The 243,793-nt window shown below is 46.0% G+C and overlaps 4 protein-coding genes and 1 non-coding gene across 9 annotated transcripts; 2 read left to right on the top strand and 3 right to left on the bottom strand.

Annotated features, from left to right (window-relative positions):
• Nucleotides 1-537: 537 nt before the first annotated feature.
• RPL31 (ribosomal protein L31) lies at nucleotides 538-5,640 on the top strand. The gene is made up of 5 exons (XM_068976282.1): nucleotides 538-623; nucleotides 1,036-1,142; nucleotides 3,954-4,079; nucleotides 5,193-5,305; nucleotides 5,551-5,640. Exons 2-5 carry the CDS (start codon nucleotides 1,036-1,038, stop codon nucleotides 5,580-5,582), a joined length of 378 nt encoding a protein of 125 aa, XP_068832383.1. The 5' UTR covers nucleotides 538-623; the 3' UTR covers nucleotides 5,583-5,640.
• A 696-nt stretch (nucleotides 5,641-6,336) lies between these two features.
• On the bottom strand, nucleotides 6,337-141,912 carry TBC1D8 (TBC1 domain family member 8). 2 transcript variants are annotated; one of them, XM_068963912.1, is made up of 20 exons: nucleotides 141,786-141,912; nucleotides 94,947-95,102; nucleotides 66,682-66,800; nucleotides 61,775-62,003; nucleotides 55,536-55,776; nucleotides 47,563-47,770; nucleotides 43,979-44,173; nucleotides 42,894-43,061; nucleotides 41,478-41,628; nucleotides 39,914-40,128; nucleotides 39,186-39,303; nucleotides 35,890-36,175; nucleotides 34,824-34,953; nucleotides 34,583-34,681; nucleotides 33,268-33,336; nucleotides 24,743-24,983; nucleotides 23,862-23,927; nucleotides 10,450-10,539; nucleotides 8,317-8,414; nucleotides 6,337-7,201 (listed from the first exon to the last, which is right to left on the bottom strand). In XM_068963912.1, the coding sequence occupies exons 1-20, from the start codon at nucleotides 141,910-141,912 to the stop codon at nucleotides 6,734-6,736; spliced, it is 3,474 nt and encodes a 1,157-aa protein (XP_068820013.1). In that variant the 3' UTR covers nucleotides 6,337-6,733. The 2 variants fall into 2 exon arrangements, with proteins under 2 accessions (XP_068820013.1, XP_068820022.1); XM_068963921.1 differs by having other exon boundaries at nucleotides 94,992-95,102.
• A 40,987-nt stretch (nucleotides 141,913-182,899) lies between these two features.
• Nucleotides 182,900-196,632, top strand: CNOT11 (CCR4-NOT transcription complex subunit 11). Its single transcript, XM_068969656.1, has 7 exons — nucleotides 182,900-183,416; nucleotides 187,584-187,748; nucleotides 188,233-188,385; nucleotides 191,539-191,741; nucleotides 192,960-193,162; nucleotides 195,577-195,673; nucleotides 195,747-196,632. The coding sequence occupies exons 1-7, from the start codon at nucleotides 182,900-182,902 to the stop codon at nucleotides 195,942-195,944; spliced, it is 1,536 nt and encodes a 511-aa protein (XP_068825757.1). The 3' UTR covers nucleotides 195,945-196,632.
• Nucleotides 195,621-226,506, bottom strand: RNF149 (ring finger protein 149). Of its 4 annotated transcripts, none has more exons than XM_068969659.1 (10): nucleotides 226,068-226,506; nucleotides 214,586-214,836; nucleotides 213,696-213,764; nucleotides 209,884-209,966; nucleotides 207,500-207,596; nucleotides 204,046-204,244; nucleotides 199,395-201,744; nucleotides 198,715-199,062; nucleotides 197,752-197,897; nucleotides 195,621-196,419 (listed from the first exon to the last, which is right to left on the bottom strand). In XM_068969659.1, the coding sequence occupies exons 1-7, from the start codon at nucleotides 226,504-226,506 to the stop codon at nucleotides 201,701-201,703; spliced, it is 1,182 nt and encodes a 393-aa protein (XP_068825760.1). In that variant the 3' UTR covers nucleotides 195,621-196,419; nucleotides 197,752-197,897; nucleotides 198,715-199,062; nucleotides 199,395-201,700. The 4 variants fall into 4 exon arrangements, with proteins under 4 accessions (XP_068825760.1, XP_068825759.1, XP_068825758.1 ...); XM_068969658.1 differs by having other exon boundaries at nucleotides 198,715-198,994; XM_068969657.1 differs by lacking the exon at nucleotides 198,715-199,062 and having other exon boundaries at nucleotides 197,752-197,900.
• Nucleotides 199,213-199,326, bottom strand: LOC138094000 (small nucleolar RNA SNORD89). The gene has a single exon (XR_011146187.1). It is a non-coding gene; the product is annotated as a small nucleolar RNA SNORD89 (small nucleolar RNA).
• Nucleotides 226,507-243,793: the final 17,287 nt, after the last annotated feature.

Raw genomic sequence — 243,793 nt, 5'->3', positions numbered from 1 at the left:
TTACTCTCTAAGGTGATTTTATCAACTACTGTCTCCTAAATTGACATTTCATATAGTCAGTTACAAACTAGCGCTTTTAATTTCAGAACAATTCTTGTGCAAACCCACCTCTGCTCTGCCTCCCTCGTAACCCTAACCCTCTGCATCTCTGCAGCTAGCTGATCGCTGCCGCCGGGAAAGGCTCTCTGCTCCCTCCAGGCCGGGAGGCGCGTAGGTCATCTCCGGGCTGCCAACCAGGCTCACTAGTTCAGGCAATGCTGGCTGAATCACTGAGCGACTGGGCGAAACAGAAAGGCATCTTCTCTGCCTACCCTGGCCCGGTCCACCTGGGGACCAGGATCCCATTTTCTCTGAAGACTTAAACGCGAACCGCAAGCCCCTCCCACCCTCGTTCGCGCGCAGGAGGTGGAGACCGACGATAGGAAGCTGCGAGGGAGAGCGCGACGCCCGAGGCCCCGCCCCAGAGGCCTTCACGCCTTTTTCCCCACGGCGCGCGCTGCTTGCGTCACAGCAGCGCCTCTTCCTTCCCCCGCCGCCAGGTAACCCGGAAGTTGTACTTGCGAGGCTGCTTTCCTTCTCCCACAATCCCTCGCGCTCTTCCTTTCCATCCCCGGCCTTGCAGGGTGAGTATGGCTGTGGAGTTTTGTCTGCAGTAATCCGGCGCCATCCTCTACCTGGATTGTGCTGACCAGGCCGGCAGGCTCTGTCCTGAGCTGGTCTGGGACCCCGCGTCCCCGGCGCACGGGAATCTGCGCTGCATTTAAGGGCTCCCTGAGCCTGAGAGAGAGGGGCCAGGCTTGGGGGAACCCGAGCTGCAAGGGTTTCCGGGGCGGGGGCACCTAAGGGATACGGATACTTGGGCCGCGGGGTAGCCGACTTGTGTCTACCCAGACCTGGGGCTTCAGGGACCTGGCCGGACCTTCTGTCCCCGGAAACCGTACCGAGGGCGGCTGCGTGAGGCCGGGCCGGGAGGGAGGGCTTCACTTAGGTTTGACGCACTCGCCCTGAGCTGCTTTGTCGCCTGGGTTTGTTTAGATGGCTCCCGCAAAGAAGGGCGGCGAGAAGAAGAAGGGCCGGTCCGCCATCAACGAGGTGGTCACAAGAGAATACACCATCAACATTCACAAGCGCATCCATGGAGTGTGAGTACCCCTGCGGCCTGCCGCTGCCCCTGCTGTTGGGGGCTCCCGAAATCACGGTCTGGTGGTCCTTGAGTCTGTCTAGCTTGAAGGCTGGGTGGGCCAGAAATTACGCATTAATGCTGCGAAAGCTGGTCTGTTTCCATGGACCCTGTTTAAGCTTTATAGGATTTAAAGGGAAATGCCTCAGAGGTTGATACCTAGAAACGGGAGATAGAACGGTGAGGTTTCTGAGAGAGCCAATTGGGGAGATATGGAGGTGATTAAACCAGTCCACTCGTTGCTCTGTCGTTGAATAAAACCCTGGCAGGCCTGAGGGTTGTGCAGGAGGGAACGCTGATGTGTCTAGGTCTTTGTAGTCAGGTTCACTAGTTAATTGAAGCCGGACCGGCCAAAAACGCGAACGCTGTGATGCGGTTTCTTTAGTTCCCTGACCCACACAGATGGGTACTGATACTGGGAATGAAACCGTTGTAGAGACCAGGAAAGGATGTGTCGGTGAAGTTGTTTGCTGGGATGACACCTGGAGGTTGTGCATTGGCGATACACAGGAATATTGGGGGTGATTTCCAACGTCCAGGTTCTTGGTGGTGGTCTCTGGAGGTTTGGTTGTAGTGCCTTTCTTTACTTCACATGGTGCTGACTGGTGACACTGGAGACTGCATCTTTTCTTGAATGCTGCTGTTTGGAGTTTTTTTAACAGCAAACTTTGCCCTGCAAAAATTTCTTTGTCGGTCTCTGCTGTATCTGGACAGCTGATTTTCTGAGGGACCTACATGTGGCAGTGACCCCTACATGTGGCCTGGCACTCCCGGCCAGGTGTTGATCATGTGTGAGCCAGGCAGTATTGTGTATGTGGAGTCTTTCCATTTGGGGCGTGGTGGATTCATGTGGGGAGCACGTTGAGCACATAAGTGTGTCTTGGGGTCTGGGTTCAACAGGAAACCGAAAGATCCTGCCCTCCTAGCTTAGGAGGAGGAGGTAGACAAGCATCCAGAGAGAAAAGGATGAAGAGTAAGTCCTAGGGTGATGTTTTACAGGCCACACAAGTTAACCAGGCCTTAGAAGAGTGGGTGTGAGCCATCGCAGGTGGATGAGTTTTTCAGGCATTTTTGTTACAAAAGCCCTAAGTGAAGACCTTCACAGTACTAAATGAATGGGTTTTTAGTTCCTGATGGGCAACAATTGGCAGTTCTTTGTTCGTTCATTTTACTGCCTAGGATTTCACATTCTTGTGTTTTTCTTGCCTCTGCAGCTGATCTCTGTTTCTCCTCACATCCCATCCTCTTAATATTGAGTCCAGGACTCAGCCCTTCTCTAACTATGCTTGGTAATAGCAGCTAGTTTTAGGGCCTCTTATGTCCAGCTGCTGTTAAGGTGCATACATGGTTTTTAACAGGCATTTCAAATTTTACATAACCCTGAGCCAAACTCCTGTGTCCATGCTGCCCCCACACACTTTCCAGGTTCCCTGCAGCCTTCCCTTTTTGTTGGCAAGTGAGCATGTCCTCTTGGGTCTGCCTTCCTCAGCCTGAGTACATTGGTCCCACCACCAAGAAAACAAGAACTGTTTCCTTGATGGGCTCCTGGTTCCCTCCTCCACTCCAAACACCTGGGCCTCCATTGGCTTCCCATCTTACCATCTTAAGAGGCCAGAGTTCTGCTATGATTCTACATGGGTTGGCTACTTAATCATAGCTGGCAAGTATCTGATTCAGGGCAGCAGTTTGAGCTTAGTCTTACCCACCCCCATAATGCTTTTTCTCACAGGTAGCTAAACAGGCACCGTCATCTTTGGATCTTGACTTCAGTATCTGGCCATCTTAACTTAAACATGCAGTCCCCTTCCCTATTCCTCTCCTTTCTCTGGTTTTTTCTTTGTAGCATTTTTTTTCTGGGTAGTTAAATATTTAAGTGAATGAAGCTAGCTTGTTTGATGGGTTCAAGGAGGCTGGGGAGGGGCCCGATATGGTAACTGATAAGGCTCTTCCTGACATTCACAGTCTGTTTAGCTTTTGGTCTCTGCCCCCACTTGGAATAGCCTTCACTTAACCAACTGCTTGATCATTTCAGCCATTAATAGAGTTCTGCTCTCTCACACTTTGTATTTAACTGAAAGCATGAAATTCAAGCATTGGGGAAGGAAATGGCAACCCACTCCAATGTTCTTGCCTGGAGAATCCCAGGGATGGGGGAGCCTGGTGGGCTGCTGTCTATGGGGTCGCACAGAGTCGGACACGACTGAAGTGACTTAGCAGCAGCAGCAGCAAGGAATTTATGTATCCGTATCTAAACAACAGGTTAATAGTGCCTGATACATGCTGAGAAATCCGAAGCGTTAACTGTTGGCCTTTTGTTTTTTGAGAGGAAATCGGTCCATCTCAAACCCCTTGTCTTTAATCATAGACCAAGTTAATAAGGGACCTTTAAGTTAGTATTGAGTGATTGCCGAAACCTGATGACATAGTGTTTACTTCAGTGCTGTGTGCTTTGTGTTCAAGCGTATTCTAACCTCCTCTGATCTCTGTGGCAGATGGTATCAGAGCTTGAGGGTATTTTTGCTTTGTCAGAAAAAGAGAAAGTGTTGTCCAGTGTATATATTAGCATCTTTCAAGGATCATAGAGCCCTTGTTCTGCATTACTGGAAGTAGATTGTGCATAGAAGATTACGATTGTGTAACTGGCAGGCATGACATGGTGGTGAAGGATTACTCCTGTGTTGTTAGAGGTTTAGTTTAGATTTGTTTTATGAAAACTCGCTGTATTGTATGTTTAATTTTGTACTCACTTCATTCACTTACTTTTGAATCTCAGGGGTTTCAAGAAGCGTGCCCCTAGGGCACTCAAAGAAATCCGGAAGTTTGCCATGAAGGAGATGGGAACCCCGGATGTGCGCATAGACACCAGGCTCAACAAAGCCGTCTGGGCCAAAGGGATCAGGTACTGAGTGTCTGGGTATGAGATTTCACCATTCCACTGAGCTAACACACACGATGTATAAGAAAAAGATCACGTAGCCGTGGCTCAGGGAGTAAGTAGGGTAGCATCTGTGGGGAGGCCTTTTAACCTGGTGTTGAACTGAGACCTGGGGGAGTCAGCAGTGTGCAGATCAGGTAAGCGCATCACACACAGAGAACAAACGTGACCTGGGAACAGCGGTTGGTTAAAGTGGGGTAGACAGTGTGATTTGAGAACAGTGAGTGAGGATGGACTTGGGCAGCAGACAGACCTTGTAGGTCATGGTGTGGAGTCTGGCTTTCTCTAGACCGAAGAGCAGTGTCCACGGTGGGGGTGGGCTACAGGCCAGAGACTCCTAGCAGTTATACAGTGCACAGAGCGGCCAGCCACACACAACGCATATGAGAAATGGTGCGGCCAGGCCTCAGCGATGCTCAGGCTGCGAAGTCCCGCTTGTAGGCAGATTTGGGGGTTGCTGTAAAGCACAGTTAAGGGGCCAGGGTAGAAGTGGGGCCGGAGGGTTTGAGACAAGCAGGGTGGGGGCACTGTCTGCATCTGGGTGGTCTTTTAACATTGCGGTTGGATGCAGCGACAGGGACCTGAGCTTTAGCCCTGCAGTGGGCTATCGTGGCGGGGATTGTCTCATGAAGGAGCTGTCTGTGGGCTCCCTTGAGATGGGGAGAGGGGTGTTCCATGAACTGAGAGAAGTTTCAGGTCAACAAAAGAGTGGGTGCAGTCAGCTGTGATGCTGCTGAGGAGGTTGGTGAGCTAGGAGGAGGATTGTGTGCGTGAGGCCAGAAAACTGAACGTTCAACAGTCGGACGTGTTCACCTAGTGCTGCTTGGGATTTAACGTAGCTCCCATAGCCAACATTTATGACATTTTGCTGAGGTCACTGCTTGGCAGTGGTGGCTGCCAGCTGAGACAGGTACATCCCAAGCATGCTCAGTCATGTCAAACTTTGTGAGACCCCATGGACCCTTGCCAGGTTCCTCTGTCCATGGGATTCTCCAAGCAAGATTACTGGAGTATTCTGGTATTGGATTGCCATTTCCACCTCCACATCCCAAGACACCTGTGTGTTCTATTTTTCAGGAATGTCCCATACCGGATCCGTGTGCGGTTGTCCAGAAAACGTAATGAAGATGAAGACTCGCCAAACAAGCTCTATACTTTGGTTACCTACGTGCCCGTCACCACTTTCAAAAGTAAGGTCTACTTCATTTTTTAAATCCTTGGCCCTGTTAGAACCTGAGTTCATTCGTTCAGCAAAGTAGGGATGTAAGCAAGAGGCATAGTCAGTAAACCTTTTTTTGGGGAAATGCAAAAGGATACAGAACACGTCTGTATCTGGGTTGGGAAAGGTCATTCAGAATAATCCTTGCCTAAGCCCTTGCAGAAAAGGTTCTTGTGTGTGTGTGTGGAAGGTGACCGGCTGTCGCTTCTCTTGCAGATCTACAGACAGTCAATGTGGATGAGAACTAATAATTGCTGATGGTCGAATAAAATTATTGAACTGCCTTCGCATCTTGATTTTCCTTTTCTAGTTGGAGGTAAAGTAGGTTTGTGTATCTTAAAGCATTTCCCAGTTACAGGGTCATCTGGAGAGCATGTCCCAGCTGCCATGCCTGGGCCCCTTCTCCCAGCAGTTTTAAAAGACTAAACTGGTAGGCTTTTGAGGGTCTTAGATTTAATGAAAGAGGTACAGTTTGTCGCGTTTAGCTCAATTATTTGGTAATCCGATGGGGTGTTTTTACTTCTGATTTGTGCTCAGTTGTTCAGTCCTGTCTGACTACTTGTGACCCCACTGGGCTCCTCTGTGCATGGAATGTTCCAGGCAAGAATACTGGAGTGGGTTGCCATTTCCACATGTAGCTAAAGGTCAGAGGTAACCGTTCTTAAAAGGACAAACAAACGTTAGGTTAAATTTAGCCCAAAACCAAGGTGTTGTGGGGATTATGTTTCATCACTGATGCGGATTAAATGGCATAAAGAGGTGCCCTTTTGAAACCCCACTGATGATGGTAGTGGGGTTGGAGGCTACCTGGAGTGTATGCTGTGAACATCATTGCCGGGGGGCAGGTCTCCAGGTATGCAGTCCAAACCTTAGACACTGAATAAGATACAGACACAAACCAAGTCAGTACAAAACTTTGTTTTTTAAAAAACTTGGAGGCCAACATTGAAAGCGTGGTTTGTACACATTTTTTGGAAGGACCACAAAGTGAATACAACCAAATACATTAACATGGTTTCAATTACCAGCATTGAAACAAAATTAGTGCAAAAAAAGCCAAATACAATTGCACAGATAGTGGCTCTCAAATCTTGAAAGTGAACTCTGTCCCTCCAGTTCAAGTGAAGGATGAGTGCTTGGGCTTCTCTCAACTTGGTTAGTATCACACATCTCTCACTTTTTTAGCTTCCAGCTGCGACAGAACACTAGCTCTAGCACTGACAGTGTCTAAACAAATGCTGGGTGTTGCATCAGTGACCCGCCCCCCCAGACACAGTGTGTACCCAGCTTGTAAAGAAGTCTCACGGTGAGCTAGACAAACCTGGCTTCCTGGGCTCACCACACCCGGGGACCTGGTCTCTGCTTTGGTATGGAGATTGGGTCTCAGCCAACAGCTGTCCTACGGGCTGCTCAGCTTGACCTCAGGCTGTGGCTGGCGGCTCATTTCACAAGTCTTGAGGCTGTACTGATTGAGCTTGGCGTTTTCAAGTTTGGATTTAATGTCCAGTGGCTTTTCAAAAAAGTTGACTAGTGACTGTTCAGTCAGAAGTGAGGCTAAAATATGTTCAAGGGAGACGGTCCAGTCCCCTTGTGCCTCCTCAGGAAATGCCTGGGGCTCCTGAGGACTCTGCCCTGCGTCACTGTCCGCAAACACCAAGTCCTGCTCAGAAGAGGGGGAAGGAGCCGAGGCCTGCAGCTCCTCCCCGCCTTCCTGGGAGCTGCTCCCAGAGCTGCTGCCGCGCTGGCCCACCTCCCCGATCTGCAACAGCAGCGTGGTTACTGTGGCGATGGCTTGGTACAGGTCATTCTCTTCCGGGTCTTCGTGGAACATACTGTACAAAGTCTTACAGAACTGGATAAACTCTCTCTGGAAATGTGAGGGGAATAAAGTGTGAATATAACTAACAACATGTTTTTTGTTTTAAAAATTTACACTTGGTTCTCTGATCAAAGTATATAGTACTTCTTGAAGCAGAAAATAAGAGCTATTCTTGGCCCTTGAAGACTCACCAAGTCCAGGGGATTTCCACACACCGTGTAGACTTAAGCTGTCTTTACAGCAGTTATTAAAAATGTTATACCCTTCAACCCAGGAAAACAACTTGTGAGAATATATTCAGAAGCTCTGCATAGAGATGTGTTTTATGAGGATGCGAAGGCTAGGGTTTTTAGCAGAAAAAGGTTGGAAACAGCCTAAATGTTAGGACTGAAATAATCTTATTAGACTTGTTAATCTGGTGAAAATACCAACAGTGATGGCTTGTGCCCTCAGGCTACACACACTCCTGCCCAAATTCAGAGTCTTTATGTCACAGTAGAGGTGGGACTCAGCTTCAGGGTCACTCTAGGAACAGGAAAATGGTTTGAGCTACTAATTTAGCATTTAAGGTTCAAAAGGAATATCTATGATAACTGGAGGTACAACTGACACACTGAAATTTAACATTACATCCAGAGAGTAGAATGAATGTTTGAAAGCCACTCAGTGGAGCAACAGTGTTTCATGATCAAAAAGAAAATTGCTAAAATCCCACTCCTGGGGTCTCACAGGAGTACCAGAGGGATTTAAGTCCTATAAGAAAGGGAGGTTTTCAATTTGAAGCCATATCAGTACACTGTAATATGTAGTCAGCGATTTTCAAGAAACGACAGTTTTTATATGAAAAATTCTGTGTCCACAGTCTCCCAAATAGCTTCTAGTGCTCCAGGGAATGAATATGCATCACAACCTGGTAAGTGAATTTGATACAGAAACTCTGAGGATATGAAATGTGTGCTAGCATCCTGTTCTGAAGAGTGGTCAACATTTGAATAGCTGAATGGATCACAATTTAAATATTTCCTATTTAAATGTCACAATGTTTAAAATGTCTTAAAGATCCTTTGATTACAGCTTAGGAGGTAAGGCTTAATTAAAAAGCTTACCACTGAACACATCACTTGGTAAAGCAGTAAATTCTCTGCACTGAATAAAGTCCATACCTGGCTCATTTTGGGCAACTCTTTCTCAGTTTTGTCTTTCTCTTTTGCCAAATCTTTAATCATCTGCTTCAGCTGTTTCTGATAATCAACTGTATCACCTTGAGACAAAGGAAAGTATAGATTTCAGTCTAAAAAATTAAGAGATACTAAGGGAACATTTCATGCAAAGATGAGCACAATAAAGGGCGGAAATGGTACACATCTAACAGGAGCAGAAGATACTAAGAAGAGGCGGCAAGGATACACGGAAGAACTAGACTTCACAACCCAGATAACCACGATGGTGTGATCACTCACCTGGAGCCAGACATCCTGGGATGCGAATTCAAGTGGGCCTTAGGAAGCATCGCTATGAGCAAAGCTAGTGGAGGGGATTAAATTCTAGTTGAGCTATTTCAGATCCTAAATGATGATGCTGTGAAAGTGCTGCACTCAATATGCCAGCAAATTTGGAAAACTTAGTAGTGGCCACAAGACTAGAAAAGGTCAGTTTTCATCCCAATCCCAAAGAAAGGCAATGCCAAAGAATGCGCAAACTATTGCACAATTGCACCCATGTCACGTGCTAGCTAAGTAATGCTCAAAATTCTCCATGCCAGGCTTCAACTGTACGTGAACTTTCAGATGTTCAAACTGGATTTAGAAAAGGCAGGAGAACTAGAGATCAAATTGCCAAGATCTGTTGGATCATTGAAAATGCAAGAGTTGCAGAAAAACGGCTACTTTTGCTTTACTGACTACACCAAAGCCTTTCACTGGATCACAACAAACTGGAAAACTCTTAAGAGATGGGAATATCAGACCACATGACCTGCCTCCTAAGAAATATGTATACAGGTCAAGAAGCAACAGTTGGCATGGAACAACACACTGGTTCCAAATTGGGAAAGGAGTATGTCTAGGCCATATGTTGTCACCCTGCTTATTTAATCTATATGCAGAGTACATGCAAAATGCCAGGCTGGATGAAGCACAGGCTGGAATGAAGATTGCTGGGAGAAATATCAGTAACCTCAGATATGCAGATGACACCACCCTAATGGCAGAAAGCAAGAACTAAAGTGCCTCTTGAAAGAGGAGAGTGAAAAAGCTGGCTTAAAACTCAACATTCAAAAAATTAAGATCATGGCAGCTGGTCCCATCACTTCATGGCAAATAGATGGGGATACAATGGAAACAGTGAAAGATTTTAATTTCTTGGGCTCCAAAATCACTGCAGATGGTGATTGCAGCCATGAAATTAAAAGACACTTGCTCCTTGGAAGAAAAGCTATGACTAACCTAGACAGCTTATTAAAAAGCAGAAACACTACTTTGCCAATAAAGGTCTGTCTAGTCAAAGATAACGGTTTTTCCAGTAGTGATGTGAGAGTTGGACTATAAAGAAAGCTGAGCGCTGAAGAATTGATGTTTTGAACTGTGGTACTGGAGGAGACTCTTGAGTATCTTGGACTGCAAGGAGATGCAACTAATCAATCCTAAAGGAAATCAGTCCTGAATATTCAGTGGAAGGACTGATGCTGAAGCTGAAACTCCAATACTTTAGCCACCTGATGTGAAGAACCAACTCATTGGAAAAGACCCTGATGCTGGGAAAGATCGAAGGTGGGAGGAGAAAGGAACGAAAGGGAGATGGTTGGATGGCATCACCAACACATGAGTCTGAGTAAGCTCTGGGAGTTGGTGATGGACAGAGAGGCCTGGCATGCTGTAGTCCATGGGATTGCAGGGAGTCAGACACGAGTGAGCAACTGAACTGAACTGAAGTAAATTCCATGAAGACAAAAGGAAAATGGAAAGGAATGGTGAGGGGATGAGGGACTCCACTAAGCAAATACCACATACAAACTGAAAAGCAGAGATCAATCTTGTACAAAGGTCTTGTACAAAAAGTGGCCACAAAGAGATGATGATACTGAGTGACCCCTGCAATATTAAAGGAATAAACATGGGAGGATTGAGGGCAGTCACTCAGTACACTGCACCTTGGAAGGTTTTGGCCTCTGAAGCAGTGGTCTCAGTATTTGCTCCTAGGAGGGAGAGGAAGAGACCCTCTGCTTCCAAGAATAGCTGTGAAATCCATTCTTAAAGACTGCAGTGGTGTGCCTGATCAGAACAAAAAGAGGTACGTACCATTGGACTTGCCGAAAACCAGGGGTCTTGACGTTGACAACAGAGGATTCTTCAGTGGTGACTGGCTGTCTCGGTCATTTTCAGTGAGTGCTTTTTAAAAAGTAAATTTATTTAAATTAATTGGAAAAATTATTGTGTCTTAACCAAAACTAACAGTAATTTTACTTTTTAGTTAAGAAAACTGAAGGCTAAGCTAGAAGCCTCCAGTCTGAGGGCTGCAGGGTCCTCCCTGGTCTGAGCCCTGTGTACACCAAGAAGTCAAAAGCATCTGACACACTCATCATGTCTTTTCCCTGATGTCTGTAGGTACTGCAGTGACACAAATTCCTAAGACACTGCCAATACTGACCTAGAAAAATGTCCATGTGGTTAAAAATTGATATTTCCAAATTATAAGTATGTATATACATACACACATAAATTCTAGAAATAACACCTCGATGATGTAATACTGGGTAATTGCTTTAAACTTCTTTTTTTTTCAGTAATTAGCACATCATGGTATACTTAAATAACTTCTAGCAAAAACTGAAAAAAGCTTTCCTGAATTCAAAGCCTGTTACAAGTTTTCTGGAAATATACAAAACTCCAATTATATCAGAACTCTAATACACTGCTGGTGTGAATATGAAATGGGATAACCATTTTGGAAAATAGTTTGGCAGTTATCAAAAATTAAGTCATTAATTTGCCATTTCTACCCAGTTCCACTCCTAGGTATATATCAAATGGAAATGACAACATTCCCACTCAGAACCTGTACACTAATGTTCACAGCAGTATTTGTTCCAAAGAGCCAAAAAGTACAGATTGTTCACCAACTGAGCTATCAGGGAAGCCCCAAACAAACCCAACCAAGTATTCATCAATTGAAATGAACAAATGATGGCAAGCCCAGCAGAGCATCAATTCAGCTGTTGAAAGGAGTAAGCACTGATGTCAAGACATGGATGAACCCTGAAGACATACTGACTGAAAGCAGGCAGACACAAGGGTGCATACAGCGTGACTCCATGTACAGGAAAAGCCCAGAACAGACATCTGAAAGCAGGGGGGAAACGGTGTGGGCTGGGGACAGTAACTAAGGGTGCAGGCTCTTTTAGGGGGGATAAAAATATGCTAAAATTGTGATGATGGTTTGTAATGGGTATACTAAAAATCAGACACTGTACACATCCGGTAAGTCAATTCTATGGTATGTGGATTATAAACCAATAAAGCTGTTACCAAGCAAATTCTAAAAGGGACTGCAAATGAAGGATCCTCGTTTTTTAAATGTTGAAACTTCAAAATACCCATTCACTGAGAATAAATAAAAGGCAAAATTCTGTTGTGATCCAACAAATAGCCACAAGATGGCACAACAGCCTTGATAAGCTACCCTCCTTCCTGCTTGCGAAGTAGGTTTCTGGGGTTTGAAAGGTGGAGGATGCTTGGGGTTGTCTTTTCCATTGGGCTTTATTCACTGCTGCCACCCACCCCCTACCCGCCAAAGTTGTTGAGTCATTTCTTTTTTCCAACTTTGCCCAAAACATATTCTACGCAGTGGCTCATGTGAGAATCCACTCACGCTGAAAGTGAAAGTCACTCAGTTGTGTCCAACTCTTTGTGACCCCATGGACTATACAGTCCATGGAATTCTCCAGGCCAGAATACTGGATTGGGTAGCCTTTCCCTTCTCCAGGGTATCTTCCCAACCCAGGGATTGAACCTAGCTCTCCTGCACTGCAGGCGGATTCTTTACCAGCTGAGCCACAAGGGAAGCCCAAGAATACTGGAGTGGGTAGCCTATCCCTTCTCCAGCGGATCTTCCCAACCCAGGAATCGAACTGGGGTCTCCTGCATTGCAGGCAGATTCTTGACCAACTAGCTGTCAAGGAAGCCCACTCAGACTGAACAGGAGGAAAATTACAAACACTGGATTGTACTTGAGGCAGTCACCATAGAAACTGCTTCCTAGGTAATAGGCACTGGGATGTCAAGCATATACTAGATCCCTACCCTCAAAAGAGCTCAGCATATCAGACAGGAGAAACGTGTACAAAAGTCACTCTAGGAGGATACTTTTATAAAAGAACTAATACACAAATACTGGAGCCCAGAGTGATTAATTTACAGGGTGGGTGAGTATCCAGAGAGGAGGTACGTCAAGCATCAACAGTGACGGGGCCAGAAAAGGCCAGCCAACCTCAGAGCAGTGCTCAACAACGTCTCTCCCCTCCATCTCAGCAGTAAGCACCTGGACCCAAACTGGACCCTAGGGGACAGTGGAGGAGGCTAGGAGCTCACTGGAAAACGCTCATCCTGTTTTCTACTCTTTCAGAAATGTAAGCTACAGTGCGTTAGGAAAAACAGTCCACAGAGTCTATACAATCCTCAAATGTTCCTTCAACCTTTTAAAATGAAATTACGAACTTCTATCAATGTAATCTTGTTCTGACGTACCAGTATACCTGTAAATCACAGTAGGGCACTATACATGGATTAAGAGACAATCCTATTAATGCTTTCACTGTGTCTCACTTCACATTCTGCACAAATTAAAAGTCGGATGAAGGATTTGCATTTGGTTATCTGAAACTCCTGATCTCAGATGTCTGTGTAACGGGTAGATAAGTGCATGGCTTCAACAGACACCCGCACAGACGTCTCCCTGTGGCTGCAGGGACTATCGTTAGTCGGGGCAAATGTCCATTCCCTGCAACAATGTCATCACCACTACTATCTCATCACTTTCTGAATGGGATGCTTGTGGGGGAAAAACACCAGTTCCACTGAAAGCTGCTTATCTCTGGCAGAAGAGGACACAGACTGCTTTCAACACTGTTTGGCCTTCAGGTGCACTTGCCACTACAGTCATCAGAGTAATACCATTTTCCAAGTAAACTTAAGGTTGCTGGGGGGAAGGGGTAATGAGCTTGGGGTGGACATGCACACACTGCTATATTTAAAATAGATAGCCAACAAGGGCCTACTGTATAGCACAGCAGGAGCTCCGCTCAATGTCATGTGGCAGCCTGGATGGGAAAGGAGTTTAGGGGAGAGTGGATACATGTATATGTATGGCTGAGTTCCTTTGCTGTCCACCTGAAACTCACAACATTGTGACCCGGCTATACTCCAATACAAAGGAGAAAGGGAAGGACACCCATCTGAGTGCAGAGTTCCAAAGAACAGCACGGAGAGATAAGAAAGCCTAAGTGAACAATGCACAGAAATACAAAAAACAGTAGAATGGGAAAGGCTAGAGATCGCTTCAAGGAAATTAGAGATACCAAGGGAACATTTCATGCAAAGGTGGGCACAATAAAGGACAGAAATGGCAAGGACCTAAAAGAAGAAGAAGAAAAGATTAAGAGGTGGCAAGAATACACAGAAGAACTGTCAGAAATGGTCTTAACGACCCAGATAACCACAACGGTGTGGTCACTCACCTGGAGCCAGACATCCTGGAGTGGGAAGTCAAGTGGGCCTTAGGAAGCATCAGTATGAACAAAGCTAGTGGAGGAGATGGAATTCCTGAGCTATTTGAAATAGCTATTTCAAATCCTAAAAGGTGATGCTGTGAAAGTGCTGCACTCAATATGCCAGCATTTGGTAGACTTAGTAGTGGCCACAGGACTAGAAAAGGCAAGTTTTCATTCCAATCCCAAAGAAGGGCATTGCCAAACAATGTTCAAACTACTGCATAATTGCACTCATCTCACACGCTAGCAAAGTCATGCTCAAAATTCTTCAAGTGAAGCTGCAACTGTATGTGAACTGAGAACTTCCATATGTAAAAGCTGGATTTAGAAAAGGCAGAGGAAATGCCAACATTGCCAACATCCATTGCATCATAGAAAAAGTAAGAGAATTCCAGAAAAACATCTATTCCTGCTTCGTTGACTACACTAAAGTCTTTGACTGTGTAGATCACAACAAACTGTGGAAAATTCTTAGAGATGGGAATACCAGACCATGTTACCTGCCTCCTGAGAAACCTGTATGCAGGCAAGAAACAACAGTTAGACCCGGACAGGAACAACAGACTGATTCAAAATTGGAGAAGGAATATGTCAAGGCTGTCTATTACCACCTTGTTTATTTAACTTATATGCAGAGTACATCATGCGAAATGCCAGGCTGGATGAAGCACAAGTTGGAATCAAGATTGCTGGGGGAGAAATATCAATAACCACAGATATGCAGATGACCCTAATGGCAGAAAGAGAACAAGAACTAAAGAGCCTCTTGATGAAGGTGAAAGAGGAGTGTGAAAAAGCTGGCTTAAAACTCAATGTTCAGAAAACTAAGATCATGGCATCTGGTCCCATCGCTTCATGGCAAATAGATGGGGAAACGATGGAAACAGTGAGAGACTTTATTTTCTTGGGCTCCCAAATCACTGCGGAGGGTGACTGCAGCCATGAAATTAAACGACACTCCTTGGAAGGAAAGCTACGACAAACCTAGACAGTGTATTAAAAGGCAGAGACATCATTTGCTAACGAAGGTCCGTGTAGTCACAGCTAGTTTTTCCATTAGTCATGTATGGATGTGAGAGTTGGACCATAAAGAAGGCTGAGGGCCAGAGAATTCATGTTTTGAACTGTGGTGCTAGAGAAGACTCTTGAGAGTCCCTCAGATAGCAATGAGATCAAACCAGTCAACCTAAAGGAAATCAACCCTGAATATTCACTGACTGATGCTGAAGCTCCAATACTTTGACCATCTGATGCAAAGAGTTAACTCACTGAAAAGATGCTGATGGTGGGAAAGACTAAGGGGGGAGGTAAAGGGGGCAACAGAGGATGAGATGCTTGGATGGCATCACTGACTCAACAGATATGAGTTTGAGGAAACTGCAAGAGATAGTGAAGGACAGGGAAGCCTGGCGTGCTGCAGTCCACGGAGTCGTAAAGAGCTGGACACAACCGAGCAACTGAACAACAACCAATACAAAATAAAAAGTTAAATTATAATACCACTTTCCATCATATTTTCTTCTTGAAAAAGCCAAACAGTACCTCCCTCTACCTCTACATGGTGGCTAGAAACAGCAATCAACTTCTAACAGCACAGACTTGCATTTGGATCAATTAGGAATTCCAGTATACCCAAGTCATCAGTGGGATAGGAAGATCAACCAGACTCTCCAACTTGTGTCCCAGATATATAATCCAGAAAACCTCCTGAGCTGTGACACATACTGAACACTCACTGGGACCACAAATCCAATCTTAGTGGCTCCTTGACAGTTTGCATAATATCAGGGGTCTTAAGCAACTAGCTTTTCTCTTTTAAAAAGTTGAGTGAAGGAGCTTCCCTGGTGGCTCAGTGGTAAAGATTCTGCCTGCCAATGCAGGAGGCACGAGCTCGATCCCTGATCTGGGAGGACCCCAAGTGCTGAGGAGCAACTAAGCCTGTGAGCCTCAACTACTGAGCCTGTGCTCTAGAGCCTGAGTGCTCTGCAACAAGAGAAGCCACTGAAATGGAAGCTGGGACACTGCAGTACAGAGTAGCCCCTGCTTGCCACAACCAGAGAAAGCCCAAGCAAAAACAGTGACACTCAGCACAGCCAGTAATAAATAAGAAATAAAAATAAAATTATAAGACGTTCAATGCAATCTTTTATTTACACAAAAGGTTCCTTAGGAGGTTTATATTCTACACTATTCTTATTTTTCAAAACCCTCAAGTGATATTTTCAACTCAGGATCCCAGTCCAAAGACCAGACTTACATCTAGCCTCAGCTGTCTGTCACCAAGTTGAATGAGCCTGGTATCATTTCTGATGCAGCTGGCATTAGTACTGCCCAAGTTATCAGATGTAAACTATCACTTCTGGATCCTGTGAGAAGTTGACCTTTGCAAGTTTCCATAGTACAGCATCCATTTTCAGAACCTGAGTCTTCAGACTGACTGTCTCCAGTGTCTGGGGGAAGTTCTTGATCTTTCATGACTGGAGTCATCATTTAGTTCACATATTTCCGTGTTAACTGATAAGCCTTCTTCATGTATGCCAACTGGGTCATGCCCATTAATAATCTGGTCCTTATAGTGATGTAACGATCCTTCAGTCCCTTGGGTTCCAACAGGTATTCTGATGTATCAGCACACTCTCAAGGGCAGGAGATTATAGATTTTATCTTCAGTATCATTTCTTAGTATAACCAGAAGAAAAGGCTGACCAAAAAGTGAAGAACCAATATGGTGGACGTGACCTGGGTGCCACAACTTTTTTCTCAGACAAAGAATAGTTGTCACATGCCATGTATCTTGATAGTAATTTCAAACACATGATTTCCCATTCCAAAATACTACTAAGGTTGTCATCCTCAGTGAATATTCCATGAAATCTATGGTTTTATATCAGTAGTCATTGTTGTTCAGGCACTAAAGTCGTGTCCAACTCTTTGTGACCCTGTGGACAGTAGCCCCCAGGCTTCTCTGTCCATGGGATTTTTCAAGCAAGAATACTGGAGTAGGTTGCCATTTCCTTCTCCAGGGAATCGTCCCGACCCAGAGACTGAACCCGGGTCTCCTGTATCTCCTGCACTGGCAGGTGGATTCTTTACCACTGAACTACATGGGCTTCCCATATATATTAATATCAGTACTTATGGGTCTTATCTGCAGGTACTCTGGACAAAGCAGACAATGTCATGCAAAGATTTAGTGTATGTCAGTGTTGGTGGCAGAGCAGAGAGCATAGCCGCCTTGCAAAGATCTAGTATATTTTCAGTTGTACTGCACAGACTTTGAAAGTGGAGCCATTCTGTCAATGAACTTGAACTTCCAAGGTGCACTCTTTAACCAAGGGCAATGGAACAAAATACATTTTGCCGAGTAACAAAATGGGTCAAATGGTACTGAAATCTTAGCATGCTCAGGACTTTTTAATATTGGTTTTCATACTAATATTATATTGAAATGTCTCCATGCAACTCCTGATTAGGATTTTAAAATAATAACCTCTTCAAATGGACTATCACCATCACTGAGAAACTATTTGGACAAGAAGGTAGAAGCAAATGGCATTTTGCTGTTACTTGATGGAAACTGCTATCTTGCCAGTTCTGAGAATTTGAATGGTTCAAATGTTTTTGTTTTATTTCAAGCATATGATGATTCTCCCTTACTAACAAATCTGAGTTTTTTTGATAATACGACTGAATTTCCGTTTTCTGTTTTTAGTTTTTATTCATTTGGCTGCACTGGGTCTTAGGTACAACGTGCAGGATCTTTGCTCTTAGCTGCAACACACAGAATCTAGTTCCTTGATCAGGGAAGTCCCATAATATGAGTGAATTTTCAATCCAGCCAACATTTTTTCATATCAAGTATTTAAAAATTTATACAAATATTGATATAAACTTCTCATTTATATAGATATTGCTGTTTTAGTCTATAATTATGCTTGAGGATTCAAATTATAATACTGACGAAACATCATTAATGGAGCGTTTATAACCTCATATTTTTCTAAGATGAATTTCTGCTTTGAATCCATACTTTGTCAGTGCACATTCATGGTTTCATGTGCTTTTCCAATTCTCAATGAAGTTCACTCAGGTTTTCAACATTTTAAGTCCTTTTTAAAATAACTACCTTTGAGACTTCCCTGGTCCAGTGGTTAGGACTCTGTGCCTCTGCTGCAGAGGGGTACAGGTTTGATCCCCAGTCAGGGAACTAACAGCTGGCACGATGTGCAGCGCAGCAAAATACAACTGTCTTTAATAAAGATAGTTGGAATAATAGTTAGAGTCATCTGTAACATTTTCCTTTTTAACTCAGCTTTTTAAAGACACTTGTTTTTGGCTGTGCTGCGTCCTCGCTGCTGCACAGGCTTTTCTCTGGTTGTGGCGAGGTACTCGGCTGCACACGGGCTTCTCAGTGTGGTGGCTTCTCTCATTGCAGAGCACAGGCTGCAGGTGCACAGGCTTCAGTAGCTGTGGCGTGTGGGATCAGTGTTCACAGTTCCCGGGCTCGAGAGCACGGGCTCAACAGTTGTGGCACAGGGGCTTAGTTGCTCTGAGGCATGAGGATCCTCCTGGATCAGGGATCGAACCCATGTATCCTGCATTGGCAGGAGGATTCTTTACCACTGAGCCACCCAGCTCAACTCCTGAAAAAACTCTTCTTTTGGACAGCAAATGCACTCTTGCATGTAAACAACCTCAGGAAGAAATCTCTACTTCCTCACCCAAAGCTGAACACAAAGCCTGAAGCAGCTCCAGTTTCACTTAAGTCATCCTCTTGAAAACATCCCTTCACATGGATGCAGAGCCGCAGGGACACCTCTGGGAGCTGCGCTGCAAGTCTGACGATGTATTCCCTGCATCCCGGAGCTCCCAGGGGCAACAGAGCCAGCGCTCTCAGCTCCACTCTCAACAGGCTCTCTTACAGGAAGCCTCCGATGCCTCATTCATTTGTCTTCATTTATCAATTCCAATACATCATTCTCATTAGCTGGTTTTGATGCTTCTTCCTAATGGATCTAATGTTCTTCCAGGAAGTTGTCTTCTGGAAGTGCAATTAGTGCAACTAGCTGGGTAAAATGACCAATACCTACATATAGATCAATTTTTTGCAATGAAAACTCCAGGTTTAGTAATCTTCTAGAATACTGTTCATCCCTGTACCACCTGATGTGGTATCAGATCATCTGGAATATTTCTCTTCCATCTGTTAAACAATGTTATGTACAGTGGAACCCCCAATAAGACTGTGAGCTGATTTTTCAGCAGAAACTGCAGGCCAGAGGGAGTGGCACAATGCTTTCCAAGTGCTAAAAGGAAAAAACACAACCAAGAGTATTACACCCACCAAGGTTATTATTCAGAACTGAAGGGGAGATAAACCATTTCCAAACAACAGATAAAGGCCTTTACCACCACTGAACCAGCCTTATAAGAAAGGTTAAATGGACTTCTTTAAGCTAAAAAGAAAAAGCCCTAACTAGCAACAAGAAAACATAGCAGAGTCAAAATCTGACTGATAAAAGCACTATAAAGATTGCTCAACCACCTCCAAAGTTAGTAAAATGGTGAAAAGACAAAAGTAGTACAATTAAGTAAAGCATCATAGGCCAAAGGACATAAAAAAATTAAATATGTAAAACTTCACATCTAAAGTAAAATGTAGCAAGAGGGAGTAAAAATACATAATTCTTAGAATATGTGTAAACTTAAATTGCTATCAAACCTGATTGGTATAGATCTGTATATATCTATGTATAAATATCTATCTATATCTATAGGCTATCATATAGTGAAACTTGTGATAACCACACACCAAAAACCTACACAAAAGATGAGAAAGACATCTAAATGTAACACCACAGGGCATCAAACCACAAGGGAAGAGAGAAAAAAGGAAAAGAACTACAACAAGCAATTAACAAGACAGCCCTAAGTATATGTCTATCAGTAATTACTTTAAATGTAAACAGACTAAATTCTCCAATAAAGAAACAGAGTGACTGAATGGATGAAAAAACAAGACTCATCCATATGCTGCCTACAAAAGGCTCACTCAGACAGTAGGCCACAAGCTGAAAGTGATGGAATGGAAAATACAGTCCCTGCAAAAAACAGACTAAAACAAAAGCTGGAAAGGGGTCAATCCGACAAGAAGATATAACGTGTAAGCACTGGTGCAACCCAGGAGAGGCACACCTAAATAAATAAGGCAGATATTAACAGACCTAAAGGGAGAAATCGACAGCAATACAGCACACTAGTCAGGGACTTTAAGACCTCACTTACATTAATGGATAGAACATCGAGACAGAAAATCAGTAGTGAAGCATCAGCCTTAAACCACACGTATATACAACACATTCCATCCCAAAGTTGCAGAATACATATTCTCACGTACACAAGGAACATTCTCCAAGAAAACAAGTTTCAATAAATTTAAGAAGACTGAAATCATACCAAGCATTTTTTCCAACCCCATTAGTATGAAACTAGAATTACCAAACAAACAAACAAACTGGAAAAACCACAAATTATGTGGAGGTTAAAAAACCAGTAGGTCAAGAAAGAAATCAAGGAGAAAATTTTAAAAATACCTTGAGACAAATGAAAATGGAAATATAACATTTCAAATTCTACAGGATACAGCAAAAGCAATTCTAATGGAAATGTGCAAGGAGATCCAACCAGGCCATTCTGAAGGAGATCAGCCCTGAGTGTTCTTTGGAGGGAATGATGCTGAAGCTGAAACTCCAGTACTTTGGCCACCTCATGCGAAGAGTTGACTCATTAGAAACGACTCTGATGCTGGGAGGGATTGGGGGCAGGAGGAGAAGGGGACGACCGAGGATGAGATGGCTGGATGGCATCACGGACTCGATGGTCGCGAGTTTGAGTGAACTCCAGTTAGTGATGGACGGGGAGGCCTGGCGTGCTGCGATTCATGGGGTTGCAAAGAGTCGGACACAACTGAGCAACTGGACTGAACTGAACTGAACAGCAATAAATGAAATAGAGATTAAAAAGACACTAGAAAAAGTCAATAAAAGTAAGACCTGTTTCTTGGAAAAGATCAACAAAATTGACAAACCTTTACCTAGTCTTACCAAGAAAAAGAGAGCACAAAGTCAGAAATGAAAGAGAAGTTACATCTGACATCACAGACAAAAGGTCATGAGAAACTCATATGAACAATTATACAACAAAATGAATAACCTAGAGGAAGAGGATAAATTCCTAGAAACATAGAGTCCTCCAAGACTGAATCATGAACAAACAAGACCTCAACAGATCAATAGTACATGAAGTATGGCAAAACCCTTCACAATCTTGTAAAGAAATTATCCTCCATTGAAATAATTTAAGAAGAAAAGAACATTGAGTCAGCAATTGATGCTAAAGCTCCAATACTTTGGCCACCTGCTGGGAAGAGCCAACTCATTGGAAAAGACCCTGATGCTGGGAAAGATTGAAGGCAGGAGAAGGGGGCGACAGAGGATGTAATGGTTGGGTGGCACCACTGACTCGATAGACATGAGTTTGAGCAAACTCCAGGAGATAATGAAGGACAGGGAAGCCTGGCACACTACAGTCCATGGGGTCACAAAGGATCGGACATGACTGAGTGGCTTAACAACAACAAACAAAATCCCAGGACCAGATGGTTACACTAGTGAATTCTACATTTAAGATTTAATAACTAAACTTCTCAAACTCGAAAAAGACTGAAGAGAGAATGGTTCAAAAGTCATTTGAAAAGGCCTGAATTACCCCCATATCAAAACCAAACAAGTATACCATTAAAGAAAAAAATTATAGGCCCATATCCCTGATGAAAATAGATGTAAAAACCCCGAAGTATGAGCGTATCTAATTCAAACATATATTAAAAGGATTACATACCATGATCAAGTGGGATTTATTACAGGAACGTAAGGATGTATCAACATCCATAAATCAACATGATCCAATCCACCACATTAACAAAATCAAGGATAAAAATTGTATGATTGTCTCAACAGATGCAGAAAAAGCATGACAAAATTCAGTATACATTTATGATAAAAATTCTTAAAGGGTTATTTAGGAAATGTTCAGTTCAATTGCTCAGCCATGTTTAACTCTTTGCAACCCCATGGACTGCAGCACGCCAGGCTTCCCTGTCCATCACCAACTCCCGGAGTTTACTCAAACTCATGTCCATTGAGTTGGTGATGCCATTCAACCATCTCATCATCTGTCATCCCTTTCTCCTCCCACCTTCAGCATCAGAGTCTTTTCCAATGAGTCAGCTCTTCGCATCAGGTGGCCAAAGTATTGGAGTTTCAGCTTCAGCATCAGTCCTTCCAGTGAATATTCAGGACTGATTTCCTTTAAGATGGACTGGTTTGATCTCCTTGCTGTCCAAGGGACTCTCAGATGTCTTCTCCAACAACACAGTTCAAAAGCATCAATTCTTTGGTGCTCAGCTTTCTTTATAGTCCAACTCTCACATCCATACATGACTAATGGAAAAGCCATAGCTTTGACTAGACGGACCTTTGTTGGCAAAGTAATGCCTCTGCTTTTTAATATGCTGTCTAGGTTGGTCATAACTTTCCTTCCAAGGAGCAAGTGTCTTTTCATTTCATGGCTACAGTCACCATCTGCAGTGATTTTGGAAATGTATCTCAAAGTAATAAAGGCCATATGACAAGTACAGCTAACATCATACTCAATGGTGAAAAGCTATAAGCCATTTCCTCTAAGATCAGGAACGAAACAATGATGCCTACTTTTGCCCACTTTTACTCAACATAGTACTGGAAGTGTTTGTCAGACAACTAGGCAGGAACAAGAAATGAAAGGCATCCATGTTGGGAAGGAAGAAGTAAAACTGTCACTATCTGTAGATGACATGACACCATATGTACAAAAGCTTAAGTGAAAGTGAAAGCTGCTCAGTCGTGTCCAACTCTTTGCGACCCCATAGACTATACAGTCCATGGAATTCTCCAGGCCAGAATACTGGAGTGGGTAGCCTTTCCCTTCTCCAAGGGATCTTCCCAACCCAGGGATCAAACCCAGGTCTCCTGCATTGCAGGCGGATTCTTCACCAGCTGAGCCACAAGGGAAGCAGATGACATGATACCATATGCAGAAAACCTTAAAGGTTCCACCAAAACACTCCTGGTATATATGAATTCAGTAAAGTTGCACACATGCACACATACACACAGTAGAACACTACTCAGCCAGAAAAAGGAAGAAAACCTTACCATCTGCAACAATATAGATGGACCTTGAGGGCATTATGCTAAGCCAAATAAGTCAGAGAAAGACAAATATTATACAATTTCTATCATATGTGCCATCTAAAAAATGAAACAAACAAATAAAACTCCTTGATACAGAGGTCAGACTGTTATCAGAGGAGAAAGCATTTGAGAGGTAGGCAAAACAGGTGAAGGAGGTCAATTTTATGGTGACAAATCGTAACGAGATTTACTGTGGTGATCACTCTGTAGTGTATACAAAGACCAACTATTAGGTTTTACACCTGAAACTAAATACAATATTATATACCAGTTTTACCACAATGCAAAACGAAACAAAACAGTAAGCTACAATAACCACCTATTGAGGCAACCAGGGTTTGTTTTCCCCCACATCCCACAGGGTGTTGGTTCTCAAAGTGTGGTCCTCAGACCTAGTCAATCAGAACGGGTAGGCCAGGCATCCTGTGTTACAACAGGCTGCCCAGATGATTCTGATGCACCCCTGGGTTTGGGAACCCCTGCCACAGGCCACACAACACGGTACATCAAACCTGTCATCAGCCACTCCAAACTAGAAATGTCTATTGCCTCGTTTAAATATGTTTAAAAAGAGAAGAACCTCAAGGTCATGCTCAAAGTTGATCCAGGTCAAGGCACAACAGAGCCTAATTTTCTACTTAGAATTTCTTACCTGGAGGGATATGAAGCCGATATAACAGTTTAATTTTCTCATTCATTTCTCCATTATACATAATATCTGCAAAATTAAAGGGGAGAGAGAGAGAGACTGAGCAGAGGCAAATGGTTCAAATACAGGTGTCAGGACACAAAGTCAGTGTAGAGAGAATGCAGTGAGGCCAGTGTTTGCTGACCTGACGCTTCATCTCCCACCTCTCCAGACACAGTGTGTGTGAAAAGAAAACATGAGAAGAGCTGCAAGATGACCCTGGGAATCCTGTCTGGCCTCACAGCTGCAGAAAGATTTTAATTTTAGCTGCAAGAGTTAGGAACGTGGGTAGTGGGAGGGACAAATGAAGAGGCTAGGATTAACATACACACCACTATGTGTAAAATAAACAACCAGCAAGGACCTATTGTATACCACAAGGAAATATAATCAATACTGGGTAATAATCTATAAGGGCAAAGAATCTGAAAAAAATATACACACACATACATATATGACTTGTACAACTGAATCTCTGTGCTGTATATCTGAAATTTATACAATATTATAAATCAAATACACTTCAATTAAAAATTGTTTTTTAAAAAATGAGTTAGGAAAGTGTCTCCTAACAACCCACCACCACACCCTGGGTGCCCAGAAGCACATGGTCAGTGACCTTTGATGTCGAGCACCTGGGCTCCCCTCCCCACCGTGACCCTTAGGAAGCTTAAAAGCGGTCACGAGAGGAGCCTGCAGAGGGCTTTTTAAAGTCCCAAAATCTCATCGGGTGAGTCACAGATCTGCTTCATTGAGTGGACACGCCTGCTTCACTATCCCTTTCTCTTGTGTTCACAGACTCACATCCCGTATGAACTCACTGCAGAAAAGACCCAGAGTCATACCAAGGCAGCTCACAAAGGCTTTGAATTCGATAAGGTGATCCATGTTCTCATCCAGAAGCCTGAAAGTCCTTTCCGCGAGGATTTCCGTGTGGGCCCCGCAGGTCCATGGTGAGATGAGCTGGAACAAGCGTGCAAACTGCTGAGCGTCTATGCGGTACTGCTCTGCGTAGGGCCTGCTGGGGTCGTGGCGTGGGGCCATGGGCCGGGGCTGCTCCCAGTAGCAGCTCATCATGTGTTCTCTCTACCAGGAAGGAGAGGGTTCTGTAAGGGCTGGTGGCATCCCAGGGAGGAAGGCCAAAGCCAACCCGGCCCTCTCCCCTGGCTTGCTTTGCAAAATTATTAAGTAGCAAATAAGCAACATTATAACACAAAAAATGAAAAAACTAACAGTGTCATCGCTCCAATCAGACATGTAAAAGTTTTCGCTTATTACCCTGTAGTCCTTGCCTACATGAATATGTAATTTTGACATTTTAAAAATTCAGGTTTTTTTCACTGTAGCTAAATATACTTTATCAAATTTAACATTTCAATAATTAAAAAAATTTGTTTTTCCTTTTTTTGGGTCATGTGTCATGCGGAATCTTAGTTCCCCGACCAAGGATTTAACCCATGACCCCTGCAGTGGAAGCATGGTGTCTTAACCACTGGAAAGTCCCCATGTTAGCAATTTTGAAATGTATAGCTCAGCTATCATCATTTTAACTAAGGAAGTCGTACAATTTTTATTCTGATATTTTCACTTAAAATACTATTATTCAAAAGACAAAAACTACTAGATAAATCTATAGGCTACAGAAGAAACTAGCAACGCTGGTTACCTATGGGGGTAGGAGACAGGGGCAGCACCCAGATTAAGAAGCAAACGTTTTTACTACGTGCTACTTTTTACTACATTCTGAATTTTGAACCACATGACCATATTAACAAGTCAAAATTTTAAAAGAAAAAAAAAAAGACCATTTGAAGTCTTGGGAATAGACTGAAACCTAAAGCAATCAACACGGGCCCCACCACTGAGCCCTGAGGACCAGCCAGGCTCTTCAGAGCATGTCTTTTGCACCTGTACTACACCATCTCGTGGGCCGTCTTGGCTCATGGACTCAGAATCCTTTCACAGCTTCAGTGCCCTCTGCCCACGGGATGGCACAGGAGCAAGCACAGACGCTCCTCCATCCCAGTACCTGTGCTCAGATGGAGACCAAAACGCCATTTATAATTTCACCACATATTACCAGCAGCCATGTTCTTCAAAAAGCCTTTGCAGAACGATGAGAAGTACTGTAAGAACTCTTAAGTGTAAAATGAAGGTCTCGTAAATTCCCGTTTCTCAAAACCCAAGACACGCTGTGAATTTGCGTGTATATTTTTGTCATCCTGTCATGCGAGCTAGAGGCCCTCAGAATCCTCTCCAGAGAACACAGTTATAAAAGCTAAAGACCAGTGCAACCAATTTACACAGAATCCTAGAAGCCAATACAAAACTCAGCAAAGGATATGAAGAGATGATACAAGAAAGCAGACAATTAGCCAATAAACTCACAAAAGGGCATGCAACCTCACTAATGGGTGCGCAGATTGAGGTTAGGATGAAACGCTACTTTCTGGGACTTCTCTAGTGGTACAGTGGCTAAGATGCCAGTACTCCCAACACAGGGGGCTCAGGTTCAATCCCTGGTCAGGGAACCGGATCCCATACATTGCAGCAAGAGTTCACAGGCCACAGCTAAAGATCTCGCAGGCCTCAATGAACGCTGACGATGCCACATGCCGCAACTATTCAGGGAACCGGATCCCACAAGCTGCAGCAAGAGTTCACAGGCCACAGCTAAAGATCCCGCAGGCCTCAATGAACACTGATGATGCCACGTGCCGCAACCAAGACCCAGTGCAATCAAATAAATAAATAGTTTTTTAAAAACGAAATGCAATTTTCTACAAGGCTAGCAAAAATTTTAAAGACCCATAATATTAAATGATAGCTGAGTATGAAACATTAGGAAATGAACACTTTTAGACATCATCAGTGGAACTGAAATTTGAAAGATCTAGAACACTTTAGCAACAGTGACTGAAATTTGGTTTGTGCATCCCTAAGGAACCTCTCCTACAGAAACAGCAGCACAGGTGTCTGGAGAAAGGCTCAAGGATGTGCTGCACAGCACTGTTTACAAAGCAGAAAAAACTGGAAACAAGACAGATGTCCTTCAGCAGGTGAAAGGTGAATAAACTGGGGTTCAGCCCTAAAATCAAATTCTGCTGTCACTAAAAAAGAATGAGAAGAGATCTGCAGATACTGACTCTAGAAGAATGTCCATGGTTAAAAACTGCAGGGACTTCTCTGGCGGCCCAGTGGTTAGGACGCCATGCTTCCAGTGCAGGCAGCACAGGGTCGATCTCTGATCAGGGAAATAAGACTCCACGAGCTACATGGTGTGGCCGTACAATCCTAGAAACTGCAGACCGCTGTGTGTAGCACAATCTCGTTTCTATGTGGAAGAAAGAGTAAAAGTGCATTGCTTGTGTGTGTGTCTACAGAGGGATACAGTAAAAAGGGAGAGAAATCAGGAATCAGATTCCCCATATACTGTTAACAGTTAATTACTGTACAAAGTGGGACTATAGGCACAGACAGGATAAGACCCTTTAAATTTTGCTTAGTTATTTTTCTTTTTAAATAGTGAGTGTTGGTATTACTCTATATATTATATACATAAATATATTTTTATATAAATATATATAGTATATAACTATATTTATATATATATAGTGTATTTTTGTTTCAGTTTGTGTTTTTAAATCAAGTTTCAAAAATCAAAGTATTAACCAGAACACAGAAGCAGGCAAAATAATATTAAACAAACCAAATGCTCTCCAGGGCCTGATAATCCAGAAGTGAATAAATTTAGCTGCATGTTAACAACAGCCAGTGACTCTCATTCCTGATTTCTTTCCCTTTTTACTGTATCCTCTGTAGACACACACACAGCAATGCAAGTGTGAAACAGCTAGCTGGCGGGGAGCTGCCGTGCAGCACAGCGAGGTCAGCTCAGTGCTCTGTGATGACCTAGAGGGGTGGGAGAGGGGCCGGTGGGAGGGGGGCCAGATGGAGGGGACACGTGTATACATACAGCTGATCACACTGTCATACAGCTGAAACTAACAACATGAAACAGTTACACTCCCATTCCCATACTTTGGGAATATATTAACACAAGGCACTGTTTCGGGTCCTGGGTATTTCCCAGAGTAGCCCCTGACTACCAAGTATAGATTGTTCCCATCTCACTTGCAGAGAGAAGACTAATAAAATTGTTCTCAGTTTCAGAGAATAATGGACAGATGTCACAAACATGGGTTTATATGAGTTAAAACACTGCTTTATTGTCTGGATGGACCTTGAGGGCATTATGGTAAGTGAAATAAGTCAGAGAAAGACAAATACTATATGATCTTGTAAGTGCAATCTAAAACAATATAACAAATCATTCCAGTCATAGAGAAGGATCAGATTCGTGGTTTTACCAGAGGCAGGAGCTGGGGGTGGGCTCTAGAATAAGATGGTGGTGGTCGAAAGGTACAAATTTCCAGTTAAAAGACAGATGAGTCCTGGGGATGTATGTATACCATGATGACTATATTTAGCACTGCTGTATGATATATTCCAAAGTTGCTAAGAGAGTAGGTCCTAAAATTTCTCATCACGAGAAAAAAACCATTTTTGTTGCTTTGGGTTTTTTTCTTTTTGTATCTATATGATTATACAGTGGAAGTGACAAATAGATTCAAAGAATCAGATCTGATAGAGTGCCTGAAGAAATATGGACAGAGGTATTTTAACACTGTATAGGAGACAGTGATCAAAACCATCCCCAAGAAAAAGAATGCAAAAATGCAAAATGGTTGTCTGGGGAGGCCTTACAAATAGCTGTGAAAAGAAGAGAAGTGAAAAGTAAAAGAGAAAAGGAAAGATATACCCATCTGAATGTAGAGTTCCAAAGAACAGTAAGCAAAGAAAGGCTTCCTAAGTGAACAATGCAAAGAAATAGAGGAAAACAATAGAATGGAAAAGACTAGAGATCTCTTCAAGAAAATTAGGAATACCAAGGGAACATTTCATGCAAAGATGGGCACAATAAAGGACAGAAATGATATGGACCTAACAGAAGCAGAAGATATTAAGAATAGGCAGTAAGAATAAACAGAAGGACTATGCAAAAAAGATCTTCATGACCGAGATAATTAGAATAGTGTGATCACTCACCTAGAGCCAGACATCCTGGAATGTGAAGTCAAGTAGGCCTTAGGAAGCATCACTATGAAAAAAGCTAGCAGAGGAGATGGAATTCCAGCTGAGCTATTTCAAATCCTAAAAGATGATGCTGTGAAAGTGCTGCCCTCAATATGCCAGCAAATTTGGAAAACTCAGCAGTGGCCACAGGACTGGGAAAGGTCAGTTTTCATTCCAATCCCAAAGAAGGGCAATGCCAAAGAATGTTCAAACTATTGCACAACTGCACTCATCTCACACGCTAGCTAAGTAATGCTCAAAATTCTCCAAGGAAGGCTTCAACAATATGTGAATTGAGAACTTCCAGATGGTCAAGCTGGATTTAGAAAAGGCAGAGGAACCAGAGATCAAACTGCCAAGATCCACTGGATCATAGAAAAAGCAAGAGAATTCCAGGAAAGCATCTACTTCTGGTTCATTGACTATGCTAAAGCCTTTCTTTGACTGTGTGGATCACAACAAACTGGGAAATTCTTAAAGAGATGGTATTATCAAACCACCTTACCTGCCTCCTGAGAAACCTATATGCAGGTCAAAAAGCAACAGTTAGAACTGGACATGAAACAACAGACTGGTTCAAAATTGGGAAAGGAGTATGACAAAGCTGTACACTGTCACCCTGCTTATTTAACTTATATGCAGAGTACATCATGAGAAATGCTGGGCTTGGATGAAGCACAAGCTGGAATCAAGATTGCTGGGAGAAATATCAATAACTTCAGATATGCAGATGACACCACCTTTATGGCAGAAAGCGAAGACAAACTCTTGATGAAGGTGAAAGAAGAGAGTGAAAAAGTTGGCTTAAAACTCAACATTCAAAAAACTAAGATCAGGGCATCCAGCCCCATCACTTCATGACAAACAGATGGGCAAACAATGGAAACAGTGAGAGACTTTATTTTGGGGGGCTCTGAAATCACTGCAGACGGTGACTGCAGCCATGAAATTAAAAGACCCTTGCTCCTTGGAAGAAAAGCTATGACAAACTTAGACAGCATTACTTTGAGACATTACTTTGCCAACAAAGGTCTGTATAGTTAAAGCTATGGTTTTTCTAGTAGTCATGTATACATGTGAGAATTGGACCATAAAGAAGATTGAGTGCTGAAGAATTAATGCTTTTGAACTGTGGAGTTGGAAAAGACTCCTGAGAGTCCCATGGACTGCAAAGGAGATCAAACCAGTCAATCCTAAAGGAAGTCAATCCTGAATATTCATTGGAAGGACTGATGTTGAAGCTGAAGCTCCAATACTTTGGCCATCTGATACGAAGAGCCAACTCATTAGAAAAGATGCTGATGCTGGAAAAGATTGAAGGCAGGAGGAGAAGGGAATGACAGAGGATGAGATGGTTGGATAGCATCACCGACTCAATGGACATGAGTTTGAGCAAGATTTGGCAGACGGTGAAGGACAGGGAAGTTTGGTGTGCTGCAGTCCATGGAGCTGCAAAGAGTTGGACGTGACTGAGCAACTGAATAAGAAGTGACATGATGGATGTTAACCTACTGTGAATCATTTTGCAATATATATAATTCACTATGCTATACAGCTTACACTCAGTGCTATAGGTCAATTATATCTCAATGAAACGGAAAAAAAATTGCATTCAGGCAAAAAAGAAAGATGACTTTAAGTTCAGAATAAAAATGGATTTGACTAAGTACACACTGTTCATCTTTAATAGGAAAGAGTCTGTAAAAAAGACAGAGAAGACTGTTTGTTGTTAATACAGAGAACAGTCACACCTGTACATCCCAGGCTTAGGAAAGGACGCAGGGACGTTAAGGCCACTCTTTAATGAGAACCTATCACATATTTATTCAACAATGTAAGGGTATCTCTTTGTGGCCCTTTCCCTGGGAAAATGAACCTCTGGTTCAAAAGGCAAGAGACACATGTAAAATCCAACTAGGGAACCTTATACCTTGCAATGACCCAGAGGGATGGGATGGGGAGGGGTGGGAGGCGGGTTCAGGATGGGGAACACATGTACACCCTTGGCGGATTCATGTCGATGTATGGCAAAACCAGTACAGTATTGCAAAGTAATTAGCCTCCAATTCACCCATGGCAGACTCATGTCAATGTATGGCAAAACCAGTACAATACTGCAAAGTAATTAGCCTCCAATTAAAATAAAACAAAAACAACAACAAAAACCCAAGCATTAAGATATATGAAGTCAGAATGGATGTATGTGTATGGGTGAGTCGCTCTGCTGTCCACCTGAAACTACAATATTGTTAATCAGCTATCTAATAAAAAGTTAAAGAAAAAGAGTACTCCCTAATAAACATCCTGAACACCAAAAAAAAAAAATTTAATTAAATATATGAGGTCAGACTACAAAAGCCAAGGAAATTCAGAGAAGGTCAGGAGCAAGAGCTGAGGTGTGGGGACAGCCTGAGGGCTGCTCTGTGGGGCGTGAGGATGACCCTGCGTGCACACAGGCGGTGCCTCAGGTTGTGCCACAGAACGAGACACCATGCTTATGATGCTGTTTCACCGAAATTTCTTTTGGAAGTGTTATCTTGAAATTGGCATTGTAGTCACAGTTAAGTTAACATTTGTAGTCAGCCCTACACAAACGAAGGGCCTGAAGTGCTAACAACAAATACGAAAATAAATTTCACCTACATCATTCACAGAAAAGATAGAAATAGGAAATAGGAAATGGCTGTCTTCTTTAAATACTCCTTGTATGAAAGTTTAATAATATGGTTAGTACTTAATACAGTTTATTTTCATGGTGAACTTAAAGCAGTCTTTTAAGTTACATAAATTCAGATGTCTGACATGTCTTATTCTCCCAATTGAGAACAGTCAGCCCTAAAGAAATTAGACTCTTCATGCTAAATATCACCTTGGTTTACCTGCTTTTGTGTTTCTAGTATTCCCTGTTTTAACGCCTTAACAAAGAGAGGTGAGGGCACAGGACACCAAGTCACCTTTGACTGTATTTTCTCTTCATGCAACAGAAAAAACTATAAAACTTGAAAACCAGTGATGCTTACAGGAGTCCTCATCACACATCCTGCTGACGGCAGGTGAGGAGTGCCAGCAATTGACTGAGCCAGCCTCGTGTGTCAGTGACTGCAGCAGGCAGTGACATGACGGCTACAGGAGGGTCAGACCAGCTCTGTGGCTCCACTCAGAACCTACACACTGCTCGGGACTATTTCAAGTACATGGCAATTCAAGTTCAGAGGGACTGAGGGCCCAGAGTCCCCACCAGAGGAGCTCCAGTGGCCAGACTCCTCTGGGTCTGGCACTGCTCCGCTGGCCTGCGCTCTGCTCTCCCCTTCACAAGCTGTCAGGAGTGGGTCCACTGTCTGCCTCTCTTCCCCATTTCTACTGACTGTTTCGAGCAAGAAAATTTCTAGCAAGGCACTTGAAAATGGTCTTTGCAGGGTGATGTAAGTAACAAGAGCTGGGAATCCACCTAAATACCCAAATATTCAAAATACGGTTTACTGTATTAAGTACTGGGGCTTCCCTAGTGGCTCAGATGGTAAAGAATCTGCCTGCAATGGGGGAGACCCAGGTTCAATCCCTGGGTCTGGAAGATCCCCTGGAAAAGGGAATGGCCACCAACTATTAAGCATTACCAACAGGACAAATTGTAAACTGATTTACAAATAAGATCATATGGCAACATGAAAAAGTGTTAATAATAGCATCAAGGAAAACAGAACATAAATAAGCATCCAGACCAGCCCCACAAACAGAAAAATATGTATACACGTCTTGTAGGTGGTGTTATGAGTAAAACGTACATGAGGTGATACAGGAAACTATATTCAATATCTTGTAATAATCTATAATGAAAAAAAATACATATATGTGTACAACCGAATCACTGTGCTATACACCAGAATCAAAGACAGCACTGTAAATCAGCTATACTTCAATTTAAAATAATAACAGGAAAAAAAAATGGATACGAGGAGACAGTTCAGGAAGAATCACTGTTGTGTCCACGGCTGACTGGGAACTGCTGTTGGGCAGAGCAGGGTGCGTCCCCGTCACTGAGGGCCTCTGGGCCGAGCGCAGCAGCATTCACGCACGGGCTCAGCAGGCACCGTCAGGCCAGAGCCGGCTGGCAGGGGCTGCCCCAGCCTCGCTGCACTCAGCAGGCCCGTGCCGGCCCCTCCCCGCCGCAGGTGGGCAGCCTCGGCCGCGGCCTGACTCAGGGTCTCTCACTTCCTCACCCCTCAGAGTCTCCTACCTTGAATAAATCGTAGAGCTCCTCCAGGTCTTCAGGGAGGACGGAGACTTCTGGGATAACGACTCGGAGCTCAAGGAAAGAACAAACATGCATCAAGTGAATGCTCTGCCTGCCCTGGAGGATCAGGGGTCAGGAGGGTGTGTCCCACTGGAGTGGACGCCGGGTGCCCAGATCACCCGGAGATGGCTTTATGGCGACTTTCTCGGCGCTTCGTCCTCAGCCTTTCTCATTCACACATCCAAGACTCAGGACGAGCGTTTAAATACTTGCAAAGGACCAAACGCTAGCAAGGCTCGAGCTCAGGTGGCAAGCTCCTGCAGCATGACCACCAGCCCTGTAGGCCTGGACTTCCCTGGTGGTCCAGCGCTTAAGAGCCAGCCTGCCAGTGCTGGGGCCAAAGGTTCGATCCCTGGTCTGGGAAGATCCCCACAGGCCACAGATCAGCTAAGCCTGCACGCCGCGACCACGGAAGCCCGTGCGCCCTAGAGCCTGTGCCCCATAACGAGAGGAGTCACAGCAACGAGAAGCCCTCGAAGCTCAACTGGAGAGGCGCCCCACTCACCACAGCTAGAGGAAAGCCCCCGCAGCGGTGCCAGCTGGCACAGCCAAAAGTAAATGACACGTAAATAACGGCTTTAAGAAAACTGTGTGTGCTCAGTCTTGTCCGACTCTTTGTGACCTCAGACTGGAGCCTGCCAGGCTCCTCTGTCCATGGGGTTTTCCTGGCAAGAATAAATAAATGCTGGAGTAGTTTGCCATTTCCTATGCCAGTAGTAGTGGCCCCTAAAAAAAAGAAAAAAGGCCACAGGCCCTCGGCACAGGGCAACATCCACATTGTTCTTTATTTAACCCCACATGATGAGTGTTGTTATCCTCATTTTACAACCAGGAAGACAGAGGCTCCCAGTAGTTAATTTGCTCACAATATGTCTGACTCTAAAACTAAATCCATGCTGTTTCTCCACTAGCTCACCGCTGTCAAGCTGTTGTTAGTTGCTCAGTTGTGTCCGACTCTTTGTGACCCCATGGACTGCAGCCCCCTAGACTCCTCTGTCCATGGGATTTCCCATGCAAGAATACTGGAGTGGGTTGCCTTTGCCTTTTCCAGGGCATCTTCCTGACCCAAATATCCAACCCAGGTCCCCTGCATTGCAAGCAGAATCTTTACCATCTGAACCACTTAGTTGTTAATTTAATGCAAAAAACAAACAAACAAACAAAAGCTGTCGTTCTCCTGTCAGGAGGCAGCAGGAGGCTCAGCGCGGGTCAGCGCCTGGCCACCGGGAGCCCCGGCCCGGAGGCGGCCCCTACTCACCACGTTCTGCTTTGTGGTGTCCTCGTGGCCCTGGAGGACTCGGATCCTGTGCCTGCAGCGCATGCGCTCGATCTGAGCCACAGACTGGTCCCCGAATTTCTGCAGGGGAGGGAGAGAGCGCTCGCTCACAGAATCCTCTCTGCATCCAGACAGCAGACAAGTAGCAGCCCCCAACACCTCCCTGGAAGCTCACCGCCCGAGAGGCGAGGGGCGGGGGTGGGCGGGGGCGGGGCCCAGGTACCTCGTAGGAGTCCCGGATCAGGTCTGCGATGTCAGTCACGGGACACGGCTCCTGGTCGTCAGAGAAGAAGGCGTGGTGGCTGCCAATCGGGGGTCCCGGGCTGTCCTCGTTCTTGACGTGGTCCAGAAACCTGGGCACATCAGACACCAGGAAAGCACAGGGTTACCATCCCCTCCCCGACCCTGGGCACCTCGCAGCCCCCACCACCTTCACAGGAGCCCCCAGACATGGGCAGCAACTGTCAAACCGGCTCCTCTGTCTCCAGTCACTGTGAGGAAGGCCAGGCCGCCGCAGCTACACTCTTTCTAGAGAAAAGGAGAAGCGAGCCTGAAGACAGGCATGGCGACCCTGGAGCCTCAGGAAGGCCTCCAAGGCCTCTGACACTCCAGCTTCCCTGGTGGCTCAGACGGTGAAAAGTCTGCCTGCAGCATGACAGACCCAGGTTTCAGTCCCTGGGTCGGGAAGATCCCCTGGAGAAGGGCATGGCAACCCGCGCCAGTATTCTCGCCTGGGAAATCCCAGGGACGGAGTCTGGCGGGCTACAGTCCATGGGGTCGCAGAGAGCAGGACATGACTGAGCGACGGACACTTTCACTTTTCTGACTCTCCAGCGACGTACATACTGTGACGGAGACCCAGTGACGTAGACACTGTGTTTCCACGGTACTCTGAACAGGAACTTGTCATTTATCAGCCAGCTCGCCCTCAGTTCCACACGTCCTCAGGCTAGCGGGCTTTGCCTTCACGGCAACACTCAGAACACCTGTGTGTTCTGTGCACAAGACATCCACATCCCCCAGCTGGCTTCCTGAGGCCCACGTTTCCCCATGTCCACCTGCCCTCCTTCCGTTCAAGGTCACTGGAGGTCCGTCTAGACATAGGACACCTGAACCTTTTGAGAGACAGCAGTGCCCTCACCTTCCTGCCTCTTGGTGGACAGCAGCGACGGAAGGTGGGGAGGATGACAAGGTCACCGGATGGCTTGGCCCCAGGGGACCACAAGGTGGCTGAGTGGAGGGGAGCCCCACAGTGACGGCCCAGTCCGGCGCCCGGCTCCCCGCCTCACCTGCTGAGGACCATCAAGGCCTGGCTGTCATCCTTGCTGCTGCACAGGTCCCCGGCGGTGGCCTCCAGCACAGCCAGTCCCAGCTGGAAGATGGCCTTGATGCCGTCGTAGAAGAAGCAGTCGACCACGTTCACGGCGCTCTCCAGGGGCATGATGCTGAGGAAGAGTGTGAGGAACCAGGACAGGGAGATGGACGCCAGGGCCGAGAGGTCGTGCACGTGCTCCGCCAGCTCAGGGAGCTGCTCCCTGATGAGCTCCTCGAAGACGGACTGGTCCACCTGGGCCCCTGGGGAAGGAGCCACGGAGACTGGCTGCGGAGGGAGTCACTCCCTCTCAGATTAGAGCTGCTCTGAGATACACAGAACCATGACACAGGACGGGAGTCCAGGGAAGGGCTCACACTTGGTTCACTGACTTCTGATGTTTGGACCACGGTGATTCAATGGGGGAAGGACAGTATTTTCATCTGGCATTTTAGAAAACAGTGCTCCTGTCTACTACAGCTAGGACACGGAAGCAACCTAGATGTCCATCAAAGTTTGAATGGATAAAGAAGCTGTGGTACATGTATACAATGCAATATTACTCAGCCATAAAAAGGAATGCATTTGCGTCAGTCCTAATGGGGTGGCTGAGCCTAAAGTCTATTATACAGAGTAAGTCAGAAAGAGAAAAACAAATATTGTATATGAATGCATATATAGAGAATCTAGAAAGATGGTACTGATGAGCCTATTTGCAGGGCAGCAGTGGAGACCCAGACATAGAGAACAGACTTATGGACACAGTGGGGGAAGGAGAGGAAGGGACAAAAGCAGAGAGTAGCCCTGAAACATATATGCTACCATACATAAAACAGAGGGCAAGTGGGAATTTGCTATACGACTCAGGGAGCCCAACTGGTGTTCTGTGACACCCTAGAGGGGCAGGATTGGGTGGGAGGCAGGAGGGAGGTTCGGGAGGGAAGGGACATATGTGTATACCTATGGCTAATTCATGCTGACGTATGGCAGAAACCAACACAATATTGTAAATCAATTACCCTTCAATTATAAATAAATAAAATAAGACAGTGCTGAACCAAGTGCCCATTTACTAGGTGGGGGAGGGGGAAGGGACCCTTCCTACTTCAAACCATTCAGAAAAATACATATGAAATGTGTCATGGATTTAGGTATAAAAGCTAATGCTAAAAAAACATCTAAAAGAAAAGACAGGCAAAAGGCTAAAATTTCTTAGGACACAAAAGCATTAACTGTAGAAAAATTATGAATTGGATTTCATCAAAATAAAAGACTGGGATTCTTCAAAAGAGACCATTCATAAAATGAAAATGCAAACTTCAAACTCAGAGAAAATATTTGTGGCAACTATATCTGGCAAAAGTTTTCTAATCAAAATAAAAATAAAGAACTGATGCAACTTGATAATAAAAAAATCAATAAATCTTTTTTTTTAAAAAAAAAAAAGCAAAAGATTTGCACATTTCTAAAGTGACAAATGGCCAATAAGCACAGAAAAACAGGTTTAACATCATTAACAATGATTAGAGAAATGTAAATTAAAATCACCATGATATACCACTCTCACCCACCAGAATGGCTAAAATTAAAAAGACAGAAAATTCCAAGTATAAACAGGGATATGGAGCAACTGGAACTCCCATGCATTGCTGGTATGAGATAATGTGAATACGTTTTGTCCATTTTGGAAAACTGACAGTTTTCTTATAAAGTTAAGCATACATCTAACTGTGACCCAGGAATTCTACTCCTGGGTAAATCCTAAGAGAAGTGTCAATATATATTCCAAAAAGACTTATACACAGATGTTCACTGGGACTTATAAGAAGAAACTGGCAACTCCAATGACTGGGATGAAAGAATCATGGTATGAACGCACCATGAAACGGCACGCAGCAATGAAAAGGAACTGCTGATGCACCAACAGTATCTTGAGTGAAGGAAGTCAGAACATTCTCTACTATTACATTTATTCCAAGTTCAAGAACAAGCCAAATAAACCTGTGGTGACAGAAATCAGTGCCAGGTGTTGTGTGTGGCAGGGAAGAGGAGGCAGGGGTTGTAGGAACGCTCCCTGTATTGGGTGGTGGTCACATTATCTTGGAGGGTCCACTGCTCACTGCTGACTACAATCTGTCCCATCACCCAGGGAGGGCTTGGACAGCATGCCCCCAGTGACCTCGAGGTTCTGGTCACTCCTTGCTGCTCTGTACAGCGTTAAGTACCTCCCTTGATATGAAGGGAAGAGGGAAGCAAACCAATTAGCCACTCAAATACAGGCAGGGGGCAGGGGACAAGTCAAAGGCCGCCTCCTTCCTGGCCAGCCCGCCCTCCCTCCCAGTGGTCATCAAACTCCCTCAGTTCTTAGACCTCAGTCTTCAAGCCTCTTCTTCCTGCCTTGTCCCTACATCCAGTCCTTTGCCAAATTCCATCTCAAACTGGTTCTTCTGTTTCTGATCCCACAGCTGCCACCCTAAGTTTACGCCATTTCCACTTCTCATTCTGGATTACTATAAGGTGTCCCTAAGAGTATCGCTCGGCCAGAGCAATTTCCACATTATTTTCTCCACGAGGAGGTAGCTGGATCACAGACAGGGTGCAAATTCAAATCTCAACCACACGAAAGTCAGCAGCGCATACGCCTGGGGGTCACACACAGGTTTGCCCAGAGCCGGGGCAGTCACAAATGCCCTTTCTTACCATCAGCCTGGATAAGTGAGGAGTTCTCCTCCTCTGCCCTTTACGTCGGGCCTCAGGGGTCTCCATTATTGCTCTACTCCCTGCGTGTCCTATCTGCACAAACTCCCTGGGGACCAAGAATGAGAACTCTCCTTCCAGGCCTCCGCATCAGTGAAAAACCTCTGTGGTTTTCACTTTTGGACTTGCTTTTTGAACCTAGGAATTTTTCTTTCCTTAAGTTCAGCTATCCACATATACTAATTTTTTCTTTATTCAAAAATCTGTAAGAGGGGACTTCCCAGGGATCCAGTGGTTACCACTCTGTGCTCCCACTGCAGGAGCTCATGGGTTTGATTCCTGGTCAGAGAACTAAGATACTGCATGCCACACAGTGCAGCCAAAAAAAAAAAATAAATCTGTAAGAGTTTGTGGCAAAGAAGCAGTTAGGTTACCACATTCCACCCTTTTGCCAAAACTGTGCAGAGAGTTACATCAGTTAGTTTTGAAGATTCAAGAGTCAGACAGTGCTGGTGCAGACCAGCCGAGTCTCTATAACCACCCCGAGGGACGGAGGGGCAGGGAGCAGACAGTTACCAATGACGCGGTGGTTGAAGTAGTCGGGCAGCATCCGCTCACACACAGCCACCAGCAGCCAGAAGGCTTCCTCCTCCTTAGCGTACAGCAGCAGAACAGAGGTCAGGATGTTCATGGACTGCTCAGGGGAGTCACAGGGGAGCGGACAATTACTGACTACGTCACGTGTACCACAGAGACATTCAACAACACACAAGCCCAAGTGACCCACAGAAGCCCAGGCTACACAGATGAGAGATACAGTATACGCAGCCAGTCAGGACTGAGCTGGAATGACCACAGTTATCAGCGTGGGCCCCACAGGACCCGCTGGGCTGAATCATCAGCCACTGCTTTGCCCCTGGCCCCCAGGAGTGATGCTGGGCTGGGCTGTGGAGCACGCCTTAGGCTCAGAACCCAACCCCACTAATCTCTGTGTCTATGTTCAGATTTTAAAGTAATCCTGATGACTTCTGTACGGTTTAGAGGTAGGACGCTCCAGAGCGGCTTCATCAATACTATCCTGCAGTGGAGGCTGGGAGGCCATGGGGGCTGAATGGCCTCCTGAGGACAGGCCAGCTCATGCCACACTCTCCTGGGCCCAGGGTAACACTGCTCCCACATCATCAGCTTGTCTGCCTCCACGAGGCCGATTCCCTCCCCAGGACAGTCCTGGGTACGGATGGCTAAGAACACGGCACCCGAGGCCTGGGCGGTTGGCCTGGGGTGGCCCTGCAGCGCCCGCTCACCTGGCAGTACCCGATCTTGGGGTTCCTGTGGGCATAGGCCGTCAGGACTCTCCTCAAGGCCGCAATGCCCGTTTCGTTTTGGAAAGCGGGGTGCTCCGGCAGGGAGCGGTGCAGGTCCCGCTCTATCTCCTCCGTCACCAGGCAACACTTTCCCATGGACTCCTCCACCAGGTTGCCGTAGTAACCGGGATGCGCAGCAAGGTCCGTGACGGCATCTGGTGATTTACAAGTAACATTTCAATGTTAGGTGGCGGCCTGGATGGGAGGGGAGTTTGGGAGAGAATGGATACACGTGTATGCATGGCTGAGTCCCTTTGCTGTCCACCTGAAACTCTCACACAACACTGTTAACCGGCTCTTCTCCAATATAAAATAAAAAGTTTTTTTAAAAAATAACATTTCAAGGGGGGCTGATTTCTGGGAGAGTCCACATGGGGAGGGGCCTGTCCTGCCGGAGGACCTCAGTGGGGTCTCACTATCTAAGCGACACAAAATAGTTAAGACCACATATGACCAAAAGGAACTTCACTTCTGCTAAAAACAAAAAAGAAAGGAAAAATGAAGTAATATGGCTTTTCTAAGAATAACCTTACAGAGAGAAGGGGAGAAGAGCTCATACTAAAAATAGCTTTATACTAATATACTTATAATCAGTTGTACTCCTCAGTAACAGATGTATGTATGTGGCCTATCTGCTACAATGAGAGAAAGCCCGTGTGCACCAACAAAGACCCAGTGCAACCAAAAATAACGTACAATTAAAAAAAAAAAAAAAGCTATGGAGCACATGTTCTGTGGCGCACACAAGGAGCCCCAGCCTCCCCAGAAGGCTCCCAGAAGGGTCTCTGAGGAAGGTGGAGCCCTGGCCGCTATCCCCCCAGCACCTCGAAAGGAGCAGCAGTCACACCCTGGACTGCAGGGCCCTCCCTTCTTGCTGGTGGGGGCCCCCGTTCCTTCAACAAGTGGCGCCACAGGGCTCACAGAAGACGCCTCTGGAGACCTGGGCCCCAGGCTCAGCCCATCCACCAGCGACCATCAGATGAGAGATGCCCCAAAGCAGCAGACGGAGAGTCCCAGATCCAGCGAAGCAGGAGGAGGATGCGGGCAGGAGAGAAGACCCTCGGCTCTGTGTGCATTCCCCGCAACAGGGGGACCAGGAGGAAGTGTCCCCAGAGGGAGTTACTGTAAAGCCCACAAGCAAACAACTTCTGAAGACGTTTCCAGGTCTCTAGACATCTAGACACTGCATGTCCAGGGGGTTCTGAACAGAATTCTAAGGACGATGAAGAGACTCATAAAATCACGGCTGAAGGGGAGGCGATCCCTCTGCCAAGACCTCATGCTGACCGGGGACCCCACAGCCCCAGAGGTTGCAGCAGCCTGGCCCAAAGTCCACACAGGAAGGTCCCAAGGTCCCAGCTGGGCATGTCACAGGCGGAGAGAAGCCGTCTGCATGCACGTACACACACGCACACACACTCCCCACCCCCACTCGGGTCAGGGCCTCCGTCCTGGGTCTGCTCCAGAAATAAAAGCTGGGCCTGGAGACCCCAGAAACCCTCACCTGAGAAAAGAAGCCAGAGTCTGCCGCGCAGGGACTCGGGGATCCCCATAGCCACCAGCTTCCGGATCTTCTCTGTGCGGAACATGCACACCGTCCTGCCGTACTCCGCAAAGTGGTCGTTCCAGAGGCTCACCTTGATCTGTTCCCTGGACTGGAAGCGGAAACACGCTCGGCGTACGAAGAGGCATCGTCCACAGCCCGCCACAGAGGGTGCTCCCTCAGCTGAGAGAGGACCCACCTGCTCCAGGCAATTCGCTGGGCAGACACCTCTGAACGTCCAGCAGCATGGGGAATGTAAAGGTCACTAGCCCTTCGGGAATCCAGAGGCCCGTGGGAAACCTGACGTGAATAAAATGCCATTTCCTTGGCAAAGCTGATAGTAAGAGTGTGCTAATCCGAACTACTATGGGAATGCAAAGCCGACAGAGGGCGGGGCGGGGCGGGGTGGGGTGGGGAAGCCTCTCAGGATGTCGAAGCCAAACCAGTTTCTCAAACAGGTCAGCTCAGAGGGCAGAGGGGAGCCAGGGGCTCTCATGATTTGCCTGGAACTTCCTGACAGCCAGAGGAAAAATTGCCAACTGGAAAAAAAAATGACATCGTTCTCAGTAGCAGAGATGAGAAAGAGACGATGTCTCTAGGCAGCTGGAAATCCTTTCAAACTATGAATTTTGAAAATTCTTTAGAATTCCTAGCTGGCAGGAATGTTTCCTTTTAAACAAGAAGTTTATGTATGCTCTTAATTATCTGTATTCTCCAGTCATGGCAGAGGTGCACACATATAGTCAATATTCTTATTTGTTGAAACAATGAGCATTCAGTGAGCATCTCTGAACAGCACATCAGAAGGCTTCAGCCTGAATAAATAAAACTAACAATCTGTGATACATGAGCCATTAAGTGTCCAAGGGGCAGCCACCCTGGTACTGGCGGTGCCCACACAGCATGCCTCCGGCCAGGGCACCATCTCATAGCTTGGCTTCTAGTCTATTTACCACTCAAGCAATGCCCACAGAGTCTCCCTGCAGAGGAGAAAACAATCACAAGTGTAACCAAGGTATTTTTAGTTCAGTAGAACTGGAGAACAGCCAGGGGCCAAAAAAGAAGCGCTGTACCTAGGAGTCCCGCGGATGCCCCTGGATAAAAGGAGACAGACTTGTTCTGCACCTGGAAACCCCACAAGGAGAGCACGGATTGATGCTCCCTGAAGGGCAGGTGGAAAGTCACTGCCCCCCGACGTCCCACCACATCCTCCACCCACCCGGAAGCGTTCAAGCCACTGGCATCTCTGCCCCGTTCCACTTTTTGCCAATGAGGTGCCCAGGGCTGCCTAGGAACCTGTGTCAGGCCCACCCTAAGAGGAGCATGGAGGCCACGCCCCACCACCTCCACGTGCGAGGGTGGAGCCACGTCACTCACCGTTCTCGAGTCCGGGCTCTGGCTGCCCGATTGCCGGAAAGCCTCAGGGTGCATCAGTGGGCTCCTTTCTTTCTCCCTATCCTCGCTATTTTGCGAAGATACCATCTCAAGACCCCCAAACCTGTGGTTGCCACTGCACAAGCTTGTTGAATGAAACACGGGTGAGGTCTGCATGGGAAGGAAAAAAAGCATGACAAAAAGAGAAAGTCACTGCTTTAGTTACGGGGCAGTCTTTCTCTTTGGATGTGTGAGCATAATGAGCTTAAATACGCCTATCTGCTTGGGACTTACGGGAAAGGCACTCTAACACTAGACCCAGCGGGGCTGATCCTCAGGAAGGAGCATGGTCCACAGGGCTTTCCCAGCACCGCTGCTCCCTGGCGCACAGAACACGGCCCCACCCAGGGCCAGGAAGGAAAGATCGCACCCTCAGCATCTGGAGCTGAGGACGGGCATCTGGAGAGAGCGGCTCTAGGGAACCGAGAGACCTCCTCTCCTTTCCTCCTGTCACTACCCAGATGAAAAGCGGTTCAGAAACGGGGAGGACGGGTGTGGAGGAGTCAGGGACTAGGTCCAGCAGATCTGGATTTACTGTGGCAGCTGTCCAGTCTTAAAGACAGTGAATCATCGCACTGGGCAACTTGTATCTGCCCCCAAATACTATAACATGATCCCCTCCAACCTCAGGGGGATGAGGGCACTGACCTCTCTAATAAAGAGGGTGTCCACTCACCTGTGTGATTCCCCACCAAACCCTCCAACCTCTGAGAAGATGGCCTGTTGATCCCTGACACCTGAGTGTACCCCATCAACCCCTCTAACCTGTGAGCCCCATTAGCCCCTCCAACCTGTGGGTGAGTCCCCTTCAACCCCCTCTAACCCTGCCATACCCACTCAGGACACCCAGTGCATTAAAGATGACATCAGATTGTCTGCTCCCCAGGTCCAGCATCACTGACATTTTTCTGGTACCCAAGTGGGTCATCGTTACATGCACCCCCCTTTAAAGACACCTGCCCTAGAGGTGCTGGGGCAAAAAAAGGGATTTTCCGTTTACAGACTCCGGCTGTCTCCAGGGCTCATACCAGCTCCTCGTCCAGGGTGGTGTCATAGTGCACAGGGCGGTCGGCATGCACCAGCTTCAGTCTCGCCAGCAGACCCTCCACCAGGCTGTCACGGTCTCTGAGCTCAATGAACTGGAAGGCCATCTTGCTCCGGATGCTGACGATGATGGGGTTTGGCAGCAGACTCGTGTCCTCCATTTTCTCGATGCTCACAACCTGTTGCAGACAGTCACGCGCACAGAGGCACAGAAGAGAGAAGAGGGGCAGGAGTTCAATTGCAGATGCAGAAAACAGAGAGAGAAGGACAAACCCAATAACTGCAATAAGGAACCAGTACAAAGTTAGAAAGTATGGGATGCAGTGTATTTACAGCAGCCCAAGGTGGGAGTAATTCAAGTGCCCCTGGCTGGATCAACGGATGAGACATAACCAAAACATGGGTCTACACACAGTGGGACATTATTCAGTCTTAGAAGGGATGGATATTCTTTTTGGTGTTTTTTTGTTTTTTTGCCAAACCACATTACATACAAGATCTTAGTTCCCTGACCAGGGCTTGAACCTGTGTCCCCTGCACTGACAGGCAGATTCTTAACCACTGGACCCAGGAAGTCCCAGAAAGGATGGATATTCTGACAAGCGCTGCAGTATGGATTCACCTTGAGGGTGTTCTGTTAAGTGATACAGCCAGTCACAAAATGACAAATTTTGTAGGATTTCACTGATACAAGAGACCTACAGAGGTCAGGGCTTCCCAGGTACCTCAGTGGTAAGGAATCCACCTGCCAATGCAGGAGACATAAGGGACGCAGATTTGATCCCTGTGTCGGGAAGATTCCCTGGAGGAGGGAATGGCAACCTACTCCAGTATTCTTGCCTAGCGAATTCCATGGTCACAGGAACCTGGCGGGCTACAGTCCATAGGGTCGCAAAGAGCTGGACATGACTGAGCACAGGGGAGTCAGGATTCATAGAGGCAGAAAGGACGGTGGTGGATGCCTGGGGCTGAAGGAGGGAGATTTGGGGTGCTATTGTTTAATGGGGACAGGGTGTCAGTTTGGAAAGATGAAAAAATTCTGGTGATGGTTGCACAAAATGTGAATGTACTTAATACCACTGAACATAACACCTAAAAATAGTTAAAATGGTATGTATGTATATGTTCAGTTCAGTTCAGTCACTCAGTCGTGTCTGACACTTTGGGACCCCATGGACTGCGGCATGCCAGGCCTCCCTGCCCATCAACAACGCCCGGAGTTTACTCAGACTGATGTCCATTGAGTCAGTGATGCCATCCAACCATCTCATCCTCTGTCTTCCACTTCTCCTCCTGCCTTCAACCTTTCCCAGCATCAAGGTCTTTTCAAATGAGTCAGTTCTTCACATCAGGTGGCCAAAATATTGGAGCTTCAATTTCAGCATCAGTCCTTCTGATGAATATTCATGACTGTTTTCCTTTAGGAAGGACTGGTTGGATCTCCTTGCAGTCCAAGAGCCTCTCAAGAAGTCTTCTCCAACACCACAGTTCAAAAGCATCAACTCTTCAGTGCTCAGCTTTCTTTATAGTCCAACTCTCACATCCATACATGACTACTGGAAAAACCATAGCCTTGACTAGACGGACCTTTGTTGGCAAAGTAATGTCTCTGCTTTTTAATATGCTGTCTAGGTTGGTCATAACTTTTCTTCTAAGGAGTAAATGTAGTTTAATTTCATGGCTGCAGTCACCATCTGCAGTGATTTTTGAGCCCTAAAAAATAAAGTCAGCCACTGTTTCCACATCTATTTCCCATGATGTGATGGGACCAGATGCCATGATCTTAGTTCTCTGAACTTTGAGCTTTAAGCCAACTTTTTCATTCTCCTCTTTTACTTTCATCCAGAGGCTCTTTAGTTCTTCACTTTCTGGCATAAGGGTGGTGTCATCTGCATATCTGAGGTTATTGATATTTCTCCCAGCAATCTCAATTCCAGCTTGTGCTTCATCCAACCCAGCATTTCTCATGATGTACTCTTCATATAAGTTAAATAAGCAGGGTGACAATATACAGCCTTGACATACTCGTTTTCCTATTTGGAACCAGCCTGTTGTTCCACGTCCAGTTCTAACTGTTGCTTACTGACCTGCATATAGGTTTCTCAAGAGGTAGGTCAGATGGTCTGGTATTCCCTTCTCTTAAGAATTTTCCACAGTTTGTGGTGATCCACACAGTCAAAGGCTTTGGCATAGTCAATAAAACAGAGATAGATGTTTTTCTGGAACTCTCTTGCTTTTGCCATGATCCAGCGGAGGTTGGCAATTTGATCTCTGGTTCCTCTGCCTTTTCTAACAACCAGCTTGAACATCTGGAGGTTCGTGGTTCATGAACTGTTGAAGCCTGGCTTGGAGAATTTTGAGCATTACTTTGCTAGCACGTGAGATGAGTGCAATTTTGCAGTAGCTTGAACATTCTCTGACATTGCTTTTCTTTGGGATTGGGATGAAAACTGATCTTTTCCAGTCCTGTGGCCACTGCTGAGTTTTCCAAATTTGCTGGCATATTGAGTGCAGCACTTTCACAGCATCATCTTTTAGGATTTGAAATAGCTCAACTGGAATGCCATCACCTCCACTAGCTTTGTTCGTAGTAATGCTTCCTAAGGCCACTTGACTTCACATTATATGTATATAATTTTTAAAAATAACTATATAAGGAATTCTTGCTCTGCTCTAAAGGCATTTGTAAAATGAAGTCATCTGCTACAGAAAAATGGGGGTCAATCACATGAATGAAAAAATTGAATTTTTCTGAATACTGCTTAGCCTGTACATTATAACAGCAGGAGTTTGGAAGTCTTGACATTTGACAGAGCTGTGGGTCCTGTCACTACAGACATGCCCCAAAATCACAGGACTGAGCTCAACAGATCTCAAAGCAGACTCCATTTACAAGAAGAGAACTCTGGAATTTTACAGCTGGAAAGTGACAGTGTTAGTTGCTCAGTCATGTCTGACTCTTTGCAACCTCCTCCACGGACTGTAGCTCATCAGGCTCCTCTGTCCATGGGATTCTTCGGGCAAGAATACTGGAGTAGGTAGCCATTCCCTTCTCCAGGAACGGTTCTGACTCAGGGATTGAATCCATGTTTCTTGCATTGCAGGTGGATTCTTTACCATCTGAGCCACCAGGAAGAGAAGCATTTTTCTAAATTTTTACGTAAAATTCTAGAAGGATATACAAATGAAGCAACTTGACATTTCTTTTCAACAGGTGATTTTTTAATAGGTCACTTTTTTCTCTTCCCTCCCGGTGGGTGAAAGGGGAGGACTCCTTCCTAAGGGCTGTTGGAAAAGCTTTCATTGCTAGGCATGAACATTTTAATAAGAGCTTTATCAATAATGTGGAGGCCAGGGTGCCTGTTCTCACCATTCACATCTATGCAAATTTCAGGTTGCCAGGCAACAACAGAAAAAAGCAGGGGCCCCTGGTCAACTCAGGCCAAGCATCCCTCTAGACTCGCCCATTCTCAGAGGCAGAGCCTTGCCCTGTGAGCATCCATCCCCTCCGTCTCCCAGCAACCACGATCCCCCCGCCCCCCGCCCCACGGGAGGATGCCAGGTCTACCTCTCGGAGTGGCAGGATGACTTTGCAGCAGCCAGCCTCCTTGCTGGCAAAGCAGATGTAACTGTCGGAGGTGAACATCTGCCCGGCGGTGTGACAGCGGCTGAACGGGGTCCAGAGGGAACAGTCCAGGACGGCGTGCAGCTTCTCCCGCCTTGGCAGCCTGAAGAAGGCCCGGAAGAACTCGTTCTGTGCCCTAGCTTCCAGGTCCCTGGCAAAGGAGGGGAAGGGACAGAGGCAGACATGGTGACTGAACTCACTAGATTATAAATAAAAACACTTTTAAACCCCTGGCACAACCTGATATAGAAGGGGATGCAGAAAGGTGCTAGGCCCCCAGTTCCTGCCCCTCTCCAGCCCCCTCCCCAACCCACGGCCAACCTTTGGAGTGAGAAGCAAAGGCCGAACAAGTCACCTCTGCACAGAGGTGACGCAGCGAACACAGACCAGGGCAAGTCTGCCTTCCTGGTTTAAGTTACACATGAATTATCGCAAAGCAAATGTGTAAGAATCTAGTATGAACTCTCCTACTCTGTTGGTGGAAACGTAGCTTGTTGCAGCCACTATGGAGAACAGAGTGGAGGTTCCTTAAAAAAACTAAAAATATGCTGATGTTTGATAGAAACCAGCACAATACTGTAAAGCAATTATGCTTCAATTAAAAATAACTAAATTTTTTTAAAAAACTAAAAATAGAGCTACCATATGAGCCTGAAATCCCACTTCTGGGTATACAGCGGGAGGAAATGGTAACTCAAAGAGACACACATACCCAAGTGTTCATTGCAGCACTGTTTATAAGAGCCAGGACATGGAAGCAACCTGAATGTCCATCCACAGTTGAACGGATAAAGAAGATGTGGTATATTTAATATATACAGCAGAATATTACTCATACATTTTAAAAAAGAATGAAATAATGCCATTTGCAGCAACAGGGATGGACATACAGAGATTATCATTTTAAATGAAGTAAGACAGAGAAAGACAAACACCATATCTATCACTGATTTGTGGGATCTAAAAAATTATACAAATGAATTATTTACAAAACAGACTCACAGGCTTCAAAAACACCCTTAAGTTTACCAAAGGGGAGAGGCAGGGGAGGGGTAAATTAGAAGTTCAGGATTAACACATACACACTGCTCTATATAAAACAGGTAATCACAGGACCGACCGTAGAGCACAAAGAACTCTGCTCAATACTCTGATAATCTATATGGGAAAAGAATCTTAAAAAGAATGGATATATGTACATGGGCAACTGAATCGCTTTGCGGTACACCTAAAACTAACACAGCATTGTAAGCCAACTATTGTGCTTGTGCTAAGTCACTTCAGTCGTGTCCTACTCTTTGTGACCCTGTGGACTGTAGCCCACCAGGCTCCTCTGTCCATGGGCTTCTCCAGGCAAGAATACTGGAGTGGGCTGCATGCCCTCCTCCAGGGGATCTTCCTGACCCAGGGGTCAAACCTGTCTCTTGTCTCCTGAACTGGGCAGGCTTGTTCTTTACCACTGAGCCGCCAGGGAAGTATCTAGTATAAAATCAAAATTATATATAAAAAAAAAAAGATCTAGAGAGAGAGAACTTTAAAGTGCCAGCGAAAAGCAGAAGCTGGCCACCCAAGGAGCCTGCACACACTTACTGGCTTCAGGGGCCCCAAGACTCTCCTGAGATGAATTGTGTGAGGTCCCCCTAAAACAGTGAGCTATCTGCATCTCACCCCATCCTTTACATCTTCAGAACTGATATTTCCTGGTTGAAGTGTCAGGGCCAATCAATCTGTTCCTCGTTCCCACCCTCTGGGAAGCCCCCTCCCAGGCCTTGCCCCACTGGCCCCCTGGATCCCGCACCTGCATCGGGAGGGTCAGGCCGTCCTCTGGAGAGTCCTGTCAGCCCCATCCCCTCCTGCCTGCTCCCCTAGGAGGTCCAAGCTCGCTCTGCTCTGTGCCCCGAAGTCCCAGGGGAGCACCCGAGCCGCAATCATGACTAACCCGTGATCCGACCCTAAGGGCACCTCTCAAAGCCAGTATCTGGGAACGGACGTAAAGCTACATCAACCAAAGGGGGAGGAGCACTCCAGCCCCACATTCTGCCCTGAGCAAGGAGAGCCTGTTTTCCTCAAGTTCAACCTGGGCTGTCCTGGCAGGATGTCAAGTTGACTGAGTCATTACCTGTTTACGTCCACAGGCTGACGTCTCCAGGACAGAGAGCTGCAAGTGCGAACCTGCCAGGAGCTGGCAGGCACGACATGCCTTTCACTTTTGGAGGAAGTCACTCAAGTGCAGTGACCGGCAAAATACACCAAGACCCTGACGTCCGCCGTGGGGCCCCAGACACCCGAGGGCCAGGCAGACTCACCACTGGCCATCGCTGGGGTCCTCTGTGCCCTTTCTCTCCTCTCCTTTCTACAAGTTTCCAGAACTTGGAGGTGGGGCCGACAGTCTTGTAGAATTCACCTGCTTCTGGAAGATTCTCAACACAGACGAGTTTTGTTCCAAAATGGATGACGTTTCCCAAAGGGTCTTAAGTGCTACAGGCCTTCCATTTTCCTTTCCTTTGCTCATTTCTACCCCAAATTAAAAATGCCACCCCTGGAAGTACAGTCATGAAAGACCATCAGGAACTGTGTGAAGAATCACCTGCGATCCCAAGCCCGTGGACAGACCAGAGCACTTCAGCTATGAGCCGGCCTCCCCGTCTGTGTGCAAATGTGGTGGAAAACGTCAAAGCTCCCCTTGGTGGTTCTCATGAGTGCTTTTCTTTCTGTTCACATTTATTGATTTGGCTGCACCAGGTCTTGGCTGCATTGAGTGGGATCTTCAATCTTCACTGGAGCATGCAGGATCTTTGGTTGAAGAGTGGGACTCAGTTGCAGTATGTGGGATCTAGTTCCCTGATCAGGGATCGAACCCAGGCCGCCAGCATTGGCAGCACAGTCTTAGCCACTGGACCACCAGGGAAATCCCTCCATGAGCTCCTGAACAATGCATACAACAGGGATAGCTTTCTTCATTTTTAACAGATCTGTGTAAGCTGGACTAACAACACTCAGGTATCAAATTGTATAGAGACGACTAAAGAAATATGGGAGAGATGATACGGGAGAGAGCCGACCCTCTGTACTGGGTTGTTTTTCTGGGCCCCGAGATGGAGCGGGACACAGTGATGGGAAGCCTGGGGCCAGAGGTACACAGAGGAGCTAGGGGCTGGGAGTCAGAAGACCAAAGGGTCCCCTTTCGTAAGAGGGGTGAGCAGCATCCACCCTCCACAAAGAACTCTCAGATTATCAGAAATGACACAACACCAAGTGAAATTCAGTGGGACTTTACCCAAAACTCCACTTTTGTTTTCAAAAGCGATCAATTTACAACATACACATGGCAGGAAGGGTCTTTGAATCCTTTCTGAACACATGGAAACTCAGAGACACTGCCTGCCATTTAGACACCACTAATTAAAAAGACACACATTCCCCTAAATGCCCTCAATGTTCAGAGAAGACAGTAAACACTATAGCCAGCCAGGCTCCTCTGTCCATGAATTCTCCAGGCAGGATACTGGAGTGGATAGCCATTCCCTTCTCATGGGGATCTTCCTGACCCAGGGATCAAACCCACGTCTCCTGCATTGGCAGGCAGACTCTTTACCACTGAGGCATCAGGGAAGCCCTTAAGGAATAATAGCAGTGTTAAAAATCGATGAATGTTTTTTAAAAAGTTTTAATGAGGAGTGGTTCCTAAAAAAATTAAACTAGAATTACAATATGATCCAATAATTCTACTGGTGGGTGTGTGTCCAAAAAGAGCTGAAAGCAGAGTCTTGAAGAGGTATTTGCACACCCATATTCACAGCAACGTTACTCAGAACAGCCAAAGGGAGAAGGAACTCGGTATCCACTGAGTAAGCAGAACGCAGTATATTGGTCCAACGGAGTGGTGTTGTTCAGTCTTAAAAAGGAAGGAGATTCTGACAATCTACAGGGTGGATGAACCTTGAGGACATTAGGCAAAGTCAAGTAAGACAGACACACACACACACACACACACACACACACACCACACACCACACACACACACCCCCACACACCACAAACAAATTCTTTAGGCTTTCACTAGAGGAGGCAGATCACAGAGATAGAAAGTAGAAGGGTGGGTGCCAGGGACTTGGGGATGGGTGGGGAGTCAGTGTTTAACGTGGACAGAGTTCAGTTTTGAAAGATGACATCTCTAAAGATGAATGGTGGTGATAATCACACAGCAACATGAATGTACTTATTAATAATACCACTGAACCGTAGGCTTACAAATGATTAAGATGATCACTAATGATTAGGAAATGCAAATCAAAACTACAATGTGATACCACAGGGCATACGTCAGAAGAGTTGTCATCAAAAAGAACACAAATAGTAATAATTGTTGGTGAGGATGTGAAAAAAAGGGGAAACCTTTACACTGTTGGTGGGAATGGAAATTGGTCCAGACACTATGGGGAAAAGTATGGAAGTTCCCCAGAAAACTAAAAGATCATATGACCGAGTAATTCCACTAAGATCACAGCATCTGGTCTCATCACTTCATGGCAAATAGATGGGGGAAAAAATAGAAAAGGGACAGACTTTATTTTCTTGGGCTCCAAAATCATTGAGGATGACGACTACAGCCATGAAATTAAGACATTTGCTTCCTGGAAGAAAAGTTATGACAAACCTAGACAGCATATTAAAAAGCAGAGACAGCACTTTGCCAGCAAAGGTCAAAGCTGTGGTTTTTCCAGTAGTCATGCATGGGTGTGAGAGGTGGATCATAAAGAAGGCTGAGCGTCAAAGAACGGATGCTTTCGAATTGTGGTGCCGGAGAAGACCCTTGAGAGTCCTTTGTACAGCAAGGAGATCAAACTGGTCAATCCTAAAGGAAATGAACTTTGAATATTCATCAGAAGGATTGAAGCTGAAGCTGAAGCTCCAGTGCTTTAGCCACTTGGTGTGAAGAGCTGACTCACTGGAAAAGACCCTGATGCTGGGAAAGACTGAGGGTAGGAGAAGGGGGTGACAGAGGATGAGATGGTTGGATGGCATCACCAACTCAATAGACATGAATTTCAGCAAACTCCAGGAGATAGTGAGGGACAGGGGAGCCTGGCATGGGGTCACAAAGAGTCGGAAATGGCCTAGGGACTGAACAACAGCTCCACTCCTGGGTATGCACACTCCTAAAAACAGAAGCAGTAATTTGAAAAGATACGTGCTCTCCAATATTCACAGCAGGGCTATTTACAATTTCCAAGATATGGAAACAGCCTAGGTGTCCACCAGCAGGTGGACAGATAAAGATGTGGTGTGTATACAATGGAATATTACTCAGCCATCTAAAAACAGTGACATTTTCCCATTTAGCAACATGGATGGGATGGACTTGGAGGGCATTATGCTAAGTGAAGTAAGTCAGACAGAGAAAGGCAAATACCGTATGATACCATTTATCTGCAGAATCTAAAATATAACAAAGTAGTGAATGAAACAGAAGCAGACTCATAGGGAACACACTAGTGGTCACGAGTGGAGAGAGGAGAGAGGGAGAGACAACACAGGAGCAAGGGATTTAAAAACCGATTATTGTGGGATAATATAAGATCACACTGGGGACTTCTCTGGTTTCCAGCAGTGAAGACTCCATGCTTCCCTGCCTAGATGTCCATCGACAGACCAATGTATAAAGACGTTGTGGTACATGTATACAATGGAATATTGCTCAGTGTAAAAAGGAACACATTTGAGTCAGTTCTCGTGAGGCAGGTGAACCTAGAGCTTGTTATACAGAGTGAAGTCAGTTAGAAAGAGAAAAACAAATATCCTATATTAACACATATATATGGAATTTAGAAAACAGGTACTGATGGACCTGTTTGCAGGGCAGGGATAGAGACACAGACGTAGAGAACAGATTTGTAAACACACAGGGGCGGGGGCGTGTGGGATGACCTGAGAGAGTGGCACTGACGCATACACACTACCATGCGCAAGAAGAGAGCTCATGGGGAGTGGCTGTACAGCCCGGGAGCTCAGCCGCTGCTGCGCGACAGCCAAGGGGGTGGGAGGAGGCTCCAGAGGGAAGCGACAGGCGTATACTCACGGCTGATTCACATTACAGAATGGCAGAAACCAACAACACTGTAACGCAATTATCTTCCAATTAACAATAAAAAAATTTTTAAAAAGACTCCAGGCTTCCAAAGCATGGGCTTCCCTGGTGGCTCAGAGGTTAAAGCATCTGCCTCCAATGCGGGAGACCCGGGTTCGATCCCTGGGCTGGGAAGATCCTCTGAAGAAAGAAATGGCAACCCACTCCAGTACTCTTGCCTGGAGAATCCCATGGATGGAGGAGCCTGGTAGGCTACAGTCTACAGGGTCGCAAAGAGTTGGACACGACTGAGCAACTTCACTTTCTTTCCATGCATGGGGTGTGGGTTTGATCCCTGGTCGGGGAGCTAAGATCCTTACAGTGTGGCCAAAACATAAAAAATAAAATTAAAAAATCATGTGTGTGAAGCTTTTAAAAACTGTAAAGCACAGTAGAATTTAAAGACTTTCATTTATTTTCAAAAAAGCTTCAAAAAATAAAATAAAAATGGTTAAGGTGACAAAATTTGTATTATGTGTCAAGAACTAAAATGATGTGTGTGTTCAGTCATGTCTGACTCTTTGTGACCCCATGGACTGTAGCCCACCAGGCTCCTCCGTCCATGGAATTCTCCAGGCAAGAATATTAGAGTGGGCTGCCATTTCCTCCTCCAGGGGATCTTCCCAACCCAGGGATCAAACTTGTATCTGTTGGGTTTTCTACATTACTACTAGCACCAGCTGGGAAGCTATGTGATGTGTATTTTACCGAAATAAAAACCTTTCTAATGACGAGCAGTATTCAGAAAGCAGTCGTGATTCTGTAACTACATCAAAACCATCCAGCCAGGGCAGCACTTTCTGGGAAACTTGCTTTTCAAAGGATCACAAACGTGAACTCTTACAAAGGCATCAGCTCAACAGTTACCCAGTTAGAACCATGAAGGCAGAAATCAGAATCAAGCTCAAACATCACGGTTTCAGTCTTGAATAATAAAGTCTAACTTCTTTAAAGTGGCAACCACCTCAGAAGGCCTCATGTCCAGTATCAATTGGGAGCCAACAAATAACAAAGAATGTCAATCACACTCTTAGGAAGGCACCTTTCTTTTCATACTGTTCATGGGGTTCTCACAGCAAGAATACTGGAGTGGCTGGCCATTCCCTCCACTGGTGGACCACATTTTGTGCACTCTCCCCAATGACCTGTCTTTCTTGGATGGCCCTGCACATCAAGGCTCCGTACCTTCACTGACCTATGCAAGTGCCTTCACCACGACAAGACTGTGATCCGTGAGGGGGATCAACTTTCTTAAGACAAACTGGTACCAAAAACATTCAGCGGTTCTGCAAGAGTCTTCTATAAAGTAATAGGAAAAAAAACCAAAATATTTTTTAATGTGTACTAATAGTTCCAGGCTGAACAGAATTCTATCATGAGGTTACCTGTATTGCATTTCCTGGATTTTTTTTTTTTTTTTTTTTTTTTGCTGTGCCACATGGCTTGCAGCTTAGTTCCCCAATCAGAGCTCAACCCCAGGATCACAGCAGTGAAAGCTAGGAGTCTTAGCTATGGTACCACCAGGGAATTTCCTGAAAGTATTTTTTTATGAAAATCCATTTTGAAATAATATCTGAAAGGAAGGAGAAACTGGATCCAGGAATCAAAGCCTACCGCATAAAGGAAATGAAAAACCATCACTGCCAATCACACGGGAAAAATGTGGATTATGTCACGAGGGAAATTTCAGTCTAACGCAATGAAGCTGACAAAGCACATGTCCAGGGAGGTGGTGCATGGGCCGTAAGCCCCTGAGGGGTGAGGGGCACCCTGGGATGCAGGCTTCTACCTCTTGGTGATCTGGCTGGGCTCCTGCAGACCCGGGTCCAGGTCGAAGCCCTCATTGTCCAGCAGCCTCCGGAGTGTCACGTCAGCCAGCTGCTCCATGATCTTGAACACCTCGTCCAGGTTCAGAAACATGGAGAAGTCCCGCTCCTTGTTCTGGGTGGTGATTCGGATTGTATCCGTCAGAAAGACATTGGATGTCCTCTCCAACCTCTGGACGTCAACCCAAGGGACGACAAGTTTAACTAGAAGAGAAAAAGAGCAAACACAGATTTTACCCTCAAATGTAACCCAAATTTGAATGCATCGGTGCACAGCTTTTCCTGCAGTGGAAATGCAAATACTTTTTAAGCCAGAGCAGGAAAGAGGAAGCACAGAACTGCTTGGCAGCTGCTTTGTTAGAACCCAACTCATGTTCTAATCATTTTCTTCAAGATTTAAACCAAGCTGCTGGCTACTGCACACGTACAAGGAACATCGTTCTGACATATTGAGTTAATAACAGGGAAACTTTCGCCCAAATAATTAAACTGAAATATTTGCAAAATATGCAGACGTTTCTTGATCCACATAAATTCTGGTTTCAATAGCTGCATTCATGACCTAAGCTGTGAAAAAAATGGGAGGGCAAAAGAGGACTTGTGATCTGGTTTGGAGGAAGCGGTCCAACATTTAGACTGTGTCAAGTGACAGTTGTCCAAATCTTAGAAAACAGAGTACAAGCGCTTTCCATGGAACTCTCCTTAAAGTAATACAGTGCTAACAGCGCAGTTCACAAGCGCCCTGTTCTCAGAAATGTCTCCTGTGCCGTGGTTGCCAGGCTTAGCGGCTGATGTGGAACAAACGGGGAGGGACATACGTAACAACTTAAAATGATCAGTGTTATCAAACGTTAGGAACCATTTCTTTTTTCCAAGTTTCACTGACTTAACAAAATCAGGTTTAGTGATGATGACTGATAACTGCCAGAAAATAATTCATTCTCTTTTTCAAATTAAATAAGGGGACAAGGAACTATTTTCATTTCTCTCCATTTATCTTGCAATAAATGGCCAAAGAAGCTGAAGTTGATCAGTTCGATGAAGACCTAGAAAATCCCCTAGAACTAACATCAAAAAAAGATGTTCTATTCATCCCTGGGGATTGGGATGCAAAAGTCGAAGAGATATCTGGAGTAAGAGGCACATTACAAGCCTTGGAGAACAAGATGAAGCGGGGCAAAGGCTGACTGAATTCTGCTAAGAGAATGCATTGGTCATAGCAGATATCCTTTTTCAACAACACAGAAGACGACTTTATACATGGACGTCACCAAATGGCCAATACTGAAATCAAATTGATTACATTCTTTGTAGCCAAGGATGGAGAAGCTGAATACAGTCAGCAAAAATAAGAGCTGACTGTGAGCTGACTGTGGCTCAGATCATCAGCATCTCATAGCAAAATTCAGTCTTAAGCTAAAGAAAGTGGGGAAAATCTTTAGGCCAGCCAGGTACATCTTAAATCAAATCTCCTATGAATAAGCAGTGGAGGCAACGAATAGATTCAAGAGATTAGGACTTGTAAACAGTGTGCCTGAAGAACTATGGATGGAGCTCCGTTACTGTACAGGAGGCAGTGAACAAAACCATCCCAAAGAAAAAGAAAAGCAAGAAGGCAAAGTGGTTATCTGAGGAAGCCTTACAAATGGCTAAAGAAAGAAGAGAAGCAAAAAGCAAGGGAGAGAGGGAAAGGTGTATCCAACTAAACGCAGATTTCCAAAGAACAGCATGGAGAGACAAGAAGGTCTTCTTCAAGGGACAGTGCATAAAACTAGAGGAAAACAGAAGGGGAAAGACTAGAGATCTCCTCAGGAAAACCGGAGATATCAAGGGAACATTTCGCCCAAAGATGGGCCCAAAAAAGGAAATAAATGGTAGAGACCCAGTAGACGCTGAAGAGTTCAAGAAAAGACGGAAAGAATACACAGAAGAACTGTAGAAAAAAGATCCAGATGAACCGGATGACTGAGATGGTTTGGTCAGCCACCCAGAGCAAGCCATTCGGGAAAGTGAAGTCAAGTGGGCCTTAGGAAGCAAAGCTGTTACTAAAGCTAGTGGATGTGATGGGATTCCAGTAGAACTATCCAAACCCCTAAAGGATGATGCCCTCAAGGTGCTGCATTCAATATGTCAGCATAGCTGGAAGACCCAGCAGTGGCCACAGGACTGGAAAAGGTCAATCCTCATTCCAATTCCAAAGAAGGGTAGTACTAAAGAACGTGCTAACCATCAGACAACTGCACTTATCTCCCATGCTAGTAAGGTCATGCTTGAAATGCTGCGTGCTAGGCTTCAGCATTATGTGAACCAAGATCTTCCAGATGTTCAAGCTGAATTTAGAAAAGGAAGAGGAAACAGAGATCAAATTGCCAACATTCAATGGATCATAGAGAAAGCTAAGGAATTCCAAAAACCATCTACCTCTGTTTCATTGACTACACCAAAGCCTTTGACTGTGTGGATCATAATAAACTATGGAAAGCTCTTAAAGAGATGGGAATACCAGACCATCTTATCTGTCTCCTGAGAAACCTGTATGTGGGTTACGAAGCAACAGTTAGAAGCCTGTATGGAACAACTGATTATTTCAAGATTGAGAAAGGAGTATGACAGGGCTGTCTGCCGTCACCCTGTTTGTTTAACCTAAACGCTGAGCATATCATGGGAAATGTCAGGCTGGATGAGTTACAAGCCAGAATCAAAATAGGTGGGAGAAACATCAACAACCTCAAATATGAAGATGATACCACTCTAATGGCAGAAAGTGAAGAGGAACTAAAGAGCCTCTTGAAGAGGGTGAAGGAGGAGAGTGAAAGAGCCTACTTAAAACTAAATATTAAAAATCTAAGATCATGGCATTCAGCCCCATCACTTCATGGCAAATAGAGAAGGAAAGGTGGAAGTAGTGACCGATTTCCTCTTCTTGGGCTCTAAAATCACTGCAGATGGTGACTGCAGCCATGAAATCAGAAGACACTTGCTTCCTGGCAGGAAAGCGATGACCAGTCTAGATAGTTGGATGTTCCTCGGCCGACAAAGGTCTATACAGTCAAGGTTATGGTCTTCCCAGTCACCACGTTTGGTTGTGAGAGCTGGACCGTAAAAAAGGCAGAGCACCAAAGAATTGATGCCTTCAAACTACTGTGCTGGAGAAGACTCCTGAGAGTCCCTTGGACAGCAAGGAGATCAAACCAGTCAATCTCAAGGAGATCAAACCAGCCAAACCACTGGAAGGACTGATGCTGAAGTTGAAACTCCAGTATTTTGGTCATCTGATGCAAACAGCTGAGCTTTTCATTGGAAAAGCTTTTTCACTGGAGAAGTCCCTCACGCTGGGAAAGACTGAAGACAGGAGAAGAGGGCATCAGAGGATGAGATGGCTGGACGGCATCACCGACGCAATGGACATGAGCTCTGGCAAACTTTGGGAGATGGTGAGGGTCAGAGAGACCTGGTGTGCTGCAGTCCACGTGGTCTCAAAGAGTCAGACACACCTGGGCAACAGAACAACAACAATCTCGCGATACTGTTTTCAGTGCTTTGATCATTTAAAAGGCCACATTTCTACATCAGGCCTGAGAATAAGCTTCTTAAGACCCTTACATTTGCTTTTATATAGTCTTTTTTCACGCACACACACCCCATCTACACTTGCGGCTTTCTCTCATTAAGCAACCACCTTGGGAAGAGCCCTGCACTTAAGCTCATTCAAGTAGGAAAAATCAGACCACTGACTTGACAGGACCCAAAACGGAGAGACAAGTGCAAGACAAGTTACAAGGGGAGCAGCGAAGGCTTCCGAGAGATGAGAAAATCTGAACTGAATTTTGAAGGATGAACAAGAGTTCCCAAACAGGCCCAAGAATGGGGAAGGCAAGGAGAGAGAAGGTGTTTAGTTTTGAGAAAAATTTCAGAAACCAGAAAACCCAGAATGGCAAGGGTTAGGTGGGAGCTGATTCCAAGGGTGGGGAAGGCTGTGCACACAGGGGGCGTGTACTGGGTGTCAGAGCCCAGGGGGGCAGCACAGGAAAGGCCAGGGGTGACCACGTGCAGGACGCTGGCCACAGCAGAGTACAGGAGGAGCCCTGCCTACTGGCTCCACGTGAAATAAAAACAAACGCAGGAAGGAAAAACATATACATTATATAAATATCAACACAGCATACACACCACGCTGCATGGGCACTTGAGACAACACTTGTTCCAGAAGAAGTTTCAGTGGTCATGACTTTGAACATTTCAATATACCATTGACCCTGTGGCCTCCCTTCCTTACCTCGGAATCCTGTTGCCCAGGACGATGACTGTGGGTAGAAAAATGTGCAAGAAGTGAACTCTTGCCTGGATCTCAGGGGCTCCAGGGTGAGGAACCCCCTTCTACAAATACCTGCTAGGCTCACACCTCGGAATTCTTTAAATGGCCCCCTGGATCCAGAAGTACAGCTTGTTCTATTCCTTCAGAACACCTGTGCCCTCAGTTACAACACTGTTTTCAAAGCAGCAAAAACTCTTCAGAAGGTGCATGAAGGGAGCTACAAAGAAAGGCTCCTTGAGGCAGGAGAAGACATGAATTCTCATAAAATCAAACCTCTGTAGATTGCAACTGACATATACAAGATGGGAAAGTGTCTGCTTACAATGCGGGAGACCCAGGTTCAGTCTCTGGGTTGGAAAGATCTCCTGGAGCAGGAAATGGCAACCCACTCCAGTATTCTTGCCTGGAAAATCCCATGGACAGAGGAGCCCTGTGGGCTACAGTCCTGGGGGTCACAAAGAGTTGGCCACAACTGAGCGACTTCACTTTCATGTATAAAATAGATAACTAATAAGGACTTACTGTATAGCACAGGGGAACTCAATTCTCTGAAATGGGCCATACAGGAAAGGATCTGAAAAAGGAGTCCATGGATAGGGACTTCCTAGTGGTCCGGCAGCTAAGGATCTGTGCTCCCAAGGCAGGGCCGGCAGTTCAGTCCCTGGTCAGGGAACGAGATCCCACGTGCCACAACTGAGAGTTTGCATGTCACAACTAAAATATCTCAGAGCAGCCAAAGACATAAACATTTAAAAAATAAAAAAGAGTGGATATATGTATATGTATTTCAGAAATTTCCTCAGAAAACCTTAGATATGCAGATGATAACATTCTAATAGCAGAAAGCAAAGAGGAACTAAAGATCCTCTTGAGGAAGGTAAAAGAGGAGAGTGAAAATGCTGGCTTAAAACTCAACATTCAAAAAACTAAGATCATGGCATCTGGTCCCATCACTTCATGGCAAGTAGATGGGGAAACAATGGAAACAGTGGCAGATTTTCTTTTCTTGGGCTCTGAAATCACTGCAGATGTTAACTGCAGCCATGAAATTAAAGATGCTCGCTCCTTGGAAGAAAACCTATGACAAACCTAGACAGTGTATTAAAAAGCAGAGACATCCCTTCGCTGACAAAGGTCCATATAGTCAAAGCTGTGGTTTTTCCAGTAGTCATGTATGGATGTGAGAGTTGGACCATAAAGAAGGCTGAGAGCCTAAGAATTTATGCTTTGAATTTTGGTGCTGGAGAAGACTTTTGAGAGTCCCTTCAGCAGCAAGGAGATCAAACCAGTAAATCCTAAAAGAAATCAACCTGGAATATTCATCGGAAGCACTGATGCTAAAGCTCCAATACTTTGGCCACCTGATACAAAGAGCTGACTCACTGGAAAAGAACCTGATGGTGGGAAAGATTGAAGGCAGGAGGAGAAGGAGGTAAAAGAGGATGGAATGGCTGGATGGCATCATCTACACAATGGACATGAGTTTGAGCAAACTCTGCGAGATAGTGAAGGACAGGGAAGCCTGACGTGCTGCAGTCCATGGGGTCACAAAGAGTTGGACACAACATCAACTAAACAGCGAAGTGTATATGTATAACTGATCACTTTGCTGTAGAATAAAAACTAACACAACATGGTAAATTAACTATACTCCAATGAAAATTTAAATAATAAAATCAAACCTCCTTAGTGGTACTCATATACATAATACAATATGACAGTCTGCACAGGGCATTTGGAAATTAACCACATGCCACCTGTTACCTCTCGACCACTTATTTAAATCTTTTGCCATCTAACTCTTCACGCAGTGACTGGTCTCGGGACCCGCGCTGAGCAGCCCAAGAGCCAGCTCCATCCGGGAGGGACCCACTCGCCCTCACTTACGCTCCTTGCCCAAGAAGAAGGAATAGAAGCAGAGGTGGTTGATGCTCAGGTACAGCCAGCCTTGGCGGGGCACCCGGCCCTTCCAGCAGCAGCATGAGTAATATGTGATCAGCTTCTCGGCCTCCGGGAAGTTGAACCTGGCCTCGAACTTCACCAAGGCCTCGCGGAACTTCTCAGGCTCCTCCTCCTGCTCGGCCAGCCTGCTGCTCGTCTCCTCCGCGATCAGAGCCTGACACACAGAGAGAGAAGGGTCCCCAGGTCAGGAAAAGGGCAAGGACAGTCGAGCATGGACACCCAGGGAGCCAGCCCCACTCAGACAGACCCTTAGGATGGGTGAGGATCCGGTCCACCCTCCAGAAACATGCCCGGAGGGGAGGAAGCAAGCAGGGGGAATCCTCAGACCAGTCTCTCTCTTGGCCGCTCACCAGCCGAGGCTTTGGGTGAATCTCCAACTTCTAAGCCCTAGTTCTCAAATGGGTTTCTACCTTATAATCCCTGCCTGCTCCTCCCTCCAGAGATAGGAGGTCAAATGATGGTCTCGGCAGGTATGGACTCAATGCATCAACTCTGAAGCATCATCCACGCCAGGGTTTAAAAGTCAGTCCTTTGATACAAAAGAACATCTCTATGAAACAGACTCATGGACACAGAGAACAGACCTCAGTTACCAAGGGGAATGGGGGGAGGGATGGATTGGGAAGGTTTGGGATTAGCAGGTGCAGACTATTATATATACGATGGATAAACAAGGTCCTATGTTGAGCACAGGGAATTGTATTCAATGTTCTGTGATTAAACATACACGAAAAGGGTATTTTTTTAAAAGAATGTGTATATATAACTGAATCGCTTTGTAGTATAGCAGAAATTAACACAGTATAAATCCACTATGCGTGTGTGCTAAGTCACTTCAGTTGTGTTTGACTCTTTGCGACCCCATGGATTGTAGCCCGCCAGGCTCCTCTGTCCACAGGGTTCTTCAGGCAAGAATACTGGAGTGGCTTGCCATGGCCTCCTCCAGGGGATCTTCCAGACCCAGGGATCAAACCCGAATCTCCTGCATATGTCTCCTGCATTGCAGGTGGACTTTTTACCTTCTGAGCCACCAGGGGACTGCTACCCACATCTACACCGCACGAGCAATTTTAGAAAATATCCTGCATATTACCATTAAAATAAAAATGCAAGTTACCGTTTCTTAAAAAATAAGTCTGAAGGCTGGTAAAGAACTTTAAGGGATTTTCATTTCTCTCATGATGTTTTTCTTTCTTTTCCAAATTTTATTTCACAAGACATTATAAAAGTTATAACTAAGAGGGGTATTTTATGTTTTAAAGATCTTTTTGATAAGGGTCATTTTTGGAGTGTTTACTGAATTTGTTACAATATTGCTTCAGTTTTATGTTCTGAGTTTTTTTGGCAGAGAGGCACATGGGATTTTAGTCCCCCAACTAAGTATCAAACCCATACCCACTGCGTTGGAAGGCAGAATCTTAACCACTGGACCAGCAGGGAAGTCCCGAGAGGTATTTTTTCAAAGTTACCTAATATGTAATAAACGCTGTGCACCATGAGATGTGAAGGGGATTTCTAAGAGGCCTCTACAGCAGGCAGACACGGTCACAAGGGCAGCCAGGCAGGCCCTGGCCTCCCTGATGGCTGAGTCAGCCCAACGCACAGGCTTCTTTTAAAGTTCCATAGAGCAAGTCGAATGGTCAGGATACAGGTAGGAAAGCCCCAACTCCCAGGGGCTTTGTCCTTTCAATCTCCCAGGACAAACGAAGACCCAATGCCACGTGGTGGCCCCAAAGACACAGCTGACCTCTGACCAGCCAGTCCCCTCAGTGCCAGCACCCACTCCAGGCCAGCAGCCTCCCGGGACTTAAAAGGCACATCTGCTGTGAAGTATAAGGGATCAGAGTGTGTATGTGTGTGTATGTGTGTGTGTGTGCATGTGTGCGTGTGTCTGTGTGTACATGCATGTACATGTGTGCACGTGCATGTGCATCTGTGTGCGCGCGCATGTGTACATGCATGTGTGTCTCTGTGTATCTCTGTGTGTGCATGTATGTGTGTACGCACATGTATGTGTCTATATGTATGTGTGTACATGCATGTGTGTCTCTCTATATATCTGTGTCTGTGTGTGCATGTATGTGTGTGTCTGTGTATCTGTGTATGCGTGTGTGCTCGGTCGTGTCTGACTCTTTGTGACCCCATGGACCGTAGCTCACTAGGCTCCTCTGTCCATAGGACTTCCCAGGGAAGAATACTGGAGAGGGTAGCCATTTCCTTCTCCAGGAGACCTTCACAGCCCAGGGATCAAACCCACGTCACCTGCATTGTAGGTGGATTCTTTACCACTAAGCACCTGGGAAGCCCCAAGGGATCAGTATATGCCCCCTCCCCAAATATGCCACTTGGGCTTAAGAATTATTTTGAGCTAAAGACACTTGAGAAATAGCAGATGTCAAAAAAAAAAAAAAAGTTCTCTGCCCTTCCCTACTATTTACCTAAAAACAGGATACAAATCTCCATTTGTAAAGGTGTCTCCCCATCCTGTGCCAGAAAGAGGAAGACAGCTCTTCAGCTCTGACTCATCAGAGACAACTCTGGACTCTGACCAGCACGAGAGGCTCCAGACAGGAGGAGCCTACACAGCAAACCCAACTGGAGTGGCTGGTCTCACTCTGGGATCCAGCGTCCGGCAGCTCACCACCCTAAAAGCTCACACGCTTTGTTCCTTAGACTCGCTGCTTCTCTGTAAGTGTGCTATTCTTCATTGTGATTCTGCACAAGCCCGCGAGCCCTAACCATCCCACAGAGCTATGCACTGTGGAGTTTTCCCCACCCTATGTGCACTGCCCAAGCTGATAAACTCTGCTTTTCTCATTAAGCTGTCTTCTGTTGGTTTAATTTCCAGGCCCGCAGCACAGAGCATAAGAGGTCAGAGCAGAAGTTTTTCCCTCCCCTACTTCTGACTTTCCAGAAGTCACTGCAGCAGAAATGCACTTCCTTCCTCCCGATTAAGAGAAGCACCTAAATCAAAGAACCACCAGCACGAAGGTGAGACCGAGGAAAGAAGGCAAATGTGAGATAACTGTGAAACGGGAACTTCTGTCAGTGTAGCCTGACCGGGGGAGCCACGCTGGACCTCTCTGTAGTGGTAACACGTGAGCTGGGAAAGGCCCACTGGGACCTGCACCCATCTGCTAACCCCACAGGCCAGAGGTAACCGCAGGAGACACCAGCCAACACTGTCGCTCCTCCTGGACTCAGACGACTGGTCTTCCACCTGACCCCATAATCATCCCGTCCCCAAAGGAAAACAATGCTCCTCTTGGCTCTTTCGAAACTAAGGATTTAGGGCTTCCCTAGTGGTCCAGGGGTTAAAAATCCGCCTGGCAGTGCAGGGGACACAGGCTCCACCCCTGGCCCCTAGAAAGGCCTACAGGCCTCGGAGCGACCGAGTCCACGCACCATAACTGCGAGCCTGCGCTCGCGCACCCGGGAGCCACAGCTACAGAGCCCGCGTTGCTGCGGCCACTGAGACCTGTGCGCTCTAGAGCCCGTGCTCCACACAAGAAGCCCTCAAAACAGTGAGAGGGCAGCCCCTGCTCACCGCAGCTGGACAAGGGCCGAAAGCAGCAATGAAGACCTAGCACAGCCAAAAAGAAACAAATCTTTTCCAAAAAATAAAATTAAGAATTCACTCTGAGACCCTTCACTAAAAGCCAAAACACTTAGGATACTGGAAAGACAAACTTTTGAGAGAGAGAGAGAGAAACAAAAATCAATGGTCTGGGATGTTTTACCCTAAGGGATGAAAACTACATTACAGGCTAATGTGTGAAACTGTTTCGTAAGAGAGTTAAAATCAGAATGAGAAACATTCCCTCCCTGCCTGTGAGGGTTTTCAAAGCACCAGCTACCAAGCATCTTACTGCAATGAGACCGGTTACATAAGACATAGCTCACAGCAGGTAAGAGAGACCTCCCCAAACATTCCTCTCCCTTCTCAAAACTTATTTGGTTTTCATTTCATTAACATGTTTTAAGAATAAATATCCACTTGCAGAAAGAGAAAAGTGCCAGCTGCAACTAAATAAGAGGGACAAGACGTCACAGCGGCAAAGAAGTTGCTAGTAACTCATTTCAGGAGACAAATAACATTGTTGCTGTGCAAAAACATGAATCTTAACATTTTTTTCCCCTTGAGATAAAAAAGGACCTTCACTTCTGTAAAGGATAAGGAAACCTTAGGCCCAAGAATGAGGGTTTTGTTCTGTTTCCACTTCGGGTGGATTTTGTCAGACTGACTCTAAACTTGGACTGATGACAACTCAAACTCATTTGGTTTTAGTGCTTCCCTGGTGGTGGGGTGGTTTAAAAAAAAAAAATCTGCCTGCCAGTGCGGGAGACATGGGTTCCATCCCAGGGTCAGGAAGATCCCCTGGAGGAGGAAATGGCAACCCACTCTGGCATTCTTGCCTGGGAAATCCCACGACAGAGAGCCACGCGGGCTACAGTCCATGGGGTCGCAAGAGTCAGACACGACCAAGTGACTAAACAACGATAATAATTAAGCCCAGAAGTTCAATTATAGTAGAGACACTGTTAAAGGAAAAGAATATGATAAAAAGTGCTGCAGTGTCTTGAATGTTATGCAGCCGTGATTAAGAGAGGTGTGAGACCGGGAGAAACATCAAGGTCAATGGACTTAGCTTCAGGCCTTCCCTGGTGGTCCAGTGGCTCAGACTCCGTGCTCCCAACGCAAGGGCCCAGGTTCAACCCCTGGTCAAGGAGCTAGATCCTGCATGCTGTAACCAAGAGTCCACAGGCTATAACGGAGACCCAGTGAGGTCAAACTGTTAAGAAAGCCGGAGGGTAGGGTGGGGGGGACCTACCTTCACCTTCCCTTTGACAAAACTGGCAATGTCGTCTTTATTATCAAAGACAGACAAGGTGTGGAGGAGATTCTGCTCCAGCCAGTCCCAGTGCTGGTCTATCTCCTCTAACGTGGCACCTGGGTGAGAGCAGAAAAGGACACAGAGGTTAAGAGCCGGAACCAACGTCTAGAATATGACTCTGCCTTCCAAATAGGGGTCCTGCATTTATGTGATTAAAACATCCCGGTTGCTCACGCCACAGTTAGCCAGCTGACACGGAAGGCACCCTGCACGGGGGCCACGGCCCGCCTGCCACACGGACGGGCCAGCCGACCCGCCGAGCTCTTCTGGGTCCTCTCTGCAGGAGTCCTGCCAGCCTGGCTGACGTGTGGAACTCGGACCACCTCCACTCAAGGGACCGAAGCGTCTATAGTTATACAGCCACTCCGGAGCAAACAAGCCCCAGGGTGACCTGATTCTGGTGGTCTCACAGAATTCCCCCTGTGAGCACTGGGGTCCCTCAAAAGAGACAAGAATTTGCCTTGAGGTGGCTCTGCCCGTGGCCCCAGGGCACTCACTGCTGCTAGGCCATCTCCAGGTATCCTCTGTTAAGTTTTATAACAAAATCCCTCGGAACACATATAAAAAGAGGTTTTATCGTACATGTTAAAACAAAACCACAGAAACATTCAATGGTTATCTAGTAAGTTAATTTCTTTCAAAGGCAAGTAAAAACACAACCAGCCTATTAGTGAAGCATTCCACAACACGGGCACCGAAAAGCTTAGCGTCTGAGTTGGCGTTAGTTCTCCGAAAGGAGCTCCTAGTCCTCCCCGCCGGATAACGGACACCTTGGCCCAGGAACTGCGCCAGCCCCTACTGATGAAGTCCAGGACTTGAAGCAAGCTCAGTCCCGGACTAGAAGAGGCACCTGTGGCTCTGGTACATCTAGCGTGGAAACAGGTGATGCCCCGGCGAGGAGGGCAGGTTTGTTCAAATGGGAAGCGGGAGACACCTTAACCTCAGAGAGGTGAAGGGCTGGAGGACGAGAGTGCAGCGTAACCCAGGCAACTTGAGAGGCGGAAGGACCCACAGAACCAGAAACCAGACACTCACTGTGCTAAGCCAACCTTTCTATTATTTATGGTCTTCCTCTCCCCAGAACGTGGACACTCGTGAAGACCTTACAAACCCCCCATGCGTAAAACTGCCAGGAAAAAAAAAAAGAAACAAACAACAAAGCTGCCAGAGAGCTCACCCTGGACCTGTGGGTTTGGGGTGCCTACAGCGAGTTCTGATGTGCACTTTGGGAAGGAGTGAAAAGAAGAACCTAAGAGAATACCTCATAAGGAAAAGTAAGACTTGAAACAGTGGTATTTAAGGACTTCCCTGGTGGCCCAGAGGTTAATAGTCTGTGCTTCCAATGCAGGGGATGTGGGTTCAACTCCTGGTTGGGGAACTAAGATCCCACCTGCTACTTGGTGAGCCTCCCCCCAGCACCACCCAAAAAAAAAAAACACACACCCAAAACACAATGGTATTTTTTCCCCATATTCTCCAAATGTTAGGCGTGGCATCACCAAACAACATCCTCTGGTCACCACTAAAGCAGACGCTCATCCTTCTGCTAAGGACAATAACCACAACATGGGGCCCCATCCTCATGACCTCATCTGAACTGAATGCCCTCCCAAAGGGCCCACCTCCAAATACCATCACACTGGTAGGGGCAGGGCTTGGACCCATCTGAACATGGCGGGAGGGGAAAGACACCATTCACCACCAGTGACCCCATCCAGCTCTCGGTGAGTCCACTCCCATCTTGCTCTTTCTGGATCATAAGCCCAATAAGCAGCCCAGTTGGGGTGAATGGTCATGTCTCCACTTCCTACCCAACCAGGAAGCCCCTGGCCCTGCAGGCTCCCTACTCCTCTTAAGGGAGAGCGAGACCACCGTGAAACAACAGCCTCAAGCCACACGTTTCCACCTCCTTGCCTTGTTGCAGCTGAGAAGCAACATGGGCCACCAGCAGCTCTAAGGAGCCACCAGAGAGAATCTGGCCAGGGGTCTCACTCTGGCCAGCTCTGCTCAAACTGGCACGGTATGACCCAGAAATACCGCCTCAACATGGGCCAGTGCTTCTGCTGGTACTCAAAGGACATTGGCTTAAGCTGGATTAAGTGAACTTCCTTGACTAGGTCACCCAGGACACCTACTTTAGGCAGATACGATGCTACTTCTTCGTCTGTGCATGCTAAATTACTTCAGTCGTGTCCATCTCTTTGTGACCCTATGGACTGTAGCCCAACAGGCTCCTCTGTCCAGGGGATTCTCCAGGCCAGAATACTATAACAGGTTGCCATTTCCTCCTCCAGGGAATCTTCCTGACCCAAGGATCGAACCCATGTCTCTTTATGTCTCCTGCATTGGCAGGCGGGTTCTTTACCACTAGCAGCAACTGAGAACTCCCAGCTCTTCATACACAAAAGTTTAAAAACTTCAACCTCCAAAAAACAAACAAACAAAAAAGCCCACATATTTCCAGGCTCTGCAACAGGACTCTCTTGAAGCCTCTAAACAATGCCCCCCTGAACTGAAGACCCACACTGTCCTCCTGGCTCCTCACATTCAACGCCGAGACACATGTCTCATTTACAAGACTGGCTGCACTCTCCTCGTCCGTCCATTGTTTTCAGTTGGCAGCCATGCAGCTATCATTCACCAGGATACCCTCTAAATCCGTGGGCTGGCAAACGGCTTTGGGGGAGGGGACAGTGTCTAAGTTCATCTTTGATGAACAGTCCAACTGTGGGGACAGTTCATCGCAGGAGATCATCTCGGGGCCACTGCCGCTGATAAACTTACGTTCATGGCTCCTTGGGTGGCCGGCTCTCCTCTCTTCTCTAGAACTTTAAGGTTTTCTCTCTCTAGATCTTTTTCTATTTAATTTTTATTTCAAATCAGAGTATATTTTATTTATAATACTGTGTTAGTTTCAGGTGTACAGCTAAGTGAATCAGTTATACCTATATATCTATTCTTTTTCAGATTATTTTCCCATCTAGGTTATTACAGAGTATTGAGTTCCCTGTGCTATACAGTACATCCTTGTTGCTTATTTATTTTATATATTAGTAGTATGTAAATACTAACCCCAAACTCCTAATTTATACTTCCCCTTATAGATCTTTATTTAGCTTTTATTATCCATCATAGTAAAAAATCAACTGATCAGAATATTTAAAAAACAAAGCAAAACAAAAACAACAAGCAAAACGGGGAGGGATGAGGGGAGGGATAGTCAGGAAGTTTGGGATGGACATGCACACACTGTTTATTTAAAATGGGTCACCAACAAGGACCTGCGTACAGCACAGGGAACCCTGCTCAGTGTTATGTGGTGGCCTAGGTGGGAGGGGAGCTTGGGGGAGAGTGGTTACGTGTATTGTGTATGGCTAAGTCCCTTTGTTGTCCACCTGAAACTGTCACAACATCCCCTAATACAAAATAAAAAGCTCAAAAACAAACAAAAACAAAAAAAAACAAAGGGGTAAGGAATACATGGGAAAAGGAGTATCTGTATTGGTCTTCAATCTTTCGCCATATGTTTTCATATACTTCCTAATTTACCCCTCCGGCACCTTCCCCAGGGAAAAAAAGAAAAACAACTTGGAGGACTGAGGAGGAACAGAGGGGGCCAGGACTGGCTCTGTGATCTTTCTGTTCTGGGCACAGCCTCACTGATGTCAAACGAAGGCTGCAAGAGGAAAGGGGGTCAGCTCTATCTCCAAGGTCACAGACATCTGATGAAAGGCAAACCAGGGTGTGCGCTCACTCTGCAAATCTGAAGTACCCTGGGGTCCCTCCAGTAAGAAGCTGCATTTTCATTTTCAAGTGACACTTTCATCATCCTCTGGTCCAGTACCTCCTAGGTCTTGACACTAAAAATCTTACTTTGTGCACAGAGAGCAAACACTCTGCCTGCCACCCCATCTTCCTGAGTCTGTCTTCAGGGATGACATGAGATAGCTTTTCACTGATGCTGCTCCTAAGCTCACAGGGCCAACTGTTAGCTGAGAGACCATGCATGCCTCCCACCTGCCAACCACAGACAGCATGGGTAAAATTTCAACGGAGCCCCAACACGGTATATCACACGCAATTAAGCCTTGAGGACACATCCTCCCCAAAAGGAGACTTCCATCCCTTTAAAAACTTCTTCTGCCTCTCCAGGAGAAGCCTTATGACAACAGAAAACCACTCTGGAGCAAAACTAAGCTCACACCTTGAGACAGAAAGTAAACCCGAACATAACATCTATCACTGAGTGGAGGTCAGGGGAGGTGGCGGTGAAGTCCATCAGCCTGTCCTAATCTGACTCGGCTGTGTGTCTCTCCAGCAAAAACAAACACCATGCTGGAACTTTCCCACCCAACTGTCTTCTACTTCCTACAAAAGGTGCCAAATGGCAGAGAAATTTTCCGAACTCCAATTTCCTCTGCAGGAAAGTCTTATGATGAGAGTCAAAAATACCGTAAACCACTGCAAGCCGACTGCACCCCCGCGACCTCAAAGGGCCGAAAAGGAAAGTCGTGTAACGTATATCACACGGCAAAGCCTGGACCGCAAGTGGCAGGTGTGTTTTTCAGCTTACGAAGTGGCCCATGAGAAAACAGCTATTTTTATAAACATGCCAATTTTTTTCCCTTTACTTTTTGGAGGCTTGTGGGATCTTATTCATAGTTCCCCAATCCAGAATCGAACCTGCATTGGAAGTGCAAAGTCTTAAGTACTGAACTTCCAAGGAAGTCCCTATACCACTTTATAAGGGCAACAACTGACTTAGAAAATATTTGCTAGAATTATGCACAAACACATAAATATATTCCTGTGTGTGGGTCAAGGTCAAAGAAAAGTTTGAAAATCACCCCATTACAGACGTATTAGTGATGAAAAATAAAGAGAGGAGCAAATAAGAAATGTGGGCTTTCCTGGTGGCTCGGTGGTAAAGAATCTGCCTGCCAACCCAGGAGATCCCTGGGTCAGGATGACTCCCTGGAGAAGGAAGCGGCAACCCACTTCCTTGCCTGGGAAATCCCAAGGAGTCCAGGGGTTCACAAAAGAGTTGGACACAACTTAGCAACTAAACAACAAAAGGTTAAATTAGGTCTACCTATTAATTAGACAGGGCTGGGGTCCACCTAAGTGGAGGAAGAAACACCTGGGGTGCACCTACTGAGGACCCACAAGGAAGTAGCCATCTGCACGCCAAGGAGAGAGGCCTCAGGAGAAACTAACCCTGCTGGCTGCTTGATCTTGGACTTCCAACCTCCAGAACTCTGAGAAACTAAATTCCTAGAGCTTAAGCCAGAAGTCTCCAACCTTTTCAGCACCAAAAACCGATTTTGTGGAAGACATTTTTTCCATAGACCTGTGGGGTAGGGGGTGGGGAGATGGCTTGGGGATGATTCTCGTAAGGAACAAGCAACCTAGGTCCCTCATATGTGCCATTCACAGTAGGGTTTGCATTCTTATGAGACCCTAATGCCGCTGCTGATCTGACAGGGGGCAGAGGTAAGGCAGTAATGTCGATGGCCAGCGGCTGCAAATACAGATGAAGCTTTGCTTGCTTACCTGCCACTCATCTCCTGCTCTGCAGCCTGGTTCCTGACAGGCCATGGATGGATACCAGTCCACAGCCCAGAGGTTGGGGACCCCTGGTTTAAGCCATCCAGTCTGTGATACTTTGTTAAGGTAGCCCTAACAGGTTAATGGCTTCCCTAGTGGCTCAGTGGTAAAGAATCTGTTTGCAATACAGGAGCCTCAGGAGACTCGAGTTGGAACCCTGGGTTGGGAAGATCCCCTGGAGAAGGGAATGGCAACCCACTCCAGTATTCTTGCCTGGAGAATTCCATGGACAGAGAAGCCTGGCGTGTACAGTCCATGGGGTCGCAAAGAGTCAGACACACCGAAGCAATCTAGCACACAGGCACAGCAGGTTAATATCCTTTTCTAAAACCCAAAGGTATAGAAACATTGTGGATAGCAACAGAAGTTCAATTAGCAAAAGTATACTTTGTTTCATCGAGGCCCCTAATGTTACAGAAAAAAACTTTTTCTTTTCTAAGAAAATTCAAGTTCACTGGATCTTAAACATTACCCACACAAGAAGTCAAAAATCAGATCTGTAAATGCCTATGGCAACCCACTCCAGTATTCTTGCCTGCAGAATCCCATGGACAGAGGAGCCTGGTGGACTACAGTCCATGGAGTTGCCAAGAGTCGGACATGGCTGAGTGACTTAGCATAGCACCACACATGCAAAACTATAGTCAAAAACTCTGGTTTTTCCAGTAGTCATGTATGGATGGGAGAGTTGGACCATAAAGAAGGCTGAGCACCTAAGAATTGATGCTTTCGAACTGTGGTGCTGGAGAAGACTCTTGAGAGTCCCTTCAACAGCAAGGAGATCAAACCAGTCCATCCTAAAGGAAATCAGCCCTGAACAATCACTGGAAGGACTGATGCTAAAGCTGAAGCTACTAGGGCCACCTGATGCAAAGAGCCAACTCACTGGGAAAGACCTTCAGGGGTAGGAAAGATCGAAGGCCGGAGGAGAAGCGGGTCACAGAGGATGAGACGGTCGGATGGCATCTTCTACACATTGGACATGAGGTTGAGCAAACCCCAGGAGATAGTGAAGGAGAGGGAAGCCTGGTGTGTGCAGTCCATGGGGTCGCAGAGTCGGAGACGACTTCACAACTGAACAACAAATGCAAAACTAAAATACAGCGTTAGAAACATCAGTTATGACCACAAAACAATCACACCAACGGGTTTACAAATAACCAACTTGATGGTCTAAGAAAGAACAGCTATAGCTGCAGACACAGGATATTTTCTGAAGGCCTAGCATGAGTCAGGCACTTTGTTAGGTATCCTGTACACTTTATCTTTATTATCTTCATTAAAAAAAAAGGATCGCAAGAAAGGTATTGCTATTTCCATCGTCTAGGTGAGAAATCTAAAGTGCAGACAAGAGCAACCTGGAGGCCTGTTCTCCTAGCTCTTTCTGTGACACACAGAGGAGATGGGAGCCTGGGGCTCAAGCTGAGTCACTTTGAAATTCACACACTGTATTTGTTCTCTTAGGTTTTCCCAGAGGTGTTTTCAGGAAATCAAACAAGCATTTCATTGTCTATACTTAACAGCTTCTGCACGAACACAGTCATAAATAACTCAACCCCAGCTTCAGTTTTAAATAGTAACTGTTTCTATCTGCAGAGTAAATCTCCAACCGAGTTAACTATCTTCTTCAGCTCCCTGGATCCAAATTTACAATGACATGGGCATTGCAACGCACATCCTTCAGACTTGTTCTTTTGCAATAGTTTAGGCTCAAGAGGGAAGGGATATATGTATAAGTATGGCTGATTTGTGTTGTTGTACAGCAGAAACCAACACAACATTGTAAAGCAATTTTCCCCCAGTTAAAAATAAATTTAAAAGAATTAAAAAGTGTAACAGTCAACACAGTGTCATTCCCAAATTCCACTGGACAACTCATCCTACATAGAGAAACTCAGAGGCAAATATTCTATTAAAAATCACAAATGACAGTGGGGAGGTTGGGACCAAAGCTTTAACTTTCAGAAATCTCACATTCGTAAAGTGGATGCTCTAATAATACCTAATCTACATCGTCTGAGGGAGTATCTTTATAGGAACAAACAAGAATGTCACATCATCATGATTTTTTTTTAAACCTGTGAATATTTTTCACTATATAGTTTAAGAAAGTAAGCTCTAAACCTTTCTTTTTACATAATTTCTTTACCCCTTTTTGACTTTAAATTAGAATGAGTCCCTAAAATTACTTGCAGTAAATGCAAAACCACTTCCTTGACACTGAAAACAGATTTTTAATTTACAACTGAAATAGTCACTTAAATGTCCTTGTCCTAGTGTCATTAGAAACACTTCTCAGAGACAGAAGCAGGGGGACTTCCCTGGTGGTCCAGTGGCTAAGACTCTGTGCTCGCAGCGCAGGGGAACTAAAACCGCCCACGGTGCACGGTGCGCCAAAAATAAAAATTGATCAATTTTAAAAGTGGAAGCAGGGATAGCAGCAAAGATGCAGGAAACTCTGACCTACGTAAACAAAAGGAAAATAACTAGAAACAGAACCAGAAATGACACAGATTTTAAAAAATCGGTAGACAAAGAGATGAGAGCTGTTACACTTCACGAGCTCAAAACGTAGAGGGAAGCATGAGGACGGCGAGGAACTAAACGGAAGACACACACAAAAAAACCTCTGGGATGGACAGCAGTGTCTGAAATCAGAAATATGCTAATGAGATTAAAAGGAAATTGGACACTGCAGGGAAAAAAGGACACTTGATAGCAAATAAAAACTCTGAAATGAGAAGCAGGAGAAAAAGGATGAACAAAACCGAAAGGACAGAGCATCAGTGAGCTGCGGGGCAGCAACAAACAGCCTGAGATCCCTTTAACCGAGGCCCCAGGAAAGTGGGGGAGAACAGAAAAAAAAAAAAAAATGTTTTCAGTACATGTGGTGCTGAAGCAAGCACAGAAAAAATCTGAAGAAATAATGGCTAAAATGTTTTTCAAATTTGATAAACAGATTCAAGATTCACAATAAGCCCCAAGTAGTAAAATCCTTAAAGAACATTGCAGAAAAGCAAACCATAAATAAACTGGTGAAAACCAGTCATAAAGAAGGGAAAAAAAACTTACAGAGGAGGAAAGATAAGAACGATAGTAGATATCCTATCAGAAATGTTGCAAGAAAGGAGACACAGAGCGAACGCTTTGAAACACGGAGAGAAATAAATTAGTTTACAAGTAATTGAAGGAAACACGAGTGGATTCCTGAGTAACTTGAGAATGAGGAAATCTTCCAGCCATACCTCAAAATCAGAAAGTATAAAACAAAGGAGTTCTAAATCCCACTACATGACAAACTGAGGAGAGATTTTATAATTTCACACCTCCAATAAAGGGCTTAAATCCCTAATACAGAGACAGCACCTGAAAATTGAAGAGGAAAAAAGAACAATGCAATGAAAAACTAAGTAAATGAGATCAGGAATAAACAGTTTCTAAAAACAGTCCTTAAAATGAAAGATGTTCAACTTTTTCGTACCAAAAAGAACGCAAATTAATACTATGGAACAACACCATGTCTTACCTGTCAGGTTGGCAAAAACCCATAAGTTTGATATGAAGACAAGTCTGGGAAAACAGAAACTTTCATCCATTGCCGACTGGACTTTTAAAAACTAATAATGCAACCCCAATGGAGAGAAGGGCATTTAATAATATCTAATTAAACCATTGATGCAACGATCCCATTTCGAGGAACCTACCAATTTACTCATTGGGACATTATTTGTCAGGCTGAAGTTTGAAAACCACAGAAATAGCCACCAGTAGAGAATAGGTTACATAAATTATGGTAGTTCTAGGCAATGAAAGACTGAAACAAAGGAGACAGAGAAAGGAAACAGAGGAGGAAGACGTGGAAGAGGAAGAAAGTCTCTACTCTCTGATAAGGAAAGATTTCCAGGATATGCTGACACGTGAAAAAGGCAAAGCACAGAACAGAATACGTCTGACCTTCATAAAAAAGAAAGGCCGGGGAGCATGGCTTCTCTAAACACAAATATTTTGTTTTCAGAGATTTATAGATTTGATTCATCATGAATGTGTTTTGCATTTTGTAGTTGAGGTAAGTCATTAAGGGAAAAAATACAACCCTTCACAATGAAAAATGAATTTCTGTTTATCAGGTTATTAAAATAATTACCGATATGACTGCACAGAGAAAATAATTGTTTTAAACACATGCACTACACGTGCACGCATGTTAAGTTGCTTCAGTCATGTCCAACTCTGCAATCCTACCGCAGCCCATCAGGCTCCTATGTCCATGGGATTTCCCAGGCAAGAACACTGGAGGGGGTTGCCATGCCCTCCTCCAGGAGATCTTTGTGCCTCAGGGATCGAAATCGAACCCCAGTCTCTTACATCTCCTGCACTCGGGCGGGGGTTCTTTTACCACTAGCACCGCCTGGGAAGCATATTTTGACTATACATCCATAGTTAAATATATTCTAAGGCCAAATAGAGCTGCAAAACATTTACTTTCTCTCACTACTCTTATTCTTAAGAGCAGTATTCATATTAAAGACATGTGTGCATGTACAATACATACAAAATAATTCTGTGAATATTGTTAGAAAGCAAGATTTTCTGTGAATAGGAAGGGAAAAGCAAGTATAAAATCAAAGCTACAACTACACGGTTTTACAGTTGAATTAGAAAGCTAAGTATGAACGCACGATTTATTTTCCTTTTTCATACCTCTTTTTTCTTTTCTTTCACATACTTCTTGGCTCATCCTATTTGAAGACCCTTAGAAGCAATGACAACCAGTGACAATAAGCAAGCTCACACGCCAGACTGTGGTCCCTAAACACCATTCCCCATGCAAAGGAACCAGGGCCACCTGGAGGAAGGGCTGATTCCAGGCAGAAGGCAGGAAATGTACTGTTCAGTTCAGTCGCTCAGTTGTGTCCGACTCTTTGCGACCCCATGGACTGCAGCACACCAGGCCTCCCTGTCCATCACCCATTCCTAAAGAGCTTACTCAAACTTATGTCCATTGAGTCGGTGACGCCATCCAACCATCTCATCCTCTGTTGTCCCCTTCTCCTTCCACCTTCAATCTTTCCCAGCATCAGGGTCTTTTCAAATGAGTCAGTTCTTCACAACAGGTGGCCAAAGTATTGGAGTTTCAGCTTCAACATCAGTCCTTCCAATGAATATTCAGGACTGATTGGATCTCCTTGCTGTCCAAGGTACTCTCAAGAGTCTTCTCCAACACCACAGTTCAAGAGCATCAATTCTTTGGCGCTCAGCTTTCTTTATAGTCCAACTCTCACATCCATCCATGACTACAGGAAAAACCATAGCTTTGACTAGATGGACTTTTGTTGGCAAAATGCATTCGATGAGCATTTAACATGTTGTTGGCAGAGAACAAGGAATCACTCAAAGATGAATGAGGGGCTTCCCCGGTGGTCCAGGAATAAGAAATCCATCTCCCAACGCAGGGGATACAGGTTTGACCCCTGGTCCGAGAAGACCCACATGCCTCGGAGCAACTAAGCCCAAGCACCACAGCTCCTGAGTTCTACAGCGTGCGCTCCGCAGCAAGAGAGTCCACCACAACAGGAAACCCAAGCACCACAACAAAGAGCAGCCGTCACTCACCACAGGTGGAGAAAGCCCTCACGTGGCAACAGAGACTACTGTACTTTGTACAGCTAAAAATATTAATAAATTAAAAAAGGAGCCAGACAAGTCACAGAAGACACAGGAAGGGGTTCTCACGGGCAGAAGGTGGCACCATCTGAGTACCAAAAAAGACAGCAATTAACCAAACCCACAGAATGCATAAGGGGCTTCCCTGGTGGCTCAGATGGTAAAGAACCTACCTCTAGGGCAGAAGACCTGGGTTTGATCCCTGGGCTGGGAAAACCCCCTGGAGAAGGGAATGGCAACCCACTCCAATATTCTTGCTTGGAGACTTCCTCACTGTATAATCCTTTCAACATTTCAGAGAGTCTGGAAATTTGCATAATAAAGTGTTGGGAACGGGGAACATGAACTTTAAAATGACACTAAAAAGGGAGGGAGGAAGCAAGACAGAAAACCAAACCAAGACCAAAAATACTTCACTCACTTGTCACCACTGCGGACAGCCAGGGCACTTACACTAATCACAGGCAACTAAAGGGTGAAAGCAAGCATTCCTCCCCTCTCTTTCCTAAATGTTCTCAGGGCAAGCAGACTGCCCTTCACAGACAAGCTCAAACTGAAAGCTGTAAAAGTACTGATCAAATTAGAAAAGCATCGTTTTGTGGTATGTAGAGAAAAATTATTTAGGCAATGATTTTAATTGCCTAATCACTAGATGAAAGGTTGACGGGGAAGAATGCGATAGAAGCTGTCGCCTGACCTTATCAACTCATCTTAGCATCCCTAAGAATCAGACACCAGCCGACATGTGCTCCCAGGCAGGATGAAGGACACCCACCTGTTCAGTATTCTTCTTTTTGAACCTGGATTCAACTGAACCTTTGTAACTACCATCCATTTTTCAGGAAATATGAAGGACCAAGAAATGGATGGGGGCGATACCTTGAGGAAGGAAAGAGATCAGACGGACACTGTGCATAAAAACTGACCCAAATCTTCACCAAGTCAATGACGTGGGGGGAAACAGTGGAGTGGGGACAGAGGGATGGAGACATTCTTGACTGAAAAAGATAGAAGAGGGGCTTCCCTGGTGGTCCAATGGTTAAGAATCGGCCTTGCAATGCAGGGGATGCAGGTTCGAGCCCTGGATGGGGAAGTAAGATTCCATACGCCACTGGGCAACTAAGCGTGCATGCTGCAGCTACTGAGCCCACACGTTTTGGGGCCTGAGCACGAGAAAGAAGCCTGCATGCATGCACCTAGGACCTGATGCAGCCAAAGAACAGAACAAATGCTTCTTTAAAAAGATATGAGACACAACAATCAAATGAGCAGTGTGTTTCTGGTTAAACACATGAGAACAACCAGATCCACAGGGGATCCAGGAGCAGCCAGAAGCCCATGCCTGTAAGGTGTGTAGCTGACAGCAAGGAGCTCAGTCTCCTCTATCAACAGTTTAATGATGCTACTGCAGTGACAAGGAATGGCCCTAGATTCAGAGATGTTCACCAAAATATGTAGGGGTGAAATATTATTTCAGGATTTGCTTTAGAATACATCAGCAGGGGGAAAAAAAGATTCAGAGAGGAAGACATAAAGCAAGGTGGGCAAGCCTTGATCATAACATGCCTGCAAAAAGGGCCCGGAGGATGTCATTACACCACTATAAACATACTACTTTGGGGCATGTTGGAAAACCTTTAGAGTCAAGATTTCAAACCATTTCAACAGAAAAGCCATGGCAGAATACCTAAGAAGACATGTCTCCAAAGAAGACATACAGAGAGCCAAGAGGCACGGGAGAAAAGGACCAACATCACCAATTGTAAGAGAAACGCAAATCAAACGACAAGGAGGCACCACCTCATGCCCGCCAGAATGGCCATCGCTCAAAAGCCTACAAATAATACATGCTGGAGCAAGATGGACTATAAAGAAAGCTGAGTGCTGAAGAACTGATGCTTTTCAACTGTGCTGTTGGAAAAGACTCTTGAGAGTCCCTTGGACTGCAAGCAGATCCAACCAGTCTATCCTGAAGGAGATCAGTCCTGAATATTCATTGGAAGCATTGATGCTGAAGCTGAAACTCCAATACTTTGGCCACCTGATGCGAAGAGCTGACTCATTTGAAAAGACCCTGATGCTGGGAAAGACTGAGGGCAGGAGGAGAAGGGGACGACAGAGGCCAGCCAGGGCTGATGGTTGGATGGTATCACTGAAGTGAAGTAGGTCAAAGAGAGAAACATGCCATCATTTATATGTGGAATCTAAAAAAAAAAAATGACACAAATCAACTTATTTACAAAACAGAAACAGACTCACATAGAAAACAAACTTACAGTTAGTGAAAGGAGAAAGGAGGGATAAACTAGGAATTTGGGATTAGTAGATAAACACTACAATATAAAAAATAGACAAGGACCTACTTTATAGCACAGGGAGCTATATTCAATATCCTGTAATAACCTATAATGGAAAAGAATCTGAAAAAGAATATATACATGTATTAACTGAATTAATACTGAATTAATCCCTGATTCTGGGAAAGACTAAGGGCAGGAAAAGAAGGGGGCAACAGTGGATAAGATTGTTGGATGGCATCATTCACTCAATGGACACAAGTCTGAGCAAACTCCAGGAGACAGTGAAGGACAGGGAAGCCTGGCATGCTGCAGTCCACAGGGTCGCAAGGCATCGGACACAACCTAGCAACTGAACAGCAACAAAATTAACTGAATTATTTTGCTGTATACATGAATCACTGTACATCAACTATACTTCAATTTTCTCCAAAAGGCATAAGTCTGGATAATTAACCCCCACCTATGCATATATTTTGTAAAATCAGAAGTGAAAGCAGGATAAGAAAATGGGGCAGAAAATTATACAGTCTCTGAATTTTCTTCATATATTTTAAAGGCAGATCACTCCCCAGCTCCAGACCACTCAGACATGCAAGGTTCTAGCAGATGTCAGAGAAGTGGGCCCTCGGGGACAGTGACAGCTTCTGTTGTGAAGTTAGCGTGGCCTGAGGACGAGGACATACCCAGACAGACCCTTAAGTCCCAGAGGGAAAGAGCACTCTGGACTCCACGTGCGTTAGGAGGCTTCTGCTCTCTCGCTGTGCCGTCTCCACTGACCATCTAGAAGTCAGTGAATGAAACTCATCTACCAAAGTCACCATACTTGGAAACTGAGCTGCTCCGGTCAGTCTCTACTTATCCACTGGAATGGAATGGACGGAACCGAATGCTTGCTAAGACCTCCTCCAGATGGTTTCCTTTTTGTTTTTCTGGAGTACAGCTGCTTTACAAGGCTGTGTTCTATTCTGCTGTACAGCAAAGCCAATCAGCCACACACATACACAGACCCCCTCTTTTCTGGATTTCCTTCTCATTTAGGTCACCATAGAGCACTGAACAGAGTTCCCTGTGCCGTACCGTGGGTTCTCACTGTGTGCGTGTGTGTTACTCACTCAGCCGTGTCCGACTCTTACGACCCCATAGACTATAGCCCACCAGACTCCTCTGTTCATGGAATTCTCCAAGCAAGAATACTGCAGTGGGTAGCCACTTCCTTCTCCAGGGGATCTTCCCAATCCAGGGATCAAACCCAGGTCTCCTGCATTGCAAACAGATTCTTTACCGTCTGAGCCACCGGGGAAGCCCGATTTGTCTATTTTACATATAGAATCGATAGTGTATATACATCAATCCCAACCTCCCTATTCTCTGTGCAGAAGTTAGGCAACGTGTAAAATCCTAGAGAAAAGTTTGATTTCCAGCTTAAAAACTTTATGTTTTTTGTTTAGGCAGTATTTATTCTGAAGTATGTTAAGTTTAAAAAATCAGAATTTTAAAGTAAGAATAAACTTTATGCAAAAGGATTATTACAAGAGGGAGAAAAGGGGCTATTTTTTTTCTCCCAGTTGTACTGAGATATAATTGACATAAAGCACTGTATAAATTCAAGATGCATAGCAAAATTATCTGTGTTACTTCTGGTTACATACACCATGAAATGATTATCACAAGTTTAGCGCTCCTTCATCTCATATAGACACAAAATAAAAGAAACACAAAACGTTTTCCTTGTAATGAGAATTCTTAGGATTTACTGTCTTTAAAACTTTCATCTGTATATTTTTATGTATTTCATATATTATCATTATACATAATATACATTACATCCCTAGTATTTATTTATCTTATAACCACAAGTTTGTACCTTTTGACCACCTTCTTTCAAGACCCCCTTCCCCCACACCCGTCCCTTCTGGTAACCACAAATCTGGTCTCTTATTCCATGAGTTTGTTTTTGACGCATAACTAACTACAACAGTATATCAGTTCTTACTGGACAACAGTGATCGGCTCTTTCTATACATTTCAGAAAAGGAACTGACCCAAAAGAGAAAGCTCAGAAAACCGTGAGATCTCCAACAACCTCCCCAGTTTAAAAGCATTTTACAAAAATGACCTCTGACATCCGAATTCACCAAGTCGGAAAGTCAGACTCAGCACCTGCCGGCTTTTTAAAGTAACCATAAACACATCCCTAACGGAAGAACATCTTCGGGGCGTTTCACTATTTGAGCATAAGCAAAATTATTTCATTGGAAATTGTAAAAGCCGAGTGATGGGACGCTTCCCAACAGAAGACAAATGTCAGCCAGGGCCCCCATCGGTCACTTCCAAGTGTTAATCCACGTGGAAAAGGCCAGCCAGGGCTGTTCTCAGAAATCGCAGGCAGCCAAAACCAAGCATGACCACTCATCCTGCGTGACCTTAGGAGGTGCACACAAAACACACTTCTGAAACTTTCCTCCTGCAAGGCTGCCTCCCAGGCTTGCCTTGAAGTGCACAGCAAGTTCTGTTCTTGAAAAACGACCTGGCTGGCGGCACTTCCTCAGCTGCCCTGGCACAAAGGTCACCCAGACTCGAATCTGATCCGCCCTGGAACATTTCCTCCCGTAAGCAATAAAACTCTCTCTCCAAAGACAAAGCGAACAGTGATGCAGAAGACAAGAAACGAAAACGCCAGCCATGGTCAAGGGCGGAGATAAGCGTCGACACAGCAGAAAGAACACGGACGGAGTGTTCCGTTAAGAGCCTGCACCTGGGCCACTGGGCGGGGTGGGGGTGGGGGCAGAGGGTGTGGTGTCCTCCTGACATGAGACATGGCCCCGGCAAGTCACGAGGAGCCCGTATGCTGCATTTTCCCTCCCCAGGCCCAATGATTAATTCTTCTGGCTCAAATGAGGAGCGTTCGGGAAAGGGATTTTGTTTAAACCAGAAAGCATCACACTTGTCATTCTCACTTTTTATAAAACACATCCCACCATTTGTTAACAAAGCATGTCACACCTTCCTTGTTTTAAAATTTATTTTTAATTGAAGGATGACTGTTTTACAATACTAGTTTGATTTCTGCCATACATCGACATGAATCAGCCATCGGTGTACATAGGTCCCCTCCCTCTTGAACCTCCCTCCCACCTCTCACCCTTTCCCACCCCTCTAGATTGTTACAGAGCCCTGGTTTGAGTTCCCTGAGTCACACAGCAAATTTCCATTGGCTATCTATTTTACACATGGTAGTGTATATGCCTCCATGCTGTACAGCTTCCTCTAATGATCCTTAAAATTTCAAAAATCAGCTTGTTTTTAAATTTTCCAAGCCTAAAATATTAACCAAGTTTTCCTCAAACTACACACACACACATCTGCTCCCGTGATGCAGGGTGCCTCTGCCTACCTAGACGGGACCCCATCCTCCCAGCCCCCATCTGCTGGGAAATCTACACTCTGATGGTGGGCGGCGCTGTCACAGCATCCCCTTTCTCAGCTGCTACCGCTTGGCTCTGCTTTCTTCTGTTTTCCTGCTCTCCTTCATTTCCAGACCTTGCTGGGAACACAGAACATGAAAACATTGCCCGACACTGTCATAAACAGTCACAACGCTAGCCAGGCGCTCTGCGGTCCACACGCAGACCACAAGGACACGAGCATTATTAAAAGGCCTCCTGAAATGTCCATCGACTGATGACTAAAGAAGATGTGGTACTCAGCCATAAAAAGGAATGAAATTGGGTCGTTTGTAGAGTCGTGGATAGACCTAGAGTCTGTTATACAGAGCGAAGTCAGTCAGAGAAAAACAGATATATATTACTGCATATATGTGGAATCTAGAAAATCAGTACAGATGAAGCTATGCGTAGGGCAGGAACAGAGATGCAGATGCAGAGAACGAGTGTGTGGGCACGACGGTGGGGTGAACCGGGAGTTTAGGACTGACACACATACACCACCATGTGTAAAACAGGTAACTTTTGGCAAGCAGCTGTGCAGCACCGGGAGCTCAGCTCAGAGCTCTGTGGTGACCAGCAGGGGTGGGATGGGGTGGAGGGGGGTCCAAGAGGGAGGGGGGTCTATGGGAACATACGGCTGACTCACTTCGTGCTACAGCAGAAAATGACACAGCATTGTACAGTGACTATATCTCAATTAAAAAAAAAGAAAAAAAGGCCACCTGGACAAAGGTTCGATGAGCTTCTCCTGAATGCTCCTGGCAGGACAGCATCCTGGGTGCCTCTAAGCACAGCAAGTCCTCTGTTAGTCACCAGAAGAGACAGCCCACCCCCAATCTCAATGAACTGACATCAAAAGGAGTCAAATTATTGCCCCATCCATTCAACTCCTGCAATAGTCCAGGCGCATCACCCAGAGTCTTTCCTGGATATCTTCCGTTTCCTAAAAACAGGCAAAAACCACTAAGTCTATGTGTAGGGCCACAGTCAGAAATGAAATGTGTGTGTGCGTAACGCAGTCATAGCTCTGAGAAGCCCCTACCCGCAGGGACATGGAATAATACATCGGTGCCTCACAGCCTGGCGTGGCCTGGACTCATTGCAGGACAAAGCACGGCTCAGACCACCGGACACAGAGAAAGCAACGCTGCCCTGCTCCTCCAGGGCCCTGAAAAGCTCTTCACAGCCCAGGCATCAACTCAGAGGCGGACCCCTACCTGCAGGCTGGACCCTGCCCCCCAGTCTCCTCTGCCCGTGGTTTCTCTTCCCTCCTGTCTCTGCCTAGGACCTGGCTCCTGACAGTCGCCTCTCCTGGTTCTACACATCATGCGCTTGGTTTCAAGTCACGCGCCGATCGCTGTGTATCTGATTTCAAAAAGAAAGCAGACACACAGTATTCAGCCTTGAAAGGAAGGAAACTCCGACACACACCATGACATGAACGAACCTCTTTTTCCATTCTGCACTTTTAAATCATTTGCAGATTATTTCCTAATTTGTCTCCAGGTTCTGACATGGAAGAACCTTGAGGACGTTATGCTCGTGAAGTCAGCCAGACACAAGAGGACACACACCGCATGAGTCCACTTACATGAAGCTTCTAAGGTCATCAAAGTCCTAGAGACAGGAAGCAGAATGGTTGTTTCCGGGGCCAGGGGGATGAAGGAACGGGGAGTTCCTCGAGATGAACAGTGGCAGCACAGCAATGAGTGTGCTTAATGCTCTGACCTTTCCACTTAAAAACGGTTAAGCTGGGACTTCCCTGGTGGTCCAGTGGCTAAGACTCCACGCTCCCAGTGCTGTGATCCCAGGTTTGATCCCTGGTCAGGGAACTCGGAGAAGGCAATGGCACCCTACTCCAGTACTCTTGCCTGGAAAATCCCATGGATGGAGGAGCCTGGTAGGCTGCCGTCTATGGGGTCACACAGAGTCGGACAAGACTGAAGCGACTTAGCGGTAGCAGCAGGGAACTAGATCCCTCATGCCACAATTAAGACCCAGTACAGCCAAATAAGTTTTTTTTTTTTTTTAATGGCTAAGCTGGACTATTCACAATAGCCAAGATACAGAGGCAAACGCAGTGTCCAGCAACACATGAATGATAAAGAAGATGTGATATATATATATATATATACAATGGAATACTATTCAGTTCAGTCGCTCAGTAGTGTCTGACTCTGCGACCCCATGAATCGCAGCACGCCAGGCCTCCCTGTCCATCACCATCTCCCGGAGTTCACTCAGACTCACGTCCATCGAGACCGTGATGCCATCCAGCCACCTCATCCTCAGTTGTCCCCTTCTCCTCCTGCCCCCAATCCCTCCCAGCATCAGAGTCTTTTCCAATGAGTCAACTCTTCGCATGAGGTGGCCAAAGTACTGGAGTTTCAGCTTTAGCATCATTCCTTCCAAAGAAATCCCAGGGTTGACCTCTTTCAGAATGGACTGGTTGGATCTCCTTGCAGTCCAAGGGACTCTCAAGAGTCTTCTCCAACACCACAATTCAAAAGCATCAATTCTTCGGCGCTCAGCCTTCTTCACAGTCCAACTCTCACATCCATACATGACCACAGGAAACACCATAGCCTTGACTAGATGGACCTTAGTCAGCAAAGTAATGTCTCTGCTTTTGAATATACTATCTAGGTTGCTCATAACTTTTCTTCCAAGGAGTAAGCATCTTTTAATTTCATGGCTGCAGTCGCCATCTGCAGTGATTTTGGAGCCCAAAAAATAAAGTCTGACACTGTTTCTACTGTTTCCCCATCTATTTCCCATGAAGTGATGGGACCAGATGCCATGATCTTCGTTTTCTGAATGTGAGCTTCAGCCACACAAAAAAAGAGCATGAAATAATGCCATTTGCGGCAATATGGATGAATCTACAAATTATTGTACTAAGAGTTTGATCTTAGTACAAACTAAGAGTTAATGCAAACTCTTAATGCAAACTATTATATATAGGGTGGATAAACTACAAGGTCCTACTATATATAGCACAGGGAACTATATTCCATATCCTGTGATAAACCATAATGGAAAAGAAAAAAACAATGTTGACGCTAATCAATTTTATATTTAACCACAATAAAAAAAATTCTTTTAAAAGACAGGAAGCAAGACCTTTCGCTCCAAGTTCTACTATGCAGTGGTCCTGGTGGCTAGCCACAGAGCTCAGACTCAGGCCCCGGCCTGACTATCCCTGGCCTTGGCTTCTCAGAAAGGACCCGAGACACTTTATCTGTGGTGGCACGCACCACCTCCCTTCCCCTCGTTATGGACAGGGGTCTTGACTCCTGAGCCCTTGACCTTCACTTACGTACTTGACCCCCCCATTCACCCACACGCCAGACTCTGCCCTGGGCACTGAGGGTCAGTAGCGAGCACCACTCTGAGAAAACTATTTTCATTAGGGACCAAGCACTTAGATAAAAGGGAAACATTAGTAGAGCCAAGTGCTACAGGGACAAGGGAGCCGGAACTGAGGAGGCAGTTGGCAGGGGGTCCTGGGGAGGCCTCTCTGGGCAGGAGGGGGACATCTGAGTTCTGATCCAAATGACAGGGCACACGTCTCTGCCAGCGCCCTCGAAAGGGCTCATAACGACCCTCACAATGTACCTTCTCTTCTGTCTGCTGAAGCCAATAGTAATTGTAGAGCCTTGGGATCCAAAACAACAACAACGCCTTGGGATTCGTTAACAAAGTAATAATAACAGGAACTTGTCTCTCTTCCCGCACCATCCACAGATCTCTGCTGCCAAGTGATAATCACGTGCACCCACAAAATCACCTACCCAGCTCTTCCACCTCTGCTTTAAAAAAAAGAGAGAGAGAGAGAGAGAGATTCTTATCCTCAAGAATCAGCCCCCACCCCCTGCACTGCCCTGGGAGCAGCCAGAGGCAAGTGCAGATATAAATCACCCCCTCCGGCCACACTTCCTGTTCTGGCCACCTCCCAGAGCCGCCCAGGCCCTTCCTACAGCTCTTGTTTGTGCTTCATCTGAGACAAGAGACCCTGGGCAGGGAGCCTTTCTCAGGGCTCAAGACACAATAAAATATTAAACATGGTGAATCAATATCACAGCACAAGATGCCCACGGGGCTCCCGGAAAGAGGCCTGAGTACCTAAATCAATACCACAGGCCCGAGACAAATCTCCACCCCAGTGCCTCCTCCCTCACCCAAGAAAAGGGCACCCAAACGAACAGCTGCTTACTCAGACCTTCAGTGGGCAAGAGGACAGACGAAGGTGGCGCCTCTCTAACTCGCCGTAGGTCAGGCCCAAGGCGAGCGCCCAGTCAAGTGGAAACCAAAGGAAGCAGACTTTCTAAATTCATTTTTTAACTGGAGTATAGTTGATTGATGCTGATGCTGAAGCTGCAATTCTTTGGCTATCTGATGCGAAAAGCTGACTCATTGGAAAAGACTGATGCTGGGAAAGACTGAGGGCAGGAGAAGAAGGGGACGACAGAGGTGAGATGGTTGGATGGCATCACTGACACAACAGACATGAATTCCAGCTAACCCCAGGAGCCAGTGGAAGAGAGGGGAGTCTGGTGTGCCTCAGGCCATGGGGTCGCAAACACTTGGACATGACTTAGCAACTGAACAATAAATAGTTGACTTAAAACGTTGTGTTAGTTTCTAGTGTGTTGCAAACTGAGTCAGTTATACACACGTGCTTGTATTTATTTATTCTTTTTCAGATTCTTTTCCCATGTAGGTTACACAGAGTATTAAGTAGAGTTCCCTGCACTATACAGTGGGTCCTTGTTGTTTATTTTATATATAGTAGTGGTAGTGTGTAAATGTTAATATGCCAAACTCCTAATTTATCTATCCCCCCTTTCCCCTTTGGTAATCGTAAGTTTGTCTGTGAGTCTATGTCTGTTTTGTAAACAAGTTCATTTGTACCACTTTTTTAAATTTCACACTAATGCTTTCAAATTGTAGTGTTAAGGAATACTCTTGAAAATCCCTTGACCAGCAAGGAGATCAAACCAGTCAATCCTAAAGGAAATCGACCCTGAATGTTCACTGGAAGGACTGATGCTGAAACTCTAATACTTTGGCCACCTGACGTGAAAAGCCAACTCATTGGAAAAGACCCTGATGCTGGGAAAGATTGAAGGCAAAAAGAGAAGGGGATGGCAGGGGATGAGATGGTTAGATAGCAACACGGACTCAATGAACATGAATCTGAGCAAAGTCTGGGAGATACTGAAGGACAGGGGAGCCAGGCAGGCTACAGTGCATGGTGTTGCAAAGAGTTAGACACAGCTTAGCGACTGAACAAGACCAACAACATATAAGTGATACAATACGGTATTTGACTTTCTCTGACTTCACTTAATATGATAATCTCTAGGCCCATCCGTGTTGCTGCGAAGGGCATTGTTTTATTCTTTTTATAGCTCAAGGAAGCAGATCTTGGTTTAAGAGAAAGAATGTTCCAGGAATTAAATGTGCTCAGGACAGCTACACTGCTAGGGGGTAGGCAGCCAGTGTAAACGGCTGCAATCTTTATAGCAGCTAATTTGGGAAGACACATATAAACGGCCTTATAAACGTATATCCATTGGATGCAATAATTCCTTACTACAGGCACACCCCAGAGATACTGTGGGCCGGGTTCAGACCACTGCAATAAAGCAAACATCACAATAAAGGGAGTCTCATGCATTTTTTTATTTTACGGTACCTATAAAAGTTATGTTTCTACTACACTTTAGTCTATTTAGTGTGCAATAGCATTGTATCTAAATAAACAATGTACATGCCTTAGATTAAAAAATACTTTATTGCTACGAAACTAACCATCATCCAAGTCTTCACCAAGTCAGCAATCTTTTTATCACAGTCACTTCAAAGATCACTGATGACGGATCACTGTAACAAAATACAATAAGGAAAAATCTGAAATACTGACAGAGTTACCAAAAGGTAACACAGAGACACAAAGTGAACAAATGCTGTTGGAAAATGGCAGGGATTGATTTGTCCTTCACAACAGTCGTTCAATCGCTCAGTTGTGTCCAACTCTTTGCAGCCCTATGGACTGCAGCACACCAGGCTTCCCTGTTCTTCACTACCTCCCAGACTTTGCTCAAACTCAGGGCTTCCCAGGTGGCACCAGGGGTGAAGAGCATGTCTACCGACGCAGGAGACATAAGAGACATAAGAGACGTGGGCTCCATCCCTGGTTTGGGAAGATCCCCTGGAGGAGGAAATGGCAACTCACTCCAGTATTCTTGCCTGGAGGACCCCGTGGACAGGGAATCCTGGCGGGCTACGGTCCACAGTGTCACAAAGAGTCAGACACGACTGAAGCAACTTAGCACACATGTCCATTGAGTCAGTGACGCCATCCAACCATCTCACTCTCTGTCATCCCCTTCTCCTTCTGCCCTCAATCTTTCCCAGCATCAGGGTCTTTTCCATTGAGTCAGCTCTTCTCATTAAGTGACCAAAGTATCGGAGCTTCAGCTTCAGCACCAGTCCTTCCAATGAATATTCAGGACTGATTTCCTTTAGGATTGACTGGTTCTATCTCCTTGCTGGCCAAGGGACTCTGAAGAGTCTTCTCCAACACCACAATGAAACCATGTGATCAGCCTTGTTAACTGGTGAAAAATGCAACATTTTCAGAGCACAGTAAAGTACAATAAGTCTAGCTACAGGCAAAGGCTGAACACTGTGTCGCCATCAAGCATGACACTGCGTCACTGTGGAGCCCAGACTGGCTCCTGTGGACCTGCAGGGCTATGTGGTCTCAGGGCCCAAGCAGGCTTGTGCACTAAGTGCCCCCACTGGTGACTCCCCAGAGGTCCATCTAGCAGGAGACAAAACTCCAAACGTTCTCATCAAAAGTCTAAATCCCAGGGCAAGACCACCTCCCTGCCTGGGGCAGAGGAGAGGAATCAGGGAGACTCAGGAGAAGAGCACAGGGTCTTGCCCCTCCCACCCCTCGTCCTGGCCAGCAGCACACCAGCACCCCCTGCTCTGTCCCCAAAATACACATCAAAATGCCACGGTATTAATGCTTACACAGTGTGAGAGAACCATTTCCAAGCGTGAGCAAGAAAGGGGAGAAACAGCATAGCAACCAAGCCAAACCGCTGACCGCAAGGGGATGGAGAGAGGCGAACAAGGCGCCCAGCGTCCTGGAGGAAGGGGAGCAGGAGGAGATGCGCACGAAGCCTTCACGCCCCAAGACGGTGCAACAGAAATGTGAGTTCAATGAAGCAAGAGCTCAAAGGTGAGATGGTGAGACTACAGAGGCAAAATGGGAGACTGGAGACCTAGGAAAATGAGCTGAGTTTCAAAACCACTGAGAACATGGGGACTTCCCTGGTAGTCCAGGGGTTATGAATCCACCTTGCAAAGCAGGGGATGCAGGTTTGACCCCTGGTCAGAGAACTAAGATCCTGCCTCCTGCAACCACCCAGCCTGTGTGCTGCAATACCACAATGGAAGATCCTGCGAGAGGCCATGAAGATCCTGAGTGCCACAACTAAGACCCCACACAGCCAAATTACTCTTTTAAAAAAAAAAAAAACACATGCCGACAAAATTAGTAGGTCAGTTACAGGCAGCAGAGTCTGAGAAACACTGCTAAAAGCAGGGCTATACAACCAGCATGCAGAGTACAGCTGAAAAGGGCAGATCAAGAAAAACCCAGTATTCCTAAAACACTGCTATACTGTGTGCGCTCAGTTGCTCAGTCCGACTTTGCGACCCCATGGACTGTAGCCGCCAGGCTTCTCCGTCCACAGGACATTTCAGACAAGAATACTGGAGTGGGTTGCCACGCTCTCCTCCAGAGCATCTTCCCAACCCAGGGATCAAACCCATGTCTCCTGTGGGTCTCCTGAAATGGAAGGCAGATTCTTTACCACTGAGTCATTGGGAAAGCCCACGCTTACTGCACCTAAAAGAAATACTGCCTTATATACATTGCTTTTTCTGCCCGTTAGCGCTGTAACCAAGAAATCTAACAGCATAACCAATAACGCACGTAAGAAGTAAAAAGGAATACTGTGAAAGGGGAGTGCTCCTGTACGGTCAAGTCTTTTATCAAAGATCTCTTTTCATCAAAAAAAAGGAAAAGCAGAAATGAAAAACAGACCTGTCCAACATAAAGTGTCCTTGAAGTGGGAAATCCAATCAACGGAATATAAAATGCACTTTTTTTTACAATGTAACACATACACAGAATGATATTAAGAAAGTTTCCTGAAATGATTTAAGAAAGCCATCTTAAGTCCTGGAAGAGCGCATAGAGTTTCAGGAAAATGTAACACAAAGTGCTCCAGGGAGTAACAGATTATAAGGGAGTTACTTAAGTGACTAATGTTGCGAAACCTCAGAGATAAAAAAAAAAGCAGTTATACCCATGAAGAGCACATCACCCACAACGCAGCAGAGTGGGAGGTAGGGTGCATCAGACCAGCCTGAGGTTTCTCCCCTCGCCACTGAAATACTGCAAGGCCCCAAAGTGATGGCCACCAAGCCCCAGAGACTGGTCAGAACCCATCATACCCAACCAGGGCGTTGCAACCATGTGAGACATCATTAAGGAAAGAAAACAGGGATACAGCCAACTAAGAAGCCAAAATAAAAGATGCTATGTTGGGGAAACCATACCTGATGGAAACACTGAATTGATTTACACAGAGAACGGAGCCAGACAACATTGAGGAACACAGTTACCGAACAGAACGAGAACCACAGCGTACAATTAATAGTAAAACTTTTTAAAATGAGAGCCTGGGGCAGCAGGGGACGGATGAGAAGGCTGAGAGCATCCTTGTCCTTCAGGAGGTGAACACTGTCCGAGTAGAAACAATGTCTTCAAAAGCTACAATTCTGACCTTGTCACACATTCAAACATCTATCCCCTTGACCTTCAGTGAACCTTTTAGAAAGCCGGCACTCAGGGTTCGAGGGATATTTCTTTGAAGTTTAACAGTTTTTTCATTTCACTTCAGCATCTTTCTTTTAAGTTCAGTTCAGTCGCTCAGTCGTGTCCGACTCTTTGCATCCCCATGAATCTCAGCACGCCAGGCCTCCCTGTCCGTCACCAACTCCCGGAGTTCACTCAGACTCACGTCCATCGAGTCCGTGATGCCATCCAGCCATCTCATCCTCGGTCGCCCCCTTCTTCTCCTGCCCCCAATCCTTCCCAGCATCAAAGTCTTTTCCAATGAGTCAACTCTTCGCATGAGGTGGCCAAAGTACTGGAGTTTCAGCTTTAGCATCATTCCTTCCAAAGAAATCCCAGGGCTGATCTCCTTCAGAATGGACTGGTTGGATCTCCTTGCAGTCCAAGGGACTCTCCAACACCACAGTTCAAAAGCATCAATTCTTCGGCGCTCAGCTTTCTTCACAGTCCAACTCTCACATCCACACATGACCACAGGAAAACAATATTTTTATTGTCCACTGGCACTGTCAGACAAGCTGCACCATCTACCATTCTTCCCAACTCTCCCTGGCTTGTGTAGATGCATTAGAAAGTGGTGCTGGGAACTCCCTGGTGGTCCAGTGGTTAGGACTCGGAGCTTTCACTGCCGCGGTCCTGGGAGCAATCCGATTGGGGCACCAAGCTCGGCATGGCCAAAAAACACAAGAAGACAAAAGGAAGGAAGGAAAAAAAGTTGTCAACCAGTGCCACTGGAGGCTGGTTGGCTAGGATGATGGTGGGGGGGCAGAAGGGGGAAGAAGACATATTTTTTTCTTTGTACTTTTCAGAGCTAATTGATTATATTGAGCATGCATCATTTTATCACTTTATGCAAATACAGAATGATTTGTCCAAACAAACAAAACAAGCTGGGAAAAAAATGTTCCAAGATGTTAACAGTCATTAGTAATAAATGGTGGGTATAAGACGACAATTTTCTTCTTTATCCTTTCCTGTATTTTTTCCAGGAAAAAAAAGTAATCCGATGTCATTAGAGAATGTAAGGTGACACTGAAATTTGTCAGTAGTTACTAAAATGTGGGCTTCCCTGGTGGCTCACACAGCCAAGAACCTGCCTCCAGTGTGGGAGATCAGGGTTCAATCCCTCGGTCAGGAAAATCCCCTGGAGAAGGGGATGGCAACCCACTTCAGTATTCTTGCCTGAAGAATCCCATGGACAGAGGAGTCCATGGTGTTGCAAAGAGCAGGACATGACCAAGTGACTAACGTTTTCACTTCTTTAAGAGGAAAAAAACAAAACACAACTGAAAGCCTCTGGTAGAAACACATGGAGACAGAGAGTGATTACCCTGGATAAGAGGTTATAGATGACTTCTTTCTCCTTCTTTCTTACCCATTTTCTAATTTCTGAAGTGTGAAGATTACCTGCGTAATTAAAAAGACACATCTCACCGACAGCCCTTTGAGCATCCCCGTGACGGTAATACTGAAATAGGGACCAGGAGTTATCTGTCAACACTGTGTAAGTTCAACTTGCGTTTGTGCTAATTTACATGTCAGGGAGTTGGTGACGGACAGGGAGGCCTGGTGTGCTGCGATTCACGGGGTCGCAGAGAGTTGGACACGACTGAGCGACTGAACTGAACAAGCCTGAGAGAAAAGGGCTTGCCGTGCCTCACTGGCACAGGTTCAGAAATCTCACATGAATTGTGTGAATAAAGTTTCTGTGGTGTTTGACACATCTCAGGTTTGTTTCTTAACAGAAGGGGCTTCTCACGATGCCATGATTCCCAGAGGACCTGAGTGTCCGGGCAGAGCCCGGAACGGTGCATGTGCGAGGAGCTAAAACTCGGAGAGGATGGGAAGGTGATTTCTAAACTCCCACAGAGCCCCGCTGTCCAGGGATTCAGTGCACAGTGGAACAAGGACGAAGACAGGCCTGAGACAGACCCAGCCCGGGGCACCTCCCCGGCATGGTCACAGAGTGCACTCACACCCGGGGCGCCTGTGTTATGTCAGACACAAGACGGAGAAAAAAAACGGCTGGGTTCCTCCGGGAACCACACACCACTTGGACCGTCTGTCCAACCTGGCTGCCCAGCCTTAGGAACCACTACGTGCTTCTGATGGTTGAGAGAAAGAACAGAGAGCTCACAGCAGTGAATGAGGTTTGGCGAGTTACCTTCAAGCATCACCACCATGCAGATACCCATGCTCAGACCTCAAGGTGGGGAATGCTCCACCTGGGACGAAACTCACCCGTGGCCACGGCCCAGTAAACGTCCGATCCGCTCAGTAACTCACCACATGCTATGGGAGAATACACCTGGGAGCCGGGCACCTGGAGCAGAATTCGGAACGGAGCAACCCGGGCGTTGGAGTCCAGCACCGCGTCCAGGGCACCCACCAGGCGACCTTCAAGAGACAAGAGGACAACGCACGTGTGAGCACAGGGACGGACAGCCAGCAGCCCACGGGGAAGGCGGGGCGGCAACTCAGAGCGCCAGCAGCCTCTTTTTCGTTAAATTTTATTGAAGTATAGTTGGTTTATAATGTGTTGACTTATTCTGTACACCAAAGTGATTCAGGTATACATAAATGCACTTTTTTTTCATATTCTTTTCCATTATGGTTTATCACAAGATACTGAATACAGTTCCCTGTGCTATTCAGCAAGATTTTGTCCATTTTTTAAATTTATTTATTTTTAATTGGAGAATAATTGCTTTACAATGTTGTGTTGGTTTCTGCCGTACAACAACATGAATCAGCCATAAGTATACAAATGTCCCCGACCTCGTGAGCCTCCCTCCCTCCAACCCAGCCCCCTTCCCACCCCTCTAGGTTGTCACAGAGCCCAGGCTGAGATCCCTGTGTTTTAGAGCAACTTTCCAGCAGCTATCTATTACATATGGAATGGACACTGTATGTCAAGGCTACTCTCTCAATCGGTCCCGCCCTCTCTTTCCCTCACTGTGTCCACTCCTCCTCCACGTCTCTATTCCTGCCCTATCCGTTCTACACACAGTTTCCATCTGCTAGCCCCAAACTCCTAATCCACCCCCCGCCACTCCCCTCGGCAACCACAAGTCTGCCCTCTCTGTCTGCGAGTTTGTTTTGAGGATACGTTCATTTGCATCCCACTTTCGATTCCACATGTAAGTGCCACCACAGGATCGTTCTTTCTCTTTCTGACTTACTTCATTTAGTATGGTAATCTCTAGGTCTTCCATGATGCTGCAAATGACACCATTTCATTTTCCGGTGACTGAGGACTACTCCACTGTATATATGCACCATGTCTCCTTTATCCATTCAACCACTGATGGACACTTAGGTTGCTTTCATGTCTTGGCTACTGCAAATAGTCCAGATTAACCATATATAGTAGGACCTTGTTGTTTATCCATCCTATATATATCAGCTGGCTTCTGCTAGCCTCAAACTCCCAGTCCATCCCTCCCTGGTCCACCCTCCCCCTCGGCAACCACAAGTCTGCTCTCCATCATATTTCACAGATATGCTCGCTGATGCCGTAGTTTAGCTTCTACATATGAGTGCTATAGTATTTGTCTTTCTCTGATTTACTTAGCATGATCATCTCTAGGTGCATCCATGTTAGTGAAAATGCCATCACTGCATTCTTTTTATGACTGAGTACTATTCCCCTGTATATCTACACCACACAGAAGAAGTCTTTCTGTTTGGAAAGACTCAAGGCTCAGGAGCTTTGGCAATGGGCAGCAAGCTTTATGCCAACACAACTAACCTAGCCCCTTCACCTGGAAGAAGGTGGGAAGAGCAGCAGTTAAGAAGTGATGAGGGGACTTCTGGGTTCCACTCTAACCCTAGAATACTCTAAGCTTCTCCTGTAGGAAACCACAGAAAGAAGAGAAACATAACCCTAAAGGAAGCAGAAGAAAATAATAAAAATTGAGCCAAAAAGCCCAACATAATTCAAAATAGAAAAACAATAGCAAAAAAAAAAAATCAATAAAACCAAAATCTGATTCTTTGAAAAGATCAATAAAAGTGACAAGCCTCTAGCTAGGCTAAGGAAGGAATAAGGGGAGAAGATACAAATTACCAATATTAGAAATGTTCCCCGAGATATTAAAAGGGTAATAAAGGAGTGTATGAACAATTCTATACTCACCAATTTGATAATTTATATGAGATGTACCAATTCCTTGAAAGACACAAATTATCAAAACTCACACAAAGAGAGCTAAATCATTTGAATAGACCTATATCTATTAAAGAAATTGATGAATCAACAGGAAGGAAGAAACAAAACTGCCTTTGTTCACAGATGACATGCTTGAATTTACAGAAAAATCCCAAAGAATCAATAACCAAAAGGGAAAAAAAGAAAAACTTAAGGAACTCATAAGCAAACATAGAAAGCCTATCAGACAGAGGGGTAAATGACACGTGCTTTACCAAATACCAGCAATGAACAATTGGAATTTGACAAGAATGTAAATACCATTGACGATAGCAAAAGATGTTCTCATCAGGCAGAAATCTAAATACGCGCAGGATCCGTGTGCAAAACACTACAAAACTCTGATGGAAGGATTCAAAGAAGATCTAAACAAATGGAAACATACTCCATGTTCTTGGGCTGAAAGATTCCATACTGTTAAGATGTCAAGTCATCCCAACCTGATTTATAGATTCAAGGCGACACAACAAAAATCTTGGCAAGCCATTCTGTAAATATTGATAAACTGATTAGAAAGTCTACTTGAAAAGACAAAGACCTATTACTGGTAGTAGTAGTAGTAATGATAATACCACTGAAGAAGAACAAAGCTGGAGGACTCGTGCAATATAATTTCAAGACTTGACTACTATACCAAGCTATAGTAATCAAGGCAATGTGGTATGGGCAATAAAATACACAGGTCAGTGGAACAGAATCAGAACCTCACAAATGTATCCCACAAGTACAATTAACTGGTTTTTGACAAAGGAGCAAAAGTAATTCAACGAAGGATAGTCTTTTCAACAAATGGTTCTGGAACAATTGGACATCCATATGAAAGAATACAAACCTTATACCTTTCAAAAATTAACTCAAAATGTATCACACACCAACTGCTGACAAGGATGCCAGCAACAGGAACTTTTTCATTGCTGATGGGAATGCTTAGGGTAGTCACTTTGGAAGACACTCTGGTTGGTCTTGATGAGTTAAACATAGTCTTACACCACAGGGCAATCACACTCTTAGGTATTCATCCAACTGTTTTGAAAATTCACACCCACACAAAAACCTTCACATGAATACTTATAGAAGTTGTATTCATAACTGTCCCAAATTGGAAACAACCAAGATGTTCTTCAACAGGTGAACAGATAATCAAACTGTGGTACATAATTCAATGGAGTATTTTTCAGTGACGAAAAGAAGCAAATTTCCAAGCCTTGACAAGAAAGAGAGACCTTAAATCCATATTGCTAAGTGAGCAAAGCCCTCCTAAAAAGGCTACATTCTGCACGATTCTAATTATTCTTGGGAAAAAAAATGGGAAATACAGCAAGGGTAGAAAAATCAGTGATCACCAAGAAGGGGCTGAATTAGTCAAATGTGGGGGAATTTTAGGGTGGTGAAACTATTCTGTATGATACTCTAATTATATATACATGACACTATGCCTTTGTCAAAATCCACAGATGTTTCCAGCATAGTGAACTTTCATGTTTGCAAATTTTGAAAAAAAAAAATCATTTAGGGAGGTCCATGGGTTCCCAAGTGAATGCAGAATATGACAAAAACAAAAACAAAACATCTAATTGTATTACAAATGTATGAAATGAGAGTGAAGGGTATACAGGAAAACGGTTTGACTTAAGTAACTATGGAAATGAACAGTCTTTAGGAGGAAAGGTCAAAGAAATGTGCTTTGAGAGTCCCCCATTAACAATTCTGATCCATTTCTGGAATACTAGAAACCAACAGTCAAGAAAGAGGATGATGGCAGGTGACAGCCAGGTTCCTAACTGGAGTGGGAGTTTACAGGTGAGCAAGGCAAAGAGGCAAGAAACACAGTGATTAGGACTTCCTTGGTGGTCCACTGGTTAAGAATCCACCTGCCAACGCAGGGGACACGGGATTGATCCTCGGTCTGGCAAGATCCCACCTGCTACGAGGCAACTAAGCCCGTGCGCCGAGAGACTGAGCTCCAAGACAAGAGAAGCCAGCACAATGAGAAGCCCACACACTTCAGCGAAGAGAGTGGCCTGCTCGCCACTAGAGAAAGCCCACGGGCAGCGATGAGGCTCCACTGCAGCCCCAGTGAAGTAAAAACACAGTACTTAGCATCAAAGACACAGGTGTGAATGGCGTCTAGTTTACCACAGACACAAATGGCTACGTACAGAAACAGTGACGTGTGTATATACAAAGGTAGTACACAGATTTCCTTGTTCTGTTAGCAGAAAGGACCCAGAAGCCAGGAGCACACCCAGCACCCAGGTCTTGGTTTCTACCAACCTCCAATAAAAGGAGCTGGGACTCTTTGGGAAAACGGCTGATTCTAGATCTGGAGCAGGAAGTGTATAAGATGATCCTGGAGCACCTTGCAGTGGCTGAAAAGTAGGCAAGTGCTCAAAAAAAGAAAGAAAGAAAGAAAAAGTCCCACAGTACGGGAAGTGGAGGCAGTTAACTATTCAGTGGGAGAAACTTGGCAAGCGATACCTTGGCCACGTGATATAGGTCAATATCAGTCATAATCCTCTGATAGGATGCAATAAGAATAGCACTTTACCCCACTTCTCCTCCTAAACACCCTTAACCCCATTCTAGTCATGAGAAAAACTTCAGACACATTCCAATTAAGGAACATTCTACAAAATGTCTGACCAATACACTCCTCAAAACCGTCAAGGTCAAAACAAAGGGAAGTGTGAGAAGCTGTTTCAACCCAAATAACAACTAAATGTATCTGCAGGCAGAAAAAAGACCAAAAAAAACTAAAGCAAAGATGGACTTTGGTAAAAATCATCATGTTAGTTTTCTACTGCTTCTGCGCCGAGTTACCACGTAATAGCTTAAAACAAAAAAAACTTATTGGAGCTTCCCTGGCAGTCCAGTGGCTAAGACTTCGCCTTGCAATGCAGGAGGTGTGGGTTTGATCCCTGGTCGGGAGCTACGATCCCACATGTCTCACGGCCAAAACACCAAAACAGAGAACAGAAGCCATACGGTAACAAATTCAGTAAAGACTTTAAACACGGTCCACATCCAAAAAAAAAAAAAGCTTCCTCTCTTCCAGTTCTGTACATCAGAGGTCTAATGCTGATCTGAGCGGAAATCAAGGTGTCAATAGATGTCTTCTTTCTAGGGGCTCTAGGTGAGAATTCATTTGCCTGCCTTCTCCAGCTTTAAGAGGCCACTCACTTTACTTGGCTCATGGCCCCTCCTCTATATTCAAAGCCAGAAACACCAGGACAAGTTCCCCACGCTGCCATCTCCCTGGGTCACTTTTCAGAGTCCCGCTTCTGGCTTTAAGAACCCTTGTGATAACACTGCACCTGCCTGAACAATCTCTCTAGTTTAAGGTCCACTGATGAGGAACCTAAATCCTACCCGTGCTCTTATCCCTCTTTTGCCATGTGACCTAATGCCAGGTTCCAGTCATTATTCTGCCGATCACAGTAACTGATCAGTATCAGTTGTTTAACTGCAACTAAACACACCATACTAACATGTCAGTAACAGTAGATATTGCATGGGGGGCGGGGGGTGTATGAGAACTCGATCTACTATCTTCTGAATTTTTCTCTAAACCTAAAACTAGTCTAAAAATAAAGTTTATTAAGAAGAAAAGGACATAGAGAGGTGGGAGGTGGGAGGGAGGTTCAAAAGGGAGGGGACATATGTATACCTAGAAAAGGAAATGGCAACCCACTCCAGTGTTCTTGCCTGGAGAATTCCATGGACAGAGGAGCCTGGCAGGCTATATACAGTCCATGGGGTTGCAAGAGCCAGACACGACTTAGTGACTACACTACCACGGCTGACTCATCTTGATGTATGGCAGAAACCAACACAATATTGTAAAGCAGTTATCCCCCAATTAAAAATTGCTTTAATTTTTTAAAAAGAAAAGGACATGGGGAGCCAACCCAGTCAGTGTCCACCTGCAGACAAGTACAGGGGTGACCTCTCTGTCTGTGCAAACGCAAACGTTCCTGCAAGAATCTCCAAGAGTGGTGAGTGGGGAAGGGGAGTAAACCAGAGCACTTGGGGTGGAGCCCACCAAAGCACAAAAACGAAATAGGAGACAAGAGGCCAAGACCACAGAGAAGAAGCAAAGCCGGGAGAAGGGCAGTGAGAGAGGAAAACCAAAGTGAGAAATGAACTCAAGAAGAGAAAATCATCCTTCAATTTCTGTTGTTTACAGAGGTGAAGTTAGCATGGCAAAGAAATCCTTCAAGGTTATTTTTTTTTAATGGTAATATGTCTGCAAATTTCAAGTGCATCCAAGACAAAAACACGTACACCTATACACATAAATAAAGCAAACGTTCAGAAGAACGCCCAGGCACGGCTCGTAAAGGCAGGGTACACTGTCCTACTACTCTGCCCTTTTATAAAGAAGCTGAAGATAATGCCCATGGATGTCTTTTAGGACAGCGATCTCCGCCCTTTCTGGCACCAGGGACTGGTTCTGTGGAAGGCAGTTTTCCACGGGAGGGTGCAAGGTGTGGTTTCGGGATGATTCAAGTGCATTGCTCCCTTGTGCACTTCATCTCTACCATTGCTGCATCAGCTCCACCTCAGATCATCAGGCATCAGATCCCAGAGGCTGGGCAGCCCTGCTTCAAAGGTGCGTTTGTGCTGAGTCACATCCGACTCTTTGCGACCCCACGGACTGTAGCCCACCAGACTCCTCGGTCCATGGAATTCTCCAGGCGAGAATAGTGAAGAGGATTGTCGTTTCTTTCTCCGAGGGATCCGCCTGATCCAGGGATCGAACCCACATCCCCTGGATCTCCTTGCAATGGGAGGCAGACTCCTTACCACTGAGCCACCTGGAAGCCCGTTAGCAATATTAGCTAATGCTAGCTAATGCTAGGCTTAGGCTCATTAAGAGGAGAGCATGGCAACCCACTCCTGTATTGTAGCCTGGAGAATTCCCATAGAGAAGAGCAAGTTGCCCCCAACAAAAGCAGGGCAGCGCTTGGGGGTTTTCTGGGTTCCCTGTTTCCCAGCCAGTTCCATATGCTCGTCTGGAGCTCCAGGGAAACCCTCCTGGTGCCCCGTGAGTGCAACACTCCTATTTTTAACCAATCAGAATAACAACTCAGGCTGAGATAGCTGTTGAGTGACAAGTTTTATAATTAGGGCCCAAGGAAGGACGGAGGAAAATTTTGCCGCCAAGTGAGAAAGCTGCTATTCTTTCCTCCTGGCTGGATTCCACGCACGTGGATGGAACCAAGTGTAAGATGAAATCACAGCCTCTGACCTGGGAAAAAGAAAGGATGCTTGGAGAAGGCTTCCCATGGCCTCCTGGCTCTATAACCTCTATGCGGTCCGGAGGCTTACCGCTGGCGGCAGTGACAAAGTTCTGTGCTCTTAGCAGGAAGAGCTGCTGCTGCTGCTACTGCGAAGTCGCCTCAGTTGTGTCCGACTCTGTGCAACCCTACGGACAGCAGTCCACCAGGCACCCCCGTCCCTGGGATTCTCCAGGCAAGAACACTGGAGTGGGTTGCCATTTCCTTCTCCAATGAATGAAAGTGAAAAGTGAAAGTGAAGTCACTCAGTTGTGTCTGACTCTTAGCAACCGCATGGACTGCAGCCCACCAGGCTCCTCCGTCCATGGGATTGTCCAGGCAGGAGTACTGGAGTGGGGTGCCACCGCCTTCTCCATTACGTATGTATAATATAGTACAAATATTTGTCTAACCTTTAATTTCCCAAGCATGTTCATTCACATCTGACTGACTGACAGTAAGTAATATTCTTTTGCAATAGGTCATTCAGGACATCTGTGTTATCCCAGTTATACAGAAACAGATACAAAATGGTGTCGGCACTTCCTTACCGGAAGTTACTAAGCATGTGTGCATATATTTTTTAAATCTCTTTATTTCCACTCTGCCCCTTTGGCTGAAATTAATACAATATCTGCCCTTCTCTTGTAACAGCACCAGAGTGCAATATACCCATTTTGAAAAACAGCCATACCCATCCCCCACGAAATGCTGTTTAATGAAAGTCAGAAAAAACCAGAAAGCCTAACATCCTTTTTTCTCCTCCTGCACTAATGAAAGCAGATCCTCCTAGTGGCTTAGAAACAGTATACCTGAGGGACTTACCTAATAGTCCAGTGATTAGGAATCCACCTTCCAAAGCAGAGGACTCGGGTTCAATCCCAGGCCAGAGAATTAAGATCCCACAAGCCCCAGGGCAACAAAGCCTGCCCACCGCAAGTACTGAGCCCACGTGCCACAACTAGAGAAACTCTTCACTGCAACCAAAGATCCCGCACAAGACAATGATCAGATGCAGTCAAATAAATTAATTAATTACTTTAAAAAGGGGGGGTGGGGACTTCCCTGGTAGTCCAGTGGCTAAGACTCCAAGCTCCCAAGGCAGGGGGCTGGGGTTCAATCCCTGATGGAGGAACTAGATCCCACATGCCACAACCAAGGCCCTAAGCAACCTCATGACAAACACTTCTACCCCTCCAACAGACAAGCTTCAAGGTCACAGCACATTTACGGGGCACCAGCTCGGCACCCTAACCCCCCATCAGGAAAGCAATCTGGGCTACCTCTCTGTCTTCATGTCAGGGCTGTGTGGTTCGGCTGTTGTCCCTGTTTTGGAGACTGGGGTGGGGAAAGCAAATGAAGAACCAGAATAAAGGGGAAAACTCTTAGTTTTGAAAAGTGACAAATAACCATAAAGGATTACAGGAAGTTCTTCTGGGCTGTGCTGTGCTTTGCTTAATCACTCAGTCATGTCCAACTCTTTGCCACCCCATGGATGGTAGCCCACCAGGCTTCTCTGTCCATGGGGATTCTCCAGGCAAAAATACTACAGTGGGTTGCCATGCCCTCCTCCAGGGAAACTTCCCAACTCAGGGATCAAACCCAGGTCTCTTACATGGCAGGTGGATTCTTTTACCATCTGAGCCACCAGGGAAGCCCAAGAATACTGGAGTGGTAGCCTACCCCTTCTCCAGGGGACCTTCCTGACCCAGGAATCAAACTGGGGTCTCCTGCACTATAGGCAGATTCTTTACCAGCTGAGCTACCGGGGAAGTCCAAAGTGCTCTCTCCTGACTGTCAAAGAGGGAAGATGAAGGTTGGGGTATTTGCATTCTCAACATGAGGATGTTGAGCGTTCCCCTCTTTGATGTAAAATTCATAACCCAAATTACTCAATTTCAATCTTTTTTACAAAGCATTTTATAGAAGTTGATATCTCTTTTCGTGTGGTTCCCTTAGGAGTCCACACATTTCCACTAAACCCAGGAGCTGCCGGTGCTATTTTCAGAGAATGCAGCAGCTCGATGGGCAAGGCCACAGGGTAACCATGACGGTCCAGAGAGGAGGGCTTCGAGGCCATCACAAGGGAGGGATTCCAGAGTCAGCTGCTGAAAACAGGGCAGGCAGCCACCAGGCCCTCACCTGCACACCGTGTCCCTGATACATGGGAGCAAGACAGGCCACACAAGGACCCCCGGCATCTCAGGAAGCCAAGAAACAGCAGAGTGTCCAGACAGTGGCTCTGTTCAGCTGCAGCAGTCACGACGCCCAACTGGCTGCCCTGCTCATGTTCATGCTGGAATTAAAAGGAGAATTTTTTTTTTGTCTTCACTCCAAAACTGTGAAAATTCTTTATTGGGTACAGGCTTCCAGCTTTCCAAGATGCAAAGAACTCTGGCATTGGGTAGTAGTGATGACTATCTAACGTGAATATACTTAATACCTACTGAACTGGACACTTAACAACAGTTAAGATGGCCAATTTTATGTTACGTGTTTTATACCACAATTGTCTTAAACTATGAAAATGTTAATGGTCGGAAATTTCTGCAGCTGGCTTCCTAAAGTAAGTATAGAAACTTTTCCTAACCCCACCCCCCAACTGACAAATCCTAAACCCATTTGAACATAAATGTCCACCCTGCTGAACCCTGACATGTTCTTCTAGCCACTCCATAAATAATCCTTGGATGGGAACCAAGCCGTCTGCTTTGGCTCAAACTTAATGTACGGATCCTGCCATCATGAACCTCCAAGCAGGGTGATGTAATGCTCAAAATGCGTGACAGCAAGAATCCTGCTCTGAAACACCACCATGACGGCCAGTTCCAACACAGGAACTGCCCTGCCTTACAGACGTGTGTTGCCGTGGGCACAATGAAACGCCCTTCTGAAAACTTCCCAGCATGTCCATCTACCTGGCTATCCGATTACCTGCTCTTTCGGCATGGCAGTTACGCACAGTGATTAGAATTAAGTTCTTTTAGAAAAGGGATGATTCAAGGGTATGAAATGAAAGGGCAAAAGACACCAGGAAAGAAGGAAAACCATGACTCAGCAAAGGTAGGACTTCCCTGGTGGTCCAGTGGCTAATACCCCTTGCTTCCAATGCAGCGGGCCTGAATTCGATCCCAGGTCAGGAAACTAGACCCCACATGCAACAATGAAAGAGCCTGCATGCCGCAACTAAGACCCAGCACAGGCAAATGGATAAATTAATAATAATAATAATAATAAACTCAACAAAAAGCTTGGCTTTAAGATCTGATACAGTTGTCAAGTGAAACACCAGGCGCGAGGGCATCTGGGGTACCCAGGAAAGGCCTGTTGCCCCCCTCCATGGCCAAGACCAACACAGTCCAGGGGCACCCAGAACTCTTCCCTGGACACTGACTGTGAAGTGAAAGTCTATGAAATGGGACCCCATTGCTCCAGGACTGCCCACTCACCCACTTGATGGGTCCATCCGTGTGCTAATCTGCCCTTCCCATGCGGCTTGGCTCTTTCTAGAAACCTGTCACCCTTTTTAACATACAGAAAGCTGTACATAATTAACATATGCAACAATTTTTTTAAGATAAGTGTGAAAGTGAAAAGTGAAAGTGAAGTCGCTCAGTCGCGTCCGACTCTTTGCGACCCCATAGACTGTAGCCCGCCAGGCTCCTCTGTCCATGGAATTCTCCAGGCAAGAATACTGGAGTGGGTTGCCATTTCCTTCTCCAGGGGATCTTCCTGACCCAGGGATCGGACCCGGGTCTCCCACATTGCGGGCAGACGCTTTAACCTCTGAGCCATCAGGGAGGCCAGTGTACACCCAGGAAACCATCACCATAATCTATGCCACAAACATGTCCAACACAAGTTCCCTCTCCGCCTTTTACTGGGTCAGCCAAAAGGTTCCACTGGGGTTTTTTCCATAAGATGTGATGGGAAAACCCAAACGAACCTTCTGGCCAAGCCAATATTAATATGTATATACATATAAAGGGGTAAGAACATTTAACATAAGATCTACCCTCTTGACAAATGGTTAAGTATACAGATTGTTAACTATAGGCATTTGACGCTGTATGGTAGGCCTCTAGGACCTATTCACCTTGTATAACTGAAAGTTTGTGCCCTTTGACTAATATCTGCTCATTTCCCCCTCCCTCAAGACCTGGCAACAACCATCCCACTCTTTCCTCCTCGGAGTGTGACGATTTCAGATTCATCACATACACAGTGTGTGGCTTGAGTCCTTCTGCGACTGGCTGTTATCACTTAGCATAATGTCCTCAAGGTTTACTCATGTTGCAGATGGGAGAATTCCCTCTTTTAAGGCACTGTCACCCATTTCAATCCCGAACCTTCCCTCCTAATAATTCCTAATCCATGAAGATTCCCTAACCCATGAAGACTGGACCATCCCTAGTCCACTGAAGCCTAGAAAAACAAATCACAAAATTACATCATTCGACTGTGTTGCAATCAAATGTAACAGCAGCAGCCGTATTCCCTTGCCAGTTTCTGCTACTTCAAAACAACCAAATCCTATGGCAAAACGTTTCTGATCTCTCTAATCTGTGGAGAAACTATCTGCCTTGGGTCAAGTATTTTAATAGCCTGATACATGTGGGGCCTGTAGACTGTGTCCAGAGACTTTCCATTTGAGACAGAATAATTTATCACTTTTGATGACCCATGTTTAACAAGCCCAACAGGACCCCCAAAATCACATGAAGGGAACCAGTTACAAAGAACAGCATTTCCAAAAACCTTTCCCCCCAAAATAAGACCCAGTCTCAGTTTGTCCTCCTAAAGCTATCCCGTGTTTTTTGGTTTTGATCTTCTTGATTACAAAATGAACACTTTTGTTGTTGTAGAAATCTGGGGAAATTCATAAAAGCACAAAGAAAAAAATTCAACTTATCTCACCTCTTGCCACATGACAATAACCCCTGGTCTGTGCTCCTGGCATTTTTTCTTAACTAATCACAAATTTAGACTATTAAGCTCTCACACCAGGGATGGTGAGGCTTGGAAGGTAAACAAGGCTGAACATGAAACAGAAAGAACTCTCCTTTTGTGCTCAGAGGCAGTTGCAGAAAGGCTGGTAAACTTGCTCAACAAGACTCCTAGGTGGTGCACAAACCAGTCTACCAGCTGAATCCAATCACAAGTGCAGCCCGCTGCCCACCAGCTCCCTGGAGCTGTTACAGCCACAATCCAACCTGCAAACCACACTTTTGCTTAATGGCCTTGTACATCATTGAAGGCAGGAAGTAGAGCTTGGAGGCAGTCAAGGAGCACAGAGAAATAAATAATAAGACAAAGCAATAGTGCCTCCTTGGCAAAATGGAAATCAATAGAAGTCAAAAGAGTCAGCCGGGCAAGACAGTTCCATCGGCTCAAGTTCAAAGCAAAAGACAGTACCCAGTGGATTCCAGCTCCTCACGTGGAAAGTCAGCCCCCAACCCCCACCGCTGGGGAGCCTGTAAAACTCCTTTAAAATGGATGAGCCTGCCTGTTTCATCAGGCTTATCAATACAGCCACTCCTGTGCAATTTTTAAAACACACTTTCACTGAACACCTACTACATGCCAGTATCGTCTATGCTTACAAACTCCAGCCAGTAAGGCCACGGTAGGTTCCATCCAGCTTGGAAGTGAAGGCTGCAGACATATGGACCCAAAGACGTCAAGCTTTGCATGTCGGTATTCGGCACAAATATTTTACAAAAACACGAACAACCTTCGCAAAAAAGGCCTTACTTACTTCTCACTTTCATTTAGATGCTTTCTGTCCTGGATCATAAACACTCTTTTCAGGATCAAATTATACCTAATTTGCTATAACTAAGTATTGAATGTTTACAACCCATGAACCCCTCTTACTGTTAAGTGCCTCTTTATGGGGAGACAAAGGGAGGCCCAGGGAGCCTGCATCAGCTCCAACACCTGGTGCACCTGCCCTTCGGCCTCCCCTCAATCAGCATCTGTTCAATGAACCCTCGGAACAAGAGGAGATCAAAGGCATGGTTCCTTAAGCGTGTTTAGGGGACACTGTCCCCCATACGCCATGAGGAGCTGGAGTTTTGTTCACTGTGGACTCTGATCTCGTAATGCGATCGTTCAAAGCCGGCCATCTGTCACTCCCTTTCAGAGCCTCATTAGGCTATCAACAGTTGCTGGATCCTCTTACAGAACTCCACTAATCTTATCTGGGGCTAAGGCAGAACATAAGTGTTTCAGTAACTAAATTTATCCCAGAGACTAAGCCGGTTTTCTTGTTTTCTGTTTTGTTTTGTGGTTAGAGGAAAACCACATGCAAGCCTTCCACTCCACGGAGTCATACAGATTCAGCTGCTGTTGTTCAGCCGCTAACTCATGTCCAGCTCTTCGCAGCCCCATGACGTAGCCCACCAGGGTACTGTCCACAGGATTCTCCAGGCAAGAACACTGGAGTGGGCTGCCATTTTCTTCCCCAGGGGATCTTCCCGACCCAGGAATCGAGCCTGCAGCTCCTGTATCTCCTGCATTGCAGGTGGATTCTTTACCACTGAGATTCAGATCAATGAACCATTAGTTCAAGAAAGCAGAAAACAGGTGGAGAGAGCGGGGCAAACTGGAGGGTGAGGAGAACACCCTCCCTCCCCAGGGAAATAAGGAAGTGGGTTCATTCCACGGCCCATGATCAGCCTTCCCCCGGTTGTTCAGTCACTCCGTTTATCCGGCTCTTTCTGACCCCACTAACTGCAGCACGCCAGGCTTCCCTGTCCTTCACTATCTCCTGGAGCTTGCTCAGACTCATGTCCATCAAGTCAATGATGCCATCCAACCATCTCATCCTATCACCCTCTTCTCCTCCTGCCCTCAATCTTTCCCACCATCAGGGTGTTTTTCAATGAGTAGGCTCTTTGCATCAGGTGACCAAAGTACTGAAGCTTCAACATTAGTCCTTCCAGTGAATATTCAGGGTTGATTTCCTTTAGGATGGATTGGTGTGATCTCCTTGCTGGCCAAGGGACCCTCAAGTCTCCTCCAGCACCACAGTTCGAAAGCATCAATTCTGAGGTGCTCAGCCTTCTTTATGGTCCAACTCTCACATCTGTTCATGACTACTGGAAAAACCATAGCTAAACTATGACAAACTTAGACAGTATATTAAAAAACAAACATCACTTTGCCAACAAAGTTCTGTACAGTCAAAGCTATGGTTTTTCCAGCCTTCCCCAAGAGTGACATTATTGCAGAACTGGTCTGTAGCCAACGTCTTTGGGTCCTCAGAAAGCCATGGGTCAGTCAGCCATGTGCAGATCATGAGAGGGTCCACGGCAGAAAACAGGAAGAAAGGAGGAGATAGTAAGATAGTGGCCAGCCCCTGCCTTTAAGGCCATCACACATCCTAGGAACACAGGTCTCCACCCGTCTTTACAAAGTCTTTCTCTCTGGACTCACGCTGCACATCTGCCCACATCCACTGGCAGAGACCCTGGGGGATGCAAACACGGATCCAGGAATCAGAAAATCCAATTAAAATTTAACAAGATGAAATGGGGGAGCCTTAGCAGCAGCAGCAATTGACTTCCTCAGACTCACGGACGCCTCTTTATTTCAGGGAGTTTTCCGCTGGGAATTCTGATCTTGAAATCTTCCTGTTGAAAGCTTGCCATTTGCCAAAGTCGCTGCAGCCTGCAAGATGCTGGGTCCCTGCAACAAGCCAGTGCAGGGCACTTGCTGGGAAACGCAGTGGCATTCACTCTGCAGACACACGCCTAGTGGTGGTCACCATGGAACCAGGCCACCTCACAAACGACTCTTCCACCATGCACCCTCTGGTGCTATAGAAACTGCTCCCCAGTAGGAACCGGGTTAAGTCCTTATCATATAAGGCTGATGACACAGGAGGATCCCAAGGGACAAGCAACTTTCAGCAGGGTGTTGGTTAGCCAAGCTCTAAAAAGCTCTCTTTGTACCATTTAAGAGAATGTTAAGCTGTTCATGAGAATGGGAATGGAAATAAAAATAAACATACGAAAATCCCCATGCAACCCCACCATCACGTCAACAAATCAGGCTAACTTCTTGTTTCTGAGTTTCCTTCTGGTAAATGGGTGTTGTCTTCTTTCATCCAGAAACGGGAGGGCAAGAAAGTGGTAGCTCTGTACTCAGAGCCTGGGTCATGTGCCCAGTTGCTATGTAGTTGTCGTGTCCGACTCTTTGCAGCCCCATGGACTGTAGCCCGCCAGGCTCCTCTGTCTGTGGGATTTTCCAGGCAAGAATACTAGATAGGGTTGTCATTTCTTTCTCCAGGGTATCTTCCCAACCCAGGGATCAAACCTACATCTCCTGCACTGGCATGCAAATTCTTTAACCACTGAGCCACCTGGGAAGCCCAATGTCTTCAATGCCCTGAGAAAGCCCAGTAGACCAATGAACCTCATTCCACAGGAAGCCCCAGAGAACCCTCAGTCAGGCCAAACCAGGGAAGTCATACGTTGTTCTGAATTTGCAAAGTCCTGGGTTCAAATCCTATCACTTCATGGCAAATAGATGAGGAAACAGTGGAAACAGTGGCAGACTTTATTTTGGGGGGCTCTAAAATCACTGCAGATGGTGATTGCAGCCATGAAATTAAAAGACAATTACTCCTTGGAAGGAAAGTTATGACCAACCTAGGCAGCATATTAAAAAGCAGAGACATTACTTCGCCAACAAAGGTCAGTCTAGTCAAAGCTATGGTTTTTCCAGTAGTCATGTATGGATGTGAGAGTTGGACTGTAAAGAAAGCTGAGTGCCGAAGAACTGATGCTTTTGAACTGTGGTGTTGGAGAAGATTCTTGAGAGTCCCTTGGACTGCAAGGAGATCAAACTAGTCTCTCCTAAAGGAGATCAGACCTGAGTGTTCACTGGAAGGACTGATGTTGAAGCTGAAACTCCAATACTTTGGCCACATGATGCGAAGAGCTGACTCTTTTGAAAAGACCCTGATGCTGGGAAAGGTTGAGGGCAGGAGAAGAAGGGACGACAGAGGATGAGATGGTTGGATGGCATCACCAACTCAATGGACATGAGTTTGGGTAAACTCTGGGAGTTGGTGATGGACAGGGAGGCCTGGCGTGCTGCAGTCCATGGGGTCGCCAAGAGTCGGACACGACTGAGCGACTGGGCTGAACTGGGTTCAAATCCTGACTCTGTCCTCGAATAGCTGCGTGACTTAGTTCCCTGTCCACTGAGGTCTGCATGGACCTCATACGGAGCACCTAGACACACACCTGTCACAGGCTGAACTGTGTATGCCCCCAAAGATGCTGAAGTCCTACTCCCCAGTACCCTGGGGTGTGACCTTATTAAAATAGGGTCACTGCATGTGCAATTATTAGTTATGATGAGGTCATCCTGATAGAGTAGGCTCCCCAACCTAGCCTGACTGGTGTCCGTGAGAAGATGGCCACGTGAAGACAGACATACAAGGAGAATACCTCAGGACGATGAAAGCAGAGACTGGAGCAATACAGCTGCAAGGGAGCCCCAAAGGTTTCCAGCCACCACGGGAAGCAAGGAAGAAGCAAGGAAGGATTCCCCCGCAGGTGTCGGGAAGCTGGCCTGCTAACTTCTTCATCTTGGACTTCCAGATCCTAGAACTACTGTTCTTTCAAGCAACTTTGTTTGCAGGTCTTTGTTACAACAGCCCTAGGAAACACACACACTGCCAACTCAGGAGGCTTCCCGGCGGCCCCTGCCCACCTGCACAGAGAATGAGGCAGCCCCAAACGTGCCAAGACAGGGTCTCCGCCACCCCCCACGACACACTGACCATCACATCCAACCATCTCTCTGAACCCAAAATGGATTTCACAGCCAACCTTTACTGACTAGTGTTTAACATTTATTTCACTCACCACCCTGACTTATCAATAATCTAAGTCCAGCAAAAGGCAAACTCATGGGAGGGGACGCCCCTGCATTTCAAAGTGTACAGCAGTTGTTAGAGGCCAAAATGTTCCTTTTTTGCCTTTAGAAGAGTGGACTCCAGGCTTCCCTGGTGGTTCAGTGGTAAAGAATCCGCCTGCCAATGCAGGAGACACAGGTCTGGTCCCTGACCCAGGAAGATCCTGCAAGCCCTGGAGCAGCTAAGCCTGTGCGCCACAGTTACTGAGCCTGTGCCCTAGAGCCCAGGAACCCCAACAAGAGATGTTACCACAATGAGAAACCCACACACCACAGGGAAGAGTAGCCTCCACTTCCAGCCAACAGAGAAAAGCGCGTGCAGCAACAAAGACCCAGCACAGCCATAAATAAATAAATAAAATCATATTTTTTAAAAAAGACAAAAAAAAATAGTGAGCTCCTTGGAATGTCTCTGGAAGGAGGAGGGGGTTGAGAACCAGGCTCATTTGCTCAAGTTCCTGAAACAGCCAACATCATGCTTAACGATTCTCATGGGTCACACACAGTGAGGACTGGGCCGACTTCACTGGGGGAAGGAAGGCCGGGCCCTCCCTGCCACCCCAGGCGCAGCCAGGGACTTGAGCTCTCCTGGGCCAGGGTGGGGCCTGGCCTCAACATTCCCAAGTCTCCCCAGGGGCCTCCCATGTGCAGGGAGTGGAGAACTACTGGCGCTGCGTGTTTTCCAGCCTCTGGTCCAAGCCCCGCCCCTCAGCAGAACCCGCGGGTCCCTTGGGGCTTCACATGGTCCCAGGTGACAGGGGAGCCGGGATGGGGGCAAGCAGAGCACTCGAGTGGCAGGTTACCGCCCATCGGTCACCTGGCGGTGCCTGCTTCTCTGTCAGCCTCAGAAGACACACGATCCCCTCCCTCCATGCTCCCAAGCCCTCTCCTCTGGAACCTGGCTGCAGTAAGAACCCCCTTTCATCTCCTGCCTCTCCCGATCTTTGATTTCAACGCAGAGTCATGAGGCTGGGAGCCTCCAGCAATGCCTACACCCTTGCCCCCCAGTCTGGGATGATTGGTCCAGGGGGCTGCCTGGGCCCCCACACTGTGACGAGCTCCCCCGAGAGCCTGCCGTGCAGGGGAAACTGAGACCTGCCAGTCAAGGATCTCCTCTTTCTCCCTGAGGCTCCTGACCCTGTTTGCCTGGAGCTGTTACTTCCCTCCTAGGGTTCCTTTCATCTCCAAAGTTACCAAAACGCAGGACACACTTGCCACCCCCTTTCTTCTCTGTCCATCCCGCCCTGCCTCCACCCCAGCGATTCTCCTATAGGTGCCCTGAAAAGACACTGGCTGTTTCCTTGGACTCATCAGTCATTCCATTCAAGCCTTAGCTTTCTTATCTACAAAATAAAGACAAGAGTCCCTCTCTCTAATTACGGGAAGGACCAGATAAAACGAGGTGACACACAGATGTCCCTCCTTCAGGAAACAAGCCAAATAACTCACGTGAGCTGGTGCGGAACCCAGGCCCCCCAGCTGCCCTCAGCCTCCCCTGTGTCTTCGTGCAGGGGTCCTCACTGCGCAGGAGGGCGTCTGTCTCCTGCCAGAGCCACCACCATGGTCAGGGGCCAGGGTGGGGAAGGAGCAGGGCAACCAGCAGCAGGGAAGCTCCATCATCTGAGAGTTCGCTCCTCAGACCAGGACAGGGGTAACAGGAAAACCCGCCTGCACAGGCCGAGGGTCACACTGCCCAGCTGGCCTGCAGGTCTCAGGAGGAGCCGGGGGTTATTCTGCTGGTTCTCCATCGTGCCTGGGCACTGGGGTCACCTGTGCTCAGTGTCTGAGTCGCACCTGACTCTTAGTGACCCTACGGATGGAGCCCACCAGGCTCCTCTGTCCATGGGATTTTCTAGGCAGCAATACTGGAGTGGGTTGCCATGCCCTCCGCCAGGGCATCTTCCTGACCCAGGGATTGAAGCTGAGTCTCCTGCATTGGCAAGTGGATTCTTTACCACTAGTGCCACCTAGGAAGCCCAGGGTCACCTGGGGCGCTTTCAAAACCCTAAGCCAGAGACGCAAGGAATAAGTGGCATGGCCTGGGATGGGGGCCACTGGAAGTGCTCCAGGATTCCGAAGCACTGGTTCTATCCTGTTTTTTGAATAATTAAGCAGCAGCCTTCATTATATGATGGAGTCGCCCACCAAAGTCTCCCTAGGAGGACACGAAGTACAGGAGAAGATAAACTAACCCACAAGGGCCAAGACATGGAAACAACCTAAGCATGTATCAACAGATGATGGAGAAAGAAAGATGTGGGGGGTGCGGTGCAGGGGATACAGACACAGACACACACACACACAATGGAATATGATCCAAAGAAGGAAATCCTGTCATTTGCAACATGGATGGATCTTGAGGGCATTATGCTGAGATAAGTCAGAGGAAGATAAATACTGTGTGATCTCACATACATCTACAAAAGCCAAACTCATAAAGACAGAGAGCAGAACGCAGGTTACCAGGGGCTGAGGGTGTGGAGAACTGGGGAGATGCTGTTTAAGGGCACAGACTTGTCACTAGTAGATAAAAAAAAGTTCTGGAGATCTACCTCACAGCATAGCAATTATAGTCAACAGTCCTGTGTTACAGACTTCAAAGCTTCTAAAAGACTAGATCTTCATTGTTCTCAGCACGAAAAAAGAAACGATCACTGTGTGAAGTGTCAGAGGTGTCAGTCAAGACCACGTGGTAATCACACTGCAACACATCAATGTGTCGATTCAACATGAGCTGTAAACCTTAAGCTTACAGCATGCTATATGTCGACTGTATCCCAATAAAAAAAGACAAAGCATAAACCAAGCCACACACAGGAGGACACCACCTGTCAGTCTCCTTGGTTAAAATAACTAAACACAAAATCACAGGAGGCCCAGGCAAGAGCAAACAGACTGCAGGGTCAGGCTGGATGAGAAACAAAGTCTCAGGAAGCAGTGGGTGGACCCAAGGACGTGATGGGCAGCTGGTCCACGTGACTCTAGGAAAAGTTTGCTCACAGCCACCCACCAGGGAGTGGGCTCAGGGCACACAGCCTTGGAAAGAAGGCATTCAGAGGGCGTGTGCACACACACATACACTCACGGGCCTGGAGAACTTGTACTGGGGCAGTGAGGCCTTCAAACTTAGAAAGTGAAAGTGTTAGTCGCTCGGTCACGTCTGACTCTTCGCAACCCCACAGACTATAGCCTGCCAGGTTCCCTCTGTCCATGGGATTCTCCAGGCAAGAATCCTGGAGTGGGTTACCATTTTCTCCTCCAGAGATTCTCCTGACCCAGGGATCGAACCCAGGACTCCTGCACTGTAGGAAGATTCTTTACCATCTGAGCCCCCAGGGAAGCCCTAAAGCTTAGAAGCTAAATCCGTATTGTTAGAGTTAAACGTCAGCAAGACATTGAGGATTTTGTTTTAACTTCTTGGCCCTTTTGAAATTCAGCAGCCCAGAAATATTGAACCGTATCCTGGCCTTCAGAACATCATTATCAGCCTTGCCTATTTGACACAAGTTACTTCACTCTTATCCCCAGCACCCCCCAACTGTGGACACAGTCACAACTGTCATCAGCTAGCACACTTCAGACAAAGAGCATATGATGGGAACTGTGATGAACCTGTCCCTCTCATCACCTCTGTTTAACGCTCACTACACTAAAGGTTAGATAGCTTCACCGACTCAATGGAGATGAATTTGAGCAAACTCCAGGGGAGAGAGTGGAGGACAGGGGAGGCCTGGCATGCTGCAGTCCATGGGACCACGAAGAGTCAGACACAACTCAGCAACTGAACAACCACCACCCTAACGGTAGGTGTGGTTTTATCCCCAAGGCTCCGAGTGGTTATGCAGTTGGTACAAGGTCACACAGCTGGGATGTGCAACCAGGGACGTCACCCCCCGACCAGCCTTACCCATGGTGCACAGACAGGCAGCCGGGGCTTCTCTATGGACTCATTCACATTCCAGCTTGGAGCGCAGAGCGGCAACACGGGCCCTGGCACCAGCAGTCTGCGAGCTGGAAGAGAGACCCTTGGCAGGAGTAAGCCATCTGCCTTGGCACAGCCCCGGGCCGGCCACTTTACCAGAGGAGGGAGGGTGTCCTCAGGAAACTTCCGCGTGCAGAGCCCAGGCCATCAGAGAGCTCCTGAACCCAGGGTGAGCCCCAGGGGAGCGTGGCCTGCCCTCCCAGATCGAGGGCAGCCCAGGCACCCCACCGACCACTGACAGACGGGTCTGTCGGGCCAGGAGACTCGGGCTGAACTTCTGCAGCCGGCCAGAAACTAGATTCTTAATCAGTCAAGCAAACCTGCCAATCTCGGGTTGTCTCTGCACGAGTGAATTTCATATCCCACCGGAAATAACAGAAAATAGGAACAGTGTCCCCACAAGGTGTAATGTTTCTGACAGGACCACAAAGAAAATCGAGCTCCCTGCCACCTGGGGAGTTTTCGACATTGCCCGGGAATGTCACTGCCAAGGAGATGACTGACAGGACTGCTCCACGCGCACTTTACAAAGCTACACTCAGCATCGCTCCCGTCCTAAAAGATGGAGACAAGCATTCTAGCAGACAGGTGGTAGGTACACTGAGGACCACCCAACAGGAACTGGGGCCCACATTCATCAACATGCACGTGTTTCCTGAGCACTGGACCTTAGACAGACTAAACAGGCTTTGCACCACCCTCTGCTGGAGTGCTGACGGTGAGAGAGAAGAACAGGCTAGGGTTTGCTTTCTAATTGGAGGACCATCCGAGTCATCATTTTAACAGGTTGGTACAATCTAATACTGGACTACAAAGAAGGCTGTGTAATGAAGAACTGATGCTTTTGAACTGCAGTGTTGGAGAAGACTTTTGAGAGTCCCTTGGACTGCAAGCAGATCAAACCAGTCCATCCTAAAGGAAATCAACCCTGAATATTCACTGGAAGGACTGTTGCTGAATCTGAAGCTCCAATACTTGGTGGCCACCTGATGTGAAGATCCAACTTATTGGAAAAGACCCTGATGCTACAAAAGATTGAGGGCAGGAGAAGGGGGTGACAGAGGATGAGACAGTTGGATGGCATCATCAACTCAATGGACATGAATCTGAGCAAACTCCAGGAGATGGTGGAGGACAGAGGAGCTAGGCATGCTGCAGTCCATGGGGTCGCAAAGAGTTGGGCATGACTTAGCAACAACAACAACCTAATACTAAGTGTCAAGGAAAGTTGAGATGCGAGCAGGGATACAGGCTACATCTCCAGTCCCAAGTTCCTCATCCAAAACACAAGGGTCTCACCAAGTCACAGACAGGCTTGAGCTAGGGCTCAAGAATGTGAACGCTGATGCTGACCTGAGGCCGCTATGTCAGGGTCCCCAGGGAGCCTGGGTGGGGGAAGAGGGGCGCATGTTGGGGCATACACAAGAGGTAAGTCCCAATGCAGGACCCAGTTGAGAGGCAGTGACTCATACACACACACACAAGACACATGCGTGGCCCATTGTCCAATGCTGTTATTCCCTTAAGTGAGAAATACGACATAAAATTGCAAAACCAATGTGAAAAGTGAGAGTGAAGTCGCTTAGTTGTGTCCGACTCTTTGCGACCCCGTGGTTTATACAGTCAGTTGAATTCTCCAGGCCAGAATACTGGAGTGGGTAACCTTTCCCTTCTCCAGGCGATCTTTTCGACCCAGGAATCAAACCAGGGTCTCCTGAATTGCAAGCGGATTCTTTACCAACTGAGCCACTGAACAGTATGAACTTGACCGTATAAACAAAATTCACAGACAAAGCTTCAAAATCAATACAGAACGGTTAACTGCGGTTTTCAGGGCTTTTTCTTCTTTTTCCAATTTTCCACCATTAGCACTGACTTACAAGATCACGGGAGAGAGCATCCCTACAAAAAAGTGTTTCTAATGCTTTCGGTTTTCTAACTTGAAGAACTAAATTGTGATGGGAAATGGCCTTTTCAACACTTCTCTATTGGGACTTCCCTGGCTGTCCAGCGCTTAAGATTTAGCCTTCCAGTGTAAGGGGTGCGGATTCGATCTCTGGCTGGGAACTAAGATCCTACCTGCCTCAATGGCCAAAAATCAAAACATAAACAGATGCAATATTGTAACAAATTCAATAAAGAGTTAAAAAAAAAAAAAAAAACTACTACTCTATTGAGGAAGTTTTCCTTCCACGGATAGCCAGAACTTGTAATAGCATCTGACCCAATCACTGGTGGAACCAAGATGAACTTCCAGACCAGTCAAGATGCTAATTGCAAGGCTTTAAAATCAGTATTTAAAATAATGCCCCCAGATTCCAAAGCTGGGTCCTCCTGTGTTTTCTGCCCATGCGCTGTCACACCAGCCTGCCACAAGCCCTTCCCAGAGGAGCCAAACACTGCTCAATGTGTAACCACTGTTTTGCTACAGCCAGGAATGTATACATACCGGTATGGTGGCATTTGTCCAGGAAAAACACCAGGCCAAGCAGGTCACGTGGAGAAGGCAATGGCACCCCACTCCAGTACTCTTGCCTAGAAAATCCCATGGACAGAGGAGCCTGGTGGACACGACTGAGCGACTTAGCAGCAGCAGCAGCAAGCAGATCATGCAGCTATGTGACCTAGGCAGGTGACTTACAGCTGCAAATAAAAGGTGATGGGAAGTTTGGGGGAGAATGGATACATGTACACGTATGGCTGAGTCCCTCTGCCATTCACCTGAAACTATAACACTGTTAACTGGCTATGCTGTGCTGTGCTTAGTCACTCAGTCGTGTCCAACTCTTTGCAACCCCATGGACTGCAACCTGCCAGGTTCCTCTGTCCATGGGATTCTCCAGGCAAGAATACTGGAGTGGGTTGCCATTCTCTCCTCCAGGAGTCGAACCCAGGTCTCCTGCGTTGCAGATGGATTCTTTACTGTCTGAGTCACCAGGGAAGCACAAGAATACTGGAGTGGGTAGGCTATCCCTTCTCCAGGGGATCGTCCCAACCCAGGAATCAAACCGCGGTCTCCTTCATTGCAGCCGGATTTTTTACCAGCTGAGCTACCAGGGAAGCCCGTAAATCAGCTATACCCCAATACAAAATAAAGAGTTTAAAGTTTGGAAAAAAAGATAAATATAAGGTGACAGGGGCACTTCCCTGCAGGTCCGATGGTTAGGACCCCTCGCTTCTGCGGGTTCAATCCCTGGTCAAGGAACTAAGATCTCACAAGCGTCCCTCCCCCGCCCGAAAAAAAGTGAGGGGCACAGTAGAATGTCAGGGCAGCACCTGTATCCACCAAAATACACAAGGTCAAGGCCTTGAGAAGCCATAAAACAGGGCAGGAGAGTCAGAGACTGACGGAAGGTGAAAGGGCACACAAGCCAATGGTATACGACCCCAGAGCAGGGATCGGCCGTCTCCGAGGCTGACAAGGTCAGCTACATTCCAGACGAATCCAAAGTCCCCAGGGGGTCTCTCGAATGAGCTCTGAAGCAGTGCACAGGCCTGCTATGCTATGCACCGCAGTCTCAACCTGTCCTGTAACTATCTGTGAAAGCTCTGTGGTTTGGAGCTCGTTGTAGAACAGGTTTTCATGCTGTGCTGCTTTTATTTATTTATTATTTTAGATTTTTTTGTTTAATTGATGTGGACCATTTTTAAAGTCTTTATTGAATGTGTTACAATATTGCTTCTGCTGGTTTTTTTATATTCTGGCATTTTGGTCAGGAGGCATGTGGGATCTTAGTTCCCGACCTGGGATCAAACCCACAGCTCCTGCATTGGAAGGGGAAGTCTTAAGCACTGGACCACCAGGGAAGTCCCTCAGGCTGTATTTCTAACTGCTATTCCTGAAAGAGAGCAGGTTGCCCTCCCCTGGGACTCACACTGTCCCCGCCATTGCTCTACCTTATGAAAGAGAGGACCGTTTGTAGGCTTGACAGACAGGTGGTTGTTTAGATTTGGCCAGATGTGCAGGGAGTAAGCCTGATATTAAGCCCTCCCCAAGCCAGAGAACACCTGCTTCCCACAGCCAGGGCCCCCCTCCTTCTAGAACCTGACAAGTGCTCCTTCAGAAGCTGCCAGGAACAGCAGGAGGGAGGCAGGGGGGCATTCACTGTAAAGCAATCTCCAACAAGGAAGAACAACTCCAGCCCTTTCCCTGTCTTATTTTTGGCTGCACTGGGTCTTTGATGCACAGGTGTTCTCTAGGTGCAGCGAGTGGAGGCTAACTTCCAGTTGCGGTGTGCTGCTCCTCATTGCAGCGGCGTCTCTGCTTGCAGAACAGGGGCTCTAGGGCACATGGGCTCAGCAGTCGTGGCACACAGGCTTAGCTGCCCCGTAGCACGTGGGATCTTTCCAGACTAGGGATCAAACCCGTGTTCCCTGCATTGGCAGGCAGATTCTTAACCACTGAACCACTGGGGAAGTCCATCCTTTCCCTTTCTTTACACACATTTTTAAAAGTATTTGCATCATTACCTAAACACAGCATTTTTTTTATGAATTTTATTTTTTAAATTACAAAAGTATGATAACACATTTACAGAAGACTTGGAAAATACAGAACAAAGTTACATATATAAATAACTGCATTTAAGTGCTGTGTATCTGGGCTCAGTGGTAAAGAATCCACCTGCCAAGCAATAGACGCGGGTTGGGTTCCTGGGTCGGGAAGATCCCCTGGAGAAGGAAATGGGTACATACCCACTCCAGTATTCTTGCCTGGGAAATCCCATGGACAGAGCAGCCTGGAGGGTCCATGGGGTCGCAGAGTCAGACGATGACTTAGCAACTAAACATCTAAGGAAAGTTCATTTGCTGTTTCAAGTCTCTATGAGAAATACTTTCAAATTTCCCAAGAACAATTTCAAGAGAGTTCTATAAGGGCTGTTTACAGGCTAACTGAGGTAAAAACAATCACATTTCTACTCCCCAAATCCAAAAATACAATAGAAAACAACTCCTCGAATTTAAGGGAAAACTTCATATTAATTCAACATATATTCAGTTGGCGCAAGCAAATGAATAGGTTTGGCAAGGGTTTTATGTAACCGGTGGAGAAGAGGTAAGCTCAGGTTTTTCTCCAAGAGAACTCACCAAACGCAAGACTGAATTTGAGGCCCAGCCTCAAAGCTTTTGCCCAAACTTCTTGAGCACAAACGTGTACCTTTTTTGGTACACAGCCCAGACCTACCAGCTGTCAGAAGTACTCGCAGATTATTACTTAGGAATATGGTGGGGGGTGGGGGAAAATCCTACAATCAGAGCATCATGAACGGCTGGGTAGGCAAGAATCTTCTTCCAAGGGACTTCCCTGCTGGTCCAGTGGCTAAGACTCCGAGCGCCCAATACAGGGGGCCCGGGTTCCATCCCTGGTCAGGGAACTAGATTCCATATGCTGCGACTGAGAGTCTGCATGGCACAATTGAAAAGAAAAAAAAAAAAAAAAAAAAGCCCCTGGAGACATGGTGGGACTTCCCTACAGAGGCAAACAGACAAATAGGCCTCACCAAACAGGCTCTAGAGCACTCAGATTCAGAGCCGCTGCCTCAAATGCCTGAGAGCTAAGCTCCGCAATCTGCAAACCATCTCACAGACAAACAACACAGGACCACCGAGGAACAGGTTCATGACACGTGTGTGCGAATTCATTTCCTCTGAGCAAATGATGTTTTTATGCCTGTTTAAAAACAAGCAGTCTCCCATGACAAATGCATTCGTCATCCAAACAATCCAGAGGCCTTCCGGCCACTCCTCAGACCAGCATCTCTTCCCCGCCAACGAGCGCAGTTGGCAGCCCAGAGCCTCCGGAGCCCCCGGGCGCCCAGGGCCAGAGTTCATAGTCTGAAAACACAGTCCCACATTCCTAAACCTGCTACTCACAGCCACTCCCTGCCAGTAGTAGTCAGGACAGCTGGTCAAGAAAAACTGTAGGAATCACCCCATTTCCCATGTCTTGTGCTTCCAGACCTGAACACTGCTGTTTTGACAGGTTTATTAAACATACAAAGTCAGGAACTTCAGGAAATATACATATAGACATTCAGAAAAGAAGAGAAAAAAAACCAAAGCTTTCTTCCAGAAGTTTTATTTCCATGTAGCGTTAGTTGCTCGGTCGTGTCGTACTCTTTGCAACCCCACAAACTGTAGCCCGCCAGGCTCCTCTATCCGTGGGATTCTCCAGGCAAGATTACTGGAATGTGTTGCCGTTTCCTTCTCCAGGAGATCTTCCCAACTCAGGGATCGAACCCACATTTCCTGCCGTACAAGTGGATTCTTTACCATCTGAGCCAGGGTAGATTCTTCTCTACTGCAATTTCATTTAAACATCTTATTTCTGTTCCAAAGAAGGTCCTGGGCCAGCCCATACCTTTCCTTCCAGAGGTCAACCCCCAAACCACCGGTCCTCAAGATGAGAAATGAGTCTAGAAAAACAAGCTCCTACTGTATAGCATAGGGAACTATATTCAATATCCTGTAATAACCTATCATGAAAAAGAATCTGAAAAAGAATATAATAGAGTCACTTTGCTAAATACCTGAAGCACTGAAAATCAACTATAAGTCAGTTAAAAAATAGGAGGAAAAGGTTAGAAATAAGTCATGTCAGGCAATGTTTCCTGTCTTTACACCTAATAATAGTGTGAAATGGCCTGCAGAGATAAGCTATAGAAGCTTTTATGACAGACAGCCCAGAGGTTTAAGGTTATCTGAATCCATTGTTTAAGAACTGTCCCCTTTCCTGGGACCTCCCCTGGTAGTCCAGTGGCTAAGACCATGTGCAGGGCCTGGGTTCAACCCCTGGACAGGAACTAGAACCCACATGTCATAACTAAAGATCCCGCATGCCACGATGAATCCAAGATTCCGTGCACCACAACAAGACCTGGCATAGCCAAATAATTTTCTTTTTAAAAAACTCACATAATTTTAAAAAGAAAAACAGTATCCCCTTTCCCTGGGCTTTCCAAGCAGCTCAGCTGGTAAAGAATTTGCCTGCAGTGCAGGAGACCCAGGTTCAATCTCGGGGTCAGGAAGATCCCCTGGAGAGGGGAACGGCAACCCACTTCAGTGTTCTTGTCTAGAGAATCCCATGGAGGAGCCCAGTGGGCTGCAGCCCATGGGGTCTGAGTGACTAAGCACAAACACGGGCATCTCCTTTTCCTAAAGCCGGCATCAGGCAGAACTAGTATTACAGTATTAAATTCAGATATCCCCAAACTATGAATTCACAGTGCTTCCTTCATGCATCAGACACTTTCATTACTGGCCTTAACTACATTAATTAAATAACTATATTAATTATAGGGAACAGACTTGGACTCCATCCTCTTCCCCTTAAGACCCTATCAGGTCATAATGCCTTGAAGGTAAGAACTCTCCACCACAAGCATCTCTGCTGGGCATATGCAGACCTTCCATAAATATACACTTCTTGAGTGTTGCTGACTGATTCCCTTCATTAAAAGAGACAAGGTGCCAGGGCTCTGCTACCAAGAGCAATCAGGTGGCCATACCCACTTCAGTTTGCAACGAGAGGATGCCAAGTAGCCCAGACAAATCTCTGTGTACACGTTCAGTGAGGGAGAGTTGATGAAAAAGTGCAATGCAATACACAAAAACACTGTAGTGATGTTGCTGTTATTTAGTCAGAGTTGTGTCTGACTCTCTGCGGCTCCATGGACTGGAGCCCACCAGGCTCCTCTGTCCGTGGGAATTCTCCAGGCAAGAACACTGGAGTAGGTTGCCATGCCCTTCTCCAGGGGATCTTCCCGACCCAGGAATGGAATCCATGTCTCCTGCACTCCAGGCAGATTCTGTATCATCTGAGCCACCTGGGAAGCGTTGCACTAAGAGCAATCTTTTTTTAAAATAAGAAGATAAGAAGAAAAGGCATTACAAATTACATGCTTGTTGTTCTTCCTTGGAGAAAATAAAGACCAATCACTGTAGTACAGTAATGCAGAAGACAAGGGTAACTGTAGACAACAGCTAAGTCTTGAAGTGGGCAGAGCAAGAGAGCCTCTGCCCGATTCCTTGAAGATGATCTCACTCTATTTTTGAGCAAGTGAAAATGATATCCACAGCCCCAGTGACATTCTCCTCATCCTTTTCTCCTCTCCTCTCCCTGGGAAGGACTCTGATTCCCTTGCTAGATTTGGCCACCCCTGGGGACACAGGAGCCTGAGCATTTACTCTTCATGGGTATTTGGAATTTGGCGCTAGAGCCAGAAATCTGGCATCCACCCTAGTAACAGGAAACTCTGGATCCCACCTGGCCCCAAAGCAGCGGATCTTGAAATGCCAGAAATTCTCAGTTCATTTCACACCTCTCCCAAGGGGATATATCCACCACCTACAGAGAATGGACTTGATTTCACGGAAAAGAAAAAAAACTCCACAGTCAAGCTGGGGGTGGGGGGTATGAAATGGTACATCCTTTCTATTATAAAATAAGTAAGTCCTGAGGATGTAACGTACACCAAGGGTGACATGACTATAGTTATCAAGACTGTATTACCTGTTTGAAAGTTGCAAAGACAGTTGATCCTTTTAAGACTTTTTGTTTGTTTGTTTTTGGATGTGGACCATTTTTAAAGTCTTTTTATTGAATTTGCTATAATATTGCTTGTTTTGTGTTTTCATTTTTTGGCTGTGAGGCATGTAGGATCTCAGCCTCCCTCACCCCCTGCACTGGGCAGCAAAGTCTTAAATTACTGGACCACCAGAGAAGTCCCAAAGAGAACACATCTGAAAAGTTCTCATCACAAGAGAAAAAAAAAAAAAGGTTAACTCCGTGAGATAATGGATGTTCACTAACTTACTGTGACGATCATTTCACAATATGCAAATACCAAATCATTATGTTGTACACCTGAAACCAGGATCATGCTATATCAATTATGTGTTTATACACACACACACACACACACACACACACGTATATAAAGGCTAGGCATAAACAGAATCCTTTGGAATCACTGAGCCACAGGAAGCATAATGAGGAAAGGGGCCAGCATCTTCATTTGACAGGTGAGGATCTGAGGCTGGAGGGAGCTGGGCAGGTGACCTGGGGTCACACAGCATGGGGAATTAATTGCCTGTGTGAGACTGGAACCCCCTCTTGGCCCTGCTCCCAGCTCATCCCACTGCTTCCGTCTTACTCTTCAAACATCGAGGACCACTATGGAGAACAGGATGCTGCTGCTAAGTCGCTGTTGCTGCTGCTGCTGCTGCTGCTGCTGCTGCTGCTGCTGCTGCTAAGTCACTTCAGTCGTGTCTGACTCTGTGCAACCCCATAGACGGCAGCCCACCAGGCTGGGATTCTCCAGGCAAGAACACTGGAGTGAGTTGCCATTGCCTTCTCCAATGCATGAAAGTAAAAAGTGAAAGTGAAGTCGCTCAGTCGTGTCCGACTCTTAGCGACCCCATGGACTGCAGCCTACCAGGCTCCTCCGTCCATGGGATTTTGCAGGCAAGAGTACTGGAGTGGGGCGCCATTGCCTTCTCCGGGAGAACAGGATGGAGGGTCCTTAAAAAACTGAAAACAGAGTTACCATACGATCCTACAATCCCACTCCTGGGCATGCATCTGGAGAAAACCATGATCTGAAAAGATTTGTGCACGGTCACACTAGCCGCGGCACAGCAGCACTGCTTACAACATTCTACTTAGAGAGCCAAGGCACGGGAGCAAGCCACATGTCCGCTGGAGGAGTGGCTAACGAAGATGCGGCATGAACACAACAGAATAGTACTCAGCCGTAAAGAATGGATAGTGCCATCTGCAGCAACACGGATGGAGCTACCACACCAAACAGAGTGGGTCAGAGAAAGACAAATACCAGGTGATATCACTCATACGTGGAATCTTAAAAAGATACAGATGAACCGATTTACAAGACAGAAACTGAATTATAGACATAGAAAACAAATTTAGGTTTACGAAAGGGGAAAAGTGAGGGGAGGGATAAATCAGGAGGCTGGGATTAACAGATACAAAACAAAAGACACTAGGACCCACTGTATAGCATAGGAAGCTGTACTCAATATTTTGTAATAACCTATCAGGGAAAAGGCTCTTTAAAAGAAATCACTTTGTTATACACCTGAAACTCACATAATCTTGTAAATCAACTTTACTTCAATTAAAAAAGTTGAGGACCACTGTATACCCCACACACAATCTCCAATTACTGCACAGTAACAAGCAAAGTGAGGGGACTTCTCTAGGGGTCCAGTGGTTAGGACTCTGCACTTTCAATGCAGGGGGCACGAGTTCAATCCCTGGTTGGGGAACTAAGATTCCACAAGCCACGGAGCATAGCCAAAAATGTTTAAGTTTTTTAATTAAAAAAAAGACAAGCTGAGACTAATGCTAAGTCCAGTGGCTGTCAAGCACAGTCCTAGTATCAAAACTTCAGATTCATGTTTTTTTCCCAATTACTATCATAATTACAGTGATCTGTGTTAGGTGAATAGTACTAGCTCATTTTACAAGAGGAAACTTTAAGGCCCATGGAATAATACAAGGAATAAGAACAAGATTTCTTTCCTACCTCCTCGCAGTCCTACCCTTTTCAACCAACAACAATTAAGGAAATTAAATTCAGATGGAATTGAGGACATATTAGAACAATCCACCAAAACTAAATTAATGGTCATTATTCCACTCCATAGCTTAGCTATAAAACACAAAACTCCATGAAATCCAAACAACTTAACAATAAACATGAAGATACTCTCGAAGTCAAATTCTAACTCCTCTCCATCTTCTTCGAAGGACTGCCATGCCCCTCTGAACTAGCTTTAGTTCTCTCCAATTCCTCCCTCAATCTTCCTGGGAAGAGAGGCGAGGGTCTCTAGAGCCGGGCGGAAGGTGCTTGGGAAGCTGGGAATCCCAGAAAACTTTTAGTACAGTCCCAGCCAGATGATCAAGTCCACAGAGGCCCCGGGAGATAGAGAATCAGATGCAAAAATCAAGCGTCTCCTCAAAAAATTAAATATGGGATTACTGTATGATCCAGCAATCCCACTTCTGGGTATACACCCAGAAGAACTGAAAGCAGGGACTTGACAAATATTTGCACACTTATGTTCCTAACAGCATTATTCATGACAGTCCAACGGCAGAAGCAGTTCAGTGTCTTTCAATGGATGAACAGGTAATCCAAGTGTGGTCTCTACTTGCAATGGAGTATTATTCAGTCTTAAAGGGAAAGAGGGCTTCCCAGGTTGCACTAGTGGTAAAGAACCCACCTGCCAATACAGGAGACTAAGAGACCCAGGTTCAATGGCAATCCACTCCAGTATTCTTGCCTGGAGAGTCCCATGGACAGAGGAGCCTGGTGGGCCACAGTCCATGGGGTTGCAAAGAGTCGGACACGACTAACATGACTTAGCATGCGGGCACGCAAAGGGGAAAGAAACTGTGGCTACAATGTGGATGAAACTTCAGGACATCATGCTCAGTGAAATAGCTGGTCATGAAAAGACAAATACCAGGGTTTCCCTGGTGGTCCAGTCACTAAGACTCCATGCTCCCAGCGCAGGGGCCTGGGTTTGATCCCTGGACAGGGAACTAGATCCCACATGCCACAACTAAGAGTTTGCATGCCACAGCTAAAGATCCCCCATGCTGCAACTAAGCCCTGGTGCAGCCAAATAAATACAATAAACATACTTAAGAAAAGACAAATGTTGTATGATTTCACTTACTCAAGGGACCTAGAGGGAGATTCCTTATGAGACAGAAAGCAGAGTGCTGGGTACCAGGAGCTCGGGGCGGGAGGGTTGGGGAGGCGGGGTTTAATGGGGAGGTGGGGTTTAATAGGGAGGTGGGGTTTAATGGGGACAGAGTTTCCTTCTGGGAAGGAAAAGAAAGCTCTGGAGCCATGGAGCCGTGCTGGTTGCACAGCAGTGTGAGTGTCCTTAATGCCATTCAGTATTAGCCACTCAGCCGTGTCCAACTCTTTGCAACCCCATGGACTGTAGCCCACCAGGCTCCTCTGTCCATGGAATTCTCCAGGCAAGAATACTAGAGTGGGCTGCCATTCCCTTCTCAGGAGATCTTCCCGACCCAGGGATTGAACCCAGGTCTCCTGCATTACAGGCAGATTCCTCATCATCTGAGCCACCAGGGAAACCCAGGGAAGTCTCTGTAGGTTATTTTTAAAGAAGAAAATGAACCCCCTTCATTCTAGTCACCTGCAGAAGGCTGCAGAGCTGATTCACGAGAGACAGAAGGACCAGGGAAACCGAAGGTGCCAACACTTCACAGCGCCCAGGAGGGCAGGGCCCCCAGCCACTCCTGCACCGAGGCCCAGGCCAGCTGTGCTCACTGCGGTGCACCGGTCCCCGATAACGAGGAGGCAGAGAGACCCCAAGGGGGCAGGAGCCACTTCAAGTCTTTGCGCCCCAACAGGGAGTTTATGAATAATGTGGAAGCTGAAGCTCCAATACTTTGGCCACCTGATACGAAGAGCCAACTCACTGGAAAAGACCCTGATGCTGGGAAAGATTGAGGGCAGGAGGAGAAGGGGGCGACAGAGGATGAGATGGCTGGATGTCATCACCGACTCAGTGAAAATAAGTTTGAGCAAACCCTGGGAGATGGTGAAGGACAGGCAAGTCTGGCGTGCTGCAGTTCATGGAGTGGCAAAGAGTCGGACACGACTTCACAACTCAACAACAGCAACAAAAAGCAGGAAAGAACCTCAGAGATTTGGCTCAGAGGCCCTAACTTCCTGGATTAAATATTTCAGTTTTTAAGAGTGAAAACTACAAAAGCCAACCCATTACAGTGCAGTAGAAATGTCAAAAAATGTTTTGATGAAGTAAATTTACAATGATGCCACAGTTAAGGGGATTTGCACACTCACTGGAGAATTCTAGTCCTGGGTTCATTACTGGATTAAGTAACTACTATAACAGTTGTTCTAAATTACTAATTACTAGAGCAGACTGTTCTAGATTAATTGCTAGAGTAAGTAATCATTTTAGGGGGCGACAGAAGCTGAGATGGTTGGGATGGCATCATCAACTACGTGGACATAAGTCTGAGCAAACTCTGGGACACGGTGAAGGACAGGGAAGCCTGGTGTGCTGCAGTCCACGGGGTCGCAGAAAGTCAGACATGACTTAGCAACTGAATGGCAACGAACAAGAGAAGAGGCGCTCTGGACTACTTAGGAGTGCAGAGTACACCACGAGGCAGGACTTCGTTGCCTGGAAGAAAGCTGGGTGCCCAGAGGTATACAGTAAATACCTATTCGGTGAACTTCTTTCCCAAAAGCTTTATTCTCTCAAAATTCAGCTGTTTACTGACCACAACCAAGGCGTAACGTAACCCAGAAACACACACGTGCATGATATTAAGAAGGCCTATGTCAAAGCCACTTCAAGCCTAGGGTGGTGGGGATCTGCGACAGCCAACACCTGTACAGCTGCACATGGCAACGGGGACCCCAAGAAACCTCAACTTTTCAGAAACCAGGTTATACAACTGGTGGTTTCAATGAGAAAAGCAGAGGATGGCTAGTTCCTACTCACAATGAAGCTATTTTTCCTGAAGAAAAACTTCCTCGAGGTGTTTTTTTGTTTTTTTTTTTTAGTTCTATTTTATATTTTGTTATTACAGGCTAAAAATACGTCTATCAAAGTGGGTAAGTGCTTCCCGGTTGCAACTTAAACCTACCTATTTATTTAACTTTTTATCTGGAAATAACTTCAAGTTTAAAGAAAAGCCTCAGGAATTAAAACAGGACCAGTGACACCCATATACCCTTTGCCTAGGAACCGGTTCACTACTAACAGTTCACCCCATCTGCTCTAACATAGCTCTCTTTCATCTTCTCTTTCTCATGAGATACGACATGACATGGTATGGCGCGATATGGGCTTCCCAGGTGGAGCTAGTGATAAAGAATCGGCCTGCCAATGAAAGAGACAAAGGTTCGATGCCTGCGTCTGGAAGATGCCCCGGAGGAAGAAACGGTAATCTATGCCAGTATTCTGAGAAATCCCACGGACAGAGAGGAGCCTGGCGGGCTACAGTCCATGGCGTCACAGAGAGTCAGACACAACTGGCATGCACATGGCACAATTCAGTACGTTACGACATTGAATGGGGCCATGTGCTGTATGATATAACGTGATGTGAGATGGTATGCTATGATAGGATGTAGTGTGCTTTGATATGACATGATATGATACCGAATAAAGAACACAATAACCTAGCTATCAATGTCACACAAATTAACACGCTTTCATCGACTATCCGTATCCCAGTTGTGTTATGTGACCCAGTAACACCCATTACAGCATTTTCTTCTCTGGTGTAAGACCCACCCTCGCGTTAGGTTGGGCACATTTAGTGATCAGGTCTGCGTGGTTTCCTTGAATCCACAGCCTTTCTTTAAATGCAGCATTTTGAAGATAGAAGTCCCCCATAGCCCTTTTTTTGTTTTTGACAGTTTTGATCCCCAAAGGTAATAAAAATATTCTTATACCTGAAATATTATGATCTGATTCAAATTTACAGATTTTTCTACAAATTTTCAGTAACTTACTCTGTCCTTAAAATGTAGATCTCTCTAAGGCTGTAAGTAATAGGGAAACTGTCGATTTATATAATTCTAACTAAAACTCTGCAGGAATGCATGCTGCAATATTATAATGTAGCACATTAGAACACATCTTTCCAAAGCTTCTGCAACTAGGATCTCCTGTCTTCCCTCCTTCCTTCCCCTACACATAGACTTTCTAACAATCTTTCTGCTATAAAGCAATGCTCACCTGTAGAGACTCTGATCTTGAATCTTAGATTTCAGGCACCATCAACACAATTAAACCTCTGACCTTGCCTACAGTTTGTATTTTAACCCAAAGAAAGTACATATGCTTATGATTATATGACTCTAACTTAACTTTTGCCTTTCAATATACAATGCTCTGTATTAAAAAGCAGATACATCACTTTGCCAACAAAGGCCCGTACAGTCAAAGCTATGGTTTTTCCAGTAGTCATGTACACATGTGAGAATCGGACCATAAAGAAGGCTGAGTGCCAAACAATTGATGCTTTTGAACTGTGGTGTTGGAGAAGACTCTTGAGAGTCCCTTGGACTGCAAGGACATCAAACCAGTCCATCCTAAAGGAAATCAACCCTGAATATTCATTGGAAGGACTGATGCTAAAGCTCTGATACTTTGGTTATCTGATGTGAAGAGTCGACTCACTGGAAAGGACCCTGAGGCTGGGAAAGAGTGAAGGCAGGAGGAGAAGGGGACGACAGAGGATGAGATGGTTGAATGGTATCACTAACTCAATGGACATGAGTTTGAGCACTCTGGGAGATAGCAAAGGAGAGGGAAGCCTGGTGTGCTGCAGTCCACAGGGTTGCACAGAGTCGGACATGGCTGAGCGACTAACAACAGTTCAGTGCTCAACCCAGCCTTCCAGGTAATACAGGAAGTTAAAATCAAGCAAAGAAAGCAGCTCTTCCAGTGGGACACAGACGCCATCAGAGAGAACCCTCCAGTTCCACAAGAGGCCTTCCAACCTTTCTTATCCTCCAATCTCAATGTTTTACTTGGATAAATGGAGACAGAACAACCTCTGCCTATTGCTGACTTTTTCACAGCAAACCATCTCCTCAGTGGACAGGAGGACTGTACCTATGGGACACTCACAAGCAGTTCCCAAATTAATGTGCCAGGTGCTTAGTCACACAGTCGTGTCTATGACACTTTGCGACCCCATGGACTGTAGCCCACCGGGTTCCTCTGTCTATGGGATTCTCCAGGCAAGAATACTGGAGTGGGTTGCCATTCCTTTCTCTAGGGGATCTTCCTGACCCAGGGATCAACCCCAGTCTCCTGCATTCCAGGCAAACCCCATGTCTACTGGCCTCACCTGCACGCAGAGCTGACTCGGGCTCTACTTCAACCAGTGGACGGTCGTACACAGACACCTATCTCATGGGTAACTTACCAGAGTCAACCACCTGGGCTTCCAGGATCTAGTTCAACCCCTGGTCAGGGAACAAGATCCCACATACTGCAGCTAAAAGTTCACATGCTGCAAATGAAGATCCTGCATGCCTAACGGAAGACCCAGCACAGCCAAATAAATAAATATTAAAAAAAAAAATAACACCACCTGCACTGGCCAATTTGAGCTCCCTGGGCAGCTGAAATCTCCCAGCTCCACTGACAAACCCCCTCTTCCCCCCTCCCTGCCCCCCGCCCCCCACAGGAACTCTCTGCACCAGGAGCAGATTACCAAGACAGGTGACCTTGCTGATTTCAAGGGTAAGTTTTACCACAAGCAATTTCTGTCTTCCATGTTGACTTTGGAACCTAATCCAAACATTGAGAGCTCTACTGTACTGGGATGAAACAATATCCACTTAACAAAAACACACAGGCGTGCGTATGTACACACACATCCACAAAGCACACGGTTTTGCCACACTGGATTTACCAAAATCTAGTCTCTCCAGCCAAATCCTTCCTGTGATTGAATCTTTGATAGATGAGAGATCATAAGCTATATATTCTGAAAGCAATCTTACATTTTACGTTTATTTTTAATCATAACAGCAACTCTTTGTGACCCGTTCGACTGCAGCCTGCCAGGCTCCTCTGTCCATGACCTTTCCCAGGCAAGGATACTGAAGTGAGTTGCCATTTCCTTCTCCAGGGGATCCTCCCAACCCAGGGATCGAACCCGGGTCTTCCGTGTTTGCAGGTAGATTCTTAACCATCTAAGCCACCCAGGGAAGCACATCTGAGGTATAGTGGATGTAATAATAAAAGAAATAAAATGCACAATAAACATAATGGGCTTGAATCATCCCAAAACCATCACCCCTTGGTCTGATCTGAGGAAAAACTGTCTTCCAACAAAACTGGTCCCTGGTGCCCAAACAGTTGCTCCACAGGCCTTACTGGACAGCTCACAGCCCGTCAAACCTAATTTCTCCAAAGTAGGCTCTCGGGAGCCACAGGACTCTTGCACATGCTGTTTCCTTCACTCAGAAGGCTCTTTCTCTCACCCTGTAGTAGGTTAATACCATCCTTTACACCTGCAGGTCTCAGCTAAGTTTACAGGTCGTCAGAGAAACGCTCCCTGACACCCCAACCTAAACGAGCTTCCCTGCTGTGCACTGACCACCCTTGATAATTCTGTATTTCATGGTTTAATACCGTTCCCTTCCCACTAGTATCTCCACCCCTCGACCGTATGTGTCATGAGAACACAGGACCTGGCAGCATTGCAGTATTCTCTTGGCTTTCCCTTCATCTTGGTATACAAATAATTAAATGGATTTTGCAAACATGACTGTAAAATATGAGATTTCAAAGTACAAAGACTTCTACCAAGCAATAACTATTTTTGCTGTTATAATTATTATCACTGCACTGCAGGCAGAGAATCTGAGACCCCAGGAGGGATGGGGTCCAGCTATAGCACCCTAGGTCTGAAGCTAGAGAAGGGGCAAAAACGATACACGTACTCAGTTCAGTTCAGTCGCTCAGCCGTGTGCAACTCTTTGCAACCCCATGAACCGCAGCACGCCAGGCCTCCCTGTCCATCACCAACTCCCAGTGTCCACCCAAACTCATGTCCATTGAGTCAGTGATGCCATCCAGCCATCTCATCCGTCCTCAATCTTTCCCAGCATCAGGGTCTTTTCCAATGAGTCAGCTCTCCATATCAGGTAGCCAAAGTATTGGAGTTTCAGCTGCAACATCAGTCCTTCCACTGAACGCCAAGGACTGATCTCCTTTAGGATGAACTGGTTGGATCTCCTTGCAGTCCAAGGGACTCTCAAGAGTCTTCTCCGACACCACACTTCAAAAGCATCAATTCTTCGGCGCTCAGCTTTCTTTGTAGTCCAACTCTCACATCCATACATGACCACTGGAAAAACCATAGCCTTGACTAGATGGACCTTTGTGGGCGAAGTAATGTCTCTGCTTTTTAATATACTGTCTAGGTTGGTCATAACTTTTCTTCCAAGGAGCAAGCATCTTTTAATTTCATGGCTGCAATCACCATCTGCAGTGATTTTGGAGCCCAGAAAAATAAAGTCAGCCACTGTTTCCACTGTTTCCCCATCTCTTTGCCATGAAGTGATGGGACCAGAGGCCATGATCTTAGTTTTCTGAATGTTGAGTTTTAAGCCAACTTTTTCACTCTCCTCTTTCACTTTCATCAAGAGGCTCTTTAGTTCTTTTTCACTTTCTGCCATAAGGGTGGTGTCATCTGCATATCTGAGGTTATTGATATTTCTCCCGGCAATCTTGATTCCAGCTGGTGCTTCTTCCAGCCCAGTGTTTCTCATGATGTTGATTTCTCTCCACCCCCCTTTTTTTAAGTTGGGAAAAAAAAGGAAGCAGAGAGCTAATAAATCTAGTTGTTATAACACGCCTACCAAATGTTCCAGAATATTAATGCCTCAGACTCGTAGAGCTGTGTGAGCTGAGGGGGGTGACGTGCTGGGAAAATCCTTCTGGGTCTTCATTTCTGTAGAGGTTACCACCGGGGAGTTCTCACAGCTGGGCTGGCACGGCTGACAAGCTACCACCAATCCTTTCAAGCATGCAGGCAGGCATGAGAAACAGCAGTAACAACCCTCTCCTATACCTATTCCTGTTTTCTGCATAATTTTCATGTTCAGGATGACGAAAAACATTTCTCAACCTCAAAGGCTCACAGCTATCGATTCGACTTGGGCATTAGTGGATTCACTAAATATACATCAAGAGTGCTCTGTTGACAGCAAGGATTCCAGTGCTGGTGGCGAACCGGGGACCTTCCTTCAGGAGCTCGAGGTCTGCTTTGCACAGATAAAGCCACAAAGAGCCACAGAGTAACAAACAGCAGTCAGTGTTATAAAGCAAAAGTGAAGGGGGACTTCCAGCGGTTAAGAATCTGACTGCCAATGCATAGGGGCATGGGTTCAATCCCTGGTCCAAGAAGATTCCACATACCTCGGGGCAATTAAGCCCGTGCACAGCCACTACTGAAGCACCTAGAGCCTGCGCTCGGCAACAAGAGAAGCCACCACAATGAGAGGCTCCCACACCATGCCTAGAGAGTAGCCCCCAAGACTGCTGCAGTCAGAGAAAGCCCACACCCAGTAACAAAGACCCAGCACAGCCAAAAATAAAACACTTTCTTTAAAAAAGAAAAGAATAAAAAAGGTAGAGGCCAGGGCAGGACAAGATGGGAGTGGAGGTCCCATCTCTAGGCAATGGCGCTCAAGTTGAGACTGCAAGAGGAGGTGGGAGCAACCAGGCAGAAGGCACAGCTTGTGAAGACCCAAGGAGAGCAAAGTGACCTACATGCTGGAGGGTTTTTTGCTCAAGAGCAGAAGACGGAGGAGATACAGCCTTAGAGGCAGTGCAGGGGTTGCTCATCACACCCCAGGGGCCATGAAAATACCCTAGGGCTGCTCCTTAATTTTGCTGTGGCTGATTGTTTTCAGTTACTCAGTTGTGTCTGAATCTTGGCAACCCTATGGACTGTAGCCCACCAAGCTGCTCTGTCCTTGGGATTTCCCAGGCAAGAATACTGAAGTGGTTTGCCATTTCCTTCTCCAGGGGATCTTCTCGACCCAGGGGTCAAACCCAGGTCTCCTGCATTGGCAGGCAGAGTCTTCACCACTGAGCCCTCTGGGAAGCCTGCTCTTTGATAGATTAAAGTTTTACAGAATGAAAGGGGGGGACATCTGTGCTGGAAATATGATCAGATTTACTACTTTCGTTTTAAATAAATCCCTCCCTTATCCAGCACTGCCAGAATGTGGAGTCAAGATCATGAAATCCTAACCCTTCACAGGGAGCAAATGAATTCTTCAAACGCTCCAAGCCTCTCAGTCATTTTGAGCTTTTCCTAAAGAACCCCAATTAGGCTGAAATAGCGTTCACCACTCCGCCAATTTGTACCTCATATTATTTTCTAGAGTGACACAACCCGGGCCTTGTTTGATTATCCAATTACAAACGCATGGCCCTTGTTATGTTCTCATTAAACGCATCTGTTGGGGCCCCCAGAGCTTTTGTTAATGGCTTATCAGTGCTTAGAGATATGCCCGTTATTTTACTTATATGAACCTTCTGATTTACGCTCCTGGAATCAAAGTACTTCCTTTGTTTGTGATTTCTTCCTTGTCCTGCTTTGGAAAAACAAAACCAAAGCATGTAAGACTCTAGGGCCAGTATCTGGGGAGCGCGCACCATGCAACAGCAGCCTATGGGAGCCGAAAAGCTTTTCTGTCGGTGGTGGGGAAGTAATCCACCACCACCTTCGGCAGCCTGAGCAGGACCCCAGTTGATATCAGACAGACTAGTCAAGAAAGGCCACACAGGTGCTGGGCTTCAACACTGCAGCTATGCAAGCCTCGGGACCGTCCACGTGAGTCCCTAGATGACACTCTCCCCGTCGGGGGCACTATCCTGAAGGCAGGAGACAATTCACCCTGGCCACAGCCGGCCCCTCACACTCAGTTCCCTTTATTAACTAGGTGGTCCAAGACCACCTCAGATCCTGCTGGCACAAATTGCTATTAAATAGTTCATCTTCTGGACTTCCTTCGTGGCACAGGGGATAAGAATCTGCCTGCTGATGCAAGGGACTCCAGTTCGATCCCTAGTCCAGGAAGATTCCACGTGCCCCGGGGCAATGAAGGCCCGACACTGCAGCTGCTGAGCCTGTGCTCTAGAGCGCAAGAGCCGCGATTGAAGACGGCGGGCCCTGGAGCCCGTGCTCCCCAACAAGAGAAGCCACTGCAAGAACACCCCCATCTCTCTGTAACTAGAGAAAGCCCGCGCACAGCAACAAAGACCCAGCTCAGCCAAAAGCAAAACTAGAACAATAAACGTGAAGATTTTTAAAATATAAATAAAAATACAAAATATTTCCTCTTCTAATTACATCTGGTAAATCCTGCAGTAATGGATAAGTGACTGTTTCTTACATCCTTCACTACAATGCAGCTAACTTTTTTGGCAACACTTTTGTTCTAAAAAGCCCTCTCAACTCAACTTTTTAAATGTCAGTTTGCTTTTTTTCTTTAAAACTACTAGGTGACGTGCACAACTAAGCCCTTGCTGTATAATGTTTATTTTCATTCTAACCCTTATTATAATCAGAAGCCTTTCACATTGCTGATGGGGTGTAAGATGGGATAGTCAAGGTGGAAAACACTTTCTAACCCTCTAAAGTTCGTTTCTGTCCCTGCCTTAAGGCAGAGTTATAACAAAGGCTCAAAGAAACCAAATAAACTAGCCCAGATTCGTACCTAGCAGACTTATCTTGACTCCAAACCCCATGTTTTCCACCCCCAGCCCATACTTCCTCCCTTGTTCCTAACTGTTAGGAAATTGGTTAGCCCATAACTGCACCAAGTACGGTGACAGGAACAACGGCCAAGGGAAACACCCTGAAAAGCAGAAAACATCAGCATGGGATTCAAATGATAACTTTTAAAGTGCCGGCCTCTTTGGGGAAAGGACTGCACAATCATACAGCAATCCACATAATAAAACACTGAAGAATAAATGCGCCCTTCAAATTCAGAGGGGCACAGATGGGTGGTAACACTTGGTCTTTACAGGTCCGTTTATGTGGCTCATTGTAAGCGCATCAGAGAACCTGGCAAGGAGGGGAAGTGGTGTCCTTCTGCCCACCGCCCCCAAAGGCTAAGTGGCCCAACTCTGTTCTCCCAGGGCTGACTTCACTTTTATAAGAAATATTCCCCCTGGCTGGAGACTGTATCCACAGGAACGCTGTAGAGCTTCCTCCTCTCCAGGGCAGCAAGAATCACTGTCAGGAGAGTTTTGGAAACATCTTAAAATACTGTGTTCAGTCACCAAGTTGAACTGGAGGTGAAGGTCACTGCCTTCTGCCGCCACACCAACCCCTCCTCCTCAGCCTGGGATCTTCTCAAGGCAGGTGCCTGAGGCTGGCAAGAGAAGCCACCTAAGAGGCTGATGCCCTGCTCCTCGGCCTCGAAGGAGGGAGCCACCAAAAGAGACTTCAATCCCCACCCACTCCCCCCAGCTTTCCGGTGGTCAGCCTGCAGGTACACAGAAAGCAGAGGACACAGAGGATATGCTTCCTGTCCCTTGTGACCAGCTCAGGCTCAGTCTGAAAGCTGGGCCTTCACACCCACCTAACCTTGGAGAAAAATATGGGCTCAATCATTCACGCGTGGCCTCATCCATCTATTTGTCCTACAAACGTTAACTGACCCTATGCTATCTGCTAGGCACCACCATGGGCAAAATGCCTGCCCTCACAGAACAGACAATTTATTAGGGGAAACCATGAACAAAACACATAAGTGCGATGGATATCAGAAAATGAAGGACTTCCCCGGTGGTCCAGGGGTTAAGACTCTGAGCTGTCAACACAGGGAGCACAAGTTCGATCCCTGGTTGGGGAATCAAGGTCTCACATGCCACACGGTGTGACCAAAAAATAATAAAAAACTATTTCAAAAAAGGAAGAAAAAGTGAGAAGGGGCTATGGAGAAAATAAAACGAGATGTGCACAGGGAATGTATTTGTGTAAGTCGGAGGATGAATTACAGTCCTCAGTGAAACAAAACCTCCTCTTTCTGAAGGTGGGCAAGCTTTCAACATGTCATATTACTTTAAAACGCCAATGGGAACCTCACATGTTTGAGACTCTGCTACCTAATCTCATGGCATCACCGATGCAATGGACATGAACTTGGGGAAACTTAGAGATGGTGAGGGACAGAGAGGCCTGGCAAGCTGCAATCCATGGGATTGCAAAAAGTCAGACACAGCTGGACAATTGAACAATAACAACAACCTAATCTCAAATTCTGCATCACGCTTCCTTTTACTGCTCCTCCACCTTTTATTTCCAATCCTTTTAACCACCTGCTACTTGCCTCTCCAAAGAAGAGCCTAATAACCAGCCAGAATGTGCACCCATTAATTTCTTGGATCAACTCAGCCTAAGCTTTAAATCTTTGAAATAAACTGCTAAAAAAATTGCCATATGAGAAATCTGCCAGTTCTGAAAACCATACCAACACGGAGCTGCCCCACTGTCACTTCAGTTTTGATTTCACAACATTCGTAAGGCCCCAGTTAGACCAGCTCACCGGTGGATGGAGCAACGGAGTTGCCTAATCGGCACAGCCACAGGCTCCCCACTGAATGCCCAAAGGTGGGGTGTCCACTGCTGAGGGGATGCCAGCCTCTCACAATCAGAAGGAGGTTCTGTGTGTGCTCAGTGGGGTCTGACTCTTTGCGACCCTGTGGTCTGTAGCCTGCCAAGCTCCTCTGTCCCATGCGATTCTCTAGTCAAGAATACTGGAGTGGGTTGCCATTTCCTTCTCCAAGGGATCTTTCTGACCCAGGGATCAAACCCCACGTCTCCTGCATCGGCAGGCGGATTATTTACCACTGAGCCAGCTGGGAAGCCCCAGAAAGAGGTTCTGAGTCTCCAAGAAATAAAGCAAAATGTCAGGGGTCTTTTTCTGGGGATTTTTCTTCCCTTTTTTCAGCTGATTTACTTCCTTTAAGAATAAGAAAACTGGGGACTTCCCTGGTGGTCCAGCTGCTAAGGCTCTGCCCTCCCAATGCAGGAGGCCCAGGTTCAATCCCTGCTCAGGGAACTAGGTCCCACATGCCACAACTAAAGATCCTGCAGGCCACCACTAAGACCCGGCACAGCCAAATAAATAAAAATATTATAAAAGTAAGAAAATTGTGCATATTCACAGCAAGCCAAAACCACAGTCAAGCCCAAGTAAGACCAAAGGCAGAGGCACTCTTTGATGTTGGAATGCAGTGGAAGAAGGCGCATCATTTTGAGTTTTTCTAAGACAGACGGGGAATCCCACAGACAGAGGAGCCTGGCAGGGATCCATGGAGTCACAAAGAGTCGGACGAGACTGAGCAACTGAGCAGCAAGACCAACTGGACCACAAAACAGGCTCTCCAGAACAGAAGCTGTCCTGAACCTGTCTTAGTCACAGGACCGTAAGCTTCGCCCTCTGGGTCTGGACCGTCTCCCCTGTTCAATGGTGAATAACCTGAAGTCTTTCCCAACACAGCCACCTGTGGGAGGAGCATCCCACAGACAGCGTCCACGGAACCGAGTTAACAAACGCTTGCTGAACCAATATTCCTCATGCTTCCTATTTCAGGCTCTGTTCTCACCCTCTACTAAAGGAGGCCCATTGTAGGCCAGGTTCTGTGCTGAACACACCAAAGGTTAAAGCTCCGCTGCGCTGAAAGGTCGAGGAGGGGACAGACCCCTCCTCCAGACTTTTCTCCTCTGAGAAAAGGATGCCACCCCTCCAGGATGCCACTCACCTCCACTCCCCAAGAGCCTGGGCACCAGGAGCCACTGTGCTGCTCAGGGGCCCACCAATGACCCCTTTGACCTCTGAGCTCCCTTACTCAGAGCCTCAAACAGTTCCCAGAGCAGGAACACCTGCCGTCCACCCGTTCCCACTGACCACCACCCCACTGCCCCTTCCAACCAGAAATCCCACCAACTCCAACTGACTCCTTGAGACTCAGTGAAGTCTGCCCTCCCTAAGGAATCTGGCTGCCAGCTTCCAGGCCTCTTCAGCCTAAAGTATGGGCAGAGTAAAGCAAGCCCTGGCACTTGGTTCTGCCCTTTCAGGATGTACTAATCGCATTTCCCCCATCGGGCCTGGAGGGCCTCCCTCAGAATAAGCAGACAGTAGAATCAGCAACAGGGAGCCAGGCTGAGCCCCTCCACCGCTCCCTCCCTGGCCTTGGTCTCCTTCCTCCTGGGTATAAGGAGGGACGAGATGGGAAGCTCTAAGGTTCCTTTTACTCTGATTCCAAAATCTGAAATTCCATATGGGTTCCCTATATGCAATTGAGAAAGGTTCCTATTATTCCTCCACTGACCTTTCAAACAGGTGTCCCCGCTGATGCAAACTGTCCAAATGCTTGACTTTCAAAGAGTTTTGGATCTTAAATTTGGGGGCGGGGTGGTAAATAAATTTTACAAGTCTGAGTTTTTTTCCTCCTTTCATTCCTAGAAAGAAAGTGAAAGGGTGGGGGTGGGGAGCTGACCCGCACGGTTTTGCTACTAGGATCACGAGCTCGGGATTCGCTCCACCTGGGTTTCTCCTCCGGGCGTGTAGACCACGCGCGGCCCGCCGCGCCCGACCCGCAAATCCCCCCGACAGTCTCAAATTGCCAGGGCCTCCCGAGCCTCGTCTCGCCGGGGGTTGGTCAAGTGTCCCTACCGCGGCGCCACTTGGAGCCTCGGGCGCGTCCAGATGGCCGGGCGGCCCCGCTGTCACCTGGCCCCGCTCCGCCCGGCGCGGCCCTCGCTCCAGCGCAGGTCTCTCCTTGGCTTCCCGAGTCCAGCCTGGCCTCCAGGCGGCCCCGGGGCCCGGCGGCGAAGGCACCTGCCCCGCCCGGGGAAGTGCACGAGCCCGAGAGTCCCTCCGGCCGCCACCTCGACGGGAGCGTACAGGAGAAACGCAGGAGAAAGGAAAACATGCCCGAGGCAGGGCCGACTCAGCCCGGCGTCTCCCCAGAAACCGCCACCTGCGCCGCACGCAGCCCGGGACTGGGGCCGCGGGCCCGGCGGGGAGCGAGGTCTGGGCCAGGCCACCCGCCCGCCGCGGCGCGCCCCTTACCCGTGAGCCGGCCGCCCCCCTCGCCGTGCCCGCGGCGCCGCTGCAGGATGAAGTAGCAGTTGCTCTTCTGAGTCACCCAGAGCTTCAGAGCGTTCTTCAGCAGCACCTCCTCGGGCTTGAGCCACATCGCAGCGGTCCGGCCGCGCCCGCGGGCCCCGGCTCACATCGCCCCGGCCGCCGGGCCGAGCCCGCTCGGGAGGAGGCGGCGGGAGCGCAGCCTGCGGGCGCCCTGCGCTCCGAAGTCCGGGGAGCGCGGCCGGCGCAGCTCGCCGCGGCAGCCCGCGCAGTCCTCGTGCCGGCCCCGCCCTGGGCCCGCCCCCGGTCCGCCCCCGGTCCGCCCCGGACCCGCCCCCAGGCACGCCCACCGCCTGCGCCCCGCCCACCCCGCCTGCTCCCGTGGGGACGTCCTGATTTCCGAGTCCTGGCGGCTCCAGGCAGTTCCGGAGTGGAGGGAGGAAGTCCGATCCCGGCTGCTCCCCGCCTCTTCGCCAGCGCTCGCGGGGGGCGCCGGGGCCCCTCTCCCCTCCTCCGCCCCTGCGGGGAGGCAGTCCGGAGAGCAGCAACAGCAGCACGAAGAGGAGAAGGAGGAGATGGGGGAAAAGGCATCTTGTTGTCACAGCTGCAGGTTGGCGGCCTAGGGCCTTTATATTTTGGGGAACAGCATGCACGCCATGAAAGGCAAGTGTGGCATTTAAAACAATAAGCGGGGCTTTCTTGGTGTCTCAGTGGTAAAGAATTCACTTGCCATTGCAGGAGACAGGGGTTTAATCCCTAGGCTGGAAAGATCCCACATGCGTTGGAACAACTAAGCCCGGGCACCACGAGTACTGAGCCCATATGCCTCAGCTACTGAAGCCAGCAGGCCCTAGAGCCCATGCTCCGCACAATGAGAGGCCCACACAGCGCAACTGAAGAGTAGCCCGGCTCTCCACAAATAGCAAAAAACCCGAGCAGCAAGGAGACCCAGCACAGCCAAAGCTGAATAAGTAGAATTTATTTTAAAATAACAAGAAACAGGGACTTCCCTGGTGGCACTGGCTAAGACTCCAAGCTCCCAATGCAAGAGGCTGGGCTTCAATCCCTGGTTGGGGAATTAGAACCCACATGGAGAAGGCAATGGCAACCCACTCCAATGTTCTTGCCTGGAGAATCCCAGGGACAGGGAGCCTGGTGGGCTGCCATCTATGGGGTCGCACAGAGTTGGACACGACTGAAGTGACTTAGCAGCAGCAGCTGCTGCTGCAACTAAGACTCCTAGAAGCCAAATATATAAAAAAATAAATAAGTCACATTTTTACAAGTAACCAAAAAATAGCATTAAAAAACTAAATTTTTCTTCTGCTTTTTAAAAATGCTGAGTGTACGCTCTCGATGCACTCAGGAGTGATCCCACCAGTCTGCTGAAGAGGGGTAATGCTGTAGGAATCTGAAGGGAGTGTCAGACCAAGCTCAACACTGCACAACCCTCATGGGCACGGGAGATGCCTGTGTGAGGATTCCCGTGCAGGTCCCCTACCCAGGAACGAAACCAGGCACGTTGGTTCTCAGAGAATTGAAAAGCTGGGAAATAATGGAGTAGGTGACAATAAAGAAAAGCTATAGGGAAAGTGGAGGTTGGGCTTTAAAAGTGAGTATTTCCTCCAAGTCTGGTGGAAATAGACATGTGGTAGCAGTTGGGAAAATCCCCTGGCGATGGGCATGGCTATCCACTCCAGTATTCTGGAGAATCCCATGGGCTAGAGAGCCTGGCGGGCTACAGTCTGTGGAGTAGCAAAGAGTGATTAACACTTTCACTTTTCAGCTGGCCTTGAACAGTTGGGCATAGGGGAGGCGGGGCTTGGAGCAGTCTCCTGGAGGAGGCAGTTAAATCCAACATCCTAGAAAGAGAGGAAAAGAAGCTCTGTCAACATGACCCTTAGGTTTTGACAAAGGGACTCCTGACAAAATGTGACTGTTTGTTAGGACAAATTGAAAAGCAGAAGTAGAGCCCCCACCAGACTACTGGGGGCTGAGTAGAGCTCCTTCAGTGGAGCCCAAGAATCTGTTCACAGAGGATCAGAGAGATCAGCTCGGAACCGGGCCTGACCCAGCAGGTGAGATGCCAGGTGAGAGGTCGTGTGGAGAGCAAACAGGACCGCTCACCCAGGGGGCCAGTTCTGTTGTCCAGAACCGCAGGCCACGGACAGATGCCCTGGGAGCTCAGCTGAGGAAGGAAGTCAGCCGTTCTGCAGGGGGACTTGGAGACCCCAAAGCATATAGAATGGGCAAGCACAACGGAAAATATCCCTTCCAGAAGCAGTCGTTGACAGTCCCACAGTTGGGCTTCCCTGGCGGCTCAGCGGTAAGAATCTGCCTGCAGTGCAGGAGAGCCGGGTTCAGTCCCTGAGTCCAGAAGATCTCCCGAAAAGGGAATGGCTACCCACTCCAGTATTCTTGCCTGGAGAAACCCATGGACAGAAGAGCCTGGTGGGCTCCACAGTCCCTGGGATCGCAAAGAGTCAGACACGACTGAGCGACTAACACACACACACAATCAGACACAGAGCCAGGCCGTAGAATTGCAGGATGAGTGGGACAGGGCCCCCGCCCTGAAGGTAGGAAAGAGGCACAGGGTTGTGGGGGTCATGCTCAGAATGCGGGTGCACAGAATGAAGGGGCCGTTCCTCAGGGAGAGGATGAGAAAGCCCCACGCAACAGCTGTGGTTTGACCAGGGCTCAGGAAATGAATGTGTTTGGCACAAGTCGGGAGGGCGGGTCTGGTGAGCAGATCAGCCTGTGTGCTCCTGTGGCTTAGGGCACACTTCTAGGGACAGACTGCCCTAGAGACAGATCAAATCCCAATCCAGCAACTATTTCACCATGCACCCTTGATCTGGGCTGTAACTGCAATCTCAGGAAGCCTCAGTCTACTCAACTATAAAGTTGGGATAATCATAGCACCTCCCTTATAGGTTCTATCCAGTGTATAACATATTCACGTACTTAGAACACACATAAGCACTCAATAAATGTCACCTCTTAGCACTAAATGTACAGACGTTCTTGGAGGTGAAACCATCCACACACACACACCCATATTTTAAACATTTTTAAGCTCTTATTGGGCTTCCCTGGTGGCTCAGTAGTAAAGAATCCACCTGCCAATACAGGAGGCATGGTTTTGATCCCTGGGTCAGGAAGATCCCCCAGAGAATGAAATGGCAGCCCACTCCAGTATTCTTGCCCAGGAAATCCCATGAACAGAGGAGCCTGGTGGGCTACAGTCCATGGAGTCGAAAAGACTAGTAAACAACTGAGCAACTAAACCCACAGTACCAAGCTCTCATTATCTGCCAAGTGGTAAATATAAACTGCTGCTGCTGCTGCTGCTAAGTCACTTCAGTCGTGTCCAACTCTGTGCGACCCCATAGGAGGCCACTAGGCTCCTCTATTTCTGGGATTCTCCAGGCAAGAACACTGGAGTGGGTTGCCATTTCTTTCCCCAATGCATGAAAGTGAAAAGCCCAAGTGAAGTCGCTCAGTCATGCCCAACTCTTAGTGACCCCATGGACTGCAGCCCACCAGGCTCCTCCGTCCATGGGATTTTCCAGGCAAGAGTACTGGAGTGGTGTGCCATTGCCTTCTCTGAAATGTAAACTATATGATATTAAATCATGAAAGCAACATATGAAAGCAACTGGGAGGGAATGGGAAGGGTCCTTTGGGGTACGGTACCCTGACCTCTCTCTCCTCCCACCCCCAAGGCTCCTGCCTGTGCCTCCCATTGGTGAAGTCCAACAGAAGTGAAAAGACAGGGGAGCCCAGGATATACTGTCTGCAGAGATCAGGCTCCTAGACACAGGGCAAGGTGGAGGTGGTCAGAGAGGGGATCTGGAGGGGCCAGTGGAGAATATCCAGCCCAAGTGGATATTGCGATGAATGGATAGATATACCTCACTGCTGCTCATCTCTGGGCACTATGGTTGGTGTTAGAAGTGTCCCCCAAATTCATAGATTGAAGCCTTGATCCTCAGTACCTTAGAATGTGACCTTACTGGGAAATCGGGCTTTTGCAGATGCAATCGAGTCATATTGAGGTCTGGAGGGTGAGCTCCAATGCAGTATGGCTGGCGTCCTTACAAAATGGGATATCTGGACACAGGGAGATGTGAAGACTGCAGTCAAGCTGTCACGAGTCAAAGAGCGACTAGAAGCCAGGAGAGAGGCCTGAACACATCCTCCTCTCAGAAGGAACCAACCCGGGGGCTTCCCTGGTGGTTCCGTGGCTTAGATTCTGCGCTCCCTGTGCGGGGGGCCCGGGCTCAGCCCCTGGTCAGGGAGCTAAGATCCCACATGGCACAATTAAGAGTTTGCATGCGTGCACGCCTGTGTACTCTGTCTCTAAGTCATAGCCCACTCTTAGCGACCCCATGGACTGTAGCCCGCCAGGCTCCTCTGTCCATGGGATTATCTTGGCAAAAATACTGGCATGGGTTGCCATTTCCTCCTCCAGAGGATCTTCCTGACTCAGGAATCAAACCCATGTCTCTTGTGTCTCCTGCATTGGCAGGCAGATTCTTTACCACTGAGTCACCTGGGAAGCCTGAGTTCTCATGCAGCAACTAAATTCCTGCATGCTACAACAAAGAATGAAGATTCCACATGCCTCAACTGAGACCCACGGCAGCCAGATGAATAAAAATAAATATTAAAAACAAAATTATGGTTGCCAGGGGGAAGGGATGTTAGGGACTTTAGGAACGTCATGTATACACTGCTATATTTAAAGTGGGTAACCCACAAAGACCTGTTAGTATGGCACACAGAACTGTCCTCAATGTTATGTGGTAGCCTGGATGGGAGGGGAGTTTGGGGGAGAATGGATACATGTATATGTATGACTGAGTTCACCTGAAACCATCACAACATTGTTAACCGGCTATACCCCAATACAAAGTTTAAAGTTACAAATAAATAAATAACAACAACAACAAAAAGGAACCAATCTCACTAACACTTTGCTCTCAAATTTCCAGAAGTGTATGACAGTGTCTGTTGTTAACCCATGTAGTTTATGGATGGTACTCTGTTAAGGGAGTCCTAGAAAACGCATGCAGTTGGCTCCTTAATCTTGCCCATGGCTGTTCAGATGCAGGTCTCTTGACCTGGGTTCCTGCAGGGACTGTGACTGATGCCAGGAGTGGCCCCAGCACACACAGTATGGAATTCTGGCTGGGCTACTAGCATATCTGCGCCTACGCTGGGAGCGAGAGAACCGCGATCCTCTATGGCACACAGTGGCCACCGCCGCCGCCGCCGCCGCCGCTGCTGCTAAGGCGCTTCAGTCGTGTCCGACTCTGTGCGACCCCACAGACGGCAGCCCACCAGGCTGGGATTCTCCAGGCAAGAACACTGGAGTGGGTTGCCATTTCCTTCTCCAATGCATGAAAGTGAAAAGAGAAAGTGAAGTCGCTCAGTCGTGCGCGACTCTTAGCGACCCCATGGACTGCAGCCTACCAGGCTTCTCCGTCCATGGGATTTTCCAGGCAAGAGTACTGGAGTGGGGTGCCATTGCCTTCTCCACAGTGGCCGCAGGATTACTCAAAAGAGCACGGTGGTAGTGTGATGAGCAGAGGGAGGACAAGGCTTGGGGGGGTGGGGCTCTTGCCTCTGGTGCACTGGTTGCCATGGCAACAATGATAATTACAAGGCGTGTAGAGTGAGATGGCTATTTCTGACTGCCCTGAAGGGTTGATTTTTTTTTTTAAATAACATGAAGTTTTCAATTTCATTTCAAGATGCAGGTATAGTGAAATTCAAGGAAGCCTTAATCTGGTACAGCTGCAGGACAGACAAGGGTCATCCTCAGATCCTAAATATAATTGTTCAGAGAAGGAGGGTTAAATTGGGAGGTTGGAACTGACATATACAGACTACTATAAATAAAATAGATAACTAATAAGGACCTACTGTATTACACAGGGACCTCTACTCAATACTCTAATGGCCTATGTGGAAAAAGAATCTAAAAAAGAGTGGGTATATGCATATGTATAACGGATTTACTTTACTGCACACCTGAAATTAATACAACATTGTAAATCAGTTAAACTCCAATACATTTTTTTTAATTTTTAATGTTTTTCAGGTCATCAAGTTGTAGCAAAATTCTTTTTTTCTCATTTTTCTCTATTAAGCTATAATTGATTTACAATATCATGTTAGTCTCAGGTGTATAACACAGTGATTCAGCTGTATATATGTATGTGTGTATACATATATATACATTTTTTTTTCAGATTCTTTTCCCTTTGTTTTAGAGTTTAAGTGTTCAAGTCTCTTGCTAAGATTAGGACATTGACAGGAGAGGAGCAGGACCACAGACTGTGAAGGGAATATTTGAGTGAGGCAGAGACAAAGTGATAATTATGTGAGGCCATAGAGATGTTAGCTAATGCTACAGTGGCTTTCATAATGCAATATAGTGTGTAACAGAGACAGCTAGTGTTACTTGCTCAGTCATATCTGACTCTTTGCAACCCTATGGACTGTACCCCTCTTTGCAGCCGCATGGACTTTAGCTCTCCTGGCTCCTCTGTCCATGGAATTCTCCGGGCAAGGATACTGGAGTGGATTGCCATTCCCTTCTCCATATTGCATATAAACATATCAAATCAATATATTTTATATGTTGAGCTTACACAGCATTTTCTGTCAATTATATCTCAATTTAAAAAACAGAAAGTAGAATGCAGAAACTCAAAGAAATAAATAGGAAGCAGAGAACAACAGAATTAGAACATAAATTGACAAAATTATTCACAAAAGTATCAAAAAAGTGATTAAAACAAAAGTACAATAGAGAAAATAGATAAACCCGGAAGTTGGATATTGAAAAATAAATACGGTCTCTAGAAAGACTGATCAATAGAAAGAGAAAGAAGAGGTGAGGAGAAGATTCAAAATAAAGCTTCATAAATACAAATAAAAACACAATTGTAGATTCCAGAGATGCCGAACAAACTACTAAGATATTATTAATTTTTTAAAAACTTGACCTCCCAATCCCCAGCCTCCCTTGCCTACAAAAGCACCTGCTCTTCCCCTGTTTGAGGAAATCAGCCATCATTCACAAGAAGGTCTCTCATCTGGGGCTTTTGCCTCCCATTTAGATGGGAGGTCTCCCATTAAGACCACTTGCCACCTCATTGGCTCTGGGGCCATAACAAGAATAAACTCTTAGCCGAGCCCAGAAGAAAACTGTGAGATCTGCTAGGGACGGGGTGGAGGTAAATTACACACCAAGGAAACTGGGACATCCTGTCAACGTGAATTGAGAGGAAGCTGAGGTCATGGATGGGAATGGAATCTACAGTGTTAAACCAAGAAGAATGAAATGGAAGGTTGGATTCAGCAAAATTTATAAACATATGTTACACTCACCCAGGATCCCCAGTGTAATTGAGATTTTTTTGTTTGTTCATTAATTTTTAGGGATTAATTGGAGGAAAGTTGATTTACAGTGTTATGTTGGTTTCTGCTATACACCAACTCAAATCAGCCATAACTACATATATATATATCCCCTCCTTCCTGAGCCTCCCTCCTAGCCCACCCCCATCCCACAGCCCTAGGTCATCACAGAGCACCGAGCAGGGCTCCCTGCGTTGCAGGTTCCCACTAGTGATCTCTTTCGCACATGGCAGTATATATGTTTCCATGCTGCTTTCTCAATTCATGCCACCCTTGCCCTCCCCCGCCGTGTCCACGAGTCTGTTTTCTACATCTGTTTCTCTATCCCTGCCCTGCAAATAGGTTCATCAGTACCAGCTTTCTAGATTCCGTACATATGCATTAATATGCAATATTTGTTTTTCTCTTTCTGACCTACTTCACTCTGCATAACGGGCTCTATTATATTCAGCACATCTGAGTGGCTCTAAGGTTTGATTGCTTGGTTTATTGAAGCCTGGATTTAACAATGGCCCATAATCAGTGGGGCTTCCCTGGTGGCTCAGCAGTAAAGAATCTGCCTGCAGTGCAGGAGGCGCCAGGAGATGTGGGTTCGATCCCTGGGTTGGGAAAATCCCCTGGAAGAGGAAATGGCAACACACTGCACTATTCTTGCCTGGGAAATTCCACAGACAGAGGACCCTGGCTGGCTACAGCCTGGAGTCACAGAGGGTCCGGTATGGCTGAGTTTGAGTGCCTGCATACACACACACTATCATCAATCAGTGAGGTGGAGATGCCAAAACCTCCCTGGTATATTGTAGACTAAGAATTTAAAGGCTGATGAGATGAGAATATTTGAGCGGGTATTTTATTTGTAACCTACAACCTAAACAGCCACCACCCCACAACCATACATACCCCTGGTCCCTGGGATCACCATCCTGCAACTACACTATACATCTTCATCAAGACTTTAAGAAATGTGGGGAATTTCTTCTTCTAGGAACGGCAGTTAAGGATCATTCCTCCTGCTGAAAACAACCATAGATCTGGACAAAGTACTGCTTTTAAATCTGTTTAAAGTCATGCAGGGGCCATGATGGCAGCAAGGACTTGAAGGGACAAGAATTTGGGGAGATGAGCCAAACTTATCAAGTTCATCCCTTCTAAGTATTTATGGGTTCGTGAGTTAATGAGTTGAATAAAATTGTTGGTCCAATGTTCATTTTAAGTCTGCAGTAAGAATTATGCTTTTAACTTTTTGAAAATTATATTTTAGCAATAAGAAGAAGGGTAACATCATTGGCCAGATGCTGAAATTATTTCACTATAGTAGAAAGATGGAAAATGGAGAGAGAAGTTAAGGGAGAAGGAACTTCAGAGATCCTTGTTCTCCTCTACACAGGATACGAATCACCACTAAATATACTCCCCGGCCCCAAGATAAGATGCAAGTCCCTTAGGCTAACTTTCTAGGCTAAGCACATTGAGGGAAGCAGGCCTGGTCTCTGGGACATGTCTCTGCTCTGGAGTATCCAAACCCCAGTGGCCACCTCCTCTGCTCTAACTGACTGGCCTTCTGATAAAGCGTAGGAACACAGCTCAGAAGTGTGCCCTGAAGTGTGATGATGGACATTTGGAGATGAAAGCACACCACTTTTTCAGAACTTCATCACCAGGACTTCCCTGGTGGTCCAGTGGGCTAAGGGTTCCATCCCTGATCCAGGAACTAAGATCCCACATACTGAGGAGCTAGCAAGCCCAGGTGCTACAACTACAGAGCCCATTCGCCACAAATACAGAGTCTGTGCACCGCAAGGAAAGATCACGCATGCCGCAACTAAGACCCAATGCAGCCAAATAAATAAATGAACCATTCATTGAGAATGTTCAAAAGCCGAGCACAGTGCAAAATTTCTGGGATCCAAAGATGAATAAATTTAGTATCTGCCTTCGTATCTTACCAAGGGGACATTCCCCCAAGAAAGAAAGAACTGAAGGAGGGCCGCTCTGTATGAAGCACAGTGCTCTATGTATCTCCCCAAAGAATATCACTCATTCTTCACACACACACACAAATGGAGAAAGAAAGTAAAATGAGTCCCATTTGATAGATGAGGAAACTCAGGCCTACAGAAGAGCTTGGCACTTGCCACATCACACATCTAATAGGGGGCGGAACCAGCACTGATTCTAAGGCTTTTCTGAATTGCAGACCAATGCTTTCTCCATTAACGTGCACCTGGTTGTGATTCCGTCTGATTCACAGAAGCAGAGTGACACCACTTGTTTTCCTTAACATTACTTTCAATAAAGACTAGAGCCATCACCTGAATGCCAGGGGCTCCAAAGAAGCCAGGCCTGGATTCCAAATTCTGCTTCCCCACTTCCCAGTCCTGAGACCACAGGCAAAGTCCTTAACCTATTACATTTTCCATTTCTCAGTTGGAATATTCACATCTCACTGAGATGTTACAAGACCTAAATGAAGTAAGCTAGGCCTTGTGCCTACCACAGGGCTTGCCCTGTGGGCATCTTCCAAATGGCAACTGGATCAGGGAGCATCACCCTGGGCCTCCTTCCTGACACTGCAGGAGGCACAAGAGACCTGGGTTTGATGCCTGTATCGGGAAGATCCCCTGGAGGAGGGCCTGGCAACCCACTCCAGCATTCTTGCCTGGAGAATCCCATGGACAGAGGAGCCTGGCGGGCTGCGGTCCATGGGGCTGCAAAGAGTACGCACATACACATCGCTCATCACGTTCATGGTTTACCCTCCTCCTTCAGCCGTCCCCTCTCTGCCATGTGAGGCCTCCATCCTCTTGTCTGGACTTTCACAGCGGCCTCCTCACTAAAAGATAACGGGCACACCAAGACTTGCAGACCTGCACACAGGGATCTGGCTGGTCCCCACCCTGCTGGCTCCTCAACCAGAAATGCCCACCTCTCCCCAGCCGCCGCCAGAGCTGCTTTGGATCTTTGCCCAGAACCCTCCAACCCCAACCTTTAGTAGAAATCAGCATACATCTTCAAGTTAAAGGGTTCAAGGACTTCCCCAGCAGCCCAGTGATTAAGACCCTGCCTTCCAGTGCAGGGGGTGCAGGTTTGATCCCTGGTCAGGCAACTAGGATTCTGCGTGCTGCTTGGTGTGGTCAAAATATAAATAAATAGACAGATAAATAAATAAAAGGTCCAGAGATAAAAAATAAAGGAAGCTACAAACAAAAATCCCAGAGGGAACCAGCTAGAGCCAAGATGGTGATGAATCTGACCTCCAACAGACCCTGAGTCTCATTATACGCTAATTTTACCATGTTAGCATTATTCTTTTATTTAATTAATTATTTGGCTCCACTGGGTCTCGGTTGCAGAATGCAGATTCCTTTTAGTTGCGGCATGTGAGCACTCTGTTGCAGCATGTGGAATCTAGTTCCTACCAGAGATTGATCCCCGGGCCCCCTGCATTGGGTCTGAGCTCAGAGTCTCAGCCACTGGACCACCAGGGAAACGACCGCCAGAATCAGACTCGAAGGACCTAAAAGGGGTGAAAAAAGAGTGACAACCCACTCCCTAGGAAAAGCCCCACTCCGGTAGACCATTGTGCATACCTCCCCATCATCAGCCTCGCCCCGCCTCCCTTTGTATTTAAAGTTAAATCCCCCTTGCTGCTACATGTGGATGAGAAGTTGGTTCTATGAACTTGGTTCTCACTTCCCCAATCTTCGGCCGCTGAATACGGCTTGTGCTGTGTGGATCTCAGCTCTGGTTTCATTATTGGCCATTGAACCCGAACAGAACAAGAACCAGCCTCATCCATAGGACTTAATTTGGTAACACCTTCATCTCTGTATCTGGCAAACTCCTGCTCATCCTCAGCTTTATGTGACCTCTTCCAGGGATCCCATAACTCCACAAGGTGCTATCACCATCCTGTCAGCTCCTGGAGGCAGGTCTGGACGCTGGACACTTATCTCCCTGGTGTCTCACCCACTGGCTATCCAGTGTGGGTGTTTCATTTATTTATTTCACTGTGACTGTGCTGGGTCTTTGCTGCAGAACACAGTAGTTGCAGCGGGCAGGCTTAGTTGCCCCGAAGCATGTGGGATCCTCAGTCCCTGAGCAGCGATCAAACCCGCATGCCCTGCATTGGAAGGAGGATTCTTAACCAGTGGACCACCAGGGAAATCCCCTACCCACTGCAGTGTCTGACAGATGAACGGGTGAATGAGTGACAGTTTCCAAGTCCCTGGGAACCCACTCTCTCCCCCATGTGACGCTGTCATCTGAAAAGCCAGGGCTCTTTCCTCCAAGGCCATCCCTCTGGCCCTGGCCCCTGCCCCTCTGCTCTGTCATTTCAAGTGCTCAGACACCAAGGCACAACAAGAGCATTAGGAGAGGTTCAAGGGCAGGGTCATCAAGCCACCGGAGTTCCCCCTCAGCAGCCTCCTCGCTTCCTCCTCTGGTCTCAGTTCCCTCGGCTGCTCGTGCACTTGGGGAAACATGAGGGAGAGAAGGGACAGCCTGACTTCACAGAAGGTCTGAAACACGGGGTACTTTCCAGTCCGTCGGGGGTGGTGGTCTCTCTCTGCAGGAAGTCATCAGCGGTCCAGATGTCCCTCCTGTCCAAGGGAAACAGGAGGGAAAGGGGCAGGGGACATCTGTAAAAGAATGACATAGTCCTTGCGGACACAGCAAGAACTGGTTACAGAAGGACTTCCCTGGTGGTCCAGAGGTTAAGAATCCACCTGCCAATGCAGGGCACAAGGGTTCTTTCCCTGGTCCAGGAAGATTCCACGTGCCTCGGGGCAACTAAGCCCATGCGCCACAACTACTGAGCCCGTGTCCTGTAGCTAGTAAGCCCAAGCACCCTGGAGGCCATGCTCCACAGCAGGGAAGCCACGCACTGGGAAGCCTGCACACCGCAACCAGAGACTAGCCCCCACTCACCGCAACTAGAGAAAGTCTGAGCACAGCGAGAGACCCGGGGCGGCCAGAATACAAATGAATTAAAAAAAAGAAAAAGAACCGACTAGGCAAAAGATGGGTCACGACTCGAATTCCAGTGGACCTTGAGCCTCATTACACACCAGCTGTAAAACATTCGCTAAATGACACACCCACAGATATGGCTCAGCGGTAAAGAATCCACGGGCCAGTGCAGGAGATGTGGGTTCAATCCCTGGGTTGGGAAGATTCCCTGGAGGAGGAAATGGCAACCCACTCCAGTATTCTTGCCTGGGAAATCCCATGGACAGAGGAGCCTGGCGGGCTATAGTCCATGGGGTCACAAGAGAGTCAGACACAACTGAGCAACTAAACACCACAACCAGAGGTGCCGTGACAGTTCTGAGGTTGACCGAAAAGGCTGAGAAGTAGGTGGCAGCCCCAGTCCTGGAAATCCCTGCCCCTCCCTCCAAAATGGCTTAAATAATCCTCTCACTCATTAGCCTATGAAGTTACCCAGCCCATAAAAACTAAGCCCATATTTCAGAGCCCCTCCCCTTTTGAGATGGCCCACACTCTGTAGGGTATTCCTCCCAGGACCATGCTCAGTTTCCAAGAGGACCCATGCCCACGGCCACTCTCACCTTTTGAGACATCTGCATTCTGTCCATGGAATGTGTATCTCTCTAAATAAATCCACTTCTGGTCTATCACTTTGGAAGAAAAGCTATGACAAACCTAGACAGCATATTAAAAAGTAGAGGCATCACTTTACCAACAAAGGTCCCTGTAGTCGAAGCTGTGGTATTTCCAGTAGTCATGTATGGATGTGAGAGCTGGAGCATAAAGAAGGTTGAGCACCAAAGAATTGATGCTTTTGAACTGTGGTGTTGGAGAAGACTCTTGAGAGTCCCTTGGACTGCAAGGAGATTCAAACCAGTCAACCTAAAGGAAATCAATCCTAAATAGTCATTGGAAGGAATGATGCTGAAGCTGAAGCTCCAAAACTTTAACCACCTGACAACAAACAGCTGACTCCCTGGAAAAGACCCTGATGCTGGGAAAGATTGAGGGCAGGAGGAGAAGGGCAGCAGAGGAGGAGATGGTTGGATGGCATCTCCAACGCAATGGATATGAGTTTGAGCAAACTCCAGAAGATGGTGAAGGACAAAAGGACAGGGAAGCCTGGTGTGTTGTAGTTTATGGGGTCCCAAAGAGTTTGATGTGACTTAGCAACTGAACAAATAACAAAACCTATCACTTTGCCTCTCACTAAATTCTTTCTGCACTGAGACATCAAGAACCCGAGTTTCACGAAGCCCTTAGACCAGGGGTGTGATCTCAATTAAAAGACAGTTGGCTCAAGTCTCAGTCTGAGTCATTTGGTCTTACAACCCCTCTGCCCCATGGGCACAGGCAGGATAGGTTGGTAGCATCCCAGCACTGCCTGCAACCTCTGTGAAGGTTATAGTGCTATGAGCTGAGGGGCTGCCATGGCGACCGGGAGTCTGAGATGAGCGCAGTGGTCCTGAAGCCTCTGATTTCCCGGGGGGCCACAGCAGCCCTGAGGAAGCCACAGGGAAGGCTGCTGGGACCAAGCAAGAACCAGAACTACCTTATTCCAGCAGCATCCCCTACCCTGTGCTGAGAAACTCCTGACCCCTTGAATCTCCGCTCCGTGGAGCACGCTCAGTGATGGTTTACCTGGGAGAGGAGACAACAGTCTGACCCACTCAGGGAAGCAGTGGAGAGAGACAGGGAAGGCAGAAAGTTCACATGGCTCTGACCTACTGACCTACTCACTAGAAACGCCCCCTCCAGTGTCACTACGGCCGCTCCCTCTTCTTTGACCTCACAGTTTTGTTTTCTGTTCTATAATAGCAAGAAGTTTTTATGATGTGAAACTGCCCGTAAGCCATTTTTCCCAGGTCCCGTGGTTCTGCTGATCATCTGTGGGCTTGCAGCAAGTGACCAAGAAAGAAATGGTTCAACAAGCAAAACTCACTGACCATACGTGCTTTTTTCACGGCAAAGAAATACAGCAAAATCTAAGTGCTAGCTTGCTGAACAATCCGTGGGAGCAGGTCAACTGCAAATAGTATTCAGAATGTAGAAATGGCCTAGAGTTGAGCCCGATGAGTCAGCTCATGTCTATCCGAAGGGTGGGCATGGGCTTCCCAGGCGGCTCGTGGTAAAGAATCCACCTGCCAATGCAGGAGACGTGAGCTTGATCCCTGGACTGAGAAGATCTCTTTGAGAAGGAAATGGCAACCCATTCCAATATTCTTGCCTGGGAAATCCATGGACAGAGGAGCCTGGTGGGCTATATTCCATGGGGTTGAAAAAGAACTGGACATGATTTAGAGACTGAACAAGAACCGCAACCAAGAGTGGAAATGTTAGACGTGGGGCTGAGAATCTAGAAACACAGGCTCCAGCTCAGCCCAGCTGTGCCACCTGTTCTGATGACAAGGAGCCTGTGTCCCCTATTGGAGTGTTCCCTTCTCTGTTTACAGGGCCCTTTGCATTCTGAGGCCAGAGTTGTCCCCCCTAGGGAGATGGGGGACCCCAGCCCCATCGGGTTCAGAAGGATGCATCCTATGATGCCGTCCAGTGTCTCAAATTTAGTGTCAAAACCCAAACACTGATGTATTTAAATTCCTCAGGGGAAAAATATTTCTAAGACCAGCTCTTTGTGCTCTTATTTCTTGTGAAGGTACTCCTGGACCTCCTTACCCCATATCCTGACCTTTCAGTATTTCAGTGGTTTCCCAACTTCTCCTTTCCTCCCAAATCTTTCTGAAAAGTCTTAAACATTGAATCCCACAGTCAATTTAAGGCTATGTGCAGGATTATCTTACAGCCATTCTTCAGCTAGTGCTTAATTCCATTTTGGAGAAAAACACCCTTCCTCACTCCCACCACCACGTACAACATAGCCATAGCCAACAAAAGACATTTGCAGAATCATCAACTTTTAATGATTCTGCTGAAACTGGCCTCCTCGGCGGCAGCTAAGAGGGAACGTATGTCTGCTTTGAGATTCCCACCCCGTCCCCAAGGTGGCTCAGGTTTTTACCTGGCCCCTATATCAGATCTGGCCATCAGACACCTTGGATTGATTTCACTTGGGGCCCTGAGTGGAGGAAGCAATCAGAACAGCTTGGCTGAGGGTTTAAGATGAGCTGAGAGCCCAGAGCCTGCACATGTGTTTCCAGGGTCCTTGAAAAGTTTTGAGTCCTAGAAAGAAATGGTATCAGCTCCAATATATGATAAGAAAATGGCAGAATCAAATTAATGTTTATTTCTAACACCAAGTTGTAAAATCTTTAACATTTTTTTTTGAAACATGCACTTGTACTTCCCTAGTGGTTCAATGGTTAAAAATCTGCCTTGCAGTGCAGGGGACATGGGTTTGATCCCTGGTCAGGGAACTAAGATACTGCATGCTACATGGCGCAGCCAAAAAAAAAAAAGAGCACTCTTGTTAGTCACTAAGTCACGTCTGACCCTGCAACCCCATGGACTGCAGCATGCCAGGCTTCCCTGTCCTTCATTATCTCCCAGAGTCTGCTCAAATTCATGTCTGGGAAAGAGTGAGGGCAGGAAGAGAAGGGGGCAGAAGACGATGAGATGGTTAGATAGCATCCCTGACTCAATGGACATGAATATGAGCAAACTCCAGGAGACAGTGAAGGACAGGGGAGCCTGGCAGGCTGCAGTCCATAGAGTCAGACAGGACTGAAGCAATTGAGCATGCACGCACACATACATATATGTATGTATATATATTTTTTAATTAAAAAACAACAACAACAACAAAAAAGGGGGAGCTTCCCTGGTGGCTCAGTGATAAGGAATCTGCCTGCCAATCAGTCCCTGGCCTGGGAAGATCCTGCATGCCTTGGAGCAACTAAACCCGTGTACCACAACTACTGACCCTGTGCTCAGAGCCCAGGAACCGCAGCCACTGAGGCCTGCATGCTGTGCTCTGCAATGAGTCACCACCGTGAGAGGCCCACACACCACAGCTGGAGAGGAGCCCCCGATCAGCACAGCCGGAGAACAGCTCGCGCAGCAGCGGAGACCCAGCCCAGCCAAAAACATAGAAATAAGTAAAACGATTTCTTTAAAAAACTAAACTCCCTTGATTGATCAGTACCAGGGGGTGAGTTTTCTTTCATGAAAGTCTGTTCCACAGTCCTGGTTATCTGAGATATCTGGTCAAGACAGACTTAGTCGTGGGTACCTCTGGCTGGCGAATAATTTGGCATCCCTTCAAACTGACATTCCTTGCATATTTTTCCAACATTTTCTTAGTGGGGGGCAGAAAGAACAGACTGTCTGCTAAGAAAAACTGCATACCTCTTTCTTCACGTTCAGAAGAAAGGATTTATTATATGCCTGTGGAAGACAGAAGTGCACTAGATAACTAAGGAGATGGTTTTATTTTGGCTATTGCAAGAGAGAAAACATAATTAATGAGGAACGGTTTGATGTAAAGGAAGGGGGCCTGGTTTCAAGGAGACAGGAGGACCAGGAGGCCCCGGATTCTATGCTTGTGGAATCCAGAGAGTGGACAGTGGATGTTATCTAAGTCAAATGCAGGAGACAGGTTCTTTGCAATTAGGGTCAGTTGCTTCTCAGAGACCAAGCAAGGCAGGTGGGGCGGAGGTGGAATTTCAGGATGCAAAGGGAGGAGGGTACTTCTTAAGAGTTCCTTTTTTACCCAGAAGCACAGGGTTCAGGTCAAGCCCAGTATCGCCAGGCTGTAAATGACATCCAAATGGCATTCGTGGCATCATTTTCCCTGTTATTTGTAACTGGGCGTCTAAGTCACTCACATTCACACAGACCTGTCCAGATCATCTTCCGTGCTCTTTCTTCAGGCTGGTTTGTGGCCAACCCTGCCCTACTTGTCAGTATTTCTTGTTCTCCTGTTTCCTTCTGCTGTCTTCTGAATCTAGCAATTGTGTGGCAAAACTATCGAAGACTTTACAATGTAGATAATAAAAAGAATCATCAACTCCCAGTTATCAGCTCTGGACGCTGGACATTATCTTGGGTGACCCTCATCTGATTGGTCTGAGGTTCAGGGCTGAGCCTGTGCAGACCTGTTTGGGACTGTTGGATATAACACAGAGCCAAAGTGCTCTACAGAAATATGTTCGGGATTAATGTGTACACACTGCTGTTGCTGTTTAGTCCCTAAGTCGTGTCTGGCTCTTCATGACTGTAACCCACCAGGCTCCTCTGTCCATGGTGTTTTCCAGCCAAGAATATCGGAGTGGGTTGCCATTTCCTTCTCCAGGGGTCTTACCAACCCAGAGACCAAACCCTCATCTTTTGCGTTGTAGACAGATTCTTTATCGCTGAGCCACCAGGGAACCCCATGTACACACTGCTGTATTTTAAATGGATAACCAACAAGGACCTGCTGTACAGCACGGGGAACTCTGCTCAATGTTATGTGGCGGCCTGGATGAGAGGGGAGCTTGGGGGAGAATGGATGCATGTATATATATGGCTGAGTCCTTTTGCTGTCCACCTGAAACTACCCCAAAGTTGTAAATCTGCTATAGTCCAATACAAAATAAAAAGTAAAAAAATCTGAGAAAAAAAAGGAAATACATTGGCACTGCTGAGGAACGGTAACTGGCTGCTTGTTTTTTGTTTCGTCTGTTTGTTTGCTTTTTCCCCCCGTGAGGACATTTTACATTTTGCCAGTTATATTGAAGAGTCCTGTGTGCAAGCCGGCATTGACGGGCACCCACTTCCCATTTATTCTAACGATTTCTTTAATCATTATCGAGATATAATTCACCAATCATAAAATTCACCCTTTTAAAGTGTATAATTGAATGATTCTTAGTATATTCACAAGGTTGTACAACCACCACACCATCTAATTCCAGAACATTTAAAATCACCTCAAAAAGAGACGCATCCTCACAGCCATTCCCCATTGTCCCCTCTCCTCAGCTCTCAGCAACCTTTAATTTCTGTTTCTATGGATTTGCCTACTCTGGACATTTCACATACATGGAACCATAGAATATATGGTTTTGGGGCGTGTTTTTAAACTGCTTATTCATTTATTTTACTGTCGACTGTGCCGGGTCTCCGTTGCTGCGCACAGGCTCTCCCTGGTTGCGGCCAGCAGGGGCTCCTCTCTAGCTGCGGTGTGCAGGCTTCTCATTTCAGGGGCTTTTCCTGCCACAGGGCACAGGCTCTAGAGCGCACAGGCGTCAGTGCCTGCTGCAGGCAGGCAGTAGGTATGGTGACAGGCTCAGTGGCTCCACAGCATGTGGGGTCTTCCTGGACCAGGAACTGAGCCCATGTCCCCTGCATTCTTTACCGCTGGGCCACCAGGGAGGACTGAGTGTGGGTTTCTGACTTCTTTCACTTAGCATAACACTTTCTGGCTCATCCCTGTGGTGGCATGTATCCGTTCTTCATGTCTTTTTATTGCCAAGTGATATTTCACTGTACGGCTATACCACCTTTTATTTATCCATTCATTGGTTAATGGACATCTGGATAGTTTCCCAACTTTTGCTTATTATGAATAACACCGTTGCAAACATTTCAGTACAAGTGTCTGCATAGATATGTGTTTTCATTTCTCTTGGGTGTATACCTAGGAGTAGCATTTCTGAGTCATATGGAAATTCTATGGTTAGCTTTTTGAGGAACTGCTGAACTGTTTGCAAAAGCAGCTGTACTGTTTTACATTCCCACCAGCAACATATCAGGGTTCCAAGTTGTGCACCTCCTTGCTGACACTTATCACTGAACATCCTCTTCAGCACAGCCACCCTGGTGGGTGTGAAGAGGCATCTCACTGTGGTTTTGATTTGCATTTCCCGAAGGCAATGGCACCCCACTCCAGTACTCTTGCCTGGAAAATCCCATGGATGGAGGAGCCTGGTGGGCTGCAGTCCATGGGGTCGCGAAGAGTTGGACACGACTGAGCGAGCAACTTCCCTTTCACTTTTCACTTTTATGCATTGGAGAAGGCAATGGCAACCCACTCCAGTGTTCTTGCCTGGAGAATCCCAGGGACGGGGGAGCCTGGTGGGCTGCCGTTTCTGGGGTCACACAGAGTCAGACACGACTGAAGCCACTTAGCAGCAGCAGCAGCATGACTCACAGGGCTTCCAGGGTGGCTGAGTGGTAAAGATTCCGCCAGCAATGCAGGAGACACAGGGGACACAGGTTCGATCCCTGGGTTGGGAAGATCCCTGGAGGAGGGCATGGCAACCCACCCCAGGATCATTGCCCGGCGAATCCCTTGGACAGAGGAGCCTGGCAGGATGTAATCCATAGGGTCCCAAAGAGTTGGACACGACTGAAGTGACATGACTCACGACTCATGACGTGAGCATCTTTTCCTGCGCTTCCTGGCCGCCTGTATACCTTCTTTAAAGAAGGATGTTTCTCATTTCTTAAATGAGTTATTTGTCTTTAGATTACTGTTCTAAGTTGTAAGAGTTCTTCATGTATTTTGGATATTAATCCCTTAGTAGACATGAGGTGAAGTGAAGTGTTAGTCACTCAGTTGTGTCTGACTCTTTGCAATCCCATGAACTGTGGCCTACCAGGCTCCTCTGTCCACAGAATTCTCTAGGCAAGAATAATGGAATGGGTTGCCATGCCCTTCTCCAGGGGGTCTTCCCAACCCATAGAATTTGCAAATTGTTTCTCTTACACTGTCTTTTTACTTATTTGCTTGACTGTGCCAGGGCTTAGTTGCAGTACACGGGATCTTCGATCTTTGCAGCACGTGGGATCTCGTTCCCCGACCAAGGATAGAACCTGAGACCCTGCATTGTGAGAACAGACTCTTAACTGCTGGGCCACCAGGGAAGCCTCTGTCTTTTCACCTTTTTGATAGTGTTCTTTAATGCACAGTAGTTTTTTAATTTGGATGAATTTCAGTTTATCTATTTTTTGCTTTTATTGCTTGTGTTTCAAATGATATTTTAATACCACTTGGAGCTTCTTGCCCCAGGCAGCTGGTTGGATTAATCTGCTCCAGGCCAAGGCCTTGAAAACTTTCGAAAACACCATTATGTACTGTGGACTGCTGCAATTACAGTCTTTATGCTCAAAAAATGACATTGATGACAGCACCCAAATCCCTGAGCATCAGCTCATAAACTCCAAAGATACATGGTGCGTGTGTGCACGTTCAGTGGCTAAGTCATTTCCAACTCTTTTGTGACCCCCACGGACTCCAGCACACCAGGCTCCTCTGTCCATGGGATTTCCCAGGTAAGAATACTGGAGTGGGTTGCCATGGAAATGTGTGTGTCTCCACAAAGACACACACCACGGGACGAAATGATGTCACCTCTTCCTGTCTGACATTTCAAAAGACCTTTATTATTTTCAATTCCCTGATGCAGTATCTCCCCAAGTGAATATTTTAGAAAGTTCTTCCCATGTTCAGTTCAGTTCAGTCACTCAGTCATGTCCAGCTCTTTGCAACCCCATGAACTGCAGCACTCCAGGTCTCCCTGTCCATCACCAACTCCTGGAGTTCACTCAAACTCACGTCCATCAAGTTGGTGATGCCATCCAGCCATCTCATCCTCGGTTGTCCCCTTCTCCTCCTGCCCCCAATCCCTCCCAGCATCAGAGTCTTTTCCAATGAGTCAACTCTTCGCATGAGGTGGCCAAAGTACTGGAGTTTCAGCTTCAGCATCATTCCTTCCAAAGAACATCCAGGACTGATCTCCTTTAGGATGGACTGGTTGGATCTCCTTGCAGTCCAAGGGACTCTCAAGAGTCTTCTCCAACACCACAGTTCAAAAGCATCAATTCTTCGGCGCTCAGCTTTCTTCACAGTCCAACTCTCACATCCATACATGACCACTGGAAAAACCATAGCCTTGACTAGACGGACCTTTGTTGACAAAGTAATGTCTCTGCTTTTGAATATGCCATCTAGGCTGGTCATAACTTATCTTCCAAGGAGTAAGCGTCTTTTAATTTCATGGCTGCAATCACCATCTGCAGTGATTCTGGAGCCCAGAAAAACAAAGTCTGACACTGTTTCCCCATCTATTTCCCATGAAGTGATGGGACCGGATGCCATGATCTTCGTTTTCTGAATGTTGAGCTTGAAGCCAACTTTTTCACTCTCCTCTTTCACTTTCATCAAGAGGCTTTTTAGTTCCTCTTTACTTTCTGCCATAAGGGTGGTGTCATCTGCATATCTGAGGTTATTGATATTTCTCCCCATAAGACACCAGGAAAAAAAAGGGCCCCAGGGGTCAAGAGGGCTTGCCATGCCTCTCTAGATTTGCAATACATGTTAGGATAATAAAGTCTCTGAGAAATTTGGCAATGAATAAACAAGTGCAAACTAACGTTCTTCAAATTATTTGAGCAAGAAACTATTACAAACAAGGAACTCGCCATGTTTTTATTTTTTAACAAGTATGGATTTGTTTTACTTCTTAAAAGAATGTTTTTAATTTAATTTAATCTATTTGTTTATTTTGGGTGCGCTGGGCCTTAGTTGCTGCTCAAGTTTTTCTCTAGCTGCGGTGAGCAGGAGCTACTCTCCTTGCAGCCTGCGAGCTTCTCACTGCGGTGGCTTCTCTCCTGAAGCACCAGGCTCTGGAGCACGCAGGCTTCAGCAGTTGCGACCCCCAGGCTCTAGAGCACAGGCTCAGTAGTTGTGGTGCGTGGACTTAGTTGCTCTGTGGTATGTAGACTCTTCCCAGATCAAGGATCGAATGCTCGTCCCCTGTATTAGCAGGCAGATTCTTTACCACTGAGCCACCAGGGAAGCCCTGTTTTATTTTTTTTAGTTAACTTTTTTTTTTTACCACCCCACATAGCATGTAGGATCTTAGATTCCCTGGCCAGGGATAGAAACCACGGTCTCTGCACTGGAAATGTGTAGTCTTTAACAACTGGACTGTGAGGGAAGTCTTGGGTGAGCACATATCTAGATGGTCAGGAAAGGACAGGCTATCCGGGGGAACCCTAGTCAAGTGACAGCAGGCAAGTCTAAGAGCATCAGCGTCAGAGTGCCATGGGGGTGCCAGGGCCTCGTCCCTCCTGTAGCCGCACCCCCTGGGACATGTGGTCTCCAAAAGAGCCAAGGAAGAGCGAATGTGGGAGCCTGGGTGGGAGAGGCCTATGGGCTGGATCTAAACGTCCCCCACATCCGTTTGTCCAGGAAAATTTCATTTCTCAAGATGTGCTGTGGTCTCCCTGTACACGCAGGAGGAGAGGTGCAGTGCTGGCCGCACACTGCCCTGGAAACTGCTTGACTGGTCCTCCTGATCTCAGCATGATCATCCATGTTGGCTGGGGGCCCCAATCTGAAGAAGCCCCAAGCGTACTTTGACCTTCACTCCTGACCCAGCTCCATCCTGCCTCTGAGCCCAGCTCTCTTTGTGCAGCCAGCAAGAGCATTACCTACCCCCTGCCCTGCACTTCTAGCACCATCAGTCATGTGTACATCTGGGAAAAAAATGAGGAACATTTGGAAGATCGGATACCAAAAACATCTTACATTTTTATTTCATCAGGAACCACATCTGACAGGAGCCGTGGAGCTGATGACTCTAGAAGGCTCCAGTGAAAACCAGGCCAGCACAGGACATCCCTGGTGGTCCAGTGGCTGGGCTCTGTACTTCTAATGCAGCGGGTGTGGATCCCATCCCTGGTTAGGGAGCCAAGATCCCACATGCTGCGTAGCCCAGCCAAAAAAACCCAAAAAAACAAAACCAGGTCAGCATCCAGCTCAGAAACAGACCAGACTAGGTCCTGAAAAGCTGATGCATCTGCTGGATAAACATCCGCACCTACAGCCATTATGACTGAGAGCCTGGACATACGATAAAAATGAGGAAAGGGAATAGAGGTGATGCTACTGGTAAATATTTGATGTTTTCCCAGAAAGAAAACCAGGTCTTGGTGTGGCATCAGACATCCTGAGCTCTGTGGTCCAAGGACAAAAATAGTCTGAAAGACATGTTAATATTTTACACCAAAAAAAATCAATAACTCCTTCCTGAGCCTATACAATGCTATTATGCTTCATTAAAGTGTATTTAAAGCTTTTCCAGCATCGAGTGGTGTTGCAAAGGCAAGTAACAATTGCTGGATATGAGGCCCTGAAAAAGGAAGCCAGGAATAAGTGATGAACTGACTTAGAAAGATGCTGTGCGTGCGGAGCACCTGAAGTGCTTGGGAGGGCCTCCTGATGTCTCTCCATCTACTGATCTGAGGCTGCTCAGCCTGCCCAGTGCCCCACACTGCAGCGAAGACCAGCCTGGGTCCTGCCTGCCAGTGGGGTTTGTTGAAGGAAACCCCAATGGTCCTCAGCACCCAGATGGGAGGCAAAGCTTGCCTTCACGCGGTGTGGTAACTGGTGAAGGGGGCTTCCCAGGTGGCTCAGTGGTAAAGAATCCACCCTGCCAACGCAGGAGACGTGGGGTTCGATCCCTGGGTTGGGAAGATCTCCTGGAGAAGGGCATGGCAACCTACTCCAGTATTCTTGTCCGGAGAATTTCCTGGACAGAGAGGAGACTGGCGGCTTACAGTCCATGCATGGGGTTACAAAGAGTCAGACACGACTGAGCGACTAAACAACGACAACCAGCGAAGAGCACCCGCTTGGGAGCCAAAATCTGGTTTTCCAGCTGTGTGACCCTGTGCAAGTCACCTATCTCCCCCAGCCCCGCCCCATTTCCCCATCCCTCCCCGGACACCCTACCCGCACCCCCGCCAGGGCTGCTTCCTCCGCTGGGCCCGGAAGGCGGGGCCCGCTAAGCCCAGTGCAAGGTGGGGGCTCCGCGTGGTCGCCACCCTGTCGCCGGCCCCTCTCTTTCCTACTGAGGATCCCCACCCGACTCTGTCCGTCCTCGCGGCGCTGCGCTCCAGCCCGGGCGTCAGCAGCGGGCGCCGTTTCTCTCTCCGGTCTCCACCTCCGAGCCTCCCGCAGCGGCTTCCTCTTCCTTCTCCAGGGCTCCGCCCACTCACCTGGGAGCGAGAAGCATCTCGTTTGCCAGTCACCTGAGCGGCTGGCGGGAGGAAGCACAGGCATGCGTGTGGGTGTGATCAGAGTTTCTGGCCTCAAGCTCACAAAGTACCAAGGGCTGTTGCTCATTACTCATGTAACAGGGGGTCCCAGAGCTAACAGAGAGCTGGTGATGGGTATCGTGCTCAGGATTATCAGAAAGCAGAGAAAACACGTACACCAGGGCGCTGGTTAGCGCCAGCAGCGGTCTGTCTACAGCAGAGAGCAGCCCCAAGGCAGAAGGTGGACCTTCCGTAGCTTCCTTTTCCTCCTACAAGTATTTCCCAAATAGCCCCTTAATTGTTGCAGATAATCGCGGTTTCCTCGCCAGAGGCTAAGCAGTCTGTTCCAGAGTGTCTGCTCAAGCGATCTGATAATTCCCTATCACTGCGTAGGTAAACCAGGAGGATGCTTTTGGGGTTCAAAACATAATATTGTAACCCAGTTTGGTTTGGCTGCCACCCGACATACACCCTGAGGCCAAGGTTGTAGAGCTGTACCTTGTAAAACCCCCAAACCCACTGGAAAACATCTGCAAATAATGTGGGTAAAGTTTCAAGGAACAGAGAAGGCAAAGGTTCACTCACACCGGAAAACATCAGAAAAATGCGCTGTAACATCTCTCACCCAAAGTTCCACTTCTTAAGGGGACGGTGCATCTCCTCGGGTCGGCCCTGCCTCCTCTGCTCCCCCGTCCCCCAACCCCCTTCAGCCTCCCTATCCCTTTCTGCACACTCCTTGCTCCCTGCCACCCCAGCCCCACCCAGGATCTCTCTACACCCTCTGCTCATCTGTATCCAATCCACAACTCTGCTCAGAAAAACATACATCTACTACCATGTGTAGAGTAGACAGCGAGTGGAAAGCGGCTTTATTGCACAGGGAATTCAGCTCAGTTCTCTGATGACCTAGAGGGAGGGGATGGGGAGGGGGAGAGAGCTCCCAGAGGGAGGGGTTCTGTGTACGCAGAGCTGATTCGCTTTGTTGTACAGCAGAAACGAACACAATACCGTAGTAAAGAAAGTATGTTCCAATTTTTAAGAAATTGAATTTAAAAAAAGCAAAAAGCAAAGCTTCTACCTTGGGGCTACACCCACAGCAAAGCAGAAAAGGAAAAATTGATCAAGAAGTGACATTTTCTAGTCATAAGGTAGAGGTAAATTCATCTTTAACAGTTTTTTTGTTTTTAATAGGCTAAGATCTATTTTTCTCCTTTCTGGTAGAAAGCAGCAAGACATGAAACTCTCCTGTCTGGTTAGGAAAATATAATTTACTTACTGTTTACCGGAGAAAATATTCTCAGAATGTCTAAAGTGAAATTTAGTTTTTAACTTTGCTTTGAGCTAAGTAGCCTAGTAAAGAAAAACAGAGGAGTTGAATGTTATGGATGATAGGCTCAGCTGGTAAAGAATCTGCCTGCAGTGTAGGAGACCTGGGTTTCATCCCTGGGTTGGGAAGATCCCCTGGAGAAGGGAAAGGATACCCACTCCAGTATTCTGGCCTAGAGAATTCCATGGACTATACCATGGGGTCGCAAAAAGTTGGATACGACTGAGCGACTTTCACTCACATTTTCCTAAGGCTCCCATTTAATTTATTTATTTTTAAAATTATTTTAATTGTAGGCTAATTACTTTACAATATTGTAGTGGGTTTTGCATGAATTCATGTCATACATTGACATGAATCAGCCATGGGTGTATTTGAAATGCACATAGGGACTTCCCTGGTGGTCCAATAGTTAAAACTCCGTGCTGCTAAGTCGGGGGGCATGGTTTCAATCCCTGGTCAGGAACTAAGATCCACATGACACTTGATCAAAAGATTAAAAAAGAAAAACACAACTATCCAAATGTACAGAATTCAGAACTATAATAATTATAGAGGGTATTTTCGTTTACAGCTAAACTCTGACAGTTCTCCCTGGATCTTGGCGAGCAAGGCTCTGACTACCTTTGTTTTGGGTCATCTTTCTAAGAATCTGAGTATGATGAACAGTGAGGGGAAAGGGTTCAGTTCAGTTCAGTTCAGTCGCTCAGTTGTGTCTGACTCTTTGTGACTCCATGAATTGCAGCACGCCAGGCCTCCCTGTCCATCACCAACTCCCGGAGTTCACTCAGACTCACATCCATCGAGTCAGTGATGCCATCCAGCCATCTCATCCTCTGTCGTCCCCTTCTCCTCCTGCCCCCTATCCCTCCCAGCATCAAAGTCTTTTCCAATGAGTCAACTCTTCGCATGAGGTGGCCAAAGTACTGGAGTTTCAGCTTTAGCATCACTCCTTCCAAAGAAATCCCAGGGCTGATCTCCTTCAGAATGGACTGGTTGGATCTCCTTGCAGTCCAAGGGACTCTCAAGAGTCTTCTCTAACACCACAGTTCAAAGGCATCAATTCTTCGGCACTCAGCCTTCTTCACAGTCCAACTCTCACATCTATACATGACCACTGGAAAAACCACAGCCTTGACTAGACGGACCTTAGTCGGCAAAGTAATGTCTCTGCTTTTGAATATGCCATCTAGGTTGGTCATAACTTTTCTTCCAAGGAGTAAGCGTCTTTTAATTTCATGGCTGCAGGGTAGGCATGACTAAAGCTGCCCTCTCTATCATAAAGGTCAGATAGGCTTGTTGTCTGTTATAAAAGCCCTGGTTCCATGAGCTCAGGGATCTCCTGTGCAGTGTCATTACTGAGGTGCAGGGCTCACCTGGCTGTCTCTGTGTGGCCCTGGGAGCTGGGGCCCTGGGAACCAGCATGGATGCTGCTGCTATTTCTGTGAGTAATGATCCATCCTCCAGTTCTGACCCAGGAGTCCCCTTTTCCACCAGAGCCATGAAACAGTGGTGGCTTCCTTGTAAGGCAAAATCTGACTCTTCACTGCTCTTGATCGGGTGATGCTCTCCCAGGGGTCCTTGAGTAAACACAGTTCAGGGTTCTCCAGGCTCACTAGCTTGGATATGCTGTATCTGAGGTCCGCTCCCACCTGGACTCAGGGCCAGGGTCTCTGCCAGACACACAATCAGGGATGGGCCAGCTCCAGGCTGCACTCAGAGCTGCTTTCAGGAAATTTGATGGACATTAACATTGCTTTCCGGAGAAGGCAATGGCACCCCACTCCAGTACTCTTGCCTGGAAAATCCCATGGACGGAGGAGCCTGGTAGGCTGCAGTCCATGGGGTCAATAAGAATTGGACATGCCTGAGCGACTTCACTTTCACTTTTCACTTTCATGCATTGGAGAAGGAAATGGCAGCCCACTCCAGTGTTCTTGCCTGGAGAATCCCAGGGACGGGGGAGCCTGGTGGGCTGCCGTCTATGGGGTCACACAGAGTCGGACACGGCTGCAGCAACTTAGCAGCAGCAGCAGCACTGCTTCATTTGCTGCGTTTCTAAGGCCAGCGGACGGGTCTCTATGGTATTTGGTACTTTCGTCTGTTAAAAGGAATTCTGTGACTTAAACTTTCTCTACCTGGAGACAGTCATGCCCATCATTGTCTGCAGATGAGTTAGCATGGGGAGGACCTTCATCCTTGGAGTGATGGAAGGAAGGAGAACAAGAGAGATGGAATTGACACTCTTATGATGGGAAATCTGACACAGAGCTTGCTCTTTGGGAAGGAAGGGGATGGGTCTGCCTTCCACTGGATGCTCCTGCCATTTTCCACGTAGGAAGATGTGTGCGTGCATGCATGCGTGTGTGCTCAGTCACTTCAATTATGTCCGTACAGATGGAAGCCCACCAGGCTCCTCCAAGGGATTCTCCAGGCAAGAATACTGGAGTGGGTTGCCATGCCCTCCTCCAGGGGATCTTCCAACCCAGGGATCAAACACGAATCTCTTACACTTCCTGCAATGGCAAGCGGGTTCTTTACCACTAGTGCTTCTGAAGATGATAACTAGGCAAATGCTAGGGAGAGATAAGACTTTAAAAATTGTTTTAAAATTAAAATAATAGACATACCATTTGTGAAACTGTCAAAAGATACAGAAGCTTATTAAACACACCATCTAAGTTCTGCCCAGCTTCCCACGGCTTGCTGGCTGTTTCATCAAGCCTTTTTCTGTGCCCATGTGGGGATGGGAGAAATGGGTCTGTGAAGGAGGAGACTGATGGCTTCCCAGGAACACCATGGAAGCAGATGGGAACTTCACACATGACCAGTTTGGACGGAGCCTGAGTATCTCTGAAGAAGAGCCCAGAGCTGCAAATAGAAAGCAGACTCTAGGGCTTCCCTGGGGGCTCAGTGGTAAAGAATCCACCTGCATTGGCAGGGGTTCGGTCCCTGATCTGGGAAGATCCCACATGCTGCGGAACAACTAAACCCATGTGCCACAACTACTGAGCTTGTGCTCTAGAGACCGGGATCCGCAACTTCTGAGCCCACGTGCCACAACTGTTAAAGCCCGTGCACCCCAGAGCTGGTGCTCCACAACAAGAGAAGCCGCTGCAGTGAGAAGTCCACGCGTAGCCCTGGATTGTCACAACTAGAGAAGAGCCCGCGCAGCAACAAAGTACAGTCAAAAATAAAGGGAAGCCGCTCAGTCGTGTCTGACTCTGCGACCCCATGGACTGCAGCCCACCAGGCTCCTCCGTCCACGGGAATTTCCAGGCAAGAGTACTGGAGTGGGGTGCCGTTCCCTTCTCCAGTGGATCTTCCCAACCCAGGGATTGAACCCAGGTCTCCCACACTGCAGGCAGATTCTTTACCATCTGAACCACGAAACAGACCCGAAAACAGAAGGATTCCATTGACTTGTTCACTTGAAATGGGTGAATTGTATGGCATGTGAATTATATCTCAATAAAACTGTTATAAAAGAGGATTTCAGATCAAGTCAGATTACTTGCACACTGTTTGCGGTGTTACCAAACCAAACCTGGGTCCACTCACCTGAGTTCAGTAAAGCCAGTTCACTGACACGGGATTGCGGTGAAGGACAGTCAGCATTTATCACAACGTTTCTTGTTTAGTCCAGACAGTTGGTGCTTAAAAGACCTGAACCCCATAAAAGCTTTCATGGGCAGGATTTTAAAGACAAGGTGGGGGAGGGGAGGTTGGTTCATGGGGTGTCTGATCAGCTCGTAGACATTCTTCTGATTGGCTGGTGGTGAGGTAATGAGGAGTCAACACCATCAACCTGGTTCCAACCTGTCTGGGGGTCTGTGTGCTTGTGGGCAGCATACCTGCGTCCACCTGGCAAGGGTTTCAGTCTCTGCAAAAAGGCTGAAAGGACATGGCTCAGAATATTATCTAAAGTCCTTGAGGAGGAACTTAATGGCTAAACTTATTATTTTGTTGTTTGCCTGTTTTCCTTTCTTTGTGCATTTTTGCACTTTTCCCATTAAAGTTATTCTTTTATTTTAAAGAATTCTTTTTTTTTGAGGTGGACCATTTTAAAAGTCTTTATTGAATTTGTTACAATATTGCTTCTGTTTTCTGTTTTGCTTTTTTGGAAAGGAGGCATGTGCGATTTAGCTTCCCCACTAAAAATCAGTCCAGCACCCCTGCACTGGAAGGTGAAGTCCAAACCACGGGGCCTCCAGGGAAGTCCCTAAATTTATCCTTGAAGTTTCTCTACAGACACAGGCAGCTGGAGGATGTGTGGAGCCGGGGATGGCGGGTGTCCCATAGGGTCCCGCTTGGTTACAGTGGGAATGTAAACTGGTGCGGCCACTGTGGAAAACGCTATGGAGGTTTCTCAGAAAACCAAAAGTAGAAGCACCATATGATCCAGAAGTCACACTTCTGGATATTTATCTGAAAAATGCAAGAACAGCAATTCGAAACGATATATGCACCCCAGTATTCCCAGCAGCATTACTTACAATTGCCAAGGGATGGAAGTAGTGTGAGAGTCCATCGATAGAGGGATGGAAAGAGATGAGGAGGCACACATGTGCACACAGTGCGATGCTGCTCAGCCGGTAAGAAAACGAGATGTTGCCATTCGTAGCAACATGGATGGACACTGTGCTTAGTGAAATACATCAGACAGAGCAAGATAAACACTGTATGGTATCACTTATGTGTGGAATCGAAAAAACGCAACAAACCAGTGAATATAATGGCAAAGAAGGGGACTCACAGATAAAGAGAATGAATGAGTGGCTACCAGTGGGGAGAGGGGAGAGGGAGGGATAGGATAAGAACAGGGATATAAGTGGCACAAACTGTCGTGGATAAAATAATCTGCAAGGACATATTATACACAACACAGGGACTGTAGCCAATAGTTTATTATAACTGTAAATGGAATATAAGCTTGATAAATTGTGAATCACTATACTGTACACTTGTACCTTACATAATACTACTGTACATCAACTATACTTCAAGTCCAAAGATATTTTTTAATCAAGTCAGGTTAGTAAAAAAGAAAAGAGGGATTCTTTTAAATCCTGGATATAGGCTTACTTTTTTTGTTTTCTTTTTTGCTGTGTCTATGGCATTGAGGGAGAAGGAAATGGCAACCCACTCCAGCGTTCTTGCCTGGAGAATCCCAGGAACCGGGGAGCCTGGTGGGCTGCCGTCTATGGGGTCGCACAGAGTCGGACACGACTGAAGCAACTTAGCAGCAGCAGCAACAGCAGCAGCAGCAGCAGCAGCATGGCATTGAGAGATTCTGTGTACATATGAGCTGACTCATAAATTTAGCCTTTTCACAATAGGAGACGGCTTCCCTGGTGGTTCAGTCAGTAAACAACCTGCCTGCAAAGCAGGAGATGCAGGTTCAATCCCTGGGTCGGGAACCTGTTTCATTATTCTTGCTTGGGATCCCATGGACAGAGGAGCCTGGTGGGCTGCAATCCGTGGAGTCTCGAGTCAGACATGACTCAGTGACTAAACCGCCACCACTTCCACCAATAGGAGAGGTGGACTAGGGAAAAAACAGTCCCTGGGGATTACACTTGTATTTATTTCTGATTTCTTAGCCTGGATTAAAGGCATATAGATACTTATTATGGTGATGTTGTATAATTCGTTATATGTCTAAAGTGTTTCTTTTTTTTAAGGGAAGGTGATTAGAAATAGCTAAAATTCATTCAGAAAAAAAACTAATCTCACATACCATAGATGTATGGTATGTATGTATGTATTATCATTATTTCACTTCCTTTTATTTTAAAATGAAGCAAAACCAGAAGATCTGCTGTAATGAAGAGTTATGGGATTTCTCCCAATATAAACACCAACCCCAGTCTGGTGAAACAAATATACATCTGTGGTATGTGGCATTACTTTTTGAGTGAATTTTAGCTCTTGGGCTTCCCAGGTGGCTCTGGTAAAGAACCTGCTTGCCAATGCAGGAGATGTGGGTTCCATCCCTGGGTCGGAAAGATCCCCTGAAGAAGGAAATGACAACACATTTCCAGAATTCTTGCCTGGGAAACCCCACAGACAGAGGGCCCTGATGGGCTACAGTCCACGGGGTGGCTGAGAGTGGGACATGACTGAGCCACTGAGGGCGGTTTAGGGCTTGGTTGGTAACATCCAGACGGTTTCGGCTGCCATCTAGTGGAAATGACAGGTACTGCTGCAAAAAGCAGTGCTTTGCGAGCAATGGACTCAGACTTGAAAACACCCCAGGAACTTAAAAAAAATACTGATACCTGGGCACCAGCCCCAGAGATTCTGCCTTAACTGGTCTTGGGCGTGGCATGGGCAGCAGGACTTTTTAAAAGCTCCTCAGGTGATAACAATGCAAAACCAAGATTGGGGGCTTCCCTGATAGCTCAGCTGGTAAAGAATCTGCCTGCAATGCGGGAGACCTGGGTTCGATCCCTGGGTTGGGAAGATCCCCTGGAGAAGGGAAAGGCTACCCACTCCAGTATTCTGGCCTAGAGAATCCCATGGACTGTATAGTCTACAGGGTCGCAGAGAGTTGGACACGACTGAGCGACTTTCACTCACTCGATCCTAAAATGAAAAAGAGAAACATTCAATGCCAGCGCTATGCTGACAAGCCCTTCCTTCCCTCCTTCAGCAAATAGTTATTGAGTATATATTACATGCCAGGCACTCTTATAGGTCCTAAGAAAGTAAAGAATTAAGACAGTTAGGATCTCTGGTCTTGGACTTCCCAGGTGGTGCAGTGGATAAGAATCTGCCTGCTGAAGCAAGGGACACAGGTTCGATCCCTGTTCTGGGAGGATCCCACACATCATGGAGCAACTAAGCCACAACTACTGAGCCTGTGTGTCGAAATACTGGAGACTGTGTGCCCAGAGCCTGTGCTCTGCAACAAGAGAAGCCGCTGCAATGAGAAACCTGCTCACCAAAACGAAGAGTAAGCAGCCCCCGCCTGCTGCAGCTAGAGAAAGCCTGGGTGCAGCAACGGAGACCCAGTGAGACAAAAATAGAGAAGGAAGTACAAATTAAAACACTAAAAAAAAAGATTTCTGGTCTTATGGCACTTATACTCTCTTGAGAGGAGAAAGGCCTTCACGCATGCTAAGTCACTTCACTGTATCTGACTTATAGCCCACCAGGTTCCTCTGTCCATGGGATTCTCCAGGTAAGAATCCTGGAGTGGGTTGCCATGCCCTCCTCCAGGGGATCTTCCCGACCCAGGGACTGAACCTGCATCTCCTATGGCTCCTGTGTTGCAGGCAGATTCTTCACCAATGAGCCACCAGGAAAGCCCCTCTATGTTCATAGGTTTGGTCTTTTTCATCAGAAAGATTTAGAAATGCTTAAAGTTAATTTCATGTCAGATGTCTTGAAATTATCTAAGGCTGAAATAAAAAGTTTTATTGAATGAGGTGAACAGTAAAAGCTAATTTTGGGGGAGGGGGTTGTTTGTTTGTTTTTGGCCACACTCTGTGGCACATGGAATCTTAGTTCCCAGACCAGGGATCAAACCCACATCCCCTGCAATGGAAACACAGATTCTTAACCACTGGACCACTTCTTAACCAGAAGTCCCAGTAAAGACAGATTTGTGCCTAAAAATCCACAATCCAAAAAAGATTAACTTAAAAAAACCCACACAACTCTTTCTTCTCTTTCTCAAGAGAGGTATTTGAGGCAAGGGGAGCCCAAAGCACGGCTCCGTTGCTGCGGATCTTCTGTCCCCGGCTGCGCTGTCCTTTGTCACTCAGTTGTGCCCGACTCTCATGGACTGCAACCCACCAGGCTCCTCCGTCCGTGGGGATTCTCCAGGCAAGAATACTGGAGTGGGTTGCCATGCCCTCCTCCAGGGGATCTTCCCGACGCAGGGATCGAACCCAGGTCTCTCACATTGCAGATGGATTCTTTACTGTCTGAGCCACCAGGAAAGCCCCTGTTGCCCAGAAGAGGAACCTGAGGCCCAGAAAGCCCCACTCGAGGCCAGTGTTACAAATGGGATGCTAAGCGCTTCCTCATCCAGCCTGAAAGCTCCTCAAGAACAGGGACTAGGTCTCCTCCACGTTGTCCCCCCCACCACTCCAGGTCATGCTTGGGGCTCACAAATTGTGCTAGGGAGGGGTTTACTGAGCTGCACCCCGGTGGGACTAGTGGTAAAGAACCCACATGCCAGTGCCGAAGACAGAAGAGACGCAGGTTCGATCCCTGGGCCGGGAAGATCCCCAGGAGGAGGAAATGGCAACCCATTCCAGTATTTTTGCCTGGAGAATTCCATGGACAGAAGAGCCTGGAGGGTTACAGTCCATAGGGTTGCAGAGTTGGACACGACTGAAGCAACTTAGCAGGCACGCATGGGCAGACCAGGTAAGCCTGCTTCTGTAGCTCTGCCAACCTCCCTGGCTTACGCCTATTCCAGCTGAGTTGGTCAAGTCATTTGAAAGCCATGAACTGACAAGATACCCCAAATGACTGGTGACTATAGAAGGGCTTTGGGGAGAGTCAGAGATGGAAAGAGCTTTATGATGCTAGCACACTCACAGGAGGTGACCATTCGTCTGACGCGCAGAAAAATCAAAGGTTTCCACTGAAGCTTCCCTCCTCTTTTTTGCCTTTCCTGGTTTTTCTGGAAGAGCCGCTCAGGACGGATAAGAAATAAACCAACTGCAAGCTCTCTTTGATGGCACCGCAGGGACACTTGCACTGCTTTGCCTTCAGTTTCACAGTGATCCACGTGGAACATGGATGAAAGCTGCTGGCACCCCAGAAAGAAGGAGCAGGGGACAGACAAAGAAGAAACACCTACCGTTCCTTTCAGCTGGGGAGCGGAGGAGACTTCAGAAAGGTCTCATGGGCAGACGTCTGAGTAAATGCGGACAGATTCCAATCAGACACCCACAGCGCATGTTCCTGTGTTTCAATACAATTCTTTTCCATCCTAAAAGTAACACATTTTATTCAGAAGTCACATCAATGTAAGAAGAAACAAAGGACCTAGAGATTATTATATTAAGTGAAGTAAGTCAGACAAAGACAACTATGGTATCATTCATTTGTGGCATCTAATAAAAACAATATAAATAAACTTATTTCCAAGATAGACGCATGTTCACAGAAATAGGAGACAAACTTATGGTTATCAAAGGGAAGAGAGTGGGGGAGGGATAGTTTGTGATTAACATATAGACTCCTCTATACAACAGATAAATAACAAGGACCTACTGCATAGCACACGGAGCCACCAGGCTCCTCTGTCCATATAATTTTCCAGGCAAGAATACCGGAGTGGGTTACCATTTCCTTCTCCAGGGGATCTTCCCCACCCAGGGGTTGAACCCACGTCTCCTGCATTTCAGGCAGATTCTTTATCACTGAACCACCAAGGAAGCCAAATATATTCAATATCTAATAATTTATAATGGAAAAGAATCTGAAAAAGAATATATAACAATCATTTTACTGCTGCTGCTGCTAAGTCGCTTCAGTCGTGTCCGACTCTGTGAGACCCCATAGACGGCAGCCCACCAGGCTCCCCTGTCCCTGGGATTCTCCAGGCAAGAACACTGGAGTGGGTTGCCATTTCCTTCCCCAATGCATGAAAGTGAAAAGTGAAAGTGAAGTTGCTCAGTCTTGTCTGACTCTGTGCAACCCCATGGACTGCAGCCTACCAGGCTCCTCCGTCCATGGGATTTTCCAGGCAAGTGTACTAGAGTGGGTCGCCATTGCCTTCTCCGCATTTTACTGCACAGCTGAATCTAACACAACACTGTAAACTATACTTCAATAAAAAGCTTTTTTGAAAAAAGGTAAATATTTAAGAACAACCACTGTTTTCAGTTTTAAGCGTACATGCATGTACACACACACAGAGAGAAACACATTTATTTTGCTTTCTGGATTTAGCACTATGCCATAGGAATGTTGTTATATTAAAAAAAAAAACTTTTTATTTTGAAATAACTGCAGGGACTTCCTTGGTGGTCCAGTAGTTAAGACTTAGCCTTCCAATGCAGGGGGTAAGGGTTCGATCCCTGGTTGGGGCACTAAGATCCCATATGTCTTGCAGCCAAAAAGATCAAAATATAAAAGAGAAGTAATACTGTAACAAATTCCATAGTTTGTTTTTTTAAGCAAGTTTTTTTAAAAAACAGAAGGAGTAACTGCAGATTCACAGGAAATTGCAAAAACATGTAGGGAGAGTGCTACTTACTCTTCACCCAATTTCCCTCAATACGGGAGCATTTTGCATAACTCTAGTACACAATCAAGATTGGGAAACAAGCAATGTTACAATATATGTGTTCAGTTCTATGCAGTTTTATCACATGTACACATTTGTGTAGCCAACATCACAACTAAAGTAGAGAACTCTCCCATCACCGCAGAGCTCCCTACGTTACCCTTTCAGAGGCAGACCTACCTCTCTGCTACCCACCCACTCCCCAATCTTTGGAAACCATTCATCTATTTTTAATCTCCAAAATGTGGTCTTTTCAAAAATGTTTTATAGGGTCTACCCTCGTGCTCCAGTGTGGGCTCCCAACGCAGGGGGCCCGGGTTCAATCCCCGGTCAGGGCACCAGATTCTCCACGCTGTAGCTAAAGATCCCGCATGCCGCAATGAAGAGGGAAGATCCCTCGTATTGCAGCTAAAACCAGGCGCAGCCAAATTGATCAATAAAAAATTTTTAAATGATTAAAAAAAATCAAGTTTCCAGCAACCATATGCCCTCTCACTACAACACTTTTGTGTGAACGGCAGCTACAAGGCTAACTCTCCTGTAAGAGGAACAACCCAACAGACCAGGAGGAAACAGGAAAACTGTAAAAGGCACAAGAGTTGAAAGGTATAGCAGCTGGAGGACCCTCTGTGCAGGGCAACTAGTTCTGTGTGTCGCTGGCCCTGGTGGTTACTGTCTGAGAACATACTAGTTATCATGACAGCAAGGTGAAATCCTGTCTGTACTTCAGTCTAAAGGGAAAGGGAAACTTGTGATCCATTTCAGCAAGAATTTAAAAGTTTCTGCAGGATGTTTCAATCATATGGTTATGTCAATGATCAGGATGAGGCCTCCTGTGGGTTCCAGGCTGTGCTGAGAGTTACTGTAGGGCTGAACAAGAGGCTGCCCAACTCCTTTGAGGCAGGGCTTTACCGTCTCTGCTCACTGCCTCCAGCCCTGGCTGGCACATAGTAGGGGTTCAAAACACTGTTTGTTGGGGACTTCCCTGGTGGTCCAGTGGCTAAGACTCCAAACTCCCAATGCAAGGGGGTCCAGGTTTGATCCCTTGTCTCGGAACTTAAGATCTCTCATTCCACAACTAAGAGTTTGCAGGGCTCAACCAAAGATCCCATGTGCTGCAAAATATGTAAGTAAATATAAAAATAAACTGCAGTGTTTTTTAACTGTAAAATGCTAGGGGAGAGTCTAAGGGCAGAGATGAGGTGGGTGTGAAGGAGAATCACCAAGACACGTGCCCAGGAGAACTTTGGGTCTCTATTGATTGGAGAATGAGTTTTGTCTCCTCAAAACTCATGTCCACCCAGAACCTCAGGATGTGACCTTATTTGGAAATGGGGTCTTTACAGGCGGAATTAGTTAAGATGAGGTCATATGAAATTAGGGTAGGCCCTAAACTCAATGACTGGTGTCCCCATAAGAAAGCCAAGTGAAGCACAGATACACAGGAAAGGCCACATGTGGATACTCAGCATAAAATAGACAACTAATGAGAACCTACTATATAGCTCAGAGAATTCTACGCAATGTGCTGTGGTGCCCTGAATATGCAGAAGCAGTTTGAGATGCAAAGTAAAACGGAACAGCAGGCAAAACTGCTAAGAAGGAAAAGGCTATACAAGAGAAGGATTTATGTGAAGGTGGTCAAAATGTGCCAGCTTCCAGTCACACAAGAGAAATAAGTTCTGGGGGTTTAATATACAGCCTGATAACTACAGTTAGCAATACCGTACTGTATATTTGAAAGTTGCTAAGAGAGTAGATCTTAAAAAGTTTTCATCACGTGGAAAAATTGTAAGTGTGAGAGGTGAACGATGTTAACTGAACTCACTGCGCTAGTCATTTTGTCATGCATGTTGTTTGTTGTCCTTCAGTTGCTAGGTCATGCCCGACTCTTTGCTGCCCCATGGGCTACAGCAGGCCAGGATTCCCTGTCCCTCACGGTCTCCTGGACTTTGCTCGGGCTCATGTCCACTGAGTCAGTGATCTCGCCCAACCATCTCATTCTCTGTCACTCCCTTCTCCTTTTGCCTTCAATCTTCACCAGCATCAGGGCCTTTTCCAATGAGTCGGCGCTTCTCATCAGGTGGCCAAAGTACTGGAGCTGCAGCTTTGGCATCAGTCTTTCCAATGAATATTCAGGGTTTATTTCCTTTAGGATTGACTGACTTGATCTCCTTGCTGTCCAAGAGACTCTCAAGCATATTCTCCAGCACCATATATCAAAACATTATATGCTATACACCTGAAACTTATACAATGTTATATATCAATACATCTCAATAAAACTGAATTTTAAAAAATGAATGGGAAGGGAATCCAGAAAAGAGAAGATATATATATATATATATATATACATACATACATATATGTATACTGATTCACTTTGCTGTTCAGCAGAAAGTAATGCAACATTGTAAAGCGACTATACTCCAATGAACATTAATATAAAAAAAGAAGGCCACCTGACCTCAGAGGCAGAGATGGGAATGGTAGAAGCATAAGAGAAGGGACGCCAGACACCACTGGACATCACTGGGAGCCAGAAGGAGACGAGGAAGTATTCTTCCCTACAGCCTTTCGGGGTGTAGAGCCTGGCTCTGCTCACACCCTCATTTTGGAACTTTAGCTTTCAGAACTATGAGAGGATAGATTTATGTTTGTGGTTATTTGTTTCCAGGACCTGAGAGTTGTTTTCAGGGAACATGCAGGAAACCCTGGTTAAATAACCAGGAAACCCTGCTGTTAAATAACAAAAATACAACTGGGTACATTTTAGAGATCTAATTGGTTTTACTGAACCATTCACAAGTGCGGCAGCATCCCATTCAGGAAGTAGAGAGGAGCTCCCAACGACTTTAGGAAGGGAAAGGTTTTCAAAGGCAAGACAAGGAAGTCATCAGCAAAAAAACGTCATTTCAGGCATAGGTAACTCGCTTATGGGGCTTCTTAGGTGGCTCAGTGGGTAAAGAACCCGCCCGCAATGCAAGTGACACAGATTCACTCCCTGGGTCAGGAAGATTCCCTGGAGGAGGGCACGGCAACCCACTCCAGTATTCTTGCCTGGAGAATTGCACAGATAGAGGAGCCTGGCAGGTAAAAGAGTCAGGCATGACTGAAGCGACTGAGCACAGCACACAACTTGCTTATGGGGAACGGAAGGGGTCTTTGTGGCAGGCTACCTCATCTTCCTTTGGGGGATGGAGAGGGTCCACACGACCAATTACCTCATTGATGCCGACTAGAAAATTCCTGGTTAAGCCCACATTTTGGCTTCCCTGGTGGTAAAGAATCTGCCTTCTATACGGGAGACTGGGGTTCAATTCATGGATCAGGGAAGATCCCCTGGAGGAGGGAATGGCAACCCACTCCAGTATTCTTGCCTGGAGACTTCCATGGACGGAAGAGTCTGGTTGGCTGCAGTCCCTGAGGTCGCAAAGAGTGAATGACTACAACTGAATGACTAACATTCACACTTTCTGGGGGAGGATGAAGTTTTAGTTAGGTTAGTGGTGTGACCTAGGAGAAGTGACTCCATCTGGGGCCTCTGGGGTTCTTTTTAACATCAACCTAATTTTGAAAGTGCTCCTACAGGAAAAAATAATTAGTTTATTGGGGCTTGGGGGGGACATAATGTTCAAATATTTTGAAACAACTTAAAAAAAAAAAAAACCAGTAAAACTGGACTCTTTTGGTGGTGCGGTGGCTAAGACTTTGTGCTCCCAATGCAAGTGACTTGGGTTTGATCCCTGGTCAGGAAACTAGATCCCACATGCCACTACTAAAGATCCAGTATGCCACAACTGGCCAGACCTGGCACAGGCTAAATAGATAAACACATATAAAAAAAAATCTGCAGTACAAAAATAAAAAGACCAAACCCCAGTAACAAACAGACCTCCCAAACACAATAAAGTTCATTTACTGTAGTAAATAAGAATACCTTCAAGATAATTTAAATCAGTTTCCCAAGTTAGCAAGTTATGTCTGCTGCTCTTAATTGGCAGGACCTTTCTAGAGGGATATCTAACAATTTTTTAAACTTTAAAATAAATTTTATTTAGCTGCGCCAGGGCTTTGTGGTGGCACATGGAATCTTTGCTCTTCATTGCATCATGCATGATCTTAGCTCCCTGACCTGGAATCCAACCCAAGCCCTCTGTATGGGGAGAACAGTTTTAGCCACTGGACCACCAGGGAAGTCCCTCTAAGAGTCAATTCAAGAAGTCTTCAGAATAGGCATCCTCAATGACCAACCAATTTCTCTTCTTTCAATTTTATTTTAGAACTAAGGAGGCACTGAACTAGAGAATTCTCCAGTTGCCAGCATTAGTTAGGTCACACGGGATTTCCCAAACTTGAGATTCCCAAATTCCCTGGCAGAAATCCCTGCAGGGTTTTGCAGGTCTAAGGGAGGAACCGAGCAAGTCTGGGTCACATCACTCGGTGGTTCCCAGCCTGGAGCGAGCCCTAGTCACCTGGGCAGGTGTTTCTGCTTTCTCAAAACATGTTCCAGAAATTTTGTTAAAACAACTGCGTACAATAGCTCGTGTGCAGTATGACTCCATTTCTTCAAACAGTGTAGGATTGAAAATTAATTTTGGTTATGAGAAACGCATGGTCTATAGTTATTTGCATTTAAAAATCTTCTACCATGAATAGTCATGTGTGTTAATTAAGAGAGCTTTTCAGTTTCTAATATGCATTTTCCAGACGCTTATCTGGACGACGGTTTCTCCCGGGCACACTACCGGGGGCGCGCCTCTCGCTCGCGCACGCGCAGACGACAACCCAGCGCCGCTGTGGGGCTCCGCGAGACTTCCGCAGGGCGAGATCCGGGCCCCGCCGGCGGCTCGGCCCCTCCTGCAAGCCCCGCCTCAATTTCCGCCTTTTTGCTCCGCCCCCTCGGCGTCTCGGGATCTTCTCCCTGGCCTGGCTCCCGCAGCCTCGCTCTGGCTGCGCGCTGCCCTCTCTTCTACTGCCGGCTGGGTTCCAGGCTTGTTTTGTTTGCGACGCTGTCGTGCCACAGCGCGCTTTACGGCCGCAGGGACGGAGCGAGCCGGCGCCAGGGCCCCTCCGGCCGTGAAGCAGGACGGGCGAAAGAGGTTGATGCCCGGCGGCGGGGCAAGCGCGGCATCTGGCCGGCTTCTCACCGCCGCGGAGCAAAGGGGAGCCCGGGAAGCGGCGGGGTCGGCTTCCAGGAGCGGCCCGGGAAGCTCGGGCCCCGGCGGCAGAGGCGGAGCGGGCGTCCCCGGGCCGGGGAGCGGAGGCCCGGGGGGCCCCGCGGGCAGGATGAGCCTGACCCCGAAGGAGCTCTCGAGCCTGCTGAGCATCATCTCGGAGGAGGCGGGCGGCGGCAGCACCTTCGAGGGCCTGTCCAGCGCCTTCCACCACTACTTCAGCAAAGCCGACCACTTCCGTCTGGGCTCGGTGCTCGTGATGCTGCTGCAGCAGCCGGACCTGCTGCCCAGCGCGGCGCAGCGCCTCACGGCGCTCTACCTGCTCTGGGAGATGTACCGCACCGAGCCGCTCGCCGCCAACCCCTTCGCCGCTAGCTTTGCGCACTTGCTCAACCCCGCGCCGCCCGCCCGCGGCGGCCAGGAACCCGACCGGCCCCCCCTCTCAGGTACGGCTGGGACCGCCCTCCTGGAGCTGCTGGGCCTTCACCGGCCTGGGAAATCCATCGTCTCCTTTTGAAATTCCCTCCCCACCCCCTCCACCAAGTACGGACGAGTGGCAGCTTCCTGGCACCGAAAATTAACCGCTCCCCCCGCAACAGTAGGAGCCGTCAAACCGCGCAGCTTAGTGTGGGGCTTGACGCTTTTGTGGCCTCACATGCGGTTCGTTCTCGTCTAGCCCGTCAGAGGTGTGTGAAGTTGTAAGTAACGACACACTTTATCTGCCCCCGGCTTTAAGTCTCAGGAGAGTCAATGAGAAGTCATTCAGAACCGGAAGACGTGGTTGAGGCGGAGAAACACATTACGCAGGGCTTCCCCCGTGGCCCAGCGGTAAAGAACCCGGCTGCCAATGCAGGAGACACGGGTTGGACCCCTGGGTCACGAAGATCTTCTGGAGGAGGAAATGGCAACCCACTCCAGTATTCTTGCTTGGAGAATCCCATGGACAGAAGAGCCTGGCAGGCTACAGCTCATGGGGTCGCAGAGTGGGACACGACTTACCAGCTAAACAGCAAAGGATTATACTAGCCACCTTCTTGCTGTTAGGTGTCTTTGGTTAACGCGATGGGGTCACAGGATAGAAACAGCCTCGAATTCACCGCCTAGATTAGAAAACTACTGCTGGACATTATGTAAAAGGTGTGTTTTCTGCAACTTTGGTGAGACCGGTGGATTTGATGTGAGACTGCTTTTTTTATTTTGGTAACTCAAGAGCTTGTTTATGAGACTTGATTTCAGGAGAAGACCTGAAGCCAGGAGAGGAGAACGGCACAGAGGAGATAGATGGTGATGAGTGTCTGGGAGATTTAGACAGGGCCCAGTGTAGTGGGCAGAACAGGTTGTCAGAGGTGGGAAGCAGCTTGATCTCATAGTCCTTAGGCAGTGAGGAAACAGGTAAGTCACATCTTAGGAAGGGAGAGCCAGAATGTGAAGGCAGAGGATTAATGTAATACTAGAGAATGTTTTCTTGCAGGAGAGGGCTTCTACAGTTAAGCTATTCATTGTTGCTACTGGCAATTCTTCTGGATCTAAAGCATCTTCTGATTGGTTTCCTGCACGGCTCTTACCTAAAAGGGGCAACTTTTGTATTCCATGAGATGTCTGTAGGGTGCAGGTTCTGAACCTTTCAGAAAGTTTGAGAATGCCCAGAAAAATGACTGCAGGGTGTGTTGTGTGTGTGTATGTGTGTGGTCTGGTCAAACCCGCCACCCAAGATGGACAGAAACAGTGTGGGATTTGGGTCTGAGAGCCTTCTGAATTCTGTAGGATGGGTTAGGTAAAGGAACTGTGATTTATGTAATGTTATTCTCAAATGCAGTGAGTCTGAAACTAGATCTAGGCTGTTAACTGTATTGTAAACAGATTTCCCAGGGAAGAAATCCACAGATTGGTTATTTTGCTTGTCTCTGCCTCAGTTTACTTGTCTGTAAGCTGCAGATAATAATTCCGAGCTGGCAGAGTAGGCAGCTGCTTTGCAGGCATCTACCTGCAAAGCAGAAGACCAGACTTTGATCCCTGGGTCAGGAAGTTCCCCTGGAGAAGGGAATGGCAACCCCTCCAGTATTCTTGCCTGGAGAATGCCATGGACAGAGGAGCTTGGCAGGCTAGTCCATGACATGGCAAAGAGTTGCACATGATTCAGTTCAGTCGCTCAGTCGTCTCCGACTCTTTGCGACCCCATGAATCGCAGCACGCCAGGCCTCCCTGTCCATCACCATCTCCTGGAGTTCACCCAAACCCATGTCCATCGAGTTGGTGATGCCATCCAGCCATCTCATCCTCTGTCGTCCCCTTCTCCTCCTGCCCCCAATCCCTCCCAGCATCAGAGTCTTTTCCAGTGAGTCAACTCTTTGCATGCGGTGGCCAAAGTATTGGAGTTTCAGCCTCAGCATCAGTCCTTCCAATGAATACCCAGGACTGATCTCCTTTAGAATGGACTGGTTGGATCTCCTTGCAGTCCAAGGGACTCTCAAGAGTCTTCTCCAACACCACGGTTCAAAAGCATCAATTATTCGGCGCTCAGCTTTCTTCACAGTCCAACTCTCACATCCATACATGACCACTGGAAAAACCATAGCCTTGACCAGACGGACCTTTGTTGGCAAAGTAATGTCTCTGCTTTTGAATATGCTATCTAGGTTGGTCATAACTTTCCTTCCAAGGAGTAAGCATCTTTTAATTTCATGGCTGCAATCACCATCTCCAGTGATTTTGGAGCCCAAAACAATAAAGTCTGCCACTGTTTCCACTGTTTGCCCATCTATTTCCCATGAAGTGATGGGACCAGATGCCATGATGTTAGTTTTCTGAATGTTGAGCTTTAAGCCAAGTTTTTCACTCTCTTTCACTTTCATCAAGAGGCTTTTGAGTTCCTCTTCACTTTCTGCCATAAGGGTGGTGTCATCTGCATATCTGAGGTTATTGATATTTCTCCCGGCAGTCTTGATTCCAGCTTGTGCTGCTTCCAGCCCAGCGTTTCTCATGATGTACTCTGCATATAAGTTAAATAAGCAGGGTGACAATATACAGCCTTGACATACTCCTTTTCCTATTTGGAACCAGTCTGTTGTTCCATGTCCAGTTCTAACTGTTGCTTCCTGACCTGCATATAGGTTTCGGGACTAACAAACACAGAGCTGTTATGAGAAATAGAAGTAAGTGTTATTCACAATTACTGTTGGTAGAGATGGTGCTTAAATCCACAACAAAGGGACTGTCAATGACAAGGCTTACTACATTGTACATCAAGGGGCATATATAGTGGGTATATATATAGTTTTAATAAAATTAAAACTGGAGTGTAATTGCTCTACAGTATTATTAGTTTCTGCTGTGCAACAGTGTGAATCAGCTGTACGTATACAAACGTCCTCTCCCTTGTGAGCCTCCCTCCTCCTCCCCTTTAGGTCATCACAGAGCACGGAGCTGAGCTCCCAGTGCCATATATACAGCAGCTTCCCATCTAGTGGGTGTATGTTTTTTGAGCGTTTCAGGTGACTCTGCTGCAGAGCAAAGGTTGAAAATGTATCTGGATGTGAGTAGGAAGGCTTCTTCACACTCAGGAAACTTCAGTCTGGCTGAGGAAACACAAACGTGACTGTGACCCGACCTCCAGGGCTGTGCTGGGTGGCAGGTACACAGAGCATCGTGGCATGGGGAGCTTCACCCGTGGAGCCGGAGAGGGAGTGATGTTTCTGTTGGATGTTGATTAGAGGTGGTGGGAAGAGAAGGGTGCGACCCTCTCAGGTATTCAAACAGTTGTGTGTATTGTATGTTTTGAAGTCAGGACTCGGAGAAGCTAAGAGGTTTTGTGCAACCGGAATGTAGAACACAAGCGTTGGAGGGGGAAATGGGATGAGGAGAGTGCCAGGACCAGATGAGGAAGGTCTTATAACGGTGCAGAGCTACTGGTGGCTTCCTTGTCTCTTTACCTTTTACACAGTTGCTGGCTGCAGCAGAGAAGAAAAGCATTTCTGAGGACTGTAGTTTTTGATTTGTTTTGGTCTGTATACATAAACTTATCTTTGCAGGAACTGAAGCATGTTAGAAAACAGTTCTTAATAGCTCCAGTTTTTAAGTTTCATTGACATCACCACAGATCATATTGAATCATTTGACATACAACAGTCGGCCCTGTACATCTTTGGGTTCTGCATCTAAGGATTCAACCAGCCCCTTGGGGGTGTGGAGGGGGGGAGTTCCAGAAAGTTCCCAAAAACAGAACTTAAATTCTGGCAGCTGTTTACATATCATTTACATTGTACTTACCTAGCATTTACATTGTATTTACATAGCATTTACACTGTCTTAAGTATTGTAAGTAATCTGGAGTTTAAAGTATAAGGAGGATCTGTGTAGGTTACTTTCAAATACTACAGCTTTTATGTATAGGATCCAGGTATCCCTGGATTTTAGTATTTGCAGGAGGTCCTGGAACCAGTCCTTGGGATGATTCCTAAATTATATTTTCATAAATGTATGTATTTGGTTAAATGAATCTTTGATTATAATTGTCTTTAAAGATGCATGAGATGCTAGTTTTATCAGGCTCAAGATAATTTCTAAAAATAACCGTTAGCAAAATCGTCATACATTTTTTGCTTGTGTATTTACAGGGTTTTTACCTCCTATAACTCCACCAGAGAAGTTTTTTCTTTCCCAGCTCATGCTGGCACCCCCACGGGAACTCTTCAAAAAGACACCCCGGCAGATCGCCCTTATGGACGTCGGGAACATGGGCCAGTCTGTGGACATCAGCGGGCTTCAGCTCGCCCTGGCTGGTAAGGCGGAGCCACGGTTCAGGTACTCTTGTGCAGAGGCCAGTCTGCAATTCAGATGTCTTTACAGTGAGATCCAGGGACCACAGATATATTTATGGATGATGCAATTGTGTTTTCCTAACTTTAAGAAAACAACGAAATAAGCATCAATGACTAGCTACAAGGAACAGTTAAAACTACAGTGTGTATGCAACAGTATCTTATGTTTTAACAGATTTTCCCCTGGTTCCTACTGAGGTCAAATATCGTTTGAGGTGTTTATTGGCCATTCAAGCTTTTAAAAATAAAATACTCATTGAAGTCATTAGCCCATTTCCCCCCCTATTTTTAAAGACTGATTTATAGGAGTTTTAGAGAAAAAACAAAAAAGCTTGAAGCTGGCCCTTTGCTTGTGTGTTGTAGACAAGTTTCTCCGGTTACGAGCTTGTGTTTTCACCCTCCTTGTGCCGCATTTTAAAGTGTTTTTTGTTTTAATCTTGTTCAGAACGCCAGTCTGAATTGCCAACTCAAAGTAAGGCCAGCTTCCCTAGCATTCTCAGTGACCCGGACCCAGATTCGTCTAACTCTGGATTCGACAGCTCCGTTGCCTCTCAGATCACGGAAGCTTTAGTCAGTGGACCAAAGCCACCTATTGAAAGTAAATCTGATTTTATATTCTTTTGTATTCTTGGTTTTATATTAGCAGGGTCCCCCTGAGACTCTGGTGTTCTGAAACGTGTTGTTTTCGTTTATGCTGACACACGAATCTTTTAAAAATTTTATTTTATTGAAATAGTTGATTTATAGTGTTGAGGTGATTTCTGCTGTACAGCAGAGTGATTCAGTTACATGTTCTTTTTCATACTCTTTTCCATTATGGTTTCACACAGGATATTGGACTTTGTTTCCTGTGCTGTGTGGTAGGACCTCCTCCTTTATCCATTCTCTACGTAATGGTTTGCATCTGCTGCTCCCAGAATCCCACTCCACCCTGCCCCCATGGCAGCCACACGTCTGCTCTGAGTCTGTTTCAGTTCCATAGACAAGTTCATCTGTGTCTCGTTTAGATCCCACATAGCAGTGATATATTTGTCTTTATCTGACTGGTTTACTTCACTAATAGGATATCTCTAGGTCCATGTTGCTGCAAATGGCATTATTTCATTCTTTTTCTTTATCTGTTCCTCTCTCAGTGGACAGATGTTTCCATGCCTCAGCTATTGTGGACAGTGCTGCCCTGAGCACAGGGGTGCGTGTGCTTTTTTGAATTGCAGTTTTGTCGCTACAGACCCAGAAGTGGGATTGCTAGATCATATGGCAACTCGTTTTCAGTTTACTGAGAACCTCCATGATGTTCTCCACAGTGGCTGCACCAACTTACATTCCCGTCAGTAATGAAGGAGAGTTCCCTTTTCTCCACACCCTCTCCAGCTTGTTATTTGTAGATTTTAATGATGGCCATTCTGACTGGTGTGAGGTGGTACCTCATTGTAGTTTTGATTTGCATTTCTCTAGCTACGTTGAGCATCTTTTCATGTGCTTATTGGCCATCTGTATGCCTTCTCTGAAGAAATGTCTCTTCAGATCTTCAGTTCATTTTTTGATTGGGTTGATTTTTTTGCTGTTGAGATGGATGAGCTCTATGTATATTTTGGAAATTAAGCTCGTGTTGGTCGCATCATTTGCAAATATTTTTTCTCAGTCTGTAGGTTTTCTCTTACTTTTATTTATGGTTTTCTTTGCTGAAGAAAAGCTTGTAAGTCTGATTAGGTCCCATTTGTTTATTTTTGCTTTTATTTCTATTGCCTTGAGAGAATGATCTAAAAAAACATTGGTGGGATTTATGCCAGAGAATGTTAAACATGAATTTAATGAGAAACTTCTAGTATGGTGTCTGGAACATAGTAGATATGCTCAGTAGAAGTTAGTTTCTTTAATAAAAATACCGAGTTTTTTTAAAATTACATACCTATAGCTATACATTCCCTGATTTTACTGAAATGCGGTTATTTCTGTATCTTATTACCTTTTTTGTTTTATACATCTTTATTAATCTCATCATTCTCCATTAGTTTTCTGAGTCTTACGGCTCTTACTTTAATTCAAAGAAAACACCTATTGAAGCTTATGGAACTGTATTTTTTGGTTTTATAGGCTTCTGTGTGGTTTTATGATGAAGGCATGCTTTCTGCTTAGGGTAAGATTATGTCTCCGGACTATAGTGTTACCTCGAGTTTGAAACCTGCACTGTGACTCTTTATGCCATTTATAGTAGTTCTTTGGCATAAACAAGTCTCAGCTAGTCACAGTGTATGGGCAGGTCCAAGGCACAGAGGGGTTATTTAATGCTCACTGGGCACAGCGGTGACTGGCATGGGCCGCTGGAAAGGGATGTAAGAAGTAGACCAGCCAGGTATCAGGTCCGAGTCTAGCTGAACACCAAGCATCCTTACCTCATGGGGACTTTCTCTCGATCACATAAGTACTGCATCTCCTAAAACAGTAAAACACTTCCTCTTTGTTAATAGTCTGCAGAGATGCAGCGCTGGTTCTGGTGAAGAGATGGTACAGTTTAGGGTAAAGGGATGGGGCTTCCCTGGTGGCTCGGTGGTAAGGACTGCCTGCCGGCGCAGGAGACTCGGGTTCGACCCCTGGTCCAGGAAGATCCTACGTGCTGAGGAGCACCTGAGCTTGTGCAACACAACTGTTGAGCCTGTGCCCTGGAGCCCAGGAGCTACAGCTACTGAAATCTGCGTGCCTGGAGCCCATGCTTCTCTGCAGTGAGAGAAGCTGCTGAAACGAGCAGCCCAGGCGCTGCAGCTGGAGAGCAGCCCTCACTCTCCGCAACAAGAAACATCCATGTAACAACAAAGACCTAACGCAACCCCAAAAGATACAGGGATGAGTCTTAGCCAGAAAACAGACATTTTCAGTGAACTGGAGTATCCAAGACTGAAATTTGACTGGGGCTTGGTCCATGGGAGGAGACAGTCGTCTTAGGCCCTGTGTGAAAACCAAAGTGAGGGGTGAAGTTTGCTCAGGAATCCCAGCCAGTGTTTGTTTTCATTTACTTAAGGGCATTTATATCTTAGGGATCAATCTTTATAAAACAGTTGAGGTATTGAGTCACTCCCATTTTTTTTTTTTCTTTTCACTGTTTTATTAAAATGATACAGTATTTGTGAATTTATGGGTTTATGAAACTCTCCAGATTCGTTTGAGAATGTCCAGTCAACCACAGTTCTCACCTGCCCATTTTATCTATACATAATTTGCTACTGCAAGGTTTTAAGATGCAAAAATAAAACTGGTACACACTATATGGTCTCTGAATAAAATAGGGCTGAGAATAGGATGACTGAGATCAAATAGTGTTTTATTTTTCCCATCGAAAGACCTACCAGTGAACTAAGTGGTGTCCTTTTGCTACTGATCATGATTGAACCAGGAGTTGGCAGGGGGTGGTAATGCTTTCCTCTGCTCTCCAAAGATAGATAGATGTGGTCTCTGGTATAATAATTCTGTGTCAGCATTTCATTCTTTCATTTGTGTTCTGGAAAAAACCGACTTTGTCATTTCTGCTTCTGAGTTTTGAATCATTGTGACCGTGTTGTCCTTATTAAGCAACCCACTCCAGTACTCTTGCCTGAGAAATCCTGTGGACAGAAGCTGCCTGCAGGGCTACAGTCCATGGGGTCGCAGAGTCAGACATGACCGCGCATGCCCGCATGCACAGACGTGGGGTTTATACAGAAGTGAATGAGTGCTGGCCAACCCAGAGCAGCAGTCACACAGGCTCCTCTGATTGCAGGCCATTTTCGGCCAGAGTTCATTCGCCCCCCGCCTCCGCTGCATGTGTGTGAGGATGAGCTGGCCTGGCTCAACCCCACTGAGCCTGACCACACGATCCAGTGGGACAAGTCAATGTGCGTGAAGAACAGCACTGGTGTGGAGATCAAGCGAATAATGGCTAAAGCCTTCAAGAGCCCCCTGTCCTCTCCTCAGCAGACACAGGTATGTGTTTACCATCAGCATTCTCCTGTATTGAATTCACCAAGCGGTTTTGTTTCTCATAAAGTGATAAACGGCCAGTGATCCACTAGTGGGAAGTATCTTGGTCCCTGAAGCTTCGTTTGGCCTCCCACTCTGCTCACTGCACTGTGGTGGGGAAATGAGTCTGGTGCCCAAACGCCTTGCAGCTTCTGTCCGGATCAGTTCGACTCTGGGCGAGGGGTCTGAGGTGGTGCTCACTTTGGGGCACTTTGCCCTGGCTCTGCTGCTGGGTGCTTTGTGTACACTGTTGCTAAGCTGAACGGGACTTACTACCCCGGAGGGTAAGTCTGCAGTTACTCACATTTCACCAGGGAGGTAAATCAGTGCCCATCACACGGTTGGTTGGTCGTGGGTTCAAAAGGCCCTGTGCCCGACGATGAGACTTCCTTCAGGAAAGACAGGACGCTGTGGGTAGTTCCTGTTGGTGCATTTTACCCAGTTTGCACACTTCCCCATTAGAACTTGTCAGGAGGTACATCTCCAACCCGGTTTACCACCTAACACCATCTTCAGAGTCAAGTAACAGCCTTGTTCGTAGTTCACTTTGCTAACCAGTCAATCCTGAAAGAGTATGTGTGTACATGCAAGTAGATGAGGAAATAGCATAGAAAATGTATGTAAAGCAATGTACAGATTTGGCAAAAAACATTATTTTTGAGGACACAGATTTGAATAGCAGAGTGTGTGTGACCTGCACTGTCGTGTAAGCACTCCGACCCCCGCCTCCCCGCCTCCCCCAGCTGCTGGGTAGAGCTTCAGTTCCTGAGTTTCCTGATGACCTCTGTGGTCTGTGCTTTTCAGCAGTACTAGTTGGTAAGATTGTTTTTGATTATAACCAAAAACAAAAAAGAAAAAAAATCTACCTACAAGGGACTTAAGGATATTATTGTTAAAATCCAGACAGTATTGATTCTGTTTTCATGCCCAGGAGGCATCAGTGTTATCTATAAACTCTTGTGATGGTGTCTGGTTGTGATAACTGACAATTCAAATGAAAATGTCAAAATATCAAAGCATGATGATCATGGGTTTGAGGGAAGATACTGATGAAGTTGGTTCAGTGCAGGTAAATTTTATAACATTTTAAAAATAAAATATTTGGGTATTTTTATATGCAGGAAAGAGAATTTCTAACTTAACTTCTTTTTCTCTCTTTAAAAAAAACTTGATTTTATTTAGCTCCTTGGAGAGTTGGAAAAGGACCCCAAACTTGTTTATCATATTGGCCTCACTCCAGCCAAACTTCCTGACCTAGTGGAAAACAATCCTCTAGTCGCTATAGAAATGTTGCTGAAGTTAATGCAGTCAAGTCAGATCACTGAGTATTTTTCAGTTCTGGTCAATATGGATATGTCATTACACTCAATGGAAGTTGTAAATCGGTAAGTTTCTGTACTCAATCAAATGCTGGGTGGGGGTGTGTGGGGCAGGTATATAAATCCTGATTAAATGATTAGAAGGGGAAAAACTCGCAAGTTTTCCCTGACATTGTTAGTCTGAGAAAACCCATTAAATAATCTGAGCTTTAGTGTTAACTGCAAATGAATTTCGCACCCCCAAGGAAGAACTTGGAGGGTATTCTGAGCATCTAACACTATCTTAACCACTGGACCACCTGGGAAGTCGCCACCTGTGAAACCTAATTGCTAAAATTTATTTCCCTATATATGGTTATATATTCTTAGTGCTCTGTGCTTAAGTCACTCAGCCACGTCTGACTCTTTGTGCTCCCATGGACGGTAGCCCAGCAGGCTCCTCTGTCCATGGGATTTTCCAGGCAAGGATACTGGAGTGGGTTGCCATTTCCTATTCTGGGGATCTCCCTGACCCAGGGATCGAACCCAAGTCTCCTGCATCTCCTGCATTGGCAGCTGGGTTCTTTACCACTGCCCCACCTGGGGAGCTGTGTATTCTTTATCTCTACGTAAATTACAGGTGTTACATTATTTCTGTTAGTGACTGAAGCTGTATCATGGGAAGGTAGGGGCCTAGGAGCTGAGACAGTTCTGAGAATACCTTCCTAGAATTCCTGGCACTGTTCTCTGAACCGCTCTTTGACTTGGTCTCCTTGCTCTGCTGTCATCAACTGTCAGGAAAGCGACAAGAGGTCTCTCACTTTGTTATTTTGCTTGCAAGCAAGTTTTAGGTACATCACAAATTTCACAGACTTGGACATTAGCTTGGGAACCTGCTATTAAGCTGTTTATATGTAGTGTAGGTCAGGAAGATCCCCTGGAGGAGGAAATGGCAACCCACTCCAATACTCTTGCCTGGGAAATCCCACGGACAGAGGAGTCTGGCGGAGTACAGCCAATGGGGTCACAGGAGAGTCAAACACGACTTAGCAACTGAACAACAACAAATAGTGTAGCCATACAGGCAGGCTTGCCTGGTGTGGTCCCAAATTAGGCTTCTCATCCTCAGCCCCCTTCCACGTGGTGTCCTGTTTTGGGGGCTAAACAATACGGCCTTTCTGCTTACGGGGAGATCCATTCTGACTGCCAGGCAACCACACTTCAACTAGAGCGCGACCTTTGTAAGGTGGGGATTTTTGTTTTTTAACCTACTTATAGCTGTACTCGGAGAAGGCAATGGCAACCCACTTCAGTGTTCTTGCCTGGAGAATCCCAGGGACAGGAGAACCTGATGGGCTGCCGTCTGTGGGGTTGCACAGAGTTGGACACAACTGAAGCAACTTAGCAGCAGCAGCAGCATAGCTGTACTCAGCTGGGAATCCCCTGGCAGTCCACTGTTTAGGACTCAGCACTTCCACTGCCGAGGGCCAGCATTCACTCCCTTTGGTGGGGAGGGGGAACACGACTAAGATCCCAAAATCTGCATGGTGAAGCCCCCCCACAAAAGTCCTTTTAAGTTAATCAGCCGGTGGGAAAAGCCTAACTGAAAGCCCAGGGCAGGTGTGTCCTAGGGCAGCATAGATCTGGGGAGGGAGAGAGAGGAAGCATGAGGTTCTCAGCCTTCATTTTCTGTCGCTTGCAAGACCTGTTAACCTGCTGCTTCTGCTGCCTTCTCGTCTGAGCCTTTCTTCTATTTGGGTCCTCCAGGCTGACCATGCTGAGTGTTTCACTTACTGTCTAAACCACACCGTAGGCACTTTGTCCAAGGATAACTACATCCTTTTATCAGTGTGGACATGATTTCAAGGGAGGGGTCTGCTGTGGGAGCCCCACCCACCCAACTCATTGCGCATCACCCCATCCCCTGTATCACCAGCAGCCTGTGGCTGCATTTCCTTGGAGCCTTGTGGGAAAAAATTCTGTAGTCAGGTAAGTTTAGAAATGTGCCACGCCAACCCCCGATTCTACACTTCACGCAGATTATTTACTGACTTGAAGGAACTCTTCTCTCCTCGGGTCCCCATTTAAGTCATATGCCCTGTGAAGCCTTCCCACATACACTGCTCCTTGTGCAAGCGTCTGGCTCATGGAGTACTTAAGTCATGCATTGTGCTGTTCGGGTCCTTCCATGCCTGCCTTCACAGGCTCCTTGCACAGCACTCATGTGTAATCAGGTCGGTATTACTTACGTAGACTGAGTAACTGCCCACATTGTCAGAGCCTGGACAGTAACTAGGAACTACAATTCAGCCAAGACCACCCAGGGACATGGTGCTCAGCGCGTATCACACATGCTGTGCAGACCTGGGAAATGAAGTGTCACTTATTAACGGGGGTCAGTGGGGTGGGTGGCGCCAATGTTTACTTGCATAAACCATTAACCTCAGAATTTTTACTAAGTGACCGACATTAACAGGCCTGCCTTTATCTTTATGAAACAGACTAACCACGGCTGTTGATCTACCTCCTGAATTTATTCACCTTTATATATCCAATTGCATTTCTACCTGTGAACAGATTAAGGATAAATATATGCAGGTAAGTAACAATTTTTGTAACCTTTATAAATCCCTGCCCTGAAAACAGACGCTAACACAGGTTCCTTTTTCAGAATCGTCTGGTGCGTCTTGTGTGTGTGTTTCTCCAGTCTCTGATCCGTAATAAGATCATCAACGTGCAGGACTTGTTTATAGAAGTGCAGGCCTTCTGCATCGAGTTCAGCAGGATCCGCGAGGCCGCAGGCCTCTTCCGGTTGCTGAAGACCCTGGACACTGGAGAGACACCTGCCGAGACCAAGATGTCCAAGTGATGCCTCGTGGGGACCTCCCGTTCATTGTTCAGCTGTGCTGTGCTTTCCTTTTAAAACTGTCCAGACCCGTGATTGCTTGGTTTAATGCACATAAACATCACTCTCTCCACTTAGAGTCTTGCCTCCCTGGGTGACTTTTCCCTTTAGATGAATTTTGGTAGGAACCTGGAAGAAGGCGTCCTATAGTGTCTCGCTGATGGCTATCCTCAGGGAAAGGTCATCCCAAAGTCATTGCACTTGGGAGATGAGGCCGTCAGCACTGAAGAGCAACAGGCTTGTTTTTGTTTAAGATGTAAGTCATAGGCTTCTGATAAGGCTTTAGGGAGAGTAAATGAAGACCCTCTTTAAGAACATGGATTCCTGCCCCTGGGGCCTGGAGTCATCCCGGGATGGCAGTCTGACCCTTGAACTTCTCACTGGGTCCAGTGTGAGCCATGGACACACGTGTAACCTCAGGCTTGCTTTTCACAGGGACCTAAGAGACAACAGAGTAAACGCTTTTCTTGGGCTGCCCACCAACGTGGGGATTCCTAGAAACCGCCTTTGGGGGCTGTGATAGCTGGTGGCTCTCTGGGCTTTCTCTCTCGATGTTCGGTGCTCTGGGAGGACAGTCCCGGGGAGCTGTCCTCACTGAGTGGGGTGCGTGCCCTCCCTGTGGGCTCCTGTGGGCTGTTACCCCTCTTTTAACTCTGGACAACAGTGCCTTACATTAAAGTTTTCTATGAACTCTTATTATCTGATGTAGTTTTTACTTGAAGAAATCATGAAAAATCCCTCATCTACTGAGGTACTTTCAAAGCACACTCTACAGAAACCTGAGTCACTCACCTCCCAGTCCAGCTCTTAGCAAAAGTTAAAGGATATACCAAGCAGGGCAGGTTTTAAGATTAGTGTAAATTCCAGCCTTGTAATACTGGCAAAACAGTATGCCTAGATGATGAGAAATTTTAGCTTAGATATTCTCATAAAGGGAAAGGATTTATAAATCTATCAGCTTCAAAAGGACCCAGGCTGGTGTAGCAGGTATGCCTTCAGAAGTCTAAAAATGATGGCAGTAATGGACTTCTTCCCACACCTAACTTTTCTTTGCCCAGGGCTGGCATGCGGGCATCACCATTTTGCACATTAGCACTGGGCAAACGAAGTTTATTAGCCAGTACTGTCTGCGATGGCGAAGTCTCGACCATACCACTGCTGGAAGCCGCCCAGCCTCGCTCGGGTTCAGGCCCTGGCGGTTCTTGGTAAGCGAGAGCTCCTGGCCGGCAGCCTGGACGCACACATGGATCTCACCTGACACACGCTTTCTCTGTGAGGCGCCTCAGTCATGTTGCAGCCCTACGCCCGGGCACTGTCCCAAGCTACGGAATCACAACTTAAGCGGCACAAAATGTCAGAACCGTGGCACCACACCGAGCATGAAAGGACAGCTGTTGTCAGTCATGCTAGAAGACCGTGTCCTGTCCAGCCTCCCCTGGGAATGTGTGCCGGCAGCTAGGCACTTCTCTGCCCCTGGGGCACCCACAAGTTGCCACCCACGCAAACACTGATCTGGGGCTACAAATGGGCTTTTGTGAGCAGATGTGCAAACGTGGCCTGTGACTAAAGACAGACCACTGCTCATCATTTCTAGGTTATAGTCCTGGTTACTTGACAGAGGAAAAGGTTTCAGATGTATTTCAAATAAACAGCTTACAAAGAATAGTAGTTATATTTAGAGAACACTTTATGGGAGGAAAAAAAAAAACCCAGATACAACACCAGCAAAAAGTTCTTTGTTAAATATATTTAAAAGTAGAAGAAAGTTTACCTGAAATAAAAGGAACTATAATCCTGGGATTTGATAACTGCATCAACTTTTAAGTTTAATTAGATGAGTTCATGTTTTTTAAAAACCACATCTTGAATTCTCTGGACTTTCAGTTCCAATTTCTAGCTTTAATATCTTCAAATCACCTGCTTAAAAGAAGACAGCAAGAAAACCTGTTAAAATGACATCTTAGGGTAGAAAGATGTTTGAAAAAGTATTTGTGAACTAAAATATAACTGTTTCAAATACCTTTCTTTGCAGTATTGTTTATTTATGCAACTAAGAAAATGGTACCATTCAGACAAATGATACCATGATAAACGGTATCAGAATAGACAAACTTTCATAAATTTTAATGGACTCAATGGACAGGAGTTTGTGCAAATGCTTATGCGGAAAAGCCTTAAGAAAAGCACTTCCAAAATCCTGAGATTCAGTAACTGTAATCAGCCTAACAGAAAATATAAGTGTTTTCCCAGGTTTCTTTTTACCCGTTGATAAATAAGCCTCCAATGCATAAAAAAGAAAGGATTGACCTTTTTTATACTAATCTTAAGCTAATGTAATGCAAATACTTTTTTGATTTACAACTTACTTCATACTTTCGTGTTAGAATGAGGGCACACTTCTAGATGCATGGCTGATGAGGACATTGTTTTACTTCTGCAACTAGTAAGAGATGTACCAGTACTTCTGAAAGTGCATGCTTATAAGTGTTCTAAAACTTAAAAAATGAAAACTGGGGAAAGCATCGGTGGCTTTCTGATTGGTGACCTTGTGGCAGAAGCACAGCGTGCAGGAAAGTGAGGTGAACGCTGGTTCAGGCCAAAGTTCTGTGCTCTGTAAGCTGCAAATTAGGAGTTTACACCAAGCCTGGAGAAATGCTTTCGACTAAAGCATGTAAGCACCTCAGGTTCTAGTCAGCCATGTGTATGTGCTGACTTAACCTCAGCCCTCACTGACCATACGAGTGTGCTCAAAGACGATAGCGAAGCTAAGCCGTCTTCCGGGGGCATCTGGTCACGTTGGGTATTCTGTCCCAGTGAAAGCAGCCTGGTTCCTGAATGTCTTGTGCTTGTGTGCTCAGTAAGGCCTGACTCTCTTCGACCCCAGGGACTGCAGCCCACCAGGCTCCTCTGTCCATGGAGTTTCCCAGGTAAGAATACTGGAGTGGGTTGCCATTTCTTCCTCCAGTGGATCTTCCCGACGCAGGCAAGGATCGAGCCCATGCCTCTTGTGTCTCCTGCATTGGCATGCAAATTTACCATTGTGGTCTATTACTGTTGTTATTGTTTTCATGATTCTAGCGGTCTTTGGTGTAGCAAGTGTATCATAAAACAAGAAGAATGGTGCTTAGTGCATGCTGAAGCCCCAAAGCTGCCCAGGGTTCCCCAATTATCTCTTGTTGAAAATGTCTGAGCTTGCTGGAAAGGTCCATTTTGGAAACTGTGCCCCGAGATTACTGAGGTCAGACCAGAGGTTCGCTTCAGGAGGTTTTGTCATCGTGCACCCACAGAGAGCTAACTGCCAAGGGGCACACTGCAATTCGGCCTTTTAGTGTCATCATTCCTCAGTAACTGTGGGGCAGTCCTCCAGGGAAGAGTCTGGGCACCCAACATTCCCAGCAGGTGAGGCGCTGTTACCTGCTCCAGGTGCGGTGTGCGCATCCCTCCTCCAGGTGGCCTGGCTTTCTGACGGGAAGGCCCGAAGCTGCACAGCAGGGGCGCTGGCATCCACGGGTACATGCTGTCCACACACCACCGAGGCCCTCACAGTTAAAAAGAAAGAACAGTCTCTACATTATCTGTGAACAAAGCTTTCAAGACAACTGTCAGAAGGAAAGTGATTACTGCCATTAGGTAATACAATCTGAACTAAATCACTCAGCTTTACTCATCTTTCTTCATCTATATTCCCCAGATTCCCAGTGTTTTATCAATGTTGTGTTTAAGCAAAAATTCTAGTAACTGACCCTTTATCACGTCTACCTAAGAAAATCCTTTTGAAAGGAAACAGTTTCCTTACCAAGTACAAAAGGGTTTTCTGTCTGCTCTTGCAGATTTCCTTATTTGCTGTTAAAGACTTGTGTTTCTAAAGATGAGAGAACTATAATTTTTCCAGTCTCTATGTTTATAACTTAGTGTCAAAGTCTCTTTTTTTTGACTGTGCCTCACAGCACAGGCAATCTTAGTCCCCTGACAAGGGGTGGAGCTCGTGCCCCCTGCAGAGAAGCACAGAGTGCCAAACAGTGAACCCCAGAGTCGTCCCTCAAACTCCTGAGTTAGGTAGAGCTCTGGTTGACAGCCGCTGATAAGAACTCACTCGCCCATCATCATCAAAAACAATTCATCCTGATCTGTTAAAGCATTCTTTAAAGTCAGCTTCACTGGCTAATGGGAAGAATTACAGCACTTTCCGCTAGTATGTGTCTTAAAACACAAAGAGCAATCTACTTGGTATAGAATCAGGGACATATTTTCCTATTTGCAATGAACAACACAGAAGGCAAATTTCAAAGATGATGGCTATTATGGAAACCCACTGCAGTGTCTGTTGAAATGAGCACTCAAGAGTAAGGCAATTTCTATCCCAATAGCTCTTCCCATGGAGTCCGGCCTCTGTTGATATCAGTAACACTGTTTAATCACCTAGAGTTTCACTGAGTGACTGGAATCAGAGTGTCCTAAGTAACTTGAAAAAAAAAAAAAACTATATAAACTTTAAGTCTTAGATACAGCTATAAGAATAAATTGTCTACACTTTTAAAATTATATACTCTAGTAAACATTTATTTTTACCATGAAATAAAGATGTACACAGTAAACAGTTTGGAAGCTACAAAGGACTACAATTTCAAGTTGTAAAAAAAACTAACTCTTCCTCTCTGGACCTTCCACCTCTAAGAAGTGACAGCAGAGCAGAATGTGTTTTTTTTTTGTTCTGGCCACCCCTGTGGCATGCAGAACTTCCCCAATCAGGGATCGAACCTGCAGCCCTTGCAGTGGACGTGCAGTCTTAACCACTGTGTGTTTCATCACTTCTTCAACTTAGAAAGCGGCCCCCAAAGCTTCAGAGCAGCCTAATTCCCCTACCTTCAAGGAAGAACAGCAAACAAGTAGAGGGGAGAGATGATGAAACAAGTTCACTGCTTTTTTCCATTGCTTTAAAATTAATCTAGAAAACTGGTTACTTGTTTAACAGCAACTGAAAGTCTCTATCTATCACCCTTTTAATTGTAAAGATTAAACTGTAGCTGAAATCAGTAAATTCATCATTTACCTCAAAAAACAACCAAAAATCCCCCAAATAACCCAGAATCTGTCGGCTCCATTTCCTTAACAAGTAATGAAGAACTTCATGCCGCATGTGACAGCTTTTTTTATTTGTAGAAAAAAGGGACAAAACTTCCCTCCCCATCAAGGTTATTAGAAGAAATTAGGTAATAAAAGGGAGAAAAGAAATTACTCAAGCCCACCAGTACTTTTCTCATAATTCCAAACTTAAAAAACAACAATGAAAGTGCTCTCGGGTTTGGAGATCTCTCTAAAGTACAGAGGTGCAAGAAAGCAACGGACGTCTCTCATCACATTGACAAGCTTAATGTTCAAAGAAAGTCTTTCCTCCAGGGAAACTCACATGACCAATTACTGAATATAACCACGCAACTCCATTTCAACTAGTCTAAAGTCAATGTGCTTAGGCTAGAACCAGCCTTGAGAAGACAGAATCATCTTATGACACATTTCAATAGATAAATATATCACGACTAATCAAAAAGTCTCTTCAAAGAATAAAAAATCTGAGCTCTTTGTATACCAAATTAGAACCTGAAAGGTAAAAGAGTGTACATTATTTTCACATATACAAACTATGCACTGAAGTAACAAAAATAAAATGTCCTTTAATTCGAGCCTAGGCTCTGTCCGTGACATGGTCCACAGGTCGCGCGCTAGCAGGCGGGTCCGTCACGCTGAGTGTTGCTCCTGCCTGTCTCTACAACAAAGCAACGGGAGCCAGTGTTAGTTGCTGGGCATATCCTGGGCTTTGGTTACATAAACACTGTAACACTTGGAGATCATCATTCATGAAACAAATTATAGAAAATTTTAAATAAAACTTACATGGAGAAACAGCAACCTATTCCCAACAGAGTTAAGAAAATACAAAAACACCTTCTTCATATAGAGCATGAGAGGTTTTCTAGTCTAGTTAGCAAGCATGTGGTCAGCACCATGCAACAGAAAAGATGCACGCTGAGCTGGTGGGATTAACCAGAGTGTGTTTCCAAATGCGCAGCGATGGCATCACCACCCATGAAGACAGCAGCTTGCGTTTACTGGGCAATGTATATTGACCTTACAAGCTAGAGACGTCTACATTATCATCCCCAATCTAGAGACTGGAAATTGAGACCCGGAGAGGTTCAAACTGGCATTCAAGTCCAGTCGGATGTTACTAGGAAAGGAGAAGAGAATAATTTTGGTGCAGAAGGTTTCTTTCAGGAATACAGTACCTCCTCAAAACTAGGAGAGCCAAGCACTGTGAGTTCACCTACAACCAGACCTGAGGTCAAGTGGGCCAGAGACGAACCCACTGCTGCAGACACCTTCTCCAGGGAGTGGGCTGCCCTAATAACCCCCACCTTCATCTCCAGATGCTCTTGAGGGTCAAGAAAGTGTTAGCTTAGCTACTGGTGAAGTTACATTATACTCTGGAAGTCCTAAGGTCGGCTGGAAAGAATTAACTTTTTTCCAATGTAATATTTCTCAAATGATGCTGTTATGATGGTAGGCTAGAAATAATATTAACACATTAATTACTTGTCAAATTTACTGGTGAACAAATACTTAGAAATTCAGCTTAAGAATTTTACCTGTCCTGAAATATCTCAAGGGTAGTCAAGTAGTAGAGGAAACAAATTTCGTTTCCCTTCTGGAGACTGAAGGAAACAGCAAAAATTACAATGGAATGCATCTGGGCTCACTGCAATGGAACTGCTGAAAACAGAGCGGTTCATTCCCAGCAGGAGACCCAGCTAGGAGGCCCGGCTAGAACTCCTACCGATCCAGCTTTCCACTTCCTAACTCTCTGAAATTCATCCTCCCTTTTTCTTACACAACGCATCCTTTCTTCCTCTGGTCCTGCTTTAAAACTTCAGTTCTCATGCTTCTATCTTTGCCTCCCAGATTCTAAAAATGTACAAAAAAAAAAAAGACAAACCGATTCAGTTTGAGTATTACCAATTTGGAAAAATATGCTTCTTTTTACAGGTTGGCAAATTCAAAATTAGAAGCATCAATTCTTCTCAGTTAATCTATAAATTAATTCAACTATAATAAAAATTTTCATGGGATTTTCTTATACATGGTAAACTGATTTTAAGATTAATCTTAAAAAATGAAAAACAGCTCAGAAATTTTTTAAAATAAGAATAAAGATGAGGAAATTTGCCTTGCCTTGTGAATATCAAAACATATTATTCACAAGTAATGATCACTAAACAACTGACAAGTCGTTAAATATTTGGGAAAAATAGTTGAGTTACATCTTTTCTGAAGCTATGTGCATTAAAGATTTGAGCATAAAATACAAAACCACAACTGTTAGTAAAATATAAGTTAATAACCCCGAAAAGACTTTCCTAAGTTAGCATTCTATCAAAGGCAGAATCATGCAAAGTTAAGAGAAGGCTGGACAAGATAAAAAAACAAAGCAAAGACCAAAGAGCTCTTAGAATCAATATGAAAAAGTTAGTTTTTCCATAGAAAAATAAATTAAGGATGAAATGGGCCACTCAGAAAAGAAGTATAAATGACCAACAAATAGGAAAAGAAGGAAGTTGCATCAATAACTTTAAAAATGCAATTCGTTCTATTTTACCTACAAGGACACAAGACAGCTAGGTGGTAGATGTATACACTAAAGTTATTTCAGTGTTACTGATGATAAAAGCCCATCAGCAGGGTGTGGCTTACAGAAACTATACTGAACCCAGAATGTGCTAGTACACAGCTGCACAAAATCACATGTCTTGTCTACGGATACAGAGTTTCGTACACTAAGAGGAAGAAACGGGTTACCTAAGGGCACATAAATGATATTCGCCTCCTCCTCACACACAGAAAAAAAAAATCTGAGATATATTTATTGGCATGTTGAAACGGTATTGTATCCGCAGGGGCAAGGTTATGGTTTCCATTCTTCCTTTATGTTTTTTCTGCACCCTGTGTGCTTCTTCACTTTCATTCAAGCACTGGTAACACCACTGTGTTTGCTCACCGGCCAGTGACTCACCCAGCAAGGCTGTGTTTTCACCTGCATCGTCCTTAAAGCCGGCGGCACAGGGCGGCGCAGGGTCACTGGTGGAGGGCGACTCGGAGCTGCCAGTGTCACTTCTCTCGCCGTCTGGTACCGAGAGACTCAGATCTGCAGCCGAGACACCCCCAGGGGAAGATTCTGGGGCAGTCACCTCCTGCACGTCCACAAGCTCGCCCTTGAGAGTTAGAGCAAAGAAAACACCTTTTCTCAGTAACACCATCAGGCTTATCTATCATCATCTGCTCATAATTCAAACAAACTATTTAAACACCAATACTGCAAAAAGCACATCAGTATCTTCTTAGCATCACCAAAAAGTGAGTTACTTCCAGTAAATAGCTTTTTATGGCCTAAATGCTTTTCCTCCAAAAAACCATTTTTCCCCTTGACACAAGCGATGCCAGCTTTTAAACTATGTATTGACAGAAAGTGAAGCTCTGTCACAAATGCATTTTCCTGGCTTCCTGAGCAGCCTGACTGGCTGCTGGCCACTGAGACCAGGGCCCTGAGCTTGAAAGGCCGCCCTAACTGTTGCCAGTGGCCAGGGCTCAGGAGACAAGCAGGCTCCCGACCCTCAGGGGCTGCAGACTGCCCCTGGTTCACTCAGAGAGCGCCGACTCCACACAGGGTGTGTCTGCTCCCACTGTGCCTCCACTGCCCCACGTGCCGCTTTAAAGAAGAAAATAAGATCAGGAAAGTGGGTACAGGAGACCCTACAAGGACCCCTGCATTGAGTCTCAAAACCTGGGGGCCATCCAGAAACCTTTTTTTGGGTAACACCAGAGTCAAAGCTGTGATGGACGAATCTGCTGGGAAAAGGCCTACTGGGGGCGGGTGGGTGTCCCTGTGAGTCTGGGCTGAGGCTGAACACCGCACAGCCTAGCTCCCTGCTCTACTCCTAGGGTCCTCAGGGCCAAAGGCACTGCTGCTCCCGCGGCCGGCTCCGCCTATGTTCTAGAACCTTCTCCCCACCCCTGGACACTGTGTGGCTCACTGCTTTCCCACAGGCACCCCCAGAGAAGATGCCTGCCACACCAACCAACAAGTCCTGCTGGGCTGCCGTCGCACCCGCACTCCCGCTCAGCCTGCCCTGATCTGTTTTTCCAGGTACCTGTCTGAGTACCTGCCAGGCTGAACTAGCTGCCCATCTCAGACCCCACGTGGTCACTCGCCACTGACCTGTGATACGCAGACCCATTAACACGCAGCTCAAATGTCCCTCCCTGAACGCTCCCATTGCTGCTGGCAGGGTCAAGGCCTTCCCTCTCTGTGTCCCACACTCTCCAAACAGGCCTCCTTGGCCAGTGGGGTGGGGTGCATGCCTGCCCCCCGCCAGTACAGATGGCGGAATTCCTAGGAGCCAGTGAGCAGAAGGGTGGAGCCTTGTGCAGCTCTGTCTCTCCAGAGCCATGTCCAGACCCAGCACTGCACACCCCTGATAAAGGCCGGCCCCAGAGCAAACACGACAGGGACAAGAGGCATGTCAAAGCGGTCACAGCTGCAAAGTCAGGCACCACTCTGCAGTCTGTGAGGGCCAGTGGCTGCTCTCACTGTGGCCATTTTCTCCCTGTGGAAATTAGAACTAGTTACCACCCGAGAGGAGAGTGTAAAACGCTCTACAACTCAATGCAGGAGGGTCAACGGGTCTAAAGAAAAAGACCTATCTGTCAAAGAATTAAAAAAATAAATAAATAAAGGCAAGACAAGTTAATATCTTAAGTGTGATTTCAAATTACTGTAAGTTTCTTCAAAACAGGAAACAAGCTTTCTGGGAACACATATTCTAGCTTTCTGAAACTAACGTTCTGAAAGCAAGACAACCTGATGTAAAATGAGTCTTGATTTTTAACACATGAAATATACGCAGATGCATTTCCAAAAACAGTCTCAATGCTAAGGTCAACGGAATGCCTTTTCCACAAATGTTTAGAAATTAAAAGCAGGTCTAAAGTTACCAACTAATGAAGACAGCAACTCAAAAGGCGTTTCAGGTGCATCTACAGAAGGAGGAGGAGGAAGACTGCCAGGAAACCATCTGTTTAATCCCTGGCTCCCACTGTTTAAGACATGGTCCCAGCAGGGCTGGGCGAGAGAGAACGTGCCACGGTCACTAAGAACGCCCAGGACACCTGCCAAGCTGAGGGGAGCCGCCAGTTATCAAAACAACGAGTCAATGAACATTAGAGATTCTAGAGCAGAGACACGTTTTCTAGACATCCAGGTGGGTAAGGTTCCAGTAACACAGTTCTGCCTCCCTCTCTGTGTATCCATAGTGAGGCCTCTACAACTCACACTCAAACACTGTAATTCACAGAAAATCGCACTGGTTATTAAGATAGTGCGTGGTCCCTTAGCTCTTTTTAAAGATATGCTTAACTGGAAAATGAAAAATATTTTGAAGGGGGCCTGCAGCCTTGAGGGCTGATACAGTCACATAAATTCATTATCATAAAGAAATCTCTTTAGTAAATGCTGCAAAAACACCTTACGTTTAGCAACAAGAAAAATAATTATCTGATATTTAAGTTACTTCTCTCAAAGATCTCTGTTTCAAAACAATTTATATTTAACCAAGAGTATCTTGGGACAGTAATAGGTTATATTTAGACTCTAAAAGTATAACAATCTAGGAAAACCTGTTTTCCCTCTTTTGGGTAGGAGGCGAGTTAAGAGCTTGGACCCTGGAATTAAGCAAACTCACAACTGAAAGCTGATAACCCATCACATCACCTGTGACTTTAGGTGAGCAACTTCTCCCTAAGCTCATGTTTCTGGTTACTAAAGGTGGCTACTAAAACAGCGCTCCCCTCCCAGAGGGGCCAGGAGTCAATATTTTAATGTGCGTTAAGTCATTCAGAGCACAGCTGCAATAACCTCCTCTCTTTCACTCCGCCCTCCCGGCTCTGTTCTCTGAGCGTGGCCTTGTGACCAGCTCAGTATGGCAAAGTGATGGAGCACGTTCGCTGCGGGAGGAATTTCCCCTGAGCTATCTGGACTCTGAAACCCAGGTATCAGGAGAGCTCATGTCCAGAGGTGCTGGCTTTCGCTTCCTTGTATGTAAAATGTGCACCTGGTTCCTTGCAGGTCAGATGTTTTACAATAATTATTTCCAGGACACTGACCAGCATCTACAAGACCCTGCAGAGTGTTACAACATATAGCAAAAATACCACTCTAAGTACGAACTTTAAACATACACCTAGTGTATTATTCAATAACCCCGTAAGTTCATTGATTTGGGGGGAATGTCTTAAGAATTTACTTTTGATATAGAGGAAATTTTCTTCAGGAACCAGAAGAACCCTAGAAGGAGCATCTGGTTCACCCCTCCTGCCTCTCTGGTCAGGAACAGAATCAAATCACTCAGGGAGAATGGGGGGCAGTGGGGTGGGGGGAGCAGAGATTGAATATAAACAAAAACGTAACAAACCCAATATCCCAGGGCTTTGATGACATCAAGTTTACACATTGGACACGTGCGGTGATCCAAAAGCCATGGGTCAATGCATATTCTATGAAAAATATGCCTAAAAAAATTAAGTACGTGTTAATGTCTTAAAATAATTGCTTATACCTTATAAAGGAAATAACACATCCTACCAACTCATCTTGTTTACAAGTTAAATGCTGTCATATAAAAATTCCAGTGTATCCACTTACCCTGGAAGGTTATCTGTTCTACTTTCCAAAGTAAACGGAATTTGGCATTTAGAGGGAAACTCCCCCTTCACTGCACGAAAACAGCATGGTTTATTTCTGTATCATGCTGGAATGTATTTTTACGTGCCTCTGTTAGCCTTTCGGGAATGAATGTGCCTAAGAAACTAAAGAGTTAACTAACAGTAACAAGCTAATAAAAGCTGATAGTATCTTATGTAAAGTGACTCCAGCAGAAAGGCAGCAAAATATCAATTAAAATATTAAAGTTATCTGTGGGCTGCAAGTTAAAAAAACACTTAATGTATTTTTGTAGCATCTACATTTCTCTAGAATGAACACATTAGTTTCAGAGTCAAAAAAAGAAATCACATATGAATTTTCTTCTTTTACTGAGGTCTTCATTGGCTCACTTCCCTTCTCGGGTGATGAGTCTGCAGTTTATCTGTGCTGCAGGTAAGCGGGTGTGGGGATCAGAACCACACCAATCAGGCTCAGATGCCAGCTGTGTGATCAGATGCTATGACTGTGAACGGATCCTGAGGCCCCTCTGCACCTACCTCAAAGGCTGTTCTGAGCAGCCCACATACCACGTGGCTACTAGGGTAGTGGGCACTATAAATCCTCAGCAATTTTTCGTTATTATTACTGTCGTCACTGTCTAAAGACCTTTTCTCCAAAGGGAAACCTGTCAGGGCAGTTAAAAACAACAGCAGGTAAGGACGTAAGGTGGTCCAACCCAGCTTGTCTTGTGATCTATCTATCCATCCTTAAACTGAAACCGACCCACAGGAATAGTTTTGAGAAAAATAAATATGTTGGTTCCATTGGGAAATTAGTTGAAATAAATCACAGGAGAAAACTGGGGTGGGGTGGGGGCAGGGAATGAAAACCCCACTAAGGTGACCAGGATACATGCACATTCAGGAGACACTCGGCTGTTTATGATATGAGTGCAAGTCCCAGCTCGGCTGTCAGGAGCGTCTCCATTTCCTGTAGCAGGAAACCTGGCTGCTCACTGTGTGGTGTGCAAGTCACAAGGACCTGCCCTCAACCAGCCTAGAATAATGATTCTTTTCTATTTTAATCATGTTCTACAGGACCCCGTCAACTGACACCGACCCCAATCCACTAAGCACCCAGCACACCAACCCACATGAACTCCTGCAGATTCAAGTTCACTATCTTGATGCAGGGAAATTAATTTTGTTATTCTGATCCTCATTACTTCATGTCCTCCACAGAATTCCTGAGAACTTTATCTCCTATAAAGTACTGGTATATACTCTGAACACTCGAGAACATAAAGCGAGGCACAATCACATGCTAACTTGTGACCTGCTTCTCATAGGCGCGAAGCAGAATTTAAAATGACCAGCTTTAAAGCACAGTCTCTGTACACCTTTCTGCTGACAGAGCAATTTTTAAAGAAAAGTTAAAGCATCTCATGATTAAAAAGGAAACATAAGTTTCTGTTGCTAAAAAAGAAACACCTCGTTAAATAAAGGAGGAATATTTATTTCACACAACCCCAAAAAGAATCCAAACTCAGGGTGCAAATAACAGCAGAGCCTAATCTAAGAAAAAAGGCATCTCCATAGAAAAATAACAGATAAAAATACATAACCAGGAAATGTCTTTAAGGATAACATTTCTAATAAATGTCTGGGAAAATGTTCACTAGTTTAAAACATAAGAATTACAATATTTAAAAGCTAAAAAAAAAAAAAAAAAGATAATAATAGCAGAGCCTGAGCCAAGTCTGTTGACTGGCCCTGGCCCTCTCCTCCAGGGCCTTCACCTGGCCAGCTTCAGTTTCCTTTCTCCCAACATGGCAGACTTTCTCCATTGATAAATGTACAGTATAGACCCCCAAGACCCTACTGAAGCCTCCTTGCCTGTAAGATTAAAAGCCAATCTGCAAAAAATGGAGACAGTGGGTCTTAATGGTCACCTGAAGTCTTCAAGCAAAACAGTCTTAGAGTAAAACAGTACAAGAGGACCTTGAAGACTTTGAGCTGCTTTTCTAAGAGGTGAGATGATCGCAAGGTATCACCTGATAGTAAGATCTGCATATCCTGAAAGACACGTTAACTCTTTGGTCAGAAACCTGAAACTTGTGATTTTTTTAACATCCCAGGAAGTAAGAGTACGTACTTGCATGGCAGAATTCTGATAACGTCCCTTCCTTTAAAATTTTCAATACACACTGCACAACTTTCACCATCGACATCAATCCCCTGTAAAAAAGAAGAGCAAAGAATTTGCTGTATCCTTAGCAAATAGTGTGTGCTTCCCTGGTGGCTCAGACTGTAAAGAATCCCCCTGCCAATGCAGGAGACTTGGATTTAACCCCTGGGTCAGGAAGATCCCCTGGAGGAGGAAATGGCAATCCACTCCAGTATTCTTGCCTGGGAAATCCCATGGACAGAGGAGCCTGGCAGGCTACAGTCCATGGTGTTGCAGGGTTGGACAGGACTGAGCAACTAACAACAGTAAATAATACACTCTTGGTAAAACTCACTACAACAACAAAATCTAAACAAAAACAAAACTCACTATAACTCAACTAAATGATGAATTCTAGTCTGCACTGGTACATCCTGAAATTATATACAGATAATTGCTACTTGGTATTTATCTTTACCACTATCAAGAGATTTTATTTTTAAGAGAATTTGTCTGAAAAGGAAAAAATTTCATTGTCTACCTAATCAGATACGAATAATGTTTAAATAAGAAAGAAAGAAAAGTGAAGTCGCTCAGTTGTGTCTGACTCTTTTTGACCCCATGGACTGTAGCCTACCAGGCTCCTCCATCCATGCAATTTTCCAGGCAAGAGTACTGGAGTGGGTTGCCATTTCCTTCTCTCTTTAAATAAGGGGCTGTTAATTTTTTTAAGTGACCATATTTTTAAGGGCTATAGAAATGCAAATGCCTGCTTTATTATAATAAATTTTTTTTCAAATATAAAACTTACAAAGAGAATGAATATCTAATAAGAAATACATTTCCTGGAATCATTGGAAATATAATACAAAAGAGGCTTCATTAGAATATGCTAAAGAACAAAGTTATAACTTGTAGATGAGAAAATGCAAAGTTATAACCCAGAGATGAGAAACTACAAATGAGATACTTTGGGACTACGTATCTGAAAATATTCACCTCACTAGTGATAAAAGAACCACAAATTAAAATAAGTTACCTTTTTTTTTTTTAAGTCACTATGTCATGTCCAACTTTGCAACCCCATGGACTGTAGCCCACCAGGCTTCTCTATCCATGGGATTTCCCAGGCAAGAATACTGGAGTGGGCAGCCATTTCCTCCTCCAGGGCATCTTCCTGACCTAGGGATCAAACTCACATCTCCTGCATTCTTTACCACTGGGAAGCTCGAGTTACTTTTTCGTACATCAAGTTAATACAGGTAAAAAGAAACAAAAATTTCTGGGGAAGCAGTCTTGTGACACAATTTCAGCTTCGGAGAATCTGTGAGTCATAACTTTTCTGGGGGTGTCAGCTCATCCCACTTCCCTGGGTACCACCTAGATATGTCCACCTGGCTTCAGCCATCAATCAAAGTAATAAGCATGACCGACCTGGTCACCTGACCCAAACTTGGCCAATGAGTTTCTCTCCTCCAGGACTCTGGGACAGGGACTCAGTTACCAGGGTCTGTAGCTTCAGCAAGTTAATTTTATGGAACACAGCTTCAGAGTCATCATGTAATTATTTAAAAGTACTTATAAGCACATGGGTCACTTGTTAACAAGCAAGCAGTAAAAACTGATTATATATGTGGATACTGCTATCAAAGATTGCACTAAAATTAACTTTGTCACTGAACTTAAAATTACATGTTGCAACTAGACATTATCACCTTTTTTCACATGACAAGAAAGAATGATGAAATCATTTTTACTTCCCTAATGGTCTGCAAGCTTATACATTACTGTGATTGAGTCCATAAGAAAAACTAGGAAACAACCAGTCTCCAGAACTCAACAAGATGTAGATTTAAGAAAAAACACAGTCTTTATTTGCACAAATTAAACATGTAAGATTGCCAGAAAATCCACCTATATACCTCATGGATCATTTATGGAGACTTCTTTTTTTTTTTAACTATTATTTCTGACAATAGTCTGTAGAAGCATATTTTCAAAATTGTTCTGCACAGAAGAGGGTAATATCAATTGACCTATGTTCTCAAAGACTTCATACAGTAAATTACACATATGAATCTATGTCTTCTCATACTTAAGGACAGATTTCCTGCCAGAGAGTAGAACATGCATTTCAAGAGGAACATAAAACTATGCTCATCATGGAACTGCTAGTGGAATGCACAGCCTGTCTCAAGATACTTGCTGGGGACTCTCTCCCCCAGGGGGCGCTTCCCTGATGGCTCAGCTGGTAAAGAATCTGCCTGCCAATGCAGGAGACTTAGGTTAGATCCCTGGGTTGGGAAGATCCCCTGGAAAAGGCAATGGCAACCCACTCCAGTATTCTTGCCTAGGAAATGCCATGGACAGAGATGCCTGGCGGGCTATAGTCCACAGGGTTGCAAAGAGCTGGACACGACTGAGCAGGTACGCATGCCCCCCACGCACACACCCACTCTCTCTCCCTCCCCCGCTCCGCCAGGGACCCTCGTAAGTTGTAAATCATATGTTAATCTTCCCACGAGATGGGATTTTTTCCCCCCACTTTTCCTTTTGAATACAGCCACATGGAAAGAAACCTGGACTCTGCACCGAGCCTGCAAATTCACTGTTACTACAATGTAAGGCATCCGGGAGAGAATGCAGCCAACAATATGATTCCTGGAGTATCCTAATGGTAAATATTCCACAGGAACCATCAATATCTGATCTCAAAGCTTTAAAATCAAAGGTCTGCAAATGTAATGAGTGTTATCCTGAAGCTTTAATCCTTTAAGTAGGTCACAGGAGGAGCTGTGAACCCAAGGGCACTTGGGGATTGGAGGTTGCAGTGTCGGCATGGATCAGGGCTCAACAACTTACAGCAGAAAAGAAGCAAACGCAAACGATGGAACCCACCTGTGGCTATGTTGCCTCACGTTTCACAGCGCTGAAAATGGGCCATTAAAAGAGTAACTGTTCCTGCATTAGCAACTGTTTTCCTTGTAAGGAACCTATCCTCTAAGAACATGAGGTTCTGAAACTTAGGATTTATTGCAAAAATGCTTCTGAACTCTGCTATGAGTTTGGCCTTTTAGAGACTTCCCTAGTGGCCCAGCGATTAGGACTCAGTATCTTTTCTCCTCTTCTCCATAAATCCCAGTCTTTTCTCCCTGTAATTAAGGGAGTCGGAGAGAATGTACAGAGCCTAAGATTTAACAGAGGTGGATTTAAGCCTCAGTGTCTCTGGTATAGAGACTGGAGCTTCTTCGGAGTCACCTGTGTCTGACTGACTGCACCATCCAGTCTGGCAGCAAGTAGCTAGTATGGCCACCTGAGCATCTGACATGCAGCCAGGGTGACTGAGGAGCTGAGTTTTCAGTTTAATTTAGTTCATTTAAATTCAGACAGCTGTATGTGGCTAGGGGTACCTTCCTGGGCAGCACAGGTATAGACGGCTCTTCACATACACTGGAGTGTTTCAGCCAACTCTTCTTTAAAATAAACACATATGTCAAAATTAACAAACTAGCCAAAACTCCATGATCAACACTGTTAGCTAAGACATACAAATGGATTGGTATTTTATATATATATATTTTTTAAGATTTAAAAAAATGCAGACCATTTTTAAAGTCTTCATTGAATTTGTTACAATTTGTTCTGTTCTATGTTTTGGTTTTCTGGCTGAGAAGTATGTGAGATCTTAGCTACATGACCAAGGGGATCTAACCCGCGTCCCCTGCGTTGGAAGGCAAAGTCTTAGGGAAGTCCCCAGATTCATATTAAAAACAAACAAAAAACAATCATGAAAATATTACCTTTTCTCCATGCTTTACAGTATGAAGAGGAAGCTGCCCAATAACTTTCTTTGTTTCTTTTCTATGGCTCTTAGAGAAGAAACACATTATTATTATTATTGAAATGTTTAAGTCACTACTTTAAAAATTCATATAGTATAAGCAAGCTATGGAAAAAAGTCATAAAAAGCAAAAATTTAGTGACTACAATGAAATAATTTAAACAACAACAACAACAAAACTACCATTTAAGTCCTAGCGTATAGGACAGTCATGTGTAACCTAGGAGCTGTTTGATCAACAATACTTATTTTCTATTCCATGCCTGAAGAAGAAACCAATCTTATGTTTGATTATTGGTAAGAAAGTAGTCAGCTGAGGACGGGGCTCCATACACTCATCTGTGAAGGCCCCTAAAAGGACAGAGGCTTCCTGGTCAGAGGCAGAAGATGACCCAGCAATGACCATCTGCAGCCTGAGCAGCCAGGAGGGATGGTTCTCAAGACAACAGGTGAGTGTGGGACCCACAGGGCCCTGCTCTGCTGCTACTGAGGCAGCACCCCCACAAATAAATGGCTCTGAATGCAGCTCCACTGTGGAGACAGGCAGGGCCAGTTCTCTTCCAAAACACAACCATGTCCCCCCCAACTTCATGCCTTTTTGTCATCCCTTTATGTCTGGAAAGGAGAGAGGATCTTTGCAGGAGTGAGAGATGACCTGATTTCCTACAGCACATAAAGCTGAATATATTCTAACTTAAAACTTATTTTAAAAAAACTCCCACATATCAATGACTTAAATATTATAAATGATAATGAAATTAAAGGTATTGTCTAATAGTTTCAAAAAGAATACACAGGAAATATTTACAGACGATCTTTTAAAAAGCAAAGTTAAAGAGAGACGGTTACCTGACTTCCGAACTGTGAGCCGGTGTATAGGAAGCGCTGTATATAGTAAAATATTAGCCAGGCCAACGAGATAATCATCATGGTGATGAAGGCAATGGCCACAAACACCACGGACTGACCGCTGATGAACTCCTGGACGTGCCGGGTGCCCACCCCGATGGTAACGGTGACCGGAATGTCCTTTTGCACAAGTTCCACAATTTCTCTTCCTTTTGGGTAACTAACCATAATGACCACTATGTTTCCTGTTCCTTAATAAAGAACAAAGCAATCAACAAAACACAAAATAAGATATGGAACAAGTAAGGCTCCATGAACATGTGACTGAAAACTGTGATAAAGTGGACACAAACCCCAGTTACCAACATGGGTGACCAAGGAGAACACAGACTGATTATATAAGAAGCAGAATAAATCACTAAGAAATACCCCCTCGAAAGCAAGAGCCCCCCCACGCCCCCCATTCAGTTTCACAAGAGAATTCTACTCTCAAATCTTTAAAGAGCAACATATATAAGTGTTCCACAGCAGCTTTTATAAAAAAAGAAGTATTAAAGTTATTTCTAGCATAATTAAACCAAACATGGTAAAAAAAAAAAAAAACACACACACACAAATACCGATTTCCCTTATAAATATTAATACAAATGCCTGAACGTACCCATTAACTCAGGGAAGCAATCTGAGAATTCCTACTCTGTTCAATATTATTTCATGTTGTTCTGAATGCATGAGCAAACAGGACAAAAAAGTAAGAGAAATAAAAAAGAAGGGCTATAAAGGCCAATTTTACATGAATCTCTCTATAAATTGGGCTTCCCTGGTGGCTCAGATGGTAAAAAATCTGCCTGCAATACGGGAGACCTAGGTTTGATCCCTGGGTCAGGAGTATCCCCTGGAGAAGGAATGGCAACCCACTCCAGTATTCTTGCCTGGGAAATCCCAGGGACAGGAGAGCCTGGTGGGTTACAGTCAATGAAGGTCACAAAGAGTTGGATATGACTGAGCAACTAACACTTTCACTTTTCATCTATAAGTTAATCTTTAGAATTATCAATGGGATTTAAAAAACCCTAAAAATTCTGCTTCTAATGTTCACTTAGGGGAAAAATAATCAAGATTAGGAAACCTTTGTAATCAATAAAACTTGAACTAGCCTTTATAGTCAAAATAATTAAAACAGTGTGGTAGTAGCATAAGACAGCCCAGAAATTAGACCCCAAAACATAAAAGAATTCAGTAAACGACAGAAGTGGATTCCAAATCAAAGGGGTAAAATGGACTATGGTTAAAAAAAAAAAAGTATGGGTGCAACTGAGTACCATCTAAGGATTAAAACGATGAATCCTTTCTTTACAACTTAAAGCCAAAATTAAATTCTAAAAAAATCCAAGATGTAAATATATAAAAAAGAAAAAAACTAAGAGCCAGAAGAAACACGGACATTAAAAAATAAATAATATTGAAGAAAAACCTTTCCAAGTGTGAAAAATCCCCTCAGAACTTCTTTTTAAAAAAAGATTTGAGCAACTAACCAATTATATAAAAATAAAAATTGTCTGTTCTGACTAAAAGAAAGTAAAATTAAGGACTCAAGAGCAAAAGAGCAAATGGCTAGCAGGGGGGAAATACATATAACATAACAAAGATAAAAACTAATTTCCTATAAGAAAAAGAGCAACAGAAAGACAAAGAAAATGAAGTGAGCTTGAAGAAAACACAAATGGGTTTTGTTTTTGAAAAGGCAATTTTACTGAGATATAATTCACATGCTATAAAATTCATTCTTTTAAACAAGTGTACAATTCAATGTTTTTGTTGTGCAGTTGCTAAGTCATGTCTGACTCTGCAACCCCATGGACTGCAGCACGCCAGGCCTCCCTGTCCATCACCATCTCCCGGAATTTGCTCAAACTCATGTCCATTGAGTCAGTGATGCCATCTAACTATCTCATCCTCTTGTCACCCCATTCTCTTCTTGCCTTCAATCTTTCCCAGCATCAGGGTCTTTTCCAATGAGTTGGCTCTTCACATCAGGTGGCCAAAGTTTTGCAGCTTCAGCATCAGTCCTCCCAATGAATATTCTGGGTTGATTTCTTTTAGGATTGATTGGTTTGACCTCTTTGCAGTCCAAAGGACTCTCAAGGGTCTTTTCCAGCACAATTCGAAAGCATCAGTTCTTCAGCGCTCAGTGTTCTTTACAGTCCAACTCTCACATCATACATGACCACTGGAAAAAACCATAGCTTTGCCTAGACAAACCTTTGCCAGCAAAGTGATGTCTCTGCTTTTTAATACTCTGTCTAGGTTTGTCATAGCTTTCCTTCCAAGGAGCAGATGTCTTTTAATTTCACCACTGTAGTTACCATCTGTGGTGATTTTGGAGCCCAAGAAAAGAAAATCTGCCACTGTTTCCACTTTATCCCCTTCTATTTGCCACAAAATGATGGGACCAGATGCCATGATATTAGTTTTTTGAATGTTGAGTTTTAAGCCAGTTTTTTCTCTCTTCTTTTTCACCTTAATCAAGAGGCTCTTTGGTCCTCTTCTCTTTCTGCCATCAGAGTATCAGCTGCATACCTGAGGTTATCGATACTTCTTCTGGCAATCCTAAATTCAGCTTGTGATTCATCCGGTCTGACATTTCGCATGATGTACTCTGCATACAAGTTAAATTAGCAGAGTGACAAAATACAGCCTTGATGTATTCTTTTCCAGTCCATTCTTCCCTGTCTGGTTCTAACGGTTGCTTCTTGACCTGCATACGTTTCTCAGGAGACAGGTATGGTGGTCTGGTACTCCCATATCTTTCAGAATTTTCCAGTTTGTTGTGATCCACACAGCCAAAGGCTTTAGTGTAGTCAATGAAGCAGAAACAGATGTTTTTCTGGAACTCCCTATCCCCCTGCATTGGAAGGCGAACTCTTAACCACTGGACCACCAGGGAAGTCCCTTTTCTCAGTTTTTGCTATCACAATTTAAATGTCCACCAACAAGAAAACCATTACATAAATTATAGTATGTGTACAGACTGAGGCAGCAGCTCTATTAATACTGATGGCAGTCAAGACAGAGGAGGGAAAAAAAGCATCATGTAAAAAAAAACTGTGTGGACAAGAGGTCTACGTAGTCATGTCAATACAGAACACCCCTGAAGGTCACACAAATACAGAGCGCCACCTGCCTTGGTGGAGGTGGTGGGGGAGAGAGTTGGACATAACAAAAATTCTCTGCCCTGTGTATGTACTATCCCTTCAAAAACTAACCGAAAAAAATACATTTAAAGACTGTTCTCCAGCATTACACTGAAACCACATTCTAACACTATTTTACTGTGGGGAGAAATTTAATTCGTAGCAAATCCGCTGTGGCCCTCGGCCATGGGGATTTAGTTACTGAAACCTCAGAAGAGCAACCTTCTAAGGTGGCTCCTGTCAAGCCGATGCTGTGACCCACTAAAAGTGTCACTGGTCAAGTGCCACGGCTGCCTGAGTGCTCGCACAATCCTCTACGTCATCCCTAGGGAGGCTCAATAAGGAGCAAGGCATTTCCTGCCTTTAGGGAAATAAGCAGCTAGTAGCTGAGAAAGACAAATACAGAAACAATTAGGAGAACTATACCATGTATGATTACGGGGTGCCCTGTAAGCTGAAGACCCTTTTCATAAATTAAAAAAGTTTCCTTTAATGGAAAATGTCAAGCACATACTAAAGCAGAAAGGACAGTACAGTGAACCCCACGGATCTGTCTCCACGTTTACACAAAAAACAAAACGTTTCTATGCTATGGTTACAGGTACAATTTCTGTACTCATAGAATAATCTTTGGTTGTTAATGCAGAAACCAACTCTCAAGCCTTTTCACATCTGTGCCTTCACTCGAGGCAGAAAGAGGTGAGTGATCGTTTTACAGACCAGGGCTGGGACATCTTCAAGAGAATTGCTCAATGTGACGCAGCACCTGGAAGAGCCGGCTCCTCCGCGTGTGCCTCCGCCTTTCCCCCTGTGAGTGGGGGGTTGGGGAGGGGAGGGGGAACACAGGCTTCGGGACCACCAGACTGGGCTCCAACCTGCCTCTGACAATTCACGTCTGGGTCCTCTGAGACTATTTCTTCAGCTGTACAATGGGAATGACGATTTTTCTATTTGGACTGTTGATTATTGAATGATAATGTGGAATAAGGAAAAGCTGCAGGAATGAGGTCATCCTATTTTCTGGGATGGGAAGGAACTTTCCCCTGGGCAGGGAGTGCATCTTGATGGACAGGAAGAGTTTATCAGCAAAAAGAAGGGAGGTTTTCTAGGCGGTGTACCATCATAAAAGCATCTTTGCATTGGCGACTGGTCCGGTTTGCTTAGTGACTCAATATACATAAAGGTATCCTGTTTATCTCTCTACCTCCAGTGCCTCAGGCAGCTTGCACATAGTAAGCGTTTAATAAATATTTGTTGCCTAAATGAGTGAGAGATGGCGGATGGGCTGAGAACACCTGAAACTTCAAGGGAGGGCTGCAGAAACGCTCTGGTTATAAGAAGCACACCCGGAACGGAAACACCTCCAGTGTCAGTCTCAAGTTTTCCCCTAAAAAACTCCTAGTTCACTAAGTTACAAGAGATCATTAAAAAGTAATAATACTGTGCCCGGGCTGAGGGCTAACATTTGCCACACTCTAAGTACAGAGAGCCCCTTGGACAGCAAGATCAAACCAGTCCATCCTAAAGGAAATCAGTCCTGAATATTCACTGGAATGACTGATGCTGAAGCTAAAGCTCCAATACTTTGGCCACCTGATGCGAAGAGCCAACTCATTGGAAAAAGACCCTGATGCTGGGAAAGACTGAGGGCAGGAACACAAGAGGGTGATAGAGAATGAGATGGTTGGATGGCATCACTGACTCAATGGACATGAATTTGCGAAAACTCTGGGAGATAGTGGAGGACAGAAAAGCTTGGCATGTTGCAGTCCATGGGGTGGCCAAGAGTCGGACATGGTTTAGCCACTGAACTATTTTAGCAGCAAGACTGCCTCTGTGAGCTACTCTATTTTTAAAATATTTATTTAACATTTATTTATTTGGCTGCACCGAGTCTTCGCTGCAGCATGTGGGATCTAGTTTCCTGACCAGGGATTGAACCAGGGCCTCCTGCACTGGAAGTGATGAGTCTTAGCCACTGGACCATCAGGGAAGTCCCTTCAGGAACTACTTTAAATCATGAAGCTCAAAATGAAGACTTCTATCCCCTGCCTGGCTTTTCTGGGACGTGTAGGGGGATGAATGGAGGTAGGGCAGCTGAGCTCAGGGTCACTGAGTGCAGGGCCCCCAGGGGTGCCTAGCACAGGCCCCTTCTGGCTCTGCCCTGTCCTCCTATCACTGCCTCCCTGGGCCGGTCTTGGAGCCCCGGTGGCCTGAGAGAGCAAGTCACAGCTGATTTCCAAACCAAACAGTTGAATTTCCTCACAGAAGGCAAAGACGCTCAGAGTGCTGGGACAGGGGAAGAAAAAACCCTTTGAATGTTTTTCTTCCCCAAGCCTCGCAATGCTACCAATCACCAAAAAAGGTCGTTATATGCAATGCCCGCCCCTCCCTGCAAACAACCACCAGTCACTAACTCCTGGAAGGCAGTTTGTTGTATTTCTAACTTAGATGTAACTCAAGGTCTTGCATAGAGTACATGACCATAAACCTTCTTGAAAAATAATAGTTCCTCTTACTACCTTGTCAAAAACAAACAAAATATGTAAAAAAAACCCAACAAACTGTTTTGGTCCACAGCTTCAAAATTCTGCAGGGTCATATGAGTCTAGTGTACCACTTCTCCTCCCTAGGAAACTATTTAAAGTAGATTTCAGCATTCTCTTGAAGGAGACGGGAAACTACTAAAATATTTAAAGTGGCGGATTAGATTTCTGGTCTAGAAAACTGATGCAGGCAGCGAGAGATGCATTTTATTCCTTTGCTGTTCACCTGAAACCATCACAACATTGTTAAAGGTATTTGTATACCCAATACAAAATAAAAAGTTTACAAACATAAAAATAAATAGCTTCCTTTGGAAGGAAAATACATCAAAGATACCCAATGGTGAGAGGTTACTAGTATAATTTTACTTTAATATGCCTAAACATAAAAACTGGTATGCTTTCATAACTGTAAACTTAACAATTTGTAAATGTACGTAAATATGACTATAAAACTATTAAAAGTAAGAAATTTTAAAAAATGCATGTAAAAGATCCAGCATGAGAATCCCATGACCTTTTAGGTTTTCTTTTTTTCCGATAACGTCCACAGTCTCTCCATCCTGCACCCAACATGGAAAAATTAAGATTCAGCACAGGTTCAACCTTGGTTTCCAGCATCCCACACCTCTGTGTATATGATACAGCAATGCCTCTTAAGTACACTGGTTTTTATTCACTTGCTATAGAATGTCTTGGGCTTCCCAGGTGGTGCTAGTGGTAAAGAACCTGTCTGCCAATGCAGGAGACATAAGAGATGTGTGTTCAATCCCTGGGTCGGGAAGATCCCCAGAAGAAGGCCACAGCAACCCACTCCAGTCTTCTTGCCTGGAGAACCCCATGGACAGAGGAGCCTGTCGGGCTACAGTCCACAGGGTCACAAAGAGTCAGATATGACTGAAGCAACTTGGCACACACACACACATATAATGTCTTGGTGAGTCCCTCCTCCTCACTAGACAAGGACTACTGTTCTTATTAGTTTTTGTAGCTCCAGCATCATACGCGATGACCCAACAGAATGGTTTCTGTATGAATGAGTCGACCTGAAAAACTGGTTTCTCTTCTGGTATTATCCTTGAACTGACCCAAGGTGAGGAGAGTCTCAGAGACTCCCTTTGCAGGGGAAACAGTACATGGAATATGAATGGAATGGAAACGTCTCCAGAACGGGAGCTATCATGCCAAACACAAACGTCTTTATGGTTGGTGGGGATGAGTGATGAGGACTCAAAAATACATGCAACTCTCGTCTTGGAATTTCACATTTTGTTTTGGAGAAATCCGGCTTGCTCAAAGATATTCTGTATCTGTCGAGTACAGCACTCAACAATCTGCAGCCCTGCTAAATGCATTACTTCATCTCAGGCCTTCAGTCTTGGCCATTGTTGTCACCCAAAAGGTCCTACAGCTCCTCACACAGCCCCCTTACCACAGTCACCCAGAAACCTTCAACTTAAGCTGTCCTTCAAGACTCTGTCTGCCTGCTCTCTGGGAACAGGCTGTTTATCCCACCTGCTATGAGGTTGTAGGGGGCCATCTCTTCCTAGGGCACCAAAATACAAGCTAAACTCAAATCTAAATGTTTAGCTCATTTGTGAGAGCAAAGCATTCAAGATCACTGAGCACCACTCACTCATAAAACACCATTTCCCACACTCTGCAAACACAGAGTGTACATCTCTCTTAAGCTAAGGGACTTCTTATCATGTGTCATCTCCCGCCACCCCTACAGTGGCCCCTTCCCCAAACACACCTTTCAGCCCTGCCAACACCTGGCCTCAGTAAACTGCTGACACAAGCAAAGTGCCAGTCTAAACAGCCACTCAAGACGTCAGCTGGAGGATCGGCCTGTAATTAACTAGCAGTCACCACATCAAGGCCAATCCTCTCTAAAAGCTTTCGTTTCAACGGCTTGACTTATATCAATTTTTACTCTTCTTGGTCAAAACAGCCCCTAATCACCTTTGCAAGACCTACATTGGATGCCCCTCCTTTCTGCTTTCTAAGCACGTGGACATATAACTCTGTTGAGGGCCCAATCATATGGCCTGGAAAGGTCTGTTTATCACTCCACTAAGCTATGAACTCCTCAAAGGCTGATACGTGTCAGGCATTTCTACCCAAAAGCAGGTGCCATATGTGGCCCAAACTGGCCACTCTCTATTCATCTGTCAAAGGAAAGAGAACCAACCTTGGGCATTACAGTCACAGTCCTTACAGTTAGGGCTGTTACAGTCCTGATAGAATATTGTCTTAAAGTCACAACTTATTTTCGAGCCACAGTACAATTTTGACTTAAGTCCACAACATCTTGTACTGGATTTTAGCAGTCAAGCAACAGGGTTCAAGAAAAACTGCTGACGGGCTTCCCTGGTAGCTCAGTGGTAAAGAATCGGCCTGACAATGCAGGAGACATAGGTTCAATCCCTGATCTCGGAAGATCCCACGTGCCAAGAAGCAACTAATTTAAGCCCTTGCCCCACAACGACTGAACCTGTGCTTTAGAGGCTGAGCCCAGGAGCAGCAACTACTTAAGTCCGCGCCCTAAAGCCCATGCTCTGCAAGAGTGTGTGTGCATGGAAAGTCGCTTCAGTCGTGTTCAACTCTTAGTGACCCCATGGACTGCAGCCCGTCAGGTTCCTCTGTCTATGGGATTCTCCAGGCAAGAATACTGCAGTGGGTTGCCACTTCCTCCTCCAGGGGATCTTCCCGACCCAGGGACCAAACCTGAGTCTCTTATATCTCCTGCTTTGGCAGGTAGGTTCTTTACCACTAGCGTCACTTGGGAAGCCCCCAGAGTGAGAAACCTGCAGCTAGAGAGCAGTCCCCGTTTGACACAACTAGAGGAAAGCCCACGCAGCAGTGAAGAACCGGCACAGCCAAAGAAAAGAAAAAAGAAAAACTGCTGAAACTCTGAGACTTGGGAGGAGATCATCACAATCGGAGTTCAGTAGCAGCCACGTGACCTATGTACACAGACCCCTAGTATCACACAGGAACACTGAGAACCACGGATCAGTGGTTTTTACTGGCTCCAGCCACATTCTGACAAAATAGGGAAAACTAAAGTCTGAGCTGCTGTCAAGGTTCTGTGTAACCTTTAAAATTCAAGTCTGTCAAAGCCAGCTCCTCTTCTGACTTAATTCCATTCACTCCATTCTTAATTCCAATCCATTCTCAAGAAGACATGACACAGTTGTACCCTTGTCCCCGGCGGGACCGAGTTCTCAGAATAGAAGGGACCTTCTTTTCCATTTCTAGTCACCAACACAGCAGAGGCCCTTATATTTCTGCGTGGACTAGTCAACAGACTAAGTGGATTTCAGCTTTTCCTCTGTGTAACCCACTGGTCTCACTGTTACCAAATTCGTCTCTTTTTAAGTCAGCAGTTCAAATCTGGGATGTTACTGTTATCCTCTCTGCCCCTGGACATTTGGCAATATCTGGAGCCATTTCTGGCTGTCGCAACTGGAATCCTGTGGATACAGGCCAAGACAGGCCCCTGCAATAAAGAATGATCCGGCCATAGATTGCCTTGTTCCTGAGGGCCAGTCATTTCAATTCTTTCAGTCTCCTCATCCGTAAAATGGGGTTAAAGCATCTACCTCAAAGGGCTGTAAGGTAAGAACTGACTCTGCACTGGGAACTGTCACACTTTTTTTAAAAAAAAAACTGCTAATATTGTTACTTTTGTCTCTTTCCTCAAACAGAATTAATTTTACACTGAAACAGACTAAAATGGACACCGAGAATGGTAATAGAAGCTTGCACAAAAATTTAAAATGAGCATCAATGAGGGGCTTTCTGAGCCCGGATAAATTATATGTCTGTAAGATAAGCAAGCAAGATTGCTGAACCATGGTTAGAAAAGTGCGATTAGCCTGGAAGGATGTTAGCGTCATTACCAAAAAATGCAGTAGACACATTTAGAAAATTGTGGATGGAAAAGAACTGCCATGGAAAAGAGAAAGCCCACAGGAAGCTGCAGACTCAGAAGTGAAGGCAAGGACCCAGCATCAGACAATCCTGGCACACTGCCCTCTCTTCTCCGACAGAACCCTGTCCACAGGATGCGTCTGGAATGCTGTGTGAACTCTGACAGCACTTCTCATGAGAGTTTTGCAGAAACAGGGACTTGGGTACAACTGGAGTAACTGCACCAAAGGTGCTGCCTTGCCCAATGTCACCGCATGGACATCTGCTCCCATTTCCTCCCCAAACCCACTTCCTCTCTGTCGCAATTGAGGAATTTCCCCCTCTTCTATCAGAGCTCAACCGCTCCGAGAATCCTGGACATAGCCGCCATCCTTCCCAAAGACCTGACTCTTGCAGTTACCTCTTCTCCGCCATTCAGCTTCAACATGCCTCACTCACTATGCTGTTCATCCCACCTCTCCCCAGTTTCTACCCATTTCTCAGCACCTCCCCAGCCCTCGCCAACAACTGTCTTGAAAGCATCATTCTAACAGTCTCACTTCCCCACCTCTGAACTGACTTCCGTTCCATCACTCTGCTACAACAGGCCAAGTCCAAAGTCACCCTTCTGTCCTCATTTTACACGTATTCTGAACCTGCATTCAAGAAGCCAAAACAGAACAAAAGTCAAAAAGCACAGGGGGAAAAAAAATGTCTGACTTGCAGCAGCAGAAACTTTAAAGATTTTGATCCCAGGAAGTTCAGAATGAGTCTGATCTTAGAAGGCCGTCAGACTCTATTATCAGTCAAATAGTACTTGGAATTTCAGTTCTGAGAATGATGCATGCCTGTGTGCTCAGTTGCTTCAGTCGTGTCCGACTCTTTGTGACCTTATGGGCTGTAGTCCACCAGGCTTGTCCACGGGATTCTGCAGGCAAGAATACTGGAGTGGTTTGCCTGGGCCCTACTCCAGGGGATCTTCCTGACCTAGGGATTGAACCTGAGTCTCCTGCATTGCAGGAGGATATCTTTTTACTGCTGAGCCATCCAGGAAGCCCTTTCTGAGAATAAGAACCCTTGCAAAATAAACCTTTCAAACTCTAACTGCTTGAAGATGTAACCTGTTGCCTCGGAAAACTGCCTGTGGGAAGGGTTGCCTAGCTAAGAACAAAATCTTTCCCTGCATGATCACTTTAAAATTTTTCATCTAAACTCCACTCAAGGAATCTGACAATGGAGTCAGTATTACAACCTTCTATTTAGCAAATGAGAAAACATACTCAACTTAAGGCCAGGTTTCCGGACTCAGTTAAATACAGACTGTCTCACTTTAAAGTTTAGAATACTGACATACATTATTAAAGTGAAGAAACCAGAGTGTCACCAAGCCACCGCCTTACGTGGTGAAGGGACTGCCAGACCCTGCAAAGCCCTGGAAAAGAGCTTCCACTCCAGCCGCATCTGACTTTGGGAAACACTGAATGGCAAGGGACTCCTGATTAGAGAGACTTTCCGCCTGTGAGAACCAGAATCCTCCTCATGCGGGTTTTAAAGTCTTCCGTTCTCCCCACCGCCCTCCTTCCCACACAGGACACCTTTCACCTCAACGACCCGGGGAGAAGATGTAATTCTGTCCGGAGGCTCGGCTCCCTCCTTAGAGCACCGGGGGTCACACCGAGCCAAGCTGGCGCTACCCTCGCAGGTCCCGACGTCCGGAGCCCATCACCGCCGCCCCTCGGGGTCCTGGCAGAGGACCTCGCGGCCGGTTGGGACCCCGGCGCACGGCCGCCGCGCCCCGCCCGTCCCCGCGCGCCGGCGGCTTACCCGCGTGGGACATGGGCGCGGTGAGGTTGCCGTGGCGCTCCTCGTTGTACAGGACCACCGCCGAGGCGTTCCTCCGTGCCGCCGCCAACACCTTCTCCTTGAAGGTGCAGCCCCCGCGCGCCACCAGCGCGACCCAGGGCGCGGCGCCCCGGCCGCCTGGCACGAGGAAGCGAGTGCCGGCCTCGCAACCCTCGGGGTCGCGGTCCTCCGCGCGCGGGACGCCCACCAGGCCCCGCGCGCCCTCCTTGGGCGAGCTGTCGCCGAAGCGGCCGCTCTCCGAGACGCTCCTCACGCTCCGGTTGGTCTGCGGGTCCACGTACTCGGTGCTCACTACAGCCGAGAACCACTCGAGAGCCCGGCCCCGGGCCCCGGGAGCGCACAGGGCCAGCGCCAGCAGCGCCAGCGCGCCGCGGGCCTCGGGCCGCCGCCGCCACGCCATGGACGCGCCGCCGGGCTGACCACAGGGGACCGGCCGGGAGCCGGGCGACTCCCGGCAGGGGCCGGAGGGCGCGCGCCGACGAGGCCGCCGAAGAGAGCGGAGAAGCGAAGTCTCGCTGCCTAGCCAGGGAAGAACCAGTCCCGTCTGCAAGCGGCGCCGCGGCGCACGCGCACCTGGAGGAGCGGCGGCAGGGGGCGGGGCTGGCGAGCGGGGCGGCGACGCACGCGCACCTGACGGAGCGGCGGCAGGGGGCGTGTTGTTGTTGTGGGGGCGTGGCTTGCTCTGGCACCCCGCCCTGCGCAGACCTTGGCGCCAGAATCGCGGGCGCAGGATCCACGAGTGTCCTAGAGCATCTCGCTTTACCTACCGCCCAGCGGATCTCGAGGAGCGGGTGTGGGCATATCACGCCACGGCTTGCGCCTCGTCGGGCCCCAGTGGCCAGGGGCCGAGCTTATGCAACAGGAGCTCCAGTGCCCAGAAACCTGGGGAAGTGACCCCCACCCCACCCGCACCCGCCCCGAGAAACGGGGAACTTCGCGAGCCGGCCAAGAAGCGTGGGAGCGTGATTGTGTAAAATCACTGAGCGGATGTTTATGATGAATTTACTGTGTAAGGCACGTAAGGCCTTGCTTGTCTAAAACACTGGAAAACAGCTTAAAAACTCCAAAGCTGCACAAATCCTCCAGATCACTTTTGTTGCCGATTTTCTAAGGCTAATTGATTTCGGTATTTCATGTATTGTCTGTAGTTTTGAAGTTAGTGCATCAAACTACTTGTTTAGATGAGTACTTAAATGGTACAGCAGTAAATAAAAAGAGAAAATTACTGTTTGGAAATAAAAACTGGGTGATAGTCCATATGAAATTGCCCTGGGAAGGAAGCCTTACTGTTACAGGAAAAGTTTAGAACACCGATTTCTGACTCATCTTCCTTCTCTGCACAAGAATCTATAATTGCAGGAAGTAGGTTGCTGTCACACAAAGCGTTTTGTTGGGCTTGATATACTCTTCTGTGTCCTCTTTGTTGAAAGGCTTTCTAGGACTGCATTTTAAAACTCTGCTCCAAAATTCAGCCCACAACAAAAGTTTTCCTTGAAGTTGGATCTCCTTTCCCTTAACCACTAGGAAACCAGCCTTAAAAGCCTGAAAAGGGACTTCCTTGGTGATCCAGGGGCTAAGACTTTGTGCTCGAAATGCAGGGGGCCAAGGTTCAATTCTTGGTATGGGAATTAGATCTTGCATGCCATAAGTAAGACCAGGAGCAGCCAAATGAATAAATAAATAAAAATAAATATTAAAAAACAAAAGACTTGAGGCCTTCCCCTTGTTCCAAGCCTAAAATAAAGGAGATAAGGTATGGTGGTCTTGACAGTGTAGGACCCCCACCATAAGCTCTACAAGCAAAAAAATACTCGTAATTCTCAGAAAAGGTGTTTATTGTTGCATGCTATGTCTTGCCACTTCATTTCCATCTTCCTGAAGTCCTCCTGCTCCTGGCCCTTGTCCTGGAAAACACCAACTTCATCTTCAAAGTTTCTGAAGATGATCAGGGATCAGAACCCAGGTCCCTGCATTGGGAGCATGGCGTCTTAGCCACTGGACCACCAGGGAACTTCCCAAAAGCTATTTCTTCTGTGAAACCTTTCCTGGTTCCTAAAAGCCAAATTGAGTGCTCCAAAGTTCCATGTTACTAGTGTACGTTTTGCTTTTGCATCAGTGTTACAGTAACCAGCAGTTCAGTTCAGTTCAGTTCAGTTGCTCAGTCGTGTCTGACTCTTTGCAACTTCATGAATTGCAGCACGCCAGGCCTCCCTGTTCAGCACCAACTCCCGGAGTTCACTCAAACTCACGTCCATCGAGTCAGTGACGCCATCCAACCATCTCATCCTCTGTCATCCCCTTCTCCTCCTGCCCCCAACCCCTCCCAGCATGAGGGTCTTTTCCAGTGAGTCAGCTCTTCTCATCAGGTGGCCAAAGTATTGGAGTTTCAGCTTTAGCTTCATTCCTTCCAAAGAAATCCCAGGGCTGATCTCCTTTAGAATGGACTGGTTGGATCTCCTTGCAGTCCAAGGGACTCTCAGGAGTCTTCTCCAACACCACAGTTCAAAAGCGCTCAGCCTTCTTCACAGTCTAACGCTCACATCCATACATGACCACTGGAAAAACCATGGCCTTGACTAGACGGACCTTTGTTGGCAAAGTAGTAACCAGCAGTACTGCTTTTCAAACATAGTGTTTTGTCTTCTTAATAATACTGTGAGTTTCCTGAGGACCAGGAGGGTGTGTCTTTGCTGTTTTCACCAGTGTACAGGATCATATGTGTAATCCATGTTTGTTAAATAAGCAAAATAGTTCTTTTGTACTATTTGAGTTAAAACTCTTATGATTACTTACAGGCTTATTGCTCAGAGAAGTTTGCAGGCTAATAGGCACTTTCACTGCATCACCAGGGAAGTCCCTCTGGTACCTCCATTTTGACTTTGCCCCTTGAGAAATTATACACTGCAGTGTTATTCTAGAGGACTTCCTTTGTGAGATCCCCCCCCATGTTAGCTATAATATTCTTTTGTTTTAAAAAATTTTTGGCCATGCCCCATGGCATATGGGATCTTAGTACCCTGACCAGGGATTGAACTTGTGCCCCGTGTGTCAGAAGAATGGAGTCTTAACCGCTGGACCACCAGAGAAGTCCCAATATAATATTATTCTTAATGGAATTCCAATTCAAAGTTGTAATTAAGAGACACTTATTTAAATGTGTAATCTACCAACCAATTTTATTCATACCTGAGACTTCAGTTGTGTTACCAAGATAGCCTTTTTTTGCGGGGGGCGGGGGAGGCTGTATCTGAATAAAGATTTTTTTTTTTTCACATCTTCAGATGTTTTAACTTTTTCAGAATAGTATCAATCAAGACAGACCTGGGTCTGCTGCACTGCAGGCAGATTCTTTACGTCTGAGCCACCAGGGAAGCCCCAAACTCTGCCTCAATTCAGTTTAGTCACTCAGTCAAGTCCCTTTGTGACCCCATGGACCGCAGCACGCCAGGTCTCCCTGGCCATCACCAACTCTCAGCTCTTTTAATTTCATTCTTCTTCATAGTTTGTAAAAAAATCCCTAATAAAAAAATACCTTATAGGGTGAGGTTGATAAAAAACAGAAAGTATCATCCATTACCCCTTTAAAGAACTTTGTATTCATTGAAATGGTTCTTTATCTCATTTTTTGACTTTATAATATATGTAGTGGGGAGGAATCTCAGTATATTAATACAATTTTACAACCTCAAAGAATTCTTCACTTCTTTGTTCTTTTTAATTGTTTAATTAGTCCACCTAATTTCTTGTGTAATTGCTCAAGCTAGGACTTGCAAATACTGTGTCAAGTAAAACTGGCCAGAGTGGGCATCCTTGTCCTATTCCTGATTTTATTTTTTTGTTGTTCTTTTTTGTCTTGTTCCTGATTTTAGAAGTAAAGCTTGCAGCTTTTCACCTTTGAATATGGTGTTAGCTAGGGCTTAGCGTGAAAGAAAAAGTTAGTCGCACAGTTGTGTCTGACTCTGCAATCCCACGGACTGCAGCCTGCCCCACTCCTCTGTCCATGGAATTCTCCAGGCAACAGTACTGGAGTGTGTTGCCATTTCCTTCTCCAGGGGATCTTCCCAACCCGGGGATCAAACCCAGGTCTCCTGCATTGCAGGCAGATTCTTTACCAACTGAGCCACTAGGGAAGGGCTTATCATATATGGCCTTTAATACATTGAGGTATGTTCCCCCTATGCCTGTTTTGTTGACATAAATGTTAAATTTTACCAAAAGCTTCTTCTGCATCTATTTAGATGATTATATGATTTTTACCCTTTATTTTGTTAGTGTGGTATATCATACTGACTGCTTTGTGGATATTAAATCAGCCTTGCATCCCCAGAAAAAGCACCACTTGATCATTGTGTATGCTCCTTTAATGCATTGTTGAACTTTGTTTGCAAATATTTGTTGAGGAGTTTTGCATCTATGTTCATCAGGGATATTGGCCTGTAATTTTCTTTTCTTGTGGAGTCCTTGTGTGGTTTTGATATCAGGGTGATTCTGGCCTTGTAAAATGAGGTTGAAAGAGTTCCCTCCTCTTCTGTTTTTTTGGAAGAGTTTGAGAATGATTGGTATTAATTCTTCTTGGATAGAATTAATTCACCGGTTTCACTGGTGAAAGCTTCTGACCCTGGACTTTTGTTTGTTGGGAGAGTTTTCAATCTCCTTAGTAGTAATCAGTTTATTCAGATTTTTGATTTCTTCATGATTCAGTCTTGTTTTTAGGAATGCATCCATTTCATCTAGGTTTTCCAATTTGTTGGTATATAAACGTTCACAGTAGTCTCTTATTATCCTTTGTATTTTTGTGGTATCTTTTGTAATATTTCTTTTTTTATAGAAAACACTAAAGACTCCATAAAAAGCTATTAGAACTAATAAACGAATCCAATACTGTTGTGGGATGCAAAATCAAAGCACAAAAATTAGTGCATTTCTATGCATTGATAATGAAATTCCAGAGAAATAAGAAAACAACTCAATTTACAACTGCATCAAAAGGAATAAAATACCCTGGAATAAATTTAACCAAGGAGGTAAAAGACTTACACACTGAAAAGTACAAGACATTAAGGAAAGAAATTGAAAAAGACACACAAAAAGGAACCATATCCCATGCTCAAGGAGTGTCGCTTGTTGTTGCTCAGTTGCTAAGTTGTGTCAGTCTCTTTGCAATCCTGTGGACTGTAGCCTATGGGATTTCCCAGGCAAGAATACTGGAGCTGGGCCATTTCCTTCTCCAGCGGATCTTCCAGACCCAGGGATCAAACCCATGTCTCCTGCACTGGCAGCAGATTCTTTACTGCTGAGCCACTGGGAGCTCAAGGACTGGAAGAATTAATATTGCTAAAATATCCGTACTGTCCAAAGCAGTCTACAGAGTCAATGCAATCTCTATTAAAATACTAATGACAATTTTCACAGAACTACAATGAATAATTCTAAAATTTGTATGGAACCACAGAAGACAAGATTGCCAAAGTAATCTTGAGAAAGAAGAACAAAGTTGGAAGTATCATGCTTTCCAACTTCAGGCTATATCACAAACATACACTAATGGTATGGTATTGGCAAAAAAACATGTAAATCAATAGAATAGAATAGAAAGCCCAGATATAAACCCACACACTTATGGTCAATTAATATACAATAAAGAAGGCAAGAATATACAATGGAGAAAGAACAGTCTCTTCAAAAAATGGTGTTGGGAAAACTGGACAGTTACACTGCTAAAGAGTAAAACTGGACCACTGCCTTATACCATACACAAAAATGAATTCAAGATAAACACTTACATAATGTAAGACCTGAAACCATAAAAATCCCAGAAGAATACATAAGTAGTAAGCTCCTTTACATAGGTCTTGGTGATTTTTTAAAAATCTGATACCAAAAATAAAAGCAACAAAAGCAAATATAAACAGTAGGATTACACCAAACTAAAAAACTTTCACACAGCAAGGGAAACCACCCACAAAACTAAAAGGTAACCTATGAAATGGAAGAAATATTTGTGAATCATATATCTGTTAAAAGGTTTATATCTAAACCAATGAAGAACTCATATAACTCAATAGAAAAAACAAAAGACAAAAACAGGACTTCCCTGGTGGGCCAGTGGTCAAGAATATGCCTGCCCATGCAGGGGACACGGCTTCGATCCCTGATCCGGGAAGATTCCACACGTGCTGGAGCGACTAAGCCCCTGCCCCACAACGACTGAGCCCGTGCTCCCGAGCCCGTGCTCCCCAACAAGAGAAGCCACTACAGTGAGAAGCCTGAGCGTGGCAACGAAGAGGAACCCCTGCTCCTGGCAGCTAGAGAAAGCTTCGCAGCAGCGAAGACCCAGCTCAGCCAAAAATAACCAAAAAAACATTAAAAAGAAAAAATCCGATTATGAAAAATTTCAGAAGTTCTGAACAGACATTTTTCCAAAGAAGACTTATGGGAGGTCAACACGTACATGAAAAACGTGGTCAGCATCACTAATCATCAGGGAAATACAATCAACCCGCAATGAGATGTCACCTCAAACCTGCTAGGATGGCTATTACCAAAAAAGCAACAGTGACGTTTTGGAGAGGATGTGGAGAAAAGGCAACTCTGTGTGCTATCGGAGGGTATATAGATTGGTGTAGCTACTATGGACATTTGTATGGCGGTTCCTCAAAAAATTAAAAATAGAACTACCATATGATCCACAATTTCACTTCTGGAAATTTATCTAAAGAAAACAAACACCCTAATTTGAAAACATATAGCACTCCCATGTTCCTCGCAGCACTATCCACAGTAGCCAACCTAAATGTCCATTGCTGGATGGAGAGCTCAAAGCTGTGGTATATACACACAATGGAATATTATTTAGTCATAGAAAACAAACTCTTTCCATTTGCAGCAACATGGACCTTGTCTCATTATGCTAAGTGAGATAAAGCAGACAGAGAAAAGAGTTTACCTTGTGTGACCTCTCCTATGTGTGGAACCTAAACAGAAGCTCATAGGTACAGATAGATTGTGATTGCAGGGGTGGGAGAGAGGTGGCAGTCAGGGGTGGAAAAAAATGGATGAAGGGGTCAAAAGTTAAAAAAAAATAATTATAAATGTACCTACCCAGCATTTTCATGTCTAAGTATTTATCCTGTAGATAAACTTCCATATAACTGAAGGGATCGGAAAAAAAAAAAAAAGCTCATCTCAAGACTTCAGGTTCGGGATGAGCAACTTAAGCATGCATTTTCTTTGCACTCCCAAGTTGTAATATAAGTTGACATTCTGAACCTCACCACACCTGTTCCTTGGCTAACCATGAAAGTCTTTGAGTCTGTGACTCCTATTTTGTGGATTCCGTCTTGTTAGTGGAAGCCCTGAGGCAGTACTGTGGTCACAAAATTTTGAGCCAAGTCAGAGGGACCTATGGTTTTTTTCCAGTAATCATGTACAGATGTGAGATTTGAACAAAGAAAATGAATCCTGAATATTTCCTGGAAGGACTATCGCTGAAGCTGAAGCTCCAATACTTTGGCTACCTGACGCGAAGACTCATCAGAAAAGACCCTGATCCTGGGAAAGACTGAGGGCAGAAAGAGAAGCGAGTGACCGAGGATGAGATGGTTGGATGGCATCGCCGACTCAATGGACATGAGTGTGAGCAAGCTTCTTGAGATAGTGACGGACAGTCCAGCACTGGTGCGCTGCAGTCACACGACTTAGCAACTGAACAGCGACAACAGAGGGACCAGTTAACGAGCAGGATCGCAGGCGGCCTTGCCCCTTCCTCCCTCCTCCCTTTCTCCACGCTCTCTCCTAACCCTGAGTCTGCTCCGACAGGTTGGGCTCAAGGCAGGAGCCCTGGCTCCAGGAACCCAAGGGCAATTTCTCAAAGCGAGTCACAGCCATCAGTCAATCAAGCTGCGGGCTCTGTCCCTGGGTGGGTGTTTCACCACACGGCCCTGCAGAATGCCATGGGCTCCAAAGGGGTCCAGAACACAGGGCTGGAGGACCAGGCAGGGCTCTGATTGTGGACACATTGACCTTCTCTGTCAAGGCCTCTGGTGGTTCCTTGAAGTTCATTCACACCCTGCTTCCCTGCCTATCGTGGGGGGCAGGAGGAGGCTTGGCCAGGCCGGGAACGCCAGGCCACCTCACCTGAGGTCTCAGCATCTTCCTGGGGCCCGCCCTGGAGCCTGGCTCCTTTCTTGCCTCCTTCCTCCACTTTGTTACCTTTCCTCGAACACAGTGGCTCCCTCACCCTGATATGTGTGCTCATCGCCTGAGGAAGTCCTTGCAAGATTTCCCTGGGCCTCTCCCACAAAGATTCTGGTTCCAGGGACCTGATGGGACCCCTGGGCTGACATTTATAACAAGCCCACAGCTCCTCAGAGGACCACTCTTTCTGTAACACTGGCGAGGACCCCTTCAAAAGATGGAAGAGCTTTAGGACAGCTTCTGTTGTCTGCTCTGCAAACTTCCCAAGGCCACGAAAAGCCAAGCCCTGGACCTGCTTGTGTGGGGTGGGGTGAGAGATAATGTGGTCATGGACAGAAGAACAAACGAGGATTTCACAGCGTGCTTGCCTGCTAAGTCGCTTCAGCTGTGTTGGACTCTGTGTGACCCTATGGACTGTAGCCCACCAGGCTTCTCTCTCCATGGGATTCTCCAGGCAAGAATACTGGAGTGGGTTGCCATGCCTTTCTCCAGGAGATCTTGCCCATCCAGGGATCAAACCTGCAAGTCCTGTGTCTCCTGCATTGTCAGGAGGGCTCTTTACCTGTAGTGCCACCTGGGAAGCCACAGGTATTTCAGAACAGATATTACCAATTTGAAATTATAAATTTAGGTTCCATGATGAAAGCATCACTTGTCTGATTTCTATGTGGACTATATGCACATTAGAATTCCATTGAGATTAAAAAAAGTTTCTAAAGCTTAAAACCCCCTTTCTTAGACAAGGGACCTTCCTGATGGTAGGGGCTGTGACTTTTAGATTTGTGTACTCACAATGATGAGTGAATGAATGAATAAATCAAACTTACTAAAATTCTCCAAGACACACATTCACCTTGACCCAACCTGAGTATGTCTGGGAAAGGACCTAAATAGAAATCATGTAGTTGTTAATAGTAGTTGTTTTCATGGTTGGTACTACTCTGAGTAAATTTTCTTTTGTTTTTTTGGCCGTGCTGTTGGTATGCAGGACCTTAGGCCCCCAACCAGAAATCAAACCCATGCTCCCTGCACTGAAAGCTTGGAGTCTTAATCACTGGATTGTCAGGGAAGGCCTTCTCTGAGTAAATTTTCTGGATTTAGCTTTATTTCACTATGGATTTTTGAATTTTTATGGGTTTCCCTGGTGGCTCAGATGATAAAGAATCTGCCTGCAGTGCGGGAGACCTGGGTTCCACCCCTGGGTTGGGAAGATCCTCTGGAAGAACAAATGGCCACCCACTCCAGTATTCTTGCCTGGAGAATCCCAAGGACAGAGGAGCCTGGTGGCCTACAGTCTATGGGGGTTGCAAAGACTTGGACATGACTCAGCAAATAACAAACAAACAAAAATTGTAAAAAAAAAAACTCCTCTATTTTAGAACTTCTCTTTAATGCACGTGTCTGACTTCATTGGTGGAAAAACAAATCTTAGAAGCTCAAGTGAAGCCTAGGTCTCCAGGTCTGCAAAGTCTTCCGGGTTTGGTTTGGGGTGTTAGGAGCACGTCAAGAGAGCACAGAGCACACACCTGGTGGGACAGGACAGGGGTTTGCTGGGCTCCCTGGGGCGTGCGGCGACAGCTCAGCCTGGCTGACCCCAGGTGGGTGGTACAGAGCCTGGAGGCGCACACCCCAGGGTGAACTTCCACTTGCTTTATTCAATCTGAAAACCTCTGTTGGCTTCTAGAGAGAAGAGATCTCTCTAGGCTTGTGCGTGTGTAAGTCATTTCAGTCACGTCCACCTCGTGCAACCCCATGGACTGTAGTACGCCAGGCTCCTCTGTCCATGGGGATTCTCCAGGCAAGAATACTGGAGTGGGTTGCCATTTCCTCCTCCAGGGGATCTTCCCAACCCAGGGATCAAACCCATATCTCTTGTGTCTTCTTCATTGGCAGGAGGATTCTTTACTGTTGAGCCACCTGGGCAGCCCATGATCCTCTAATAAATATTTCTAAATGGATCAATGGAAACTTTGCCTTACAACCATCTGAAAATTTAGCACCAGTATGTGAAACAGATAGGTTACCAGACGGTGAGAAATTGTGAGGTTGGATATTTACCAAAACACCTATAAACCTTTCTCTATCCTACTGAAATAAGCGTCTGTGACATCCTACAAACTTCATAAATACATAGATTTGTAAATGGTTGCTAAATGCCCACAAACAGGGGTGTGTATAAGGCTTTGCTGCTGGTGCAGCCTGCAATTTGTACATTCTTAAGTGCATTCCTAATATGAGGTCATCCAATGATTATACCTTGTGTTAGCAGAGTCTGTTACGCAATGTCATAGTTCATCCTGGTAAAAAGTCTTCCATTTTCTCAAGCTTGTGTGTTGCACTGCTGTTCTGGAAGCAAGTAGTACATTAATTCATTTATATAACGAGGGGCTTTTCTGAGGACATTTAAAAGAAGAGGCAAGGTTCTTCAACTGTCCTTCATTAATCCTATTTAGATAATCATTTGTACCTTTAGGGGCTTCCCTGGTGGCTCAGATGGTAAAGAATCTGCCTGCAATGCAGGAGACCCAGTTTCAGTCCCTGGGCTGGGAAGATCCTTTGGGGAAGGGAATGACAAGCCACTCCAGTATGCTTGTCTGGAAAATTCCATGGACAGAGGAGCCTGGCAGGTTACAGTCTGTGGGGCTGCAAAGAGACACAACTGAATGACTAATACTTGTACCTTTAGAGGGGAACCTAAGAACAAAATGAAATAAGGACGGCATCTAGGGACTGCCCTGGTGGCTTAGCGGATAAGAATCAGCCTGGCAACGCAGGGGACACAGATCCGATTCCTGGTCTGGAAAATTCCACGTGCTTTGGAGCATATAGGCCTGTGCACCACAGCTGCTGAGGCTGCGTGCTGCAACCACTGGAGGCTGCGAGCCTAGAGCCCGTGCTCCGCCGCAGGAGAAGCCGTGCAAGAAGCCTGTGCTCCGCAACTAGAGAAAGCCAGAGCAAAGCAATGAGTACCCAGCAAGGCAAGAAAAAAATCAGAAAAAAGGAGGCATATGACAGGCTCTTTTACCAACATTCAAAATGGTTTATCCCCTTCCTTAAATGTTCAGTTAGTCTTTGAACATATGTGCTTATGGATAGGCAAATAAATATAGCAGCATTTTGTAGATAACTGTTATATTTGTCTTTCTGAGGATTTTTCTGTTTCATCTAGTGGGCAAACGATTGTTCATAATATTCTCCTAGAACTCTTTTTATTTCTGAAAGGTTAGAAATAATGTCACCTTTTGTTCCTGATTTAGTAATTTGAGTTCATTTTCTCTGGTCAGTCTAACTGAATGTTTGTCAGTTTTTTCTGTCTTTTCAAACAGCCTATTTGCATTGATTTTTTCTATCATTTTCCCTATTCTCTCTCTCGTTTATTTCTGTTTTAAGCTCCATTACATATGACTTTCTGCTTGCTTTGGGTTTAGTTTGCTCATCTCTTCTGAGTTAAAGTTTAGGTTATTGATTCGAGATTATTCTTTTTTAATGAAGGTATTTACTGGTATAAATTTTGCTCTAGGCACAGCTCTACCTGCATCCTGTTTGATATGTTTTGGGTATGTTTTATTTTCATTTTCATTCATTTCAAATTATTTTCTAATTTTTCCTTTTTTAAAAATTTTTGACCCATAGGTTATTTAGAAGTGAGTTGCCTAGTTTCCACATATTTGGGAATTTCCCAAATTTATTTCTGTTACAACTTCTAATTTAATTCCACTGTGTTTCGGGGACACACTTCTCATAATTTCAATTATCTTAAACTTATTGAGAACTTTAAAAGTGTTCTTTCATTTCAATCTAACGGACCCTCTTTAAATTTCTTGTAGAGCAGGTTTGCTGACAAATGCATTCTCCTAATTTTTTGTTTGTTGATCTTGCAATGTCTTAATTGCTTCTACATTTTTTTTTTTGAAGTACAGTTTTCCTAAATATAGAATCCTTGGGCTATATTTTCTGAATATTGGTTAATGAATGGTCTGAGATTTTCTTCAGTGCCTTGAACCATGACATCTCCTAGCCTTTGTTTAAGGGCTCTGTGTACACAATGGGGCATGTTTTTTTTCAGTGTTCCAGAAGACAGTTTACAATTCTGCCTTAATTTTCCTTTCTGAGTTGTGCAAAGCCTCAAGGTTATTGTAGGTGAGAGATCAAGGCCTTTTCAGTTCCGTGCAGGCATGTACCTGTAGAGTCCCAAGAATATGCTGGAGCTGGATAGGAGAGGAGTATGGGGGAGAATGGATACCTGTATATGTATGGCTGAGTCCCTTTGACATTCACCTGAAACTATCACAACATTGTTTATTAATCAGCTGTATTCCAATACAAAATAAAAAGTAAGGGGGAAAAAAAAGAATATGCTGGAGGTTTTCAAAGTCCCTATACTTTCATTCATCAGCTTTTCAAGTTTTTTTGATCAGGTTTTTATCTACTGCAACTATTAATACTACTTCAGTATAGTACAGTTCCATCACTCAGTCATGTCCAACTCTTTGCAACCCCACGGACTTCAGCACACCAGACCTCCCTGTCCATCAACAACTCCTGGAGCTTACTCAAACTCATGTCCATCCAGTCGGTGATGCCATCCAACCATCTCATCCTTTGTTGTCCCCTTCTCCTCCTGCCTTCAATCTTTCACAGTATCAGGGTCTTTTCCAAAGAATCAGTTCTTCAAATCAGGTGGCCAAAGTATTGGAACTTCAGCTTCAGCATCAGTCCTTCCAATGAATATTCAGGGTTCATTTCCTTTAGGATTGACTGGTTGGATTCCCTTTCAGTCCAAGGGACTCTCAAGAGTCTTCTCCAACACCACATTTCAAAAGCATCAATTCTTTGGTGCTCAATTTGCTTTATAGTCCAACTCTCACATCCATACATGACCACTGGAAAAATCATAGCTTTGACTAAACGGACTTTCGTTGGCAAAGTAATGTCTCTGCTTTTTAATATGCTGTCTAGGTTGGTCATAGCTTTTCTTCCAAGGAGGAAGCATCTTTTAATTTCATGGCTGCAGTTCGCATCTGCAGTGATTTTGGAGCCCAAGAACAGAAAGCCTGTCACTGTTTCTATTGTTTCCCCATCTATTTACCATGAAGTGATGGTACTGGATACCATGATCTTTGTCTTCTGAATGTTGAGCTTTAAGCCAACTTTTTCACTCTCCTCTTTCACTTTCATCAAGAGGCTCTTTAGTTCTTCTTCGCTTTCTGCCATGAGGGTGGTGTTATCTGCATATATGAGGTTATTGATATTTTTCCCAGCAATCTTGATTCCAGCTTGTGCTTAATCCAGTCTGGCATTTCACATAATGTATTTTGCATAGAAGTTAAATAAGAAGGGTGACAGTATACAGGCTTGACGTACTCGTTTCCCAATTTTGAACCAGTCCGTTGTTCCATGTCCGCTTCTAGCTGTTGTATCTTAATCTGCATGCAGGTTTCTCAGGAGGCAGGTAAGGTGGTCTGCCTTCCCATCTCTTGAAGAATTTACCACAGTTTGTTGTGATCCACACAGTCAAAGTCTTTGGTGTAGTCAATAAAGCAGAAGTAGATGTTTTTCTGGAATTCTTTTGCGTTTTCTATGATTGACTGTATGTTGGCAATTTGATCTCTTGTTCCTATGGCTTTTCTTGAACATCTGGAAGTTCTTGGTTTATGTATTGTTGAAGCCTGGATTCATACAATACTTATGTACATAAGTACATACAATACTACTTCAGGCAGCTGACAAATATAAAAATTGCTGGTTATTTTAAACAAATATCCCTAGGGAAAGGCTAGTCCCACTAAACAAGCTCTGAATGAGGTCAAACAAAGATAAACTCTATTGTGTTTCCAGGGAACTTCCAGACAGCTCAAATAATGCAGTTCTCTGGGAATGGGGCGTTATTGGGCACTCTGAGCCCATCATGCTAGACTGAGCTGGTTGCTAGATTACTGGTTTTCATGACTATTACAATTGCAAGGCAGTTTTTTTTTTTTTAACCTTTTGTAAATGTTCAATAGCAGATGTTTAAAATTTATGTGCTACTGTGCTGTGAGGTATGCGGGATCTTAGTTCTCCAACCAGGGATGGAACCCATGCCCCTGCAGTGAAAGCTCAGAGTCTTAACCACTGGATGCCAGGAAAGTCCCAGGCTGTTTTTCCTTTTCTACAGTATTTATTTATTAACTTTTCATGGCACTGGGTCTTCATTGCCGTGCTGGAGTTTTCCCTTGTTGTGGAGAGCAAGGCCATCTCTGTTGCAGTGCACACGCTTCTCTTGTGCAGCTCAGGGTCTAGGCACACGGGCTTCAGTAGTTGCGGCGCATGGGCTTAGTTGCTCTGATACATGTGGAATCTTGGCACGTGGAATCTTTTAGGACCAAGGATTGAACCCATGTTCCCTGCATTGGCAGGCAAGTTCTTAGCCACTGCACCACCAGGGAAGTTCCCAAGGTTGGTTTTAAACTCTGCAGCTGGGGCGACATGGATGGAGGCAGGGTGTGTCAAAGAACCCACAAAGCTTGCTGTTCTCATGGAGATTTGGCCATTTTTCTTGAATTAATGCCTTTCAGATTGTTGCAAAACTTTGGCTAACTTCCACAGATCTGAAAAGTTGATTTGGATTGTTTCCTGGGAGTGTTTTTATTGCTCTTGTGGAGATTTGGCTTTCAGGGGTCCTTAATTGGCTAATCCAGAAGTTTTCTTTCTCTGTGTATTACATTTGATAAACGTATCTTCATGTTAACTTGCCAAGATGAAAGATTCTATATCAAGAAGTGATAAAAAAAAATTACAGGAAACTAATACAGATAGGGAATTAGCATGTGACACTAAGTGAAAACTCGTGAATAAGTTTATCGATAATGACTTTTAATAGAGAGGAGTAAGACTGCCCATTGACCAGAGTACTTATTCATTTAAAATATGTATTGGAAGATACTGTGTCCCAGGGCGGTCCTACCTGTATATGGACTGGTGCCAGTCAGTAAACTGCTTGTCAATGGTCTGCCAAGGGACAAGGGGCTTGTGCCAGAGGGTAAATTAATCTACTGTTTCCCTTATCAAAAAAAAAAAAGTTTCGACATAAAAAGAAAAAAATTCAGCTGAACTGAGTAGTGTGCTTAGTGATAGGGACCATACTTTGCATGAGGCACTCTATTGCTGTTGTTTAGTTGTTAAATAGTGTCCCACTCTTTTCAACCCCATGTACTGTAGCCCACCAGGCTCCTCGGTCCATGGGATTCTCCAGGCAAGAACACTGGAGTGGGTTGCTGTTTCCTCCTTCAGAGGATCTTCCCAGCCCAGGGACTGAACCCATGTCTCCTTCATTAGGTGGATTCTTAACCAGAAAAGCCCATGAGGCACGGTACGGGAAGATGCAAAGATAGCTCAGATACAAGGTTATTTACAACTGAGTAGCAGGGATAGGATGCACATTTTTCTATGTCTCATTACTGGGTAAGTCGTAGTAGGTATCAGAGAAGCTCCAAATAATGAGAAGTTTCTGGTGGAAAAATCTGGTGATGCTTAAAGGAAGCAGCGAATATGAACTAAAATTTGAATGATGTTGAAAAACAACTTTTAGGGAGAAAAATATTTTTTTCAGCTTTATTGAGGCATAACTGACAAATGAAAATTGATGTATATGGTGTATGATGTGTATGGTATTGATGTATATGGTACAATATGGTGATCCGATATCCATTGTGAAATGATTACCAGTCAAGTTAATATAATAATCTCATGTAAAGACCCAGATGCTGGGAGGGATCGGGAGCAGGAGGAAAAAGGGGATGAGAGAAGATGAAATGGCTGGATGGCATCACCGACTTGATGGACATGAGTCTGAGTGAACTCTGGGAGTTGGTGATGGACAGAGAGGCCTGGCGTGCTGTGATTCATGGGGTTGCAAAGAGTCGGATACGACTGAGCGACTGAACTGAACTGACTGAAGGTCAGAATGTATTTGAGGCCAAGTTACGTAGGACTTGTATTCCATACAATGAAGTTTACCCTTGACTTGGTAGACAAGAGGGACCCACTGACATTTTTTTTTAAACCAGGAAGTGACATGATTCTACTTTGATTTAGAAGATTAACCTCATATCTTTGAGGAACAGACATCTAAAGAGGATGAGACTGGAGTGAAAGAGACTAAGGGGCTATTTAAAGAATAAGAGACCAATAGGCTGGACTGAACAAGGGTCTTGGCAGCGGGATCCGAGAGTAATGACAGCGTATAAAGAGCTATGGTTGAGGCAGTATTTATAGGTCTTAAAACTGCTCAGATACGAACAACAAGGGAAAGACAGGGTGCTTGGAGGGATGACAGTGCCAAGCAAAGGTAGAGAAAGCAGCAGGAAGAACTGGTTTGGCTTGGATTGAGTTTGAGGTCCTTGGCAAGTCACTCATGAAGAAATGTGCACTGGCAATGTAGGTCAGCAGCTGGAGACAGAGGGGAGGTCTCGGATCCTAACTTGAGAGGTGACGGCATAAAGATGATAAGGGAGCCATGAGGACTGAAATGCCCAGCAAAGGAAACTATTTGATGAGAGAAGGTAGAAGACCTTGAGGGGAAGGCGTAGTGGTTGGGGAGGGCAAGAGAATGAAGAGGCATTGGAAGGAAGAAGACCGCAAGGACATTATTGACTGCAATAGTGGGGGCTGTAAGTATATACCCTTTTCAGTCACTTGAGGAGAAGCAAGACTGGTAATGCTGGTTCGATCCTTGGGTTAGGAAGTTCCCCTGCAGAAGGAAATGGCAGCCCGCTCCAGTATTCTTGCCTGGGAAATCCCATGGACAGAGGAGCTGGTTGGCTACAGTCCAAGGAGTTGAAAAGAGTCAGACATGACTGAGCGACTAAACAACAAGGTAGGATTGAGGGAAACATTTTCTTTCTTGGAGTGGGGGACCTGGGAATGTGTGTAGGCTGAGGAGACAGAACCAGGGACAAGTGGAGATAGAGGGTGGAGGTTAGAGTGAGTGAGTGATTGGTCAGGTCTGCAAAAAGTTGCAAAAAGAGTGGGATTGACAAGCTTAGAAGAAAAGGGATATACACCTTCTTTCATCACAGGAGAGAATGAAATGGCAAGTTTGGATCCAGAGACAGATCAGGGAGCCGAAGGCATTCTCAGTGGGCAACTCACATTTCTCAAGAGGTTAGAAAGTGAGGTCACCAGAGACTGGGATGGGGCAGGTGTTGGGTTTTGAGGATAAAGGAAAGAACTGAAACAGCTGCTGGGGAATGAGACTCCGAGTCAACTGGATATGGGCAAACAGATTTCTGAAGACCACTGGGAGCCCAGCTGCAACTCAATCCAGGAACGTGTGGTAAAACCAGTCGGCAAGGCTCATCCATGTGGGGCCCCTGGAGGATGAAGAAAAGAAAGCAGAGAGTGGAATCTTCTAGAGATAGAGTCTAACCATTTATGTATATATTTTACATTATCATTGCAAGTGAAGAGAAGGCTTGTGCCTTGCTCAGCACTATAGTCCTAATACCCAG

Source organism: Capricornis sumatraensis, chromosome 1 (genome assembly GCF_032405125.1).
Source record: "Capricornis sumatraensis isolate serow.1 chromosome 1, serow.2, whole genome shotgun sequence".
In the NCBI taxonomy this organism is placed as follows: domain Eukaryota; kingdom Metazoa; phylum Chordata; class Mammalia; order Artiodactyla; family Bovidae; genus Capricornis; species Capricornis sumatraensis.
Note: the sequence above shows the minus strand (reverse complement) of the source record. Positions and strands in the feature narration are given on the sequence as shown.

Bases quoted from the DNA above. Each gene is read 5' to 3' on its own strand.
- RPL31 (XM_068976282.1), top strand. From the start codon at position 1,036: ATGGCTCCCGCAAAGAAGGGCGGCGAGAAGAAGAAGGGCCGGTCCGCC. The intron at 4,080-5,192 runs GTACTGAGTGTC...TCTATTTTTCAG, and splicing joins GTCTGGGCCAAAGGGATCAG to GAATGTCCCATACCGGATCC. The intron at 5,306-5,550 runs GTAAGGTCTACT...CTTCTCTTGCAG, and splicing joins GCCCGTCACCACTTTCAAAA to ATCTACAGACAGTCAATGTG.
- CNOT11 (XM_068969656.1), top strand. From the start codon at position 182,900: ATGCCCGGCGGCGGGGCAAGCGCGGCATCTGGCCGGCTTCTCACCGCC. The intron at 187,749-188,232 runs GTAAGGCGGAGC...AATCTTGTTCAG, and splicing joins GCTTCAGCTCGCCCTGGCTG to AACGCCAGTCTGAATTGCCA. The intron at 195,674-195,746 runs GTAAGTAACAAT...TTCCTTTTTCAG, and splicing joins TTAAGGATAAATATATGCAG to AATCGTCTGGTGCGTCTTGT.
- TBC1D8 (XM_068963912.1), bottom strand. From the start codon at position 141,912: ATGTGGCTCAAGCCCGAGGAGGTGCTGCTGAAGAACGCTCTGAAGCTC. The intron at 40,129-41,477 runs GTGAGGGTTTCT...GTAAATCACCAG, and splicing joins ACTCTGGCTTCTTTTCTCAG to ATGCCGTCACGGACCTTGCT. The intron at 23,928-24,742 runs GTATGACTCTGG...TTAATTTTGCAG, and splicing joins AGCCTTTGTGAGCTGCCTTG to ATATTATGTATAATGGAGAA.
- RNF149 (XM_068969659.1), bottom strand. From the start codon at position 226,506: ATGGCGTGGCGGCGGCGGCCCGAGGCCCGCGGCGCGCTGGCGCTGCTG. The intron at 214,837-226,067 runs GTAAGCCGCCGG...TTCTTTATTAAG, and splicing joins CGCGCCCATGTCCCACGCGG to GAACAGGAAACATAGTGGTC. The intron at 209,967-213,695 runs GTAATATTTTCA...TCTTTTTTACAG, and splicing joins CTGTAAAGCATGGAGAAAAG to GGGATTGATGTCGATGGTGA.